The following is a 280,186-nucleotide window of genomic DNA, read 5'->3' as shown; positions in this document are numbered from 1 at the left end:
CGGGAAATGGAACGGGGGAGCAGCGACTTCCGACGAGACGAGCCACTGCGGCAGAAACCAGCCAAACGTTTGCGTGTGTGTCAGTGTGTCCGGGACCGGTCTACAGGTCTTTTCACATGGGGAGTCGACACAATTGGATCTGCGGGGGTCGGGTCGCGCTGTGCTCCTCGTGTGAATGGACACTTCTCCACCACGCGTGAGAGGAAACAGGCACGCCACAGTTTTTTCAAACGGATTGCCCCCACGCCTCCCTATACCTGAACGCTGGCCTATCGATGAAAAGGAATTCCTAGGCGCACCGCTTCCCGGGTGAAAAGGCCGCAAAGCCATGCAGGTGTTGATGTTCTTTCTTATTCAGAGCGGCCTCCAGTGGAAGACTGCTGTCGCTACAACCAAACGTCTTCTTATGTGTCCCCATAAGGGACTTGCAGGCCGTCTATTTTCGAGGAATGTTGTGTTTTTTTTTTTTTTTTTTTTTTTATGGCAGTAAAATAAAAACAAGCCTAACGCCCCTTTCACACTGCATTAGCAAAAAGAATCTTCCGAGGGTCCCTTTGTTTTCAGTCTGTGCCAAAGCACTGAAAACAGCTGCTCAACCTTGTGCCACCTTGTGGACCTCCATGGAATGGCAAGAATTTAAAAGAATATTTAACTTTTTTTCGCCACTATTATAATTAATGTATGACTCCATTATTGCCCGCGTTTCCAATCACCACATGTACTCGTGGCCTGTGTTTTTCCTTTGCACCCAATCTTCCCCAATATGCGGCCCACGGGCCATTTGAGGCCCGCGGGGGGCTACTGTCTGGCCCACACCAACCCCAGTAATAATGGTGGTATAAGAGCAGCAACAACACTAGTATATCGTCGTTGTCGGGTGGAAATCTTGTATCTCCAAATTTGTACGTTCTTTCGCAAATCATACAAGGCCGTCGCACAAAAGTAGTGAAAACAGTTTTCACTAGTTTCAATCATTTTTAAAATGATAAATTCAAAACGCTGGAGTAGCAGGAACGCCACCGTCGCCCCCTGCAATGTTGTGGCCTTCGGCTTGGTACCCTAGACATGATTCGGCCCTTGGAGAAAACTAATTGGGGAACCCTGGCCTAGAGGCTGCTTTGCTCCCTACACCATTGGTTCTCAAAGTGGGGTCCAGGGGTACTTGAGGGAGTTCCAGGGGGTCCCCAGCTAAATGATAGTTAGTAACCAAATGGACACTTCTTCCTCTTTCGTGTATCATTGTCCTTGATGATTGGTTGATTTTATTTCGCAAGATTTCTTGTTACTTAGGGGAGGCCATGAGGCTGGCTGCCGTCTTCTCCCCCTGACACTGAGTCTGTAACTCAGAGAGAGTGTCTCATAGTTAAATTAACATTGATTTTACAATATAAATTGGGGTCCCATGGAGATAGAAATGTCATTAAATGGCGGTCCTGACCTAATACATGCCAACTGGGGGTCCTTGAAATGAAAAAAGGTTGAGAATCACTGCTAGAGCCATCAAAATCTACTCTTATGGGGGTCCCTGGCATAGACTTTCAAATGGGGGTCTGCGGGCTAAGGGTCCTTGACATGAAAGAAGTTTGAGAACCACTGGTTTTAAACAGGCTGAGTGAGGTCCCAGGCAGCGCTGTCGCTTTGGCCAGGACGCCAAGTGAGGTACAAAAACACCAGATCTACAAGCTTTGTTTGCGAGGCGTTGTGAGCTTGTAGATCGGCTAATTTTTGTAAGACGTGTGATGAAGACCATTTACAGTATCTTCCATTTTTCCTGGAAGGGCATTTTCCTTGCGAGTGGAGAGCGAGAGAGAGGGCTTTAAAAAAAAGAAGAAAAGAGCCACACAGTGCTGGCGTTGTCGGAATGAGATCGTTAACGGATCACAGCGGCGGGCCTGTTTAGGACGTGGAGGGCGCGAGCGTTGCAGCGCGCTGAGGGAGTCAGACGCGGAGGACACGATGGTTGCGGCGTGCCGAGAAATCAAAGACCGAGGAGGGGGGAGAGGAGGGGAGGGGGGGATACCGTACGAGTGGGTGAAGATGCCGAGAAGAGAGGGAGAGAACGGGAAGAGAGGGAGGGATGAAAGGCAGAGAGAAGAGAATGGAGGAGAGGAGAGGAGAGGAGAGAGAGAGAGAGAGTTCAGCAGAGATCACTAGGACTGATACTGCGACAAAACACCTGCTCTTTCTCTCTCTGACTCTCGCTCGCTCCTTTTCTCTCTGAAATCAAGGGAAAGCTTGGCATGACAATGATGCTTTAACCCATTTAGAAGGGGTACACATTGTTATGTATCATTATTTTATGCTTTAACTATTGTAAAATAGCAGCTATAGGTGCCGCGCTGCGAGCTTGTAGATCTGCTATTTTTGAAAAAAACATGAAAATCTGAATTTTGACCCGATTCTATAAGTGTCTTTTGAATCCTTCTAAGGTTTTTTGAAAAACCTATGTTTCTATGTCAGGAATCTGGCCAGCCATCGTCAAAGAAAAGGTCCTTTTCACTTAAATGGAGCTCAGTTAGTCTGTTCTTGAGTTATGTTAGTGGTTCTCAAACCTTTTCATGTCAAGGACCCCCAAAATGATATTTATTTGGCCCCATCTCAAAATATCTAGTTCCAGGGACCACCCAGAAGCAAAATTTGAGTTACAAACATTCACTTTGAAAATACATACATTCAAAGATTTGCACACATTTTCACGACTTTTTCAAAAATAGCAGATCTACAAGCTCGCAGCGTGGCACCGGGTGCCGCGCTGTGAGCTTGTATATCTGCTATTTTTCACTGGTTAAAGCATTCAATAATTCTAGGGCCGTGTCTTGGCTATATCTTGATCTTTTCAACGGCATCGGTTATTATCAGCGTCAGTGATGATATTACATGTCGCTGAAGACATACAAGCAACAAGGCACTCCAGCTCAGCTCTGTGAGGCTTTGATGGAGAGACGTACCCTGTGGCCTATACCAGTGTGTCCTGCACTGCACACACAGTGCATTGAGCCAGTTACCATAGGGATGGTTCCTAAAGATTGAGATATATTAATGTTATCGTGATTTAAAGATTCTCCTATTGAGGCCTTTTTTATGATTCACGTCACTTGGAATATATCTGTTGTACCGTTTAGTTGCTGTCGGGTAGAAACCTCTTAAGTTTTGGTGTTTTTTTTGTTGTTTTGTTTTTACCCCGTAAATTAATGCCCTATTTGATCATACTACACAGCGTCACACAGAAGCTTCACAAGTAGCAGATGATGCAAGCTCAGAACGTGGCGTGAAGCTTGTGAACTGTTACTTTTTAACGAAAAGAAACAGTTGTGGACATAATAATGTGTATTTGTTTAGCAACTTTCATGACATGAAATGCAAAAATAACACAATATTAAACAGGATTAAGAACAATATGAGGTTTCCACCCCGACATAGAGGATATGCAAAGCAGTCAAAGGCGCATACCGTTGTTTCCTGTTGAGATTGGCACATTTCACCCAGATTATTTCATCTCACTCACGTCACTTTATATAAAAATAAAACAATTCACAGGAGGCAAGCAGTGATCACCCCATGATGTGCACTGCAATGTCGTTTCAAATGCACAAGCATTGCAGGCGCTTTTTGAGAGTGAAAAAATAAGAAGACACGTGCGACATGTTTGATCTGGGCAGCTTGTCTCAGGAAATGTGCCAAGCTCAATAGGGAACAACGGTAGATGTGAACACGTTTGTGATATGTCTCATCCGTCGTCAACAGTTTTGAGTCGCTGTTTAGTTGAATGTTCTGCCGCGTCTTTCGGTTCGAGGAAGGGTCGTGTCGAACAATGACGATGAGAACTTGAAAGCGATGCCGTCAGAGGTTTTGTTGTTGTTTTTGGTTTGACAACAAGCTATGCACGCGAAGAGGTAATCAACCGATTATGGAGGGGTTAACAAAAAAAAACAATCTAAAGTCTTCCACTTAACCAAATAAAAGGAATTGATATGGGTGCACCAGGTGCAGGGGTCCATAGATTGACTTACACATACTTATTACATACTTTTATAAAACGTCCCTATTTAAAAACGAGAACAAATGTTAATTCTTATTTTTAAATGTTAAAGAATTTCACTAAATAGCATAAATAGCAGATCTATAAGCTCACCGCATTGTGAGGTGGCAGATTTAGCCTGTTTTTGCTATTTCTGAAATAGGGCTTTAGTGGTCAGTAAGCATACACTATACTGTAACATTAGTATTATTTTATTATTGAAATTATATTTGATAATCCCAATAATATACGTACCCCGCTCTCTCGCCCACCCCCTATGATTCAATGAGGGTTCTCATACTAGATCCATAGGGGAGATTCTGCGTGATGATAAATGTAGGTTGTAGGTTACGTTGTCAGCTAAACACAAAAGAACAACCATAAGCGCCATCACCGCTACTCACCAGGTTCAGTATATGCAGACATTTAAAAGTATCAACTAAACTTAGGACAATAAAAGTAACTTTGTTTTTTATTCAAACTGACATATTGTTGGCTTACACTTCCAGAATAAAAGGTCAAATGTTTCTGGGTTGACGCAGTAGCACTGCGGTAGGAAACAGCAGACCATGACATGATGCATGTTTCTGGGTCTTGGACACCAGCCAATCGTAGCACAATGCCAGTGGTGGGGGAAGTACTGAAGTATCAATACTGCAATGTAGAAACACTCTGTTACAAGTAAAAGACTGCTACAAATGTACAATTGGCATCAAGGTATTGGCACCAACATATATACTTAGCGTACCAAGCGTTTCACAAGTTATCGGTATGTCTCAAATTTATTCAAGGGATCTTTTGGAAATGGCAGATCTACAAGCTCGTAGATCTTGTAGATCGGCCATTTTCAAATAGCCAAGGTTCAAATAGGGCTGAAGTGGTCAATGTACCAAGTAACTAGGGACTAAAGTTTTCAAATAATTCATTATAATAATCTGAGATTTAGAGGAGTAGAAGTACAAGTATTGAATATTGGAAAAAAGTAATAGTACCTCAAAATTGTACATAAGCACATTACTTGAGAAAACGTACTTAGTTACTTTCCAACACTGCGTAGCACAATGCAGACAGACAGACAGACACACACACACACACACACACACACACACACACACACACACACACACACACACACACACACACACACACACACACACACACACACACACACACACACACACACACAGTTTGACGGTCTCTTAACTGATAACTCTGGCACAAAATAACCGGTTGAACAAGAAACTAGGGTTACGGTATTGTTTTTATCATCCACGGTTACATGGCCATTACTGTACCGTACAAAGACCTGGCGTTGACTTGCTTACTGAATTAATACTTTCAGAGTAACCGCGGATCAGATGAATATTAGGGATTATGGGTTATTATTATTTTGTTATGCGTTTTACTACATGCCATGTGTTGTTGGGTAAACTCCGCCTGGTGTATCTGCTAGATATTTCCTACCAGTGAAGAAGAAGAATGATACTTTTTTTAATCGATGCCCATGCGCTTTTGGAAATTATAAAACACATTTTAAAGGGCACAAGAAGGATGTTTCCTCAACATATAAATGGCATTTTTAATACAAACATGAAAATAAGATTTGAATTTGATTTATTTTATATCTGACAGCAAGTTCTAAAAGTACTTTCTCCCAAGCTACAGCCCAATGAAACCCTTTTTGGACTGCAATGCCACACCCAGATTGGCGTGTTGTACCTACCTAGAAACATGCTTTTTTTCTTTTTCTTTTTTACAGTTCTGTAACAAACTGGTATCCAACAAATTTATATTAATGCGATCACACAAAACATTATCTTTACTGACACTTCAATCACCTGCTACCACACTGTGTTTTAGTGACATCACAATGCCCTGGTGGACTTCTTTTTTTACGGTAAAAGTCTACAGCACTCGACACTCAAAAAAAGCGATGTAGCAATTTTACTTGACGTTCGTGCTTTAATGCAACTTTGTTTGGAGTTTCTTTTGAGTGAAAACCTTTGTTTACCTATTCCTTTATACTTGGGGTGATGTGTTCAACTCTTCAGTCTGATGTGTTTTTTCTTTTTTTATTGTTTTTGATGAAAGTCACATTTCTACGTTTGTTTGATTCATTGATTGATTGTACTATGTAATGTATGATGCAAAAGCACATCCACTCCTCGTAGCAGCTTGTCTCGTTGAAGCGTTATTTGGAATTGCACACGCGTTCTGGGCAAACCCCGCCCATGGAAGCTTTTGATTGGCTGAACTGGCGCTAGGGAGCGCTCCTTTTTGTCCGCTTGGACCGCACAGAGGTGCGCGGTGCGTTTATCGTGCGCTTGCCCAGGCCTTACGGCCTGGGCATAAATAGAACGATTGCATTCACCACGGCTTCGTAACTCGCGCGGCGCTCCGCCGGCCGCGCGGCCCTGGCCCGCTCTTCGCGGCCACTCGCGCCTGCGGCGCTCGGGGGCGAAGAGCAGGACCAAGGTCCGCTGGCCTTCGCGCCGCTTGCAGTGTCGTGGACAATAATCAACGCCTCCGCCCAGAACGCGTGTGCAATTCCAAATAACGCCTCGTTGAAGGCCTTTGATTTGTTGACAAAGTGCTGTCGACATCAGTCGCTATCCCAGCTTCCTCTTAAGGTTAGATATTAACTTTATGGTGTTTCTAATTCTAAAGGCGGTGCTACACACAGCAGACTTCTGGGCAAAACAAGAAAGAAGCCCAGACCATCTGTTAAACCAGGGGTCTTCAATAGGGGGGTTCGGGACCCCTAGGGGGTCCTCTGAGTTATTACAGGGGGTCCTTCAAATCTTTGTTTCTCCTTTTTTTATATTAACCACTTGAACCCTAACGTCCATATTCACTGGAGGCATAGAGCTTTAGCCAAAAATAGCAGATCTACAAGCTCACAACGCCTCGCAGCGCGAGACGTTGTGAGCTTGTAGATCGGCTATTTTCGGCAAAGAGCTTTGGTGTAGAGGGGAAAAAGAGCACACTAATTAAAAGGTCACCTTTATTACGTATTGACGGTTCAAGTGGTTAAATATCTGATAGCACGAATTGACGTGAATCCAAATTGATGATTGTGCTGTCAAACGATGAAACTATATGGAATCTGGGGGTCCCTGCTTCATCAGCTAAGGGGTCCTTGGCCTGAAAACGTTGAAGACCCCTGTGTTAAACCATATAGTGATGCGCACATTCAATGTGAGGTCCTGAAGCCAATGAATGCAAGTACGTTTGCTTGGGTTTGAAGGTGGACACGTTAACCACTCCATTATGGGCAGTGACAAGTGCCAAACATTGCCCTCGAGACAAAGCGGTTGGTTGTTTGGGAGCTGCATTAAAGGTTTGTCATCCTCCCGACCACTTGATGATGAGCACAAGATTGTCATCACCAAACATAAGGATTGTTTTTTTTTTTATCCTGTGGTTCACTTTGTTGAAAGGACCGTCATCCTAAAAGACCAGTGATTCTTAACACTGGTCTTGGTAGTCCAGATCACTGTTAGGTTTCTGTTCAGTACGGCGTCCCTACTTTGGGCACGTTCAAATGTTTTCAAAGAACAGCCAAATATTGCTGATCAACAACCTCACAATGCGTATGATTGTGAGCTTCTAGATTGTCTGTTTTCTATATTTGACGTACAAGGAAGTATAGGTTCTTTCATTCACAAATCCAGTCCTGTGGACCCAGTCTACAGTATTCTAATAGTGAGGAACAAACAGAAACCCACCGTGCTATGGATATCTAAGGATCTCCCAACAGCACGTTTGATGAGAACCACTGTCCAAACAATGTTAGCGCCGTTGTTGTAGATTGTTGTTAGCAACACTATAGTTACCACTGGGGGTAAAAGGGGAATGTTATGTTGTTCCAAAATGTTTTTGAAACTTTCAAAAATGGATTTCGAATTTGATTGCACTGTCAAAAGTGCCGGCGTCTCGTTTTGTTTTCTTGTTTCTGAAAATGTCTATTTTCTACGGATGCTCCTACTGTACCTAGTGATGAAACTATCAGTGAAAAGGCAGCAACCCCCGGCCCTTTGTCAAAGTCCTTTGTCCGACGTGGGACGAACAAAAACACATTGTAATGTACTGTAATGTGTGGTGGCCAGTGGGAGTCAAACCCACAACCACTGCCAATAAATCCTCCCATCATGGCACTTTGAGCAAATCAAACAATCCTGGACTGAATGGGACTGAGCAAAACCTTGTCAATATTGTAGCACTGGAACAATTTGGAAGCACCTCATAACAGGGCTTTTGGAGAACTGGCTTCCTTACCCACACTATAAACCACTATTGACTATTTTTGGATTTACTACGTGAAGAATCCAGTCCCACTTTTAGTTTTTTGTCTCTCTGATTAGAGCCTTGTGGAATCCGTCCCAGGTTTTTTTGTGTGCGAGGACAACAGTGTGATTTTTGTATTCTTATGGGAACCTATGAAGGAGAGGGTCTGACGGGGCCATGAGCCCAAGAATAGTTCTATCTCTCCTACTGTATCTGTGGCCCTCTCCCACTGTTGCAGTATGTTTTTATCAAGCATGTGTTGTTGTAATAAAACAAATGATCTATGTTTTTAACCCTGCTGTTATGTGGTCATTTATGTGCCCTGCTGGAGCTCTATACCCCTGCCATAAAGTATTAGCAGTAATTCAAAATGTACTTAAAGTACCAAAAGTAAAAGTACTAAATGTTTGAAAATAGCAGATCTACAATTAAGCTCACAACCTTGTAGATTGTTTATTTTCAAAAAGCCAAGGTATAAAATAGGGCTAAAGTGGGTTAATGTGTGTTTTATAATATTATAATTTACACCTGCAAAGTAACTAAAGTTTTCAAATAAATGTAGTGGAGTAAAAATACAATATTTGAATCCAAGATGTAGAGGAGTAGAAGTAAAAGTATTGGAAATTGGAAATACTCAAATACCGCAACATTGCACTTAAGTACAGCACTTAAGTAAATGTACTTGGTTACCACTGGAGTTGGTGCGATGTGGGGAGAGTTGTCCCATTGGTTCATTGGTTTTATTTATGACTACTGACCCACTCAGTGCAGACTAATCAGGTTTAACTGCATGCACCCTAAATACTAAATAGCACCCCTATTCTAGGACAAACATTTTGGTTGGAAATAACAGATCTTCATGCTCGAAGCATTGTGAGCAGGGCATTAACCAAAAAGTCGACTCAGTCGACTTCATTACACAAGTCGGCTCCCACCAGGGAAAGTCGAAAGAAAACTAAAAACCTATTTTTTCATCATTATTTTTGCTCCATGTGTTCGTGTGTACAGCATTCAAACTGCACAATTGCTTATTGTCAAGGAAAGAACGATTCTCTCCTTTTCCAACTGTGTTTTTTTTCAGTGGAATTGAGCGTGGGTTTCAGGGTTTTGTCCCCCTGTTCACGCAGTGTGACGTCATCAGACAATAAAGTCGATTTCAACTCAACTTTTTACTGAGTCGAGTCGACTTGCACAAATCACAAGTCGTTAATGCCTTCTTTGTGAGCTTAGTAGGTGAGCAAAATAGAGGGGAGAAAGGAGTGGACCCACGGTAGACAGCATAGACCAGAGGGATTCCGGTCTACACAGTATATGGCTGCTTGCTCAGGGACACAAAAGGGCATTTTCCACTGGCAAAGAACCGTTGCTGGTTCTTTCTCCGGCCTATGACCAGAGGTGAGCTTTTCCACCGAGAACCGGAGTTGGTTCCGAACCGTAAAAGTTGGTTCCGAACGGGAACCACAAAATCCTTTGTTCCTTTGGTTCAATAAATCTGGTGGAAACGCAAGCCGGTTCACAAGAACGAACCAAGGTTCCGAGAAAGTTGAACGGCACTGGTTCTGGAACCCGTTCTTTGCCAGTGGAAAAGGCCCCTTACAGTACATACAGTACATACAGTATCCTGTACTTTTAGTCTGGGCAGACCAGGGGCCAATGATTCCGCTTAAACTCCCCTTGAGTTCAGACCTTCCCAAATCATATTAGAGTAAGGCATTGTCTCAAAAATCATCTACTAGGGCATTCACCAAATATTCGAATATTAAAGTCACTATTCGACGTTGTTTACCAAAGTCGAATATTCGCTTTTTCTCCCCTTGGAATTGTAGGTATTACATTTAATGTGACTCGGTTCCACAGATAAATATTGTGAAAATAGCAGATCTACATGCTCAGTGAGCATGTAGATCGGCTATTTTCACAATGTTCGCCTCTTGCTTACTTAATATTTGACAGTTTGGCCAGTCCTGTCGAATATTCCACTACTAAAAATCACTATTCGTGAATACCCTACTATCTACTGTATGTGGGTCAGTGACGTGACGCCCCAAAAAATGTGTTTTTAAAAAAACTTTAAATTGCAGGCATAAAAGTTATTTACTTTTGTTCTACTCACTCTCAACCTTATGGAAATACATTTTGTTTTTAGATATTTTATTGGAATCAGACTTTATTCAGCAGTTTGTTGTACTTGTGCCTAAAATCGTCATATGGTGTGACATGAAAATAATTGTTCATAAAATGAAAATGGAGTACATCTTTCTTAAGTTACTCACTTTATCAAAGTCCTTTATCATAACTAACCAGTGATCCACTATAGTTTTTTGAAAATTAATTATATCTGTATGTTTTTTTCATAATCGACACTCTGTGTGAGGCCCATGTTCATGATCTTACAACATATTTTAAATGTATTCTGTCAAAACTTTCTCTAAAATTACACAAATATTTGTGACTCTTCCTGATAATATTCTCTATGTAATGCATAAACATTTTTTTGGTTTAATCATTAATAAAGGTATGATTTTTCACTATTTGGAATGTCACACCAAATGATTTAGTGTCACACCGTATGATCATATCTTCATGTGTCAAAGCAAACTGTGTTTAACCTACCTATTAGTGAGTACTGAACTTTACTGATTGATTAAACAATTACCCAGGATAACATGGCCTTAATATTTCTGAACAGGATATTATTGTAGGGCTTTAACATGGGATAAGAAAGAATTGTAGTAGTAGATGGATGATGAGGATGTGCACAGGAATGCTACACACACCTAAGTCTTCTGCCGGCCCACGGCAGAAGGATCCTAAAGAGACAATAAGGCGCATAGCCACACTTGGAGCCAAGGCAACATTTTATTAACACCAATTAGTGGAAACAGAACTCAGCATTCAGGTAAATTGCTTTTTTCCGAAGTCTCCTGAACTTGAACACAGCATTTTGTGTTGAACAAATGTAATTAGGAATCTTGACATTACACCACATCTCCACAACTCCAAAAATAGCTGATCTACAAGCTCTCGCAGCACAACGTGTTGAGAGCTTGTAGATCAGCTATTTTCGCTAGTTTTGTCTCGGGTCCTACCTTAACACTGTCCACTGTCCAGTCCAGTGAGTGAAAGTACAAAAGTATTAGATCAGATTAGATTATACATTTAGACTGTATTGTACATCAGCCAGTCGTATTTGGTGAGGGTAGCAAACCGGCTGCCTTGTTGTGGTTCTGCTATGCCACAGACAACCTCCTGCTCTTCTTAGAAAATGCAGTCTCGCCCCTTTGGCTCCTCTCTCCTTGCTGGGTCATTGTTTAGTTTCTCCCTGTACTTTCTCGTTCTCTCAGCACTTGTCATTTTCCAGCTGACAAAAGAAAATGGAATGTATAGTTTAAGACAAAGAGAAAATATTGTTTAGATTGAAACAATATGTTAAGGTTTCTGTGAAGGGGTTTCTGCTCTGTCTGATGAATTTGAAGTATCACTGAATGAAGCTAAATTACATTTTATGTAAAAATGTTTAAAACAAATGTTTAAATGTACAAAAGAAACATGGAACTTTGTTATTTATTGTTATATCTGTAGTTAAATACAGTATAAATCATATGGTGTGACAATCAAGTCATATGGCGTGACAAGCAGACATGTCACACCATATGATTAAGTGTCACACCATATTACTGTTTTCTCCATTTAGGTTTACCTTGAGGCTACTATGTACACATTAGCATGCTAACAGCATGCTAGCTATAACAAAGCAGCCTAGATCTACATGGAAATATGACCAAAACTTCAAATAACGTAAGCTTTTTTTAAAGAAAAGGTGTCACACCAAAAGACATCCAGAATGGTGAGTTTGTCAACGTTTCAACAAGATGGCATTTCATGAAAATGTTAAAATCATAACTCACCTCAGACACCTGTCTTGCAGTTGTGCTGGGAGTGCTGAATAGCCTTACAGAAGAAGGACCTCTCTAGCCAATAGGTGTCCAAATAATTGCCTGTTTAATTTTTCCAAACTAGTGTCACACCAAATGATTTTGGGTTGGGGGACAAAATGTTTTTGATCAGAAATGACTGAAAACATTATGCTTTGACTTTGAAAAGATATAGGCTCAAAATAGACATTTTTTTTAGCCTAAATTCATTTTCAAATGATTTTTAGCAATTCTTTTTCTTAGTTTTATTCAAGTTCCCACTTTGAGAAACAAGGTCAGGACAGTCACACCATATGAGTTTTGCCATGTTTGGTTGAAGATTCTGAAGAAATGAGGAATGAAATGTTTTAATCTTGAGTAAGTTCACATAAAGCTTAATGTCCTGCACAATATTCAGAAGGTTTTTGACAAATATATTTTTTATTTATACATGTTTGACACCGAGGACAGCGAAAACGTTACGTCACGTCACCCACCCATGTGCCTATAGTGTGGGACCAAAGTCAGTGCTTTGTCAATCTGGGAACCCATTCTGCAAAAAAAAAAAAAAGAAAAAAAAAATTAATTATTTAGCTAGTTTTTGATAATATACCGGAGGTTATTCCAACGTCCAACTGTTGTATTGTATTTGGTTTGTCTCTTAAGAATAGAGATAAGAATATAAGAGTTGTTTTATCTACAAAGTATATAATATGACCCATAAAACGTATAATAATAAAGCAAATCTTTCCATATTTCAACCAGCAGGAGTTTTAAAAGGTTTCACAGAACAGTCAAAGCAACTGGTATGAACCAGCAGCACACAGGCCTACTGTTTAATTATAGTTACATCAATGGTAGATAATTACTTAAATACTTATCAGTAATATAGGACAATCACCATAATATTAATAACAGACAATGATAAGATTCCAATGAAGTCTATTGTTGCGATAACTCATTTAGCCTTCGTGGAAGAACTGTGTGGATGTGAGCAAAATATGTAACGAATCAACTGCATTAGACGGATATGTAAATGTTTGCTTCAGAAAGAATGTGCTTAAGTTTGTGCCCATAAAACACATGGAGAAATATTTACAATCATTTGTGCTATGTAATGCTATGACATCACATCATCTATGAGTTGTACAAACCCTTAGTAGGTTTACTGCGCACCCTGGTGGATGAAAAGCTCTTTACACTGATAAAAAAAACCTTTAGGAACAAACTTTTGATTGATTGAGTATTTTATTAGACAAAAGCGGAGAACTTAAGTATAGTCAATACACATTATAGTATGTAGTACAGTACAAGTAGGCCTACAGTTAAATTCCCTGCCTAAAAGGAACATCGCAAATAAGTCTTTATAGGGGGTGAGGACTGGGCGGGGCCTTGCAAAAATCAGCCACTTCCGCCCGCCATCTTAGTTGCTATCTTTCTTGTAAGACTCTTGGATAAAAGGAAGCGATGACCGGAGAACAGCATTGACAGTTCGCTGGTTGTAGATAAGACTGATTGGTCAATGCAAGTGTACTCTTGGTCCAGTAGGCCAAGTCAAAATGTACATGAGTAAAAGTATAAAAGTATTGGTAATGGTATCAAAATGTACTTAAAGTACCAACAGTAAAAGTAGGCCTACTCATTGTGCAGAATGTCCCTTTCAAGTTATCAAAACATCTTTTGAAAATAGCATGGATTTAACATTGTAAGCTTGTAGATCGGCTATTTTCAAATGGTCAAGATATATGTATATGCTGAAGTGGTTAATGATGTTTTGTAATAATAATCAAAAGTATAGTAGGCCTAGCATTACTAACTAAAGTTTTGAAATAAATGCAGTGGAGTAAAAGCAGGCCTACAATATTTGGATCAGAGATGTAGTGGAGAAGAAGTAAAAATATTGGCAAAGTACATATAACTCAAAAGTGTAGGCCTACTTAAGTACAGTACTTAAGTAAATATACTTAATTACTTTACACCACATAGCGTGCCTACAGCCAGTTATTGGGCCACTGCCAAGACCACTTGCAATTTGACTCGGCCATTACTCGGTCAATTTTCATCAAAAAATAAAAATGTAAACGTGTCCATATTCACTGGAATGTCTGCTTTCATTTGCTGGTGCTCATTATTGTCTCCCAATAAAAAGATATCACGCTAAAATCTGTCCATGCATGAGCGCAGAAAGAGCACAAGCAGATCAGAACAGCCATCACATTCATCCATTGCTTTGGAAATAAAGATCGGATAATAATATAACATTCCATATAAACAGTCGCCTAAAATGTTACAATATTTGGATCAGAGATGTAGTGGAGAAGAAGTAAAAATATTGGCAAAGTACATATAACTCAAAAGTGTACTTAAGTACAGTACTTAAGTAAATATACTTCATTACTTTACACCACATAGCGTGCCTAGCCAGTTATTGGGCCACTGCCAAGACCACTTGCAATTTGACCCGGCCATTACTCGGTCAATTTTCATCAAAAAATTAAAATTTAAACGTGTCCATATTCACTGGAATGTCTGCTTTCATTTGCTGGTGCTCATTATTGTCTACCAATAAAAAGATATCACGCTAAAATCACGACTTCGGCTGTCCATGCATGAGCGCAGAAAGAGCACAAGCAGATCAGAACAGCCATCACATTCATCCATTGCTTTGGAAATAAAGATCGGTTTATAATAATATAACATTCCCTATAAACAGTAAAATGTGTGTGATCGTTATGTTGATCAAATATCGTTTTATTGAAATGCAATCAAAGCCTAGAGCAATTGAAGTAAAAGTATCGTTGCTTGCTCAACAATTAGAACTAGTACAGACTGATCTTGATGCATCCAAGACCTAGCAATGGCAATGGCCGCCAAAGTGGGCGGAGTTAAGCCCCGAATCTTGCGGTGATGTCATAACCGACAGTCCCTATACAGTCTTTTTGACGTCGCAAGTCCTAGGTATTCAACTCATGGTTATACAAATAACAAAAAACATACAAACATCATCACAGTTATACAAAACAGTAGGCCTATATGTACAGGGTAGGGGAGACAAGGGGGGTGGGGCTAAGGTAAGAGGGGCTCACTTCTCGCCCATGTCTATGAGAGAACTCAGAAGTAATAACTACCTCCGCCTCTGGCCTCCTGAAAGATGAGTTTTCAGGGCAGTTTTGAAAGATTCCAGCGAGCTACATGTTTTAAGGAAAGTAGTCAAGGAATTCCACACTTGGGTGGCAGTGTTGTAGAAGGAGAATTTGCCCATATTTGTCTTATGGGTTTGTGTAACCAAACAATGGTTAGTGAGGGAGGTATGGATCCAGACTGGTGGAATACTTGTCACATAAATATATTAGTAAAACAAGTGCATGGTGAGGTTGGTCGTCATGTTTTATTAGGAATTAAAAGTCCTTGTTTACCACTTGGACAAATCTGGAAGTAGCTAGTTAACCAAGACACTCTTTTGTTACAAAATCATTCGTAGGCCTATGCCACATGGTTCTCAAAGTGGGTTCCGGGGACCTCCAGGGGTCCTTGGGAGGTACCAGGGGGGTCCCCAGTAAAAGTAGTTGATATAGTTTCACAATCATTTTAACCACCTTAACCATGCATATTTTATATACATTTGCTTTAAAAAAGAATAGCATATCGGCGTTGTCGGGTGGAAACCTTGTAAGTCCAAAACCGATTGTTTTGTATTTATCATTTGTAAAATGATTTAAAATAGTGAAAACAGACGATCTACAAGCACACAACGCCTCGTGGTGTGAGGCGTTGTGTGCTTGTAGATCAGCTGTTTTCACTACTTTTGTGCGATGGCCTTGTATGATGAAGCAGTGCTTTACTTTGCGAAAAGAATTAAAACATTTGAAACTTGGAGATACAGGGTTTCTGCCCAACAGTGACGATATATACAAGCTCATAGCGCATCACTTTGTGCCGCGCTATGACTGCTATTTCAGAACAATCTGGAACATTTTGTGCAAATCTTTGAATATTATATGTGTATATTTTAAGCGTACATTTGAATTCAAATCTTTGCTTCTGGAGGTCCCTGGCACAAACCATTTTTGAGATGGGGGTCTGCAGCAGAGTCTCCACAGCCAAATACATATAGCCTACATTTGGGCACATACTTTGCATGAAAATGTTTGAGAGCTAATGGTTTTGCTCTTTGAAATGTATTAAAGGACAACTTTGTTTTTTTTTACAACAAGGGTTCATATTTTAGATTGTAATTAGAATCTTTTATATTCTTTAATTACAATCTAAAATATGAACCCTTAAGATGTGGGGCATGCGTACGCATGGGGGCATGCGTACAAGTGGCTAAATATGTCTTTTTAGACACATACATGGGTCAGTGACGTGACGCCCCAAAAAATGTGTTTTTAAAAAAACTTTAAATTGCAGGCATAAAAGTTATTTACTTTTGTTCTACTCACTCTCAACCTTATGGAAATACATTTTGTTTTTAGATATTTTATTGGAATCAGACTTTATTCAGCAGTTTGTTGTACTTGTGCCTAAAATCGTCATATGGTGTGACATGAAAATAATTGTTCATAAAATGAAAATGGAGTACATCTTTCTTAAGTTACTCACTTTATCAAAGTCCTTTATCATAACTAACCAGTGATCCACTATAGTTTTTTGAAAATTAATTATATCTGTATATTTTTTCATAATCGACACTCTGTGTGAGGCCCATGTTCATGATCTTACAACATATTTTAAATGTATTCTGTCAAAACTTTCTCTAAAATTACACAAATATTTGTGACTCTTCCTGATAATATTCTCTATGTAATCCATAAACATTTTTTTGGTTTAATCATTAATAAAGGTATGATTTCTCACTATTTGGAATGTCACACCAAATGATTTAGTGTCACACCGTATGATCATATCTTCATGTGTCAAAGCAAACTGTGTTTTAACCTACCTATTAGTGAGTACTGAACTTTACTGATTGATTAAACAATTACCCAGGATAACATGGCCTTAATATTTCTGAACAGGATATTATTGTAGGGCTTTAACATGGGATAAGAAAGAATTGTAGTAGTAGATGGATGATGAGGATGTGCACAGGAATGCTACGCACACCTAAGTCTTCTGCCGGCCCACGGCAGAAGGATCCTAAAGGGACAATAAGGCGCATAGCCACACTTGGAGCCAAGGCATTGAAGGCAACATTTTATTAACACCAATTAGTGGAAACAGAACTCAGCATTCAGGTAAATTGCTTTTTTCCGAAGTCTCCTGAACTTGAACACAGCATTTTGTGTTGAACAAATGTAATTAGGAATCATGACATTACACCACATCTCCACTAGCTAAAGAGTGCTGGGTTGCGCAACTCCGAAAATCTACAAGCTCTCGCAGCACAACGTGTTGAGAGCTTGTAGATCAGCTATTTTCGCTAGTTTTGTCTCGGGTCCTACCTTAACACTGTCCACTGTCCAGTCCAGTGAGTGAAAGTACAAAAGTATTAGATCAGATTAGATTATACATTTAGACTGTATTGTACATCAGCCAGTCGTATTTGGTGAGGGTAGCAAACCGGCTGCCTTGTTGCGGTTCAGCTATGCCACAGACAACCTCCTGCTCTTCGTAGAAAATGCAGTCTCGCCCCTTTGGCTCCTCTCTCCTTGCTGGGTCATTGTTTAGTTTCTCCCTGTACTTTCTCGTTCTCTCAGCACTTGTCATTTTCCAGCTGACAAAAGAAAATGGAATGTATAGTTTAAGACAAAGAGAAAATATTGTTTAGATTGAAACAATATGTTAAGGTTTCTGTGAAGGGGTTTCTGCTCTGTCTGATGAATTTGAAGTATCACTGAATGAAGCTAAATTACATTTTATGTAAAAATGTTTAAAACAAATGTTTAAATGTACAAAAGAAACATGGAACTTTGTTATTTGTTGTTATATCTGTAGTTAAATACAGTATAAATCATATGGTGTGACAGTCAAGTCATATGGTGTGACAAGCAGACATGTCACACCATATGATTAAGTGTCACACCATATTACTGTTTTCTCCATTTAGGTTTACCTTGAGGCTACTATGTACACATTAGCATGCTAACAGCATGCTAGCTATAACAAAGCAGCCTAGATCTACATGGAAATATGACCAAAACTTCAAATAACTTAAGCTTTTTTTAAAGAAAAGGTGTCACACCAAAAGACATCCAGAATGGTGAGTTTGTCAACGTTTCAACAAGATGGCATTTCATGAAAATGTTAAAATCATAACTCACCTCAGACACCTGTCTTGCAGTTGTGCTGGGAGTGCTGAATAGCCTTACAGAAGAAGGACCTCTCTAGCCAATAGGTGTCCAAATAATTGCCTGTTTAATTTTTCCAAACTAGTGTCACACCAAATGATTTTGGGTTGGGGGACAAAATGTTTTTCATCAGAAATGACTGAAAACATTATGCTTTGACTTTGAAAAGATATAGGCTCAAAATAGACATTATTTTTAGCCTAAATTCATTTTCAAATGATTTTTAGCAATTCTTTTTCTTAGTTTTATTCAAGTTGAGAAAGTTTGAGAAACAAGGTCAGGACAGTCACACCATATGAGTTTTGGCATGTTTGGTTGAAGATTCTGAAGAAATGAGGAATGAAATGTTTTAATCTTGAGTAAGTTCACATAAAGCTTAATGTCCTGCACAATATTCAGAAGGTTTTTGACAAATATATTTTTTATTTATACATGTTTGACACCGAGGACAGCGAAAACGTTACGTCACGTCACCCACCCACAATCTAAAATATGAACCCTTGTTGTAAAAAAACTAAAGTTTTCCTTTAATGTATTTGTTTCTATCCACCCTGGTGGTCCAACAGATCAGGTATTAACCTCTGTGGTCAATGTGGAAGAGGTTGGTGGTAGTACTGCTAGTGTCCAGCGGAGGCAGTGGAGGCCTTTACAGTGGCATATGTAACTGTATCATCATTTTGAACCTATGAAAAACACAATAAAATGTAAATGTAAAAGAGATGTATCCAAACACACTAACACAGTGTAACTTTAACATATCACATACACCACACAAGACAAGATGATGACAAATGCAACACAACACACCACACAGATCAAAACAATTAAGCAACACATCGTAAAACAGTGTAACATACAACAACAATGTCCTAAATTCACAACAGGATGAAAGCGTCACACAACACAAATTACATGATGTAAGAACTATATTTTAGCCCTTTCCCTAAACGTATTTGCCTTTTTTTTTTTTACTATTTTGAAGAGAAAAAAAAAACATTTTAAAATACTTCAAATAGCCGACACCTTGTGAGCTTGTAGATCAGCTATTTCAATGAATCAAAAATGTTTTTCCAAATAGTCAAAAAAGGCAAAGAAGTTTAGTGATAAGGCGTAAGGTACCGTGTGGACGAAAATGGAGCCCGAAATGTTAACAGTAATTGTAAAAGAATGCATTGAAAGACCTTAAAAAGCTAACATTTTACCTGTGCCCTCCTGGTATTCTGGCTCTTGTTAGAGTGGTTGATTGACACATAGGTGAGGCCCTCATCAGGATCAGCCTGCACAGTCTAATGACAACACGGTTGACATGAGGTTAACACTTTTATTTCTATTATATTCTACTGTACACTTCATTCTCATTCTATTTTTCACAGGGAAAAGAAAATTGTGCCAGAGCGAGATGAAATCTATTACACAGTACCAAATGTGGGATAATGAATCTGTTATAAAATACTAAATAATCCTTTTGGCTAAAGCCTTATCATTTACTGTATACAGTATATTTGATTTGCAGACATGTTTGATTAAGACTATCTTATTACTCACCATTGTGCCATCAGTTGGTGTCTGGCTCCCTGGGAAATCAAAATCACATTAGAATGTATAATCAGTTATAATGTTTTAACCCATAAAACCTGAGGCCAATTCTAATGTATTCTAAATACTAACAGTTTTCTGAAAAACATGTTGCTACTGTATGTCAGTACTCAGTAGTGCTCAAAACATTTTCATGAGAAAGACCCCCAAAATGAAATGTATTTGGCCGCTGGCGCTGACCCCATCTCAAAATATCCAGGGACCCCCAAAAGCAAATATTTGAGTAAAAAAAAAATGTTTGCTTTAAAAGAATATATTTGAATGTATTATTAAAAAAATCTAGATTTGTCAAAAGAAATGACAAATTGACAAGCTTGTGACGCCATGAGCTTCTGTATCTGCAATTTTTTTATAGACAAATAATGCTTTTTAGCTAAATTCTAAAATGACAGATGCTTTCCCGGTCTTATAGGTTTTAAATGCATCAATACTCACCTTTAGCCCTCTTCCTGTACATGATTACCATGACAACAAGGATCACCAACAACACAACTCCACCAACCAGGATGTAGGTCAGATGAGGGGGACCACCAGGGGGATGAGCAGCGGGCCCTGGAAACATGTCGACACATTTTTATGGGTCCCTTCATTTTTTGTTTCCTACACTTTGTTTTTAGTCTAATTTTTCTTTTAGGTTTGGGAGCCACTGGTATACGTTAAATATACAGGCAAACAAGCGCAATAAAAATACATTTCAAAATATAAAATTGAAACCTACATGCAACTTCTGCTTTCTATTTATATATTGCTGTGTTGGCAGTCTGTTTGTCACATCAAAGTGCATTTATCCACATCCACATAGTTCATGTGCATGTTGTGAAGAACATTCTATAGACATATATGCTCTGACACAATGTCCATGGTTCAGTATAATCACTTATCTTACATTACTGTAGTAAACAGAAAGAGAGAAAGATGTGTGTGCAGTATGTTGTGTCATTTAAGATGGAAATGACTTGAGTCACTGTAGTAGCTGTGGTTAATTTACCACACATTGTTATGTCGTAACACACCATAACCGATGCTCCCCTGTCAGTATAGTGACAGGGAAGTATAGTCATCATGTTAAATACTTGACTTGTCAAATATCTTAAACACTGACATACTGTATCATTTTCATGATATGATTTTCAACATTATGAAGGTAATATTTCCCACCTGAGGCCTTGGCGGTAAAATCGATAGATTTCTTCACTTGTCCATTCACATCGGTCAGCTGACAGCGGAACACCTCACTGTTATTCCTCTTCTGGGGGATGTGAATGGTCACTGTGTCATGGCAGAGATACCATTTCTCTTGACTGGTTTCTTTCATTGTTTTATTATTTTTATCTATCCATCTTAGAGAATGTGAACAATGTCCAGACGGGTCATATCTCAATATAGAGCAGGATAACGCTATCTGGCTGCTGCTGCTGCGATCGAGATCTGTCCCTGGTGATGATGATTGAGATACTGAGAGAGAAAACATGGTGAATATTAGTTCAACATGATGGCTGACTCCAAAATTCAATGGATTGAGACAAATACAATGGTACTACAGAAGGTACTCACTGTTGAAGATAGAGACAGAATAACGCCCTTTAGATCCTTCTCCGGTGACAAGCCGACAAACGTACCGACCAACATCCTCAACCGTGAAGTTCTTTATAACCAAAGAACAACTTTCAACTCCTAGGGCCCTATTATGATCCAGGTCTTATGCCTTATGCCTTAACTTCTTTACCTTTTTTCACTATTTTGAAAAACATTTTTAAATACTTCAAATGCTGATCTACATCTGCACGTTGTGAACTTGCAGATCAGCTATTTGAAATATTTAAAAAACAAAAACAAAATAGTAAAAAAAGGCAAAGAAGTTAAGGCATAAGGCATAAGACCTGGGTCATAATAGGGCCCCCAGTCTCTGCGCTCTTGCTTTGTCATCTCTCAATACATGACTGTCAATCTTCCCTTCTTTAACTAAACGTAGAGTTTCAACCTTGTACCCATGAAAAAGCCATTCATCCTCGTCACAATGACTTGTGTCACAAGGCAGAGTGACTTCTTCTCCAACTCTTTGGTAGACAAATACGTCCTCTTGTCTGGTATTTGCTGAGGGATAAATGATAATGAATACATTGATAATTATTGCATCCCACTAATACATGTACATTCATAGGAACATTTTAGATAAATGTTGTCATTGTGTTTAACATCCAAAATCCCCAATATTACAACAACTGAACAGTGAGGAATGTAATGTTTAAGTGTGAGTTACGTTTCAGAGTCAAATCCACAGGTCAAACTTATATTCAGTGCTCCTTTGTCTTAGTAGAATTACATCATGAATAGATAATAGATGTGTTATTGTGTGCAATATATTACACATGGACAGGATCAGTTGTCACATTTTAAAAGGTGTGGATACATAGTAATATCGTGTAGCCTATACTGTAAAGTAGCCTATACTGTACGTAAATGTACTACATGTGTAACACTTAAATAGAATGTATTCTCACCAGGCAGATGAAGCAGTATTGTCAATAATAATGTAAATCCAGTCCATTTGAATCCAGCCATACTTCACTTTCTATGATCTCTGCTGTCTGTGAGTGAACCATGTGACCCCTAACCCTGTGTCTTAAACAGAGATTTAGCCTACTTCCTGTTATTGACTTCCTCCTTGGTATCACATCTATTTTTTGCTATTGTTTTACTTTGGTCACATGCAATCACATATTCTTTAGTTCCTCATTTGCTTATTTTTGGTTCACATTCACTGCAATCTGAAAGTAGACATGACATCAGCCATTATTAGGTAATAGGCTGACACAAACGGGAGATGTTGTGACCTTGTGGATCAGCTATTTTTGTCAAGGAGGTCTAGTGCTCCGTCTTACTAAGTATAGAGGGTCTAAATGGTTAAACTGAAGTGATATTGATAAATTACAAGTATTCTGTGGCACCACTGTACTTGCGTCATGGCACCCTAGGGTGTCACAGCACCCACTGTGGGTTCTTTTCCACCGGCAAAGAACCGGTTCCAGAACCAGTGCCGGTTCGACTTTCTTGGAACCTTGGTTCGTTCATGCGAACCAGCTTGCGTTTCCACCAGATTGAACCAGAGCCAACGATTTGTCTCTTGAACCACAAGAACCAACTCCGGTTCTCTGTGGAAAAGCACACCTCTGGTTCATCCCATAGGCGGGAGAAAGAACCAGAACCTGTTCTTTGCCGGTGGAAAAGGCCCCTTTGAGAACCACTATTCTAAAGCTAGGCAAGTTTATCTGTAGCGTGCTAGTGCTTTACACGATCCTCCACCTACAATCATGTTAGAATCATGTACCGCCATATGTTTTCCAAATATTTTATTTTGTTACATTATGGATGGAGGTGCCCACTCTTCCTTAGTGCCCACCCCAGACCCATGTACTGTCATGATCTGTGCCACATGGTGGCACTTCCAGGGTCTTACCCCGTCCTTTTCCCCTCCTGTGAGTACCTGATTGACAATCTGGGCTCCTCCCGGCTTCACAGCTGTGAGGTGTTGGCCTAAAGACTGCCTAGTTGGTCAGAGACTATTTAATCCTGTCTGGTACTGCTCTCTGTGTTGGTTCGTTGTTTGAGTCAGGTTCCTTCTGTTCTAGCCTCTGTGTTTTCGCCCTGTGAGGTGTACCTTGTTTGTATTATGTTATTTAAGTAAAGCCTTCGTTAACCTGTCCTCTGTGGTTTCCTGCCTCTACTTTGAGTTGAGTTCTGCATTTGGGTCCAAACACATCCGGGATCCTGACAGAATGAACCAACCATCTTGGACCCAGCGGAACTCCCAGCCAGAGAGAGCTCCTGTCTCCCCACCTTGTGAACGTTCCCGGTGGTCCTCGTTCCTCTCCTTCTGGGCTGCTGTCTTCTGACTGTGTAGTGGTTTCCCTCTGCGGCCCCTGTCTTCTGGGGTTCTCCTGCCCAGCGCCACCCCGATTCCAGGATGCGACGTCTCGCTGGGGTGCCCCTCGCCGACGTCTTTGCCAGGGACCCCGGCCGTTGGGCCGTCTCTCGCTCGGTGGTGGTCCGCCCGGGCCAGTGACGCAGGGCCCCACAGTCCAGTGACATCGAGCGCCCGCTGCTGCTTGTGCCCTCTGCTCCACTTAGTGCCAGAGCCCTGGCAGCTACCCACCCCCCCCTTTTCCCCCCTGTGAGGATCTCCGTCCCTGGGGTCTGTGGCCCTGTTTCAGTTTCCCCTGTCCTGGTCTTGGGATGTCTGGAAGCCATCCCTTGGAGGGGAGGTACTGTCATGATCTGTGCCACACGGTGGCACTTCCAGGGTCTCACCCCGTCCTTTTCCCCTCCTGTGAGTACCTGATTGACAATCTGGGCTCCTCCCGGTGAGGTGTTGGCCTAAAGACTGCCTAGTTGGTCAGAGACTATTTAATCCTGTCTGGTACTGCTCTCTGTGTTGGTTCGTTGTTTGAGTCAGGTTCCTTCTGTTCTAGCCTCTGTGTTTTCGCCCTGTGAGGTGTACCTTGTTTGTATTATGTTATTTAAGTAAAGCCTTCGTTAACCTGTCCTCCGTGGTTTCCTGCCTCTACTTTGAGTTGAGTTCTGCATTTGGGTCCAAACACATCCGGGATCCTGACATGTACTCCATTTGTGACATATTCCTCATGTGGCATTAACGTCCGTTCTATTCATACTTTCTTTAACATGATAGCATAGTTTCAGTGTTAAAGGAGTAGTTCACCCCCAAAATGACTTTTTTTCCCCTATTGATTACTCATGCCATAGAGACTTGAGTTCAATAATATATTATTTGTTGTATTTGTCGCATTCATAAGACAAAAAAATGGCTATAGTAAATGTACCCCATTGATTCCAGATGGGGACCCAAATGCATGGCATTGGGGGGAAACCGTTTTTTCTTTTTTTTTTTTTCTTTCTAGGAATGTGACAAAAACCAAACAATGTTATTAAACTCAAGTCTACATGGCCTGTGTAATCAATAGAAAAAAGTCATTTTGGGGGTGAACTACTCCAACCAAGAAATGCCATAATGCCTACTTGAAACATATTCATCCTCTCTGTGTGTGTGTGTGTGTGTGTGTGTGTGTGTGTGTGTGTGTGTGTGTGTGTGTGTGTGTGTGCGCGCGCGCGTGCGTGCGCGCGCGCGTGCGTGCGTGCGTGCGTGCGTGCGTGCGTGCGTGCGTGCGTGCGTGCGTGCGCGCGCGTGCGTGCGTGCGTGGCGGGCACTGGTGGCCTTATCATAAGGTCAAGAGACCACATGAACCCTGCCAGTGCCATGCCACCAGCCAAGCACATTGGAGTAAGTACATATTTACTACGCATTTAGACCTGAGGCAGATTCTCCCAAATAATATCTAAATCAGTAGCTTTCTAAATCAGTAGTTATTTTTGTGCCAAGGACCCCCAATTGATATAGCCTATATTTGGCTGTGGACCACCCATCTGAAAATATATGTTGGGACCCCCAGAAGAGAAGATTTATAAAAAATAAAAGATAAAAAAAATTAATAAAACACTTTGAAATAGCAGACATTTTGATGTGAGTGGTGATGAAAGACATGGAAACTAACTTGTGTTTCCTCTTCGTCACAGAAAAGCGTTGCTGTCGCCTCCAAGAAGAGAAGGAGGACGCTGATGAAGATAGGAGTCTTCATCAAGCAGAGGGAAACCTGTGATATTCATAATAAGATATACTGTGTACCATGTACCTGGAAAGCCACCAGTCAAGTGCCTTCATGTAAGTACATCTTTACATAATAGGGAAATTAAGCAACTTCAATATATACGTTGTGTAGTTTAGTTAGGCCAGCCATCCATCGTGAAAAGTTATGGTATTATAGTGAGAGGATCATCTACTTGATCCCTTAAACATCCACGAGGTGAGCTAAACTAGGCTAACTGCAAGCAGAGACATCAAAAAGGCACCTATACGTTGTTTATGTAGTATTTGGTTTAAAAACAAAACAAGAAAACACATATCTTAGTTTATGAAGAAGGAAACATTAGCTAAACTACATTTCCTCCCACAGAAGAAGGTTGCAGACAACAGCAGACAACCATCCTGATCGAGGCCCACAGAGCGATCCGGAGGAAGGGTAAGTACTTGCTGTAGGTTTGTAATTTTTACTACATTTTGCCCGTCTATTATCTTCTGTATACTTCCAGGATTGACGTCATAGTACTGATGTCATAGTAATCACCCAAAAAACCCTATAACAAAAGTGATAGTTTGAGTAACAAATAGCTAATCTGCATAATGACGCCATCGCTCAGTGACATCACAGTATCATCACAGCCACATAAATGTCCTTTAAAATGATTGTGCAGTAAAAAAAACATTTTCTGTAAATCTACCTGCTTCCCATCCAATTCTTCTGTACATTAGTTGTCGGATCGATGTTACACTGGACCCTGCACCTGAATGGAGGAGCACACAGATCCCGCCGTACTGCTGTGGTGGTGGAGAACAAGGTGTACTGCTTTGAAATTGAAGCGGTCAACCAGTACGATCAGATCGAGGTGCACGTCTTCAACACAGTGACTTTGCGCTGGGTGAAGGTGCCACCAGTCTCGACTGGACAAGGAGAAGCTCCCCTTGAGGTTCCCTCCATGCAACCTGGCCACACAGCTGTGCTTATAGAAGACATCGCCTATGTATGCGGACGTGGTGACTATGGCACTGTTCCCATGGTTCTTTATACGTTTGATGTGGACACCCACAGATGGTCTCAACCCAAAGTTTCAGGGACCGTTCCAGGGTCGAGACACAGCCACTCAGCCTGCATCTTGGGAAAGGTCATGTATATCCATGGAGGAATGATTTCTGGTTCCTGTTTGTGCGACTGCTATAAAGATGTGTACAAGATAGACACCACCACGATGGTCTGGTCTTTAATTAAAACCAGAGGCTCGAAACCACCTCCTTCATCAATGCACTCTGCCACCATCATCGGGACGAAGATGTTTGTGTTTGGGGGTGACTGGGCATCGGCAATCCGGATCGAGAGCCACGCAATCCGGATCGAGAGCCACAACTACATCAGAGTATTTGACACAGAGACCAACCGCTGGTTGGACATTGACCGGTTTGCACAGCCTCTTCCACATGATAGAAGAGGCTTCCAAATACAACATGCAGCAATTGCCTACAATGGAGAGCTGTACATATTTATCAGTTGTGAGGGTGATGATTATGATCTGTTGAATGACAATGACTTGTGGAAATTAAACCCAGAGACCTTTTCCTGGAAGAGGGTTGAGCCCAAGGGGAAAGACCCGGCGGGTCAGATTAGGATGTGCTGCTGCATGGTGGGAGATCGTATTGTCCTCTTTACAGGACATGATGGACAATTACCCGTACCCACTGTACCCACTGATGACCTGTACATCTTAGACTTACATCCTAGTCTGAAGACGTTATGCAAGCTGGCAGTTATTGGTTACGGTCTGGAGAAGTCAGGACTACCACACAACATCAGGTGGGAAATGGCAGCAGGGCCGGGTCTAGGCATAGTCAAGGGGGAGCAATGCCCCCCTAAATGCCCTGTATGCCCCACCAAACATGATGGCATGCAAAAATAACTATTTAAGAATGTTGCCTACTATATCACTGCATACACTGTGCACTTACAGTATGTTGGTTATGTGGCACAAATGTTATGCCAATCACTTAAGCCGATGGGTCGGGTTGGCCAATCAGGGACTTAAAGCCAACTGAAGCGGCAGTTTGGCTTGGTCATAATGGCCAATCAAGGAAGCCGATGCATACCGTAAATCATACATGCATTGTGGCCACAGTGTGACAGACACACACACAAACACACCAAATGAATAGAAAGATTACAGTATAGGTCGATGAACTATTTGCGCCCATGCATTACCTATTGTGGGGTCCTTTGTTTTAGGAGGTGGCAAGCTGGAGAGCAGTGCAGTCAGCAGACCTGGGTTGGAGGATTTGTTTTACAAATCTCTTTATACATGTTCTGCAGAAAATAAAAGAGAAACATCAAAAATGTAAAGCCACATACATGTAAACTGCACTTTTTTAACAATCATCAACAATTGGTATGAGCAATTAGGGATAAAGAGTAAACAAACAGGACAGAAACCAAAGCAAAAAAAAAAAACAACATGACTTGTGTACTTTGGGTTAGGGTTAGTGTGCTCTCTGTTCCTGCACAAAAAGCCATGTATGAGATCAGCATCCAGGTATTTTTTTTAGCAATGTATTTATTAAGTGTGCCTGCTATGCAATAGCAAAACACTTATTGTAATCCGCCATACTTAAGTCATTAATTAAGTCTTTCGCCACGAATTTCTGCACGTAATAACTGCCGCACAATTTACGCCACCGCCGCAATATATACATCAAAACGTGCGGCTCGGCCGGGAATAGGTTGCTATTACTTTTCTTTCCGATCCGCGTTACCATTGCGACGTAATTCGCAAAAAACGACGCCAAAAAACCCCATTGACTTAGAATGGGGGAAACTTCGGCACGTAATAACTGCCGCACGATTTACGCCACCCCCGCAATATATACATCAAAATGTGCGGCTCGGCCGGGAATGGTGTGCTATTACTTTTCTTTCCGATCCGCTTTACGATTGCGATGTAATCCGCAAAAAACAACGCCCAAAAACTCCATTGACTTTGAATGGGGGACTCCGAAAAAAACCCAGAAACTTTGGCGCCACATAACTCTGCCATACTTTTGCCTAGCAACGTCATTTAAAATGTAAAATGCTCACACAACTTTGGTCTTTTTCCGACCAATAGGGATGAGCTGTAATTGATTAAGCCCCGCCCCCTCTTTAACAGGAAGTGCCCTTCACCAAACAGGAAGTGCCTCTATAACTCATGAACCGTTTGTCGTACAGACTCGCGGCTGGTGTCATACCTTTTCTTTTTTTCTCAATTTTTTTTTCTCAAATTTTTTTTTTCTCAAATTTTTTTTTTCTCAATTTTTTTTCTCAAAATTTTTTTTCTCAAAAATTTTTTTTTCTCAATTTTTTTTTTCTCAATTTTTTTTTTCTCCAAATTTTTTTTTCTCAAAAAAATTTTTTCTCAAAAAAATTTTTTTCTCACATTTTTTTTTCTCAAAACATTTTTTTTCTCAAATTTTTTTTCTCAAAATTTTTTTTTCTCAAAATTTTTTTTCTCAAAATTTTTTTTTCTCAAATTTTTTTTTCTCAATTTTTTTTTTCTCAAATTTTTTTTTTCCCAGAAACTTTGGCGCCACATAACTCTGCCATACTTTTGCCTAGCAACGTCATTTAAAATGTAAAATGCTCACACAACTTTGGTCTTTTTCCGACCAATAGGGATAAGCTGTAATTGATTAAGCCCCGCCCCCTCTTTAACAGGAAGTGCCCTTCACCAAACAGGAAGTGCCTCTATAACTCATGAACCGTTTGTCGTACAGACTCGCGGCTGGTGTCATACCTTTTCTTTTTTTCTCAATTTTTTTTTCTCAAATTTTTTTTTTTCTCAAATTTTTTTTTCTCAAATTTTTTTTTTCTCAAATTTTTTTTTTCTCAAAATTTTTTTTCTCAAATTTTTTTTTCTCAAAAATTTTTTTTTCTCAAATTTTTTTTTCTCAATTTTTTTTTTCTCCAAATTTTTTTTTTCTCAAAAAAATTTTTTCTCAAAAAATTTTTTTCCTCACATTTTTTTTTCTCAAAATTTTTTTTTCTCAATTTTTTTTTTCTCAAATTTTTTTTCTCAAAATTTTTTTTTCTCAAATTTTTTTTTCTCACATTTTTTTTTCTCAAAATTTTTTTTTCTCACATTTTTTTTTTCAAAATTTCTTTTTCTCAAAAAAGTTTTTTTCTCAAATTTTTTTTTTCTCACAAAACAATTTTTTCTCAAAAAACTGTCGTTAAAGTGCGACCCGTCATAACGGCCAAAAATGCTCCAAAACGCCACTAATTAGTCGAAATGGCTGACTTCCTGTTTGGTTTCTGATTGGCTGCTGGCCTTGTGACGTGGGTAGAGCTGCGAGGGCCCGGTCATCGCTGCTTGCAGCTTTAATTCATTAATCGTCCATGACCTTAATTGGGGCCTATTTCGCCAAACAGGAAGTGCCCCTCACCAAACAGGAAGTGACCCTTGATCTCGTGAACCGTTTGTCATACAGACACGCGGGTTGCGTCAAATGAAATAACGCTAATGCTAACACCAACCGCTACACAAGGTTGCACAGACTTAGCGAGCTGCAGGCACACTTAAAATTTCTTAGAAATTTTCTCTTCTAGTTTTTATTATTGTTAGCCCTGTGCCTCAACCCCCAACCTGGAGGACCAGTGGAGATTGCTCTTTGTCCATCCTCTACCCTGCCGCTGGCATAGCTCTATGGGTCACTGAGCTATGCATGCCCCTCTACCACGGCAAGATGGCCATAAGAGAAGGAGATCAACATGGAAGCACTCATTTAATTAACTGTTATTATAATCATTTTTGAGCGGTGGTAAACCGCTCCATAGAGTGGCTGTGTGTGTGTCTGTAGCCATTTCTCCGCATGTTTTTGCCATAGCAATGTGTGTCTGTAGCCTGTACATCCTAGACTTATATCCTAGTCTGAAGACGTTATGCAAGCACGACCACCGCTCACTAATTGGGTGTGATTTTTCATGTCATGTACAGGTGAAGTTTTTGTGGTTCTCTGTGGTTGGTCAACGAGTGGCACCCAGAGGCATTTATTTGATGCAACGGTGGGTCACATTTTATTGGACTCGACTTGTTGCTCTTGCAGAAGACCTGCTTTGTCCTGGCACTACCGTAGTAAAGAAAAGAAGGCCAGCCCCAATCAGGCCCGGCGGCACGAGGGAGGCGGCTGGGTTCGAGCCCCATCACACAGAACCCGGCCCCATCAGTGAAACCGGCAAATACCGTATTTTCCGGACTATAAGGCGCACTTAAAAGCCTTTAATTTTCTCAAAAAACTACAGTGCGCCTTATAGTCCAGTGCGCCTTATATATGGATCATTCATTGACATTGACATTCCCTTTAGCACAGCTCCATCTGTTGGATGCATAACGCAATTGTAGCGTCTATTATGTGCGCCTTATAGTCAGGTGCGCCTTATATATGAAAACAGTTTGAAAATAGACCATTCATTGACAGTGCGCCTTATAGTCAGGTGCGCCTTATAGTCCAGAAAATACTGTACTCGTAAAAAAAGGCGAAACACTAATTTGCATAGTGGTCGCAACCTTAATCTCACAGACGGCCCCATTAGCCATTGAGTCCTGCCGCCGGGCCTGGCCCCAATACAGGAAGAGTTGCCGAGCATACTTGTCTAGCTTGAGGGTTTAAGTGGCATCATCTGTCAAATTCTATAAACCAATTCTGACAAATAATGTGCATACTATTATATACAAATGCATATGCTTTATATTTATGCAAAAAAAAAAAAAAAAAAAAAAAAACATTGCCCTCATGCAGTCATATTGTCTGGCTAATAAATCCAGACTCTAAGCACCACTATCACAGCAGTGCAATGCTTGTATATGTATGAGTAGTGAGTGATACATCACAAATAAACCCCTCATCTGCTGGTTGCATTCAAAATGTTCAGATTATCATTTCCCCAGAAAGGCACTTTGTGAATAGTAGGCCTATGCACAATAGGCCTATGCACTATGGATTTCATGAAGCAGGCATTTTGAGACAGTTTAAGCTGAAATGCATATGCCGAGTCATTCGTATGAAGATTAAAATACAATTGAACTACCGCTCTGTTTTATTGCATAAAAAATACAAAACTAGAAAAGAAAATTTCTAAGAAATTTTAAGTGTGCCTGCAGCTCGCTAAGTGTGTGCAACCTTGTATGTGTTAACATTAGCATATTTGTTAGCATTAGCATTTGTTAGCATTAGCATGTGTTAGCATTAGCATTTGTTAACATTAGCATTTGTTAGCATTAGCATTAGCGGTTACGTTTTGCGCGTTTGTGGTGCCCCCTATGGGTCGAAGTGGAAATGCTTTTGGGTATATGTTCAGTATAGCGCCCCCCACTTGTGGTTAAAATTTGGTGTTGACTGGATGTTTCGTTTGTGATTTATGGCTACTTCTTACAAAACGGGCTCCTCCCGCTAACTTTGGAACCCTGTTACGGAAGAACGGTATGGACTATCAAAATATCGTTTAAATATGTTTATCGCATGAGTCCATAGATCGTGTGTATCGATTTTTGTGACATTTGGAGAAAATATGTAGGAAAAGGAGCAAAAAGTGTGTTTTGAAGAAAATTCAAAATGGCGGAAAATCTATCCTGACGCAAATGGGCGTGGCCTATATGAGGAGATGCGTCATGACCCAAGGAATCCAGGGAAAAAGGAATTTTAATTTTCCGACCCACGGTTCAAGAGTTACAGGCCGAAAGGTAAAGTGGACTGTTATAGCGCCACCATGAGGCCAACTGACGAAATTATTTTTTATTTAATCCTTGATATCATTATAAATCTCCTCTCCAAGTTTTGAAACTGTAGCCCCTATGGTTTGCGAGAAAAAAAATATTGAATGTGAGTTTTTGCGATTCCCATTATAAGTCAATGGGTAAAATTAATTCACTAATAAATTAATATCAATTAAACGATACAACTTTTCTCTTAGAAAAGTAATAGCACCCCATTCCCGGCCGAGCCGCACGTTTTGATGTATATATTGCGGCGGTGGCGGAAATCGTGCGGCAGTTATTACGTGCCGAAATTTTGTGAAGTGATTATTATTATTATACTAGAATTGACAGAGTCAATTTTTACAAGTGTGCCTGCAGCTCGCTAAATGTGCGAGTTTGGATGGTGAGGTAATCCACCAAGTCGTCTGTGTTAAGTTTTGAGAGGGTCGTTCCACCTGAAAAATGCATTCTGGCACGAAACGGTTACGTTTGGCGCGTTTGTGACGCCCCCTACGGGTCGAAGTGGAAATGCTTTTGGGGATTCGTTGAGTATGCCACCTGCAACCTGTGTTTAAAATTTAGTGTTGATCCGACGATTTTTTTGTGATTTATGGCTATTGTTTGGGAAACGGGCCCCTCCCGCTAACTTTGGAAGCGTGTTACGAACGAACGGTATGGACTATCGAAATATCCCTTGAGTATGTTCATTGCATGGGTTCATAGATCATGTGTACCCATTTTCGTGACATTTGAAGAAAATATGTAGGAGAAGGAGCAAAAAGTGTGTTTTGGAGAAAACTCGAAATGGTGAAAAATCTCGCCCTGTTCAAATTCGCGTGGCCTATATGGAGAGATGCGTCTTGACCCAAGGAATCCAGGGAAAAAAGAATTTTAATTATCCGACCTACGGTTCAAGACTTACAAGGCAAGTGGTCCGTTATAGCGCCACCATGTGGCCAAGTGGAAATGCTTTTGGGGATTCGTTGAGTATGCCTCCCCCGACGTTTGGTTGAAATTCAGTGTTGACTCGACGTTTTGTTTGTGATTTATGGCTATTGTTTGCCAAACAGGCTCCTCCCGCTAACTTTAGAAGCACGTTACGAACGAACGGTATGGACTATCAAAATATCCCTTGAGTATGTTCATTGTATGGCTTCATAGATCATGTGTACCGCTTTTTGTGCCATTTGAAGAAAATATGCAGGAAAAGGTGCAAAAAGGGTGTTTTGGAGAAAATTCAAGATGGCGGAAAAGCTATCCTGGCGCAAATGGGCGTGGCCTATATGGGGAGATGCGTCATCACCCAAGGAATCCAGGGAAAAAAGAATTGTAATTTTCCGATCTACGGTTCAAGAGTTACAGGCCAAAACGTAAAGTGGGCTGTTATAGCGCCACCATGAGGCCAAATGACACTATTATTTTTTATTTAATCCTTGAAATCATTATGAACCTCCTCTCCAAGTCTTGAAACTGTAGCCCCTATGGTTTGCGAGAGACAAATAATTGAATGTGAGTTTTTGCGATTCCCATTATAAGTCAATGGGGAAAATTAATTCACTAATAAATTAATATCAATTAAACTATAGAACCTTTCTCTTAGCAAGTTAATAGCACACGATTCCCGAGTAAGCCGGTCGATTTGACATATGGCGCGAGTGTGTGGTGCCAAAACTGTTGGAGGAGTAGGCGTTTGTGACGCCCCCTACGGGTCGAAGTGGAAATGCTTTTGGGGATTCGTTGAGTATGCCACCTGCAACCTGTGTTTAAAATTTAGTGTTGATCCGACGATTTTTTTGTGATTTATGGCTATTGTTTGGGAAACGGGCCCCTCCCGCTAACTTTGGAAGCGTGTTACGAACGAACGGTATGGACTATCGAAATATCCCTTGAGTATGTTCATTGCATGGGTTCATAGATCATGTGTACCCATTTTCGTGACATTTGAAGAAAATATGTAGGAGAAGGAGCAAAAAGTGTGTTTTGGAGAAAACTCGAAATGGTGAAAAATCTCGCCCTGTTCAAATTCGCGTGGCCTATATGGAGAGATGCGTCTTGACCCAAGGAATCCAGGGAAAAAAGAATTTTAATTATCCGACCTACGGTTCAAGACTTACAAGGCAAGTGGTCCGTTATAGCGCCACCATGTGGCCAAGTGGAAATGCTTTTGGGGATTCGTTGAGTATGCCTCCCCCGACGTTTGGTTGAAATTCAGTGTTGACTCGACGTTTTGTTTGTGATTTATGGCTATTGTTTGCCAAACAGGCTCCTCCCGCTAACTTTAGAAGCACGTTACGAACGAACGGTATGGACTATCAAAATATCCCTTGAGTATGTTCATTGTATGGCTTCATAGATCATGTGTACCGCTTTTTGTGCCATTTGAAGAAAATATGCAGGAAAAGGTGCAAAAAGGGTGTTTTGGAGAAAATTCAAGATGGCGGAAAAGCTATCCTGGCGCAAATGGGCGTGGCCTATATGGGGAGATGCGTCATCACCCAAGGAATCCAGGGAAAAAAGAATTGTAATTTTCCGATCTACGGTTCAAGAGTTACAGGCCAAAACGTAAAGTGGGCTGTTATAGCGCCACCATGAGGCCAAATGACACTATTATTTTTTATTTAATCCTTGAAATCATTATGAACCTCCTCTCCAAGTCTTGAAACTGTAGCCCCTATGGTTTGCGAGAGACAAATAATTGAATGTGAGTTTTTGCGATTCCCATTATAAGTCAATGGGGAAAATTAATTCACTAATAAATTAATATCAATTAAACTATAGAACCTTTCTCTTAGCAAGTTAATAGCACACGATTCCCGAGTAAGCCGGTCGATTTGACATATGGCGCGAGTGTGTGGTGCCAAAACTGTTGGAGGAGTAGCGTGCCAAACTTTGGGGAAAAGTATGGACAGAAAGACTGACTTAAATAAATATGAGCGAGAACAAGAAGTGTCCCCATGCTATGCATAGGCACACTTAATAAGTATGGCGGATTACAATAAGTGTTTTGCCATTGCATGGCACTAGCAGGCACACTTAATAAAATAAAAGGTGCATTGTTTTGCTCTGGGTTGCTACTGTACATCACAGGTTATGACATCATAGCAGGGTGTCAAACTCACTGTAGGTCACAGGCCTGGTTGGGAAAAAAATATGAAGTTGTGTTGATAGCAGTAAACTACAGGTAGAGTAGCAACAGAATGGAGAGAAACAGTTTGAGCTTGTGTTAAACACTTAAAATAACTCCATGATAGCCTATTCCAATCAGGGGTATTTAGAGAGAAGAATGATGCTTGCACACCAACACTGCAACATAAATGGAATGTCCACTCTAAGGTTTTCAGATGCAAAAATATATTAAGTATACAATTCACAAAGGTGGTAACTATTAACCAGCAAACTAAAACCAGGAGCACCTGAGTAGGCTATAATATGGCATGAAATTTAACAAATCACTAATATGAGTCATTGTCATATCATAGGTCATACTAATAAACAAGTTATTTTATGATTATGAGTATGATGACTCATAGTGATAGTAGGCCTATCTGTTTTCAATGGATTGAAATGCGTTTTACATAGCCTACAGCTATGACACATCACTGTATTTAATAAGCGATTTCTTTAGGCATTAGGGATTTAACTTAATTTTTTGTCCCATTCTTGAGACAATAATGTGATGACCAGCAGTGCAGGACAGTGGTTCTACGGAGACACAAAGATTCTCCTCAAATTATTGTTTTAGGAATGCGACAAAGCGTCAACAACAAAAATGTCCATGAAGTCTCCATCCCTTTTAAAGGAGTAGTTCACCCCCCAAATGACTTTTTTTCCTATTGATTAGGCCTACTCACCCCATAGAGACTTGAATTCATGGATTTGACTACAATCAAAATGTTGTCTTAGGAATGCGACAAATACAAAAAAATATTATTCAACTTACTGAGAAATCAATAGAAAAAAAGTTATTTGGGGGGTGAACTACTCCTTTAACAAAGCGTTCGCGAACCTTTTTGTCTGTGCGCGGTGCCCGTATCAGCTGGAGACAGACAGTCTGTCAGCTGACTGAACATAATGGAGGAACAACATGCTGCTCTGTGCCGTTATTACTGCAGCTTCTCATGAACAAAACGCCCAAAATAGACATTTTACAGGTTTCTTATGATAACCCGAAGCTTGGTAGCAGCTGGTTTGACCCTCTAGAAAGGCATATTATCGGCAATAGAGTTTGTATGTAAAGTACAGTTAGCTTATAGCTAACATTAAAGCTGTGTTCCTTGCAGCTCCTCTGTTTTACTGGATTTAGTTAAATAATCAGACATCTTAATCATGCCTCAGTCAGCAGGGTTCATCAGATGTGTACAGAGGATGGTTCTGTACGAAACCAGAGCAGTAAGTAATAAGTATATGATTCATATTTGATGTTATGATAGCATTGGCCTCCTCTACACAACTCATAAACAGACAACAACGCTCCCCAATGAAGCACAATGATTCTGAATTTCTGATTCATATTGCCTTTGTTTGTATTTTCTGGTTTCTTGATGCACAATTAAGTTGCACATTGCCTTGTCCTGTTGCAAACACTGTATGTTGTGAATAGCAAATGATTATCTCTAGACCAGAGCTTGTGAATAATGTTTTACACAATGCAACGCAATGAGCAAGGCATTTCTTTGGATGCTTTCAAAGCTCGACCCTCCTTCCCCCCCACCCCGTCCTATTCCGTTACAAAATACGAATAGTGCAAGAAATGCCTGTGATCATGTGATGTGATCATGTGAATTGAAGCAGAACTATGCATTGAGAAAGAATTATGAAATATCTTGAATTCTGAATGTCTAACCTTACCCACTAGATGGCAGTACAAGATAGGTTGAGACATTTTGCTTTTGATTTGGTGTATAAGTCAGAGAGAAACACATCTTGGGGGTTGTCATTCCCCCACTGTTGTTTCATCTTGGACCAGTTCTGTGTCTTGTGTCCAGTGATTCTCAACCTTTATCATTTCAAGTTCATGGACCCCAGTTTGATGCTCACAAGCTTTTAATCCCCAACCTATAAGAAGAACATTTTGATTGTTTGACATTAATTGGTTTGATATGGTGCTTCATTCTGTCCAGAATATGGGTGGGCGATATGGAAAAATACAATATCACAATATTTTCCCAAGCTGTATCACGATACATGATTTTATCACGATCCTTTTTCGCGTTGGTTTTTATGGATATTTTTCAAGTTACTTGACAAAAACTAGACTCTCTTGGTTCCTTTTGGGGGGTCTAAATTGAACTTTACAAGTATGTAACTCTGACATTATACAAATGAAACCAAATGGACCCCTACGGGTCCAATTGGTTTCATTTGTATACTGTCAGAGTTAAGTGTTGACCTTGACATTTTAAAGTTTGAGAACTATTGATTTAGACCAAAATGCAGGTTTAAATTGAATTCTGCAATGAATCTCTGTATTAACGCTTAAACAGGATTTTTTTTGTGACGCTTAAAACAGGATTGTATCACGACATATACGATGAACCTCTGAAGACTTTTCAGAGGTAGTCTTCACGATATTATCGTGAAGACATTGTATCGTCTCAGCGATAATTATCACACTATCGCCCACCCCTACTTTATAACTATAAACTCTGATACAATAAAACTGTACATGACATGTACATGTAATAATCAGTTATTTGGGGAAACTCGGACATCATGTTGACAACCGGCCACTGGTTTAGATAGTTCTGGGCCAGAGTGTAGTAATCGACAGAGTGCGGAATAGGACAAAATCGCCCACAGCAGATCAATATCAAAACACAATGTTCCATCTGGACACTCCATGGTGGATAAAAACCTAGTGTGAAGAAAATTTACTTGAAGAAAGACATTTAAGAAATATTTAACTTCCACTGCACACTACTGTATAGATTGTAGCCTAGCACAGTGGTTCTCAACCTGTCGGTCGGGGGCCCCCAGGGGGGTCCCCAAATTATGTTGGGGGGTCCCAAGATGATTAACTTAATGTCAAACATTGTTTTCTCACACAACAGTAAACAAACCAACATGACGTGTAAGTGTATAGAGCATACATGGGCAACTGGCGGCCCGGGGGCCACATGCGGCCCCCACCTTCAGTTGATGCGGCCCACAGGTTAATACCTGAATACTGAATATATTATTGATTTCAGCTGTTGCAATTCTAAACATGATCTGCTTAAATTCTGTCAGTCTATTAGTAGCTTAATGACTAGTATAGGTGTATTAAAATGTCTTTTCTTATGTCCAATGTATTTGCATTTGTATTTAGGTTCATAAAGTTAACATGAGTATATAACTAAATGCGTTTGAAATTAAATCAAAATGTTACATTTCACGATTCTAATTAAGAAATAACCAAAAGTTATTCAGGATTCCAATTCAAAAGAAGCAAAAATAGCCGATCTACAAGCTCAAAACGCATCGCAGCAGATCTGCTATTTTTGCTTCTATTGTTTGCAATACTAGAATGACAAAGTAGGACGTAGCAATATGCATTGTGGCCCTCTGGAGTGAAGGTGGAAATATAGAGGCCCTCTCCAGCATCAAAGTTGCCCACCCCTGGTATAGAGGGTATCTGCACATTTATAAAGTGACAATTTAAGGACCTTTTAATACCTCTAAAATGACAAATGAAACATTGGCCAAATTGTCGAATGTTAGCGGCTGAAATTGTGAAAATAGCCGATCTACATGCTCACAACGCGTTGCAAGGCGTTGTATGTAGATCTGCTATTTTCACAATAGAACCGTGTTATACAAAATGTAATGCCTCAACTCTTAGTGTTCGTCAGGGTGGAGCGGTCCCCAGTTAAAATATGATTATTTCGGGGGTCGTGGCCTGATAAATCATACAATAAATGCAGACGTTTAATGAAAAGATCATTTAACATCCTTTTACATTTTTGTTACGTAATTCAGATTCAGATTGAAATTTATTGTCATTCTCAAAAAGTGTGTAAAAGTGTGTTGTAGCTCATTGCTCCCATCATTTGCAGTTTCAAGAAAGGGTTAAAGAATTCAAATGGCCGTATACCGCAGCAGTTGGGCACAAGGAGTTCTCCCTGAGTGTAACACAGTGAATAGAAAGTCTCTCACCACAATGTGGAATAAGATAACGATCTGGCAGCACAAACTTGAAGTGACATCTCTAAGATGTGCAAGGGAATGAAGGCACGTGCTGTTCCTAAACTCCTCCTCAGAACATCTAGACGTTCTGTTCCCCTCAGCCTGGTGCCGTGTGTACTTCTGCCACTAGGTAGGCTCTCTGGGCCCAAAGCGAAGCGTCGCGCTGTGAGCTTGTAGATCGGCTATTTTCACTACTTCTTCGATTTTTCTTTTGTTTGTTAATGAAATTACTTAGAAAAATCCTTGCATTTTTCTTTTATTGATGAAAATCTTAGCTTTTTACGGAATGTTTTTTTTCTTCTTAAAAATGTTTTTTCTTAAAAATGTAGGGAACAAAATTAAGGGGTCCCATATATATATGCACATGGCCGATATGACACATAACCTAAACATACAAATATATATTTGACAACTTTATACTTAAAAAAAGAACATTGATGGTGGAAATAGCCGATCTACAAGCTCACAACGCATCGCGATGCAACGCGTTGTGAGCTTGTAGATCTGCTATTTCTACAATTGTTTACTTTAAAAAAATATATCAGGATCTTTCAACATGGAAACAATTGTGACGATTATGAAAAAATAATTGTGACAGCCCTACTTGGGAACCAGTGGCTTAAACATGTTGTCTTTTGCAGAGGTATTTTCTGGTGGGGAGCAATCAGGCCCAGACCAAACACCGCGTCCTCAAGATTGACCGCACTGAACCCAAGGACCTGGTGATAATTGATGACAAGGTGAGAGGCCCACGCGCTTATTCCCTCGCCGCATTACTGTGCTTAACGGCGTGCTAATGTATACTCTTATGTAATACAGTAGGCAAACGCCTGGGGAAAAGCTGTACAATCACTCACTCTTGGCTGGCCCAATACTGCAATAACCCATTCAGAACGGGTACACTATATTGTGTATCATTATTTTATACTTTAACTATTGAAAAATAGCAGATATACAAGCTCACAGCGCGGCACCGAGTGCCGCGCTGCGAGCTTGTAGATCTGCTATTTTTGAAAATTTTTGAAAATTAGAATTTTTGACCCGATTCTATAAGTGTCTTTTGAATCCTTCTAAGGTTTTTGGAAAAACCCATGTTTGTGTGTCAGCAACCTGGCCCGCCATCGTCAAAGAAAGGGTCCTTTTCACTTAACTGGAGCTCAGTTTAGTCTGTTCTTGAGAGACTGCTATGTCAGTGGTTCTCAAACCTTTTCAAGTGAAGGACCCCCAAAATGATATGTATTTGGCCACGGACCCAAAACCCAAAATATTTAGTTCCAGGGACCCCCCAGAAGCAATATTTGAGTTACAAACGTTTGCTTTAAAAATACATATATTCAAAGATTAGCACATATTTTCACAACGTTTCAAAAATAGCAGATCTACAAGCTCACAGCGCTGTGAGCTTGTATATCTGCTATTTTTTTATAGTTAAAGCATCCAATAATTTTAGGCCTAAATGGGATAATGTACATGACAGCTTCGCTGATGAGTGCTTTTCTCCCTCTCCACCGCTGCTCATTACCACGATCTGTGAACCGAGACTTGAGTTGTTGTTCTCATTGTGGGTGATTATGATTATTATGGGTTTGTTATTATAAAGTATCCATTACGGTATATCCATCAGCCTGTTCCAGTAAATATTAGACCCAGAGAGGGCGTGCATTTTTTCATTTTTTTCATTTTAACACGCTGTTCTATGATCAGTGCTTGAGAATGTGTTAACACGCTGTTCTATGATCAGTGCTTGAGAATGTGTTAAAGAGCCACAGGTGATTAGTTTTAGCAGAAAAAGGCGACACTGTAGTTTTATTTTCTCCTGGTTCATGTGCAAGAAGATTGTGCCATATTGAATTACTGTACTGTACTAAATCCTGGGCCAAAGCTCATTCCAAAAACACAGCTATGTAAAATTAAAATAAATAAATAAAGGAAATCTTTGTACACACGCATAATATTTGCCATTTAGTGTAGACTAGCCCTTACCCGTTCAAAGATATGAGCTCCGAAATGATGTGCAGTGTGTGGGTTATGGGATGTGCACTGTGCACACAGTATATGAGGGATGGAAAGTAACTTTATCTGGTGCTTGCATGATAATATGTAGGAGCATCAATGTAAGAAATACCCGTTTCGTTTAATGGCTACAGAGATACAGCATATGATTTGTGAAAGTGACAAACGGGCTTCACAGTTATGTCAGGTGTGTTCATATGCTAATGGTGATGCGATTTCAGATCAATTGCTCCAGCCACTGAGGAGAAACGCTGTTTCAGACAGACACTCACTCACTCACTCACTCACTCACTCACTCAGACAGACATTCGGAAAATTATATGTTTGATGGTTCTTTTAGTCGGTTTGGTGCAATTGCAGTTCATTACAAGAATAGATTTTTTTTTCTCTGTTGTGATAATAGGCCAGCAATAATAATGTGGCTGTAGTAGCTCTGTGCAATGTTGCATAATTTGAGGAGCAGTTGATTGCCTAAAAATGAAGGAGATCAGCTAAAAAATGTTGTGTTCCCTAAGTTCTGTCACCGGAAATAACTTGCCTATTTGAAAATGTGCACCAAGTCTTACGTCTTAATTTTCTCTCTGTGTTTTACTTGGTTTGTTCTGATTAGTTCAGTTCTGTTTGGATGTCGATAGGGCTGTGACGATTATGACATTTTACATGACGATTAATTGTCACTCAAATAATTGCGATTAACGATTTAATTGTTTTTGTCATTTACAATTACATTTCTCTTTGGCTTGTAGGCTTTGAAGTTGCACATGGCAGATATGACACATAACCTAAATATACAAAGAAATTAAGGACATATTTGACAACATTACACTTTAAAAAGAACATTGATAGTGGAAATAGCAGATCTACAAGCTGCTTGTAGATCTGCTATTTCCACTATTTTTTTAAATGTTTGAACATATATAAAAATAAAACAACATGTAAACGATTATGACGATTATCACAAAATAATTGCGATTATGTCAAATATTTGCGATTAGACGATTGTGTAATAATTGTGACAGCCCTACGTTAGACTGGGTGTCGGTGTCGCTCTCCATTCCGACATGTCGCCACTCCGAAATTGACTTCTTATTGTCGGAGTGGCGACACTCCCATAGTGGTTAAGTTTAGGGTAAGGGCTAGAGATGGGGTTAGTGTCGGAATGGAGACGTGTCGGAAAGGGGACATGTCGGAGTGGCTGGGTGTAACCCTATAGACCAGGGTTCCCCAATAGGTGGCCCGTGGGCCATTTGCGGCCCGCGGGGGGCTACTGTCTGGCCCACACCACCCCAGTAATAATGGTGGTATAAGAGCAGCAACAACTCTAGTATATCGTCGTTGTCGGGTGGAAATCCTGTTTCTACAAATGTGTACGTTCTTTCGCAAATCATACAAGGCTGTCGCACAAAAATAGTGAAAACAGCAGATCTACAAGCACACAACGCCTCGCGGTGCGAGGCGTTGTGTGCTTGTAGATCGGCTGTTTTCACTAGTTTAAATAATTTAAAAAATGATAAATGCAAAACGAACGGTTTTGGACATGCAAGATTTTCACCCGACAACGACGATATCTGAACTGTCGCTGGAGTAGCGGGAACGCCGCCGTCGCCCCCTGCAATGTTGTGGCCCTCGGCTTGGTACCCTAGACATGATTCGGCCCTTGGGGAAAACTAATTGGGGAACCCTGCTATAGACTCATGGGTGTGTCTCTGTGTCGTCCAGCATGTGTACACCCAGCAGGAGGTCAGGGAGCTGCTGGGGCGCCTGGATCTGGGGAACCGCACCAAGATCGGCCAGAAGGGGAACTCTGGCCTGTCCAGGGCCGTGTCAGCCTATGGCATCGTGGGTAAGAAAGATCCCTGCACCCTCTGTTCACCTCATCATTACTGTAGGACAAGGGGTCTTCAACAGGGGGTCCGGGACCCCTAGGGGGTCCTCAGAGTTACTACAGGGGGTCCTCCAAATCTGGTAGAAACCTTTTTTTTTTGCCTTTTTATAGTAACCACTTGAACCCTAGCGTCCATATTCGGAGAACTTTAGACAAAAATAGCAGATCTACAAGCTCACAACGCCCCGCGCTGCGGGGCGTTGTGAGCTTGTAGATCGGCTAATTTCGGCAAAGAGGTTTGGTTTAGAGGGGAACAAGAGCAGACTAAGTACATAGTAAAAGGTCAAGTTTATTAGGTAACAATCTGGGAACCCATCGTCAAAGAAAGGGCGACACCTATCGGTCTGTCTCTCTCTGAGGCTGTCTTGATAGATTAATTAGGTAATGACGGTTCAAGTGGTTAAATATCTGAAAACACAAATTGACATGAATCCAAAATACACTGATGATTGTGCTGTCAAACGATGAAACTATTAGGAATCTATGAAAATGTTGTGGGGGTCCCTGCTTCATCTCTCTCTCAACTAAGGGGTCCTTGGTCTGAAAAGGTTGAAGACTTCTACTATACGGTGTAAAGATAAATGTGCTGGGAGAGGACACAGAGCTTGGCATTCTGTTGAATAGTGCTATGTGACTTGTGCTGTCTTATAAGGGTGTTTAAACTTTAAAGTAACCAAATGATAATAGAACTAAAATATAGGATCAAATAGTAATGTAACTTATAGTCATGCAATACAGTACAGTATGTCTTAAAGGTGATACACCATGCATTTAAAAAGTATTTATGTCATATTTTTTATGTCCCAAAAACGTTTTTCAAAAGGTTTGAGGCTAAATTACCACTCCTGAATAGAGAGCCTCTCTCATTTTTGAATGGCTCTCAGAGCATTTTCAGCTGCAGTACAAACCTTTGGCCTGAACTGCGCCACCCCCCCCCCCAAAATCTTCTGGATAGCCTGTTTTGAGAACCCGTGGGATACTTTTAACCTTCGCCTTCTCAAAACCAGAGAAAGACACAACGGCCAGAAATGGGACTTTGTGAGGATAGAAAGTGCTAGTGGGACCCCCCCAAAAAGGTTTTAAAATAGGAAAAGTGAAATTTCATGGTGTATCACCTTTAATAATTTAAATCAAAGCAGACAATGCATGCATGTCCAACCTCTTCATCCAAGTGCTGAAGCAGATGCTCTTAATCCAGGACGACTTAGAGCAACAAAAGGGCGAGGTCGCGCCACAGGGATGTGGACATCTAGATAAGGAGCTGGGCTGACTCCTGGGTGAGGAAGGGTCTGATCCTAAATAATTACTGATTGATAACTGCAGAGATGGGATTCTGTTGCTTCCCGTGTGTGAGAACAAGCATGGCAAGCTGAGTGTCAGTGTAGCATGTAAAGCTCAAGGTCTGAAGAATAGCCAATATGCCGTTAACTCTGCTTTTTGTCTGACCCACCTACTTATTGTTGTGTAACATCTTATAACTAGAAAAATATTGTTCCTTCGAAACAATTGTGGGCTCGCTTCAAGCCAGAAAACAATGGCTATAAAAGTACAAAATGTCAAGATCGCAGGCAGTGCTCTCTTTGACGTTACTGACGTCAAAGATTGGTCCATTTTGTTCCAAAAATGTGTTGTGCAAAAGTTGACCCGCTGGTGGCGCTATAACAGGCCAATGTAAGAAGGGTGGTATCTGTTCCTTGACCTATTGGGAATGTGCTTGCAAGATTTCACGCACATTGCAGGCTGTGTTCATGATTTGAGGTGTTTTTGGCTTTGGCCACTTTATCGCTGCTTGCAGCTATATTCATTATTATTATTATTTTTGTGTGTGTGCATTTCAAAGGCATATTAGATAAAGGTCCTTAGATTGTGTGTAGAATGTTTCATGCAAATTGCAAAAAAAAAAATCCTAACGGGTTTAAGTGTTTCACAAACTGCTCAAAATGATATAGCGCGCCCCTTTGGCCATTTGGGGTAAGACTGGTTTTAGTGATATTTGGACTAACACTCTACATCTTTGCCAAATGCCATGAACATGTTACTTTGCATGTATGATTTAGAGGCAGAAGAATAATTTGCATAAAACTGCAATATTCATTGAATTTATTTTAAAAAGCATGTTTCAATTTTAAAGAAATCCGATCTGACAGATCTTTAGATATCGGTCCAAAGTTCACGTAAAAAAAGTTTTGTGCACGTGGAGCGAAAATTCCAGAATAAAAGCGGGTTTACGCGTTTTACAAACTGCTCAAAATGGCGGAAAATTGAAGGGCGGAGCTTACTTAACAACGACACAGATGTCTTCCGCTTGAGTCAAAGCACGCGTGTAACAAGTTGCATGTCTTCAAACGAAACGAGTCATGACTTATGCCCGTTTGAAGTTTGAATTTTCAAACGCTTCGTATAGCGCCCCCCTTTGGCCGATTGGAATAAAATTGGTTTCAGTGATACTTTGACTAACCCTCCACATCTTTGCCAAATGCCATGAACGTGTAACTTTGCATGTATGATTTAGAGGCCGAAGAATAATTTGCATAAAACCGCAATATTGATTGAATTATTAAAAAAATATATTTCACTTTAAAAGAAATCCGCCGAGACTAGTTTGACCGTATTGGTCCAAAGTTCATGTGAAAAAAGTTTCGTGCGCGTAACGAAAAAAACCCAGGAGGAGATAGATTTTTACTGTTTTTCATATTATTCCGAATTGTGGGAGACCTAAAGGTCAGAGGTCAAAAGTTAGAGGGTAAAAGTTGTTTGGCATGAGGAGACGCATAAGTGTATACAGGTTTCATGGCTGTATGTATAACACAGCATGAGCTATACCTGTTCAAAGTTCGCACTTGCGAAGGCTTCCTACAGCGCCACCATTTGGCCGATTGCTGTAAAAAGTAATAGCACACTGCGCCACAGTAAGCTGAACACATTGATGTTTTTATTTTCATTTTCTCACTAAGTATGTAGGAGTAGAAAGGAACCGAAGTTCCCGTCTACTATATGACTGATAGATAAATAAACTAGAAAAATATTGTTCCTTCGAAACAATTGTGGGCTCGCTTCAAGCCAGAAAACAATGGCTATAAAAGCACAAAATGTCAAGATCGCAGGCAGTGCTCTCTTTGACGTTACTGACGTCAAAGATTGGTCCATTTTGTTCCAAAAATGTGTTGTGCAAAAGTTGACCCGCTGGTGGCGCTATAACAGGCCAATGTGAGAAGGTTGGTATCTGTTCCTTGACCTATTGGGAATGTGCTTGCAAGATTTCACGCACATCCCAGGCTGTGTTCATGATTTGAGGTGTTTTTGGCTTTGGCCACTTTATCGCTGCTTGCAGCTATATTTATTATTATTATTTTATAATTTTTTTGTGTGCACTTCATAGGCATGTTAGATAAAGGTCCTTAGATTGCGTGTAGAATGTTTCATGCAAATTGCAAAAAAAATCCTAGAATAAAAACGGGTTTAAGCGTTTTACAAACTGCTCAAAATTATATAGCGCCCCCCTTTGGCCATTTGGGGTAAGATTGGTTTCAGTGATATTTGAACTAACCCTCTACACTATTTTGTCATGAAAATGTGACTTTGCATGTATGTTTTAGAGGCAGAAGAATAATTTGCATAAAAATGCAATATTGTTTGAATTATTTAAAAAAGCATGTTTCAATGTTAAAGAAATCCGATCTGACAGATCTTTAGATATCGGTCCAAAGTTCACGTAAAAAAAGTTTTGTGCACGTGACGCGAAAATTCCAGAATAAAAGCGGGTTTACGCGTTTTACAAACTGCTCAAAATGGTGGAAAATTGAAGGGCGGAGCTTACTTAACAACGACACATATGTCTTCCGCTTGAGTCAAAGCACGCGTGTAACAAGTTGCATGTCTTCAAACGAAACGAGTCATGACTTATGCCCGTTTGAAGTTTGAATTTTCAGACGCTTCGTATAGCGCCCCCCTTTGGCCGATTGGAATAAAATTGGTTTCAGTGATACTTTGACTAACCCTCCACATCTTTGCCAAATGCCATGAACGTGTAACTTTGCATGTATGATTTAGAGGCCGAAGAATAATTTGCATAAAACCGCAATATTGATTAAATTATTAAAAAATTATATTTCACTTTAAAATAAATCCGCCGAGACTAGTTTGACCGTATTGGTCCAAAGTTCATGTGAAAAAAGTTTTGTGCGTGTAACGCAAAAATCCCAGGAGGAGATAGATTTTTACTGTTTTTTATATAATTCAAAATTCTGGGGGATCTAAAGGTCAGAGGTCAAAAGTCAGAGCTTAAAAGTTGTTCGGCATGAGGAGACGCATAGGTGTATACAGGTTTCATGACTGTACGTATAACAGAGCATGAGCTCTATCTGTTCAAAGTTCGCACTTTCGAAGGCTTCCTACAGCGCCACCATTTGGCCGATTGCTGTAAAAAATAATAGCACACTTCGCCACTGTAAGCTGAACACATTGATGTTTTTATTTTCATTTTCTGTCTAAGTATGTAGGAGTAGAAAGGAACCGAAGTTTTGAGGAGAACTTGATATGACGGTTAGATATTGTCACTAGAAAAATATTGTTCCTTCGAAACAATTGTGGGCTCGCTTCAAGCCAGAAAACAATGGCTATAAAAGCACAAAATGTCAAGATCGCAGGCAGTGCTCTCTTTGACGTTACTGACGTCAAAGATTGGTCCATTTTGTTCCAAAAATGTGTTGTGCAAAAGTTGACCCGCTGGTGGCGCTATAACAGGCCAATGTGAGAAGGTTGGTATCTGTTCCTTGACCTATTGGGAATGTGCTTGCAAGATTTCACGCACATCCCAGGCTGTGTTCATGATTTGAGGTGTTTTTGGCTTTGGACACTTTATCGCTGCTTGCAGCTATATTTATTATTATTATTTTATATTTTTTTTGTGTGCACTTCATAGGCATGTTAGATAAAGGTCCTTAGATTGCGTGTAGAATGTTTCATGCAAATTGCAAAAAAAATCCTAGAATAAAAACGGGTTTAAGCGTTTTACAAACTGCTCAAAATTATATAGCGCCCCCCTTTGGCCATTTGGGGTAAGATTGGTTTCAGTGATATTTGAACTAACCCTCTACACTATTTTGTCTTGAAAATGTGACTTTGCTTGTATGTTTTAGAGGCAGAAGAATAATTTGCATAAAACTGCAATATTGTTTGAATTATTTAAAAAAGCATGTTTCAATGTTAAAGAAATCCGATCTGACAGATCTTTAGATATCGGTCCAAAGTTCACGTAAAAAAAGTTTTGTGCACGTGACGCGAAAATTCCAGAATAAAAGCGGGTTTACGCGTTTTACAAACTGCTCAAAGTGGCGGAAAATCGAAGGGCGGAGCTTACTTAACAACGACACAGATGTCTTCCGCTCGAGTCAAAGCACGCGTGTAACAAGTTGCGTGTCTTCAAACGAAACGAGTCATGACTTATGCCCGTTTGAAGTTTGAATTTTCAAACGCTTCGTATAGCGCCCCCCTTTGGCCGATTGGAATAAAATCGGTTTCAGTGATACTTTGACTAACCCTCCACATCTTTGCCAAATGCCATGAACGTGTAACTTTGCATGTATGATTTAGAGGGCGAAGAATAATTTGCATAAAACCGCAATATTGATTGAATTATTAAAAAATGATATTTCACTTTAAAAGAAATCCACCGAGATAAATCTGACCGTATTGGTCCAAAGTTCATGTGAAAAAAGTTTTGTGCGCGTAACAAAAAAAACCCAGGAGGAGATAGATTTTTACTGTTTTTCATATAATTCCGAATTGTGGGAGACCTAAAGGTCAGAGGTCAAAAGTTAGAGGGTAAAAGTTGTTCGGCATGAGGAGACGCATAAGTGTATACAGGTTTCATGGCTGTATGTATAACACAGCATGAGCTATACCTGTTCAAAGTTCGCACTTTCGAAGGCTTCCTACAGCGCCACCATTTGGCCGATTGCTGTAAAAAGTAATAGCACACTTCGCCACTGTAAACTGAACACATTGATGTTTTTATTTTCATTTTCTCACTAAGTATGTAGGAGTAGAAAGGAACCGAAGTTTTTTGATACTTGATATGCCTGCCTGATAGATAAATAAATAAATAATGACAATATCTAAAGTGTGCTCGCCTTATAGGCGAGCCCACAATAATGACAATATCTAAAGTGTGCTCGCCTTATAGGCGAGCCCACAATTAGGCTTTTCATAATCTTTTGTGCTGTCATCAGCCGTGACATTATTTAAGCTAAAGTTGTCACGGACGGTAATTATTTCTGGCATTGTCAAAAGGGTGTCGTTGATCTCCCTGGCCGAGATGCCAGCCTTTGAGTTCAGGGTGACAGAGAGAGATGTAACAAAGGAAATGTCAACAGGACAAATGTAATAATACAGACTCTCTCTCTCTCTCTCTCTCTCTCTCTCTCTCTCTCTCTCTCTCTGTTGCTCCCCCTCCCTTTCAATTCTGCCGAGTCTAATACAGTGCTGTTTTTTTTTTGCTTTTGATGCAAAATATAAAATCCACGGTTGCCTTTTGAAGCAAAGATCTTGTGCTGGATGGCTCAATGCTCCATCTATTTTTTATTTCTCCTGTGTTGGTGATCACGATAGTCCCCCAGTGTCCTGAATTGCATGTTGTAATTGGTGTAATAGAACGTTTGAATGCCAAATGCCTTGCATCACCACTGACCTACATTACATGCTTTGATGGCAAACATGACCGTAAACTCAATGTCTGGGCCAAAGACGATTTCACACATTGAAATGACGGTTTGCGTTTGGACGTGGAGTTGAATTCAGTATTATTTGCTGCATTTTCCTGTAAAGATTGGAATGATAAAACGGTTTAACCCAGGGGTCTTTAACAGGGGGTCCGGGACCCCTAGGGGGTCCTCAGAGTTACTACAGGGGGTCCTCCAAATCTTTATGCGATGGAAACTTTTTTCTTCTTTTTTATATTAACCACTTGAACCCTAGTGTCCTTATTCTGAGAACTTTAGCCAAAAAATAGCAGCAATATCGGCACTTTTTGGCAAAGAGCTTTGGTGTAGAGGGGAAAAAGAGCAGACTAAGTACAGAGTTTATTATGTATCGATGGTTCAAGTGGTTAAATATCTGAAAACACAAATTTACATGAATCCAAAATACACTGATGATCCGATGATCGTTCGTTCTGTCAAACAATGAAACTATATGGAATCTATGAAAAGGTTTTGGGGGTCCCTGCTTCTCTCTCGTCCTTGGCCTGAAAACATTGAAGACCCCTGCTGTAAAGATTGGAATGAAAAAAGGTTTAACCACTTGGTTGGACCAAAAGGGTCAGTCTGTAATCGTTTTTCCTCTCTACAACAAATGTCTTTGCTGGATGTTTGCCTGTTATGACATGCCCATAATCGTGACGCTTAGGGAGGTGTGGTCAGACATCTGTCTCAAGTTGAGTTCTCAACTGTACAATGGTAGGCGTGACATCCATGTTATTTAACCCATTTAGGCCTAGAATTATTGAATGCTTTAACTAGTGAAAAATAGCAGATATACAAGCTCGCAGCGCGGCACCGATTGTCGCGCTGCGAGCTTGTAGATCTGCTATTTTTGAAAAAGTCGTGAAAATTTATGCAAATCTTTGAATATATGCATTTTCAAAGCGAACGTTTGTAACTCAAATGTTGCTTCTGGGTGGTCCCTGGAACTAAATATTTTGAGATGGGGGTCCGTGGCCAAATAAATATAATTTGGGGGGTCCTTCACATGAAAAGGTTTGAGAACCACTGACATAGTAGTCTCTCAAGAACAGACTAATTGAGCTCCAGTTAAGTGAAAAGGACCTTTTCTTTGACGATGGCTGGCCAGATTGCTGACATAGAAACATAGGGTTTTTCCAAAAACCTTTGAAGGATTCAAAAGACACTATAGAATCGGGTCAAAATTCTAATATTCATGATTTTTTTCAAAGAATAGCAGATCTACAAGCTCGCAGCTTGAGCTTGTATATCTGCTATTTTTCAATAGTTAAACCAGTCAATAATCCTAGGCCTAATTTCGCCTAATCATTTTCAATTCTTTGAGACATACATACGGGTATTTCGGAAGCTTGGCCGAATGCGCCATTCCTTCACCAGGTGAAAGAACACCCCTTTCACCATTGGAATTGCATTGTGGAACACAATGTTACATTTTATGGGTTTATTTCATCATTCGTCCTTGTGCAGGACAGTCCTGGACTTTCTTTGCCTCGCATAGCCAGGCTTACTCATCTGCGAAGAGAAAATCCTGCTTACGACCATAGGCTGATAGGGCATAGAACGGTGCTACTTCCGCCGGGAGAATTTCACCGGAAGACTGCATGACTTAACTTCCGTTAACACATTCCCCGCCATTTAACAATACCTTCGTACTCTCCCCTGCCTCTGTCTCCATAGACTTCCATGTAATTCATAGTGCACGGATCATGCACACCCATGCCTAGATAATGCACCACGTGTGTCCACATTGCTCACAGCTTTCAAACAAAAAAATCCGAATGGAAATCCATTCAGGCATTCATGAGATAGCAGCCATTATGTTTTCCTAAAATGTAAACAAAGATGGCTGCCATGTTTGAAAGATGGGGTTGCTATGGGGGTTAAACATGCAATTTCGCGATTGCTGTCATGCCTACTAAAGTTTTTGGGGTCCAAATTGTTTTTTGAAAAAAAAAAATTGAAAAAAAATATATATATTTTTTTATTTTTTTATTTTTTCTCTGGATTATCGGGCCTGGCGGGGAAAGACATTGAAATAATCTCGGGACTATCGGGCCTGGCATGCAATGAGTTAACCACAGCACTTCCGGTGTCTGCAAATTCATGCTATTTACATTGTCTATTGTGGCCAGGGTGGGACTTTCTTTATTTTATGGGTAAGGCCACTTGGCCATTGGTGGCGTTTCTTTCTATCTTCCTGAGGGCATTAAGGCCAAATCCCAGGGCATGAAGGCCAGCGGATGAAACAATGATTCAATACAAATTACTAATATATTTGATGGCGAGGGGGGAGTTTAATATTCAGAATCTCAAACTGGTGTTTAAAAACGTATTGACAAGAGAGAAAATGGTACAATCAGCTGGGACAATGCAGGCGGGGCATCAAGGCCACTGTGGCCTTACTTTTTTGAATGCAAAACTGAGGGGCAACGGCAGCCGCAGGCCTTCGTGGCCTCCGTGAAATAGGCCCTATGCACAGCAGCCATGTTGGAGAGAAGTTGGATGGTCTTCTCCAGTGGCGTCAGTTCAGCAAAAGCTAGGGTATGGCAAAGATGGGAGTCCTCATGGAAAAGAGGCATTACATTTTGTATAACACGGTTCTATTGTGAAAATAGCAGATCTACATGCTCACAACGCCTCGCGCTGCGAGGCGTTGTGAGCATGTAGATCGGCTATTTTCACAATGTCTGAAAAAAAAACGAATTTTGTCAGTTTTTTTACACAGGTTTCTACGGTTTCTTGGGCTGGATATGGCAGCCTGGAATGGTTGTTCAAGTGCAGCTAAACTTAGCATGTTAGTAAACGTGCCGCAATTAACAATATTGCATTGCACCTGTGCAACTGACCTGCGGAACCTGGGAATATACCATTTTGTCAAGATGGGAGAATACAAGTGTGGAGAATATAATTATAATACCTTACCATTTTGTTCAATTTTGCATTTGTAGTTATTTTACTGTAATTTAACAACATAATAACCAGCACAGATAGACAAAGAGACATTCATGGATTTATATTTAAAAGTAACTTTTATTTCCCCCCCTGGACCCAGGGTATGGCTGCTGCATACCCCTGCCATACCCAATTGACGCCCCTGGTCTTCTCACTTCCTTCAGAGGTGTCACCAATGATACTAATGAAAGCTCTGTTCCATTTCATGTTGCACAGTGGTTCTCAAACCTTTTGCGCCTGCATTTTGGTTCCATTTGAACACTCTCAGAGTAACACCTTTTAAGGGGTCATTTGAAACGCCCAAGGAAGCACGAGGGTCCCTGGGCCACACTTTGAGACCCCCTGGTGTAGCAGAGTGTTTCTAGTGAGCCAACATGCACAATGTCAGCACCCTGACTCTGTTTGAGCAGAATGGAACAGAGCCTTCATTAGTATTACTAGCCCTTACCCGTTCAAAGATATGAGCTCCAAAATGATGTGCAGTGTGTGGGTTATGGGATGTGCACTGCATGTGCACACAGTATATGAGGGATGGAAAGTAACTTTAACTGGTGCTTGCATGATGTAGGAGCATCAATGTAAGAAACCCGTTTTGTTTAATGGCTACAGAGATACTGTCACCCCCCCAGCCCGCCCGCCCACCCGCCTGCACACACACCCGCCTGCCTGCACACACACACACACACACACACACACACACACACACACACACACACACACAGAGCTGGTTAAACATTTTGCCTCAAACTAGATGCAGAATAGATGTGCCTCATGCTAGATGCAGAATAGATAGTAGATACAGCATAAAAATGCTAATATACAGCATCCGATTTGTGAAAGTGACAAACGGGCTTCACAGTTATGTCAGGTGTGTTCATATGCTTATGGTGATGCGATTTCAGATCAATTGCTCAAGCCACTGAGGAGAAACGCTGTTTCAGACAGACAGACACTCAGACAGACATTCGCAAAATTATAGTATAGATTGGAAACACCTCTGAAGGAAGTGAGAAGACCATCCAACTTCTAGCCAAAATGGCTTCTGTGCATAGAGCCTATTCCTGCGCTGAGCGGGAGTTTTAGTTGAAAAATGTATAAATGAGAGCACCTCAGTTTAAACTTTGCACATGCCATTTCAAACACACGTCCAAAGCTGAGCACTAGCTCCATCCATAAAGGACAACGTAGTTTTTTTTTACAACTAGGCTTCATGTTTTTAGATTGTAATTAGAGAGAGAAAAAAAAAGTGTTAAAATGTTTTCATTTACTGTTATCTATCGTTTTAGCGATTTGAATGATTTTGATTTCAGTGGGTGGGGCCGTGCGTACAAGTGACTAAATATGTATTTTTAGACACAATAAGCCCATTCCCAAGATGCACTGCAATCTTTCATGGGCAGATGTGACTTGAGGGGGCTTATTGTGTCTAAAAATAAATATTTAGCCACTTGTACGCTTGCCCCCACCCACTGAAATCAAAATCGCTAAAACAATAGAAAGCAGTAAATGAAAACACTCATCTTTTCTTTTCTCTAATTACAATCTAAATCTAAAAAAATCTAAAAATATATATATATCCCTGTATATACATTTGTCCTTTTAAGGTTATTACACACTGGCGAATTAGCAAAGTGACGCGAATAAACGACCCGAAAAACCTAAGAATATCAGATCTAACCCTAACCCTATTTGAAGTGGGTTGTGAGCCTTCAAATAGCCTAGGTCATGGGTCTTCATCAGGGACCCCCTAGGGACCCCTAGGGGGTCCTCAGAGTTACTACAGGGGGGCCGCCAAATCTTTGTGTGATAGGATAATTCTTTTAAAATTAACCACTTGAACCCTCAATCCCAATTTTGAGGAGAACTTTAGCCAAAAATAGCAGCTCTACAATCTTGCGAGGCGTTGAGAGCTTGTAGATCGGCTATTTTCGGCAAATAGGTTCTGTTTAGAGGTAAAAAGGTACAAAGTGAAATGTCAAGTTTTGTAAGTAACGATGATTTAAGTGGTAAAAAATAAATAAAAAACATCAACATGAATCTAACCGACTAATGACAGTGCTGTCAAACAAGTTTATGAATCTATCTATGAAATCAATGAAAATCTGTATCACACATTTATATAATATGTAAAGGGGGTCCCTGCTTCATGTCTCTCTCAGCTCAGGGGTCCTTGGCCTGAAAACGTTGAAGACCCCTGGCCTAGGTATAAAATAGGGCTAAAGTGGTTAATGTTTTGTAATATTACTAGTAAGACGCCTCAGGGTGACATGCGACCTCACCCTAAAGGGCAAGGCCGCGTAAATTCTTGGCCATCCGGCCAGTGATGTATATCGGACCAGTTACCCATATATATAGAAATTAACTGATAGATTAATCCTAATAAGTTAATGTTTTCTGTTTAACTTATTCCCCCGGCAGGTTTCGTACGTTTCCTCGAGGGCTACTACATCGTGCTGATCACCAAGCGGCGAAAGATGGCCGACATCGGTGGCCACTCCATCTACAAAATTGAAGACACCAGCATGATCTACATTCCCAACGACTCTGTTCGAGTAACACACCCCGACGAGGCCAGGTATGCTCTACTCCAGTGGTCTTCAACATTTTCAGGCCAGGGACCCCTTAGCTGAGAGAGAGATGAAGCAGGGACCCCCTCTACATATTGTATAAATGTGTGATTTTCATTGATTTCACAGATAGATTCATAGACTTGTTTGACAGCACTGTCATCAGTCTATGTTTGATTTGTGTTTTTAGTTAACTTACCTCTACACCAAACCTATTTGCTGAAAATAGCCGATCTACAAGCTCTCAACGCCTCGCAGCGCTAGGCGTTGAGAGCTTGTAAATCGGCTATTTTTGGCTAAAGTTCTCCTCAGATTAGGGATGTGAGGGTTCAAGTTGTTAATTTAAAAGAATGATCCTATCACCAAGATTTGGTGGCCCCCCTGTAGTAACTCTGAGGACCCCCTAGGGGTCCCGGACCCCTTGTTGGAGACCCCTGCTCTGTCTTCCACCACTCTCCTGTTACAGTACACGATTAGCAAAGTTTCATTTCAAGAGTATCTCATTTGCGAGGGGGTTCCTGTTTACCGTGTCTACCGTATCTGGCAGGCAGGCTATTATGACCAAATATGGACATGCCTGAGTCTTGATGTCAAGCACATAATTATCGGCGTGTCTACGCAAAGGTTGACATCAGTGCCTATCACCTTGTGCGAATCGGATTATGCCCAAATATGGACAGGCGCAAATCAGGTTTTCTTTTAGGCGGTTTGGGAATGACATCATAGGGTTGTTGTACAGCAGTGGTTCTCAACCTTTTCAGGCCGCGACCCCCCAAATAATCATATTTTAACTGGGGACCCCCCCCCCCCCCCCCATCCTGAAGAGAACTAAGAGCTGAGGCATTACATTTTGTATAACATAACACGGTTCTATTGTGAAAATAGCAGATCTACATGCTCACAACGCCTCGCGTTGCGAGGCGTTGTGAGCATGTAGATCGGCCATTTTCACAATTTCTTCCTCTAATATTTGACATTTTGGCCAATGTTTAATTGTCATTTTAGAGGTATTAAAAAGTCCTTAAATTGTCACTTTAGAAATGTGCAGATACCCTCGATACACTTAAACTTCATGCTGGTTTGTTTACTGTTGAGAGAGAAAACAATGTTTCACATTAACTAATTTGCTGCGATTTTAAACATAGCTGAACTCGGCAACTGCCAAATTGTCCTTACCTTTTAACGTGGGCACGTGAACGATCTGTGCGTGTATCATGTAGGTGGCGTGTAGACCCGACCACAGCTTTCGAATAAAACAATACCATTGGTATCTGCCACTGTTTACATAAAATGTAAAAGGCCGAGCTGTGCGCTATGGTCCTGCGTGGGCACGTTCGCGCACATACAGACGATCTGTGCGCAGATCATTTGCCAGGCGGGTAAAAGACTCATAACAGTTTCCAAATAAAAATAAATTGTGTGAAAAAAGACCATTCTATGGCCGTGCAGCTCCTTCCTTTGTTTACATGCAAACCTATGGAAGCGGAGCTATGACGCGGCCTCAGACCGGATACGGAAACCTAGATCCGGTCAAAACAGGAAATGCGTCAGGATACAGTTAGGAGGCGGGCCTAAAGAGTCTGATAAACAGTGATCATACTTTTAATTGTTTTATAATGATTAAAGCTAATTAAATCTTCGGGTTGCTCGGGCATGGCAGGGCGGTAGAGCGGGAAATCTTCGGGTTCCGTCGGGGATCGCGGCAAATGAGTTAAGCTAATCATCTGGTGACCCCCCGCAATGATTTGGGGACCCCCCTGGGGGTCCCGGCCCACATATTGAGAACCACTGCTGTTCAGCAGCAGAGTGCTTTGTTTTGGAGGGAATCACACCATGTTCTCAGTCATAGAACCGGTCTGACCCACAAACCCATTGACATGCATCCAGACTGACAGTTTTAACATGCTGAGGAGGAGGTGGCCGTGAGTGAGCAACTGCAACGCTCAAATAAACAATAGGCTCTATGCATATACGTCATTTTGTTCTACTTCCGGGTGTCTTTCGACTTCCTTCACAGGTGTTACCGATGATACTAATGAAGGGTCTGTTCCATTCTGGTCAAACAGAGTCAGGGTGCTGATATTGTGCATGTTGGCTCACTGGCAACACTGTTAAACCAGTGGTTCTCAAAGTGTTCTTGAGTGGCTTCCAAATGACCCCATACAGGTGGGTAACTCTGAGAGTGTACAAATGGAAGCAAATGGACCTGCAAGGGTCCATTTGATTCCATTTGTTGATTCCATTTGTACAGAGTTATGGGGGTCCTTGAAATTAAAGAACCACTGTGCAATAAATCAAACAGAGCCTTAATTCGTATCATCAGTAACACCTGTGAAGGAAGTCGAAAGACACCCGGAAGTAGAACAAAATGGCGTATATGCATAGAGCCTATTAGCATTAACATAATTACTAGCCCATTACCTGTGTGCGTGCGTGCGTGCGTGTGTGTGTGTGCGCGCATGATGATATATTGTATTTAGTGCAGCTATGTGTGTATCTTTGAAGTGGCCTTCCCAGCAGAGGAGAGTGTTTTTTGCTGGTCGTTAAGTCCGAGTGTTACAAAAAAGCAACTGGGTTAAGGCAGCGGAAGCTTGTGATTGGCTGCGCGGAGGTGACGAAAGTCAGGGGGGCGGAGATGCACCTAACCCTAACCTCAGTAAAACCAGTGGCGTCAGTTCAGCAAAAGCTAGGGTATGGCAAAGATGGGAGGCCTCATGGAAACGAGGCATTACATTTTGTATAACACGGTTCTATTGTGAAAATAGCCGATCTACATGCTCACAACGCCTCGCGCTGCGAGGCGTTGTGAGCATGTAGATCGGCTATTTTCACAATGTCTGAAAAAAACGAGTTTTGTCAGTTTTTTACACAGGTTTCTATGGTTTCTTGGGCTGGATATGGCAGCCTGGAACGGTTGTTCAAGTGCAGCCAAACTTGGCATGTTAGTAAACGTGCCACAATTAACAATAATGAATTGCTGACCTGCGGAACCTGAAAATATAACCATTTTGTCAAGATGGGGAGAATACAAGTGTGGAGAATATAATTATAAATCCTTGTTAAAGTGCATTTGTAGTTATTTTACTGTAATTTAACAACATAATAACCAGCACAGATAGACAAAGAGATATTCATGGATTTATATTTAAAAGTAACTTTTACACACTATTTGTGCACAAAGCTGTATACCAAACTTTCTTTGTTAGCTCCCACATTTTAAATGTGTGTTTGACCGAGTATCATTTGGTTGTCCCACAGATATGTACGGATCTTTCAGAATGTGGACCTGTCCAGCAACTTCTATTTCAGGTAAGCCAGGCTAGACCCGAGGAAGCTATAGTAAAATGCCCCAACTTGTATGATCTGTCTTCAACAGAGGGAGTGTAGTGTACTGTACACTGAACACATATACAGTAGGCCCTCGTTTATCAACCTAACATAGAAACCAGGCAGATATCATCTCCTGACAGGGTTAGTATTTGCGGTTTTGAAGCTTAGCAGAATAGGGCCAAAACCAGAAACGTCTCCAATATAGAGATAGATAGATAGATAGATATGTTAATGTTTCAATTCCAATCAAACTAACTTATCCTACAGCAGTTGTCTGTCCACAAATTACTATGTTTATTTCACCGAGACTATGTTTTGCACCCTGTCCGTCCATAAGTCGGTAAGTGTGTCCAGCTCTGACCCAATCTTTTCTAAAGAAATATTTTGACAGTACTCCTGCAGATTTTGTCCAAATTATCACGCAAATGACTATAGAGACAGTAGTCATTAAATGAAACAAGGTTTTCAGATTTTCCTGAACGGAAAAGATTGACTTCCAAAGTTTGCTCGGCCACCAGGAGGCCCGATTTTGTTTGGACAAAATGTATATTACTCCTTCACCTTGTGTCCAAACATCACGCAAATTGGTAAAAATTATCGCTATAGGCAAGTGATCAAGACGGATCCGTGAGATTTTTCATATTCCGTCCTGTTTGGCGAATTCCGAACATTGCTGGCTCACGATATCCTACCTGACCTGGCGGAGACATGTGCTCTGAGTAGCTCTTTTTCTAGTTTTCCTTATCGTTTAATCTAAAGCTGTAACTTAAAGTTAATCAAGTTAGGTGTTCGTAAATAAGAGAGGAAATCAGATGAGTTATTTTTGTTTAAGTCAAGCACTTTGGTGCCCCGAGCCCAAAAAGTTTGTGAACCCCTGTCATAGAATGCCCTATCCCGAGTTGCCTGAGTTAAGCCCTTTGCACACAGGCGCGTTTATCCGCACGGATAAAACGGACAATTTAATTTTTTAAAAAGAAAACAATGATTCTCTACGACCTCGTGCACACTGGATCCGAATTAGCCGTGCGACGAGTGGCTGCGACCGTGCGTTTTTTTCTCGATCGAACCCAGTTCGATTCGTGCGCCTTTGGTGCATGCGGTAAAAAACTCACCACTCCTTCTATGACTCCTTTTGGGATCCGCAGCGCCAATTCCGCACGGCATTGCACACCAAATCCAATGCGTTTTATTCATGCAGCAAACGAAAAAAACGCAACTGTCCTGTGTGCAAATGGCTTTATTCCTGTTGTTATAGGCCGCCACGGCCCAAGTTTTTTTCTTTTTTTCTTTTTTTACTTCCTATAATAGGCATGATCGCGATCGCGAAAATGCATGTTTGACCCCCAGACCAACCCCATCTTTCAAACATGGGGCCATGTTTGTTAACATTTGAAGAAAACATGATGGCTGATATCTCATGAATGCCTGCACGGAGATCTTTCAAGCAGATCTTTTTGTTTGGAAGCTGTGAACGGCGTGCACACACGTGGTGCACGATCCGTGCACGATCCGTGCATGATCCGTTAAAAACGAAATCCTGGCAGTTCAGTCATTCAGTTCCATTTTTGAAGGGCAGCAAATGAGTTGCGTAGAGTCCAATACATTTATTTTATTTGTTGAGAAAATAAGAATTGTGAAAGAGAATTGCGATCTAAATTCTTTGGGAGATAAAATTGTGATTCACATTGAGAATTAACCACACACACACACACACACACACACACACACACACACACACATTGTCTTACCCATTTAGGCCTGTTGCACCTACTGTATATGCCGCCGTACCTTTCAACCTTTTCAGGCCGCGACGCCCAAAAGAATAATATTTTAACTGGAGACCCCCCCCCACCCTGACGAGCACTAAGAGTTGAGGCATTACATTTTGTATAGTCTTGCGTAGCCGGAACACTATTCCACAATCTCCGAATGCTATATAGAGTCTAGAACGGCAGCTCCCGAACGGCGAGTATCGGAAGTAGCCACTGCTACACAGAACTGTAGTCCCACTGGAAACATAACAGAAGCACACTCGCACAGACAGAGTCATTCGAGCAGTATAATTCTTGTTATGGGTGTATAGTTTAAGAAAACATTTGAACACATCATGGAAGTAGCATCAACAACATCAGAGAAAGACAAAATAACGCCCCAAAAAAGAGTGAAATGATACATAACGCTTCTAGTAGGACATGTTATTGCTACTGCACCAAAGGAGCTTTATCTCGCACTCATCGTTTCTATTTCCGTTTGCCAGACTGTATGCCGGGAACATTTGCCCAAATCGCGGAGGCAACAGTCTGGCCTCGCGAGACTACATTTTGTATAACACGGTTCTATTGTGAAAATGGCAGATCTAGCATGTAGATCAGCTATTTTCACAATTTCTGCCTCTAATATTTGACAATTTGGACAATGTTTATTTTGTCATTTTAGAGGTATTAACTAATCTACTGCTTATGACTAGTTTGACGTGTTATATAAATGGGTCCATTCTGCTTAAGACGAGTATGACGAGTTTGAAAAAACAAAAAACAAAAAAAAACAAACAATTTGGACCCCATTAAATCTAGTAAACAATGATTTCAATCGCGATTTTGCATGTTCCACCCCCATACAACCCCATCTTTCATACAGGGCCACCATCTTTGTTTACATAACATGTAAAACATAATGGCTGCTAAGAATGCCTGAACGGATTTCCAATCGGATTTTTTTTGTTTGAAAGCTGTGAACAGCCTGCACAAACATGGTGCATGATCTGTGCATGGGCGTGCATGATCTGTGCACTATAAATTACATGGAAGTCTATGGAGCCTTCTGGCAGGGAAATCCCAAAGACAGCATATTCAAAATGGCAGGAAATGAGTTAAACAGTCCTTAACCCATTCTGAGCCCCAGAAATTAACGGATTATAATGTCCAGAGTGCCTCTCGCTGGCTCCATTAACGGCCACTATCTTATTTTGAAGGCCAGAAGTCCACAGCGTAAACACTTCCGGTCTGACGTCATCGCGTCCTTCACCGGAATCGATCATTGTTTACGTGGTGTCATGGCGGATCGGATCGATGCTTTTCAACATGTGTTTTATAAGCGAGCATCTATTGCCATCTTCGCTTCTAAAGTGTTGTTTTGAGATAATGGACATTAAAGATGAGATCCCCCGTCTGCCTCAATGTTATGGGATTACTATTTTGTGCTCGTGGATCCGTGATGATGATAAATCAGCGACGGAGATCGGCTCGGGACCATCCGCCATTGTACACGGTAGGATAACCGCCGTTACAGTAATATATTACTTTTCGCGAGATATCTCGGGATTGGCACTCGAGATACTCGAGTACATTTCACGAGATATCTCGGGAATGGCACTAAATCGGTTAAATTGTCACTTTAGAAACGTGCAGATACCCTCTATACACTTAAACTTTATGTTGGTTTGTTTACTGTTGAGTGAGAAAACAATGTTGCACATTAAGTTAACACTTATGTTGCTATGATTTCTTCTCTTCAATGTCCCACGTTGCCATGGTTACCATAGACTTCCATGTAATTGCGCAATTGTGTAAAAAGTGCACGCCCATGCCTAGATGATGCACCACGTGTGTGCACACTGTTCACAGCTTTCAAACAAAAAAATCCGCTTGGAAATCCGTTCAGGCATTCATGATTTATCAGCCATTATGTTTTCTTCAGATGTAAACAAACATGGCTGCCATGTTTGAAAGAATGGGTTGGTATGGGGGTTAAACATGCAATTTCGCGATTGCGATCATGCCTAATACCTTTCTGGAGGTCCAAAAAACATTTTTGAAAAAAAAAATTGAAAAAGAAATATATATTTTTTTCAAAAACGGCCCAAACTCGGGAAACTCGGGGTTGGCACAGCGGTAGTACCTTTTCAAACTCGGGAAACTCGGGGTTGGCACCAGATGTGTTAATCATCTGGGGACCCCCCAAAATATTTTGGGGACCACCCTGGGGGTCCCGACCCACAGGTTGAGAAGCACTGCTGTACGGTAGAAAAAAGCTGGTGGAGGTTTTGATAGTAACTGTGACCTGACGGTCGCAATTACACAGAAAATTACAGCCAGTACCATTTCATCTAAACACCCTGGTCCTCTTTTCCAGTACAGTTTGGCGTGACATCAATGTATTATGTACAGCACACAGTATGTGACACACTTTTCTTTGCAAGGCATTATAATTTGCTAAAGAAACATTCTGAACCACAATCATGAAAAATAGACTGATATTAAATTTGGTGCTCTTCAGTAGTGTTCCACTGACCTAGTTTACCACACAGCAAAGCAAGCAAAGGCTGTTATAATGAAGTGAATGCAAGAGAACTAGGACAATACAATGTTACCGGCCATCATCATCGGGGTCTCTTGCTCGGCGACGGTGGCGGCGCCATGCTTAGTGCCAATCAGATTCACCAATCTTCTCTAGGGCTGTCGCAATTATGACATTTTACATGACGATTAATTGTCCCTCAAATAATTGCAATTAACAATTTAATTGTGTATTTGTCGTTGACAATAACATTTCTGTTTCGCTTTTTAGGCTTTGAAGTTGCACATGGTAGATATGACACATAACCTAAATATACACAGAAATTACTGACATATTTGACAACTTTATACTTAAAAAAAGAACATTGATAGTGGAAATAGCCGATCTACCAGCTCGATGCGACGCGTGGTGAGCTTGTAGATCTGCTATTTCCACTACTTTTTGAAAGTGTTTGTAACTATATTAACATTTCTCAACATGGAAACAATTATGACGGTTATGTAAAATAATTTATATTAACATTTCTCAACATGGAAACAATTATGACGGTTATGTAAAATAATTGCGATTACCTCAAATAATTGCGATTAGACTATGTTATGTAATAATTGTGACAGCCCTAACCTTCTCCAATTTGGGTGGTTCAGTGAGAGGGGCTCAGCTTCAGCCAGCGTCAGGCCCATTAGGTATTGGTCCCTAGTGATGGCATCAATCCAACGTTGCTGCATGTTAACACTTTGACAGCCGTATGGAGATGCCCATATTAACACATCTGGTGCCAACCCCGAGTTTCCCGAGTTTGAAAAGGTACTACCGCTGTGCCAACCCCGAGTTTCCCGAGTTTGGGCCGTTTTTTTTTTTTTTTTTTCTTTTTCAATTTTTTTTTTCAAACATTTTTTTTTGACCTCCAGAAATGTATTAGGCATGATCGCGATCGCGAAATTGCATGTTTAACCCCCATACCAACCCATTCTTTCAAACATGGCAGCCATGTTTGTTTACATCTGAAGAAAACATAATGGCTGATAAATCATGAATGCCTGAACGGATTTCCAAGCAGATTTTTTTGTTTGAAAGCTGTGAACAGTGTGCACACACGTGGTGCATCATCTAGGCATGGGCGTGCACTTTTTACACAATTGCGCAATTACATGGAAGTCTATGGTAACCATGGCAACGTGGGACATTGAAGAGAAAAAATCATAGCAACATAAGTGTTAAAACCGTTTTATACCGGACATCTGAACAAGGAGTCTCAGCCGGGCCATCTTTTACCATACTGGGTCATTAAAAACGAAATAAATGATTTTTATCCAAAAATCGTCGATCGTCTAACCTTCCCTAGTCACCGCTCGTCCATCGATAGCGCATGGCTCCTCTGACATGAAGCGGAAGTGACGTCAGGTCCTTTCCCTGCTAGAGCTTCCCAGCTCCCATCCATTTATGGTTTAGACGTTAGCGTTAGCATAGCTGGACTGCTAGGGGCTAAGCTAGCGAAAATGTTCACATTGACTGTGGAGTCATACACTCTGAGAAATGATTCTGCGGCCGAGTATATGGCACTATTAGAAAAAGTTATATTTACTCAATAAAATCACTGAATATCATGTATGTGATTGTTTGAGTAGGTCACACCAAACGAAATGAGTAAAAATCCAACTGTTCGTTTTGAGTTAGATGTACATATATTATTTGAGTTAATTTCGTGAGAATAAATTAGTATTTGACCAACTGATTTTATTCATGAATTATACTCAATTTGTTTTGGTAATTTTCCTTCATAATATTTGAGTATGGAGTACTTATATGGATCAATTTAAAAAGACCCTTAATTATTATTCATTCCAACTAAATAATCTTTCATCTCTCACAACAACCTAAACAATTGAGTAGATATGACTAAGATTCAAAATTGTACACAAGGGTTCATGGGAAAAAAAGGGTTCATGGGAAAATTCTACTGGAACATTCTGTCAACAAACAGCAGCAGCAGCAGCAGCAGCACACATCTTTTTCAACAAGAGACCTGGAGAGTGTTTGCAAATATTGGTAAGTAGATTTACTGTATCTTTGTGCATATAGGCTACATAAATGTATTGGGTATAACTTGTGTTCTTTACAAAGGTTTGCAGCTAAGGTCACAGTGAGGGTAATGTGCAAGCCCTCTAGTCATGACTTTTTGCATTTATTACAAGCTATGCACAGCTGCATACAATGGTGTGTACAATGAAGATAAAATGCACAGGTAGGCCTACATATTATCTACATGTATCTATTATGGTGTTCAATGAGGATTACATGTGTAAAAGACTTGGAAAAAGTATGAAGTAAATAAGCAACATGATTATACGGTATTCCTTGATTTTGGTTTGGCCAAGTAATTATTGGAATCATAAATTGACTAAGCCTCACATGCTGTCAGTTATTTGAATTATTATCTTTTCTTTTCTTCAGAAATGCTCAAATGACCAATTTACAAGCTCAAGATTGTGAGCTGTAGATCAGCTATATCCGCTATTTTTTGAAGTATACAATTATTATTATTAACTATATCCCTGTAAAATTGGGTTGCAGATATTAAGCATTAGATGACATGATGTTGTCAGCCAGCAGACATCAAGGATAGTTGGCCTGCCTTGTTAGATGTTTACAGAAATGGTTACAGGAATTAGACCTGAATGTGACAGACATCTTGTCATTGTAGTTAACCACTTGTATACCCTAGCATCCCTATCCTGGGGGAAAATACCAGATCTATAATCTCACGTCTTCTTTTTTACTGTCTTCCCCTCATCTCTGTCTTCCAGGTTAGTGCAAAGTTCAGGATGATCACCACACTGAATCTTGAGCCAAAATGTATGGCAATGTTGGACTTCTATACCCCCAAACTACTGTCCATGTTCCAGTCCAAGAAGGGCAGTTTGGGCACAAATGAGTATTCTACTTCAGGTATGAAACTTTCATTTACTCTAACTGCTTTAATTATATTTCACCTGGCTAATGACAATAATTACTACATTAATTTATGCTAAACTCATCTTTATCCCCTGCAACTCTCTCTCCTGATTATTCATTTCTTAATGTATGTCTTAATAGCTACTAAGGACAGTCTCCCAGCTTCCGTTGCTAAAACTGGGTTGTGGAAACAATTGTATTGACAAAGTTTATGTTAGTTTATGAAAGTGCAGTCATACTTTTTCTTTATTGTTCAAATAATTATGTTTCTATTCTGCAGAGAGGAATCCCCAATCAACGAACATGAGAGGTCATCATCCGATGTCTCGTCGACCATCTGGAAGAAGAGAGTGTCAAGATCAAGGACTTTCAAGTTAGTAAAATATTTTTTTTGACGTTTTAATGTGATCGTGGATGAGACCATCACATGCAAAGGAACAGCATAGTGATGTCCAGAGAAGGTTGTGACATTGGCTGAATGGCTGTTGCATCCGTTGCATGTCTGGTCCAACTGATTCAAGAGTATGCCCAGGGCTGCATGTGTGGAGACAGCTAGGATTGCTCAATGTGTGTCTGTGTGTCTTGTAACATTTAGCCTGAAAGTGAGCTCTAAACAATTATCTTCACAATGTGTGCAGGAAGGAAGCTGCTGGTGCACCTGTCAGAGTAGAAGAGAAGTTGACAGAGGAGGTGGTGATGAAGATGAAGATCTACCTGCTGCAGAACCAAGAGGACTCAATGAATGAACCTACTGATGTAGGTATTGTGATTAAGGGCATCACTGCCCTCAACAATCTTGGGGATCTGCTGCTATCTGTTGGGACTGTTCTATGCCTTTAATCTGAGATACCCCAAGAACCTCAGATATGGTCTTGAGATGTTCCAAAAAGTACTAGTTGAGTTGGATCCCGGACACCTTTCAGCCAAAGTTCAGAGACTGAAAAAATGTCTGCTTGCCGACTACTGTTCAGCAAGATGCTCTCAGAACGTGGGTATAACCAACTGAAAGTGGATTTATTGTCAAAACAGCATTTTTGCAATGGTATTTGTTGCTGATAGTAATTAGTTCATGTAAAGTGTTTGTTTCTGGTGCATTCGAGTCATAATGCAAACAGGTCAGTTTAGCATATAGACATTACACGTGTGCATAGTCAATATGTTTAAATGTTGAGCTACTGTAAATGCTTATTTATTATTTCATATTCCAAGTTGTGATTTCCTTTCATGCCAAATGGCCTCTGACTGTCTTCTTTAATGTATTTTGTGGTTATGACTTACTGTTTATTTGATGGGCTCATTGTTCTTATGGTGCATAATGTTTGACAGACTGCTTACTTACAGTATGCACAGTTCAATTAGAGGTACTTATACAGTATTGTGAACACACACTGCTCTTTAGTAAACTTTAAAAATTTTAAAAGTGTCAGGGATACCCCTTTCCTGATCATTATCTTTAAACATATTGTTTTTGCAGGCATTGTTGCATGTCATTTACATACTAAAGTATGTTGAATGTTCATACTTGATGTGGTGTTACAATGGTCAAAATGAGTTGATTAAAAACATAATTATCTGCATAATTATTTCATGTGTATTCATTTGACATCATGTACTCCTGGAGTAAAAGGTAAAGTAAATGAAAGGGGTAAAATGGTACTATATGAATTAAATCAATAAAAGTAAATGAATAGAGTAAATGTGACATATTTGTTTTGTTAAATCATACTCTAATATTCAATTAGATCTACTTAATATTTCAATTTATTTACTTGTAGTCTTTTGTGGCATTGACTGAATCATTTAATTAAATCTACTCAATTTCTTTAGGTCATTGTACTCAATTTTAGTTGTTAATAAGTACGTAAAAGTTTTGGTTACTTTTACTCAAATTAATTGAGTTTCATTTACCTGATTTCATATCAGTAATATTTACTCAATATTTTTGAGTGTAAAAATGTTTCACCAATAAAATTGAGTAGAGCCTAGTTTTTGTTCTAAGAGTGTACTTGGATTATTTGCGCCCACATTTACGTGAACGGATCGCGCACGCGAAACGCACAGGGAGAAGATGCCTCGGCCAAAACCTCCACTCTATGCCAATGCAGATTGAGGAATTTCACTGCTGATCGTGGTGAGATTTCAACGGGGAATCGTGAAGGGGTGGGGGGATGGAGAATACATGATATTGCACTGATGGATCTTGTAAAATGAATGCTGTTCAGATCATAATATAATAATAGAAATTTCACGGCTAATCTACCAACAAGCCATTCTATTTCGGCTGGCGAAGTGTTAATAGCGCAGTACGTGATTTTCTTTAGTTAAAATGTGTGTTGAATTGCTGCATTTTCTTTTAGCAATCATTGCTATAGAGTTGATACAGAGATCTTTTACCATGGTGAAAGAAATGCAAATGCCCTCTTTCCATGCCATACCTGAAGGCAGCATTCAACAGAATTGCCTTTTCCAACTCTCCTGAACTTGAATGCAGCATCTTATGTTGAACAAATTGCCCTCTCTCTGTAGAAATCCATGCCGTTACGCCACATCTCAAGTATTGATTTCATTTAGCTTAGTTCAGAAACTTCAGCGCGGTATCAAGCACGAAAATAGCTGACCTCCAAGCTCACAATGCGTCGCGTTGTGAGCTTGGAGGTCTGCTATTTTCAATATTTTCACCAAAGGGCCCTTTTAGAAATGTCAGCCACTGCCTCTCTAACATTCTTTGCACGTCCCGGGACAGAACTCAACAGCTTTTTTTCCGTCGTCACCAAATCTCTTGCAGATGGCCAACAATTGCCAAAGTTATTTTGTCTGTCATATTCATATTCATAGTCATATTCAGCCAGTACTCCAAGCAGCTTAAGAGAAATGTCAAGGATTATTAGAAAATCACAACCAACATTGTTGTGAATTGAGTATTACTCAGTCCAGCTCTTTCCACAAATTTTATTGGACAACTTGTACTTTGGGAAACGGACACTCTACTCTACACACGCAATACAGCTTAAATAATGGCATTGTCGGTAAATGCCATCACACAAGTAAGACCCTCTGTGCTAATTTTACCCGTTTCTAAGTCTGGAGACAGACTGTAACCAAATGTTAATTGAACACTGAGGATTTTACACGTGTGCAGGGTTGTCGCACCAAATTCTGGGCCCTGGGTACAAGGATTCACTTAAATTATTTTGTGCTTTAACTATTGAAAAATAGCAGATATACAAGCTCACAGTGCCACACTGCGAGCTTGTAGATCTGCTATCTTTGAAAAATCGTGAAAATGTGTTGAAAAACCTATGTTTCATGTGAAGGACCCCCAAAATTATATGTATTTGGCCACGGACCCCCATCTCAAAATATTTAGTTCCATGCCCCTGCCCCAGAAGCAAAATTTGAGTTATAAATGTTTGCTTAAAAAATACATATATTCAAAGATTTGCACACATTTTCATCAAAAATAGCAGATCTACAAGCTCACAGCCACACTGTGAGCCACTAAGTACAACCTGACTCTCTTCTATGTCCCATGGTTCCCCACAGCTACAGCTATGACCTGAGCCACTCGCTGCAGTACAACCTGACGCTGCTGCAGAGGCCGTGTGAGCCGCCGGAGACGCCCACGGCCGAGGAGGAGGAGGAGGAGGCCCACGACGCACACAACAAGCAGGACAGCTTTGACATCTTTGAGGACGAAGGCCTGCCCACACATGGTCAGCTGAAAACCTTACACCTTCCTTTACCTTACAGTGGTTCTCAACCCGCAACCCCCAAAATAATCATATTTTAACAGGGGACCACTAAGAGTTGAGGCATTACATTTTGCATAACACGGTTCTATTGTGAAAATAGCAGCTCTACATAAACGCGAGGCGTTGTGAGCAATGTAGATCTGCTCTTTTCACAGGTTGAGAACCACTGCTTTACCTCTCAGGCTTGTTGTTAACACATCTGATGCCAACCCCGAGTTTCCCGAGTTTGTATAGGTACCATACCTGTGCCAACCCCGAGTTTCCCGAGTTTGTATAGGTACCATACCTGTGCCAACCCCGAGTTTCCCAAGTTTGGGCCGTTAAAAAAAAAAAAAAAGGCACTAGGCATTATCGCGATCGCGAAATTGCATGTTTAACCCCCGGCCCATACCAATCACATCTTTAAAACATGGCAGCCATGTTTGTTTACATTTGAAGAAAACATAATGGCTGCTATCTCATGAATGCCTGAATGGATTTCCAAGCGGATTTTTTTGATTTGAAAGCTGTGAAAAGCATGCACACACACACACACACACACACACACACACACACGTGGTGCATGATCTAGGCATGAAGTCTATGGAGACATGGCATCTTGGACCGTCAGAGAGATTTTTTCATTGCAACAAATGTGTTAACCCAGACATATTTGATTACGATAAAAGCATCGAGGTATCTCTTTTGAGGTAGTTGCTGCTATGTACAGTATATAATGTAGCCACATACATTTTTGTAATTTTTGAATAAATAGTTTTTCATTTTTTTTAACATTATTTTATTCAAGGTTTTCAATTTTTTATAACATGCTACCACTCAGACAATACAAACAAAAACACAAGACAATCCATGAAGAAAGAAAGAAAAATAATGAATCGTTTTTCAAAACAAAAAAACAAAAAAATACATTTCAGTGCAGGATACTATACTATTATTGTTTGTTCTGTATTAGTTTAGTTTAGCTCTTTAACTCTATTTAGACGATCTTTGGTGCACAGATTTACGTGTATGTATGCATGTATGTACAGTACGTGATAGATGGTGCATATGCATACACCGGTATACATGCATCATGCATGCATAAATACATACACACATACATACATATTATAAGCGCCAGCAACGGATCATTAACTCACCCACCGCTATTTTTAAGACCCTTCTGAGGGTCCACACCGCCAGGATTTTGCCTACCTTTAACGTGGGCGCGCGCGCAAATCCATTGCGCGATGGTTCACCGATTGCATTCACAATACGATCCAGGCAGGGTAAGCAACAAAGCACTACAGCCTTCCATCGCTCAAAGCGAAACCGACGGAGCGCCACGCTGGTGTTGCACAACATTGAACCGGATGACATTTCGGCAGACAGGATACAGACGTCGTTGTCCCGCCCCCCCATTTCCGTTCTGGAACATCTAGATCCGTTTTTTGTGAATAGGGCGGGTCCACAGAGCGCTATGGACGGCGAATCGGCGATCATACTTTTTTGTTTTATAGTTATTAAAGCTAATTGATAGCTCGTCATATTCGTCATAAGCAGAGTGGACCCATAACTATAGCTCGTCAAACTCGTCCAATGTAGTGGATGAGTTAAGTCATCCTGCAGCTCAGTGTTAGTTAGTATTGCTTCGCTGTCTGCGTCAGCAGAGCTAAGCTTCCCTTCCATTTGAAGGGTCAGCTCAACGTGTATGTAATCCTGCTTGGATACCCTGATCCATCCAGAGGTGATATGTAATCCATTTAGAACGGGTACACATTATTGTGTATCATATTTTATGCTTTAACTATTGAAAAATCGCAGATATACAAGCTCGCAGCGCGGCACCGAGTGCCGCGCTGTGAGCTTGTAGATCTGCTATTTTTGAAAAACCGTGAAAATTAGAATTTTGACCCGATTCTGTCTTTTGAATCCTTCTAAGGTTTTTTTGAAAAACCTACGTTTCTATGTCAGCAATCTGGCCAGCCATCGTCAAAGAAAAGGTCCTTTTCTCTTAAATGGAGCTCAGTTAGTCTGTTCTTGAGAGACTACTATGTCAGTTGTGCTCAAACCTTTTCATGTGAAGGACCCCCAAAATGATATGTATTTGGCCACGGACCCCCATCTCAAAATATTTAGTTCCAGGGACCCCCCCAGAAGCAACATTTGATTTACCAACGTTCGCTTTGAAAATACATAAGTATATTCAAAGATTTGCACGCATTTTCACGACTTTTTCAAAAATAGCAGATCTACAAGCTCGCAGCGCGGCACTCGGTGCCGCTCTGTGAGCTTGTATATCTGCTATTTTTCACTGGTTAAAGCATTCAATAATTCTAGGCCTATATGGGTTTAATCCTGCTTGGATACACTGGTCCAACCAGATGTGTTATGTGTCCTCTCCTTACAGTGGTCCACGGCCTCCAGAACGAGCCCTACTTCAAGTACGTGTGGAACGGGAAGCTCCTGGAACGGGTCAAGGACGCGGTGCATCGCGACTGGCTCATGTACATCATCCACGGCTTCTGTGGCCAGTCCAGTATCCTTTGGTCCTTCATGGCAATTTCCCAACGCCCGTTGTGAGCTTGTGGATCTGCTATTTTTGTCAAAGAGGTTTGGTGTACAGGGGGAAAAGAGTAGACTAAGTACAGAGTTAAAGATCAAGTTTATTATATATTGACGGTTCAAGTGGTTAAATATCTGAAAACACACATTGACATGAATCCAAAATACACTGATGGTTGTGCTGTCAAACGATGAAACCATATGGAATCTATGAACAGGTGGTGTTGGGGTCCCTGCTTCATCTCTCTCTCAACTAAGGGGTCCTTGGCCTGAAAACGTTGAGGACCCCTGTGCTAAGCTATTGTTGCCTATGGTGTGCGTGGCACGCACTCCTCTTCTGATGCACTTTGTGTGTTTTTTCGGGACATATTTTCTCATAGTTGCAAACTCGGCATAGAGTCGTACCGCTCGTCAATGTCACTTTTTGTCCCAGGCAACCAATCAAATTAACTCGTTCTGTGCCATATTTAAAGTGGGACCTCTTATATTGCCGGTTCGCCAACAAAGGGTTAAAAACATAGTGTGCACGCTGGTGCACACATTAGTGCACAGATCATGCACTATGCATGTGCATGCTTTTCACAGCTTTCAAACAAAAAAATCCGCTTGGTAATCCGTTCAGGCATTCAGGAGAAGGCAGCCCTTATGTTTTCTTCAAATGTAAACAAACATGGCTGCCATGTTTGAAAGATGGGGTTGGTATGGGGGTTAAACATGCAATTTCGCGATCGCGATCGTGGCTAGTACACTGTTGGAGGTTCAAAAAATTTTTTTTTCAAAAAAATGTTTTATTATAGAAAACGTATTTTTTGGCAGGGTATGAGTTAAAGCAAACAGTTGTCTTAGGAACCACTTTATCTCTGTGTCTGTATCGACTCTCTTGTCAGACTTTCCACATCTCAAAATATAATGGTCATCTTTCCATGAATCCTGCTGAGTGCATTCACACACCCAGGGGTGAGAACCCTCACTATTTGTGTGACCCCATAGGGGCTGTTAAGTATGACATCATTTTGGAGGCAGAGGAGATTTTCTGCCCCCAGTATCCGTGAATCTTTTTACTATTTTTACTATTTACACATTTTTCTTCTCTTTGTTGTTGAAAGGAAAGTGTTAGAATTATACTTTAGTCGTTATTTCTGTCTCGGATCTGTTGAAATAGCAAGGGACAGAAAATGCTCTGGGGGCAGAGTTCTTCTCTGCCTACAAAATGATGTCACGGCTTAAAAGCCCCCCCTGAGCCCAATACCAACAGTCACCTTTTCACACAATATCTCATGATCTAATAATAAGCTAATTGCAGGATGAAGCCTACTGATTTTGATGATCAGCAACATCCCCAGATGGGTGTAAAGAGCTGCATGGCCACTAGTGGCTGCTAGCGGGGATAGCTGACCCTCGGTCTTGTTATAACAACTGGGCAAAACATATTTACTGTCAAGGTTTCAATTTCATTTGAAATATTATACATTTTCCAACCAAGGCAATACGGGAGACCGGTGTATTATTAACTGTCCAACCAAGGCTATAATAGAATAGCCTTGGTTAAGCACGCACACACACACACACACACACACACACACACACACACACACACACACACACACACACACACACACACACACACACACACACACACACACACACTCTTGTGCATTAGGCTGCCTTATCACTGACTCGCTTTTTAAATTGTGTTTGACCTTAGTCTACACGTGGGCTGTTCTATGAGCCAGCGTGCCGCTCCTCTGCGAAGCGCTGTAGAAGAAATGTCTGTTTATTTATCTCCAAGGCCTTAGAAAAACCAATGATGATGGCAATTAACCCATTTAGAACGGGTACACATTTTGTGTATCATTATTTTATGATTTAGCTATTGAAAAATAGCAGATCTACAAGCTCGCAGCGCGGCACTCGGTGCCGCGCTGTGAGCTTGTATATCTGCTATTTTTCACCGGTTCAAGCATTCAATAATTCTAGGCCTAAATGGGTTAAGAAATGGTTATCAGATTTGTAAACACTGGCGCTTGCATAATCATTCCATCTGTTGAGTTGTGGTGGAAGCATCCCTTTGTGCATGTATGACCAGATGAGCTGCAGTCCCTCTGCTTGGATGGAAGATATAACTTTTAGTACGTTTAGTAGTAAGTGTTTGTGTAACGCCTACTTGTGCCACAAGGGGTTGAGTGACACTTCAGGGTTGTAGCTATAGCACCTATAAGGCACCAAAGTGTGATCTGGGCTAGTTATCTACTAGGTTCGACTGCTGGAGCTGTGGGAAATGCTTAAATGAGACGCAGACACCAAGGGGTTAAATGCTAAATGATTGTCGACTGTTACAGTATATTGAAAGATAATGATGACATAAACAACAAACATACATACATTCAATGGGGGGAAATACGAAAAAGTTGGATCCAACACCAGTAGCAATTGCTTGGCCACTTTCAGTTCTCAAGTTCAGTCTACTGTACATACTGTAGCAGGCAGGTTCTATTGGCTAAATGGTGAAAAAAATAATCATCACTTAGAGAGAGAGAGAGAGAGAGAGAGAGAGAGAGAGAGAGAGAGAGAGAGAGGGAGGGAGAGCATGGAGGAGAGGGAACATTAGGAGACAGACATGGAGAGACAGGGCAGAATCTATTATGGCAACTATCTTGCTTAGTGCTTATTCCATTTCAACATGGCCATAACCTTTTTGATTAATAATACAGTAGATTAGGTTTTCGATGAACTGCTGCACCCCTAACTATGATCTGTGCATGTGTTTTTGTATTCCACCTGTGCACGTGTCTGTTGCGTTACTCCTTGACTCGCAAACTAAAGAACTCCTCATCTACGGCCGGCCGGTTCATGTCACCCTCATCGCCAGGCGCTCCAGCAAATTTGCCGGGACGCGCTTCCTCAAACGAGGAGCCAACTGCGAGGTAACAACATGCAGGGCCGTCACAAGGGGGGGACTGAGTTACTATAGGGCCCAAGGCAGAGGGGCCTTAATTATTTTATACTTTTAACTATTGAAAAATAGCAGATCTACAAGCTTGCAGCGCGGGTAGATCTGCTATTCGTGTGCAATTCTTTGAATATATGTACTTTTTAAGCAAACATTTGTAACTCAAAATTTTGCTTCTGGGCGGCGGGGGGTCCCTAGAACTAAATATTTGGGGATGGGAAACATAGTTTTTCCCCAAGAAACCTTAGAAGGATGTGACACAATTTTTCAAAAATAGCAGACCTACAAGCTTGCAGCGCGGCACTCGGTGCCGCGCTGCGAGCTTGTATGTCTGCTGTTTTTCAGTAGTTAAAGCACAACATAATGCGTAATAATGCGTTCCCCAGTCAATGAATACTCGTACCCAGGACCCAGAACTTGGTACGACACCCCTGGGTGACATGGGTTACCACGACAACGGGAGAGAATATAATAACGGAGGCGGCCTTGGGAGGGAGGATGATTGGAATGAGTCAGTGTGATCACAGGGGGTTAATTTAACCTGCTGCTGCTGGGTCCTTGCGTGCGTACGTGTGTGCGTGTGGACACGTGTGTGGTTTGTTGCTCTAAGAAAAACACATTTGACCCATTTTGTTTGCACTTCTATTCTGAGATTGGGTTTTGATTTGAGTTTCAACAAGCGTGTGTTTGGAAATAAACTACGGTAGACTTGTTTCCAGAAAGGATTTCCAGTTCTCCATTTTTTTTATTTTTTTTTTGCCAATTGAAAACTGTACAATGATTTTTTTTTACTAATATATATAAAAAAAATGTCAACAATACACGCAGCAGTGCTGAGAATGAATGACGCCACTTAGCAGGTACAGTAGTTCAATTAAGCAATATTGCACAAGAGGGTGTGCGTTATTGTGAATATCGACACGCCTGCGTTGCTGCAGGAACGCACCGAAGGCGTGTTCCATAGGCAGCATTATGGAAATGCCGTTCCATAATGCTCAATATCACCACGGGTAGATTTCAACTAGGGCTGTAACGATATCGAAATCGATTTTAATTTGCGATAATCTACTATATCGATATGCAAAAGCATATATCGTACCGTTTTGGCTTTGTATCGTATCGGTATCGTTTTAATGCAGATAATCGGTATCGAATCGTTTTGCAGTGCAAATAGTTGATTGTATGGAAACTTAAGTATGTGTGTCTTGTATTTAGCAATTTTAAGAGGGAAAATGGAAAAGAGGGGTTTAATTACTAGGGGTGTAACGATACATTTTAATAGCGATTCGATACATATCACAATATGGTTGACAATGGACGATATTGGTTCATTCATGGCGATACGATTGCGATTTGATTCAATGATTTAAAATCGATATAGTAACTATTTAGCAAAGACATTAAATCTGTGTGAAAGGTGTGTGGATAGTGCAGGTTTTTAAGGGAGACATGTATTATTATGGATATAAATAAGTAAACACAGTGATTATCTGCCAAATACATGAACCCAGAGATTACACACATTTATCGATAGACCAGTGTAGCTATATGGAAAGGAAAAGTAATTAAACCCCTCCTTTTAATTTTTTCTTCTTAAAAATGCTAAATACAATGCCCAAGTAGTAGTATCGATACAATCGATTTTTTGCACTGCCGATTCGATACGATACAAAATAAAACAATACGATTCGATTTTAGCTGTTTTCATTTCAATATACGGTACTTCGATTTTTTAAGTTAAAAACGATATTTCGATACAGTTACTATATTGTTACACCCCTATTAATTACTTTTCCATTCCATATAGCTACTCTTGGTCTGACGATAAATGTGTGTAATCTCTGTGTTCATGTCAAGGTGCGGGCTTGTCCATATGTGTTGAAATATATATCAACACATATGTATACCACTATACTGTATATATATCAAAATATATGTCCACGTATTTGCTAGAGAATCACAGTTTTTACTTATTTACATCCATAATAATAGTTTTTTTCTCTTAAAAACATGCACTATTGACACGTTTCACACAGATTTAATGTCTTTGCTAAACAGTTAATATATCGATTTTAAATCATCGAGTCGAGTCGTATCGTATCGCCATGAATGAACCAATATCGTCCATGTATCGTATCGTCAACCATGCATCGTGATGCGTGTCGTATGGATGTTAAAATGTATCGTTACACCCCTGATTTCAACATCAGTTGCTTCGTCGGAACAACAGTACCTGTTGTATAATGTTCTTTTCTGTGACGGACGCACACTGTCTCCTGTTGTTTCCAGGGGGATGTAGCCAACGAGGTGGAGACGGAACAGATCATCCACGACGCCTCGGTGATGTCGTTCATGGCGGGAAGTTATTCCTCCTACGTCCAGGTGCGCGGCTCGGTGCCCCTCTATTGGTCCCAGGACATCTCCACCATGATGCCCAAACCGCCCATACGATGTAAGACCCCCCCCCCCCCCCCGCTACACCAGACATCTGTTAATAGATTCATTGATTGCAGCATATCGTCGCTGTCGCGTGAGCTTGTAGATCTGCTATTTTTGAAAAACCTTGAAAATTTGAATTTTGACCCGATTCTATAAGTGTCTTTTGAATCCTTCTAAGATTTTTTTGAAAAAACCTATGTTTCTATGTCAGCAATCTGGCCAGCCATCGTCAAAGAAAAGGCCATTTTAACTGGAGCTCAGTCAGTCTGTTCTTGAGAGACTACTATGTCAGTGGTTCTCAAACCTTTTCTTGTGAAGGACCCCCAAACTGGTATTTATTTGGCCACGGAGCCGCATCTCAAAATATTTCGTTCCAGGGACCACCCAGAAGCAAAATTTGAGTTACAAACGTTCGCTTACATATACATACATACATACATATATTCAAAGATTTGCACACCTTTTCACGACTTTTTCAAAAATAGCAGATCTACAAGCTTGCAGCGCGGCACCGAGTTTGTAGATCTGCTATTTTTCAATAGCTAAAGCATTCAATAATTCTAGGCCTAAATTTGTTAAACTAGAAAACAGCAGATCTACAAGCACACAACGCCTCGCACAGCGAGGCGTTGTGTGCTTGTAGATCGGCTGTTTTCGCTACTTTTGTGTGATGGCCTTCTATGATGAAGCAGTGCTTTACTTTGCGAGAAAAAAAATACGAATTTGAAACTTGGGAGATACAAGGTTTCTGCCTGACAGTGACGTTATGAAAATGGACAGATATAGAAATGATTGATTTAGATCCATATACTGATCACTTTGAACAAGGTGTCCCTATTTTGAGAAATCCCAAGCGAAACAATTTTCAAATAAATGCTGATCTACAAGCTCACAATGTGATACGGGGTTGGCTACCCATGGCCCGCAAACATTTGATGACTAACAGATCATGTGTACTATTTGCATGCGTTAATTGGTGTTCTCAAGTGTCAGGATTTGCGTAGATCAATTGCCAGGTTGAAAGTGGAGAATTGCCAGGGTCTTACAGATGGTTGTGAGGTCATGAGTACCTGAGATGAATAACAGTCCAAGTCCGTATTTTAAAATTTGGGATAAAGATTTTTTTTTTTTTTTTGATTTACCAGACTGTAAACCAAAAACTAGAAGTGTTTAATTTCTTAAAGTCTTAATGTACTCCCCCCTCATTTTGTTGAGTTAGATTTTTTTTACTTAACTCATATATATTGGGAATTATAAGACATAAAATACTGGAAAAATAATGGAAAGTGGAAAAACAGTATATCTCCAGCAGTTTGTGGAACAACAGTCTAAGTCCTTACAAGCAATATTCAGCAGACAAAGGGAGCAGATGAGGGGGGATTGCATTAACAATTTAACAGATTAAAAATGACTAGTTTTTGGTTTAGTCTGGTAAATCCAAAAATATATATATTACAAAAAAATATATATGGACTTATACTGTTATTCGTCTCAGTTATTCAATTATTGATGACCCATGTCAATGACCTGATGACCCTTTTTTTTAACCTTCAGCCACTTGTCCTTCCACAAGAGCAGGACGGCTTATTTGTCATTGCATCGGAGAAACCTTACCGGAGAGCTTGTATAAAGGAGTAGGGAAGGGGACACTATGTAGGTCAATGGGTAGAACATAGCTCTCATGTGGTCATGGGTTTAGGAGCAATTTCACGGGACCACCCATACTGGAATGGATGGTTTAATTAGACATGCAAGTCATGTGTTAAAGATGAATGCAATTCAGACCGAGGAATCAGCTTTAAATGCCTTCCATTACTCTGAGTACTTTGCATAGGATAACATCAATTACAAAAGGGGGGGAAAAAAACCCACTGGAAAATACTGTTTAAAGTAGCCATAAAGTCCAACCTGTTTTCACAGCACTTTCTTTGTCTGAAATCAGGCTAGGAGTTGGTCTCTTGCATTTATGTTCAATGTGTGTAGTTACGGTATATGACATCGCACAATCACAGCTGCAGTAAGAAAGTCCCGCCTTCGTCAGCTGAAAACAAAAAGATGTAATTGAAAAAAGATTAACAGAAGTGAAACCACAGTATTTACAGGTAGTATCTGTCATTATAATCATAGAGTTGGAACACATAGAGCCAGTCCTAAACCTTACCTTATTGCACAGAGAGCCAATCCAAATGTGGATACTGCCAGCAGCGGTAAAACACTGGAAAATACTGGAAAATACTGTTTAAAGTAGCCATGAAGTCACCGCTCAGTTCACACGGGTGTGATTTTTCTAGGATGTTCTACATTGCCATGAACTGCCAATGCCACTGCCAAGAAGGTTGCTTACATTTTGCTTGAATGTGATAACTTTTGATAAGCTCCTGTTTTATGCTTTTGCTTCATTTACACAACCTTATTAATAAGTAGAGCAGTCGACTCGAGTCGCGGGGGTCATTCCGACGCGTCGACGAATCGTTTATGTAAAAAAAGTTAAAAAATCACACCCGTGTGAACTGAGCGGTGGTGTGTGTGTGTGTGTGTGTGTGTGTGTGTGTGTGTGTGTGTGTGTGTGTGTGTGTGTGTGTGTGTGTGTGTGTGTGTGTGTGTGTGTGTGTGTGTGTGTGTGTGTGTGTGTGTGTGTGTGTGTGTGTGTGTGTGTGTGTGTGTGTGTGTGTGTGTGGTGTGTGTCTGGCCTGGCCTGAACAACAGCGCCCCTCCCTTAACATGTGTGGTCACAAAAGGTACTGTAGGCTACATACAGACACGCACACACACACACACACACACGGACGCATACACACACGGCCACGTATAGGAGACGGTGTAACCACCGCTCAAAAATAAAATAAACAATAAAGTGGTGCTGCAGTGACTGGAGTGGAGACGCTTCTGCTTTGAAAACTGCCTGATTGTAATGATTTTATTCCTCTCCAAGGAACAGGGCTGAAGCGCTAGCATGCTAACGATTTAGCCCCGTTCCTTCAGGAGGAAAAACAATAGCAAACGTTGGCTAAAAGTAACAATTATGTAACATCACTGCGTCGATGCAGAACGGCACACAATGCAAGCAAATTGTCTTAATCTAAAACTTTTTAAGAAGTCCTCTACTCCACCAGAGTCCTCAGCCTGAGACCACACCACCACAGTGCCACACTCAGTGCCGCGGCAGTGAGTGAAGTGTTTCGAGATCAGCTGCAAAAAGTAGAATAACAACACTTCGACGCATTTCCCCTCAAAGCGGTTAGCTTCAAAATAAGAGCCTCCCGTAATATGACCAAGGCAACTTTCAAGTCACGTGAACTGGTTTTATTTTTAAGTCTAGTACAAGTAGTAGGAAGTATGGACTAAATAAGAAGTACATGACAGTACAGTCCAGCGCTCTCATACCGCACCACAGTAACTGGTGTGATGAAAAAATATATAGATTTTCGACGGCTCGACTCAAACAATTGGCGTCGATTCCGGGGGCTTAAAACGACGCGTCGATTTGTCGAATTTTAGAAGACAGCCCTATTGAACGGGTACACATTATTGTGTATCATTATTTTATGCTTCAACTATTGAAAAATAGCAGATATACAAGCTCATACGAGCTTGTAGATCTGCTATTTTTGGAAAATCGTGAAAATTGTGTCTCTTTGAATCCTTCTAAGGTTTGAAAAACCTATGTTTCTATGTCAGCAATCTGGCTCGCCATCGTCAAAGAAAAGGTCCTTTTCACTTAAATGGAGCTCAGTTAGTCTGTTCTTGAGAGACTACTATGTCAGTGGTTCTCAAACCTTTTCATGTGAAGGACCCCCAAAATGATATGTATTTGGCCACGGACCCCCATCTCAAAATATTTAGTTCCAGGGACCCTCGAGAAGCAAGATTCGAGTTACAAACGTTTGCTTTGAAAATACATATATTCAAAGATGTGCACAGATTTACACGACTTTTTCAAAAATAGCAGATCTACAAGCTCACAGCGCGGCACTCGGTGCCGCGCTGTGAGCTTTTATATCTGCTATTTTTCACTGGTTAAAGCATTCAATAATCCTAGGCCTAAATGGGTCAATAAGTAGAATGTGCTGAATAAATACTGCACGACAACAATAAAGTGACCTTTTGACCGTCTCTTTCAGTGGACCAGGCTGACCCGTACGCCCATGTAGCTGCTCTCCATTTTGACCAGATGCTGCAGCGCTTTGGCTCTCCCATCATCATCCTCAACCTGGTCAAGGTACTGTACATGTAGCGGGCAATGGGCATGCCTAGCTGCCTAAACCACCTTTTCAGGCCACGGCGCCCAAAATAATCATATTTCAACTGGGGACTCCTCCACCCTGACGAGCACTAAGAGTTGAGGCATTACATGCTCAACGCGTTGCGAGGCATTGTGAGCATGTAGATTTCTGCCTCTAATGTTTGACAATTTGGCCAATGTTTAAAGGTGATACACCATGAAATTTCACTTTTCCTATTTTAAAACCTTTTTTTGGGGTCCCACTAGCACCTTCTATCCTCACAAAGTCCCATTTCTGACCGTTGTGTCTTTCTCTGGTTTTGAGAAGGCGAAGGTTAAAAGTATCTCACGGGTTCTCAAAACAGGCTGTCCAGATTTGCTGCCGATTGTGACGTCATCTGCCGATTGTGACGTCATCACACAAAAAAAAAAAATCAAAAAATGTTTTTTTTCAAAAAAAAATCTTTTTAATTTCTTTTTTTTTTTTTTTTCAAAAAGATTTTTTGGGGGGGCGGGTGGCGCAGTTCAGGCCAAAGGTGGTACTGCAGCTGAAATGCTCTGAGAGCCATTCAAAAATGAGAGAGGCTCTCTATTCAGGAGTGGTAATTTAGCCTCAAACCTTTTGAAAAACGTTTTTGGGACATAAACAATATGACATAAATACTTTTTAAATGCATGGTGTATCACCTTTAATATGTTATTTTAGAAGTATTAAAAAGTCCTTAAATTGCCACTTGCCACAAACGTGCATAAACCCTCTATACACTTAAAGTTGTACCATGTAACTTTTTTTATAAAACAAATCTTAAAATTGTCCTAACTCTTAAATCGCTAAAGTTTTAGAACACCCACTCCGTTATTTTCAGCTTCTGAAGCCTTCTCTTTTTTTTTTCTCACTGTTTTCTATGATCCTGACCGGGGTCCGGTTTTCGCGCAAAAATTACGTCATCATACACTACCGGCCAATCACAGCGAGGGTTATACACTGCCGGCCAATCACAGCGCATCTTGAAGTGGGGTCGCTAGCTATCACAATAGGGCGGCCATATTTGTAGGCGCCTGTGTGTCTCTATCTATACTCGGGTGAAACACTCCGTTTCTCCGGAATGCCTGAACGCACAGGAACCAGGGACCCCTCTAAAGATAGATCTTGGCGAGGTGGAGGCAGACGCGGGGGTGACGCGGGGGTGTGAGGCCCGGTCCGCAGCGAAAAACGGCCGAAAGACGCGGACGCTACTGACCACTAGTTGAGCAACTTACACAGTATAGCTTTAAACTTTATGTTGGTGAGAAAACAATGTTGCACGTTAAGTTAATCATCTGGGGACCCCCTCAAAAATAATTTGGGGACCCCACTGGGGGTCCCGACCCACATGTTGAGAACCACTGGCCTAAACAAGTCTTACTTCTCACTGAACTACAGTAACCACTAAACTCATAATGGATTAAAAAACATACCTGTATGCAACATCACATTGTACACTTCAAGTAAATACAATAGACGGAGGCACAAATCATTTGACCTCAAATTAGACATCAGAGCAGGAGCAGCTATTGGCACATTCACCGCCGAGGACATAGATTTACTTTGATCAAATCCAGCTGTTGATCGCAGAGGGCGTATATATACGCTTTGAGTCTTTTCAGTGGAGAGCGATGGACAGCGCGCCAGCGTCCCGCAGCCGGGAGTGATGCAAAGACTCAAATTCCCATGATCCATCGGGATTAGGGCTCTCACGATTATGACATTTTACATGACGATTAATTGTCACTCAAATAATTACGATTAACGATTTAATTGTGTTTTTGTCGTTGACAATTACATTTCTGTTTGCACATTACATGGCAGATATGACACATGACCTAAATATACAAAGAAATGACTGACATATTTGACAACTTTACACTTTAAAAAGAACATTGATAGTGGAAATAGCCGATCTACAAGCTCGTTTTTCCACAATTCTTTTTTAAATGTTTGAACACATATAAACATTTTTCAACTTGTAAACGATTATGACGATTATCCCCAAATAATTGCAATTATGTCAAATAATTGCGATTAACGATTATTATGTAATAATTGTGACAGCCCTAATCGGGGAGATGACGTCAACCGGAAATCCTTCTTGCCGTCCACACCACACGAATTTCAGAAAAAAATTGTTCTCCGATTTATCTCCCAGAATGCGTTTTTGATCAAGTCTTTTACTACGGACCACAACTAAAGCATGGATGGTCGCGGTTATAAACACACACACACACACACACACACACACAGACACACACACACACACACACACACACACACACACACACACACACACACACACACACACACACACACACACACACACACACACACACACACGTTGCGTTGCGTTCCTGATGCCGGCGAGAATAAAGTAAAAACACCAGTGCCGGATGAAATAATGAATCAATGCCTGGCAGTGAATGTGTTCGTAAGCAATTCACCCTTTGTCAAGTCCCGCCCATTGTCCTGCCCCTCTCCACACCCATTGGTTGCTTTGACTTGGAGGGACATTCAGTGGGACATTCCATCCACTGCCATGTTAATTCAGTTGCTTCATATTGTTATTCTGTGTGCTCAATTCTAATTTCAAACTTTGTTTCAGTCAATTGGAGCTGCTCAGTGGCAGCATAGTGAATCAGCATGTTTTTAAATGTTTTTATTTCTCCAAAAATTATGTTTAAGCTAATTCAACATAAAAAAGGCGGAACCAGGGCGGGACAAGGCAGATAGAGCCTGCTGGTTGGTCAGTCAGGGACCAACCAGGAGGCTAACAAAGGGTGAATTCCTTTACCATCCTTTTGAAGACCCCAAGGGAAATCAGGGTGGGCTGTTTAACTTTAGTTTGGAGATCATTCCAAGCCCATGGTCCAAAGTAGCTTCTTTGAGCCCAGATTTCTTTTGGAGAATTCGAGTTAAGATTACATCCTTACTCAAACCATTTTTACCTGTCACTCAGTTAAGAGAGGACGTTTATCGTTTCCCAACAACTGACACCGTGGCAATATATTTACAGTAAAACATCTTATATTCCGAGCAAGAATAGATTATGTTATCTGTTGACCTTTTCCTGCATTATTTCTTGCGATGAAACATTCCTTCCATGATAAAATGCTTTATTTAGCACACACACTTGTCTGCTTGTTGAGCTTAATGAACAAGGAGATTGAAAAAGTTGTTTCGCTTTTCTTCGTATGCAGGTCACCTTGACAGAGTTGCGCATATTCAGTATTCACCCCTTGACTGAAATCAATAAGCTGTCTAGACCAGGGGTCTTCAACGTTTTCAGGCCAAGGACTCCTTAGTTGAGAGAGAGAGAGAGATGAAGCAGGGACCCACCACAACCCATAGATTCCATATAGTTTCATCGTTTGACAGCACAATCAGCAATGTATTTTGGGTTCACATACATTTGTGTTCTCAGATATTTAACCACTTGAACCGTCAATACTTAATGAACTTTCACTCTGTACTTAGTCTGCTCTTTTTTCCCCTCTACACCAAACCTCTTTGCCGGAAATAGCAGATCTACAAGCGTTGTGAGCTTGTAGATGTGCTATTTTTGGCTAAAGTTCTCAGAATATGGACGCTAGGGTTCAAGTGGTTAATATAAAAAAAGTAGAAAAAAGTTTTTATCACAAAAAGATTTGAAGGACCCCCTGTAGTAACTCTGAGGACCCCCTGTTGAAGACCCCTGGTCTAGACACCGAACCATTTCCTCCATCCATTACCTTAGTTTTGTCAGGATTTACTGTACTACTAAACATGAAGAACTAAGTGTTTATCTGGTAAGAACTAAGTGTTTATCTGGTGAGTGATTGCCCTGGCTGAATCAGGGCAGTTACGTGGTTGTGGAGGAGTTGGCTTGCCTGGCTCCAGCCCGTAGACCCGCCCACTCTCTGAGCGGACTGGTTCTCTTGGTCTGGTGTTGTCATATGACCCTTAACTTGATATGGTATCTTGGCGTACCAGCCAATGAAATCAATGCAAGACGGAGGAGGGGGTGGGTCTAACTTTTGAAAATCAACAGAAACAGTGGAGGGGGGGAGCTCAGCCAAAGCTCTTAATTGCTCCCTTTGAACTTCAGGGGGGTTGTGCACACCTCGTTAGCATCAAAGACAACGACCTGTTTGATGCCTGTCATAGAGGGGAGGGGGAGGGGGGGAATGTTTTTGTGTACACACAAGTCAAACACAACCCCTCCCACCAGATCTCTTGTGATTGGGAATTTCAAATTTCAAATCCCCTCCCCTTTGAAATCTCTTGTCAATGGGACAATGTCAGACTCAAGCTCAGTGCAGAGTCTGAAATCAGGCTAGGAGTTGGTTCTTTCATTTATGTTCAATGTGTGTAGTTACGGTATATGACATCGCACAATCACAGCTGCAGTAAGAATGTCCCGCCTTCGTCAGCCGAAAACAAAAAGATGTAACTGAAAAAGATTAACAGAAGTGAAACCATATTATTTGCAGGTAGTATCTGTCATTATAATCATAGAGTTGGAACACATAGAGCCAGTCCTAAACCTTACCTTATTGCACAATCCAATCCAATCCAAATTTGTATTTGGAATTTTTAACTTTTAGGCTCTATCATTTGAAATGGTTGTGAGTGGTACCCTTAGTTTGTTTCCTTTGCAATCCATTATTTTACCCTACAAGGCAGTCATCTTGATGTATTCTTTATTGTACAGTGTGATGTGGATGCCATGTGATTGCATTTAATGCTTACAGTTGATGAACAAGGAAGGCAAACGTTTTCAGGTCCCATATTGGACAATCATGATTTACACGCGTCATGTTTTCCACAAGAAGTTGAAAAATAAGAGATGGATGTTGTTGTTGTTGTTGTTTTAGCTACACTTCCTTAATTTTCTCTCAACCACTGCAGGGCAAGGCACGTTTATTTTTTAAAGCACATTTCCACAAGTCAGTTTGAAGTGGCTTACACAAAGCATTGAGCATTACCATATTATGACAAAGAGCGACAAGGCACAAAAGAAACCCATTATTAAAATGAGACTGACGTTGAAATGGCGTCACTGCGGAGGGACGGTGATGCGGCTGGCTTTTGTTGTAATAACAATAACTAGAAGAGCAGTTCCTGCAGAAAGTATACCAGTAAGACTCCCTAATCGGTAGATAATTGACCGCCAGGTCGCATACACAAACTTTACAAGGCAATGGTAGCCAATCAGGAGGGAATATGGGAAATGGGACAGATCCATGTTGATGACGTGACCTTAGAGATACTGTGTACCGCTTTTCGAGATTTCAGGGCAAAATCTGTAGGAGCAGTGTCCAAAAATGTGTTTTGCAAGAATCAGCGTCATGGTGGCGCTAGAAGAGGGCCATGTGAGAAATGAGGGGTTGTGGTTTGGCAGCCAAGGAGTGTGTGTGCAAAGTTTGGCTTGGATCGGGGCAACGGCGGTGGTGGAGATATGAGTAGGGCAAAAGTGTGACGTGACGGACAGACTGACAGCCGGTGGAGGTTTTGATAGTAACTGCGACCTGACGGTCGCAATTATGTACAGTAGAAAATTTACATCTTTCCTCAGACAGACTTTTGGGTTCTCCATTGCATTGCATCCCCAGCAGCATGTCGCACCTCTCCCCATGGCAGGTTCATCTGCTCCAGCTCCTGGGTCACAGTTCTGCGCCAGGTGCTTTAGGGATCCCAGGTTTTCTTTTGCATGGTGGTGACCACCTTTTGTGATGTGGTCCTGATCCATCCTCAGCACATATCTATGTTCTATGCATGAGTAGTCCAAGTTGCTTCTTTTCACCTGACAGGGGGGATTTCCCCAGTTTGGACGTAGCGCGTGGAAGGAACACGTTATTCCAACCAGTTCCATTCCCCTCCATCAGGTGCCCCTGCTGGCCAGGGGGAGGCATTATTGAGACCAGGATTACTGCATGTTTTTGTGAGGGTATCTACCCTATGAGACACGGGGAGAACATGCAAACTCCACACAGAAAGTCCCTTTCGCCAACCCCACCCAGGGTGTGGGTGCTGATGACATGGAGGAGGGAACACGCCCCCAGCGCCCACAGCGTCCCCTGGCGGGAATCGAACTCAGGACCTTCAAGCTCTGAGGCCACAGCGTTACCAACTGTGCCACCGTGCCCCCTGGTGGGGCGGTTTTTAGCCCAATTTGAAGTACCAATATGATGAAAGATTTAGAAGATATCCAGGTACTGGAGGAATGGCCACATTTTGTAATGCATTCTGGGCAACATGGGCTGTAGTGATGCGCGGGTCAGGTTTTTTTTCATAGCTCTGATGTCACTGAGATGTCAGGGGAACCACTCTACCAGAATGGGTTTGCCGCTCTGACATCACGCTCTGGCTTCACTGTGATGTCCCACTAACAGAATCCCTTTAATGCCCATATATGGAGTTCCCTGATGTCATCAATATTAATGATGCCCTGTTTAACCCTCTAAGAGATCCCTGTGGTGCCAGGGGGAACAAATCCCTTCTATGCCCTTATATAGAGATATGGAGATCCCTGTGATGCTAGGGGAAAAATCCCTTTTATGCCCATATATGGTGATCCCTGATGTCCACAATCCTGATGTCCACATCACTGTGGCTTGTCGCCCTTAGGCTTCTTACTAGTTAAATATAACTCCTTTCCATAGAGATTGCTATCAAAACAAAGGCGTGTGTGCGTGCGTGCGTGCGTGCGTGCGTGCGCATATGTTTTACAGATGAACCGTTTTCATTTCAGCCAGTGTCCCTAGTACTCTGTACATACAGTATACACACACACACACACACACACACACACACACACACACACACACACACACACACACACACACACACACACACCCACACACGCACACCCACGATCCATCGCTCTCCCTCGCTGTATGGCTTGGGTTTCACGCTCACGTTGTCATTCGCAAGATGAGCCTCAATACGAGGCAACCAATCGCAGACCACCGTGGTGGAGCACAAGGTCCAGCCATGTGATATGAGTGGACTGGAAAGGAGGGGGGGAAGAGGAGAGGACTCCACACATAGACATCAAAGGGGGCTTGAGCCCCTGCCCGTTTGCCAATCTGTAAAAAGTGCCCTCTCAGGGCTGCAACGATTGATAGATTAATCGCAATCGAATCGGTTATTCAGTTAGTTGCCAACTAATTTAGTAATCGTAATCGAATTGGCAACTATACGCTGGAATTTGTAGTAATACCGTGCAGGAATATAGGGGCAAGAACAAAGAATATTACTTGAATGTTTATTTTTAAATGACCTAATTGACAAGAGTACTGTTACCCTTTAGCCTGACTAATGTGTAGCTATTCTTTAATCATTTTTGCCAGAAAAGGGTATTTATTTTTTGTCTTTTAGTAGCAGACTAATCGGCAGCTGAGCAAAATGTCATAAATTATGTATTTTTGAATGAATTATTCATCTTTAATGTATATTTGTTAGTTAAAACATGTTCTAAAATAATCGCAATCTACATTATCTAGTCTATAAGGTACTAGCTAAATAAGTGCCATAATCGATTAATCTTTTAAATAATTGGCTGATTGAAGACTTTATTAGAAGTTTGCATAGGAAAAGGTACAGTTTCATGACGGTACAGTTCACTGGTACAAGGTCTACTAAAAGGAGATCCATGAAAAGACTAAGCTTATTTCCACAGGAAACCATTAAAGTATCTCATATAACATTGAATGACAGACGAATAGAACACAGTACTATGCAGTAGGTATGTAAAGAAAAAAAAAGAAAAAACAAAAAAAGGAAAACAGTAAGTCTAAACAAACAGTAAGTATATACAAAGAAGGGGCAGGGGAGGGTAGGGTTGGGCTAGGTTAGTTTTTTTTTTACCAGTTGCGAACTGCTGCTGCCTGTAAGTGGTTTTTCAGGGCAATTTTAAAGGATGCTAGTGATCCACACTCCTTTATGGCCTTCGGTAAGGCTTTCCACATTTTGATGGTATAGCAGAAAAACGAGTTTGACCCTTTGTTGGTTTTGACTGATTGATTAATCGATTATGTAAATAATCGTTAGTTGCAGCCCTACTCTTCAGACCATGAATGCAGTTTTTACTATGGTGAAAGAAATGCAAATGTCCTCTTTCCATGCCATACCTGAAGGCAGCATTCAAGAGAATTGCTTTGTCCAAACTCTCCTGAACTTGAATGCAGCATCTTATGTTGAAAGAATTGCCCTCTCTGTGTAGAAAAAAGCCGACCTCCAAGCTCACAAAGCGTCGCAGTTGCGACGCGTTGTGAGCTTGGAGGTCTGCTATTTTCGATATTTCCACCAAAAGGCCCTTTTTATAAATGTCAGCCCCTGCCTCTCTAACATTCTCTGCACGTCCCTGGAGGACTCCATGATGCAGTCATTCAGTCAGAGATGGGAATCACACCTTTTCATGTAGTGGTGAGACACACACACACACACACACACACACACACACACACACACACACACACACACACACACACACACACACACACACACACACACACACACACGCATAATGACATACCTGGGATTGGTGAATGACTTTCCATGGTATTTTATGCACGTTTGATGTGTGCATGTAAGATGGAGAGAGAGAGAGAGAGATGATTGGCTGCACATGGCCATACATGTGTCAAGGTTTTTCTGCGCCAGCCAGCTGTGTGTGTGTGCGTGTGTGTGTGCGTGTGCGTGTTAGGCATGGGACGATAAGCGATATTATCGTTTATGGTGATAAAAAACACTCACGATAATCGTATCGTGGAGATTTAATTTATCGTGTTATCGTCCTCTGTCGTGCACTGGGATCAATTCACCTTTTATTTGCCGAGCTGCATATCCAGTACCACTTAAACCCTCTATAATAGGTAAAAAGGTACTTATAATATACGTACTTGAAACAGTCTTTTTTTTCACCCTCCATCAAATGTCTTTGCCAGAAAAATAGCCAATCTACAAGCTCACAATGCGTCACAAGTGAGCTTGTAGATCTGCTATCTTTTTGGCAAATGTTCCGCCCCAGGATAATGGATTTAGATGATCGCGATAATATCATAAATCGCGATTTCTTTTGTCACAATAATCGTGATATGACATTTTCATATCGTCCCATCCTTAGTGCGCGTGTGTCTGTTTGTACAGTATGACTGTAATTCCCAAATGTGCTTTGTACAGTGGCGTGCAAAAACATGAATCACCTCCCATTGTGTCCTTGTTTGTGAATGAAATCTAACTGTGAATACATTGTAATACATGATGTCCATTTTATGTAATGAATTCACACTAAATGTCCGGTGTGTGTGTGTGTGAGCGCCTTGCTGGGCGTGAATGAATGGGTGTCGTTGGCTAATCGGCTGGTTGCTGGGCCACTGCAGGATGTACGGACAGGGCTGTGCGCTGCTCAATGATGTGTCCACACTGACTGTCACCCTTTATGATGATCACTCTGCTGTCTCTAGCAAATGAACAGGCAGTGCATTGTAGAGATGGAGAACTAATGGTTCAGTTAACAGTTTGAAAATGACATGAAGAATGCGTGTGTGCGTGTACTGTACAGTACAGTATGTGCATATTACATTTTCGCGGATATTACATGTTCAGGGGCGTCACAAGGGGGGAGGGGGGGAGTGGGACTGAGTTACTAGGGCCCAAGGTGGAGGGGCCTTAATTATTGTATACTTTAGCTATTGAAAAATAGCAGATATACAAGCTCACAGCGTGGCACCGAGCGTGCAAAATGTGTGCAAATCTTTGAATATTTGTATTTTTTAAGGAACATGTGTGACTCAAATTTTGCCTCTGGGGGGTCCCTGGAACTAAATATTTTGAGATGGGGGTCCGTGGACAAATACATATCATTTTGGGGGTCCTTCACAAGAAAAGGTTTGAGCACCACTGACATAGAAACATAGGTTTTAAAAAAAACCTTAAAAGGATTTGAAATATTCAAAAATAGCAGATCTACAAGCTCGCAGCGCGGCACTCAAGTGCCGTGCTGTGAGCTTGTATATCTGCTATTTCTCAATAGTTACCCAGGGCCCAGAATTTGGTGCGACACCCCTGCTGGTCAGCCAACATTTCCAGCCGGTCTGTGGTAACGGTAAAGTTGGGAACGCCTGTCCTAATGCACTTTCTCTTCTGGCCATAGGGGGCACCACAAATGCCAAAGGTTGAACCGTATGTCATAGAAACACCATGTTCTCCGCAGCATCCTAGCATCAATGAGATCTGGTGTAGAAGGAAAGTGGAAAGCACAGTATAGGGTCTAAAGGAGTAGTTCACCCCCAAAATGACTTTTTTTCTATTGATTAGTCACATTCATAAGACAAAAATTTGATTCGAGTAAATTTACTCCCATTGATTCCGGGTGGGGACCCCTTTAGAAACGGGTCCCCACCCGGAACGAATGGGGGTAAATTTATTGTTATCACATTTTTGTCTTAGGAATGCGACAAAAAACTAAAAATATTATTGAACTCTAGTCTCCATGGCGTGACTAATCAATAGAAAAAAAGTCATTTTGGGGGTGAACTACTCCTTAAGTGGTTGATTTCACAAAACCATATTATGTTGGATTATTCAGTCTGAGAAAACGCAGAAGACATGGATACCAACACGTGTTGGATAAGAACAACACGTGTTGGATACCAAAATTGACACATGATGAACATGAATGAAATCTGAACACCGGTATAATATGCTCCCGCAAAATGTATTCATGAAAATGTTTCAAGCCTCGATGCTCTTCAGACCTTAACACGTTTAGACACGGGCGACTTAAATCTGTCATCATGATCACCACACCTGTCACCACTCAGCCATCAGTCCCAAGGTGCTGTGACATTGACGTTTTCAAATCATGTCCCAAATATGTTTCACATTATTCATATCGTCACTGTCGGGCAGAAACCTTGTATCTCCAAGTTTCAAATCTGTATGTTTTTTCTTAAGTAAAGCCCTGTTTCATCATACAAGACTGTTGCACAAAACTAGTGAAAATAGCATGACTACAAGCACACAACGCCTTGCAATGTCTTTTAAAATAATAACCAAAAAAATGAAAGTTTTGGACATACAAGGTTTCCACCCGACAACAACGATATTCATATTATGCATTCCGGTATTCGTATTATGCACCACATGGAAGGCTGAGGAAAGCTTTTTTTTTAACAGGTAGTGTACCAGTACGTAAAAAATTATAAGACACTCCAAAATTAACTCCAAATCCAATCAAATCAAAATCAAATACAAAATAAAGTAAACAGAAATTTACAGGGGTTCACATTTATACACCTTTTTTTCTTAAATCCCTCCTTTTTTAACTTATATAATAACCATTTTCCCCATCTTTTATTAAAGAGTTCTTCCTTTATTTTCAACTTAAATGTTATTTGTTCCATGTCCATTGCCAGCAGTACCAGTATGTACTGGTGCTAGAGAAGCATATTACTTCTCTTTCAATACAGGTCAATGCACGGAACACTCTTCAGTCTGATTTGGTCTTTTCAAAAGGGAGCATTTACTGGTGTGCAGATTTCATTTATTCTCATCGTGGATCATTCACGGTCCTCTGTGGTGTTGTCTCTTGTTTTCTCCTGTGGCCTTTAGAAACGGGAGAAGAGGAAACACGAGAAGATCCTGAGTGAAGAGCTGTACCCTGCAGTGATCAACCTGAACCAGTTCCTCCCCCCGGCCCACTGCATCGACTACATTGCCTGGGACATGGCCCGCTACACCAAAAGGTACACCACAGGAGGAGCTTTCCTTTACTTCTTGATGAGAACCGTTAGAGTAGCCCTAGCCCAAAAGCCCTAAAACAAAGCAAAGCCCTATCAGACTCACCTCACCGCTACTCACCAGTTAAGAGTGGGGTGGCTCAGAGTAGATGACAGAGTACAGCCTCTTGCAATGGGCCTGGTGTACAAGATACACTGCACCACTAAGATACCAATGTACCTGGCAAAATACTTTATAAACGTTAAGGACGTCCACAATTACAACACCAGAGGCAGCGCCACCGATCACGTTCAACCCAAAGTCAACTCAAACATAGGGTCAAACTCGTTCTCCTGCTATACCACCAAAATGTGGAACGCCTTACCGAAGGCCTTAAAGGAGTGTAAATCCCTAACATCTTTTAAAATCGCCCTGAAAAACCACTTACAGGCGGCAGCCACTCGTAACTGGTAAAAACAAACCTAGCCCAGCTTTAACCTCCCCCTGACCCTTCTACTGTAAATATTTTTGTGCACTGTTTTTTTTCTGACTATATCTACTGCATAGTACTGTGTTCTATCCGTCTGTCATTCAATGTTATGAGTTGCTTAAATGGTTTCCTGTGGAAATAAGCCGAAAAGCTTACTAATATCTCCTTTTAGTTAACCTTGTACCAGTGAACTATACTGTCATGAAACTGTACCTTTTTCTATGCAGACTTCTAATAAAGTCTTCAATCAATCAATCGAATGTATCCTGTCTTTAGGATGTTTGAAGAAATTGATATGAAGCAGGAATTAATATATTCTCCTCATTGTGTTTCTCTCTCAGTAAGCTGTGCAACGTGCTGGACCGTCTCAGCATGATAGCTGAGAATGTGGTGAAGCGGACGGGCTTCTTTGTGAACCGCCAGGACTTCTACTGCCACACGCTGAGACCGGATGAGAGGTGAGCCTCGGATCCTCGCAGGGACGTGCTGGCCATTGGGAAAAGCGGGACAACTGACCGAACGACCGGTTCATTCCCGGCCGGTCCAGGCCGGCCATTAAGAAAAAAATAAAAATAAAATGTCGGCCTTCGTTCCATTTTGGGGTCTGGGCGGCCAACAAAGTAAATCGTCACTGTCGGGCAGAAACCTTGTATCTCCAAGTTTCAAATTTGTACATTTTTTCGCTTCATCATACAAGGCAGTCGCACAAAAGTAGTGAAAACAGCCGATCTACAAGCACACAACGCCTCGCGTTGCGAGGCGTTGTGTGCTTGTAGATCGGCTGTTTTCACTAGTTTAAATCATTTTTGGAGCGGTGAAAGCGCTCCCAATAGACAGGTATGTCCGTGGGTGGCTATGTGGCTGGCTGGCTGGCTGGCTGGCTATGTCTGTAGCCTGGCAATACCTTGAGTGGCCACACAAGTTAAAGGAGGGGCGCTGTTGTGCAGGCACACGCGCACACACACACACACGCACACACAAACACACACACACACACACACACACACACACACACACACACACACACACACACACACAGACAGGGTATAGCTGCTCAGATTCACCGCTCCACTTCGAACCGAGGTTTGATTTTTTAAATGATAAATACAAAACAAACGGTTTTGGACATACATGGTTTCCACCCGACAACGACGAAATATAACTCATGTAATTGGCCCACTGGCTTGTCACTTGTCATGATCTGAAAAGGGCAAATCTTTGAGTAGCAGCAGCGCTACAGAGAGAGATCTCTCTCTATAGCGCGCAATGAGGGCCTCTCCAACTCTCTTTCCCGGGCTGAATCAGGGGCCCAGCACGTCCCTGGATCCTCGTAACTACCAGAGCGAAAAACAAATCCTATCCTTTGAGTACGTGTGATCGATACATGTCATCCACCTTGCTGCACCAAAAATAAACCGGTATCCAGACCATCCACGCAAACACGCCCACACGCAAACAGCCACACAAGCAAGTTCTGCATTTATTGTGTGTGAGCAATACACTGCAGGCAGGGGTAATATATAACACAATATATAACACCTATTGCGTAATGGGCCGGATTGAGCAAAATCTAGCCACGGGATCAAGCCCCCTTGTAACTGTGGCTCACAACATTTTAATTGCAATTTTGCGCATATAAAACATATCTAGCTGTTGAGATATCTTATTTTACATCAATATTGTTCATGTGAACTGGATTGTTTATGCTTATATTCATTGTAATGATCAAAATCGCTATGATTTTTATCACTCGTTTTCCTCTGCGACTCACTTCCTTGTTTAGCAGCAGCCAGCATAGCAGAATAGCGACTTTAAGCTAGATGATTTTCAGGACGGCAACGCCAGGCGGACTACGGCTGCTATGACGTAATCGCCGTAGCGATCAAAATGGTTAAGCAAAGCCTTTGCAGCGACGGGTTCCCACCCCTTTCACTGAACGCTTTGGTTCCCATGGCGACGCGTACACGCAGCACACGGAGTAGGCGCTACGTGGGAAGGGACCTTCTGCCGTAGTAGAGATGGGGCTACGGCAGGTTTATCTATCGAGCGCGGATCATTTCCGTTTACCGTTGTCATCTGCCGTTGCCGTAGCGTTGCTTAAGGTCGCTAATAGCTGACAGGAGCAGAGAACGGGGGTGGGGGAGGGGAGGCAGGCACAGAGATCGGGACTGGCCGATGAGATTCATTGGCTCGTATCCCCGCCCTTCTGGGTCATAGAACGTCCGCGCTCGGCCAGCTTAAGCAAAATCTGACTTCACGCCAGTCGAACCAGTTGTGCACGCACGAACGCACGAGGACGTGCTTGGCCTTCTTTAATTTTCAACCTTTCATGTTTTAGTTTTGGCACCCAGAGAATGCTGGTCCCTAATTGGCTACGGGCATAAACACAAACAGATATGTGACAGATATGCAACAATTATGCCAGAACTGTCGTACAGAGATACATACTGTCGCTAACTAGAAATGTTCTGTGTCAGGCCGCTTTGCTTACCCAGAGCTGGGCAGGGCGAGGCGTTGTGAGCTTGTAGATCTGCTATGTTTGGCTAAAGTTCTCAAAATATGGACGCTAGGGTTCAAGTGGTTAATATAAAAAAAGGTTTCAATCACACAAAGATTTGGGGGATCCCCTGTAGTAACTCTGAGGACGCCCTAGGGGTCCCGGACCCCCTGTTGAAGACCCCTGCTTTAGAGGCCCTGCAATGTGTGATTGACAAATTTGGGCCAGATGGGATTTGATCATGATTTTGTGCCATTTTCTGCAAAATGGGCCCCTCCTGCAAACTTCGGAAACCAATCTTGATCACAATGTCCACCAATTTTCTTTTCTCAACACATTCCGTAGTAGTAACAAAATCTTCTCGCTGGCCAGAATAGACACCTTTGCGGGCCACCAGTTCGACAGATAATATACTTAACTGTATATTATACAGTTTGAGGTCTAATGGTTCTTGACAAGGCTGCTCTGAGTTCTAATGGTCCGTACGGTCTCATATGCTGCTGTACCCCTCTGTACAACCGTGTGTCTTAACCACTGCAACAGACATCCGCCATCGCGTTCCCGAAAACCCCTCAGTTAGGGCGGCACATTATCCACTTTTCATGCTCATAAATATTCACATTCACACATGTATCGACGGTGCTTTGAGCAATTTCCCACCGACACGAATAGACATAACGGCAGCTCTGGGGGGAGAATTTCTCCACGGACATTTATTTCCCGCTAACTGGTGGAGTAGATGACCGTCCATGTGTGAAGAGCAGGTCTGCCCGGCGTAATCGTTTACACCGAACGTTAGCATTGTGGTTACATAACAGAATGGTTCTAATGCATATGCACTATGCAGCGCTCCTCATATTCCGCCAGCAGCTAGTTAAATATCTGTCTTTAAGCCCATTTAGGCCTAGAATTATTGAATCCTTTAACTATTGAAAAATAGCAGATATACAAGCTCATAGCGCGGCACCGAGTGCCGCGCTGCAAGCTTGTAGATCTGCTATTTTTTTTTTTTTTTTTTAATCATGAAAATGTGTGCAAATCTTTGAATATCTCATTTTTAAAGTGAGCATTTGTAACTCAAATATTTGCTTCTGGGGGGTCGGCGGCCAAAAACATTTAATTTTAGGGGGTCCTTGACATGAAAAACATTTAATTCTAGGGGTCCTTGACATGAAAAGGTTTGAGAACCACTGACGTAGGAAACAAAAAAAAAAACCCTTAGAAGGATTATGGAATCGGGTCAAAATCGGGTCAAAATTCAAATGTTCACGATTGAAGAAAAAAAAATAGCAGATCTACAAGCTCGCAGCTATCTGTAAAATAATAATACGCAATGATGCGTACTCGTTCTGAAGGGCTTAATGCATGCGTTTAGTCACTCAGCCTGGCCTTGGCGTTCTCTCTTACACCGGCACATGCACAAACACTTGACGGACATTTGTCACAGCTGGCTCAAGCAGTAACAAAGGAAGGGGAGAGGAGACGTTGTCAAAAGTATAACAATAGGATATTTATTAAAGTATAAGCCTAGAACAGGAACTAAGGCAGCAAACTTAACAACAAAGGATCCAATGGAGTGTGGAGTCAGTGATCAGTAGTGTAGGTGTGGATGTGTGAGACATGGTGTAGTGCGAGGTGTTGCATGGAAAGTAAAGTCAAACAGAACTCAGGATGCATAACGAGGGCATGGTGGAGAGTACACAGGAGCTGGAGGGAACACGTCTGCCTCCTCTGGACCTCACATGTAGAATGGAGAGGGGAGGCCTTTTATAGCCTACTGGAGGCACCGGGCCCAGGTGCACTCCATAGGCCATCAGGCAATCAGCCAATGAGGCCCCACCCTGCTCACCTGCAGGAAGAGAGTTATAGGTGGCACCTCCCTAACCACCCAGACTATACCATCTCTATAGTGTGTGGGGCATCACACCCCCCCCCTTAAAGTCGTGGACCCTCCCAAGGATCCACGGCCCCCTAAGGAACACTAAATGGCTAAAGGTATTATCAAATAATCAAAGCAAATAACCCAAAATTCAAACCCAACAAATAAGTGCATAGTAGATCTACATAACAATTTTAACATTACTGTATATCATGGTTTTACGAAATTTTCACTTTCAATACTTTGATGATTCGTCTACCCCTCTGAGTGTACTAACACCCTTAGAGCCCTGGCTTTGCAACACCCTGGACTCTCCTCCCCCCTCACAGCAGGATCCAGATGTTCCGTTAGCTATATGCTGTCCAGGAGAAGAACAGGCCAGGGGTTACACCACCAGACTCTAAAAAGAAAGAACAGACAATAGTATTAGACACTAACATCTAGACAGGGGCACGGGACAGTGCGTCCGCCACCACATTATCTTTGCCTTTAATGTGTCTAATATCTAGGGCAAATGACTGCAAAAACAAAGACCATCTTATAAGTCTCTGGTTAGGACACTTAAGCGAACTCAGGAAAGTCAGTGGGTTGTGATCTGTATCCACTATAACAGGCACCCCAGAACCCACATAAACACTGAAGTGCACCAATGCCAACACCAGTGCCAATGCTTCTTTTTCAATAACAGAATAATTAAGCTGGTGCTTATTGAACTTTCTTGAAAAGAAGCTGACTGGTCTGTTCATCCCCTCACTGTCAGTCTGCATCAATACTGCACCTGCCCCAACATGGCTTGCATCAACCTGCAATTTGAATTGCTGCTCCATCCGAGGAGCTGCCAATACTGGGGCAGAGCACAACAAAGTCTTGGCATTTTGAAATGCCTGCTGACAGCGGGAGGACCAGACAAACTTTACCTTATCCTTTAAAAGGTCAGTCAGTGGAGCGACCACAGATGAGAAATTTCTGCAAAAGGATCTGTAATAACCAATTAACCCCAAAAAACGCATGAGGTCCTTCTTGGTAGCCGGAGGAGGGTACTGCTCGACGGCGAGTACTTTAGCATGTACCGGACGAACCTCCCCCTGGCCGACCACGCGCCCAAGGTAAGTTACTGTAGCCCGAGCAAATTCACATTTGGCCAAATTGACTGTGAGCTGCGCATCAGCCAAACGCTGAAAAAGAGAGTGAATGCGTGCCACGTGACTCTCCCAAGTGTCACTGTACACTACCACGTCGTCTAAATAGACTGCACAGCCCTCTAGGTCACCCACAACCTGATTCATCAGGCGTTGGAATGTTGCCGGAGCGTTACGCAAACCAAATGGCATTACATTATAGGAATAGAGCCCGGCTGGAGTAATGAAAGACGCAATCTCTTTAGCTCTTTTTGATAATGGAACCTGCCAATAGCCCTTTAAAAGGTCAAATTTGCTGACAAATTTAGCAGAGCCCACCTCGTCGATACAGTCATCCATTCTCGGTAATGGAAAAGCATCTGGTTTTGTTATGTTGTTCACTTTGCGGAAGTCTGTACAAAACCTAGATGACCCATCAGATTTCGGAACCAAAATGCATGGTGACGCCCAGCACGATGCAGAAGGCTCCGCAATCCCATTTGCCAACATATACCGGACCTCTGCATCCAACCCCCTGCGTTTGTCTACAGAGACCCGGTAAAACCACTGCCGAATGGGTTTTGGATCTGTCAGCTCAATGTCGTGCTCTATCAGATGCGTTTGAGATGGTGTATCACCAAATAATGACGGGAAATCACCAATCAAACCAGCTAATGCCGCACTACGAGCCCTGGGCAGATGACCCAACAGTTTGTCTAACTTACCCAGAGACTCTGTGTTTTTCAGCCGCCCATATGCCAGTGTCTCATCAAAAGCGGTGGCATCCTCCGTCTCAGTCACTGCCACCGACTGAGAGGTAGGATCCACGGCGGCTGCAAAACAGACAGGCAAAACCACACTAGACTCACGACTATAGTACGGTTTCAACAAGTTTACGTGACACAATTGATTAGCCTTACGCCGGTTAGGAGTCGAAATGACATAATTTTCGTCTGAAATCTTCTCAACCACGGTGTGTGGACCTGTGAACTTTGCTTGGAAGGGCGAAGTTACAATCGGCAACAGAGCCAGCACCTGATCACCCGGAATGAACTCACGACGTTCAGCCCGCCGATCATAGGAGCGCTTCATTTTCACTTGAGCTTTTGCAAGATTTTCCTTAGCCAAAGTGCCAGCTACATACAGCTGCTGCCTGAACCCATTGACAAAGTCAATCAGATTTTTGGGTGGGTCAGGGGCCTTAAAGTTGTCATGAAGCAGTGCAAGCGGACCACGCACTAAATGGCCAAAAACTAACTGGTTAGGACTAAACCCAGTACTTTCTTGCACTACCTCACGAGCAGCCAACATCAACCAGGGCAAGCCCTCACCCCAATCTTTGCCCAGCTCTGTGCAATAAGCCCGCAGCATAGATTTTAAAAATTGATGAAATCTCTCCAAAGCACCCTGGCTTTCAGCATGGTACGCTGAGGACTGAGAGTGTTTCACCTTAAGCTGCTTCAGAACCTGAGCAAACATATGGGAGGAGAAATTGGAACCCTGGTCACTTTGGAGAACCCTGCAAATACCAAATATGGACATAAACTGGGAGAGAGCCTTAACCACAGCCCTAGTGGTTATGGAACGGAGTGGGTACGCAGCTGGATATCTGGTCGCCTGACACATCACAGTGAGCAGGTACTTGGCGCCAGACCTAGAAGGAGGGAGAGGACCAACACAATCAATTATTATGTGCTCAAATGGTTGGCCTATAGCAGGTATGGGGTGCAGTGGAGCAGGCTTAATCACCTGATTTGGTTTACCAGTCATCTGACATGTGTGACATGTTCTAATGTATGCAGCAACATCCCTTCTTAACTTAGGCCAAAAAAAGTACTGCATAATGTGGCGGTAAGTTTTCTTAACCCCTACATGCCCTGATTGGTCATGAGACAGTTTCAACACTAAATCCCTGTATTTAGCTGGAATAACCACCTGGAAAACTGGTTCCCCTCATGAGGTCTGCGTGGGTATTTACGCACTTGCTATACCTGGGGACAACGCCACCGGTTGATAGCCGCGCTGCCACACCAAGTACTGTGCCCCCGGAAGGCGCGTAGATGACCCCAACACTACAAGAAAAATAACAAACCCCACGAAGGTTTAAAGAAACACAGCGTGGCTTTGCCTTACATGGGACAACAGCAGAAGCTCCGTACAAATGTCTACTCAAAATATACAGTATAAGTGTTTCACAAAACTAAGCCCAACATTCAAATAACTCCAATGCCCAAAGAAAAACACGGAAAAATCAAAAAACCCAATTTAACGGTAACTGAACAAAACACTGTACGCACCGAAAAACTTTTTGAAAACCGTGTCAAAATAGACAAAGGGAATCAAGAGCCAGACTCCCAAAACCGTACCTGATTGGTAAAAGTTTACCCTATGTCACAGGGAAACCCCAATTACCTCTAGTTACAGACCGGCTATCAAAAACACCTCTGTAGGTGCGCGCACAACAAAATGTTTAACTTTAACAAAACTTTAAAGTTTAAACAATACTCACGTTTGAACGAGCCCCCATTTGTCACAGCTGGCTCAAGCAGTAACAAAGGAAGGGGAGAGGAGACGTTGTCAAAAGTATAACAATAGGATATTTATTAAAGTATAAGCCTAGAACAGGAACTAAGGCAGCAAACTTAACAACAAAGGATCCAATGGAGTGTGGAGTCAGTGATCAGTAGTGTAGGTGTGGATGTGTGAGACATGGTGTAGTGCGAGGTGTTGCATGGAAAGTAAAGTCAAACAGAACTCAGGATGCATAACGAGGGCATGGTGGAGAGTACACAGGAGCTGGAGGGAACACGTCTGCCTCCTCTGGACCTCACATGTAGAATGGAGAGGGGAGGCCTTTTATAGCCTACTGGAGGCACCGGGCCCAGGTGCACTCCATAGGCCATCAGGCAATCAGCCAATGAGGCCCCACCCTGCTCACCTGCAGGAAGAGAGTTATAGGTGGCACCTCCCTAACCACCCAGACTATACCATCTCTATAGTGTGTGGGGCATCACCCATTTGTATAATGATTTATGGGCACTACACATACGCCTTAATTATGTACTGCTGCGTTTACGGCCTTGAGCCTGTACTCAAATTATCACACTGAGTGATTGATTGAATACGTTATTAGCAGTTTGCATAGGAAAAACACAAGACTGTACAGTTCAGATACCAACTCTACTCTACTCTAACCTATGCCTAAGCCTAGCCCAAAAACTAACCCTAACCAAAGTACGACTAATGAGATGTAGGACTTATGGGCAGTCCCCCATTCTCGGTGATGTCACCATCAAAAGCCAATGAGGGATCAGAATTCTCGTGGAGGTACTTTTGTGGCCTTCTGTCAGTGTGCACAATACATTGTGCGCTGACTTTTGCAGCAGTTTAAGGAGATCCAGCCAGACACACACAGACAAACAAACAGACCAACTCTCTTATAGAGAGTTGCAGAGCCACATTTAAAAAAAAAAATGATTACCATGATGACAACTGTGCATGTATTACCGGTACCTAAGCATGGACATTTTCAATCTTTCCAGCTTTTAAGATGATGTTTTTTCTGTAAAATCTACAGGTGGGGAGATGTAGGTGGTCACATGACATCAAGTGGACGTGTGCAGGTATGGTGTGCCTTAACGACCACAAAATAAATGTACCACAAGCAGAAGAAGCGGGGTTGCTTTGTTTTGTTTACCCCCGTTTGTTTCCCCAATCCCTTTTAACTCATTGAATGCCATTTCAAGATGGCCCCCAAGTACCAGACTGCCACTATCCTAGATTTCTAGTGCACGGATCAATTTTTAGTGCACGGATCGTGCACGCCCATGCACCATATATGCATCATATGTGTAGTACTTTTTAACAGCTTTCAAACAAAAAAGTCCGCTTGGAAATCCGTTCAGGCATTCATGAGATAGAAGCCTTCAAAGTCAGACAAAACAAACACTGCCACCTTCCAAATTTCTAGTGCACGGATCAATTTTTAGTGCACGGATCGTGCACGCCCATGCCTAGATCATGCACCATATGTGTAGTACTTTTTAACAGCTTTCAAACAAAAAAATCCGCTTGGAAATCCGTTCAGGCATTCATGAGATACAAGCCTTCAAAGTCAGACAAAACAGCCATTTTTGACATTTTGAAAGATGTGTTTGTTATGGGGCTAAACATGCAATTTCGCAATTGCGATCATGCCTAATACATTTGAGGCATTTTTAGAAATTTTTTTATAAAAAAAAATTTTGAAAAAAAAAAAAAAAAAAATTTTTTTTTTTTTTTTTTTTTCAAAATGGCTTCCAACTCGGGAAACTCGGGCTGTGGCAGCCTGGGAGTACTGTAATAACTCGTGAAACTCGTGCCTTGGCAGTCAATGAGTTAAAATGCTCGAGTAGCTTAGTGTAGTCTTGCCAGTCGCTACGAGTTGGACTAAAAGATGCATATACCAAACGATTTTTTCAAAAGCAAAACCACTCCGCATCAAGGAGTTTATTAGGTAGGCCCTAAAATATGTCCTTGAGCGCAGGGGAATTATTTTGGGTTCAAACTGAATCCGGTTTGATCTTTGCCGGCAAATTGTAGTACTTTGAGGACTACAACATGACGTGTTGTGTTTTCCGCTCCAGACCGGTTACAACCCCAAAAGGTGAAGTGATCCCAGACTAATTGAGACTATATATATGAGGTGGAACCATGAGGTAAAGTGGTGCTAAAATTGGCTTGAATTGGATTGACTCGTTGCCAACAAAGGGCATGTTGGTATTGCATCTGAAACGGCTTGGAATTAGAGACAGACACAACATTAAATTTAAATATGCGAGTGGTTGTTTAGGCTCAAACCTGCTAAAATCTGTGTGCTTCTCTTGCGTTCATTTCCTGCCCCTTTAAATCCACTCAGCAGCTGATCTAACCGATGAATTACAGGTTTTGAATACGTTATTAGCAGCTGGCATAGGAAAAGACATGACAGTACAGTTCAGATACAAGGTCTACTAGTTAGGGTTTAAACCCAAGAAAGAACTATGCCTTGTTTACATTGGGGTCCTTTTGTACTAGTGGTTTCCAAACTTTTTTTGCTCGAGTCCCAAAAGAAAAATTAGACGTTTGCCCAGGACCCAACCTATTGAAAACAGCAGATCTACAAGCTCACGCCGCGTCGCTTCGTGCTGCATTGTGAGCTTGTAGCTATTATATATCTAGGAAACAAAAAATGAAGGGACACAACCCACCCACTAATGGGTCCCGACCATAGACTGTAGAAAAATATGGACGGCGCGACACCATTGCTTTCTATGCAGCGAAAATGAGGTTTTCTTGTCCCTTGTATGGGTGACGCCATCATTGTTTGAAAGGTACCCCAGGAATCATAAGGAATGCTATTGGCTGCCAACGGTCACGTGGAACCGCAGGGATACATGGGAGAATGTGGTCGGAGCCTCCCGAAATACAGCACACGAAGAAGAACACAGCCGGCTGGTATCAGCTCCTCCCCCCCTCCCCCCCACAAATCTATCATCAAGTTTAACATAAATGGGACGATATTTGCTCAAAACGCATATCATGGTGATTGAAAGGGAGTTTTTCACTAGCGACAGGAACCATAAAGTATTTATGACAACGTTTATTAAGGTTAGAAAATCAAAGGGGAAGACGAATAGGGTCCAATGTAGACAAATTCTTTTTGGTACCCTGCGGGGGGAAAACAGCGCAACTAGCGGCCAATCATAGGAACTTTGACTTCCGTGTTTGCTTCAGATAAAATCCTGGCAACGACACGCCTGGTCCCGACCAGTGTTGAATTAGTCCGGGGTCGCGCGCCCCCGCCGCCCCATATCTTTTCTGAGCAGGGGTCTCGCCTCTCACGCAAACGGACATACATTGATGCCAAAACCCCCAAGTTCACACCTCGACAACGCTTTAGTGCCACAACAAGGTGTTTTAACAAAGAAACGAGCCTGTATGCATATCAATAGACCTGTAGAGTAGGTGTCAGGCCTGGAATTTCTAGGGGCAAGACCACTTGGCCTTTGGTGTTGTCCATTTCTTTTAGGGCACAAAGGCCAAATGCCAGGGCAGGAAAGCCATCAAATAAAACACCTTTTAGTCAATTTAAATAATTTGTTGACCTAATCAAAGTCACTGGATTGGTTTAAAGATGGGGACTCTGGGGAGTTAAGATTTCAGAATCTCAACCCAAAAAACACTGGTATCTACATGACAAGAAAGAGACACTGGTGTCTACTGTCTACATATTGACAAGAAAGAGACTAGTGGTCCAGTCAGCTGGGGCATTAAAGGACAACTTGTTTTTTTACAACAAGGGTTCATATTTTAGATTGTAATTAGAGAAAAGAAAAAGTGAGTGTTAACATGCTTTCATTTGACACAATAAGCCAGCAGTTTCTTTATTGCTATTTACAGTAACACTTCTAGCCCCCATAAGTCACATCCAACCATGAAAGGTTGCGTTGTATCTTGGAATTGGGCTTATTCTGTGTAAAATTACATATTTAGCCTCTTTTACGCATGCCCCCAACCACTGAAATAAGAATCTCTAAAACAATAGAAAGAAGTAAATTAAATAATTTTAACACTCATCTTTTACATTCTTTAAATACAATCTAAAATATGAACCCTTGTTGTAAAAAACGAAAGTTGTCCTTTAAGGCCACTGTGGCCTCAAGTCATGCCATTGGTTTGAGGGACACAAGGCCAAACTGAGGGGCAACGACGGCCATGGCCTCCATGACATTCCTGCCCTGGTAGGTGTTGTGAGACGTGCGCGAGACGTCTCTAGATAAGCGACCCCCCAAACATTGAATCACCAATACACCACTGGTCCCGACCCAATGCTTTGTAGTGTCCTATTAGGTCTCTGCCTACAGCCACAACCAAGACCCAGGATCCTCCTAACTGTGATGCAGACAAGCGTTTCAACTGTATTATGACATGCAGCATGCATTTGATTTAATCACTCCATAGCTAGGGTCATTACTTTGCCCTACAATACTATTTTCTTTTGCTGGTGTTCATTTTTACTTTGGAAATCCTGAAATCCAATTTAGTTTGGACAACGTTTTGCTTTTAACTTGACAGCGATCTCCTTTTATCCTCTTAATTACATTTTGAAATGAACAAATCTCCCACTGGGAACAGCCTAAGCTGTGTGCCAGGAATGTACGGTAGAAGGCTTATGATTCAGCTTACTTGTGAGAGGTAAATACGTGGAAAAGGTTGTTGTCAACTGTTTAAGCTCTTTTGAATAGCTTGCAGTAGGGCTGTCACGATTATGACATTTTACATGAAGATGAATTGTCACTCAAATAATTGCGATTAACGATTTAATTGTGTTTTTGTCGTTGACAACCACATTTCTGTTTGGCTTTTAGGCTTTGAGGTTGCACATGGTAGATATGACACATGACCTAAATATACAAAGAAATTACTGACATATTTGACAACTTTATACTTACGTTTAGGCCTAACCTATAGTTAGGCCTAAATCAGAATTTAGCCTACACAAACAAATATGTTGCAACATACTGTACATGTACTGTAAGCCCCTCCCATACACTAAAATGTGTACCCGGCCTGAATGGGTTAAAAAGAACATTGATAGTGGAAATAGCCAATCTACAAGCTCACAACGCGTCGCGATGCGTTGTGAGCTTGTAGATCTGCTATTTTCACTATTCTTTAAAAAAATATATACAGTATATGAAAAGTTTTCAACATGGAAACGATCATGACGATTACGAAAAATAAACGTGATTATGTCCAAAAATCGCAATTAGACGATTATGTAATAATTGTGACAGCCCTAGCTTGCAGTTCGGGGGAGTGGTCCGGAGGTTGCGCGCGCTCACGCGGTCGGGACGTGCGTTCCGACCCCTACCCAGAATACTTAGGGGGCTATGCCCCATAGCAGTTCAGTTGCCACTGCGCTGCTGCCCTGCCACCTCCCCAGCTCCACCTATGGGTTCTGCGCCAGGCCCCGCAGGGGGTCTCGGATCAATTGACCGCAGATAGGTTGAAGCCCACGATGTGCGGTGCCCTCGGGACCGTGGGCATACAGGTAGAAGCCCACGATGTGCGGTGCCCTCGGGATCGTGGGCAGGCATACAGGTTGAAGCCCACGATGTGCGGTGCCCTCGGGATCGCGGGCCTGCGGGGATTGATCCGAGCGCAGAATCCAAGGCCATAGTCATGCTCTGCTTAGTCTACTAGGATGCTGTATTAATGCTCATTAGGTTATCGTATCTATGCCTGGTATACGCTGCGCTTTATGCATTAGGCTGCTGCTACATATGTCATGCTCTGCTTAGTCCATTATGCTTAGTGTATGCTGCTTACGTTATGCTGCTGCTGTATATATCATGCTGCTGTTTATATGTTTATATGTTTGCTGTTGCTGCTGCCATTCTTGTCAATAAAGTACCATTCAACCTAAAGAACGCTCCCCTGAATTATAATAATAATTTCCCTGCATCTGTTAGACGGGCGTGCTGCGGACCAACTGCGTGGACTGCCTGGATCGGACCAACACCGCCCAGTTCATGGTGGGGAAATGTGCGCTGGCCTATCAGCTCTATGCGCTGGGCATGATCGACAAACCCAAGCTCCAGTTTGATACGGACTGTGTCAGGTGAAGAACTGCACTCAATTACACCTCAACTTGGGGGGAATATGCAGATTAAATAATAGGCCCATTAGCCGGGAGGGTTTATAGTGGATGTGTGACCCAAACCATCTCTCAATTAACCTATTTAGACCGGGTACGCATTATTGCGTATCATTATTTTATGCTTTAACTATTGAAAAATAGCAGATTTACAAGCTCGCAGCGCGGCACCGAGTGCCGCGCTGCGAGCTTGTAGATCTGATATTTTTGAAAAATCCTGAACATTTGAATTTTGACCTGATTTGGGCCCGATTCTATAAGTGTCTTCTAAATCCTTTTTTTTTTTTTTTTAAACACATGTTTCTACATCAGTGGTTCTCGAACTCTTTCATGTCAAGGACCCCCTAGAATTATATGTATTTGGCCGCCGACCCCTGTCTCAAAATATTTTGTATCAGGGACCCCCCAGAAGCAAATATTTGAGTTACAAATGTTGACTTTAAAAATGAGATATTCAAAGATTTGCTAAAGTTTTCATGATTGTTCAAAAATGATAACACTCGGGTGACTGAAAAAAAAATTACTTGACTGCATTTACCAGTCAAACTGACAGGTAAATTATCTCACTTTTGGCCCAGGAGAGCAACACCTCCTCCCCTGCTGCCAGCGGGGGTCCTATTGTCTTCCAAATGTGAATTAGCATTTCAATTAACCTCTCAAATGGGGAGCGCAAAAGGTGTGAAATTCTCTCCTTGCTTCTGGGAGGGGGAGGAATGGGTGAGACCTGTCTTTATGACCGATAACTAACAATCAGAGTGGTATAATGGTATATTGTTTCATACTTAGGAAACGGTTCAGAAGGGGAAAAAAACGAGAACATATGTCTTGAGTATTTAGGAAAAGTCATGGAAGGGGAAATTTCTGAGACCTTCACAGGGAGAGTTATTGCACTTTGCGATCTCAAAATCGCAAAGTGCAATAACTGCGAGCAATAGCTGCGAGCTTGTAGATCTGCTATTTTTGAAAAAGTCGTGAAAATTAGTGCAAATCTTTGAGTATGTATTTTCAAAGCGAACATTTGTAACTCAAATTTTGCTTCTGGGTGGTCCCTGGAACTACATATTTTGAGATGGGGGTCCGTGGCCAAATACATATCAGTTTGGGGGTCCTTGACATGAAAAGGTTAGAGAACCACTGACATAGTAGTCTCTCTCAAGAACCGACTAACTGAGCTCCAGTTGAAGTGAAAAGGACCTTTTCTTTGACGATGGCTGGCCAGATTGCTGACATAGAAACATAGGGTTTTTCAAAAAACCTTAGAAGGATTCAAAAGACACTTATAGCATCGGGTCTAAATTCAAATTTTCACGATTTTTCCAAAATAGCAGATCTACAAGCTCACAGTGCGGCACTCGGTGCCGCGCTGTGAGCTTGTATATCTGCTATTTTTTTATATTTAAAGCATAAAATATTGCGTCATATTATTTTCAGGCCTAAATGGGTTAAAGCAGGGGTCTTCAACGTTTTCAGGCCGGGGACCACCAAAATGATGGGGAGATGGAGCAGGGACCCCCTACCACCTCGTAGGGTGGGGGGGTCGGGGCTACGACATATTTTTTATTTTAAACATGTACAAGTTACAGCGAGCAGGGTGGGCCGTACCACTAACATTTCTAAACATACTACTTATTAACTGAGAACCAATGTCAATAATATCAACAATCTGTGAATTGCATATTAATCATGTATTCAAGCTATTCAAAATGGATAGAATCATGATTTATTTTTTTAACATAAATGTAAAAGATGAAAAATTAAAAAAAAGAAACAAAACATTTTTTGAAATAAAAATTATTTTGTGGACCCCCTGCAGTACCTCCGCGGACCCCCTATGGGTCGCGGACCCCCTGTTGAAGACCCCTGGGTTAAAGCATTAAATAACTCTAGGCCTAAATGGCTTAATTAATGATGGAGTTAACGATGTGTTTCTCCCAGGCTGTTTGAGGAGCTGTACGAGGACCACGGAGACACTCTGTCTCTGCAGTACGGAGGCTCCCAGCTGGTCCACCGGGTCAAGACCTACAGAAAGATCGCCCCCTGGACGCAGCACTCCAAGGACATCATGCAGACGCTGTCGCGCTACTACAGCAACGCTTTCTCTGGTATGCACACATTAACACTTTGCTAGCCGAAATAGAATGGCTTGTAGATTAGCCGTGAAATTTCTATTATTATATTATGATCTGAACCGCATTCATTTTACAAGACATTCAGCGCTATATCACGTGGTCTTCATCCCCCATTACCATACCGCGATCCCCGTTGTATACTCACCACAGTTCCCAGTGAAATTCTTCAATCTGCATTGGCTTAGAGTGGGGGTTTCGGCCGACGCATCTTATCCCTGTGCGTTTCGCGTGCGCGATCCGTTCACGTAAATGTCGGCTCAAATAATCCACGTGTGACTCAAGAGTAGATATGAGCATTTTCGCTCGCATAGCCCCCAGCACTCCTGCTATACTAGCACTAAGGTATAAACAGAAAATGGACGGCTGCTGGGAAGCCTCTACAAGGAATGGACCTGACGTCACTTCTGCTTCATGTCAGACGAGCCATGCGCTATCGATGGACGAGTGGTGACTAGGGAAGGTTAGACGATTTTCGGATAAAAAACATTTATTTCGTTTTTAATGACCCAGTACGGTAAAAGACGGCGCGGCTGAGACTCCTTGCTCAGATGTCCGGTATATTCCGGTTTTAATATTAAAGGGCTCCCCGTGGCTTGCAAAGTGTTAAAAACTTTGGGCAATATAATCGATTTGGCAATATATTGGAATGTTTTATTTCCCAGTACTGAATCGATACTTCAGGCTGTAGTTGCCTTCTGCGACTTTAGATCAACTGGTCAACCCACTGAGGACAAAAACTAATAAGGATGGAGTGTTGTACATTTTATTTCTGTATAAATGAGGTTTTACCCTGTCATGCGCACGCATGCACTCTCTCACACACACACACACACACACACACACACACCCACACACACACACACACACACACGCGCACACACACAGAAAGAAAGAAGACATGCACACTGGACACTACAGTACCTCCATCCCTGCGCATACCTTGTTAGGCCTACTGCAGTAGACCCTTGTTGCGTACACATGCATACATTGACATTTTGACTACCAAGCATTTATTGTTTACTCGACCGCTAACATGGTTTTATTTCCTTCCTTTTATCACACACACACGCACGCACGCACGCACGCACGCACGCACGCACACACACACACGCACACGCACACGCACGCACACGTCTGACCATTTCACCCCTCTTCCACCAGAGGTTATTACATCATAGTTTGCTAATCCTCTTCTCCATAACCTTTCATTTCCTTTGTCCCCGATTCATCCACGTTACTGCCCGCTCCGCTGCAGACAGGTATTCACACCCACCCCACCAGGGGCGTCACAGGGGGGGGGGGGGGGGGGGGAGTGGGACTGAGTTACCAGGGCCCAAGGTGGAGGGGCCCTAATTATTTTATACTTTAGCTATTGAAAAATAGCAGATATCCGAGTGCCGCGCTGCGAGCTTGTAGATCTGCTATTTTTGAAAAGCTGTGTGCAAATCTTTGAATATATGTACTGTTGGAGATTAAAATGATTGAACATTCATGATTAAAGTGTAGTGACAGCTGCTGCACGTGCCAAACGGCTAGACATATTCAATGAAATAAGTCTGTATTTTGGCTTTGTGTGAGGGTTCTACTCGTCTCAAGGTTTTGTTGTGAAATGTAACCATCAGGTTCTCACGTGTGCTTGTGCGTGCGCGCGTCCACGTTTGTGTTTTGGGTGTGTGTGCGTGCGGCGGCCTGACTGTGTGCCTTTTGGTGCAAATGCTGAGTCTGGGTTTCTATGGCAACAGGGGACACACGGGAAGATTGGGTTTCACAGGGTGGGTGGGTGGGTGTGAACAGGGGCGTCACACCAAATTCTGGGCCCTGGGTACAAGGATTCACCCACATTTTGTGCTTTAACTATTGAAAAATAGCAGATCGACAAGCTTGTAGATCTGCTATTTTTGAAAAATGTGTGAAAGTCTTTGAATATTACAAATTTAATCCCACAATTTTTGTAACACATTTTCTTCACCCGCTGCCAATTGTCTAATGTAATCAAAGGCTACACTCCCTCTACCAACCTGTGGAGAGCAACGGACTGACCCCATGCTTTCTTCTATGCATGAGGAGTCCAAACCGCTTCTTTTCCCCTGACAGAGCCGATCAGGTGTGCATAAGACTGTTTCCTAGTTAAAGGGATATTTCACTTTCAAAAAAACTTTTGGTAATTATATCGTCTAATCAGGCTTTTATGAACACCCTGAACAGTTTTTAATTTGCTTGATTCAATAGATATTTGATATAAATGTTACCAGGCCCTCCAGGCCCAGGGCCTCTCCCCACACACACCCATTGTAACTTCAAACTTTTCTGGTGACTCATACTACCCTGCTAATACGTGAGCAGGCCGTGTTTTTTCGATAACTTTTTTCATTTATTTTTAATAATACATTTTTTTGTATTTCATTTTTTCCATTTTCCCAAATAATTATTAAAAATAAATGAAAAAAGTTATGGATAAAACACGGCCTGCTCACGTATTAGCAGGGTACTAGTATGAGTCACCAGAAAAAATAATGGGTGTTTTTAATGAATCTATCATGGTTAAAATGAAGTTTGAAGTTACAATGGGTGTGTATGTGGAGAGAGGCCCTTCCCCTGTTTCCCTGTTGAAAGTGGAATATCCCTTTAAAAGCCAATAATTTGAACACCTATGGCGGCTCCTTATGGAAACACAAAGGAGACTCTTTGTGTCTCCATAGGAAACCTTTGCTGGTCATCAAAGTATTGTCTTAAAATCCATGAATTCATTTTTAGGTTGAACTATTTTTTAAAAGGCATTTCTGCTAACAATGTATTTAGAATGTGTTGATGCTTTTCAACATCTTATTCATATTCTATAATGGATTATAACAAAATGCCTCAAATCATAAACGCATCTTGCAACAAATGCCACCCTTTTCACATTGGCCTTTTATAGCGCTACCAGCAGCTAAATCTTTGCAAAACACATTTTTGGAACAAAATTCTTTAAATTATGACAGGCCGCAGATGACATGGCACCCTTTTCACATTTACCTATTATAGCGCCACCAGGGGGCCACAAATCTGGCAGAGACCTGTGATGAGAAGAGCACTGCTTCTAGTCTTTATACATGAAATCACATTAAATTCTCTGGTTTCTGGAGCGAAGCGGCCTGGAGGACCAACGGCTTTTTCTCTGGATTCTCGGGTTGGGGCAGTAAATTAATCGACCCATTTCGGCCTAGGATTATTGAATGCTTTAACTATTGAAAAATAGCAGATCTACAAGCTCGTTGTAGATCTGCTATTTTTGAAAAGGTTGTGAAACTGGAACTAGATGTTTTGAGATGGTGGTCCGTGGCCAAATACATATCAGTTTGGGGGTCCTTCACATGAAAAGGTTTGAGATCCACTGACATAGTAGTCTCTCAAGAACAGACTAACTGAGCTCCAGTTAAGTGAAAAGGACCTTTTCTTTGACGACGTTTAGCCAGATTGCTGACATGGAAACATAGATTTTTCAAAAAAAACATTAGAAGGATTCAAAAGACACTTATAGAATCGGGTCAAAATTCTAATTTTCACAATTTTTCAAAAACAGCAGATCTACAAGCTTGCAGCGTGGCACTCGGTGCCGCGCTGTGAGCTTGTATCTCTGCTGTTTTTCAATAGTTAAAGCATAAAATAATAATACGCAATAATGTGTACCCGTTCTAAAGTACCAAAGACTTTGTATTATTTTGTTCTCTGTGGCATTTGTTTCCGATGACAATTTAAAACACCCGTTTAGTCATTAAATATGCAGTATATACACTTCACAAGATGCGTGCTGTCACGACAAGTAGGAATACACATAACTGGAGCTGATCTAAACATCGTGGCAACAATAAACACGCTTAGAGAGAATATATTCAGTAGAAAGTGCACGGTTGCAACATCTCCTGTTGGATTCCAACCAGAGCCATGTGTGGCTTTCACATGTGGCTGCCATGTTTGACTGTCTCTCCTGTCTCAATTAAGTACTGTACATGGAGGCGGCTTGCTATTATTGTTCAGGCTAATGATCATTATCCTATTATACTTAAAGCTTTTAACCTTGGTGAGACAGCATTTGTAATTGTGTCCAGTATAGCAGCTTTGTCTACTGAGCAATAGATCAGGGGTCCTCAACAGGGGGTCCAGGGGGTCCTCAGAGTTACTACACAGGGTCCTCCAAATCTTCCGATCCTTTTTATATTAACAACTTGAACCCTAGTGTCCATATCCTGAGAACTGTAGCCAAAAATAGAGGATCTACAAGCATGTAGATAGGCTATTTTCAGCAAAGAGCTTTGGTAGAGGGGAAAATGGGCATAAGTACAGAGTGAAAGGTCAAGTTTATTAGGTAATGACGGTTCAAGTGGTTAAATACTGTATCTGAAAACACAAATTGACATGAATCCAAAATACACTGATGATCGTGCTGTCAAACGATGAAACTATAGAATCTATGAACAGGTTGTGGGGGTCCCTGCTTCATCTCTCTCTCAACTAAGGGGTCCTTGGCCTGAAAACGTGTAGGCTCCCGTGTCTCTGTGAGACAGAGTTTTCATGTGGCGAAACTGTCTCTCTGTATTCCCTTACTCGTCTGTTTTTTTTTATATTTTTCATAACACACACAGCCTCCTAGGGCTGTGGTGATTAGGAATCTGATTGGAGTTTAACCCATTTAGGCCTAGAATTAGAGATTGCTTTAACTACTGAAAAATAGCAGATATACAAGCTCACAGCGCGGCACCGAGTGCCGCGCTGCGAGCTTGTAGATCTGCTATTTTTGAAAAAGTCGTGAAAATATGTGCAAATCTTTGAATATATGTATTTTCAAAGCAAACGTGTGTAACTAAAATTTTGCTTCTGGGTGGTCCCTGGAAGTAAATATTTTGAGATGGGGGTCCGTGGCCAAATACATATCATTTTGGGGGTCCTTCAAATGAAAAGGTTTGAGAACCACTGACATAGTAGTCTCTCAAGAACAGACTAACTGAGCTCCAGTTAAGTGAAAAGGACCTTTTCTTTGACGATGGCTGGCCAGATAGCTGACATAGAAACATAGGTTTTTCAAAAAAATCTTAGAAGGATCCAAAAGACACTTATAGAATCGGGTCAAAAATCTAATTTTCAAAATATTTCAAAAATAGCAGATCTACAAGCTTGCAGCGCGGCACTCGGTGCCGCGCTGTAAGCTTGTATATCTGCTATTTTTCAATAGTTAAAGCATAAAATAATGATACACAAAATGTGTACCCGTTCTAAATGGGTTAAGATGAATTCCTCTGAGTTCGCTCAGTGCAATAATGTCATTGCCAGGGGATGGCGGGCAAAATTACTTTACTGGAATTGACGCATCTTGGAGACGGTAGTCATTCTAATCGCCAGCCTATGGCAGTAGGGGAGGCACTGTAGTCATCTAGTTAGTGATTGGTTGTAGAGCAGCACCAGGCAATTAGCAACTCATATACAGGGGCGTCACAAGGGGGGGAAGTGGGACTGAGTTACTAGGCCTTAATTATTTTATACTTTAGCTATTGAAAAATAGCAGAATATACAAGCTTGTAGATCTGCTATTTTTGAAAAGTAGTGAGAAATGTGTGCAAATCTTTGAATCTTATGTATCTTTTAAGCGAACATTTGTAACTCAAATTCTGCTTCTCGAGGGTCCCTGGAACGAAATATTTTGAGATGGGGGTCTGTGGCCAAATACATATCATTTAAGGGGTCCTTCACGTGAAAAAGTTTGTGCACCACTGACCATAGAAACATAGTTTTTCAAAAAACCTTAGCAGGATTTGAAATATTCAAAAACTTGCACAAATTTTCACGGTTTTTCAAAAAATAGCAGATGTACAAGCTCGCAGCGCTGTGAGCTTGTATAGCTGCTATTTTTCAATAGTTAAAGCACAAAATAATGCGTAATAATGTGTTCCCAGTCTGAATGAGTTGAACCCCCTCCACCTGTGGGGCCCACATTGAATCCTTGTACCCAGGGCTCAGAATTCGGTGCGACACCCCCGCTCATATATGCCTTAATATCACTGTTCGAGGCTGAACGGGCTTGTCGGCAGTGTTGTCGTTATTAGAAATGGATGTCGCTCAATAAGACGCTTGAGCACAATTCATGTCCCACTTCTCAAAGCAACATTTTTGCCTTTCTTCCCTCATCGGCGGGAGGAAATGAGACCCAAGGAAAGGAAACGAGTGTGGGAAGCGAGGATTTCGTGTTGGGATTACGTTTGAACTTTCAGCACGTTCAGCTGAAGACCGGTTACATAAAACATACCTAATTAGTTACTGCACGTCTTCTGTGTGTGTTTATATAATCAGCTTGTAATACTGTTCCATTTATGTTCTTACCGATACAATAGTTGCAACACGTGTATGTTGTTTTCAAGAGGTCACCACAATCCTTACCTCATTCTTGGGTGAATGCGTTATTACCATATAATTGCAGGTAATTGCGGGGAAGCAGGCGATAATTAAAGCGACGGACTCTATTTACTGGCTAATTATCCCATTTAGGCCTAGACTTATTGAATGCTTTAACTACTGAAAAATAGCAGCTCACTGCAAGCTTGTAGATCTGCTATTTTTGAAAAAGGGGGGGGGGGGGGGGGTCCCTGGAACTAGATATTTTGAGATGGGGGTCCGTGGCCAAATAAATATCATTTTGGGGGTCCTTCACATGAAAAGGTTTGAGAACCACTGACATAGTAGTCTCTCAAGAACAGACTAACTGAGCTTCAGTTAAGTGAAAAGGACCTTTTCTTTGACGATGGCTGGCCAGATTGCTGACATGGAAACATGGGGTTTTTCAAAAAAACCTTAGAAGGATTCAAAAGACACTTAGGGGCCTTTTCCACCGGCAAAGAACTGGTTCTGGTTCTTTCTCCCGCCTATGGGATTAACCAGAGGTGTGCTTTTCCACAGAGAACCGGAGTTGGTTCCGAAACGTAAAAGTCGGTTCAGAACCGGAACCACAAAATCCAGTGAACCACCATCTGAACTGGGGGACAATGGCTCTGGTTCACTCTGGTGGAAACGCAAGCCGGTTTGCAAGAACGAACCAAGGTTCCAAGAAAGTTGAACAGGCACTGGTTCTGGAACAAAGGTTCTTTTGGTGGAAAAGGCCCTTATAGAATCGGGTCAAAATTCAAATTTTCAATTTTTTTCAAAAATAGCAGATCTACAAGCTCGCAGCGCGGCACTCGGTGCCGCGCTGTGAGCTTGTATATCTGCTGTTTTTCAATAGTTAAAGCATAAAATAATGATACACAAAATGTGTACCCGTTCTAAATGGGATTATACAACAGGTCTACATGGAGCTGTGCGCACGTGGCTGGTTTGTCTGCCCATCATTAAGCAGACAAACAAACGAATGAAGATCTCTGCGCCCGCCCAGCCTCCCAGTGTAACCTATTGTTACTCTGTCATTATTTTCAGGTGTGATGTTTTCGCTTCTTGTTGCGACCGAAGTTCGCAGTTTTGAAAAGGGTTGAAAACCACTGGTCTGGGTCGTGAGGGTGAACTTTCAATATCGGCTCATGATCACATTGTCATCAATGGCAGAATACTAAGATATGTTTTACACATTAAAACCTGGAATCATTTTATGCTTTAGCTATTAAAAAATTTCTGCGAACTTGTAGATCTGTTATTTTTTGTAGATCTTGTATTTGTGCAAATCATGTATTTTTAAAGCAAACATTTGTTTGTACAACGCATCTAATTCTAGGGGTCGTTGACATGAAAAAGTTTGGGAACCATTGACGTAGAAACATGCTAATCTTTAACCTCAGTAACTCTAACTAAATTCGGACTAATGAACCTTCGGACTTATGGGCAGTCCCCAACCTTAGAAGAATCGGGTCAAAAATATTCAAAGACGTGCACACATTTTCACAATCAAAAATAGCAGATCTACAAGCTCGCAGTGCGGCTCTCTGTACAGGTACGCAACAGTAAAACTTTTTTTTGGTTCGGCTTCCCTTCAGACAAGCAGATGTCATGTGATTGCATGTTAATGCCTTTCTTGTAGGGCTGTCACGATTATGACATTTTACATTACGAGTCACTCATATCATTGTGATTAACGATTTAATTGTGTTTTTGTCGTTGACAATTACATTTCTGTTTGGCTTGTAGGCTTTGAAGTTGCACATGGCAGATATGACACGTAACCTAAATATACACAGAAATTACTGACACATTTGACAACTTTATACTTCAAAAAGAACATTGATAGTGGAAATAGCCGATCTACAAGCTCACAGCGCGTCACGGTGCGACGCGTTGTGAGCTTGTAGATCTGCTATTTCTAAAAAAGAAATTACTTATATGAACATTTTTCAACATGTTTACGTCAAATAATCGCGATTAGACAATTATGTAATAATTCACCCTTTGTTAGCCTTCTGGTTGGTCCCTGACTGACCAACCAGCAGGCTCTATCTGCCTTGTCCCGCCCTGGTTCCGCCTTTTTTATGTTGAATTAGCTAAAACATCATTTTTGGAGAAATACAAACATTTAAAAACATGCTTAGTCACTATCCTGTCACTGAGCAGCTCCATTTTACTGAAACCAAGTTTGAAATTAGAATTGAACACACAGAATAACAATACAAAGCAACTGAATTAAAATGTCAGTGGATGGAGTGTCCCCCCCGAATGTCCCACCAAGACACAGCAACCAATGGGTGTGAAGAGGGCCGGGACAACGGGCGGGATTTGACAAAGGGTGAATTGTGACAGCCCTACTTTCTTGCGCAAAACAAAAAAAAAAACATGCTTCCTCTGCATTGAGGTTTTTCCACGTTGTGTGTGTTTCAGACGCAGACAGGCAGGATGCCATCAACCTGTTCCTCCAGGTCTACCAGCCCTCGGAGTCCAAGCCCCACCTGTGGGAGCTCCCCACCGACTTCTACCTGCACCAGAGGAGCTCCATGGCCCTGCCCCAGGAGAGACGCTGGTACGCTCGCACACACACACACACACACACACACACACACACACACACACACACACACACACACACACACACACACGTGTACACAGTTAAACCCATTCAGAACGGGTACACATTATTGTGTATCATTATTTGATGCTTTAACTATTGGAAAATAGCAGATATACAAGCTCACAGCGCGGCACCGAGTGCCGCGCTGCGAGCTTGTATACCTGCTATTTTTGAAAAATCGTCAACATTTTGAATGTTGACCCGATTCTATAAGTGTCTTTTGAATCCTTCTAAGGTTTTTTTAAAAACCTATGTTTCTATGTCAGCAATCTGGCCAGCCATCGTCAAAGAAAAGGTCCTTTTCACTTAACTGGAGCTCAGTTAGTCTGTTCTTGAGAGACTGCTATGTCAGTGGTTCTCAAACCTTTTCATGTGAAGGACCCCCAAAATGAAATGAATTTGGCCACGGACCCGCATCTCAAAATATTTATTTCCAGGGACCACCCAGAAGCAAAATTTGAGTTACAAACGTTCGCTTTGAAAATACATAATATTCAAAGATTTGCACACATTTTTACGACTTTTTCAAAAATAGCAGATAGCAAGTATATCTGCTATTTTTCACTGGTTAAAGCATTCAATTCAAGGCTGGACATCTGACGACGATACACGAAAGAAGAAGAAGCTCGCGCAACATATAAAGAGAGGGGGATTCAAATCTACGAGTGCAAGTCTACAGCGGTGTGCGATGAGCACAAGCTTATTTGACTTTTTAATTCCAAAGAAGGATTTCCCTAGTTGCAACCGCCAGGTCGCAGTTACTATCAAAACCTCCACCGGCTGTCAGTCAGTATGTCCGTCACGTCACACTTTTCCCCTACTCATATCCCCGCCACCGTTGCCTCTATCCATGCAAAACTTTGCACACACACTCCTTGGCTGCCAAACCACACTCCTTGGCTGCCAAACCACAACCTCCCACCCCTCATTTCTCACATGCTCCTCTTCTAGCGCCACCATGAGGCCGATTCTTGCAAAACACAGTTTTGAACACTGCTTCTACAGATTTTGCCCTAAAATCATGCAAAGCGGTACACAATATCTCTAAAGTCATGTCATCAACATGCATCTGTCCCATCTAGCGTCACCATCAGGCCGATATTTGAAAAGCACCATTTTGGACACTGTTCCTACAGATTTTGCCCTAAAATCACTAAAGTCATGTCATCAACATGGAGCTGTCCCATTTCCCATATTCCCTCCTGATTGGCTACCATTGCCTTCTAAAGGTTGTGTATGCGACAGTCGCTTATCTCCCGATTTAGGGAGTCTTACTATTAACTACAGTAGCTACCGCCTTGCGCTCTCGTCCTCTGCATACTTGCGACACCACAGAGGGGTCCCGGGGTTTGACTATGAAAATGCAAGCGTCCTGAGAGTATTTTACGTAACGCTCACTCCCTCTCATAACACTTAATAAGGTTTGACCCAGTTCACCGTCATTTCTGCGTTCATGTGTTGCGTGCGTGAGAGCTAGTCCATCACCACCATCCTTGCTTGTATAATAACTGATATGTAATATTGCCTGTGTGTTGCTAGTTTGTATGGCCACAATGGGCCAAAGAGGCTTCGCCGTTATGTGGATGGAAATTGAGTTCAATTCATGGTCACGCACTGTGCGCTTTCTCTTAACCCATTTAGGCCTAGAATTATTGAATGCTTTAGCTATTGAAAAATAGCAGATATACAAGCTCACAGCGCGGCACCGAGTGCCGCGCTGCGAGCTTGTAGATCTGCTATTTTTGAAAAAGTCGTGAAAATGTGTGCGAATCTTTGAATATTATGTATTTTTAAAGTGAACGTTTGTAACTAAAATTTTGCTTCTGGGGGGGTCCTGGAACTAAATATTTTGAGATGGGGGTCCGTGGCCAAATACATATCATTTTGGGGGTTTGAGATCCACTGACATAGTAGTCTCTCAAGAACAGACTAACTGAGCTCCAGTTAAGTGAAAAGGACCTTTTCTTCGACGATGGCTGGCCAGATTGCTGACATAGAAACATATATTTTCTTCAAATAAACCTTAGAAGGATTCAAAAGACACTTATAGAATCGGGTCAAAATCGGGTCAAATTTTCTAAAATAGTTGATCTACAAGCTCGCAGAGCACGGCACTCGGTGCCGCTCTGCGAGCTTGTAGATCTGCTATTTTTCAATAGTTAAAGGTATATTCAGTGATTGTATTTCATTCAAATAAAAATATAATTGGTACATTTTCCATTCATTCTCCTCACTAGAATGTGTGCTGACCATATAAGGACTTCCACCATGGCCCGTGTTGCGAGCATAGCTAGATTCCGTTTTCAGTGGTGGCCAGCCAGTCCTCGACCAATCAGGGTAGAGTATGGCCATAGTTATGTTATGATGTTTAGTTATGATGGTCAAAATAAAAGTTTTGAGAACCACAGTCGCTCTGAATTAAGAACGTCTGCTAAATGCCTAGATCGTAAACTACTGAACTCATAAAATGCCACAGTCTCGTAGTAAATCAGTATCATACATATCCTGAAGCTGGAGACGTAGGCCTACCGAAATTCAGTGATTGGGTCTAATGATCAAAATGAGAACATTAATGGTGTAAAAGATCTATAAAAAACTAAACATTTCCACGCTGTGACAAAATGACCCCCGGCCACTTTCATTATCACTGAATACACCTTTAAAGCATAACATAATACATAACATAATAATATGCAATAATGTGTTACCCGTTCTGAGCGGGTTAAGGTCATGAAAAGTACCACACTCGGATTGGTTTGTATTGCATAAAAGGCTGTTTTGTGTTCAGGTGTCTAGATGTCATATGTAGGTTACGTAACCATCATGTATTCAGGTGTCCTAAATACTCTGCCTGCCAGTGGAAATCTTTCTCTGAGGCGCTAATTCATTCATTGCCATGACCTCCTTCTGCCTCCTTCTCCAGCTATACCTTTTGGTGGTCAGAAGCAATCCTCCCCTTCCTGCCCGTGGCCTACGATGAAGGTACCTTTCAATCTGATAATCACTTGTTACGTACGACCGTTGTCTGTGATACCGTTGACCCATTTACGTGTGTAGATTGTTTCTTAATGTGATTCCATTTTTCCTTTGATCCGTGTTTTAGGCATAGGCTAATATTTTCATTGGCTATTTATTATATTTATTTTTAAAGAAGCTTTTTATCTTTTATGGGAGTGGTTTGTCGATGGCCAAAATGCAAAACCCCCTATCTGAAAAATTCCCTTTGTTGGGAAAATGGAAAAGAAAAGTGTGTGTTCAACACCAAAACCTCTCTACTAACCCTTGTTAAATAAGACTTTTTACAGCACTTAACTGAGATCAAGACATTCTACAGGTCTGTTACAAGTATTACGACCAGTAAGACTCCCTAATCGGGAGATAAGCGACCATCAGGTCGCAGCGTGATTTTAGGCCAAAATGTGTAGGAGCAGTGTCTGAAAATTTGGCATGGATCGGGGTAACGGTTGTGTGGAGATATGAGCAGGGCAAAAGTGTGACGTGTGACGTGTGACTGACTGACTGACGGACGGACAGCCGGTGGAGGGTTTTGATAGTAAATGCGACCTGGCGGTCGCAATTAACATTTCTGATCAACTCACCCTCTTGGTGTGGTAAAAGTTTCACAACCTGGCTAGCCTAGTTCCAGACCCTGAATCGCTAGCCACACCCCTTTAATTTTTTTGTTTCTGCGATTCAGGTCTAGAATCGCTCTCAATGAGGAGGCCTGCCTCGGTTGAAAATCCAAACGGGCGGATCAGCGTTGTGAATCAGCGTCTTGTGATCAGCGTGGGTGGGGGTTTCCCAGAACTCATGTGTGTTTCCAAGTACACCAGCGCCGCCGCCGTACCGTACGCACATCGTGTCGCGGTAAATTTCGGTAAAATGCGATCGTATCGATCTCGCTATGAAACACCAGTAGCAGGCATGTTATGTTGTGTTTGATTACTAGTTCGTAGTGCTCCTATTCTGACTGTTTCTTTGGTTAGCAAGTAGCACTAGCAAGCAACAGGTTAGCCACTAGCCAGCCAGGCACACATAACAACACTATGTCATGTGTTGGTCGGTGAACCAATCGCTGAACAGTGCCTCATTTCGGCAACGCCCATCCCTGCAAAGGCTGTGGGTGGAACTGACTTCAGACTGAATAATGAAGTGAAACGAAATGTCAATTCAGGCTGAGTGTCAGGCTACAACCTGGCACCAATCATTAGCAATCAACAAGGCAATGCAGATAGGAGGTTTTGAGCGTCAACATTTTGCCACTTTTCCAAACCTGTCAAATGTCATGTTCTAGTCACATGATTTTTTTTCTTCTCTTTTTTTACAAAATGAGGGGCAGAACGTTCTTGCAGACAGACTGGCCATGTACAGCATAGCCTGCTGTCCTCATTTCAAGTGAAATCCAAAAATCGTGACATTTGCAGATAGGAGGTTTTGCGTTTTGGCCATCGTTGTGAGTTTAGCCGTCCGCAGTGGTCTCTGTGTGTCTGTTTGGATCTCCAAAGCTAATATCGCAAATCGCTGGAACTGGGCCACCGACGTACCTCCACAAAAAAACAAAAATCCACATATATTTTATACCTTTTAAAATGCCTAACTAAAAGTTTTGAATAGGACTGGTGGTTAAACTGGTGTGTGTGTGTGTGTGTGTGTGTGTGTGTGTGTGTGTGTGTGTGTGTGTGTGTGTGTGTGTGTGTGTGTGTGTGTGTGTGTGTGTGTGTGTGTGTGTGTGTGTGTGTGTGTGTGTGTGTGTGTGTGTGTGTGTGTGTGTGTGTGTGTGTGTGCTTGTGCGTGTGCGCACAGTCCCCTGTGAGGAAAACATGAAGAAGATTCGAGTGAAGAGGTTGAACCGCTATGAAGAGAGCGTGGACATCTACACAGAGTTCTTCAAGCCCTATGAACTCACCTCTTTTGATGACACCTTCTGCATCGCCATGACCAACTCTGCAAGGTGGCCACACACACACGCACACCCACACCCACACACCCCCTAGTTGAGAGAGAGATGAAGCAGGGACCCCCACAACCTGTTCATAGATTCCATATAGTTTAATCGTTCGACAGCACAATCATCAGTGTATTTTGGATTCATGTTAATGTGTGTTTTCAGATATTTAACCACTTGAACTATCAACACCTTTCACTCTGTACTTGGTCTGCCCTTTTCCCCCTCTACACCAAAGCTCTTTGCCGAAAATGTAGATCTGCTTGTAGATCTGCTATTTTTGGCTAAAGTTCTCAGAATATGGATGCTAGGGTTCGAGTGGTTGATATAAAAAAAAGGTTCTATCACACAAAGATCTGGAGGACCCCCTGTAGTAACTCTAAGGACCCCCTGTTGAAGACCCCTGCAGTCATACACACACTCACGCACGCACACACACACACACACACACACACACACACACACACACTCTGATTTGTTTTCTCTCTTCACAAAATATTCACCTAAAACCTTTAACTTTTTTTTTCTTTTTTTTTTCTGTCCATGCAAAGGGAGTTTATGCCCAAGACGGTGGGAGTGGATCCAAGTCCCTTCACAGTGCGCAAGCCAGAGGAGACAGGGAAGTCGGTGCTGGGGTGAGTGAGAGTGAGAGTGGCTAAACTGTTGTGGTGTGGTTTGTTTTATTAAATGTATGCAGTGGTGGACAGAGTTAGCCTCGCGTAGTCAGGCTTACTCATCTGCGAAGGGAAAAGCCTCGTTACGACGTGCAGGTGCTACTTCGGCTGGGAGAATTTCACCGGATGTTAATGTTTTTTTTCACAGTGTATTCCCCCATGGCGAAAAAAAAAAGTATACTTCTCCAGACCCTTTTGTTGCGCTCGTAATAAACACTATCCAAACAAAAACATGGTTTCTGACAAAGTTCCACCTATTAACTCATTGAGTGCCAATCCCGAACTAGTTCGGCTTTATTATCGCATCCCACAGTGCCGATCCCGAACTAGTTCGGCTTTTTAATAAAAAAAGAAAAAAAAAAAAAAAAGAAAAATTCCTCTGCTTACAGAGGACGATATTTGCCGATATTTGCTGATATTTACCATCCACTCCAATGCAATCCAGGATCTTTAGAGCTCATTTTCTCTGTTTCTTCTCCCATGCATTAGGTGTGCAAGGTTTAATCATGGCTAAGTTGACGAAAATCTAAATCTAAAATGCTTGGTAGCCAATAGCTAACTTCAAGCTAACTTCATCCTCTTCCTGTACATGCACAAAGGAAAGTGATCTGGCAAGTCATGGCTCCAGGGCTTGGGCATGCATTACCAGCATATCTCCATTATTCTCTGGTCACTGGGCGCCCTCTAGTGGTGATAGGCTGGCATTAAATGAGTTAAGAGCGAGTTAAGGGGGCGCCCGCTGGCCTGGTGGTCAGGGCGTGTGCCACATGCTGGGCTGTGATGCCTGCTGGCGTCGCCGGTTCGATTCCCGATCCTGGCGACCTTTGCCACATGTCATTCCCCATCTCTCTCCCCATTTCCTGTCGGTCTGCTGTCCTATCAATAAAGGCATAAAAAGCCCAAAAACAAATCTTAAAAAAAAAAAAAAAGAGCGAGTTAAGAGCTACGATCTATTTAGGTTTGTTTTGCTGGCGGATGTAAACAGACCTGCACTGCATGACGTAACTACTAGAGATGTTACCGATCAATCGGCAATGGATCGGATCGGGCCGATCAAAGCATGATCGGCGATAATCGGTGGTTTAGATCAAAAGGTAAATTCACCGATCGGATCGGATCGGTGCATCTGATCAACCAGCCGTTCAGTATGCCCACTTGAGGCCATTTTGGGGTATTGATTTCCACAGTGCTGAAGGAATAATTAATTACTGCTATGATAATAAATACATAGTAATGCTGGTAAATAACTATACAGTAAGGCAAATATATAAATGAATTCATGAGTGAATGAATGAAATAAAGTAAAAACATTAACATTTAGAAAATATAAATAATAACTTGATCGGATCGGTGATTGATCGGGATCGGGTGATCAAACTTTTGTGATCGGTGCTCGGTGATCGGTTCCAAAAAACCTGATCGGACCATCCCTAGTAACTTCCCTTAACCACAGCACTCCCGCCACTTCAGTTATGCAGCCCACAGCGCATATTGTGGCCAGGGTGGCTACTGGTTAGTCCACCACTGTGTAATACAGTCCGTAGTTCCGATGTCACAGTGCCCTGCAAGCTCTGCTTCACGGTGTGCAGAAAACAAAAACAACACTCTTACATAATAACTCACACATGGTCTCGCATTAATGCAACACAAACACATAAAGGTATGCCTGCCAGTACACTGTGTTTCTCTACACCTCTCGCTATGTTTACTCATTGCCGGAGTAAGTAACTAAGTACATTTACTTAAGTACTGTGCTTGAGTAAAATGTTGAGGTATTTGTACTTTACTTGAGTACTTCCAATTTCCAATACTTTTACTTTTACTTCACTACATTTATTTGAACACTTTCGTTACTAGTTACTTTGTATATTTTGATTATCATTAAAAAACATACATTAAAGGAGTAGTTCACCCCCAAAATGACTTACTATTGATTACTCACGCCATGGAGACTCGAGTTCAATAATATTCTTTGGTTTTTGTCGCATTCCTAAGACAAACATTTGATTATAGTAAACTTACCCGGACGGTTTCCCCATCCAGTGCCACGCATTCGGGTCCCCATCCGGAATCAATGGGGGTAAATTTACTATAATCACATTTTTGTCTTAGGAATGCAACAAATACAACAAAATATTATTGAAACTCATGTCTGTATAGCATGAGTAATCACTCGAAAAAAAATAATTTTGGGGGTGAACTACTCCTTTAACCTCTTAAAGCCTATCCATTTTGGCCATTTGAAAATAGCCACGCATTGCATTGCAGTAATGAGACGTTTACTCAAGTAAAACATTAGAGTACCCTTTCCACCATGGACACACGCCACTAGTAGTTATTCATGGCCTGTGTCGAATGTCACTGTTTTCCCCCCAGCGTTTTATAGGGCTTAGATGAGGAGCTGTTGTGTTCGGCCGATGCTCTCAGTCAAATGACGGGCAGATGATGCAATCAGCTCTCAGCTGTAGCACATTGATTCATTAGGCACCTGTATTAAAAACGACCTCACCGTGTGGTGGTGTTTTCCTGCCGCTGTCCAGGGATGTGCAGAGAATGTTAGAGAGGCAGGGGCTGACATTTCTAAAGGGGCCTTTAGAAAAGGGGGCTGACAATATCAAAAATAGCCGACCTCCAAGCTCACAACGTGTCGCAACGTGAGCTATGAGGTCGGCTATTTTCAGTGCGTGATACCAAACTAAATAATCAAGTCAATACTGGATTTGTATTCAGGAGAGTTTGGACAAGGCCATTCATTCTCTTGAATGCTGCCTTCAGATATGGCATGGAAACAGGGCATTTTACATCTCTTTCACCACAGTAAAAACTGCATTCCTGGTCTGGAGAGGGCACTTTTTACAGACGGATAAAAGGGCATGGGGCTCAAGCCCCCTTTGATTTCTATGTTTGTTTGCACGTGCCTGCTGCTGTCCTCCCTCATTCTCCACGTGTCCCATTTCCTTTTCCACTCCGGTTTGAATGGCTGTTGTATTTTCCTATGCATTGTATTTTTTTCCCTCCACCTGAATCCTCTATTTTTGTCTCCGCTAGGAGAGTATGTTTTCGGCCCTGTCCGTCCGTCCGTGTGCCCGTCTGTCGGTTCGTCCGTGTATCCGATTAGTTTGTTATCAGCTAATCTCCGGCGTCGTTGGCCCGTCCGTGGCCAAACTCCCTGGATGCCAATTCAGAACCTCTGCCCCACTATTTTCACATGGCCCTGTTCTAGCACCACCATGAGGCCCATGTTTGCAAAACACATCTTTGAACACTGCTCCTACAGATTTTTGTCCACAAATCATGCACATCGGTAGACAGTATCTCTACCGTCATGTGATCAACATGGATTATTCATATTCCATCCTGATTGGCTACAGTTGGCTTCCAAAGTTTGCAGGATTGGTCCGTTTTGAACAAAAGATGGGGGTCCGCGGCCCCCCATCTGAAATACATATCAATAATAAACTGGAACGTTTGATTTACGTCATTTTGTGTGTGTGTGTGTGTGTGTGTGTGTGTGTGTGTGTGCGTGCGCACATATCCAGCAACAAGAGCAACAAGGAGGAGACGGTGCTCCAGAGGAAGACGGCGGCCAGCGCGCCTCCCCCCCCCAGCGAGGAGGCCATCTCCAGCACGTCAGAGGACGACTCGGAGGAGGACCGCGAGGACGACGGCGCCGTGTCGCAGCGCTCCACTCCCATCAAGCTGTTCACCGAGTCGGGGGAGAGCAACCGCACACAGGAGGTATGCACAACACACTCGCTGTACATATACTGTACGTAGCCCACATATGGTCGCGGTCGGGCAGAAATCTCGTATCACCAAGTTTCAAATGTGTATGTTTTTTTTCGTCAATCAAAGCCATACTTCAGGGTTCACCAATAGGCGGCCCGCAGACCATTTGCGGCCCGCAGGGGGGCTACTGTCTGGCCCACACCAACCCCAGCAATAATGGTGGTATAAGAGCAGCAACAACACTAGTATATCGTCGTTGTCGGGTGGAAACCTCGTATCTCCAAATGTGTATGTTCATTCGTAAAGTAAAGCCCTGCTTCATCATACAAGGCTGTCGCACAAAAGTAGTGAAAACAGCAGATCTACAAGCACACAACGCCTTGCAGATCGGCTGTTTTCACTAGTTTAAATCATTTTTAAAATGATAAATGCAAAACAAACGGTTTTGGACATACAAGGTTTCCACCCGACAACGACGATATGCTATAAATATAAGGTGCTGGGAGTGAAAATTATAATGTAGGGGTGCCTCGGATTAAAAAACATATTTATGGGGCGCCCTGAGACAAAAAAGGTTTGGGAACCCCTGCTGTAACCAATAACCAAGGCACGTCAGAAAGCCAGTGTTCTGATAAAACCTCTCTTGACATATCCTAGTTGATTAACAGAAAAGGCCAACCTGCCTTGCTTGTTACTTCTACCGCTGCTTGATTGCCTGTGGTGTCATGCCTTCACGGGGCCCGAGGGAAATGTCACAAATTCACAACATCTCAAAATGTTCCTCGCACACTTTTGCCTTCCCTCGCAAATAAGACTGGAGGATTGCACTGATTACATTTTCTCCCAGAACATTTCTTTTAATGTCTTCCCGTCTCTCTCTTTCTCGCCCTCTGCGTCAGAGGGAAGAGTTGACATCATCTCATTGAGTTTGAAATAGGGCTTCTGCACGCAAGGGATGGTTATTATCAATGAGAACTGTCTCTCTGCTAACATAATTGCCTGGCTAAAAAGGTTGCTGATAATAGAGTAGGTGTTAGTGGTGCATCGGGGAGGAGGCTCAACCTGGGCCTCCTTCATGAAGTTGAGAATACGTACAGACTAGGGGTATAATAATAGCCTGGCGGGACATCTCACATACTGCGTTCACTCACTCATTCCTTCCCCAGGAATACATTTGATCAATGATACGATACCAGGGGTGTTGTTGGCTGGATTATTCATGAAGCTTTCCCTGAAGAGAAAGATCCCATGATTGGCCGCTAGTTGCGCTGTTTTCCCCCCGCGAGGTAGCAAAAAGATTTGTTCTCCACTGGACCCCATTGATTTTCCTCTTTAATTTCTAACCTTAATAAACATCGTCATAAATACTTTATGGTTCCTGTCGCTAGTGAAAAACTGCCTTTCAATTACCATGATATGCGTGATATTATATGATTTTGTGCAAATATGGTCCCATTTATGTTAAAATTGATGATAAATTTGCGGGGGGCGTGGCCAACTAAACTGAAACCAGCCGGCTGTGTTCTTCTTCATGTGCTTTATTTCGGGAGGCTCCGACCACATTCTCCCATGTATCTCTGCGGTTGCACGTGACCGTTGGAGCCAATAGCATTCCTTATGATTCCTGGGGTACCATTCAAACAATCATGGCGACACCCATACAAGGGACAAAAAAGCTGCATAGAAACCAATGGCTTCGCACCGTCCATATTTTTTTACAGTCTATGTACGATACGCATCACGATACATGTTTGACGATACGATACATGGACGATATTGGTTCATGCATGGCGATATACCATTCGATTCAATGATTTAAAATCGATATAGTAACTATTTAGCAAAGACATGAAATCTGTGTGAAACGTGTCAATAGAGCATTTTTTTTAAGGAAAAATCTATTATGGATATAAATAAGTAAACACTGTGATACTTTAGCAAATGCATGGACATTATATTACAACACATATGGACAAACCCTTGACATGCACCTTGACATGAACACAGAGATTACAGACATTATTCTTTTTGGAATGGAAAAGTAATTTGACCCCGTCTTTTCCATTTTCCCTGTTAAAATTGCTAAATCCTCCCGCTCTCGTGTTTTTAATGTTAATTCTGCCTCTCGCTTCCAAAACGCCTTCAGAGCTGTCCCACCTTACATCGCAGATCAGTTTCAAGACTCTGTGGATGAGCTAGTGAATCATTTTAACAGTAACAGTATACTTATTTTGGACAAAATTGCACCTTTCAAATCTAAACTACAAAAACCAAATGCCCTGCACTGGCTAAATGACCACACAAGTGAAATTAAAAGACAATGTCGTAGGGCCGAACGTAAATGGAAAAAGGATAAGCTACTCACATCCCACAACATTCTTAAGCAAACCATGGTTACATATCAGACTGCAGTCAGAGACGCAAGAAATGCATATTTCTCCCGCTTAATAAGTTCACAAGTTCATAATCCCAGAATACTTTTTCAGACGATAGATTCTGCAATTAGTCCACCCCCCAGTCAACCTCTTGATGCAACCCCGGAAAGGTGTGAAGAGTTCCTCATCCATTTTACAAGTAAGATTTTAACTATTAGACAACAGATTACCCCTGAGCTCAGAGAACTTGCGGTTTGCCCTGCTGTCCCTGTTTTACTCACCCAATTTGAACAGGTTTCTCTGTCAACCATGGAGGATATTATATCCCACATGAAATCCTCTACCTGCACCCTGGATCCTATCCCAACTAGATTTTTTAAAGAGATTTTACATATAATTGGACCTAATATTTTAACTATTATCAATTGCTCTCTGTCCACTGGTCTGTTCCCTTCCAGTCTTAAAGCTGCTCTAATCAAACCCCTCCTCAAGAAGCCAACTTTGGACCCCTCAGTTTTAGATAATTTTAGGCCAATCTCTAACTTGTCATTTTTATCCAAAATTTTAGAAAAGATTGTGTCCAATCAGTTGATTTCTTTTATGAATTTTAATAATGTATTTGAGGATTTTCAATCTGGCTTCCGTGCCTGTCACAGCACGGAAACAACTCTTTTAAAGGTCACAAATGACCTTCTTCGTGCTGCTGACGATGGAGACTGTTCGATTTTATTACTTTTAGATCTTAGCTCTGCGTTTGACACCGTGGATCACTCTATTTTAATTGACCGCCTGAAAAATTGGGTTGGCATCGGGGATACAGCTCTCGGCTGGTTGCGCTCCTACCTCACCGATAGGAGTTTTTCGGTGGTGATTGGGGAGACAAAATCCTCTCAGGTCCCCCTGACCTCTGGTGTCCCCCAAGGCTCCATTTTGGGCCCGTTACTTTTTTCCTTATATATGCTCCCACTTGGCCATATCATCCGTAAACACAAGATTAATTTTCATTTCTACGCAGATGACTCACAGCTGTACATCCCCCTCAAACCTGGCAGCACAGACAATATAACCCAAATACTTACCTGTCTCTCTGACATCAAGTGCTGGATGTCCCAGAACTTCCTCCAGCTCAATGAGGCAAAAACCGAAATCCTCCTCTTTGGCCCCCCACATTCCACCCCCTTTTTTCAGTCACAGCTTGGCAATTTGTCACAAAATGTTAAAAGTGCTGGCCGTAACTTAGGCGTTATGTTTGACTCTAATTTATCTTTTAATGTTCAAGTGACCAAGGTAGTACAATCATGTTTTTTCCAGCTTAGAAATATTGCAAAAATTAAATCTTTTCTCTCATATTCAGACCTGGAGAAGGTCATTCATGCTTTCATTTCATCACGCATAGATTATTGTAACTCCCTGTATTCTGGTCTCAGCAAAAAAACAATCTCCCGTCTTCAACTAGTGCAAAATTCCGCAGCCAGATTATTGACCAACACCAGAAGACGTGACCACATTACACCTGTCCTTGCCTCCCTTCACTGGCTGCCTGTAAGTTTTAGAATAGATTTTAAGATTTTATTGATTACTTTTAAAGCACTACATGGCCTAGCCCCCAGCTATATTGTTGATATGCTGGAGGACTATAACCCAGGGCGCAGCCTCAGGTCCTCAAACAAGGCTCTACTAAAAGTCCCAGAAACAAATCTTGTCACCATGGGTGACCGTGCTTTCTCGGTCCGGGCACCCAGGCTCTGGAATGCCCTGCCTGAGGCTCTAAGATTAGTTACGACACTGTATTCTTTTAAGACACAACTGAAAACTCACCTGTACACCAAGGCTTTTAATTAGCCTTTTATGTATTATGTTCTATTTTCTTTTATTATTTTATTTTACTTATTTTGTTTAGTTGTTTATCTTTTAAATGCTACTGTTTACTGTTGTCTTATCTCATTGAATTTTATTGCACTGTATTTTATTCTGCCATTGGAAAGCACTTTGTAACCTTGTTTTGAAAAGTGCTCTATAAATAAAGTTTATTATTATTATTATTAAATACAAGGCATAAATAATGCGTTTCCAGACAATAGATTATTTCCATTGCAAAACGATTCGATACCGATTATTTGCGTTGTAAAACGATACGATACGTTAGACAGAGCCAAGCGGTACGATATTTGCTTTTGCATATCGATATAGTAGATCATTGCAAATAAAAATAAAAAAATCGATTCAGTTACTATCGTTACAGCCCTAGTACATACAGTGCACCATATACTAGGCATGCCACGGTTCACTCAACTCACGATAAGATTCGAATCAGTCTTGAATGAAAAAGCGAAGCGTTCGGATGATGTGCCAATCATTTGTGAAGTCGGGTGGACAGGTGGGAGGGGTTTATGGCTCCAGGTGAAGTCATCACCATCAGAGAAACCTGTTGTTGTGCGTTGTAATTGTTTTGTACAGATTGGGTAGGCTGTGCAGAATACCGCCTCGTCTCCAATCAATTCAGCATACACAAAAGCACAGTAACATAATTCACACATTTTGTAAAGGCATGTAAAAGTCTTTTACCTTGGCCTCTGATCCAGAGGCCAGAGAAAATGGAAGCGTCAGAAATCACCAATAGTTTCACGGCAGTGCATTTTAGCCCACAAATCATGGGAATGATGGTATGCCCTGTTACAGTATGCCCATGTATTCCATAACCATTAAACCATGTTTATTCTGATTGAGGTGTTAAGGTAATATATGGAGCATTCATTATTCTGTTTGGGCTTTTCAACAGATTACAATTAGAATGTTAGTGTCCAGGGTTAGGGTTAGTGCAGTCGGTAGAGCTGTCGTCTCACAGCTAGAAGGTCCTGGGTTCGATTCCCGCTAGGGAAGCTGTGGGCGCTGGGGGCGTGTTCCCTCCTCCACATCATCAGTGCCCATACCCTGGGTGAGGTTGGCAAAAGGGTATTTTTTTTTTCTGTGTGGAGTTTGCATGTTCTCCCCGTGTCCCCTAGGGTAGGTACCCTCACACAAAAAAATAACATGCAGTAATCCTGGTCTCTATACTGCCTCCCCCTGGCCAGCCGGGGCGCCTGATGGAGGGGAAAGGAACTGGTTGGAATAACGTGTTCCTTCCATGCGCTATGTTCCAACCGGGGAAAATACCCACTGTCAGGTGAAAAGAAGTCTCACTCCTCTCCTCATGCACTGAAGGAAGCATGAGCTCTTGTATTGTTCTATTTTTTATAATGTGCTAATAAACTAAACTAAACTAAAGCTCAGTTCGAGCCTCTCCTTAGGTTGACTGAGGGACCGGGTAAAAAATATGTATACAGTATAGGGATGGTCCGATCAGGTTTTTTGGAACCGATCAGCGAGCACCGATCACAAAAGTTTGATCACCCGATACCGATCAATCACCGATCCGATCAAGTTATTATTTATATTTTCTAAATGTCAATGTTTTAACTTTAATTCATTCATTCACTCATGAATTCATTTATATATTTGCCTTATAGTTATTTACCAGCATTACTATGTATTTATTATCATAGCAGTAACTAATTATTCCTTCAGCACTGTGGAAATCAATACCCCAAAATGGCCTCAAGTGGGCATACTGAACGGCTGGTTGATCGGATGCACCGATCTGATCGGATCGGTGAATTTACCTTTTGATCTAAACCACCGATTATCGCCGATCACGCTTTGATCGGCCCGATCCGATCCATTGCTGATTGATCGGTAACATCTCTAATACAGTATATATTTTTAAGATTTGTTTTGGGATTTTTTATGCCTTTATTGATAGGACAGGAAATGGGGGGAGAGATGGGGAGTGACACACGGCAAAGGTCGTCCGGATCGGGAATCGAACCGGCGACGCCGCCAGGCCTCCATGCCTATTCGGCAATGCCTAAGTGGTATGCGCCTGGACCAGTAGGCCAGCGGGCGCCCCGGATAAAAAGTAGAATGTTAGGGTCCATGTAAATGTGTTCTCTCATCTTGCGTTGTGCCGCTCTCATTCACCACTTGAGATGCAAGCCAAGGCCACTCCATCAGGAGTTTGATTTGATATGCAGATTATGCATGCACACTCAGACATGAAAAACGTGCATGTATCCCTTTATGAATCCAGTTCTCACACTGCGTTACCATGGCAACAGGTATGTTTAAATCATTAGCCATTGAAAGGGGCCTGTGGGAGGAGGGGTGGAGTGGGAAGGAGAATCCAAGCCCTGACCAGGGGCGTCACAAGGGGGGGAAAGTGGGACTGAGTTACTAGGACCCAAGGTGGAGGGGCCTTAACCCATTTAGGCCTAGAATTATTGAATGCTTTAGCTATAGAAAAATAGCAGATATACAAGCTCGCAACGCGGCATCTGGTGCCGCGCTGCGAGCTTGTATATCTGCTATTTTTCAATAGTTAAAGCATAAAATAATGATACACAATAATGTGTACCCGTTCTAAATGGGTTGTTAAAGGAACTATAGTCAACTTTTTCTTGAAAAACGGACGCTAAAATACAATTATTTATAAAAGATTTAAGCTTCATATGTGTTTCTATTCAAAAATGACCACTAAAAGCGACTTTGTTTACATCTCTTTATTCTTTTATATGGAGTGATAAGGGATGTAAACAAAGTCAGTCTGACAACGGCCAAAATGATTATTGTATCATTATTTTACGCTTTTTGTGGTCATTTTTTAATAGAAACACATAATATGAAGCTTAATCTTTAATACAATATTTTCTAAATATTATTTGTATTTTGGCGTCCGTTTTTCAAGAAAAAGTTGACTATAGCTCCTTTAATTATTTTATACTTTAGCTATTGATAAATAGCAGATATACAAGCTCACAGTGTGGCACCGAGTACCATGCTGCAAGCTTGTAGATCTGCTATTTTTTAAGCGTACATTTGTAACTCAAATTTTGCTTCTGGGGGGTCCCTGGAACTAAATATTTCGAGATGGGCGTTTGTGCCCAAATACATATCATTTTGGGGGTCCTTCGCGTGAAAAAGTTTGAGCACCACTGACATAGAAACATAGGTTTTTCAAAAAACCTTAGAAGGAAAGACTTGAAAAATAGCAGATCTACAAGCTTGCAGCGCGGCACTCGGTGCCACGCTGTGAGCTTGTAGATCTGCCATTTTTCAATAGTTAAAGCTATACTATGTAACTTTTTTAATAAAACAAATCTTAAAATTGTCCTAACTATTAAATCGCTAAAGTTTTAGAACATCCACTCTGTTAATTTCAGCTCCAAAAGCCTTTTCTTTATATGTGTTCTACTGCGCCCATGTTACGGTGACAGGGGCTGCATTTCCCGGCAAAATTACGTCATCTGCATCCTTCTGTATACGTGTCTCCCTACCGGCCAATCACAACGCATCTTGCAGTCTCTTCAGGAAGTAGCAGTGTTTACGTTGGTGAAGTTATCTCCCCCAATACTGGTCTAAAAATGACGGCTCTACGGATTCGTATCGGCGAGGCGGAGGTCGCGGCCCCGTTCTGGTGGTCTGCGGCGACTCCGGGCGAAAAACGGACGAAAAAAGCAATACCGCTACCGACCAGTAGTTGAGCAACTTCCATAGTATAGCTTTAAAGCACAACATAACGCAGTGGATCCTTGTACCCAGGGCCCAGAATTCGGTGCGACTCCCCTGTCCCTGACTACATGCTCCCATGGCAGCTGATAACAGCTGGTGCCAGTCTGAATATGAGGACACCCAGGTGGCTTATTAGTCACAAGCATGATGCATTAAATGGCTGCATTGTAAGTTACATGAAGTGGGGAAAGCAGAGCCCCATAATGAAGCTGTTAAAGGTGATACACCATGAAATTTCACTTTTCCTATTTTAAAACCTTTTTTGGGGGTCCCACTAGCACCTTCTATCCTCACAAAGTCCCATTTCTGACCACTGTGTCTTTCTCTGGTTTTGGGAAGGCGGAGGTTAAAAGTATCCCACAGTTTCTCAAAACAGGCTGTCCAGATTTGCTGCCGTCGATGACATCATCGACGGCCGTTTTTGAAGAAAAAAAATGTTTTATCAAAAAAAATCAAAAATATTTTTTTATTTTTTTCAAAAAAAGATGGCGCAGTTCAGGCCAAAGGTGGTACTGCAGCTGAAAATGCTCTGAGAGCCATTCAAAAATGAGAGGCTCTCTATTCAGGAGTGGTAATTTAGCCTCAAACCTTTTGAAAAACGTTTTTTGGGACATAAACAATATGACATAAATACTTTTTAAATGCATGGTGTATCACCTTTAAAGTATGTATTAGTGTGGTTGCCCTAACAGGGCAAAAACATGGTAATAACATGCTATGCATTTAGGCCGTGCATTTAATCATTTTGTTACTTGGAAAAGATCTTCAGAAATGGTGAAAACATAAGCTCTCAAACTTATTCTGTAGATCAGCTATTGTCACTATTTTCCAACGGAGGAATTTTATACACGCGCATGAAAACTATTCGGGCTAAATAATTCAAAATAATTTAAATTATGCAAAAATAATTGTGGTTAGGCGATGGTGTAATAACATGCCTAAGGTGTATTGTTCCTAGAATGGACTGTTACCAGGGCCTGTTGTCATGCGCTGCAATGCAGTATTCTCTAAATCAAGGGTCTTCAACAGGAGGTCCCCCCTAGGGGGTCCTCAGAGTTACTACAGGGGGTCCTCCAAGTCTTTGTGTGATAGAAACCTTTTTTCTTTAACCACTTGAACCCTAGCATCCATATTCTGAGAACTTTAGACAAAAATAGCAGATCTAAGCTCACAACGCCTCGCGCTGCGAGGCGTTGTGAACTTTTAGATCGTCTATTTTCGGCAAAGAGGTTTGGTGTAGAGGGGAAAAAGAGCAGACTAAGTACAGAGTGAAAGGTTTTATTAAAGGAGTAGTTCACCCCCAAAATGACTTTTTTTTTCTATTGATTAGTCACGCCATGGAGATTAGAGTTCAATAATATTTTTTGTTTTTTGTCACATTCCTAAGAAAAAAATTTGATTTGAGTAAATGTTCCCCCATTGATTCCGGATGGGGACCCGTTTCGAAACGGTTCACCATCCGGAATCAATGGGGGTAAATTTACTCGAATCAAAATTTTGTCTTAGGAATGTGACCAAAACCAAAAAATATTATTGAACTATACTCTCCATGGCCTGAGTAATCAATAGAAAAAAAGTCATTTTGGGGGTGAACTACTCCTTTAAGTATTGACGGTTCAAGTGGTTAAACATCTGAAATCCCAAATTGAAATACACTGATGATTGTGCTGTCAATGAAACTATATGGAATCTATGAACAGGTTGTGGGGGTCCCTGCTTCATCTCTCTCTCAACTAAGGGGTCCTTGGCCTGAAAGGCCTGGAAACGTTGAAGATCCCTGGTCTAAATGTTTCAGAGCTTCCCACGTCTTGCCATTAACCGCAATGCCAGCTCTCTATTTCATGCTTGAGGTGAATCATTGTACATTTTACAAACACCCAGTGGTCCAGATTCTTTCCTACGGCAGTAGAATAGTCCTGGCGATAAAAACCCATAGCAGGCCATGGTCATCATTAGCCCTATCTACTGTATACAGCAGTGGGAAACGCGCCCAAGTCGCGTTAGATTTTAACCACTATTTTATGCCTTAACCATTGAAAAATAGCAGATATACAAGCTCACAGCGCGGCACCGAGTGCCGCACTGCGAGCTTGTAGATCTGCTATTTTTGAAAAAACATGAAAATGTGTTCAAGTCTTTGAATATCTTTGACCCGATCATTGACCCGACTTCTAAATCCTTCCTCTAAATCAGTGCTTCTCAAACCGTTTCTTGTCAAGGACCCCCAAAGTTGCAGGTATTTGGCCACGTACTCCCATCTCAAAATATGTTGTTCCAGGGACCCCCAGAAGCAAATATTTGAGTTACAAATGTTCACTTTTAAATACAGTAGATATATTCAAAGACTTGCAAAAAGAATCTTGATTTTTCAAAAATAGCAGATCTACAAGCTCGCAGCGCAGCACTCGGTGCTGCGCTGTGAGCTTGTATATCTGCTATTTTTCACCGGTTAAAGCATTCAATAATTCTAGGCCTAAATGGGTTAAAGTGTGAGAGAGGACAGAAGGAGCCTCCTGGTGACGCAGGGGAGTAAAGCCTTTTGCACACAGGACAGTTGCGTTTTTTTCGTTTGCTGCATGAATAACACGCATTGGATTTGGTGTGCAATGCTGTGCGGAATCGGCGCTGCGGATCCCAAAAGGAGTCATAAAAGGAGTGATGAGTTTTTTTTACCGCATGCGACAAGACGCACAAATCGAACTGGGTTCGATCGAGAAAAAAAACGCACAGCCGCAGCCACTCATCGCACGGCTAATTCGGATCCAGTGTGCACGAGGTCGTAGAGAATCATTTTCTTTAAAAAAAATTAAATTGTCCGTTTTATCCGTGCGGATAAACTCGCCTGTGTGCAAAGGGCTTAAGGCTGTCACGATTATGACATTTTATACGACGATTAATTGTCACTCAAATAATCGCGATTAACGATTTAATTGTGTTTTTGTCGTTGACAATTACATTTCTGTTTGGCTTGTAGGCTTTGAAGTTGCACATGGCAGATATGACACATAACCTAAATATACAAAGAAATTAACATGACATATTTGACAACTTTACACTTTAAAAAGAACATTGATAGTAGAAATAGCCGATCTACAAGCTCACAACGCATTGCATCGCAACGCGTTGTGAGCTTGTAGATCCTATTTCCACTATTTTTTTTAAATGTTTGAACATATATAAACATTTTTCAAAATGTTAACGATTATGACGACTATCACAAAATAATTGCGATTATGTCAAATAATTACGATTAGATGATAACGTAATAATTGTGACGGCCTTACAGGGGAGGGAGCCATAAAAACCAGCAGAGCCGGAGTTCCAGGCATTCACAAATAGTCATTTTTAGTATTCAAATGATTCGACCTCAAAGTATTCAAATAGTCGAATATTCGACAGGACTGGCCAAACTGTCAAATATTAAGAAAGCAAGAGGAGAACATTGTGAAAATGGCAGTTGCGAGGCGTTGTGATCATGTAGATCTGCTATTTTCACAATATTTATCTGCGGAACAGAGTCACATTAAATCTAATACCTAGAATTCCAAGTGCTTGTCAGGGTGGGGGTCCCCAGTTCAAATATGTTTATTTTGGGGGTCACGGCCTAAAAAGGTTTGAGAACCCCTGGTATAGAGCATTAACAAATTCATCCACCAGGGGCATTGACAACTCATTCTTATGACTTCCTATCTAGCCAAGCTTTATGAACGATATTAATTTTTAAAGAGAAAAAAAAATAAGCGAATATTCGACTTCGGTGAACAACGTCGAATAGTGACTTTGATATTCAAATATTCGAATATTTGGTGAAGGCCCTACCGCGTGTTGCCATCGTGACACAATTTCCTGCAGCAGGGATTGATGAAGCAAAAGGAAAAAAAAAGGTCTTGTGTCTTCATGGACCGTGACCCTGATGTGAAGAAGTAGTCGGGTGGAAGGTCTCACGTTTTGTGATTGCAATCACGCAGGTTGGTATCCAGGGCTCCTGTGGATCGTGGGCAATCAGACGAGCCTTCACTTGATTTCGGCTGAGGTCTGAGCGCTATCCCCTGCTGTTTCAAAACAAGTCTCTATTAACCCATTTACCGCTATTAAAAAACATCGACTTTCGGGGTTGTCTGCCACGTTGTCCTTACCTTTTAACGTGGACGCGCGCGTGCACATCGCGCACAGATCTGTGCACGGATCATGCACCAGACGTGTGTACTCCCGATCACAGCTTTCAAACAAAAACAATCCCATTGAAAAAGACACTTCCATCGCTGAGCTCCGTCTACTAGTGTTTACACGATAGTTAACGTTAGCTGCGCTCTGTTACCGCCCCCGACCGGATACGGAAACCATATCCGGCGCAGACCGGAAATGAGACTCGAAGCACTTTTTCGCGGGTGATTAGAAACCGCTTAGCGATAAACAGCAATCATACTTTTAAATGTGCATTAAAGCATATTAAATTCTCAGGTTTATCGGCTTTTTCTCTGGATTATCGGGGTGAGAGTAAATGAGTTAACTCATCTAGTGCCATTCGCGAGATGTCTCGCGAAATGTAATCTATTACAGTAGTGCCATTCACGGGATATCTCGGGAAAAGTAATCTATTACTGTAACGGCGAGTACATTACCGAGAAGAATGGCCGGCGGTCCGGAGACGAAATCCATCGCTGATTTCGCATCATCACGGCTCCACGAGCACAAAATAGTCCCATCCATAACATTGAGGTGGATGGGGGATCTCATCTTTAATGTCCATTATCTCAAAACTACACTTTAGAAGCTAGGATGGAGGCAGATGCTCGCTTATGTTACACAGTTATAAAAGCTCCCGGTCGGCCATTACACAACTCCACGTGGACACGGATCGGTTCCGGCGCACGATCCGATGACGTCAGACCGGAAGTGATTCGCGTGTGCACTTCTGGCCTTCAAAATAAGATAACGGTGGTGATGCCAGCCTGAAGGTGGCATCGTGGACTTTATAATCCGTTAATTTCAGGGGCACTAAATGAGTTAAGATAAGCTGCAATCTGTTGATCTTTACTGGTTGAGGACCGCTATTACTATTCTCTCACCCTTCTCCGGCATGTGCAACTTCAAGGACTTTTTATTCCGATACTTTTAGCGAGGGAGCGAAATAGGCGATGGGAGAATTGCCGACATTCATGTTAAAAAGTAGGGGTGTAACGATACATTTGAACAACGATTCAAAACGCATCACGATACTGTACATGGCTGACAATGCGATACATGGACGATGTTGATTCATGGCAGTACGATACGATTTGATTGAATGATTTTAAATCGATACATTAAGTATTTAGCAAAGACATTAAATCTGTGTGAAACGTGTCAATAGAGCAGGTTTTTTAAGGTAAAGATCTATTATTATGGATATAAATAAGTAATATTGTGATTCTTTAGCAAATACTTGGACATTATATTACAACACATGGACAATCCCGCACCTTGACAATGAGATTACACACATTTATCGATAGACCAAGAGTAGCTACAGTACAGGTATATGGAACGGAGAAGTAATTAGACCCTTTTTTTTCATTTTCCCTCTTAAAGATGGGGTGCCATGATTTTGTCCCCCTCTAAAACATGATTATCAGGTATTATGATTATCCTAGGAGGAAGATTTTTTCCAAAAAAATGTACAGAAAGAGTTAAAATTAGGTTTTTATTTGGCCACACCCACCAGTTCATTAAGTATGCCTGGTTGTCATGGTGGGTGGTGACCCAGCTGAAGTTAGCCACACCCCACAGTGTTGGGTGAATGGTAAAAGGGGAGGGGATGATTCTATGATGTAATTGTATCTGTGTTTTTGGACCGGCACTTTTGACCCACAAGGTGTCAGCCTCCAGGAAAAAAAACAAATAGAAAGGGAATACATAATTGCTCATAACAACCACACCAGGGGGTCTAATGAAGTACTGTCAACCTCCTAGACACATGAAAACTAGAAAAAGTACAAAACTATGGCACCACCTCTTTAAAATTGCTAAATACAAGCCATAAATACTTCCATACAATCGATTATTTGCATTGCAAAACGATTCGATAACGATACGATATACGGAGCCAGGCGGTACGATATTTGCTTTTGCATACCGATATAGCAGACCATTGCAAATTAAAATCGATTTTTCGATTCAGTTACTTTAACGTTACACCCCTATTAAAAAGGATTTAGCTCTCGAGCGCCATGAAACTTATGAAAGTTCGATGAAGGACACCTGACGCTCGCACGCAGACCCGGCGGGCAGCCGCGGATTCCCTCCCTCGTGAGCGAGGGATTCCCTCCCTCGCTCACAGCGCGGCACTGAGTGCCACGCTGCGAGCTTGTAGATCTGCTATTTTTGAAAAAAGTCGTGAAAATGTGTGTAAATCTTTGGATATATGTATTTTCAAAGCGAACGTTTGTAACTAAAATTTTGCTTCTGGGTGGTCCCTGGAACTAAATATTTTGAGATGGGGGTCTGTGGCCAAATACATATCATTTTGGGGTTCCTTCACATGAAAAGGTTTGAGAACCACTGACATAGTGGTCTCTCAAGAACAGACTAACTGAGCTCCAGTTAAGTGAAAAGGACCTTTTCTTTGACGATGGCCGGCCAGATTGCTGACATAGAAACATAGTTTTTTCAAAAAATCTTAGAAGTATTCAAAAGACACTTATGAGGCTGTTAAGTCTGACATCATTTCGTAGGCAGAGGAGAACTTTTGCCCCCCAAAAAAAGCTAATCTTTTTAGTATTTTTACTATTTACACATTTTTCTTCTCTTTGTTGTTGAAAGGAAAGTGGTAGAATTATACTTTAGTCGTTATTTTTTGTCTCGGATCTGTTGAAATAGCGAGGGACAGATATTGACAATAAATCTGCTTGGAGGTCTGACTACAAAATGATGTCACGGCTTAAAAGCCCGATAGAATTGGGTCAAAATTCTAATTTTCCACGATTTTTCAAAAATAGCAGTTCTACAAGCTCGCAGCGCGCTGTGAGCTTGTATATCTGCTGTTTTTCAATAGTTAAAGCATAAAATAATGATACACAACACTGTGTACCCGTTCTAAATGGGATAACACAATCTTCCCTCTCGTCTGGCCTCTTGTCTGCTCTGGGCCTGAAGCAGGGAGGCGCTCATGAATATTTGTTGGCAGACGGTGGGCTCACGTGTCGCGCACGTGTCCTGCACATGCAATTTGGGCACGCGTAGTCGCGTACGTCTCGTGCCGCAGCCTCTCCACAGCTCTTCTCCCGGGGAATGGATTGCCGCGGCACCACCAGCACAAACCCAAATCTGATCAAATATTTAAACGTCAGATCATTACTGTGTTCGCCTAGCAATTACACACACACACACACACCCCTGCCGTACTCCCCCCATGTTTCCCGTGTATGTGTGCGATATTGAGCGCGCGTGTGTGCACTCAGATTTATATTCTGTATGTATACCCATATCTGTATGTAAATGTCTGTAGGCTGCAGCAGCTATCACTTTTTTTCTTAGACTCTATCGGTTACCTTTTCAATCTGTGTGGAAAAAAATCTAATATTTATTATACCTGACTTAATCGATTAGTCTGATTAGCCACTTAAGCCCTATTTTAGACTTGTGAAGCATTGTGAGCTTGTAGATCGGTTATTTTCCGTTTTTATCTTATATTTGAAAATCGTTTGAAAATAATGTCAATGTTCCCCAAAAATCGATTGTTTTTATTAAAATCGATAACTTTTCGCAATTGATTAAATCGATTGGTTTGATTAACTATTTATTGCAACCCTATATGTCTGTGTTAGGGGTGTGAAAGAATATTCTTTATTCGAATATTCGTTCGAATGTTAACAATAAAAGAATATTCGAAAGTAAAAAATTGAGCTTCGAATTAATTTATATTTAATTAAAACAAATCTACCGCACTTCTTGCGAGATTCTGGGCGCATGGAACGTTAAAAGGTGGCTGGTCTCGCAAGGCAGAAGTCTCCATTCGCTGCTGCAAAAGTGGGCTGATCTACAGCTCCACAATGCGTCGCTGATCCAATACGTTGTGGGCTTGTACATTAAGGGTGCCTATTTAGCAACACCGTCATACGGCGAAGAATAAACCTCCAGCTGCTTTTAACTTTCCCTTCACACTGTCACTGGCCGTCGTCCGCTCCACAGGGAAGGCTCTCTCCTTTCCGACGGAGAGGAGAGATGCACTCGCCTCGCAGTTCACTGTACACTCAGTGCTTTTAAACTTAATACGTTGATTCAGAATGATTAACGAGTCAAGCTGAAACGTGCGACTCATTTGGTAGTGACGGGAAGCCGGACAACGAGACTTCTCCACCGAAAAACACAAAGCATGGATTTCTTCTCTCACAAGTCATTCCCCGCACGCAGCCACGGTAACGGTAAAACTCCGTCACACTCTTGTAGACTGCCTAATTTGGTTCAAACCAAAACATACTCCATTGGTGTGATTATAATTGCTCGTTTCATGTCGTGGCTGTTCCAACTCCATCACAGGCTGCTGCTGTGACGCTTCGCAACGACGATGCGATGCTGCCAGGCACGTGCACACAGACATCAAACGGGGCTTGAGCCCCTGCCCTTTTAAGAGAGAATTGTCCACCAAAATGCCCTTTTAGAAATGTCAGCCCCTGCCTCTATAGCATTCTTTGCACGGCACGTCCCTGACCAACGCGGACTTGGCTGCACGACCGCGACTGTCTACAGTTTACAGTTTAGGCATTTAGCAGATGCTTTTAATCCAAAGCGACTTACAATAAGCAGATAACACAATATATAATATAAATATCACAATAATAAACAAGTTAATATGTCAGTACACCAACAGCAATATAACAATGCAAATGAAATAAATAATTAAAGAAAAAGGTTTCTTAAAAAAAAAAAAGAAAAAAAAAAAAAGAATAAACAGCTTCGAATTGCGAATGCTTCGAATTATTCGATATTTTCGAATATTCTAATTTATTCGAATCAACGGTGGATTTTCGGGCGAATATTCGAATGCTATTTTTGGCAAATGTTCACAGCCCTAGTCTGTGTTTGGCTAAAAACTTCTACAGAAACATTTACATGTGTGGGTGTGTGCGGGCAGTGGTGTAACTAAGTAGATTTACTTAACTACTGTATTTAAGTACAACATTAAGGTATTTGTACTTTACTTGAGTATATCCAAATTCCGGTGCTTTTACTTTTACTCCACTGCATCTCGGATCCAAATATTGTACTTTTACTCCACTACAATTATTTGAAATCTTTAGTTACTAGTTAGTTTGCAGATATCAATTATAATATTATAAAACATACGTTAAGCACTTTAGCCCTATTTCATACCTAGACTATTTGAAAATGGCTAATTTACAAGCTCACAACGTGTCGCATCGTGATGCATTGTGAGCTTTTAGATATGCTATTTTCATACATTTTGTACTTTAAGTACATTTTGATGTGCCAACACTTTCATACTTTTATTCAAGTACATTTTGAAGTCTGGACTTTTACTTGTAACAGAGTATTTCTACATTGCAGTATTGATACTTTTACTTACACCACTGTGTAACACACACACACACACACACACACACACACACACACACACACACACACACACACACACTCTCATGCACACACACACACACACACACACACACACACACACACACACACACACACACACACACACACTCTCTCTCATGCGCGCACACACACACACACACACACACACACACACACACACACACACACACACACACACACACACACACACACACACACACACACTCTCATGCACACACTCTCATGCACACACACACACCCCACCTTCTTCATCCGAGCCGTATCGTATGCCCACGCGCCTTTCTCCCGCTCCGATGCAATCCATCCTGGATCAATTCTAATGAGAGTCTGAAATGAAAGGCGTCATATTGAACATAACAGCACAGCGTGGTGTTATGTTATGAGCGTGGTAATAGCATGAGCAGGGGTGTCACACCACATTCTGGGCCCTGGGTACAAGGATTCACTGCGGGCCCCCCCATGAATGTTCTTCATTAGACTGGGAACGGTGCTTTAATCTATTGAAAAAATAGCAGATCTACAAGCTCACAGTGTGGCACTCTGCAAGCTTGTAGAGCTGCTATTTTTGAAAAAACTCTCAAAGTATTTAGTTCCAGGGACCCCCCAGAAGCAAAATTTGAGTTACAAATGTTCGCTTAAAAACAATACATATTCAAAGATTTGCACACATTTTCACGACTTTTCAAAAATAGCAGATCTACAAGCTCGCAGCGCTTGCAAATCTGCTATTTTTCAATAGCTAAAGTATACACATAATTAAGGCCCCTCCACCTTGGGCCCTGGTAAACTCAGTCCCACTTTCCCCCCCCTTGTGACGCCCCTGGCCTGAACATGAGCAAGTGCTTGCTTTGGGGGGCCACATATGCAGCCATGTGCTGTGTTACATAATACACAGTCTCTGGGTGCCGGGATGCTTTTTCTGTGCGCAGATGGAGAGTGGATACAGTACGACTCCCCCGGCCACCAGCCAGCTCTCATGTTCTCTCCGAGAAGTTGCTGTTTTCGCGTCATTTACTTCTGTTTTTTCCTCGTGGGGACGAATGGGAGACAGACTGCTGTAAGCTGTCTCCATCCCTGTCATAACCCTCGATGTTACAGTATACTTGGCGTGTAGTAGGGCATTCACCAAATATTCGAATATTCGAATATCAAAGTCACTATTCGACGTTGTTCACCGAAGTCGAATATTCACTTAGTTTAATTTTTTTGTTGTTTTGTCTTTAAATATATATTATATTTCTTCATGGTTTATAAAGCTTGACTAGATAAGATAGGAAGTCATAAGAACCCTGACAAGCACTTGGAATTGTAGGTATTACATTTAATGTGACTCGGTTCCGCAGATAGATATTGTGAAAATAGCAGATCTACATGCTCACAACGCCTCGCGTTGCGAGGCGTTGTGAGCATGTAGATCGGCTATTTTCACAATGTTCGCCTCTTGCTTACTTAATATTTGACAGTTTGGCCAGTCCTGTCGAATATTCGACTATTCGAATACTTTGAGGTCGAATAATTCGAATAGTAAAAATCACTATTCGTGAATGCCCTAGCGTGTAGTGATGAAGTAGAAATATACTGGTTCAATACTTTGAACAGGACCACGAAAAAGACTTAGTGATTGTTGTGACCATAGATCGCAAGTTTACTATGAAAACCGGCACATCTTGTCCACGTATCCGTGTATCTCTGAAGGTCACGCCTGACACTGTGGTTCCCCTGACGCATCACTGTGACAACACCTATGTAAAAGTCCATATTTGGGTATTCCCCATAATCCCTTTTATGCCCAAATGAAGATCCCTGATGTCATCGATTTATATCACATGGTCCATATCTGTGTGGCTTGTTCAAATAGGGATCTCCATGTATGGGCATACAATATATTGTATGTTGTGATGTCATGGGAACCACTCTAACAGAATCCCTTTTATGCCCATATATGGAGATCCCTGATGTCATCAATAGCCCATATCTAACAGGACTTCATATGGGAATGCCCATGTATGGAGGAAGACAGCCAATATCTGTGTGGCTGGTTCAGACGGGGATCTCCATGTGGGCATAAAAGGGATGTACTCTACTGTATACAGGACCCCCAAAAGGACATGTATTTGGCCACGGACCCCCATCTCAAAATATTTAGTTCCAGGGACCCCCAGAAGCAACATTTTTAGTTACAAATGTTCGCTTAAAAAATACATATATTTAAAGATTTGCACACATTTTCACGACTTTTCAAAAATAGCAGATCTACAAGCTCGCAGTTCTGTGAGCTTGTATATCTGCTATTTTTCAATAGCTAAAGTATAACATAACTAGAAAAGAAAATTTCTAAGAAATTTTAAGTGTGCCTGCAGCTCGCTAAGTCTGTGCAACCTTGTGTAGCGGTTGGTGTTAGTGTTTCGTTTTGAGAGGGTCGTTCCCCCTGAAAAACACGTTTTGGCATGAAACGGTTACGTTTTGCGCGTTTGTGGTGCCCCCTATTTGTCGAAGTGGAAATGCTTTTGGGTATATGTTCAGTATAGCGCCCCCCACTTGTGGTTAAAATTTGGTGTTGAAGTATGGCGGATTACAATAAGTGTTTTGCCATTGCATGGCAGGCACACTTAATTAAGGCCCCTACACCTTGGGCCCTAGTAACTCAGAATTTGAATTCTGATGGGATTATGTCAAATAATTGCGATTAGATGATTAGAGTATGTAATAATCTTGACAGGCCTAACCCTTCCTCCGCTCCCACTCTTCCAGGAGTTCCAGCAGCAGCAGACCAGGGAGCCCTACGGCCTAGACCTGGACGTGTTCCCTACCGAGGAGGACCAGCTCATATACGAGAGGTAAGGAGTCTAAGGACATACAGTACATACACCCTGGTACACTGGACATTCTGCAGGGTTGCTTTAGCTTTTACACAGTGGTGGAAAAAAAGACACAAGTTCTCAAAAGAAAAACCCTTTACTTAGCTCATTTACTGCCCCAACCCGAGAATCCTGAGGAAAAGCCATGGTCCAGGCTGCCCCAATCTACAAAGTAACTAGTAACTGAAGTTTTCAAATAATTTGCCAAACGGTTACTTTACACCACTGCTTTTACAAATGTAACCAAAATGGGTTGGGTAGGCTTTGGCTTTGCTTTTATATACGATTTGCAGCCACCTTTAAATAATTGTAGAGAGCGGTTTTAAAGGAAACTAGGGATTTACACTCCTTCAAGGCCAGAATGCATTCCACATTTTTGCAGTGTTGCAGGAGAATAACTAATGTTGCTACCTCACTCCTCCCTCAGTGTCTGTTTGCCCTTCAGCCTCCATCTGTATTTGTCCTTTCAGCTGTCAGTACACAGTTGGTAAAAAAAAAACGCCACAGGCAAGGGGCTCCTAAACGTCCGTTTTTGCAAATTATGTTTCAAAGGGTGATCGGGCCTTCACCATCCAAGCTCCCAACCTCTGGAATTCGCTACCCGAGAGCATTCGCCTCACTGACTCCCTTACTCTTTTCAAAACACTATTAAAAACCTATATGTTCCAAAAAGCATCCCTGTAAATAACCCCTTTGGTTGTTTTTTTTGCCTATGTTGTTTTAATTATTTTTCTTGAATGCATGGTTATGTCTTGTAATTATGATAGATCATCTTATTTTCCTTAGTTTTTCTTTGAAAATGCTTGTTTTTATTATCCTGTCACTTATTGTGCAGCACCTTGTGGCTCATTTCTAGAAAGGTACTATGTAAATGAAGTTATAATTATTATTGTCTCCACCAGCCGAAGGCTGAGGGAGAGTATGTTTTCCCCTCCGTCCGTGTGTCCGTCCGTCCGTGCGTCCGTCCGTCCGTCCGTGCGTCCTCGCAGTTTGTGAGCACCTAATCTCAGTCGCCGTTGGCCCGGACGCTGCCAAAGTGAGCACACACACTCCCTTGATGCCAATCTAGAACCTCTGCCCTAAATTTTTCAAATGGGCCTTTTCTAGCGCCACCTAGTGGCCGATGTTTGCAAAACACATTTTGGTGCACTACTCTTACAGATTTTGGCCAAAAATCCTACAAATCGGTAGGCAGTATCTCCACAGTCATGTGATCGACACGGATCTGTCCGATTTTGCATATTCCATCCTGATTGGCTAAGATTGGCTTCCAAAGTTTGTAGGATTGAGCCGTTTGGAACAAAATGCCTCAAATCCCAAACGCAAAGTGCAATCATCATGAAATCGCGCACACACGTTCCCACTAGGTCGAAGAAGAAATGCCACTTAACATTTTTGAAATCAGCCTCATGGTGGCGCTATAACAGGCCGATTTGTGGTTTTACCTATAACTCCACCGATCAGTTTCAAACTTTACTTTGCAAGCGCACTCCCTAGAAGCTAACGATAAACCTTTGCCCTGCATTTTTCACATAAGCCTTTTATAGCGCCACCTTTCGGCCGACTTATGTAAAACACATTTTTGGATATTACTCCTTGAGATTTTATCCAAAAATCACGCAAATCGGTACACAGTATCTCTATAGTCATGTGATCAAGTCCGATCCGTCTGATATTTCATATGCCATCCTGATTGGCTAATATTAGCTTCCAAAGTTTGCAGGATTGCACCACCAGGACGCACAGCCTGGTGGAGACCTGTGCTCAGAAGAGCACTGCTTCTAGTTACATTTCTGTATTCTCGTGTCACGTTGAAAATCTTGTTAAACCGGGTCGAGGTCGTTGTGTCTTTGAACACAAGTCACCTCTGTTGGGGGTGTTTGACTCGGTCATTGACTGGTCAAACCACAACAGATTGAAGTCCATGGAAACTATTCATATCTGGGCCGTTCTCTGGCCTTCCACCACAGATCTGATTATGAAAGCACACGCATTAAGGCTTGTCCACCTGCCCCCGGCAGGTAAATAAAACTTTCGGGCAGGTGGAGTTTACTCTTGAGCAACAGTCTACAAACACAACACCAGATATCTGTCTATCTGCATGTCTTCTGGTCTGTGGAAATGTAAAATAAGAGCACTGTTTACCTATAATGTGCTGTTTTTACTGTTGCTACACTTAAAAAATATAAATGTGAACCCATAGTCATATTCACTCATAGCTATGTAGGTATTTGGATAAAACAAAACAATAAATTGAACGGTAATTAAAATATTACCTATAATTTTACAATGGACGATTAGATTTACTTTTCGGGCAAGTGGGCATTACCTTTGTGTAAGTAGAACATGACCTGTACTTGCCTGATGGACAAGTGCCTCTGAGACCCTTAGTGTCAACCCCTGAAAGTAGAAGCCTGCAGTGAATCCATTAAGTTCTGTCCCCAGGAAAGGGTGTCAAGGAACAACAGTTATTACTGAGAAATGGGACATTAAAACCCATTCAGAACGCGTACACATTATTGTGTATCATTATTTTATGCTTTAACTATTGAAAAATAGCAGATATACAAGCTCGAGCTTGTAGATCTGCTATTTTTGAAAAATCGTGAAAATTAGAATTTTGACCCGATTCTATAAGTGTCTTTTGAATCCTTCTAAGGTTTTTTGAAAAACCTATGTTTCTATGTCAGCAATCTGGCCAGCCATCGTCAAAGAAAAGGTCCTTTTCACTTAACTGGAGCTCAGTTTGTCTGTTCTTGAGAGACTACTATGTCAGTGGTTCTCAAACTTTTTCATGTGAAGGACCCCCAAAATCACATGTATTTGGCCACGGACCCACCATCTCAAAATATTTAGTTCCAGGGACCACCCAGAAGCAAAATTTGAGTTACAAACGTTCGCTTTAAAAATACATCTATTCAAAGATTTGCACACATTTTCACGACTTTTCCAAGAATAGCAGGTCTACAAGCTCGCAGCGCGGCACTCGGTGCCACGCTGTGAGCTTGTATATCTGCTAGCATTAAATAATGTTAGGCGTAAATGGGTTAAGACTCTGCCACCCCTCTGACTGCATTGTGTATTGTAATGATGTCGCCTCTCGTCTCCACGGTACATTTACCCTGGAGTCTCCTCTCCGTTCTGTCTCTGCTGTTCTGTTCTCCTCCAGTTTCTTTTGCTCCAAAGACCATTCATGAGCTGAACAACTCTCTGTGTGGCTCTGTCTGAACAGGGCTGTCTGTTCTCTGGATGGGAACTGTTCTGTTCATGTACACCAGGGTTCCACAATAAGCGGCCCGCGGGCCATTTGCGGCCCGCAGGGTGCTACTGTCTGGCCCCCATCAACCCCAGTAATAATGGTGGTATAAGAGCAGCAACAACACTAGTATATCGTCGTTGTCGAGTGGAAAGCTCGTATCTCCAAATTTGTACGTTCTTTCGCAAAGTAAAGCCCTGCTTCATCATACAAGGCCGTCGGACAAAAGTAGTGAAAACAACAGATCTACAAGCACACAACACCTCGCATCGTGAGGCGTTGTGTGCTTGTAGATCGGCTGTTTTCACTAGTTTAAATCATTTTTAAAATGATAAATGCAAAACGAACGGTTTTGGACATACGAGATTTTCACCCGACAATGACGATATCTGAACTGTCGCTGGAGTAGCCAGAACGCCACCGTCGCCCCCTGCAATGTTGTGACCCTCGGCTTGGTACCCTAGACATCATTCGGCCATTGGGGAAAACTAATTGGGGAACCCTGATGTACACGGTGTGATGACGGAGCTTTCACTGGGTTCTCTCCCTCTATGCAACATGTGTTCGCTGATATTCCTTTAAGTAGTGCGTCACGGTGGTGACCGCTCCATGACGTATCTCAGTCAGTTCAATTCTCAGTAGATCACAGTCGAGAGAAACAGGGCCATGAAGTAAACTATGTACGCTTAAGTACAATTTTGAGGGACTTTTACTTACTTACTGGAGTCTCGGAGGCAATATTATATTTTTTACTCCACTACAATTATTTGAAAACTTTAGTTAGTTACTTTGTCGATTTTGATTATTATTACAAAACGTACTTTAACCACTTCAGTAATATACAGTACTATAAATATATATATTTTGGGCCATTTTGAAAATAGCCGATCTATAAGCTCACAATGTGTCGGAGCTTGTAGATCTGCTATTTTCACGATTGTTTTTTTTATACATTTTAAACATTTGAAAACTTGTGAAACGGGACATTCAGCATAATGAGTTCTTTCTCATTTCTACTTCAAGTATATTTTCATACCAATACTTTTGTACAGTACCTTCACTTAACTCATTCATTGCCTTTTCAAGATGGCCGCCAAGTACCAGGATGCCATGTTCCTAAATATCTAGTGCAAGGATACATTTTTAGTGCACGGATCGTGCACGCCCATGCCTAGATCATGCACCATATGTGTAGTTCCTGGTAATATTAATTTGAGGGGGGGTGGGGGGGGGCACGGTGGCGCAGTGGTTAGCGCTTCGCCTCACAGCTAGAAGGTCCTGGGTTCGATTCCCGCCGGGGGACACTGTGGGCGCTGGCGGCGTGTTCCTCCCTCCGCGTCATCAGCGCCCACACCCTAGGTGGGGTTGGCGATAGGGCCTTTCTGTGTGGAGTTTGCATGTTCTCCCCGTGTCTCCTAGGGTTGATACCCTCACAAAAACATGCACATAATCCTGGTCTCAATAATGCCTCCCCCTGGCCAGCCGGGGCGCCTGATGGAGGGGAAAGGAACTGGTTGGAATAACGTGTTCCTTCCACACGCTACGTCCAAACCAGGGAAATCTCCACTGTCAGGTGAAAAGAAGCAACTTGGACTCCTCATGCATAGAAGGAAGCATGAGGTCAGTCCGTTGTCTCCCCAGGCGCGGCAGAGGGAGAGCAGAGCCCAGGATCACATAGGCAATTAGCACTGGGTGAAAAAATGGGTTACAAAATTGTGGTATAAAAATTATTTAAAGAAAATATATATATATATTAATTTGAATCTATTATGTAATGGGAACAAATGGCTTTATGCAGTGCTGGGGAGCCAAACGGTGCAATTAACATGGTGTAGAAAAATATAAATAAACGCTAATGCATTGAAGCCTGCTGTTCCATGTGTCTCACAGGGTGCATTCAGGGACAAAGGCGGATATTTAGAGGCATGAAATCTGAATATAAATTCACTCATTATTGAGGGTGTAGGCTTTGGTGGCAGTGGTTTTATGTTTGAAGTGTATATGTATTTGTGTTTGTGCCCGGGAGTTGTTTGGAACGGGTCCAAACATGATTAGTTGTTTTTCAGAGCTAATGATTGCATGAATATTAGAAAAGGCTGGCTGGAGCCAGAGGGGCATCAGTAACCGTTTGTTCTTATCTGGTCTTTTGTAAGTAGACAAATGACCCTCAGGGAAATAAGCAAGGGTTTTCTATAAGGTGCTCCTCATGGAAAACAGCCTTGTGTCGATGTCACTGCTGCAAGATTATAGTCCTCACTTTGACACACGCACGTGCGCGTGCGTGCGCACACACACACACACACACACACACGCACACGCACACGCACAGCCATTGTACATACTCACAGAAAACCACACTTAGTTAAACCCCAGACTAGAGTGTAAATAATTATCAAATTTTTACACTCTCCGAGTTAAACATTTAAGCTCTTACTGTGTTTCATATACAGATCCTTCTCGAAAAATTTGAATATTGTGTAAAAGTAAGTTTTCTTGAAACTTTCACATATTTCTTCAAACTTTCATATCTCTGCTGTCGGGTCGAAACCTCCTAACTCATTCATCTCAATCACTATCGGGAAAATGAGCTCAAGTGGAGTTAGGAGGTTTTGACCGAAGGGCTTTTTACTACTTTTCATTGGTTCAATATTATTTTAACCAACACACAGATGTAAAAGGTGTTCAATAGCACATAAAAAGCCAAAAAATCAAAAACCTCAAAAATGGAGTTTAGAGGTTTTGGTCAGACAGTGACGATACATTTCAGATACATTGGACATTCATTGAAATATTCCAAACTTTTTTTGTTTAAACATTTTTCGAGAAGGATCTGTGTTCTAGATACATTGCACCTGCAGTGAAATATTCAAACCCTTTCTTTGTTTTAATACAATTTTTCATGGCAAGTCCATATCTCAAAATATTACACTATTACACGAGACCAACAATCTGTTGATTCCATATAGTTTCATCTTTTGACAGCACAATCATCAGTGTATTTCGGATTCATGTCAATTTGTGTTTTCAGAAATGTAACCACTTGAACCGTCAATACTTGACCTTTCACTCTGCACTTAGTCTGCTCCTTTTTCCCTCTACACCAAATGTCTTTGCCGTGCTTGTAGATCTGCTATTTTTGTCTAAAGTTCTCCGAATGTGGACGCTAGGGCTCAAGTGGATAATATAAAAAAGGAGAAAAGGTTTCTATCACACAAAGATTTGGGTGGGTCCCGGACCCCTGTTGAAGACTCTTGAATTAGAGAAATGTCAACCTTCTCAGAGTTGGTTGAAGTCCAGTGTGAAATGTCCACAGTCAGTGTTGCTTTGCGTGCTGCGAGCCCACAACTAGTAGGACGCCTCAGGGCGACAAGCGACCTCGCCCTAAAGAGTGAGGTCACGCCATGTCTTGGCGAGGGACCAGAATTCCTGGCGATTTTACCAACAACAAATGTGGCCTAGATATGTATTACTGGTGTCCTAGTAGCTAATATAGCCATTCATGTTGAGTTACATCATTAGCTATGTCATATAATGCTGTCATCACTACATCATTATTACGTCAGATTGTACTTTTAAATGCTGTTATTGTATTTTCCAACACAAGACCACTCAGAAACTTCTTGGAGCAATTTCTAAAAACCTCTGTTGTAAATCATTTGAACTGATTCTCAAAGTAATGATTTACTGGACGATACATCTGAAAGGAGGACCTAAGAATTACCGCCACGCTGCTGTGGTAGTCGGACACAAGCTGTACTCATTTGGAGGAGTCAGCTGCCAGATTGAAGTCCACATCTTCAACACAGTGTCTTTGCGTTGGAGGAAGTTGCCCCGGGTGACGAATGGAAGAGGACAAAGTCCCCTTGAGGTTCCCTCCGAGCGCTGGGGCCACACAGCTGTGCTGGTAGAAGAAATGGTCTACATCTGGGGAGGAGGGTCTCCTTGCTGCAATGTGCTTTATGCCTTTAATGTCGACACCCACAGCTGGTTCAAACCCAATACTTCTGGGTCTATTCCAGGAGCAAGGACGTTTCACTCGTCCTGTGTCCTGGAGAAGGTCATGTATGTGTATGGAGGATGCACCAAGCTGACTGGATATGCTAATGACATGTACAAGTTGGACACCACCTACCACTTAATGGCCTGGTCTTTAGTTAACACCAGAGGAACTCCACCACCTGTTTCAGCAGGTCACTCTGCCACCATCATCGGGACAAAGATGTTTGTATTTGGAGGCCACGGGGGAGTAGGGGTCGCCCTCAACTGCATCACAGTGTTTGACACAGAGACCAACTGTTGGCTGAGTATGCCTTCTGGATCATGCCTTCCCCTTCTCCCAGAACGACGCTTTGATCATTCAGCCTTTGTGTACAATGGAGAGCTGTACATATTTGGTGGCTCGCCCTGGAACGAGTCCCTCAAACATCTGTGGAAATTCAGTCCAGAGACCTTTTCCTGGAAGCGACTGAAGGGGAAAGACCTGTGTGACATGTATGGGATGTGCTGTTGCATGGTGGGAGATCGTATCATTGGAGGATGCAAAGCAGGGCTGTACATCATCTTAGATTTACATCCTACTTTGAAGACATTAAGCAAGCTATCAGTTATTCATTATGACCTGAAGCAGTCTGAACTCCCACATAACATCAAGTGGGAACTGGCAGCCATGACTACCAACAGCAAGAGAAAAAAACAACTTGGCCCGCGAGCTCGCACCCATGCACACACGCATAGACAGTGAGCCCATTATTACAATCAAACAATGAATACACAAACAAACAAACAAACAAACAAAGAAAAGTACCAATCCTAGCAAAAGATAACCAGAAAAGTGTGGTTACCTATTTATTGTCTGGGTAGCCAAATTGTCATGTGTCATCAACACTGCCACACACTGCCTATACTTGTCATAGTTTTTAATTGTCTGTCTGTCTGTCTGTCTGTCTGTCTGTCTGTCTGTCTGTCTGTCTGTCTGTCTGTCTGTCTGTCTGTCTGTCTCTCTCTCTCTGTCTGATGGTTTACAGATTTGCTCACCTGGGTCAAAGCCAGCACAAGGTGGAGAGGAGTGAACCCCCACCCCTGGCCAGCATCATCAGCCTGTGAGTAGACAGTAGATCAGGGGTTCCCTAACTTCTCGGGGCACCCCATAAATATATATTTTTTTAATCCGAGGCACCCCTACATTATAATTTTCACTCCCAGCATATCCTCGTTGTCGGGTGGAAACCTTGTATGTCCTAAACCGTTTGTTTTGTATTTATCTTCTATAAAATGTACTAAACTAGTGAAAACAGCAGATCTACAAGCACACAACGCCTCGCATCGCGAGGCGTTGTGTGCTTGTAGATCGGCTGTTTTCACAAGTGTTGTGCGACAGTCTTGTATGATGTAGCAGGGCTTTGCTTTACCAAAAGAAGTACACATTTGAAACGTTTCTGCCTGACAGTGATGACATTTTAGTGATTATGTTGCGAGGAAAACGTTGAGATAACAGCCATTTTGGTTAGAACTGACTGAATAACTTTGTACTTCAAGTTTAAAATGATACTATTTTTTCAAGTGTCCAAATAAATTCCAAATATTATCAAATTATCTCACGGCACCCCTGGACTGCCGTCGCGGCACCCCAGGGTGCCCCGTCACCCCAGGGTGCACCGTCACCCACTTTGAAAACCCATGCAGTACACCTCATGTACACTAGGCTGGCGTTGCTCATACTAATTCCTCACTGCGTATCGGATATTAGTCTGGACTCGCGACATTTCCACCCCTTGGAAATGTCCAAGGGGTGGGTTAAAAAAAATGGCTCTGGACACGATTGGTTAGACCAGATCAATGCCGGGCCCTGATTGGTCCCCCAAATCTTTGGGGAGAGGAAATGGATTCACAATTGAGCAGGGCCAGACCCATATTCCAAGTTTTTTTTTTTTTTGTCCAGGCGGATCTAACCATACCCATTCAGAACGGGTACATATTATTATGTATCATTATTTTATGCTTTAACTATTGAAAAATAGCAGATATACAAGCTCACAGCGTGGCACCGAGTGCCGCGCTGCGAGCTTGTAGATCTGCTATTTTTGGAAAATTTGAATTTTGACCCGATTCTATAAGTGTCTTTTGAATCCTTCTAAGATTTTTTGAAAAACCTACGTTCCTATGTCAGAAATCTGGCCAGCCATCGTCAAAGAAAAGGTCCTTTTCACTCAACTGGAGCTCAGTTAGTCTGTTCTTGAGAGACTACTATGTCAGTGGTTCTCAAACCTTTTCATATGAAGGACCCCCAAAATGATATTTATTTGGGCACGGACCCACATCTCAAAATATTTAGTTCCAGGGACCACCTAGAAGCAAAATTTGAGTTACAAACGTTCGCTTTGAAAATACATATATTCAAAGATCTCCACACATTTTCACGACTTTTTCAAAAATTGCAGATCTACAAGCTCGCAGCGCGGCACTCGGTGCCGCGCTGTGAGCTTGTATATCTGCTATTTTTCACTGGTTAAAGCATTCAATAATTCTAGGCCTAAATGGGTTAACTCTGAGTTTGCACTAATGTAACTAAAAGGACACTCGCGGGTCCCATTTGGTTACAGTGAAAACATTATCAACATTCTCTTGAGAGGTTTCTGGGTTCTTTCATGGAGATTGGCTCAGCAAACGGCACTCTGCCTCGAGAAACGGAACGTGTGTCGGCACGCAGGCCCTTCCTCTGCATTTCAATCTGAAGTACATCAGGCGGTATACTGTATATATAGATAGTTATAGACAGCTGTGTCTCATAATGCACATGTCTTTTTTTTTTTCAGCAGATAGATCCGAAATGCATACGCTGTGACACGTGGAGCGGCAATGTGCAGCAATCACTCCGTCACACATACAAAGCCATCTGCTACGCTCTCTCACACACACTCACACATCCACTGATCTCTCTCTCTCTCTCTCTCTCTCTCTCTCTCTCTCTCTTGCACGCGTGTGCGTGCGTGGCTGCGTGCACTCACTCCCTCCCTCCCTCTATCTATGGCAGGGGTTCCCAAACTTGTTTGTCTCGGGGCACCCCATAAATATATTTTTAAATCCGAGGCACCCCTACATTATAATTTTCACTCCCAGCACCTTTATATATTTATAGCATATCGTCGTTGTCGGGTGGAAAATGTCCAAAACCTTTCGATTTCTATTTATCATCTAAAAAATGTACGCCTCGCATCGCGAGGCATTGTGTGCTTGTAGATCGGCTGTTTTCACTATTTTTGTATGACGGTCTTGTATTGTGTGATGAAGCAGGGCTTTGCTTTACCAAAAGACGTACACATTTGAAACTTGGAGATACGAGGTTTCTGCCCGACAGTGACAATATTTTAGTGATTATGTTGCGAGGAAACGTTGAGATAAGAGCCATTTTGGTTAGAACTGAAAATGACTTCAAGTTTAAAATGATACTAAATATTTTTTCAAGTGTCCAAATAAATTCCAAATATTATCAAATTATGTCGCGGCACCCCAGGGTGCCCCGTCACCCACTTTGAAAACCCTTGATTTATGGCATGGTTATTGTCAGAGTTGTGTCCAGAGGACTCTTCTCTCTGGGCCATGCATGTAGATCGGCTGTTTTCACTAGTTTGAATCATTTTAAAAATGATAAATACAAAACAAACGGTTTTGGACATACAAGGTTTTCACCCGACAACGGCGATATACAGCACATGCAATACAAAACACATGACAGTAACATACAGCACATGCATTAAAACAAACGCTCCCTTATCTTTCTCCAGACCAAAGGGGAACCCTTTCAAATAGGCAGGCTTTTGTCTGCAACACTTGGGACCATAGGGCCATAGTTTTATCATAACTAATGTAGATTAACGCTATGTTTTATTCTTTTTTTTTTTTTGTATACTTTGTGTCAAAACATGTAATACAATTTCATTAAATCATTATTCAACATTTAACACTTATGTTGCAATGATTTTTTCCGGCCAATGTCCCGCGTTGCCATGGTTACCATAGACTTCCATGTAATTGTGCAATTGTGTAAAAAGTGCACGCCCATGCCTAGATGATGCACCACGTGTGTAGATGCTGTTCACAGCTTTCAAACAAAAAAATCCGCTTGGAAATCCGTTCAGGCATTCATGATTTATGGGCCATTATGTTTTCTTCAGATGTAAACAAACATGGCTGCCATGTTTGAAAGAATGGGTTGGTATGGGGGTTAAACATGCAATTTCGCGATCGCGATCATGCCTAATACATTTCTGGAGGTCCAAAAAAAAAAATTTGAAATTTTTTTTTTTGAATTTTTTATTTTATTTTATTTTTTCAAAAACGGCCCAAACTCGGGAAACTCGGGGTTGGCACAGCGTTGGTACCAATACAAACTCGGGAAACTCGGGGTTGGCACCAGATGTGTTAACATGTTATGTCCCTTTTTTTTAAAGACATTTTGACACATTTCTTTTTCTTTTTTTAAAGTGCAGACCCTCACCCCCACACAAAAACTGGAAACAAAAACATTACAAAAGAAAAAACGAAAAAGAAAAAAAAACTGGGAAAAAAAAAGGGGAGGCTTTGTTATGTAGTTGTTGTCATTTCAAAGAAAAAACTGCTATTGTTTAAATTAATATTTATATCTAGATTACTTTAGGTTTGAATAAAAAAAAAGGAAAAACAAAAACAAAAGGAAAAAACAACAGTAAAAATTAAATAGACATGTTTCCCTTATTTAGGACATAGGAGGCCCACCTTTTTTCGAAAACATTTTCTTTGCCATTAATTTTATAGGTCACCTTCTCCATAAGGTACATGTCCTCTGTTTTTCCCCACCATTTCTCCACCTTGGGAGGTTCCAAACTTTTCCAACTCCTTGATATTTGTTTGAGCGCTGTAATTCTCAAGATCCAAAAAAGATATATGTTTTATTCTTAAAGATTCTTATCACGCTCCTGGACGTTTTTAGCGTCGGAAAGGACCTCGTATTGGTTGTCAGTTTGACAGCGGCCTTTCGAGCCCTTTCCAACTGTGTGGCCCCTCTGTAAGGAAATGATCCCTCGCACACCTTTTTGTATTTGTACTGTATTTGTGTGGGGGCGTGTCCATAGTTCTTTATTTTTTATCATGCATACAGTAGTAGGGCATTCACGAATATTGATTTTTAGTATTCAAATTATTCGACCTCAAAGTATTCGAATAGTCGAATATTCGACAGGACTGGCCAAACTGTCAAATATTAAGTAAGCAAGAGGCGAACATTGTGAAAATAGCCGATCTACATGCTCACAACGCCTCGCGTTGCGAGGCGTTGTGAGCATGTAGATCTGCTATTTTCACAATATTTATCTGCGGAACCGAGTCACATTAAATTTAATACCTACATTTCTGAGTGCATGCTTCTCAGGGTGGGGGTCCCCAGTTCAAATATGTTTATTTTGGGGGTCACGGCCTAAAATGGTTTGAGAACCCCTGGTATAGAGCATTAACATCCACCAGGGGCATTGACCCAAAAAAAAAGCAAATATTCGACTTTGGTGAACAACGTCGAATAGTGACTTTGATATTCGAATATTCGAATATTTGGTGAATGCCCTAGCATACAGTAGGTTTGTTTGTGGTGATGCAGTGCGTGTGTGTGTGTGTGCGTGTGCGTGTGCGTGTGCGTGTGCGTGTGCGTGCGCCTGCCTGCCAGCCTGCAATCATGTGGAGACGAGGCGACATTCTTCTCCTCAGAATCCTCCCTTTGCGTGATTTATGCTTGGATGTCTCGCTAGACGTCACCTGAACGCATCGGTAGGCGGAGATCTCTCTGATCGCCTAGGAAAACATTCTGTTTGGGAGACGAGAGAAAAATACGTTTTTCTGTGTTTTTTCAGTGTTTTTCTTTTTTCTCGCTCTCGCAATGTACTTTGCTCTCTTTGCGCGCGTGCGTGCGTGTGTGTGTGTGTGTATTGGAGAGAGTGTAGATGTGTATGTACTGTATGTACATGCTGTGCTTTCAGACGTTGCTGCTAAGTGGAGCGTGTTACATGCATGTTATTGTTGGCTGCTACTGTACGAGGTGTCCACGTGTTGTTGAGCTGACCGGAGGTCCTGATGCACCAGTGGCGTAAAGTAACTTACATTTACTTAAAGGAGTAGTTCACCCCCCAAATTTTTTTTTTCTTATTGATTACTCAATAGGGGTGTAACGATACATTTTAACAGCGATACGATACGCATCAAGATACATGGTTAATGATACGATACATGGACGATATTGGTTCATTCATGGCGATACGATACGATTCGATTCAATGATTTAAAATCAATATATTAACTATTTATGGAGGTAAACGCTGTGATTAACTAGCAAATACATGGACATTATATTACAACACATATGGACAAACCCACCTTGACATGAACACAGAGATTACACCCATTAATCGATATACCAAGAGTAGCTATATGTAATGGAAAGGTAATTAGACCCCTCTTTTTCATTTTACCTCTTAGAATTGCCAAATACAAGGCACACATACTTAGTTTCCATACAATCAATTATTTGCATTGCAAAACGATTCGATACTGATTACCGCATTTAAAAACGATACGATACGATACAAAGCCAAAACGGTACGATATTTTGCTTTTGCAAACGATATAGTAGATCATGGCAAATTAAAATAGATTTTTCGATTCCGTTACTATAACGTTACACCCCTATTACTCATGCCATGGAGACTTGAGTTCAATAATATATAATTCTTTTTGTATTTGTCGCATTCCTAAGATAAAATACCATACTTAAAGGCAGCATTCAAGAGAATTGCCTTGTCCAAACTCTCCTGAACTTGAACGCAGCATCTTATGTTGGAAGAATTGCCCTCTCTGTGTAGAAATCAAGCATCGAAAATAGCCGAACTCCAAGCTCACCCTTGGAGGTCTGCTATTTTCGATATTTTCACCAGAAGGCACTTTTAGAAATGTCAGCCCCTGCCTCTCTAACATTCTCTGCACGTCCCTGCAGCTCATCACCAAGATGGTAAAGCTGACATCAGGGTGGATCGAAGACCTTGCTCAGGAGAGAGGCTATTTCACATGTGCTTATCAGTGGTGGAAAAAGTACTCGCGTGTTTTACTAGGTAAAAGTATAAATAATGCAATATAGGAATACTCTGCTACAGGTAATGTCAGGAATTCAAAATGGATACTTGCGTAAAAGTCCAAAAGTAACTTTGTCCAATTGTACTTAAAGTACCAAAAGTATGAAGTACTTACTCATTGTACAGAATGTTCAAAAGTGTAAAATGTAAAAAAGGAATCCTTTGAAAATAGCAGATCTACAAGTTCACAATGCGACACCTTGTGAACTTGTAGATGTTTATTTTCAAAAAGCCGAAGTGTATACAGCCTAGGTGGTCAATGTATGTCTTATAATCTACACTTAAGCTCTGTACAGACCGGCGAATTAGCGAAAGCGACGTGAATAAGCAAACCAAAAAAGCGAATATGCGTCTAATATTCGCTTAATTCGCCAAAAAACGAGGGGGGGGGGGGGGGGGGGTATCTGCCTGTAGCCACAGGAGAAAGGAGAAGAAAGGAGAGAGAGGAGAAACGGACGGGGAAAACAAATAAAACAATGGAAACTACGTCCTCAAGTGATGATGACCTGGCCGTGGTTGTTAGCCTATTAAATAATAAAAAGAAAAAGAAGAATATAAGTCTTCACCGGCGCACACAACCCATCACATCACAGAAGAGACAACACGCTTTCACCGTTCCCCCTCCGCTCTGTTCCCCCACAGACAGGCAGCTCACAGCAGCAGTGGTGTAAAGTAATTAAAAGTACATTTACTTGAGTATGCTGTACTTGTAGGTATTTGTACTTGAGTCCAATTCCCAGTACTTTCCTTCTACTCCACTACATTTCGGATCCTATTGTATTTAATACCCAGCGATTTATTTTAAAACATTAGTCTTTTTGCAGATATAAATTAACAATAAAACATACATAAACCATGCTTTTACCAGTAGACATTCGAGTACTTTTTCCAAGCAGCCACACAGACGAGAGACACGGAAAAGCAATGCAAAGGGAAGGTCCCTCGACCTTGCTCTCTCTCTCTCTTTAAGTAGGATAGAGTGAGCTTGATTTAATACAGAGAGAGAGAGAGGACGCCTTTTCACTTTTCTTAAATTCGCGTTTGGTATGGATGCTTCCATTGACTTTATAAGGTTTTAAACAAAAGGCAAATTATACGCTAATTTGCTATTCGCCAATTCGCCGGCGGTGTGTACGGACCTTGAGTAGTGGAATAAAAGTACAATATTTGCCTCTGAGATGTAGTAGAGTAGAGGTAAAAGTATTGTAAATACTTTAAGTACAGTACTTAAAGGAGCTATAGTCAACTTTATCTTGAAAAACGGATGCTAAAATAAAAATTATGTTTCAAAAATATTTTATAAAAAAATAAGCTTCATACATGTGTTTCTATTCAAAAATGACCACAAAAAGCGTAAAATAATGATAAAATAATAATTTTGGCCATCAATCAGACCGACACTTTGTTTACATTCTAGTCTATTCTTTGGTAGTGTTAGACTAGGATGTAAACAAAGTGTCGGCCCGACAATGGCCAACATTATTATCATTATTTTACGCTTTTTGTGGTCATTTTTTAATTGAAACACATATATGAAGCTTATTTTTTTATAAAATATTTTCGAAACATTTTTATTTTAGCATCCGTTTTTCAAGAAAAAAGTTAACTATAGCTCCTTTAAGTAAATGTACTTAGTTACTTTACACCACTGACCACAGCTCCCAGGACAAGCATGGCTATACAGGTGACCATGGTATACTTATGGATGCAGCCCATTAACCAATAGCTATGTAGTCTGGGATCACTTCACTTTTCAGGGTTGTATCCGGTCGGGAGCGGAAACCACAACACTTCATGTTGTAGTCCTCAAAGACTACAATTTGGCCGTAACTATCCAACCGGATTCAGTTTTAACCCAAAATAATTCCCCTGCGCTCAAGGACATACTTTTAGGGCCTACCTAATAAACTCCTCGATGCTGAGTAGTTTTGCTTTTGAAAATGTGTTTGGTATATGCATCTTTTAGTCCAACTCGTAGTGACTGGCAAGACTACACTAGGCTACTCGAGCATTTTAATAGGGATTGGGGAAACAAACGGAGGGAACCAAATCAAAGCGACGCCGCTTCTTCCAGTGGTTTCCGCGCGTTAGGCGGAAACCAAACGGCCTGTTGTGAACGAACACCAGGCTTTCCCCCAGAAAGCCTGGCGAGGCGAGGTTAATAGCTATGTAACATCTCATTGCCCAAACATGCATTATCCCTCCACTCAACCTCACTCTCCCTACAACCATGCCATGAGGAACCCTTGAACACAAAGAAAGGAAAATAGCTTGGATACTTTTTAGGCAAAAAGCACATTTCAAAAAGCACATTTCAAAAAGCACATTTCAGAAAGACAGTCATTGAGTAGCGTAGCTTGGATACTTTTTAGGAGGCAAAAAAAAGCACATTTCAGACAGACAGTCATTGAGTAGCGATGGGTCCGAATATTCGAATAATCGTTTTCCTTTAGGATACAAATGTAATATAATTTATTTTTTAATATTTGTTTTAATTTTTTAAATAATAATTAAAACAATCTGTCGCAAAGGCTATATTGCCCATAGTAACTATATTTTAGAGGATACCTAGTATGGGTGTAGTGTTTAGAATAATCGTTATTATAAAATTATAGTAGTCTCATTTTGGTCACCTTTACACATCCCTGACATTGAGGTCACATTTTGTCAAGGCAACGCGTAATAGTTAAGCTGTTGCTAGGCAGAAGTGCATCGCCACTCTGTCCTCTATGAGGCAACAGACATTCTATTGTTGTTGTAAATTGACATCAGAAGTAGGTCAGGTTGTGGAGTTTTCCACACAGAAAGGCCCTTTCTGCGTGGAAAACTCCACAAGTTTGCATGTTCTCCCCGTGTCTCCTAGGGTTGATAACCCTCACAAAAACATGCAGTAATCCTGGTCTCAATAATGCCTCCCCCTGGCCAGCCGGGGGCGCCTGATGGAGGGGAAAGGAACTGGTTGGAATAACGTGTTCCTTCCACGCGCTACGTCCATCCCGGGGAAATCCCCCCCTGTCAGGTGAAAAGAAACAACTTGAACTACCCATGCATTGAAGGAAGCATGAGGTTTGTCCGTTGTCTCCCCAGGCGCGGCAGAGGGAGAGCAGAGCCCAGGATTACATAGGCAATTGGCACTGGGTGAAAATGGGTTACAAAATCGTGGGATAAAAATAATATATATATATTTAAAAAAAAAGAAGAAGTAGGTAAGGTTATGGTGGTCCCTCGTTTGTAGTATGTTTTTTTTTTCTTTTTTTTTCTTTCTAATCCCACTAACGTTGTGACTTTGGACACTTTTTCCCCCCTAATGTCTCAAGATCTACTGTACCATTGGCATTAAAATGTACAGTTTGTGCGCCTTCTTTCTCATGGAGAATGAACCCTTGTTTCTCTTTAGTCGGAGGCCTTAGGGATATTTTGTGCTAATCAGTCTAAAAGCGCCAAATTATGCACAGATGTAGCCCAGGGAATGCCACAGAAAGCGATGAAAAGTGATGAGTCATCACTTTTCACAGTTTTGTGGGGGTTTTCTGGGGCCATTTGTAGCCCAAGGAATGTTTTTGTGCAAAACAAATGCTTGCAATGCATTCAGCATCATGACAAACCCCTAGTTAGACCCCTCACATCCTACTTAAATACCCAGAAAAAATATGTTTTTCTGGGTATTTTCCTCCTGTATAGAAAGTCGATTGCGAGCCCAACTTGAGTTGGCCACTGTGGTGACCCTGAAGGTCGCCGACTCGAGCGCCCTAGCTAAATCATTAGAGCAAGCCCTGGGCTACATCTGTGCAAAATGTGGCGCTTTTAGACTGATTAGCACGAAATTACCATTCTATCTCCCTAAGGCCTCCGACTACTTGACCCCATGGATTTCTTTCCAGCGCCACCCTTAGGCCAGTTTCATGCAGTATTCAGTGTGGTTGCCCAGTCTATAGTACTTGTCTTACTTTCTTTCCATCAGGGACGTGCAGAGAATGTTAGAGAGGCAGGGGCTGACATTTCTAAAGGGGCCTTTTGGTGAAAATATTGAAAATAGACAATCAGGAGGGAATATGGGAAGTGGGACAGATCCATGTTGATGACATGACTTTAGAGATACTGTGTACTGCTTTGTATGATCTTAGGGCACAATCTGTGGGAGCAGTGTCCAAAAATGTGTCAAGAATCGGCCTCATGGTGGCGCTAAAAGAGGGCCATGTGAGAAATGAGGGGTGGCGGTTGTGGTTTGGCAGCCAAGGGGTGCGTGTGCAAAGTTTGGCATGGATCGGGGCAACGGTGGCAGAGAGATGAGTAGGGCAAAAGTGTGACAGACAGACAGACTGACTGACTGACTGACAGCCGGTGGAGGTTTGCGACCTGACAGTCGCAACAGACTTACAACGTTGTAAGCTTGTAGATCTGCTATTTTTGTAGATCCTCTTTTTTCAGATATTTGAAAATATCTGAACATTTTTATGACAATAATGACATGTGGGAGAACACTGAGCACTCCTGGGTCATTCTTCCATGAGCTGAGTCTCTGCTGCTGCTGACTAGGCTGACTAAAGAATAGCAGATCTACAAGCTCACAACGCGTCGCGTTGCAACCTGTTGTGAGCTTGTAGATCGGCTATTTTTTGGCAAAAACATTTGATAGAGAGTGAAAAAAAGACTATCAAGTATGTATATTATAAGTACCTTTTACCAATTATAGTGGGTTTAAGTGGTACTGGATATGCAGCTCGGCAAATAAAAGGTGAATTGATCCCAGTGCATGACGGAGGACAATATCACAATAAATTAAATCTCCACGATACGATTACCGCGAGTGTTTTTTATCTCGATAAACGATAATATCGCTTATTACCCGGCTTGTTTGAATGCTTGATTCTGATTGGTCAGTTGCTGAAATCAGCGGTCTGTTATTTCTGGATAACAGACCGCTCCGCTCTATAACAGACCGCTGCCTAATCAAAGACTCAGAACACCTGCTGCAGTCGAGCTGCACTGCGTGAATCTTGTGCTGTATCCAACATGTCAGCCATGTAAACAACTACACAGCGACATTTAGAACTAAACGTTGCTCTCAAGAATGTTTTTAAAAATATTTTAAGCGAGAAATAGACAACGTAGTATCAGAAAATGGATTCTATCTAATCATCACTTCCTTGTTTTCCAAGCGACCGTGTCGCGCTGGGGGGGACGCCCAGCACGACACTTGTGGAACACTTCCAGCCATCTGTAAACAAGGAAATACTTTTTGTTTTTAGTTTTGAGTCAAATTATTAATTTTATTTAGTAGCCGGGTAATAAGCGGGATAAATACTGGCTCCTTTGGGGTTGTCCATATATAACTCCCCTCGGCTAGCGCCTCGGGGAGTTATCAGTCCGTCGGGATGTTATATATGGACAACCCCCGCGGAGCCAGTATTTATCCCTTACTTATCGTCCATCCCTACTGCTGACTAGAGCATCTAGCTGGTGGACTGGCTGACCCAATACCAGTGGTGGAAAGTAACTAAGTAGATTTACTTAAGTAACATTTTAGGTATTTGTACTTTACTTGAGTATCTCCATTTTTTTACTTCTACTCCACTACCATCTCGAATCCAAATATTCGACTTTTAATCCACTACATTTATTTAGCACTTTGAGATTTGTTGCAAATGTGCGTTACAAATAAAATGTATTGTTATTATTATTATTACTTTGCAGATATAAATTATAATGTTAAAAAAATACATTTACCACTTTGGCCCTATTTTATACTTAGGCCATGTGTCGCCATGTGACACGTTGCGAGCCGATCTACAAGCTTGTGTTTGAGCTTGTCGATCTGCTATTTTCAAATTTTTTGTATTTTTACTTTTGGTACTTTAAGTACATTTTGATGCCTACACTTTCATACTTTTACTCAAGTACATTCTGAAATCCGTACTTCTACAATGCAGTATTGATACTTAACCCATTTAGGCCTAGAATTATTGAATGCTTTAACCAGTGAAAAATAGCAGATATAGAAGCTCACAGCGCGGCACCGAGTGCCGCGCTGCGAGCTTGTAGATCTGCTATTTTTGAAAAAATCGTGAAAATGTATATTTTCAAAGCGAACGTTTGTAACTCAAATTTTGCTTCTGGGTGGTCCCTGGAACTAAATATTTTGAGATGGGGGTCTGTGGCCAAATAAATATCATTTTGGGGGTCCTTCACATGAAAAGGTTTGAGTAATCTCTCAAGAACAGACTAACTGAGCTCCAGTTAAGTGAAAAGGACCTTTTCTTTGACGATGGCTACCCAGATAGCTGACATAGAAACATAGGTCTTTCAAAAAACCTTAGAAGGATTCAAAAGACACTTATAGAATCGGGTCAAAATTTGATTTTTTTTTTTGATACACAATAATGTGTACCCGTTCTAAATGGGTAAGTAAAAACTAAATGTACTTGTTCCACCACTGCCCAATACGCTCTCAGTGGATAACACACCACAGCACTGATGAAGCAGGGCAGCGGTGCCACTTCTGAGAAAAATATTAATGCTTCTTTGTAAAGGAGCCTTATTTTCCCCCCAGATCATTTTCTTCCCATTAGCACGCCCTTCAGGTGGTGTTTCTTTTCCTAGGCTTGATGCGGTCTTGAATATGGTTTAGGGGATTAAAACACCTTGTTTTCTTGTCCTCAAGACACATTTCTCACTGTCATGTTGTTGAATCATGTCCTTAAGAAAAGGTTCCATGTCAAGATGTCTCGCGCTGTCGTCGTCTTAGTCATTCAAGAAGTCAGTCTGCTCGTTCCCAGAGGAAGGTCACTGGGTTTGGAAGCCATTCTCAAAGATCTTATCTTGCAATGGGCCTGGTGTAAAAGATGTTATGTTATGTCATGTTTTATTTATTTGATATGGACATCACAATCACATTGGACGAACCAGATGCATTGATATATGTGATTATATCGTGTTTTTTCGATAACTTTTTCCATTTCTTTTTTATAATATCTTTTTGTATTTCATTTTTTCCATTTTCCCCAAATAATTATTAAAAATAAATGAAAAAAGTTATCGAAAAGAACAGCCTGCTCACGTATTAGGAGGGTATTATGAGTCACCTGAAAAATAATGGGTGTTTTTAATGAACCTATCATGGTTAAAATGGAGTTTGAAGTTACAATGGGTGTGTATGTGGAGAAAAGCCCATACGGTGTTTCCCTGTTGAAAGTGGAATATCCCTTTAATGAACTGGTGGGTGTGGCCACATAAAAACCTAATTTTAACTCTTTTTTTCTTTTTCTTTTTTTTTGAAAAAAAATCTTCCTCCTAGTATAATCATAATGCCTGATAATCATGTTTTGGGGGAGGGGGGAGAAATCATGGCATTTCATCTTTAACAATCCTGCTTGCTTCACCCTCACCCTAACCCTCTCCCCCTTTTTCCTCCCGTCTGTCTTTAGAGAGCCGGTGTCGCGCTTCCATGAAGACAGCGTCTACGCGGTCTCTCCTCCGCAGGTGGACCGAGACAGCCGCGAGGTGTTCGAGGCCCACGTGACGATCGGCCTGGGCCAGGTGAGGCCGCTGTGCCGCGAGGACATGCTGATGTACAGGGAGTACATCAAGAACAGGTACATGTGAAGACCGGGCTCACCAGGTCCACTCAGGATGGACCTTCTTCCCTAGGCCAGGAAGTGTCCGCTACCTCGCCCAGACTGGACACGGTCCCAAACCCTGGACCGCCCTTGAACCCAACAGAACGGTCCTCGCAAACGCACGGCAGCCATTTTGGAGAGAAATTGGGGTTTCTTCTCACTTCCTTCACAGGTGTTGCCAATGATGCTAATGAGGGCTCTGTTCCATTCTGCTCAAACAGAGGCAGGTTGCTGATATTGTTCATGTTGGCTCACTGGAAACACTCTGCTACACCAGCGGGTCTCAAAGTGTGGTCCAGTTGAAGGGTTCCAAATGACCCCTTGAAAGGTGTGTAACTGCGAGAGCGTACACATCCCATAACTCTGTGTACACTCTCAGAGTTATGGGAGTCCTTGAAATAAAAGGTTTGAGGACCACTGTGCTACATGAAATGGAACAGAGCCTTCATTAGTATCCTTGGTAACACCTTTGAAGGAACTCAGAAGAGACCCAACTTCTCTCAAGTATGGCTGCTGTGCATAGAGAGCCTCTTGAACAGACTCGCATTCCCTCCGTTTTGGCAGGACTTGGGTAGGTTGTAGGATTGACGTTGTTCCGACCGTTCCTGAATGTGCCTGGATTAAACCGTGTCCGACTGGTGGCTTCATGGCGCTTTTTATTTTATTTGTCTTTTGTTTTTACTGCTACTAAGTGAAGAACACGACTATGATGATGATAACGGTGCGTGCTGTAACCCAACAAGCTGCACTGAACGAAGAGAATGACCCACTATTTTCTGTTTTAGTATTTGTTGGAATCTGGTTCGGTCCAGACTTCTTTTTATGTTGGCACAGACATACAGTATTACCGTACTTTAAAAAAGGCTATTTGTAGCTGTGTGTGTTTTGGTTTTTAATTTCCTGCCAAATTTTAATCTTTTTTTGTTTTTTGTTTTTTAGAGAAGAATAAGATTATTATTATTATTATATATATATTTTTTTTTTCATGCTCTGACTTGACCAAAATCCCTTGCAGGACTGAAGTGCAAATAATCGTGATAAGGCAGACCCTCGAGTGTAATATTGCGATTATACAACTGTTGCCTTTAAAACAACATGTCAACTTCATTTCATTGTATTTAAGATATTCAATAGGAATTCGTAATTTGTTAATGCCACATTCAGCTACTATGTCCCTGAACGCAGCTGATTTCTTTGTTTTGTTGCAGTAGTGCTCCTTAACCGCACTGGTAGAGAGCCATTTCAACCAATCGGATTGCTTCGTCGGTAACTACCTGTATAAATTATAATATACTGTAATGTTTACTATTTTTGTTTACTTGTGTTTTTAATTGTCTCTCATATCATTGCCTTGCCGAAGAGTCATATGATTATTGTTCATTTGAAAGTTAATCGTTTATTTATTAAAGACCATGCAGTAGAGCCTCTGTGCGGTAAAGTCTGCTTTCTTCAAACTAGAAATGCATATCGTCACTGTCGGGCAGAAACCTCGTATCTCCAAGTTTCAAATTTGAACGTTTTTTTTTTTGCAAGGCAAAGCCCTGCTTCATCACACAAGACTGCCGCACAGGACTAGTGAAAATAGCAGATCTACAAGCACACAACGCTGCGCGAGGCGTTGTGTGCTTGTAGATCGGCTATTTTCACTAGTTTAGATCATTTCTAAAATGATAAATACAAAGCGAACGGTTTTGGACATACAAGGTTATTCACCCGACAACGACCAGGGGCGCTGGAACTCCCAAATCCCAAGGGGAGCTGAGCCTGGAGGAGTTCATGCGTGCGCACGCCGAAAAATTCACGTTTTTTATCCGGTTTTGGGTTATTTTTATTACGGTTTCGGGTGCTTATTCCCCGCACAACAGTGTAACAAGGAGCTATATAGTTACTAGTTATTTTAGCACACAGTGCAACACACAGCACGCATGCACACACACAGTCACTCACGCACACACTACAAAATCGGGTATTATTTTTGTAACAGTTTTCTACTGTTTTTTATTGCCCATATACAACGGTGTTAGTTTGCAACAATGAGATGGTGTGCCATCAAAGCGGGATTTAAATTTGACTTCCCTTCTGACCGGAAGTGGCAAGGTGACCATGTGATTAGGTCACCATGTGATAATCAAATACCTTTTTTCCAACATATTTTATTCCCCAAAGTCAAATACATTATTGTTTTAATATAGCTCTGTGTGTGTGTGTGTGTGTGTGTGTATATATAGGCTTATTAAAAAAAAAAAAAAGTGGGGGGGGTTTTCTTTTTTTTTCCTCCCCCCACCACCAGGGGAGCTGCAGCTCCCTCAGCACCCCACTTCCAGCGCCCCTGACAACGACGATCGATTAGTTTGTACGTCTGTCATTTTGTTTCCTCTTTGTTATTTCTAAGCTCTGTTCGGTCCAGGCCAAGGTGGCCTTATATCCTTTGCAGGTGTTTTTCAGAAAAAAGGCTGATGCCCACCTCAAAGGTTGGTGACAGCAGGTGTGTAGGACACAAAGTGCATATATTTACAAGGAGATCGCTGATGGCGACATCAAAATGATAGTCGACATCAAAAAAGTTTTTTTTTTTTTGCAGGTGCAAAATTGCCCCTTCCTTCCACAGGCAAGAACATTGTTCATTTCATGTGGACAGGGGCGTCACAAGGGGGCGGTAAAGTGGGACTGAGTTACTAGGGCCCAAGGTGGAAGGGGCCTTCATTATTTTATACTTTTGCTATTGAAAAATAGCAGATCTACAAGCTCACAGCGTGGCACCGAGTGCCGCGCTGCGAGCTTGTAGATCTGCTATTTTTTTTAAAGTCGTGAAAATGTGTGCACATCTTTGAATATATGTATTTTTTAAGCGAACATTTGTAACTCACACTTTGCTTCTGGGTGGTCCCTGCAACTAAATATTTTGAGATGGGCGGTCCGTGGCCAAATACATATCATTTTCTGGGTCCTTCACATGAAAATATTTGAGCACCACTGACATAGAAGAGCTTATAGATCTGCTATTTTTGAAAAGTCGTGAAAATGTGTGCAAATCTTTGAATATACTTTTTAAGCGAACATTTGTAACTCACATTTTGCTTCTGGGGGGTCCCTGGAACTAAATATTTTGAGATGGGGGTCCGTGGCCAAATACATATCATTTTCTGGGTCCTTCACATGAACATATTTGAGCACCACTGACATAGAAACAAATATTCAGACAAATTTTCACAATTTTTCAAAAATAGCAGATCTACAGCGCCGTGCTGTGAGATTGTATATCTTCTATTTTTCAATAGTTAAAGCACAAAATGTGAGTGAATCCTTGTACCCAGAATGGCCCAGAATTTGGTGTGACACCCCTGCATGTAGAGATGAGAAAGCGCCAAAACCAGTGCTCTTGAGGGCTTAACAGTTCTCCGACTATTCTACAATATCTTTGATTGTCACTCATTCTTTCCCTGATTACGTTTCTCGACCCCTTTTCTTTGCATAGTAATTATCTTTGGTTCCTCAAGTGCCTCACAATCAAACCCATCGCCCATATTACACTCGCCATACAATGCACAGACTGTCGTACACATAATTGGTCATGATTTGAGATTTGGAAAGCATTCCTTTTTCACTTGCACACAGGGGCTTCACACCAAATTCTGGGCCCTGGGTACAAGGATTCACTGCGGGCCCCCCATGAATGTTAACTATTGAAAAATAGCAGATATACAAGCTCACAGCGCGGCACCGAGTGCCGCGCTGCGAGCTTGTAGATCTGCTATTTTTGAAAAATCGTGAAAATGTCAGTGATGCTCAAACTTTTTCATGTGAAGGACCCCCGTCTCAAAATATTTAGTTCCAGGGACCCCCCCCCAGAAGCAAAATTTGAGTTACAAATGTTCACTTAAAAAATTACATATATTCAAAGATTTTTCACGACTTTTCAAAAATAGCAGATCTACAAGCTTGCAGCGCGGCACTCGGTGCCGCGCTGTGAGCTTGTATATCTGCTATTTTTCAATAGCTAAAGTTACTAGGGCCCCTCCACCTTGGGCCCTGGTAACTCAGTCCCACTTTCCTACCCCTTGTGACGCCCCTGCTTACACACACACACACACATACACACACACACACACACACACACACACACACACACACACACACACACACACACATACATACACACACAGCCCCGGACTGGGGGAAAAAAACGGCCCTGGCATTTGAGGTCCTCAACGGCCCTATGTCAAAACCACGCCCACTGAATGAAGACACTTTACATTATTTTTGGACATACAAAAAAAACAACAGTATAATAGTGTTCTAAATATATATATAGAACGAAACAATGTAATTCTGGCCTCGAAAACTAAACAAAATATTTATATGTGATAGACTATATATATATATATATGTGATTGTGATAGCCTATATCAAATTCTGGTTGGTAAATAGCTCTGCATGGTTGCATTGTCAAGCTTCTGCATGACTGTATCCTAATTAGATCAATCTAAAATAGTAGGCCCCTAGATGTTTTTTCGTTTATAATATTCCATGCTAATTATTATTGAACCATTGTACATGTTAATATTTCAGGACACTCTTTTCCATCATTTTTACAGCGATCTAGTCTCAGTCAATGTTGCCAAACTCTGTGAGTGAAACAAGCGACCAGGTCTATGAAAACAAACAAACAGTTTCACCACTTGAGCTCTATTACATTAGCTATTTTCTAGAAGAATGTTGAAAGCAAAGGCCAAATAAGCAACTACACTTCAGAAACAAGCCCAAACAAAAGCAACCCGCGACTAGAGACTTTAAAGGAAAACAAGACCAAAGTCGCTTATAATGAGGAAACCTGGCAACACCGCAGTTTAAGGCAGCATGCTCACGTGCATCTCGTCTGAATGCAATCTTCCGTCACCCGACTTTTAATTGCCAAGTTTGCCACTAAATGCCACTGACTGCCTATCTGCCAGGAGTTGGAAAGCGTTTCTTGTAGGCTGTTTTTGGTGAGAAGACACCTCAACACTTAATATACAACATCCTCACACACACCACAGACAAATGTTCAAAACCAGACGGAAATAACTGACCACTGCAAGTTCAAATTCACACGCAAAGACCATGCAGCCAAAACACTATCATTGTAACACAACGCACACACCAACACAGTGCTGGCACTGTGCATAAAGACGCACAGTGGAGAGCTGCACAATACTTGTTTATATCCTACCTTATTGAATGAGCATCCGTCGCAGTGCACGGTGCACAAAACGTGATAAGCGGCCATCGTATGGAATGATACAATCCGAAACGGGTGGCAGTGCGCATTCTCCGCGAGACCGCGACCAGGTCGAGATGCAGTCCTTATTCAAACACACAAGAGTCTCTTTTTCCATTGCCATAAAGCTCCGTGCTCATCATCATCATCATCATCACCTATTCCTTCTTGGGCCGCGGCTGTTCCAAGCCACGTTGTTTCGGCGGCCGAGCTTCTAGTAATAATGCACTGTCCTCCACCTCCAGTGTCTGTCCAGCGCCGGGCTCTGATAGCTCCACTTCCCCGAAAATAGGTGACTTGCCTGTGGGTAGACCATCCGATGTAGACAGCACTACTGGCCGGTAGCGACGCCTCCTCGTCCTCGCTGACAAAATAATTATTTTCAGCAGGCTACTGCTGGGCTGCATCTGCCTCCAGATATTTTCGTTTTTTTATCTCTTACTTTCTCCGCAATTTGCACGCACGGCTTAACACTGGTCCCATCTTCTATTAACGTAGATCCCGCCACCATTTTTTGAACGGGTTACGTTGACGTACGGAGCAAACCACTTGAGCAGGGGGAATGGAGTCTCTACCTCCCTCTACCAGTCACAATCACTTCACCACCACCCCCCCCCCCCCCCCTTAATAACAATGTATAATGGACTGGGCCGGCCCAGTTGTCTCTATTAGGGCCGATGGGTGGTGACTGCGTGCTTTTATAATTATTAGTATTATTAAATCTTTTTGGGGAGGGCTCGGTCGCGGCCCCAGAGACTGTCGGCCCTTCTGGCTTCTGCCAGAAGTGCCAGACCGGCCAGTCCGGGGCTGTACACACACTCCACACTGACCCCTGCGCCCGAGCTGTTTCTCCATCGCTGCCTCGTGAGCCTGTGCACGGGGGAGAGAGGGAGGGATTAGAAGGAGTGTGAGCAATGAAGAAGGGAGGGAGACGATGCTCAGAAGATAAGAGTGGCTCACAGCATGTGATGGACAAATGGAAGCAAAAAGCTTTTAGCCGTTACTAGAGCCTAATTTATGCTTTGGTGAAAGAAGAAGAAACAATGGACGTGAGACTCCGCTCAACACGCTTTTTCTCTTTTGTACCTGAGAAGAATAACAGTTTAAGTCTATATATATATATGTATATATATATATATATATATATATATATATATATATATATATATATATATGTATATGTATATATATATATATATTAATTGCGACCGTAGGTTGCAGTTTAGTATCAAAACCTCCACCGGCCGTCCGTCGGTCGGTCGGTCGGTCGGTCGGTCACACGTCACACGTCACACCTTTGCCCTGCTCATATCTCCGCATCAGTATGACATCACACTGCTGACATCAGTATGACATCTCACTAAGTCTGACCTCACAAGCCCCATATTTGGACACGAACAACATATAACTCCATATGTTAAACAGTTGGTTGCTAGGGTAAAAAACATGGTTGCTAGGGTAAACAGTTGGTTGCTAGGGTAAAAAACATGGTTGCTATGGTAAACAGTTGGTTGCTAGGGTAAAAATATGGTTGCTATGGTAAACAGTTGGTTGCTAGGGTTAAAAAACATGGTTGCTATGGTAAACAGTTGGTTGCTAGGGTAAACAGTTGGCTGCTATAAGCCAACCCTGGCGATAAGGTCTGAGTCGAAGAAATGCTTCTTTCCTGGCAAGAATTGCCCCTTTACTGTAGGGCTCGTTTGTGTATTGTATGACATCACGCCACATCATCGGCTGAGGACTGTGTGATGTCATCATATCTCCATATATGGAGACATAAGTTGCTCATGCCCAAATATGGGCTGGTGAGGTCAGACTTAGTGTGATGCGTAGGTTATCTCCATATATGGAGATTCAACTTCAATGAGTATATAAGACCGGCATTATCTACCGACAGCTGCTATAAGCCAACCCTGGCGATAAGGTCTGAGATGAAGAAATGCTTCTTTCCTGGCAAGAATTGCCCCTTTATACTGTAGGGCTCGTTTGTGTATTGTATGACATCACGCCACATCATCGGCTGAGGACTGTGTGATGTCATCATATCTCCATATATGGAGACATAAGTTGCTCATGCCCAAATATGGGCTGGTGAGGTCAGACTTAGTGTGATGCGTAGGTTATTTCCATATATGGAGATTCAACTTCAATGAGTAACCATGGCAAACTGTCAACTGCCCGTATGTCTTGATAATTGGTAAAACAAACTTTTGGCCTATTTAGGGAGTCTTACTGGTATCAAAACCTCCACCAGCCGTCCGTCGGTCGGTCGGTTGGTCACACGTCACACCTTTGCCCTGCTCATATCTCCGCATCAGTATGACATCACACCACATGTGTACACAAACCTTTGTGTACGTTGCTGTGGCAACAGTCTGTTGTTGCTGGTCTGTTAGTGTACGTTAGCAACCACCTTAGCAACCATGGTTTTACCCTAGCAACCAACTGTTTACCCTAGCAACCAACTGTTTACCATAGCAACCATGTTTTTTTACCCTAGCAACCAACTGTTTACCATAGCAACCATTTTTTTTACCCTAGCAACCAACTGTTTACCATAGCAACCATGTTTTTTTTACCTTAGCAACCAACTGTTTACCATATCAACCAAGTTTTTTACCCTACATCCCTCCATATATGGAGATAACCGACGAATCTCACTAAGTCTGACCTCACAAGCCCCATATTTGGACACGAACAACATATAACTCCATATATAGAGACATAGCTGCTGACATCAGTATGACATCACACTGCTGACATCAGTATGACATCACACCGTACACAAATGACCCTTATATAAGACCGGCATTATCTACCGACAGATTGTGGAGATAAGCGACCAACGGTCGCTTATCTCCCGATTAGGGAGTCTTACTGGTATATATTATTTTTTTATATATAGATATTTTTTGATTTACCAGACTGTAAACTACAAACTAGTCATTTTTAATCTGTTAAATTGTTAATGCACTCCCCCCTCATGTTATCTCTAATGGGGGTCCCTGGTGTATCTTTTCAAATGGGGGTCCGCGGGCTAATGTGTCCATTTGGGTGACACATTGTGAGCTTGTAGATCTGCTTTAAGTGGGTAGTGTATGTTTTGCAATAATAATCTAAATCTACTAAATAACTAGTAGTTTTAAATAATTGTAGTGGAATAAAAGCACAACATTTGAAGTTGACAGCTATACCACTGTGGGGGTGGTTTGACTTGGGGGGAGTGATTTAGGGGTGTAGACAAGTACCTATTGTCCCTACCATTGTCACACCCACTTCTGGCTACCTAGAGGTGTCAAAATGTGCCTTGCATTCAAATGGCTTTTTAAGCATTTTGGGTTTTATGGTGCAACAAGTTTAAAATGTCCATAACTTCTTCAAATATGCTCCAATTTCAACAAATGATACTTCATATGAAAGCTTAGATTCTGTACTTGGATAACCTGTACAAAAAAGAAAAATGACCAATGCAGACATAAGGCACAAAGTACCAGACCTAGTCACAATTGTCTGTTTTAATGTTATCTGCTCCCTTTGTCTGCTGAATATTGCTTGTACGGACTTATACTGTTGTTCCACAAACTGTTGGAGATATACTGTTATTCCACTTTCCATAAGTATTATGTCTTATAATTCCTAATATATATGAGTTAAGTAAAAAAAAAATGAATTCAACAAAACGAGGGGGGAGTGCAATAAGAATGTAACAGATTAAAAAACTTCTAGTTTGTGTTTTAAAATATGGACTTAGGCTGTTTTTCCATAGGCTCCTCCATACCTCCAAAACCTGATCAACCCCTACAACCCCACCCGTTCACTCAGATCAGCAAACAGGGATGCTGACAGAACCATCGCTAAAAACCCCAGGACAAAAATCCAATCTTCCAAGACAATTTGCCCTCCTGGCCCCAAACTGTGGAATAAACTCCCGCAATTAAAACTACAGACTCACTCCCGAGCTTCCGCCGTGGACTGAAGACTCTCCTCTTCAGACTCCACCTAAACCCATAGCACTACTGTAACACTCCCCTTCCCTCAATGACCATTCATGAAGCTAAATAGCAATATTAGGTTTTAGAAGTTTTTTTTACTGATTAGGTGCGTGGTCTTCCTATGTTATTGTTTTTCTAGTTTGATATTCCTCTGTTATATTGTTGTTAATGTACTGACATATTATCTTGCTTATTATAGTGATGTGTATTACCTGCTTATTTTAAGTAGCTTTGTATTAAAAGCATCTGCTAAATGCCTAAACTGTGAACTGTAGTGGTGTAAATTAACTACTGTAAGTACATATACTTTTTTCCAATATTTTTACTCCTTCTCCACTACAATAAATAAGAAAGGGGTAGAGGTGAGTTTGGAGACTAACATGAGGTGTGTTTGGTAGGGAAGGGAGGGACAGACGATCTCATGTTGGGAGGCGAGCGTGTGAACAGCTGGTTGAAACTCCTCCACCATATGCTAGTGCAGGGTTCCCCAATAGGCGGCCCGCGGGCCATTTGCGGGTCTGGCCCCCACCAACCCCAGTAATAATGGTGGTATAAGAGCAGCAACAACACTTGTATATCGTTGTTGTCGGGTGGAAAGCTCGTATCTCCAAATTTGTACGTTCTTTCGCAAAGTAAAGCTCTGCTTCACGCCTCGCGTGCTTGTAGATCGGCTGTTTTCACTAGTTTAAATTATTTTTAAAATGATAAATGCAAAACGAACGGTTTTGGACAAGATTTTCACCCGACAACGACAATATCTGAACTGTCGCTGGAGTAGCGGGAACGCCACCGTCGCCCCCTGCAATGTTGGGGCCCTCGGCTTGGTACCCTAGACATAATTCGACCCTTGGGGAAAACTAATTGGGGAACCCTGTGCTAGTGCATTGGTTCTCAAGGTGGGGTCCAGGGACCCCCTGGGAGGTCCTTGAGGGAGTTCCAGGGGGTCCCCTGCCAAATGATAGTTAGGAACCAAATGGACTCTTAAGGGTCTGTAACTCAAGAGTGTACAAATGGATCCAAATGGACCCTGTGAGGGTCCATTTATATACTCTCAGAGTTAAATGCACATTGATTTTACAATATAAATTGGGGTCTCAGAGCTAGAAATGCCATTGAATGGGGGTCCCATGCATGTCAAACTGTGGGTCCTTGAAATTAAAATGGTTGGGAATCACTGCTAGAGCCCTAAAATGTCTTCTCTCATGGGAGTCCCTGGCATATCTTTTCAAGCGGGGTTCTGTGGGCTAATAAGTGTCAATTTGGGGTCTTTTTATTGAGTATTTTATGAGAACCACTGTGCTAGTGTGTCAGTATCATGTACGGTTGTGCTCAAAATTATTCAACCCCCCATGCTCTACAAATCTGGTTTATTGGTTAAATTCACAAACTGACAACTGAATGAAATAAATAAATCATACAAGAACAATGTAAATATCTCAACATTATTATTTTTTTCAAATTCAATGCTAAATGCCACTTTTGCCACTTTCAATGTTAATCATTCAACTATCAATTACACCTGAAAACATCTGTAATCAACTGCAATCGATTAATCAAGGGCTTAAATAGTTGCATCAGATGTGCAATCTGGACTGAATAGAAGTTTGTTGACTTGTAGACTGTGATTCGAGCAGTCAGAAACATGGCAAAGTAGGACTATAAGGAATGGTCAGAAAGGTTCAGGAAGAGCTTACTGCTTTGTTCCATAAAAGGAAAAGTATATAAAACAATTGCAAAGGCACTGAATGTTCCTAAAAGTCGGGTTTTGAACATAGTTCCCAAGTTCTGAGTCAAGGGAACAGTGGTTACACTAATGAACACATTTGTCAGAAGGGGTTGAATAACTTCGAGCACAACTGTAAGTGTTGACTGACATAACATCGATCCCAGGTGTGTCTGCCGAAGCCATTATTGACCCAGTTTTCTAGCCCTCTTCTGACTGACCTCTTAGACCTCTTATGACTGACTGCTCAGTCATTGTCCTTGTGATAATAATTGTAGAGGCTCTTTTGTCCTCCAAACAACAAACAATTCAAAAGGCCACTGAGGCACCAGGTATAGCAGGGTCTTCAACAGGGGGTCCGGGAAGTTTAGATGGTTCAAGTGGTTAAATATCTGATACACCAATGTACATGAATCCAAAATACACTGATGATTGTGCTGTCAAACGATGAAACTATATGGAATCTATGAACAGGTTGTGGGGGTCCCTGCTTCATCTCTCTCTCAACTAAGGGGTCCCTGGCCTGAAAACGTTGAAGACCCCTGATGTACAGTCATTTTCCTTGTGACAATAATTGTAGTGGCTCTTTTGTCCTCCAAACAACAAACAATTCAAAAGGCACCAGCTATAGTGAATCTGAAGCAGGGAATGAGTCCAACGTCCAAGTAGTTCTCGCAGGATGGTGGTATTGTATTCCATTTCCTTTTTACAGATTGATTGATTGATTGAATTTGTTATTAGACAAAGTACGGTCTAAACAAAATAAGTTAGTACAGCACAAGTACATTCCAAAAACACCCTGCCTAAAAGGAACACCCCAAAAAAGCCCTTGCGGCCTTTCCACCCCCCCCCCCCCCCCCCCGTTGGAGGTCCTTGGTATTAATTTCATCAACATATAAAGTAGCATCAAAAAACATTCAATATAATAACAAGTATAAAACACTATATGGTCAGAGTATGGGGGGAAAAGGTGTGTGTGTGTGTGTGTGTGTGTGTGTGTGTGTGTGTGTGTGTGTGTGTGTGTGTGTGTGTGTGTGTGTGTGTGTGTGTGTGTGTGTGTGTATATAGCCACTTTTCGACTGCAGTTTTAGCACCACACCACACCACATAAAAACATCTACATTTTCCATTACAAAAAAGTACCCCTATCGGTAAGAAACAAATTGTCTCTTTTAACTGTGATTATAATACAATATAAATTTGTATTACAACTATCCTAATTATAATGCACTGTAATGGATTATAATTGTGATTATAATACATTATAAAGTATTAATGTATTACTATGATAATTAAAATACACTATAATAGATTATTATAGTGGTTATAACACAATAGAATCTATTATCATGTATTACAACTATATCCTGGTGGTCTAAATGCAAAGTCAGTGAGTGATCAGTCATTATGAAGTGTTTGGCCCTGTTTGGCCTAGCTCAGACCTACTCTAGAGTGGATACTTTTTAGTACCCTGTTTAGTACCACTTTCACACCACTCTACCCAGGTACTTGTAGTGGAAAACCTGGCACAAGTGGGCGGTGTGGTGTGGAGTGGTGTGGAGTTGGGCCAGTGGAAAATGGGCTTATAGGGAGAAGTGATACCTACCTTCACCTTTAGCCTCCAGAAAGGTGAATTTTCAGGGCAGTTTTGAAGGATGCCAGATCAATAACGCAAACATGATGGTAATATCTGCTTTGCTTTGACCCTGTCACCCTGGTAAAAACGTGTGCGCCTTCCCGGTACCAAACTGATTCTGACACTGTGCTCATGTCTGATGACCGTTACATAAATGCACCTGTGCACCCCAATTGCTAAATACCTTCAAAATAAAATAAATAAATGCCAAAAGCATTTAGCTGGAGCCTGGAACAACAAAATTAGCGGAAAATAATAATGCATACACTATTTCTATCAAACAAATCCACAAATAAATATATGTGAAATAATACAAAACAGTGAATAGCTTCAACAATAGTCATGCACCCCATCCCTTCCCCCCCTTCTCTATGACACTCTCCTCACGCTTTCTCTGTGTCCACCAGTCAAACCCCGTAAATGTTCTTGAATGTTCTTCCATTTTGCTCCAGCCTTCTTATGCCAATTTCACCTTGTTAATGATTCAGAATCGTCAGGCTGACATAACCCACTCACTTGTTTCAGTCAAGTGGAGCTGCTCAGTGGCAGCATAGTGTATCAGCAAAATGTTTTTATTTCTCCAAAAATTATGTTTTAGCTAATTCAACATAAAAAAAAAAGCGGAACCAGGGCGGGACAAGGCAGATAGAGCCTGCTGGTTGGTCAGTCAGGGACCAACCAGGAGGCTAACAAAGGGTGAATTGCAATAGTAATGGTTCAAGGTTTTTTATGATCCTTAGGGTCATCCAAATAACATATTAAAAGTTGTGAATGATATATTTAGTGGATCAAGGTAAATTTAGGGGGTTCAAGTTTGGGTCCATTTTCACTTACTATACAGGAAAAAAAAGACCCCCAAAAAATCTTCTTTATGTAGCATGTGAGGGGTCTAACTAGGGGTTTTTCATGATCCTGAATCCATTGCAAGCATTCGTTTTGCACAAAAAACATTCGTCGGGTTAAAAACGGACACCACAAAACGGAGCTGACCCCAGAAAAGTGATGACTCATCACTAAACCATAGTTCTATGGGTCCGTTTTTAGCCCGAGGAATGTTTTTTGTGCAAAACAAATGCTTGCAATGGATTCAGAATCATGAAAAACCCCTAGTTAGACCCCTCACATGCTACTTAAATAAGATTTTTTGGGGGGTCTTTTTTTCCTGTATAGTAAGTGAATAGACCCAAACTTGAACCCCCTGAATTTACCTTGATCCATTAAATATATCATTCACAACTTTTAACTCATACCCTGCCAAAAAAGACGTTTTCTATAATAAAAACGTCTTTTTAACTATGGACCTCCCTGCCAGACGTCTTTTTAAAAAAAATATATATATATTTTTTGTATTTTGTTTTTTGAAAAAGATTTTTTTGAAAAAAAAAAAATTGGACCTCCAACAGTGTACTAGCCATGATCGCGATCGCGAAATTGCATGTTTACCCCCCATACCACATGATACCAACCCCATCTTTCAAACATGGCAGCCATGTTTGTTTACATTGAAGAAAACATAAAGGCTGCCTTCTCCTGAATGCCTGAACGGATTCCCAAGCGGATTTTTTTGTTTGAAAGCTGTGAAAAGCATGCACATGCATAGTGCATGATCTGTGCACGAATGTGTGCACCAGCGTGCAAACTATTTTTTTAACCCTTTGTTGGCGAACCGGCAATATAAGAGGTCCCACTTTAAATATGGCACCGAAGAAGTTGGATGACCCTAAGGATCATAAAAAACCTTGAACCATTACTATTGCAATTTCTTTTGGGTCAGGCCCTTTTTTAGCTTAGATTGACTGGCCTATAGTGGACAAGACCATATGCTGTGAGCACGAGGACACGGGTTGGAATCTGGAGTCTTGGAGTCCGGTCTTCTTGCATGTCTCACCTTGCTCTCTCTGCATGCCTTTATATCCTGTCTCTCTACTACACTGACATGTGCAGACAGAGCGACATGTGTTCTGAAATAAAGCATGAATAATGCCAAAAATGAAGTAGCATGTGTGCAAATGTAGGCTGTATATACTATATGTACCGTACATGTACGTATGTGTGCTGTGAACGCTTCACTCACATCACTTGAACATCTTTGTATATGAACGTGTCCACCAAGGAAGGTGACTTGGGATGCACACCATAATTGCGAGATTGCTTGTCTTTGGCCACGGACCCCCATCTCAAAATATTTAGTAACAGGGACCCCCAGAAGCAAAATTTCAGTTAGAAATGTTCGCTTAAAAAAATACATATATTCAAAGATTTGCACACATTTTCACGACTTTTCAAAGATAGCAAATCTACAAGCAGTGAGCTTGTATATGTGGTATTCCCCCCACCCCCCCACCCCTTGTGACGCCCCTGTTGACGGTGTCCCTGTGTCTCCCCTGTTGTTTTTCATTTTGTTCCTAAAAGTAGCGCTCATTACAAGCGTTTATCTTTGCTCTCTAAAGAGCCAGTGAGTGGACTGGAATTAGACCATGCTATTTTGTGAGGTGTAATTTGCATACATAACAAAAACAAAACAAACAAATTGGAAAAAACATCTGAGGCTAATTTAGACCCAGATCCAAATGATAATATAATAATAATAAGGACGCAAGTACATTTTGAATTCCGGACGTTTACTTGAGTAATTCCATATTGTAGTATACTATTATATTATATGTGAGTACTTTTTCCACCACTGCCACTGGGCCCTATACAGTAGTCCAGTTCTCCTTCTACCACTTTTTGAGGTCACATGTTCAGATACTGGATTCTGATTGGCTTAAAACAGTGGTAAATCGGTCAAAAACCTTGAGTTGGTTCATGGACCCCGCCCACTGTTGTGTTGCAGTTGTATAACTAAATAACCTTGCAAGTTACAACTGTGTTTTCTTTCATGTATATGGTAGAAGTGGTAGAAAAGCAATTTACCATTCGAGGGTCGTGGGTTGTTAGCTGATTTACCACTGTTTCAGGGTTGTTTGGCCTTCGGCTTCGCCTCGTGCCACAACCCTGAAACTGTGGTAAATCAGCCAACAACCCACTCCCTCTCATGGTAAATGGCTTACATCTACAACAGCCTTTATGAGCCTGTATTGTACTCTGTACTCCTTCCTCTCCTTGAGTACCTTTTGGCAAGACATCAGCCAATATCCATGGTTGCCTGGAAACCACGGCTTGTTGTGATATGACCTATGCTGCCATGGATTTCTGCCTTTCTTTTGTTACACTCAATGACACACACGCATGCACATGCATGCAGCCAGTCTATACTGTGTATTAGGGCATTCACAAAAATAGTGATTTTTAGTATTCGATTTATTCAACCTCAAAGTATTCGAATAGTCGAATATTCAACAGGACTGTCCAAACTGTCAAATATAAAGTAAGCAAGAGGCGAACATTGTGAAAATAGCAGGTCTACATGCTCACAACGCCGTTGCGAGGCGTTGTGAGCATGTAGATCTGCTATTTTCACAATATTTATCTGCGGAACTGAGTCACACTCATTCTGTGCCAGATGCCAAAATGGCTCCAAGGTAGCTGCGCCGAGATTTTGTATGTTTTTCTTTACTATGCAGACACAGTTGTTGTGATTCAGTGGCAAAAAGAATTTTGGCAATCGGACAAATGGTTCCAGAGATAGAGCTGTTTGAATGAAAAAAAGTGTCCATCCACTAGAATGGACACACATGAACACACATTTTCTCAATCAGCTAAACGAGGGAGCGAACACACAAACAGAGAAAAGCATCTCTCTGATCTCAGGTCATTTTGACATCTTTAGAAAAAAGAAAAAAAAATGATTTTTTTTTTTTCTATGTAAAAAACACAAAAACCGTCATAAGCCGTCATTGGCACACAGGGCTATTGGAAAAAAAACGTCATAAGCAGTCATTGGCACAGAATGAGTTAAATGTAATACCTACAATTCCAAGTGCTTGTCAGGGTGGGGGTCCCCAGTTCAAATATATGTTTATTTTGGGGGTCACGGCCTAAAAAGGTTTGAGAACCTAGCCAAGCTTTATAAATATATATTTTTAAAGAGAAAAAAAAAAGAAAAAAGCGAATATTTGACTTTGGTGAAAAACTTCAAATGTGGACTTTGATATTCGAATATTTCTAATATTTGGTGAATGCCCTACTGTGTACTGACAGCCACTGGATTCTGTGATGCCTGTTAGTTTGAGAGATTTTTCAACATGTAACGGCCATATTTTCTGCCGCTGAAGTTCTCCCGAGGTCATTGTGTCTGCCTGTCCGCCAGACCAGTCTATCATACAGCCACGCCAGTCCAAACTTGACTTTTGATTTTTGTACTACAGTGCTTTTGAGTTTTGAGCAAACATTTGAATTAAAGAAGTTCAACTTATAATTTCTGGTTCTTGAGTTCTGCTTTTGGGTCCCCACTAAGCAATTTGGTGGTTAAAACACGTTCAAATGACGTCTTCGCCCTAACCGGACGTATAGCTAGATCCGGTCTGTGACGAGTTTAAATTTTAAAGTTTTTTCACCGGCTATACATCACCGTCATTTAAACGCCTTTAGCGGCCCCTAGCGGCCGCCGAAAGTAGTGAAAATGTAGTGAAAATGATGGTAGCCAGCAGGGTTTAAAATCACTATTCCTTGGTTCTGAGAGCCGTATGCTACCTGAACCACCGCAGCTGATCGTATTTGTAATGGATTCTTGCACTGTTATTATTTGACACAGGGAGTCGACGGGGTTCGAACTCGGGACCTTCAGACAATGAGACCTGCGCGCTACCGCTACACCACGGCAACACGTTGTAAATTCCATGTGTCCAGCAGCTATTAGTAGTTATCGCCTCCCGCTGTTCGTTTTACGTCGGTGCATTTTGTTTGACAACACAAACTAACTTTATATTGATGGATAGCTATAAAACGATTTTATTTAATCATTATCATATGCTGGGGGTGGGGATGTGGCTGCAGTCTTGTGTGTTTGTCTGTTGGTGTCAGAATTAAATATGTAACTCAGAGAAGTAATAGTATATGCTGTCATGAGCAGTACCACGGCATTATGCCATTATTTATGACACTTTTAGAATTTTTCAAAGGTATTGCACAGCACGTCTTTTAAACGCCTAAAAGATGTGCAATGCTCAGTGGATGCAATTAAACTACAACTATTAAGGTAGAACCGGGATGAGATACTGTTAGCATCTGATAATGAACAACTTGATAAAAATGTATATAAAAAAAAAGATGGTCTAACACACGTTTGTCCTAGACGGTGATCTATCGTTAAATGGAAGCGTTCAGATGACGGCTACAACTCAACTAGACTATATAGTGAAATTGGCTCTTAAAATTACTTTAGTCCAATATTTGAAAACCAGGTGTGGATATTAAAGCTGTTTTTTTAATCAACAAGTATGGAATAATGGATTAAATGTAATCAGCTACAATCGGTCTATAGACAGACTGACGATAGACGGTTCAAATGAGGGCTAAACATAACCATTGGGCTAAATGACGGCTAGTGTTTACTGGGTCATAAAACAAAGACTACCCTAACACTTCAACGTTTTCAGGCCAAGGACCCCTTAGCTGAGAGAGACATAAAGCAGGGACCCCCTCTACATATTGTATAAATGTGTGATACAGATTTTCATTGATTTCATTGATAGATTCATAAACTTGTTTGACAGCACTGTCATCAGTCTGTTACATTCGTTTTAACCACTTAAATCATCATTACTTACTAAAACTTGACCTTTCACTCTGTACTTGCCGGGTCTGCTCTTTTTTTTAACCTCCGCACCAAACCTATTTGCCAAAAATAGCCGATCTCAACGCCTCGCATTGCGAGGCGTTGAGAGCTTGTAGATCGGCTATTTTTGTCTAGAGTTCTCCTCAGAATTGGGATGTGAGGGTTCAAAGTTGTTAATTTTAAAATAATTATCCTATCACACAAAGATTTGGATGACCCCCTGTAGTAACTCTGAGGACCCCCTAGCGGTCCCGGACCCCCTGTTGAAGACCCCTGCATGGTCTAAGGTCCTTAATGTCCTTGTTACGGTCCAAATGCCAGTACAGTGCATCCTGTGGGTATTACGGCATGGTGTTTGCACCCAGGGGAACATCATTTACCTGGTGTATTGAATGCTTATAACTTGGCATCTGCTGACATTAGGGGTGTAACGATATAGTAACTGTATCGAAATATCGTTTTTAACTTAAAAAATCGAAGTATATCGAAATGAAAACAGCTAAAATCGAATCGTATCGTTTTATTTTGTATTGTATCGAATCGACAGTGCAAAGAATCGATTGTATCGATACTACCTACTTGCATTGTATTTAGCATTTTTAAGAAGAAAAAATTAAAAGGATGGGTTTAATTATTAATTACTTTCTATATAGCTACACTGGTCTATCGATAAATGTGTGCAATCTCTGGGTTCATGTCAAGGTGCAGGTTTGTCAATATACAATGTCCATCCATATATTTGGCAGATCGCTGGGTTTACTTATTTATATCCATAATAATACATGTTTGCCTTAAAAACCTGCACTAGCAACACCTTTTACACAGATTTAATGTCTTTGCTAAATAGTTACTATATCGATTTTAAATCATTGAATCGAATCGTATCGTATCGCCATGAATGAACCAATATCGTCCATGTATCGTATCGTCAACCATGTATCGTGATATGTATCGAATCGCTATTAAAATGTATCGTTACACCCCTAGCTGACATGTGCTTCTGAGAGACCATAGATTGGGAATGGCATGCAGAGGAGGAGTACTAACACTAACACACAGATCAATCCACACCAAACCAGTTCATGCAGGCCAGGCCAGCAGAGAATATATCGTCTTTGTCGGGTGAAAACCTTGTATCTCCAAGTTTCAAATGTGTACGTTCTTTCTCAAAGTAAAGCCCTGCTTCATCGTACAAGGCCGTCGCACGAGCAGATCTACAAGCACACAACGCCTCGCGGTGCGAGGCGTTGTGTGCTTTTAGATCGGCTGTTTTCACTAGTTTAAATCATTTTTAAGATGAAAAATTAAAAACGAACGGTTTTGGACGTATACAAGGTTTTCACGCGACAACGACGATATGCAACACACACACACACACGCACACGCGCGCACACACACACACACACACACACACACACACACACACACACACACACACACACACACACACACACACACACACACACACGGCAAGCAGGAATGATATTTGCACAAGCTTTCTGTAAGACTGCCTTCTACTAGACTTAAAGCTGTCCTTGGCATTCTCTCTCTCTCTTTATCTCACTCTGGCGCACACACTCATTGCTCTCTCTCCCTCTCTCTCTCTCTCTCACTCACCCACACACACGCACACACACACACACACACACACACACACACACACACACGCATACACACACATAAAAGGCCATTGATTGAGAGTGAATGCAGAGTTTGGAGGGTCAAGGTGCTCCCTGCCGCCCGCCTGCTCACCAGAACCCCATCCAGGGACCACATCATCATCACAACCAGTCCTCCGTGACCTCCACTGGACTCCCGGTCAAGGACAGAATAGACTTCAAAATACTAACCATTACATGTTTACAAAGCCTGTAGGGGAGCTGGCTTTTTTAGAGCAGGGGGATAATGATTTCTTGTGCAAGAAACATGAATGAATAATATACGACAACAAGATTCTCTCGCTTAGGCTTAGGGCAGCGTTTCTCAAACGGGGGTTACGTGTATCCCTAGGGGTACGCGGAGGTACTGCAGGGGGTACTCGAGAAATTGCCCCCAAAAGAGAAAAATAGAAGTAGGCCTATAAATCACTGTTATGTTTAACGATGACACTTGGAGAAACGTGTTGTGAGCCTGATAGTTGCTAACCCAAATTATGGTACCAGGCAACTGGGATGTGTTTGACTTTGAATGATGTTTGAATGTAAGTTATTGACATGAAAACTGGACTGAAATGTTATGGCCACAGTGTTGAAAATAAATCTGTTCAGGAGGCACCGTTTGAAACTCTCACTCCCTTTCTTATATGTGATGGTTTTATGGTTTTAATTGCAGTTTTATACGGAAAACATTTTTTGTCGGGTAAAGGGGGTACTTGGATTCAAAAATCTGGGAAAGGGGGTACTCAAGCCAAAAAAGATTGAGAAACACTGGCTTAGGGTATTCATAACTGAACAGACCAGATCACTGGCAGATGCCAGCTCCTAATCTGTGGACTGTAGGTGATTGGACAGGGTTTCTGTGAGGCTGAAGATGCTTTCTAGCTTAATGGCAGGCTGAACAAGCTGCCTGTATAGTATAATGGTTACATAGAAGTCAGTCACAACCCTTTCCCCACAACCGTATCATAGATCCCATAGCCTATACTTTCAGTGTATTTTGGATTCACGTCAATTTGTGTTTTCAGATATTTAACCACTTGAACCATCAATACTTAATAAACTTGACCTTTCACTCTTAGTCTTCGCACTTAGTCTGCTTTTTTACCTCTACACCAAAACTCTTTGACGAAAAATCGTAGATCGGCTATTTTTTTATTAATTTTTTATATCACACAGAGATTTAGAGGACCCCCTGCAGTAACTCTGAGTAACTCCGGACCCCATGTTGAAGAACCTTGGTGTAGGCTATACATATAAAGCAAAAAAGGATCCCTGGCTAATACGACAAATATGCCTTAATACATTATAATTGTCCTCTATAATTACAATGTAAAATTAAAAACATCTTAAATATTGTATTTCTTCTAGAAATTGCTAATCTTTCACTCAATAGGGGAAATGCCAGTCACAAGTTGATGGTGTGTGTGTGTGTGTGTGTGTGTGTGTGTGTGTGTGTGTGTGTGTGTGTGTGTGTGTGTGTGTGTGTGTGTGTGTGTGTGTGTGTGTGTGTGTGTGTGTGTGTGTGCGTGCGTGTGTGTGTGTGTGTTGCATATAGGTCTATCCCTATGGAATTATGGCATGCATGTGCAAAAAGAAAAAAATGCACACACATTTGACATATTGTTTTGATGCTCATATTAACCATAGTAAGTATTATGTTTGTTTTTATTTTCACATGCATGCCATGAATTCCATATAGGGATAGATCACACAAGGTTTTATGACATCATCAACTTGCGACAGGTATTTCCCCTATTGAGTGAAAGATTAGCAGAAATAAATATGTAAGGTGTTTTTAATTTTACATTGTATGTATAGAGGACATTTATAATGTATTAAGGCATATTTGTTGTATTAGCCAGGGATTTCTTTAACAACTAGGGGACCGGCTATACTTTAATTAATTCCAACCAACCTATTATATGAGGTGAAAGAAGCCCTGCATGTCTGAGTCTGACACGTTTCTTCCCAGGCTCCCATCATGTGATAAACAGGCACACAGATAGAGCACCTCTCTCTCTCTCTCTCTCTCTCTCTCTCTCTCTCTCTCTCTCTCTCTCTCTCTCTCTCTCTCTCTCTCTCTCTATCGCTCTCTCTCTCTATCTCTCTCTCTTTCTCTCTCTCTCAGTCTCTCCCCCTCCGCTCTGACGTGGTTTGTGGATTTATAGCACTCCACTCGTCTCCCGAGCGCCTTAACCATACCGTCCATACCACTCCACTCCTCTCCTCTCCTCTCCACCGTCACCCCTCCTCCTCCTACTCCTCCTCCGCGGACCCCCTCGTCAGCCGATGCTCCACGCCGTCCCCTGCCCTGGGTGCGCAGCCCATGCGTGGGGGAGCCAGAACGGCACCGTGGAGTTGACCTGAGAGGTTTCGTGGAAACTGCGATCTCCGTTTGTATAAACGACGCCAGGAGGTATGTAATGTAGGCTACTGGCTACCCTTGACTTTTCAAATATGACAATTATATAAGTAGCGCACACTTTAGCAGATTCCGGGAATGGTGTATTTCTTTAATATAGCCTATATATCTGGCTATGCGGAACTGGAGGAACTGCAGGAGGCAGGCTTGTTACCGAGGACAGTTTCAGCACCATAGACAGCGGGCTTGTTGCAAAGAACATTTTCAGAACCCCGGACAGCGCTCGGTGCGCAACTTCTTCTGTGGCTGATGCTGCCTGAACCGTTCGGTTGTTTAAACTTCACTTGACTGTGCAGACACTGTCTGGCTGTGATTCATCCTATACTGTAGGTATTAATACAAGTAAAATAGATGTCACTTATCGTCGTTATCGGATGGAAACCTTGTATCAGTCTAAAACGGTTTGTTTTGTATTTACCGTTTTTTAAAATGATTTAAACTATAGTGAAAAAAAAACAAAAAAAAAACAGACGATCTACAAGCACACAACGCCTCGCACCGCGAGGCGTTGTGTGCTTAGATCATCTGTTTTCACTATACTTTTTAGGGCTTTACTTGTGAAAATAATGTACAAATTTGAAACTTGGAGATACGAGGTTTCTGTGGAATCTTGATAGATTGTTTGTGGAGTTGCCTAGGCTATTGGTTGTCTTCATAGAATAGGCTTTATAATTGATTGATTGGATACTTTAGAAGTTCGCATATAGGAACAAAGGACAGTTGGTTAAGTTTTTTTTTTTTTCTCAAGTTGGCTGTTTCACATCGTTGATCGCTTTGACAGTTTTTCATAACACTTTATGTGTATATTCTTCGTTCTCTTTCTTTGTTGTACCTTTTTCTTTACTGTACTCTGTTCTTTTTTTTTAATTCTTTTCATACTTCTCTGTAACTTTCAATGTAAATATCCTTATACTGCATGTGCTGCCTCCGGGCGACTGATTTCCAATTCACAAAACTGATACAATCACAATTAACAAAACCACTATTCCTTGCATCTTTACATCAGGAAACGGGAGATCCTTCGTCGCTGAACATGAACGAGACTCTGCTAGTAAACGACTCTTCTGCAGCAGTAGCAGCAGCCGCGGCGGCAGTGGCCGGCGGAGCAGCGGCTCTCCTCCCCGCCTGGACGGAGATGATGAGCCCGGAATCCCCGGAGCTCACTATTAACGGCAGCGGCGGCCTGCTGGAGTTCTCCTCCTCCTCAAGACTTGGAGGAGGAGGAGGAGACTTCCCCATCAACCCGTGGGACATCATGCTGTGCATGTCGGGCACCGTGGTGGCCTGCGAGAACGCCCTGGTGGTGGCCATCATCTTCTACACGCCCAGCCTGCGCACGCCCATGTTCGTGCTGATCGGCAGCCTGGCCACGGCCGACCTGCTGGCCGGCGTGGGCCTCATCCTCAACTTCGTGTTCCAGTACGTGGTCTCCTCGTCCTCGGAGACCATCAGCCTGGTGACCGTGGGCTTCCTGGTGGCCTCCTTCGCGGCGAGCATCAGCAGCCTGCTGGCCATCACCGTGGACCGCTACCTCTCGCTGTACAACGCGCTCACCTACTTCTCCGAGAAGACGCTGCGCTCGGTGCACGCCATGCTCGCCGCCACGTGGGGCGCCTCGCTCGTGCTGGGCGCGCTGCCCGTGCTCGGCTGGAACTGCCTGGGCGAGGCGGCGGCCGAGTGCTCCATCGTGCGGCCGCTGACGCGCGCCAACGTGACGCTGCTCGCCGCCGCCTTCTTCGCCATCTTCGCGCTCATGCTGGCGCTCTACTTCCGCATCTGCAAGATCGTGTGCCGCCACGCGCACCAGATCGCGCTGCAGCAGCACTTCTTCAGCACGTCGCACTACGTGGCCACGCGCAAGGGCGTGTCCACGCTGGCCATCGTGCTGGGGACCTTCGGCGCCAGCTGGCTGCCGTTCGCCGTCTACTGCCTGGTGGGCGAGCGCGAGTGGCCCGCCGTCTACACGTACGCCACGCTGCTGCCCGCCACCTACAACTCCATGATCAACCCCATCATCTACGCCTACCGCAACCAGGAGATCCAGCGCTCGCTCTACGTGCTCTTCTGCGGCTGCTTCCGGCCCAACAAGGGCCAGGCCTACCGCTCCCGGTCGCCCAGCGAAGTGTGAAATGCGCGTGCATGCGTGCATGCGTGCGTGAGTGTGTGTGTGTGTGAGTGTGTGAGTGTATGGGCAGTGGTGGGAAAAGGACAAAAAAAAAATTAGGCTACTTATAAATAAAAGTATATTAGAAATACTCTGTTACAAGTAAAAGTCCCAAATTCAATATTTACTTGAGTAATAGTAGAAAAGTATTGGCATCAAGATGTACTTAAAGTACCAAAAGTAAAAGTAGGGCCTACTCATTATGAATGTCCCACTCCCGTTACGAATGTACAGCCTACAAATCTTTTGAAAATAGCAGATCAACAAGATTGTGAGCTTGTAGATCGGCTCTTTTCAAGTAAGTAAAAGTTAGTAGGGCTGAAGTGGTTCATGTACCTTTTGTAATCCTAATGATCTAAATCTACAAAGTAACAAGTAACTCAAGTTTTTCAAATAAATGTAGTGGCGTAAAAGTAGGCTAAACGTATACTGGAAATTGGAAATATTCAAGTAAAGTACAAATAACTCAAAAGTGTACTTGAGTACAGTACTTACGTAAATGTACTTAGTTACTTTCTACCACTGTGTGCATGCGTGTGCTTGAGTGTGTGTGTGTGTGCGTGCGTGCGTGTGTGTGTGTGCGTGCACGTGTGCGTGTGTGTGTCTGTGTGTGTCTTGAAACAGAAGAAAATGCAGTATAGTGGTTTTACCATCGACAATCTGCTTACAGTGGACAATGACAGTGCTTTACCAACACATGGGGATGTTGTGTGACCAGGGACATGCTGGGCCCCTGATTCAGCCCGGGAAAAAGAGTTGGAGAGGCCCTCATTGCGCGCTATAGAGAGAGATCTCTCTCTATAGCGCTGCTGCTACTCAAAGATTTGCCATTTCAGATCATGACAAGTGACAAGCCAGTGGACCAATTACATGAGTTATATTTCGTCATTGTCGGGTGGAAACCTTGTATGTCCAAAACCATTTTAAAAATGATTTAAACTAGTGAAAACAGCCGATCTACAAGCACACAACGCTTGTAGATCTGCTGTTTTCACTACTTTTGTGCGACAGCCTTGTATGATGAAGCAGGGCTTTGCTTTGCGAAAAAAAATTACAAATTTGAAACTTGGAGATACGAGGTTTCTGCCCGACGTGGCAGCCCAGCCCCCAAAATGGAACGAAGGCCACATTTTATTATTATTTTTTTCCTAATGGCCGGCCTGGACCGGCCGGGAATGAACCGGCCGTTCGGGAGTTGTCCCTCTTTTCCCAATGTCCAGCACGTCCTTGTGTGTGACAAAAAGAAAAAGTAGGCCTATAGCCTATAAGGCTACATCTCACGCACTCTGCACTTTATCGTGTCTCAACAAAACCTTAAGACGCGTTTTTCAAATGCTGTGAACAACAACTTTGTAAAAAGGAAATGGGGATGGGGTGGGAAAAAAACTGAGAATGTATAGTCATTTTTGCACTTTATTCCATGTATTTGAGATGCCAAAGCAGTATTTATTGCGTAGGCCTGTTGTGTGTTGAACAGTTTGTATTGGTCAGTAGGCTACTGTGGATCATTTTCTATTTTGTATCATATTGTTATTATTATGATGTACATTTTCTACAGGAGGAATAAAAACATTATTGAAAACAGGATGCAAGCCTCACGAGTCACGTGTCCAACATGCAGGTTTGTTTGAAAACGCTAGCCTACTACTACGACTTTCTTTTGCGTGCACGATTGTTTGAAGAGACAGACCAGGTCAGTAAAGAGGCTTCAATCTGTCCTGTTTACACTGTGTGTGTGTGTGTGTGTGTGTGTGTGTGCGTGCGTGTGTGCGTGTATGTGCGTGTGTGCGTGCGTGCGTGCATGTGTGCGTGTGTGTGTGTGCGCGTGCGTTTGTGTGTGCGAGTATTTACGAAAATATCAAATCTACAAGCTCACAACACATGATAGGTCGTGAGCTTGTCTTGCCTTATTTATTTTTGTATCGAATAAGTATAAATTAAGGCTTAATTGATGCTATGTAATAATCTAAATCCACATTCTAACTTTGACTAAATCTTCCAATAATTGTAATGAAGTAAAATGTACAGTAGGCTATTTGCCACTGAGGTGTAGAATTATGGTCCGAATGTATTGAGAGGATATCATGCAACGCATTTGTCCTTCATACGCGGAAGTAAAACATTATAGTTTACATCAGGGGTCTTCAACGTTTTCAGGCCAAGAAGGACCCCTTAGCTGAGAGAGATATGAAGCAGGGACCCCCTCTACATATTGTATAAATGCGTGATGCAGATTTTCCTCGATTTCACAGATAGACTTGTTTGACAGCACTGTCATCAGCCTTTGTTGGATTTGTGTTTTTAGTCAACTTGAGCATTCACTCTGTACTTGGTCTGCTCTTTTTTTACCTCTACACCAAACCTATTTGCCGAAAATAGACGATCTACAAGCTCTCAGCTTGTAGATCTGCTATTTTTGAATAAAGTTCTCCTCAGAATAGGGATGCGAGGGTTCAAGTTGTTAATTTAAAAGAATGATCCTATCACAAAGATTTGGAGGACCCCCTGTAGTAACTCTGAGGACCCCCTAGGGGTCCACAGAGTTATGTGGCCTATAACTAAAACATGCAAAGACCAACTCAAGCAAAGTAGGCTAAGTGCCTCAAAATATCAAGCAGGCCCACTGGATGTGGGCCTATATTTGAGTTACTTTCCACCATGCACTGTCTGTTGATCAATATGTATGCTGATAAAGATCTATCTGTTTATGAGTGCAGGATATGAGACGACCAGTTCTCATTTACTATCTTGATGGCATTAGTAGATAGCCATTTTGGGCTTGCACCTCAGTAGCCTTGGAAACCAGCTTATTGGGCTTTCTTTAATTAACCTAGTGAAGGGGTCTTCAACAGGGGGTCCAGGACCCCTAGGGGGTCCTCAGAGTTACCACAGGGGGTCCTCCAAATCTTTGAGTTGATGGAAACCTTTTTCCCCTTTTTTATATTAACCACTTGAACCTTAGTGTCCTTATGCTGAGAACTTTAGCCAAAAATAGCAGATCTACAAGCTCACAACGCCTCGCGCTGCTAGATCGGCTATTTTTGGCAAAGAGGTTTGGTGTAGAGGGGAAAAAGAGCAAACTAAGTACAGAGTGAAAGGTCAAGTTTATTAACGGTTTAAGTGGTTAAATATCTGAAAACACAAATTGACATGAATCTAAAATACACTTATGATTGTGCTGTCAATCTATGAAAAGGTTGTGTGGGGGTCCCTGCTTCATCTCTCTCTCAACTAAGGGGTCCTTGGCCTGAAAACGTTGAAGACCCCTGACCTAGTGTATGCACTGGCATCATTCTCTATCATGTAGTCTAGCAGTGGTGGGGAAAAAAGTACTCAAATGTTTTACTTAAGTAAAAGTATCAATACTGCAATGTAGAAATACTAGACATAGAAAGTAGACGTCTGGAATTCAAAATGTACTTGAGTAAAAGTGCAAAAGTATATTGCTATCAAAATGTACTTAAAGTACCACAAGTGAAAGTAGTCATTATGCATTCAAGTGTTTCAAGTTTTCAAATGTAATAAATATCAAATAAATGTAATGGAGTAAAAGTACAATATTTGGATCCGGGATGTAGTGAAGTAGAAGTAAAAGTATTGGAAATTGGAAATACTGAAGTAAAGTACAAATACCTCAAAATTGTACTTAAGTACGGTACTTAAAGTAGATGTAGTTAGTTACTTTGCACCACTGAGTCTAACCTGCAACGTGTGTCTTCAAATCACAAGCAACATTGACCTTATATCACGTGTGTGAGAGGCAGGTGAGTGTGCACGAGTCTGGATGACTTTGGCCTACAGTCTATATGCCTGTGTGGGGGCAGAGGTGTCGCACCAAATTCTGGGCCCTGGGTACAAGGATTCACTGCGGGCCCCCCATGAATGTTCTTCATGGGGGGAGAGGGTTTAACCCATTTAGTCTGGGAACGCATTATTGTGTGCTTTAACTATTGAAAAATAGCAGCTATACAAGGCTTGAAATTCTTGGAAAAAAAACCTACTGTATGTTTCTATGTCAGTGCCGTGGTGCTCAAACTTGTTCATGTGAAGGAAGGACCCCCAAAATGATATTTGGCCACGGACCCCCCATCTCGAAATATTTAGTTCCAGGGACCCCCCCAGAAGTCAAATTTAAGTTACAAATGTTCGCTTAAAAAAATACATATATTTGCACACATTTTCACGACTTTTCAAAAATAGCAGATCTACAAGCTCGCAGCGCGGCACTCGGTGCCGCGCTGCGAGCTTGTATATCTGCTATTTTTCAATAGCTTAAGTATAACATAATGAAGGCTCTCTCCACCTTGGGCCCTATAGTGACTCAGTCCCACTTTTCCCCCCCTTGTGACGCCCCTGTGTGGTAGAGTTTTCCAGAGGTGGGGGTAGAGGCTATGTGTGGCAGATGGCTGAGCACTGGGCAGCCACAGACAGAGGTTTATCTGCGGGGCTGTTTAAACAGGCTTCCCTTATCCTGGCACAGGGCCAGGGGACCAGCGGCCCACAAGCAGGCCTTAATTATTCCTCGTCATTGGAGTAGAGTAACTAATTACATTTACCTAAGTACACATTAGCAGGGGCGTTAATTGGGTATGGCAGGGGTATGCAGCTGCCATACCCTGGGTCCAGGGGGGGAAAATAAAAGTTACTTTTAAATATAAATCCACGAATGTCTCTTTGTCTATCTGCACTGGTTATTATGTTGTTAAATTAGAGTAAAATAACTACAAATGGAAAATTTAACAAAATGGTCAATTTAACAAGGTATTATAATTATATTCTCCACACTTGTATTCTCCCCATCTTGACAAAATGGTATATTCCCAGGTTCCACAGGTTAGCTGCACAGGTGCAATGTATTATTGTTAAATGTATTATTGTTAATTGTGGCACGTTTACTAACATGCTAAGTTTAGCTGCACTTGAAAAACCATTCCAGACTGCCATATCCAGCACAAGAAACCGTAGAAACCTGTGTAAAAAACTGACAAAAGTTTTTTTTTTTAGACATTGTGAAAATAGCCGATCTACATGCGCTGCGAGGCGTTGTGAGCATGTAGATCTGCTATTTTCACAATAACACTGTGTTATCCAAAATGTAATGCCTATTTTCCATGAGGACTCCCATCTTTGCCATACCCTAGCTTTTGCTGAACTGACACCACTGCACATTAGGCTACTTTAATCGAGTATAACTACCCGCTGGTGAAGGCTAACCTGGTGAAATGCTAACCTGCTGACGCTGGTGAATGCTAACCTGGTGAATGTTAACCTGGTCGGACCAACGGTGCTTAACCCAGTTGCTTTTTTGATACACTCGGACTGAAAGACCTGCAAACAATACTCTCTCACTGAATGACATCTGTAACGCTGTCCATGGTGCTGAGAAAACCAGTACAGGCACAAGATCAGAACCACGGACAGCGCACTTCTCCTTTTAACATTCAGCCACTAAAGATATCATTAGGCTGTATTGCGTGGCTGGTATCGTTCGGTTTCGTTCCCGCCCCATGGGCACTACATAAACTTTGCTTCATTAGAAAGATCTATTGATAGTAAGTAAGAAACAAAAAGTTCTCCGCGTGTCACTTGCACAATCTTTGTCACCAGCCAGAAATGTATTTAATGGGAATAACAAAAAAACGAAAATCTTGTGCTGCTGTTTTTGCTTGTAAAATCTGCTATATTGATTTTGGCAACACAAAACCTTTCTCAAATGTCATAAATACATCTACCTAACATCTGAAACAAGTATTGGTGCCTTAGTATACTCATATGCAAATTTAGATCATGTAATGTAGCAAATTTGTTGAAGGAAACGCTTCAATGTAAGTGATTGTTAGTGACTGTAATTTTGATATAATGAAGTAAACTTGGTGTCAATTTCATGGTTTCACACCGAGAGAAACTCAATGGAATACTTATCTTCATGATTGGGTGTGTCTGGATCTTTAATTTACATATTTCCAAGATGGACGCCACCCAAAAATGAGCTTTACTATGACTTTTACAGTGACAGCTGGCTGTTATGACAAAAGCAATATGAACACATTTGGTCAGTTTTACCTCAGATTCTCTCAAGAGTTGTGGGGATGATTGCGGAGAAAAATCTGAGAAAACTTACATACAGCTAAATGTATCTTAAAGATGACATTTTTAATTCATCACATTGCTGAACCACCTACTCCCAAGTGTTTCTTGTCAGCAAGCAAAGACAGGCAGAAGTCCAGGTCTCCTGAGCACTAGGAAGTTGGAGATTCTAGAGACTTCATCAGATGGCCTGGCTGAAGACCTTTTACTTGTGTGGCACCTACTAGGTAGAATAGCTTCCAACATCACAGTTGCTGAATTCTCCTCCAGATGCAGAAGCTGGTTTACCTGGCTTTTCAGCATTCTGTGTAAACTTTCACCCACAGGCTAGCATTATTGGCTACCTTCCACTCATCCCAGCATCGCCAACTGATCCTTCTGTCCTCAGAAAAGAGATGAAACGACTCTTCACTACATAAGTACACCATTATCACTGGAGATCAGGCAACACCAAGATGAGTTTGGCAATGTAGTCCTGTTGCTGGGAGGCTTCCACCAAGCTCACAACTACTGAACATGAAGGCTATTTGCAAGATTATCAGGGATGCAGGGGCAGATGATCTGCTTGTTGCAGCAAGTCTTTGTCGAGAAGGAACTGTCAAGAAGATGTTTGTTGAAAAGACATAATACTACCAAACGTTACATGCCCTCAAAGTCCTGTTTGAAAAAGAGATAACTGGCAGAAGTTAGAAATGAGGAGGCATCCAGAGATGGCAGTCCTAGGAGATCAGCTGCTGCTTTTCAGGAATCATTCAAGGGGCAATCAACTGCAGTCCTCTGGACAAACTTCCTGGAGATGTCAGATATTCTCCAAAGGTTTATCTACTACAAGCGGAAAGGTGACTGGACAGGACATCTCTGTGAATCAGCAAGAATGCTACCCTACCTCACTTAAGTAGGCCACTACAAGTACGGGCAGCAATCTTTACCTTTGTATTTGCCTTAGATGAAGAAATTACCGGAAACAGCTTCAGAGGTACATGAAGCACTGATGGCAGGTGTATTTGTTGGCTGACGAGCAGATGGCAGCCATAACAGTAGTGTTTCTTTTGACATGCTACTGGAACAGACATATAATGCTGATGCCAAGGAAGCAAGCGGTCTGGATGGCATTACACTCAGCCCTGTCTCTGCAGAGCTCAAGTCTATGCTCCACCTCCACCCCTCCAACTCACACCATGTCAGCAGTGGACACTAACCCATCTACAGTGACCACATCATCCTTGCTCAACATATCTACAGGACAGTGTGCTGATTCCACAGTCAAGTTTTTTGCATGTTGTTTACTATAGTTGAAGACAAGCAAACCTGTACAGTATGTCTGCAAGACTGTCTTGTACTGATTTATTTCAGTGCCAGAACAGGTCGGAAACAGAGTGCCAGAACTGTGAGAATGTTTCAAAAGAAACAAGCTTCATGGGATGATGACTCTGATTAAGCAAGGGTCATTCATCACCATGCTGGCTTTTGGTGGAGATGTATGTCGAAATCTTTTTTTTGCCACGGACATACTAAATGAGTGGACACTAATATATACCAGAAACACATAGAAGAGCAAGCCCTGAATTACCATAATAACATGTGTGTAACTCTGAGAACCATTTGGTTCCATTTGTACAATCTCTGAGTTAAGGGCGTACTAGTACTGGTTGGACTGCTAATATGCCAAAATGTCACAATGTCCATAGATATTCTGAAAAAAAAACCTGTCGCCTTCGTATTCAGTAATTGGGTCTTATGATCAAAAACAAGACATTATAAAATATAAAATCAGCCACTGACACATTTTGTCCGTAGTACAGACATATTGATGACCCCTGGATGAAAGTGATAGGGATGAGTAATATACGCACCATGTCAGCATGTAAAATTAGCTAAATACTCGTTTTAGTTCACGATTTGCTTTTATCACATTTAAATGCAATACATACATGTGGGAGGAAAAAGCTTAACATTTGCTGTATTTTGTCACAGCACAGCCTTACGTTTACTTATGCTGCCAACATTTGTATGCGTTTTTGTTTTGGTTGGGGGGTGTCTTGATGTAGCCTACAAAAGACAGATGTTGGGTACTTAAATACATATTCTATACCTGATATGACCTTTTGTGCATTTATTATGGTCTTGTCCATTTTGGGAATTGTTCCAATTTAGGGGGGTGTGATAGCAGTTTGATTGATTTTCATACATTTCTGGCCACGGTACCTTTCATTACACAGTTGGCTGTGAGATATGTTATGTATGGGACATAAGCTTTTAGCAAAATTTACTATGTGTATGTATTTTGCTGGGTGCCAATCACATACATTGAGGTGTTTTCTTCAACAAATTTGCTATATTTCACAATCTAAATTCACATATGAGAATACTATGGCACAAATACTTGTTTCAGATGTTAAGTAGATGTATTTATGACATTTGAGAAAGATTTTGTGTTGCCAAAATCAATATAGTACATTTTATAAGCAAAAACAGCAGCACAAAATGTACGTTTTTTTTGTTATTCACTTTTATATACAATTCTGGCTGGTGACACAAGTCGTGCAGGTTTCGTGCGGAGAACTTTTAACCCAAAGTCCACAAGGGTATTGCAAAAAGGCATTGAATGAGTAGTGCCCAGACGTGGGAACGAAATTCATTTTCTAAGCACTTTTTCTTATAACGCAATACCGCCTACATAACCGGAGTGGTGCTACGGCAGTGACAGCTGTGGATTGTTATATAATGTAATTCTCGGGTCAAGATACACACAACGTTCCCAAATCCATCCATGTCTGTTCTCGCCAGAGAGGCGATCCTCTCGGTGCTGTTGTGGCCTAGGGCAGTGGTTTTCAACCCTTTTCACATCATGGTCCATTATTTATCCTGCATTTAGCCACTCAGACCACCATTTGATGACATTTAGCCACAGACCCAAAACTTTAGAAGATTTTGTGAAGATGTTGTCAACAATTCCATGCTGCTTTGATGTGGTGCCATAGGAGAGATAACAGGTTCACCAAAATACAAATTATTCTACATTCTCTAATTGTGTAGACTTTACTGTAAATTAAGTAATGCAGATATCTCTTGAGAGCATAACATGAAACCAAAATTACCAAATGGACCTGTAAGGGCCCATTTGGTTTATTTTCTGTGCTCCATTTGGTTACCAACGGTCCATTTTACGGTCCATTTGGTTACCAACTCTCCATCATTCAGCTGGGGACCACTGGTGGTCCCCGGACCACTGGTTGAAAACCACTGGCCTAGAGCAGTGGTTCTCAACCTGTGGGTCAGGACCCCCAGGGGGGTCCCCAAATTATTTCGGGGGGTCCCCAGATGTTTTCTCTCTCAACAGTAAACAAACCAATATAAAGTTTAAGTGTATAGAGGGTATCTGCACAATTCTAAAGTGACAATTTAAGGACTTTTAAGACCTTTTCTAATACGTCTAAAATGAAAAATTAAACATTGGCCAAATTGTGAAATATTAGAGGCAGAAATTGTGAAGATAGCCGATCTACATGCTCACAACGCCTCGCCACACTGTTTTAAACAAATTGTAATGCCTCAACTCTTCCAACTCCAAGTAGTGCTCATAAGGGTGGGAGGTCCCCAGTTAAAATATGATTATTTTGGGGGTTGCGGCATGAAAAGGTTGAAAACCACTGGCCTATAGGACCGAATGGAGCTGGCCAGGCAGGGGTGCCATCTACCCTTGAAAACATGGGCAAGAGCCAGGGAGCCGTTTGCATTATGGAGATGTTGGGCAATGGAGACCTGGCCAGCACTCCAGGCAATCACCAAAGTAGTACACTGTGGAATGATTCCCTGCATTAATAATGTTAATTATAGCTGTAGCAAATACTTTCCACATTTGCACATTGTTATTATTGAGTTAGCCATTAGGTCGATGGAAAGTTGGCTTTATGTTATTCATTGTGCATCGTCTCACGAATAGCTAATAATAGCTAATATCCATTTTGAAGTCCTTGACCTGTGCTCAGTCCTCTCCCTCTATAATACTGAGTAGTAGGGCATTCATCAAATATTCTTCTATATTTTTCTAATGTTTTCTCTTTAAAAAATCTATAGTTTATAAAGCTTGGCTAGATAGGAAGTCACAAGAATGAGTTGTCAATGCCCCTGGTGGATGAATTTGTTAATGCTCTATACCAGGGGTTCTCAAACCTTTTTAGGCCGTGACCCCCAAAATAAACATATTTGAACTGGGGACCCCCACCCTGACAAGCACTTGGAATGTAGCTATTACATTTAATGTGACTCGGTTCCATGGATAAATATTGTGAAAATAGCAGATCTACATCCTCGCGTTGCGAGGCGTTGTGAGCATGTAGATCTGCTATTTTCACAATGTTCGCCTCTTGCTTACTTAATATTTGACAGTTTGGCCTGTCCTGTCGAATATTCGAATACTTTGAGGTCGAATAATTCAAATAGTAAAAATCACTATTCGTGAATGCCCTACTGGGTAGGCCTACTTAATGCTGCCTCTGCTAACATGCGGTCCACCTTTGGGCCAGAACCAAATGGCGTCTCTACCGAGGCGAGCGGAGGGCTGAGGAGAGGTTCAAGCACCAAAGACAAATACAGAGCACTGGGGCAAGTATTGGAAGGGAGGTACGTGCCTGTTTACATGCTCAATCAAGCTGAAGTGATGACACCAGGGGTCTGATTGCCAGAGAGGTGACAGCCCTGCATGGTTCTGATCAGCTGAAAACTATAAATGTTTCCTGAACCTCTCTCCTGAAGTGCTGTTCGGGTCATTTTGACCCGTTTTACATTTTCATTTGGAAAAAAAAGGTAGAAGTTTAATAATGTTCCACCTGAAAACTCACTGGCCTTAAAGATTCTTCTGAGATTTAAAAAAAAAATGTTTTGCACTACACCCATGCTACACCCCCTCATATTTTTTGAACCTTAAGTGCTGTTCGGCTCATTTTGACCCGGAAGCACAGATGCACAGAAATACACAGCATTATGCCAAAACACAGACACACAGTCATCCCCACTTCTAACACCCCCCTTCCGACGTAGCCTCGCAACAGAGTCTGGGAGTCCTCCGTAGACAATGCATTACGCAATGACGTAGTTACTATACTTTGACTGACAGGTCCAGTCAGTAGTTATCAGCGCATCAAAACATCGTCGGGAGAACATCAAATACGTCTTTTCCAGACAGAAATTCCAAAGGTGCAAACTGTTGTTCGTTTTTAAGTTATGAGATGCCGTTGATTTCAGATAAAACTTCGCTTAATGCAGCTTTTATTTGCGATTTGTGAACTCGCATCGGACATGGGGTCCGCCATGTTTGTTGTCAAAATGCGGGAGCTGTAGCTGCCGCTCGACCAATCAGGAGCGGTGGGAGGCGGGTTCGCTCGAAATGCAGCCTTTTGATTGGAAATTGAGAACCACATTCTAATAAAGAGACTCAATGGGAGGAGTACCAGACCGAGAAAGGAAGCACATTGGTGATGACGTAACTCGGGATGGCTTGCGAGGCTACTTCCGACGCCCCATTCCGATCCCCCACACCCCCCCTCCCCACACCTAACCCCCCCTCCCCTGATGCACAGAAATACAAGGAATCATGTACAAACACAGATACACAATCACCCCCTTCCCCCCCTCCCCCCTCCAACCCCCCTCCCCTCACCCTTACCCCCTCCCCTCCAAACCCCCCAACCCAACCCAACCCCACCTCCCGGTCAGAGTCAATGTATCATGATGATTTGTTAAGTTCAAATTTATATTAGTGTTGTTTTTTTTAGAAAACCTAATATACCCCAATCCGGGAAGAACTTGTGTTAAGTTCCCCCATTAAAAGACTGCAATCCAAGTGACTATTGCAGTGGCGTCAGTTCAGAAAAAAGCAAGTATGGCAACATGACTGGTGTTCATGTTGCCATACCTTAGCAACAGACATGATACATTTATTTTAAGAAGTACTTTTTATTTTTTCTTGGGCTAGATATGGCAGCCTGGAACGGTTGTTCAAGTGCAGCTAAACTTGGCATGTTAGTAAACGTGCCACAATTAACAATAACGCATTGCACCTGTGCAGCTGACCTGCAGAACCTGGGAATATACCATGTGACCATTTTGTTAAATTTTGCATTTGTAGTTATTTTACTGTAATTTAACAACATAATAACCAGCACAGATAGACAAAGAGACATTCATGGATTTATATTTAAAAGTAACTTTTATTTCCCCCCCTGGACCCAGGGTATGGCAGCTGCATACCCCTGCCATACCCAATTGACGCCCAGCACTATTGTTGGTTTTGTTCAGCACTTCCCACAAGGTTCTCACAACACACACACACACACACACACACACACACACACACACACACACACACACACACACACACACACACACACACACACACACACACACACACACACACACAGGGGCGAGGGCAGACGGGCTAAACCTGGCTCACGGGACATCCAGTCATGCCCATCTGTGCTCCCAGAACAACAACAGTGTGGTGGTGGGTGCGTCATGTGACCATAATGACTTTACGAGGCACACTGAATAACTGGACCACAAGACATGTTTGATGCTTCAGCTCTGTACCTTGACATCGACCATTTATACTCTCTAAACCAGGGGTCTAGAGGGTATAAACAGGGGGTCCGGGACCCCTAGGGGGTCTTCAAAGTTACTACAGGGGGTCCCACAAATCTTTGTGTGATAGAAACCTTTTTCCCCCTTTTTTATATTAACCACTTGAACGCTAACGTCCATATTCGGCAGATCTACAATTCTACAATTCTGCAGATCTACAAGCTCACAACGCGAGGCGTTGTGAGCTTGTAGATCGGCTATTTTCGGCAAAGAGGTTCGGTGTAGAGGGGGAAAAAGAGCAGACTAAGTACAGAGTTCAAGAGGTCAAGTTTATTAAGTATGGTTCAAGTGGTTAAATATCTGAAAACACAAATTGACATGAATCCAAAATACACTGATGATTGTGCTGTCAAAATGATGAAACTATATGGAATCTGGGGGTCCCTGCTTCATCTCTCTCTCAGTTAAGGGGTCCTTGGCCTGAAAACGTTGAAGACCCCTGCTCTAGACTAGAGTCTAGACTTCTTTCTTTCTTCTTTTTCCTTTATTTATTCAGGTAACCCATTGAGAGCAAGCTCTCCCTGATCACAGCATATAAGACACAATACAAGCAATGACAAAATAACACAACACAACAGGCAATCGAATCACAGTACAACATTACAGATGCAAAACATATAGTTGTTACACGAAGCAGACACGGTAGTGTGCCCTCAAGAAGCACTTTAAATGTCTCGATTGAGACCAATCAAACCAGCTTCAGCGAGTCTTGCGAGTTTTATCCCACTTGTGTGGAGCATTCAAGTGGTTAAATGTGAACAGCAAAGTCTCTGAGACTAAAACAAACGTTTGTTGGCAGATAAACAGCTATGCTGTAGTGTAGTCTAAGTCTGTCTATTTGTCCACAAACACTTGAACCTGCTGCCACTTCCATCTCCTTTCGCTCCAGCAATTTGCCCACTTTAGTGTGTGTGTGTGTGTGTGTGCATGCGTGCGTGCGTGCGTGCGTGCACGCACGCACGCACGCACGCACGCACGCCAGGACTATCCAGGACTTTTTGGTGTTGTGCTGTCAACATTTCTGACTAATAAAGTATTCAATCAATAGAAAATGAAAAGTAAAATGAAACCAAATGGACCCGTTCTCAAGAGCTAAATGATTGTTAAACATCTGCAAGGTTTTTAGAAAAACCTGTGTTTCTATGTCAGAGGTGCTCAAACTTTTTCATGGTCCCCCAAAATGATATGTATTTGGCCACGGAACTCCATCTCAAAATATCTAGTTCCAGGGACCCCCCCAGAAGCAAATCTTGAGTTTCAAATGAACGCTTAAAAAATACACATATTCAAAGAATTGCACAAACTTTCACGACTTTTAAAAAATAGCAGATCGAGTGCCGCGCTGTGAGCTTGTATATCTGCTATTTTTCAATAGCTAAAGTATAAAATAATGAAGGCCCCTCCACTTTGGGCCCTAGTAACTCAGTCCCACTTTTCCCCCCTTTGTGACGCCCCTGTGGATTCAAACCCACAACCTCCGTTGTGGTGGGCAGTAGGGCATTCACGCATAGTGATTTTTAGTATTCGAATTATTCGACTTCAAAGTATTCGAATAGTTGAATATTCAACAGGACTGGACAAACTGGCCAAACTGTCAAATATTAAGTAAGCAAGAGGCGAACATTGTGAAAATAGCCGATATACATGCTCACAACGCCTCACGTTGCGAGGCGTTGTGAGCATGTTGTAGATCTGCTATTTTCACAATAGTTATCTGCGGAACAGAGTCACATTAAATGTAATATCTACAATTCCAAGTGCTTGTCAGGGTGGGGGTCCCCAGTTCAAATATGTTTATTTTGGGGGTCACGGCCTAAAAAGGTTTGAGAACCCCTGGTATAGAGCATTAAGAAATTCATCCACCAGGGGCATTGACAACTCATTCTTATGACTTCCTATCTAGCCAAGCTTTATAAACAATGTATATTTTTTAACGAGAAAAAATAAATAAATAATAAAAAAAATATAAGCGAATATTTGACTTCAGTGAACAACGTCGAATAGTGACTTTGATATTCGAATATTCGAATATTTGGTGAATGCCCTAGTGGACAGACATATAGTCAGTTACTAATAGCTGCTCCCTTTCAGTCTATTCTCTCCGCCCCCACCACTGAAGGGGCAGCACAGCGGCTTTGTTGACAAGGTTTCTTTAAACATGAGTTAAACAGTGTGGGGGCGTGAACTGCATTATGTGAAAGAGAATGTGTGGGACGGAGCGAATACAAAGATTATTTATTCATTGGCTATTAATCCCATTATCTTTATTGCATACCCAACCCACCCATACGTAAAGTGTCCCAGAACTCGTTAAACTTGAACCCTAGCATCCTTATGCTGTGGCCTCATCAACATGGCCGTAGGCTACACAGACTTGTCTTTGTCCGTGGCAAATTTTAGACTTTCTTTTTTACACACCGTTATAATCTTCTTATTTTGATTATAAGACTCAATTACTGAATGCCAAGTCTCCAGGTTTTATTCAGAATATGTATGACACTGATTTACCTGGTGGAGGTGGGAGCAAGGGGTTTTGTTGGCAGCTCCAGCCAGGTCACGATCGCTCAAAGATGTGGGCTACGTGGAGCCAGACTGAGCGAAGCCAGTTGGGGCGAATCCGATACTTCCGTGACCACGAGAGCAAAGGTCCGTTTCTCAGTGGTTTTGTCAACTATGAAGGTTAAATAACAAATTGAGCTCCCATGTCCGTCGCAAAAATGTGGGAAAAATGTTTGACAGCTAGGGTAATTTTCAGTTTGAAATATTGATGTGATGCTCATATTAACCATAGGAAGTATTACGTTTATTTTTTATTTTCACATGCATGCCATAAATTCCATAGAGATAGACCACACATGGTTTTATGACATCATCAACTTGCGACAGGCATTTCCCCTATTGAGTGAAAGATTAGCTATCTAGAGGAAATAACATATTTAAGGTGTTTTTAATTTTACATTGCATATAGAGGATAATTATAATGTATTAAGGCATATTTGTCGTATTAGCCAGGGATCCCTTTAACTCACGGTCCATTTGGTTGATGAAACTATACGGAATCTGGGGGTCCCTGCTTCATCTCTCTCTCAGCTAAGGGGTCCTTGGCCTGAACACGTTGAAGACCCCTGGTTTACACAGTATAGAAAGGCTGAAGTGGTTCAACATGCACCAGCAAATCTGACCAACGCATCCTATGACACACAAGTTACTTTCATGAACTTTTAAAAATCCACATTGTAATGTGTGTGTGTGTGTGTGTGTGTGTGTGTGTGTGTGTGTGTGTGTGTGTGTGTGTGTGTGTGTGTGTGTATGAAACCAACAGAACTTCTTTCAGTTTGGAACAGCAACAGACTGGCATGTGAGGGTGAAATTCTTAAATCCCACACATTAAACGTTAGCAAACAGTTGCTGGGTCCACCAGAGAGACAGAGCAAGCTATTCTCCAATTACATTCACTTAAAGGGGCCGAACCATAAAAAAAAGAAAAAAAAAGGTTTCATGTATTTTATTATTCAGTGTATTTTTCTACCCAAAAAAATACAATTAATTAACTCTAAGCCTTGTTTTTTTTAGCCCAAAGACAGCGCCCGTTGCCAACAAAGGGTATTTTGGTATTGCATCTGAAACGGCTTGGAATTAGAGACAGACAGAACATGACATTTCAATATCTGAGTGGTTGTTTAGGCTAAAACCTGTATAAAACCGTATTATGGACCAATATTTATATAAAATATATATTTTTAAAAGCATGGTGTGGCCCCTTTAAAATGTTGTAAGTTGAAGAAGGAATGTGAGCCATGAGACAATTAAAACAATTTCAGAAAAAAACAGGGGGCAGCTCAATATTTTCACTGGGTTTCCATTAGTTTTTATATGAACAGAGAACACCCCTGCCCTTACACTATCATGTTCTTAGAGCTCCCCCTGTTGACCAACTAATGCCAGCACAGTATTAAAGTGGAACTGGGTTACTCCTATTGTTGTAACCATTTGAACCCTATTGTCCATATTCTGAGAACTACAAGCTCACTAACGGCAAAGAGGTTTGGTGTAGAGGGGAAAAAGAGCAGACTAAGTACATAGTAAAAGGTCAAGTTTATTAAGTATTGATGGTTCAGGTGGTTAAATATCTGAAAACACGAATTGACATGAATCCAAAATACACTGATGACTGCTGTCAAACAATGAAACTATATGGAATCTATGAAAAGGTTACAGTAACAATTTGGGCCTCAAATGGGAGACAAATTGCTACACTGAAAAACTAAGCATCCAAATACATTCTTTATCGTTTCCTCCTGCCCATGTGTTGTAACGACACATACAAAGAACAGACAGAATGCTTAGAAACGGCATTTAAATACCAAAATCATTGACGTGCATTAAAAATTTTGATCAGTTTATCTCTAGTTAGGCTTTGGCAGGTAAATTACAAATCACAATCACAGACCTGTATAAAAGCCATGTTTGGCATCATCACCTTTGACAAAGTATGACTTCATTTCCATCGTAAAACTAAGCACATACAATGACATTTGGTGAATCGAAAAGCAAAGCTAATTAGCTTTGCTTTTCGATTATTATAATTGGCACAACAGACACTACATTGACAAATTAATGAGAAATGTCATACAGTACGTAATACGTATACAGTATAAAGGTGTAACCAATAACCATATAGTAACTGCATCGAAGAATCAATTTTAATTTGCAACCATCTACTTCTACTATATTGTTATGCAAACGGCAAAATGTTGTATCGATTGACTTTGCATCTAATCGCTTTGCAATGCAAATAATCGATTCTAATTCCAATCAATGTATCAATACTAATACATTTAATTTATTGTATTAAATCATTAAATCGTATCTATCGCCCATGAATTAACCAATATCATCAATGTATCGCATATTCAACAATGTATCGTGATGCGCATCATATCGCTGTTAAAATGTTGTAAATCATTACACCCCTATTACAGTACTTACATACATTCATCACGTAAGAATCACTTTCTGGCCATGGCTAATGTCATAGTATTGTCTAGACAGAACAGACGCTGTGATAAGACAAACGTGCGTATAAAAAGTAATTCTAAAAGGTTCTTCTTTTGCATTGAGATTTGCAAATGCGTGCACAGCATATACTCAGAGCAGATTAATGGCTAATTCCATACAAATCGTTCATTTGTAATGCAAGCATGAAATTTGGTACAAATACTCTCTAAGGGCCACTCTTATAGAAAAAGGCGCTGGCAACTCAAAATTCCAAGATGGTGACCTTTTTTTTCAAAATGGAAGCCACCTTCTCAGAGGAGATCTTGATATAATAAGAATAAGAATCGTTCACTTTGTGATACAAGGATGACATTTGGCACATTTACTCTGTAAGGGCCACTCTTATGAAAAAAGGCACTGGCCACTGAATCATTTGTTCCTTTTTCAAAATTTGCCTTTAATCTGCTCCGACTATATGCTGTATATCAAGAACCGTAATAGATACAGACATGTACTCGGTACCAAAACATCCGCAATATCCATCTTTATATTCAACTTCAATACATATATGTGTCTTAAAATGAATGCAACTCGAGTTATAAAGGAAAAACAATATTTTTGGAAAGACATCTTGGATTTCGGGGGCCGCCATATTGGAATTTTGCGTGGCCAGCACCTTTTTCCATAAGAGTGGCCCTTACAGAGTAAATGTGCCAAATGTCATCCTTGTATCACAAAGTGAACGATTCTTATTCTTATTATATCAAGATCTCCTCTGAAAAGGTGGCTTCCATTTTGAAAAAAAGGTCACCATCTTGGAATTTTGAGTGGCCAGCGCCTTTTTCTATAAGAGTGGCCCTTAGAGAGTATTTGCGCTAAATTTCATGCTTGCATCAAAGTGAACGATTCATATGAAATTTGCCATTAATCTGCTCCTACTATATGCTGTATCTCAAGAACCGTAATAGATATAGACATGTACTTGGTACCAAAACATCCGCAATATCCATCTTTATATTCAACCTCAATACATATATGGGTCTTAAAATGAATGCAACTCGAGTTATAAAGGAAAAACATGATTTTTGGACAGACATCTTGGATTTCGGGGGCCACCATATTGGAATTTTGCGTGGCCAGCACTATTTTTGAAAAGAGAGGGATTTGAAGAGTATATGTACCAAGTTCCACGCTTGTATCACAAAGTGAACGATTCTGATGAAATGACCCATTAATCTGCTTAGCTAATAGGGAAAGGTGAAAATTGATCTGCTCCCGTTGTTGAAAGTCTATTCTCCACGGTGGGAAACCTCTCAGCACCCCACCCACACTGTAAAATACATTATTTTTGTCATGAAATAAAACGCATCCAACACGACCGCCACTTATTTCCGGGTTGTGAACCCTTGTGTCTGCGGTGGCCGCTGGGTGGCTCGAGGTGGGTGTGTTTTATTTCATGACAACAATAATGTATTTTACAAAGTGGGTGGGGTGCTGAGAGGTTCCCCACCACGAAGAATAGACTTTCAACAACGCAAAACTACCTTTGGTTTGGTGAGTAGTGAAGTAGTTTAGTTTATTTTGACTGAAGTTGAGCCGTCGAAGGGGCTGAGAAATCCTGGTCTAGTCTTTTAGCCAGCAGTCTGTCAGAGCGTCAGTGCAGCTGACGCTCTAGACCAGAGCTAATCATTTCTATGTCGTAATATCCCCTTATATCAGCGTGCAACTAAAGAGTCGTACATGTTAGGTCACTGCTGTGGTTTGAGCACATCACAGTGAACTTGGATGGTTTTGCAGTCCGTGAAGCAGCCTAACAAGTCTTTGGTTTCAACCAGAAAGAACCGTCCTGTGTGTAAGGCACCGTCCCTCCAGTTCTGTCCTCGCCTCTAGCAAGGGTTAGGGTTAGTTACTTCCTTTTAGACGCTGGGTGGGTGGGATATCATGAGAGGTCTTCTTCGTTGTAGAGGAAGACGTAGTACAGAACAGCAGACAGAGCCAGTAGAGCAACCGACAGCACCATGTTCCTCCGGTTCTCTCCCCGCAAAATGTCAAGTTCCTTATCTAATGAGAAAAGAAATGAAGGAAAACCCATTTTATTTCATATGAATTGTGTGACTGTTGTTGTGCTTCTGAGTTCTTGAAGGGATATTTCACTTTCTTTCTTTTTTTAACTTAATTTTTCAAATGTGTTTGGGGTCATTTTAACAACTTTCCAGGCTACTCAGGCTTTTGTGAGCACCCCAGGCAGTTTTAAGTTGCTTTATTCAGTATTTTAGATATTTTGATATACTGTACATTTTATGCATGAGGAGGCCGACCCCCCCACGCATTAGAAGGACAATATCAGTCACCATAACCAAGGACAGCTGTTTTCGATGGGTTGTTTGTTTACAAAGGGTTTGTATAAGAAAGGGGCGTGTCAGATAAAATGAATATCAAATATCTAAATAGTGAATCAAGCAACGTAAACTGCCTGGGGCAGTTTACGTTGCTCTGCTATGGTACAACGTCAATACAGCATGGAATTGTGGACAATATCGTATCCAACTATAACAAAATATTCCAAATAATCATATGGTGGTCCGTGGCTCAAATGCGGAATAAACAGTGGATCTTGATATGCAAAGGGTTGTTTTAATGTCAGCTCACCTAGCTTCTGCACTCTCTCCTGCATGATCGCCATTTCATCTTCAAGCTCTTGTCTGTGGAGGATAAATCAGGGTTCCCACACATTTTTACCAATTAATTTCCCAAACTTTTCCAGAATATTTAACCCAATTTCCAGGACTATATAACAATAATTCAGCTCAATAACAGGTCGCTTACTCCTATGCGCAATGTCCAACTAAACACAGGTAGTGTATGTCAGTGGTTCTCAACCTTTTCAGGCCGTGACCCCCGAAATAATAATATTTTAACTGGGGACCCCGGCACCCTGACGAGCACAAAGAGTTGAGGAATTTTGTATAACACGGTTCTATTGTGAAAATAGCCGATCTACATGCTCACAATGCCTCGCAACGCGAGGCGTTGTGAGCATGTATATCTGCTATTTTCATGTAGATCTGCTATTTTCTTCACAATTTCTGCCTCTAATATTTGACAATTTGGCCCATGTTTAATTTGTCATTTCAGAGGTATTAACAAAATCAATAACCAAAGACAATGCATAGCTATTCTTTCCAGGACCTTCTAGGACCCTTGATAAATTCCAAAACTTAAGTACTGGAAAAATATTTTTCTAATTTCAAAATATTTCCAGGAATTTCATGAACGTGGGAAACCTCATAAACAGAACATTCACTCAGAAGGACCTGCCATCATCAGCGTTTTCAACCAGATTCTGGCCAAGCCACGAGATCAGCTAGGCCCACCTCTAGGTTATAGGTGGTAGCATACAATAGTAAATATTCACTAAACAACCAACGTTTGGTGCTATTAGTCATCTCTCACCTTTCCCGATCAGACAGCTGCTGGCGACGGTTCCTGAACTCTGCCCTCTCGATGTTGTCCTGACAATGCGACCGTCGTTCTTCCACACGATCAATCTAGACAAAATGTCCGAGCCATTACAACAAGGGTCTTCAACAGGGGGTCCGGGACCCCTAGGGGGTCCTCAGAGTTACTACAGTGGGTCATCCAAATCTTTGTGTGGTAGATACTTTTTTTCTCCTTTTTTATATTGACCACTTGAACCCTAGCGTCCATATTCTGAGAACTTTAGCCAAAAATAGCAGATCTACAAGCTTGTGAGCTTGTAGATTGGCTGTTTTCAGCTAAGAGGTTTTGTGTAGAGGGGGAAAAAGAGCAAACTAAGTACAGAGTGAAAGGTCAAGTTTATTAAGTATTGACAGTTCAAGTGGTTAAATATCTGAAAACACAAATTGACATGAATCCAAAATACACTGATGATTGTGCTGTTAAATGATGAAACTATATGGAATCTATGAAGAGGTTGTGGGGGTCCCTGCTTCATCTCTCTCTCAACTAAGGGGTCCTTGGCCTGAAAAAGTTTGAAGACCCCTGGCCTACAAATCATATTAGCCTATGTGGGGGAAATAGCATTATCTATATCTATGTATCGATAGATAGATAGACAGACAGACAGACAGACAGACAGACAGACAGACAGACAGACAGACAGATGCATTAGACTACGAACCGTTGGGTCTGTAGTCTAATGCATGTCAAACTGGGCGTCCTTGAATTAATGGTTGGGATCTTCTCTTTCCCTGGCATATCTTTTGAAATGGGGGTCCGCTGGCTAATAAGTGAGGAACATAACAGAAAATATTTTGGGATATACTGTATATATTTTTTTCCTGCTTTTGTAATTGATGTTATTCTATGCAAAGTAGGCTACTGTGTTCTATCCGTCTGTCTTTCAATGTTATATGATATACATAAAGTGGTTCTTGTGTAAATAAGCCGTAAAGCTTTAGGATCTCCTTTTAGTTGACCTTGTACCAGTGATTATTTGTGCTGTCATGAAACTGTACTTTTTCCTATTGCAATCTTCCAATAAATTCTTCATTCATTCAATACAATACCAATTTCTGAGTCATACAACACTGTGTGAACTAGCCATGAATCATAACTCTTGTAGAGTGCTTTTATTTTGGGACGTTTTCTCTCCCAAAATAAAATCACTCAAGAATTATGATTTATGGCTATGTATGAACAAAGCCAAAACAGGAGACGTATAAAATGTAAGCTGATAAATGAGTTCTCTCTGTTGTCTCACAGTCTCCCCTGTTCAGAAAGTGACAGATTGTGAATTAATGAATGAAACTATAATGAAACAGCACATCAGTAAAAAAAAAAAAAAAAAGAAATGTCCCCGTGAAGAAAGAAACACTTAAAAAATGTCTTAACTTACTTCGCTGGCGAGACTTATTTTCTCTCGCCTTTTGTCCTTTGATTTGGTCATTATTGACCGATTCTGACACCAAAAGAAACACTGTATTTATGGTTAATAAACGCAGAAAGAAAACATCCGCCAAGTCTACTGTGCGGAAGTGCTTCTCCCTACACGTTAGAGATGGGGCGTTCGCGAACGAATCGAGTCTTTTGAACGGCTCCTTAATGAACGGTGGAATCCGGTTCCTTTTGTAAATGAACAGTTGTGGGGAAAAGTACAAACATTCTTTATGTAAAAGTATCAATACTGCAACGTGGAAATACTCCGCCACAAGTAGAAGTTTGGAATTCAAATGTACTAAAAAGTACAAAAGTATCAGTATCAAAATGCACCTAAAATACCAATAGTAGAAGATTGTTTTATGTAGAATGTCCCATTTCACAGTTTTACCAATGTAGAAAAATAATTTGAAAATAGCAGATCTACAAGCTCACAATGCGTCGCGAGTCGCGACGCATTGTGAGCTTGTAGATCGGCTATTTTCAAATGGCTGAAATGTAGCCTATATATGGCTGAAATGTATAGGGTTGAAGTGAATTTGCAATTATAATCAAAATCTACAAAGTAACTAAAATGAGCCAGTCTTTTGAACGGCTCTTTGAAAGGAACGGATCTTAGAGATCCGGCTCACTTCAAAGAACCATAAATCCCATCTCTACTACACGTCACTCTACGGAGGAATTAAAGTGTCAGCACTTGTGTTTGCTGCCCTCCACTGGTAAGGAATGTTACTGCGACAACAAGAGAGCATCAAGTGAATGAGGGATCTCCTATAATCGGATTATGTGAAGCAGACAGGTTGATCTGCATAGGTAAGGAACGGGACGGGACAGGACAGGACAGGACAGGACAGGACAGGACAGGACAGGACAGGACAGGACAGGCCTACCGTTTTATGTTGTCTGGGGATATTGTTGTTTGTTTCCATCTCTTTTCAAAATGCCTCTCTTTATTAAGCGCGACCAAATATTCGCCCATCAAGTGCATCTGTTGGAGCACAAACTGCGGGTAAGAGACTGCATTTGATCTGAATTCCTAACCGTTTACTTTACTAGGCTACTGTAGCCTATAGGCCTTTTTTTTATTTTTATTTTTTTCACAGAGGACTGTTATGGTTCTATGTTTAGTCATGTATTCTAGTCGATGTAATACACAACTGTTATAAGCAGTTGTTGAAAGTAACTACTGTATTTAAGTAGGCTACTGTACTAGTACAATTTTGAGGTAGGCCTATGAGTATTCCCAATTTCCACTTTTATTTTTTGTAGGCCTACTTTTACTCCACTACATTTATTTGAAAACTTTAGTTACTAGTTAGGCTACTTTGTATATTGATTATTATTACAAAACATAGACCCTACATAACATTTCAACCATATACATTTCGGCCATTTGAAAATAACAAGCTCACAATGAGCTCACAAATAGCAGATCTACAAGCTCACAATGTGTCGCAGCATGTGATGCATTGTGAGCTTGCAGCATGTATGCTATTTTCAAAAAAATAATAATAATAATGAGACAATGAAACCTTTGTAGGCCTACTTTTACTCAAGTGGCCTACATTTTATTCCTGACTTTTACTTAGTATTTCTACATTGCAGTATTGATACTTTTAAGTAAAACATCCGAGTGCTTTTTACACCATGGAAGAGAGAAAGTGAATTGTGTAGTGGTCTCACCTACCACCCACTCACTACAATTCTGTTCCAGAGCAAAGAGGAGCGCATACTGGAGCTGGAGACTGAGAATGCCCTTCTTCATTTAAGACATGCTGAGGTAAGATATCTTTTAGATTTTTCTGTAATAATCTGTCATCTTGACCAGGGGTTCTCAACCTTTTCAGGCCGCGACCCCCAAAATAATCATATTTTAACTGGGGACCCCACTGCCCTACGAGCACTAAAAGTTGAGGCATTACATTTTGTATAACACGGTTCTATTGTGAAAATAGCAGATCTACATGCTCACAACGCCTCGTGTTGCGAGGCGTTGTGAGCATGTAGATCGGCAATTTTCAAAATTTCTGCTTCTAATATTTGACCAATGTTTAAATGTGCAGACAGATACCCTCTATATAGACTTAAACATTATTTTGGTTTGTTTACTGTTGAGAGAGAAAACAATGTTGCACATTAAGTTAATCATCTGGGGACCCCCCAAAATAATTTGGGGACCCCCCTGGGGGGTCCCAACCCACAGGTTGAGAACCACTGATCTAAACCTTATTGGTGCAGGGTTTATTACACGTGTCAGCATCATACAGGCTTATAGCAGTGGCAGATGGATATGCAGACTGTCACAGGGTCCAGCAGACACCAGGGCAGGGGTCGGCAACCCAAAATGTTGAAAGAGCCATATTGGACCAAAAAAAACAAAACAAATCTGTCTGGAGCCGCAAAAAAGTATAAAAGCCTTATATATCGTCGTTGTCGGGTGGAAACCTTGTATGTCCAAAACGTCGTTTTATATTTATCATTTAAAAAATGAACTAAACTAGCGAAAACAGCCGATCTACAAGCACACAACGCCTCGCAGCGCGAGGCGTTGTGTGCTTGTAGATCTGCTGTTTTCACTACTTTTGTGCGTCAGTCTTGTATGATGAAGCAGGGCTTTACTTTGCGAGAAAAAAAACAAACATACACATTTGAAACTTGGAGATTCAAGGTTTCTGCCCGACAGTGACGATAAAAAAATCGTTAAAACAAAAAATATTTTTTTCCCCCCTATCTTTTTCCATTTTCATACATTTTTGAAAAAGCCACTAAGGCGGCGCTAAAGAGCCGCATGCGGCTCTAGAGCCGCGGGTTGCTGACCCCCGCACCAGGGCGTCCACTTTTCACCAACTATTTCTTATCACCACATAGGCGCTATGTTGAATACTGGTTGGCAATGACAAGAGTCACCATAATTGTGTCTTATTTGGGCCCTTAATATAACATAACCTTAGGGAAGTGGTTCTCAACCAGTGGTCCTTGAGGGGGTTCCAGGTGGTCCCCAGCTAAATGATGGAAGAGTTGGCAACCCAATGGACCCTTTTAGATCTTTAACTCTTCACAGTGTAAAATGAAACCAAATGGACCGACACATTATTGTTAAACATCTGCATTACATGATTTGTATTTATATTAGGATACATTTGCGTGACTATAAAAACGAATCGAAAGTGGGGAGGAGACTTCACATCCGTTTTATCGCTTCTCATTCCGGATACTCGTGATTAGAACTTCCGTCTCCCAGACTGTATGACGGGAGCATTTGCAAATTGTGGGAGACAGAAGTCTGGTCACGCGAGACTAGGTAATAGTTAACCAGGGCTATGAGCATATTGAATGTATCTTGTGTCCAGTGTCTGGGGAGACTGCGCCGGAGCCAAGAGGAGGCGGCCGAGGCCCAGAAACGTCCTCAGCTCCAGAGTAACACACAGAAAATCACCCAGTCAGCCATGGTCGGACTCCTGACTGAGGTCCAGGTACAACAATACAGCACAGATGTCAGCCGTGTGTGTGTGTGTGTGTGTGTGTGTGTGTGTGTGTGTGTGTGTGTGTGTGTGTGTGTGTGTGTGTGTGTGTGTGTGTGTGTGTGTGTGTGTGTGTGTGTGTGTGTGTGTGTGTGTGTGTGTGAATACCAGAAGACTCGCCCTAAAACACAGTCGCCCCAGATGTCTATTTGGCAGAACGGTAGAATGGTCAGTCTGACTGGTATTCCTTATGGTAACCTAAATGGTTAAACCTAACCTCATTCCTAATCTTAACCTCAGTAAAACGGTGCCAAAACCTAACCCTGTTCCTAATCTTAGCCTCTGTAAAACTAGGCTTAACCCTAGAGTTATATCTAACCATATCTTCAGAGAAACAAATCGTCACCGGGAGAAACCTCGTATCTCCAAGTTTCAAATTTGTAAATTTCTTCGCAAAGCAAAGCCCTGCTTCATCATACAAGGCTGTCACACAAAAGTAGTGAAAACAGCAGATCTACAAGCACACATTGTGTGCTTGTAGATCGGCTGTTCTCACTAGTTTAAATCATTTGTAAAATGATAAATACAAAACAAACGGTTTTGGACATACAAGATTTCCACCCGACAACGACGAAATGCAAGAATACTAGAACGTCCCACCGAGCGGTCATCGCGAGGTCGGCGGAAAGAAATCAGGGCGAGAAGGTTTGATGGCGAGTAGACCGGTTACCGTGTGTGTAGCCAACAACTTGACCTGGACGACAGATGGATACAGTACACACAAGGTAACGTTTTGGATGATACAACACGTGTGTGTTTCTGTGGTATTCCAGGCTTTGAAGCAGGACCTGAGCGAGCTGTTTGCTGTGTACGTAGGCTTTGCCACTGACCTGGAGGAGCAGAGCAAGCAGCTGCTGCAGAAGGTGGATCAAGCTAACTCCTCCTCACAGAATCCCTGTGACAGAGACAGCGTGCAGAGTAAGTATAAACATGTGACTGGATGGAACCCAACGTGGGTTCAACCAGGAAGTTGAAGTATTAGTTTGTCGTTGTCGGGTGGAAACCTTGCACAGGTACAGTATCGTTTGTTTTGTATTTATATTCCTTATTAAAGCGAATAACCTAGTGAAAATAGACGATCTACAAGCATGTATAGATCGTCCCATCGTCCCATATTTTCCCCCTGGACACATTGTTATCGTTATATATTCGATCTATTATTGCCCATATATGAATATCCAAGATGTCATCGATATATATCACTGGCCTGATGGCCAAGACATGGCCCATATCTGTGTGGCTGGTTCAGATAGGGATCTCCATGTATGGGCATAAAATATATTGTATGTATATGGATACATATTATTATTAATAAAGGATAAAATAGAATAAAAAGTCCATATATGGGCATTCCTAGAAACAAAATCCCTTTTATGCCCATATATGGAGATTTCTGATGTCATCAATCCCAACTGGCCCAAGAGCCTGCTTTACTCTGATTTACACTCTGATTTACCTTCCCCGAAAATGTTAATATTAAGTCCATATATGAATATGGATATACAGTATATTAATAAAGGATAAAATAAATAAAATGTCCATATACAGTATGGGCATTCCCAGATTAGGGTTAGGGTACCCCCTTATACCCATATATGGAGATCCCCAGGCATCAAACCCAGGCCCTAACTCGCCAAGGGCCTGCTTGGCTTTGATTGATTGATTGATTGATTGAAGACTTTATTAGAAGTTTGCATAGGAAAAGGTACAGTTTCATGACGGTACAATTCACTGGTACAAGGTCTACTAAAAGGAGATCCATGAAAAGACTAAGCTTATTTCCACAGGAAACCATTAAAGTATCTCATATAACATTGAATGACAGACGAATAGAACACAGTACTATGCAGTAGATATGTAAAGAAAATAAAATGAAAACAACAAAAGAAAAAGAAAACAGTAAGTCTAAACAAACAGAAAGTATATACAAAGAAGGGGCAAGGGAGGGTAGGGCTGGGCTAGGTTTGTTTTTTTACCAGTTGTGAACGGCTGCTGCCTGTAAGTGGTTTTTCAGGGCAATTTTAAAGGATGCTAGTGATCCACACTCCTTTATGGCCTTCGGTAAGGCTTTCCACATTTTGGTTGTATAGTAGAAGAACGAGTTTGACCCTTTGTTGGTTTTGACTCTGGGTTGAAAGTGATCTGTGGCGCTGCCTCTGGTGTTGTAATTATGGACATCCTTAATGTTTATAAAGTATTTTGACAGGTACTTGGGTATCATAGTGGTGTAGTGTATCTTGTACACCAGGCCCATTGCAAGTTGCTGTACTCTGTCATCTACTCTGAGCCACCCCACTCTTAACTGGTGAGTAGCGGTGAGGAGAGTCTGATAGGGAAGGTTAAGCAGGACCCTAATTAGTTTATTTTGGGCTGTTTGGAGTTTAGTTTTAAGGGCTTGTGGGGCATCACGATACCATACGTGGACTCCGTAGACAAAGAGGGTCTGGATTATTGCACCAGCTATGGTCTTCAGTGTGTTGAAGTTGACCATTGGGGCGATCCTCTGTAGGAAACGAGTTCTTTACTAATTAACATATGTTTTATGCCCATATATGGAGATCCCTGTCCCAATGTCCATCAATATTAAGGACATATCTGGGAATGCCCATATTTGGTGTTTTGACATAGGGTTAGGGTTAGGGTTGTTGACTATCATGCAGGGGTCTCCATATATGGGTAACTGGTCCGTTATACATCACTGGCCACATTTTTAAATAGAAAATCTTTTTTTTTTTTTTTTTTTAATCAAGCAACAATTTCGCAAGACTCCCTGCAGTACCTCCGCGGACGCCCTGGGGGTCGCGGACCCCCTGTTGAAGACCTCTGATCTACTATATTACTCTCTCTCTCTCTCACACTTCCCATGCTAAAGCCACTTCTACACTACACCACGCTCTGGCCATATAGCTCAATTAGGGTTGCTGTGGTGATAATCCTCTCTCTCTCTCTCTCTCTCTCTCTCTCTCTCTCTCTCTCTCTCTCTCTCTCTCTCTCTCACCCCAACTCCGTTAAAGTCCTGTTGTGTTGAGATTGGCGGGTGCTAATCTTCTCATTTGTTTACTGCAAGCCTGTAAACTGCATGTCTACACATGCATGCAGCACACGCACACACACACACACACACACACACACACACACACACACACACACACACACACACACACACACACACACACACACACACGCTTGCACACGCACACACTCATACACACAATCCCATACAGCACCATGATTCACACACAGATACACATAAATTGGTGTTGAATTTCTAAACAATTCTTTCTTTGTGAGAAAGTGAATAGAGGTTTTCATATTTATCAGGCAGGGTTTTGGTTTAGAAAAGCTGATTTCCTATGTTTATTACAAAATAATTATGCTTATTCAATTCATATTTTGAAATACACCATTGTTGAAAAATATATTATCCCGTTATTTAACCATGGTATTAAAATGTTCCCGCATATAGGCGTAAATCTTCAAAAATGTAAAAAAAAGAAAAAAAAGAAAAGAAAAATAGCAGATACCGATGTGACGTGTCGTGAGCTTGGACATCGACTATTTTCCAAAAACAATCAAAAACATCAATAATCTGTTCATCGAAGCTATAAACACATGTCATGGCTCACATTATGTAGCCTGGCGGGGCCCGACGTTATCTGTGTTCATTCCTACTGTGGAAGGAATGAACACAGATATAGCGTCGGGCCCCGCCAGGCTACACATTATGTGGACCTGTAATTAGTGTCAAGCCCTTTCAGTTGATTCCAGCACTGGTAGAGTGTCTTCACTTCAGTCAGTGTACACAGCTCCGCTGTGTGTGCTTTGGAGAGCCTTTGCTTGTTGCGACCATAAGGTCGCAGTTTAGTATCAAAACCTCCACCGGCCGTCCGTCACGTCCGTCACGTCTGTCACGTCACACGTCACACCTTTGCCCTGCTCATATCTGGGCTCGTTTGTGTATTGTATGACATCACGCCACATCATCGGCTGAGGACTGTGTGATGTCATCATATCTCCATATATGGAGACATAAGTTGCTCATGCCCAAATATGGGCTGGTGAGGTCAGACTTAGTGTGATGCGTAGGTTATCTCCATATATGGAGATTCAACTTCAATGAGTAACCATGGCAAATCACACCGTACACAAATGACCCTTATATAAGACCGGCATTATCTACCGACAGCTGCTATAAGCCAACCCTGGCGATAAGGTCTGAGTCGAAGAAATGCTTCTTTCCTGGCAAGAATTGCCCCTTTATACTGTAGGGCTCGTTTGTGTATTGTATGACATCACGCCACATCATCGGATGAGGACTGTGTGATGTCATCATATCTCCATATATGGATACATAAGTTGCTCATGCCCAAATATGGGCTGGTGAGGTCAGACTTAGTGTGATGCGTAGGTTATCTCCATATATGGAGATTCAACTTCAATGAGTAACCATGGCAAACTGTCAACTGCCCGTATGTCTTGATAATTGGTAAAACAAACTTTTGGCCTATTTGTGGAGATAAGCGACCAACGGTCGCTTATCTCCCGATTAGGGAGTCTTACTGGTATGTTTAAGTTCAACTGTTGCATTCTTTATATTGTGCATTTAAATAATTTCTAATTGACTTTAAGTTAAAAACATTTCATGATGCAGAGGTTAGACAATCATAAGCAAAGCTGATTGTAGCCTGTTTGTCGCTTGTATCTTGCCTTTTTGTAAACCTTGCAAACCTTGCTTCTTGTCATACATTTATAAATGGAAGTTATGCTAAGTAATTTGTATTCATATTATCAGAATACTGTATGTGCTTGGAGATTATTGTGAGCAGTAGATATTTGTGATATTTGTAAGAATGATTTGTGACCAAGACATTGTAGGCTAATATTGTTTATTTCAGTTTTACAAAAGAATAATTGATGGATGATGATGATGAGAAGAGGACAGTAAAATCTGGAATGTTACACCTGTGTTCTGCTCCTTCATTCCATTGATAACGTGTTAGCTATCTGTATCGGAGACAGAATAGTAAAATAGCAGCCTCACAGCGGGCACTACAGTACAGGAAGAAAAGCTTCATCCCAAGTATACCTCACTCAGGTGAAGGCCCAACGGACCAAGCATTAGAGACAAAATCCATAGTATTACGCTCCATTGCAGCTAGCAAGGAGTGCTAGGAGTATGGCTAGTACAGCCGCCACAAAGGCTTTGTGCCAAGCTGGAGGCTGCACGAGCCAGGAGTGAATACATCAAAAGGGAATCGGAACTAATGATTGAAAAGGCTCGTGTGGAAGCGAGTCTTTTGCAGCCATTGCAGAGACAGAAGTGCTGGAGGAAGCAGCAGGAAGTGAACATGGAGAGAAGTGTTCAGAAGTACAAGGTGTCTCTGAACGCGTTATAGTCCATGGGCCATACAAGATGTCGGTATCGGAAAGGTGGCAAAGGTTATCATGCATTTTTGAAAAGCTCTATATCTGTAGATTATGGGCTAAAACGGCCCCCGCAAAAGTGTGAAAAGTGATGACTCATCACTTCATCACTTTTCATCACTAAACCATAGTCTTGTGGGGCCGTTTTTTAGCCCAAGGAATGTTTTTTGTGCAAAACGGATGCTTGCAATGCATTCAGAATCATGAAAACCCCCTAGTTTGACCCCTCACATGTTACTTAAAGCAGATTAATTCTTTGCTTTTTTTCCCCTGTAATGTAAAGTTAATGGGACACCAACTCTAGCGGCTGATAACACCAATTTAGCTGTGTCTCAGAAAGGGTTATCATACCAAAATATAATCTACAGATATAGAGCTTTTCAAAATGCATGATAACCTTTGCCACCTTTCCGATACCGACATCTTGTATGGCCCATGGACTATTAGTAACTATATTCAAGCGCAGTCTCAACACGAGTCGATAACTCATGCTGGGACTTCTCAACCACCGCTGGAGCCTGTTGTTCATGTTCATAATCTTATAACTGCAACTCCACCAAGGCAGCATCGCTCTGTAGCTCAAACTGCACAGTATGGGAATGATAACGATGGTGCAACACAGCAACCTCAGAGGTCAACGCCAGTGAGCCATCGCAGCAATTCTCTCCCACACCAATTCAGTCTACACCACAGACACCACGCAAAGACTCTGATATGAGTGACATCGCTACATACTCTAAAAGTGTAGTCCATTTTCAAATGTATCATCATTAACTCTGGTGTTTCTATTTTGGCCATCCCACTGAGCAATAGTCGTTTTTTACACAACTAGTTTTTTTTTAGCCTTAATTTCACCCGGCTAGATTCCGGTTATATTCACACCGAAAATATACTTTGCAATGTATTCCATGATTCGATAACAATTTATTAAAAAAAACACAGTAAGGTGCTTAACTGATCTCCTAATATTGGACTAACATAATTATAATATCCGTTGATCATTATTAAGTATAGTTTAGATCTAGCCGAGATTTAGCCAACTAATTATAGTCGCCGTATCAACGTTTATATTTACACCGAATTTAGACAATTAGATTTAATCCATATTTCAATAAACATTTCTTTAAAAAAACAACTCCACGTTGCAGAACTGATCTCGAAATATTGGTGTAAAATTATTTTAATAGCCATTCATCACTATAAGGTATACGTCTGGACGGTCTGGGTGTAGTCGTTTTAAATACAGCTTTTCAACGACTATCTTTAGACCATGTAAGTTATCCTTGGTAGCCTACTAAGGCGCGGTAAGCCGGTAGAGTGTTAATTAATTACCGTGATTGTGTGTAGTCACTCACTGTAAAGTGGAAACGTCCAGACAGCGGGCACGTACCTTTTAGGCGAAGCCCGAACTGGCGAAGTGGGGAAATGTCCGATACCGTAGCGATCTGGCGAACGTCTTCTGGACAGGGCGTTTATCGTGCGCTTGCCCAGGCCTTACGGCCTGGGCATAAATAGAACGATTGCATTCACCACGGCTTCGTAACTCGCGCGGCGCTCCGCCGGCCGCGCGGCCCTGGCCCGCTCTTCGCGGCCACTCGCGCCTGCGGCGCTCGGGGGCGAAGAGCAGGACCAAGGTCCGCTGGCCTTCGCGCCGCTTGCAGTGTCGTGGACAATCGATTCGCCAGATCGCTACGGTAGGAGACAAATCCCCACTTCGCCAGTTCGGGCTTCGCCAGAACAGGACTTTCCCCCAGACAGCATGCTACTCCAGGCCCGCTACTCTGAATTACATTTCTGACAGCAAGTCAAACACAGCCGCGGCGCGGCCCCCGCCAAATCATTCAATACGTATTGATTAAACAAAATAATTGTAATCTAATCGCTATAGGCTTATTAGGCGCCCAATACATGTAGTTTCCTCAACAATGCGCACTACCCTAAAATGAACACAGGTGGGCAATGTCACCTTTTAATACGGCCAGAAAGTCATTACTATCATATCAGCATTGATGGCCGAGTGGATAGCGTCGCCGACTTGAGTGTCAGAGATCCTTGGATCGAATCCCACCGTCGCCCTACTTTTCACTACTTTCGACGGCCGCTAACGGCGAAATTTAGACTTTTTGTATCCGACTAATAGTGGTCTAGTGTAGCAACCCGTGTAAATATAGCCGACTAAACAACTAGCAAAAAATATCAAATCTAGACCTTTACAACACTGATTTTCAACGCGTGGTGTAGAAGATAAAAACACGACTATTAGGCAACTAATACACCTCAAAATGCTCAGTGGGATGTCTTTATCCAAACATTTTCAAATAATTTCTAAAAAACAATAATTAAATTTTCTTAAAATAAAGAAGAAAAATAACTGAAAATAAATCTGTTGAAAATGTCCAAGCTCAAAGGACAGTTAAATTAACCTTTCTATTTACACACTTAACCTGATACATTTAGAAAAACCGGGGTCCCCCAGGGCTCTAGAATAGGACAGCTAGAATTTCCTATTACATAAAATCTCTAATAAAACATTTTAGTTATAAGGCACTCAAGGTTGCCGTACAACAATTTAAAAACAACAATATATACAAAATTTCACAGTTTAAAAATCAAAAATAATTTGGTTTGCAGCAGAGAAAGGTCAGGCATATGCTTGCGTGTGTTTCTAAGACAAAAATACTAGCCAATGTAAAAGCTCACAACACACCGCACAGTGTGAGCTTGTAGATCTGTTATTTTCCGCTGAATGTTCGCCCCCCAGAATAGGGACACTAGGGTTCATGTGGTTAAAATGAAATAAAAATGTTTACGTAAAACGGAGGATTAAACTAGAAGCAGTGCTCTTCTCAGCACAGGTCTCCACCAGGTGTGGTATGTTGGTTGTGGGTGTGCATTGGGTGGTATTGAATTAGGTGGTTATGAATGAGCAGGGTCAAACGCAATCCAAGGTGAGTGGACAAGTTAGCTTCAGAGACGGTGAAGTGTCAAAAAATGTTTGTCAAAAAACAGCCTCATGGTGGCGCTATAAAAGGCTGATGTGAAAAATGCAGGGAAAGGGTTTTTCCTTGGCCTCTAGGGAGTGCGCTTACAAAGTTTGAAACTGATCGGTGGAGTTATAGGTAAAACCACAAATCGGCCTGTTATAGCGCCACCATGAGGCTGATTAAAAAAAATAATTGGCATTTCTTCCTCGGCCTATAGTGGGAATGTGTGTGTGTGTGTGATGTCATGATAATTGCACTTTGCGTTTGTGATTTGAGGCATTGGAGGCATTTTGTTCAAAACGGCTCAATCCAAAACGGCTCAATCCTACAAACGAAGCCAATATTAGCCAATCAGGATGGAATATGCAAAATCGGACAGATCCATGTCGATCAAATGACTGTCGAGATACTGCCTACCGATTTGTAGGATTTTTGGACAAAATATGTAAGAGTAGTGTACAGAAATGTGTTTTGCAAACATCGGCCTCATGGTGGCTAGAACAGGCCCATTTGAAAAATGTGGGTCAGAGGTTCTGAATTGGCATCCAGGGAGTGTGTGTGCTCATTTTGGCAGCAACCGGGCCAACGGCGACTGAGATTAGTTGATAACAAACTGCGAGGACGCACGCATGGACGGACGGACGGACGGACACACGGACGGACGGACGGACGGACGGACGGACGGACGGACAGAGACGAAAACATACTCTTCCCCCATGCCTTCGGCTGGTGGAGTCAATTTGTCTAATTGGTGTGATTGACAGGAGAGATGATCAGAGGAGCACAGTTGTACCCAGTATCAAATAACGGATAGAGTTTGTCAGTAAAGGTGCATCCAGTGAAAGAGTAGAGATGAACTCTGGCCTCCACATCATAAAAGGAGACCAGACCCTCCTCATAATCCACAAACACTCCTACTTTGTGGAGCTTCCCTTTTACAGGGATGGAGACATAAGGGTCAGCATGAGCCTTGTACTCATTTCTATTCGCACCTATAAGCCAGTAACCAATGCCGGGGCACCACTTTTGGAATGCCTTCCTGTCGATGGATTCTCTGACCACTCCTAAACACCAGTCAAACTTATCTTTAACCTGAACCTCATAGTAAAACCTTCCTGAGAAGCTTTGTTTTCCTAAGACTCGGTTATGGGCAGTGAATCTCTTTTTGTTCTCTGGGAGGTTCTTCTTTACTTTTCCAAGACTCACTTGTTTTCCATCCTCAGACAGGACGAGCCAGGGATTTGCTGTATCAGGGTCGAGAGATACATCCACTGCATATCGCTGGTTCCTCCCCAGCTCATCACACAGCTTCTCCATCCCTTGATTCAGTGTCTTCTTCATCCCTTGATTCAGTGTCTTCTTCATCTCTTGACTGAGTGTCGTCTCCAGTTGAGCCACAGCTGTCCTCACCGTCCCCACATATGAAGACGGATGGACTTTGACTTTTGTCCAGTCCTTGGTGGGTGGAGGGGTGTTAATGGATGTGAAGTTCTGGAGGAGGTGGAGGTGGTCTTCAGTGTGTGAGAGCTGCTTCAGCTTAGAGCTTCTCTTCTTTAACTCAGTGATTTCCTGTTGTAGCTCTTTAATGACGTCTTCAGCCTGTTTCTCTGTTGTTTTCTGCTTCTTTTCAATCACATCCATGAGCTCAGCCTGGCTGTTCTCAATACAGCTGATCAGAGCAGTGAAGACCTGCACACTGTCTGCTATCTCTCTGTCTGCGTCATTCCTGCTGAGCTCTGCTGAGTGTTGGACCTCCTGAATCTTCACTTGTCTCTCCTGGATCATCTTCTGAACTTCAGCCTCTGTCTTTCCCAGCTCAGCCTTCTTTCCTTCATATTCTTCGTTCAGAGATACAATGTGATGTGACTTATGGTCTAACACAGTGCAGAACTGACAAACACACATGAGGTCAGTCTTACAGAACAGTTCCAGAGGTTTGTCATGTTTCTTACACATATAGTCTTCCAGGTTCTTTACAGGGTCGATGAGTTTGTGTCGTTTTAACGCTGTGAGTCTCTGATGAGGCTCCAGGTGAGTCTCACAGTAGGAGATCAGACACACCAGGCATGTCTTCAGGGCTTTGAGCTTGGTCTCAGTACAGACGTCACAGGAGACTTCATGTGGTTTAGCAGGTTCTTGGTTTGTGCTGGAAGTTTGTTTCAGCTGCTTTGACTTCCTGAACTGATCAGCCATCTCTGAGAGAACTTTATTAACAGAGAATTCTGGCCTCCTGTAGAAGGCTTTGTTACATATTGGACAGTTACACACATCAGTACCGTCCCAGTGATGAGTGATACAGGTGTTGCAGTAGTTGTGTCCACATGGAGTGGTGATTGGATCAGTGAACACATCCAGACAGATTGAACACATCAACTCCTCTTCAGACAGGAGAATGTTGGCAGACGCCATGTCTGCACACTGAGAATAAAAGTGAAAGAAACTTCAGCCTTAAATCACAGTATTTGATGTATTACACACACACACACACACACACACACACACACACACACACACACACACACACACACACACACACACACACACACACACTATGGGGCTCCTTCAATGCCTTTAATCTCACCGAATTGCGCAGCACCGCGTACCATTACGTGTGAACGCGTGACCAAGTACGCGTTCACACACGCACGCATGAACGCGTACACGCGTAAACGCGTACACGCGTAACCACTTTAAGTCAATGGGAAACTACATGACGCAACCACAAGTTCAGTCACGCTCTGGGGTATGAGGTACGCGTACGTGAGAGTTTTGGCACTCATGGAGCGTTTGATTATGACTCCCTGCGTAGCACAGCTCACATGAGCATGTCATGTATATTTCCCATTGACTTACCATTGTAAGTCACGTGACACGTCACGTGACGCGACCAGATCAGATGCGACCAGATCAGATGCTCCAACAATGCCAGCTCTCCAATGAAAACTACGTGTGAACCTGTAAAGGTACACGTTTTCGCATTAAAGTTAAACGTAGCATGTAACCTTTACACGAAAACGTGTACCTTTACAGATTCACACGTAGTTTTCATTGGAGAGCTGGCATTGTTGGAGCATCTGATCTGGTCGCATCTGATCTGGTCGCGTCACGTGACGCGCCACGTGACGCGTCACGTGACTTACAATGGTAAGTCAATGGGAAATATACATGACATGCTCATGTGAGCTGTGCTACGCAGGGAGCCATAATCAAACGCTCCGTGAGAGTGCCAAAACTCTCACGTACGCGTACCTCATACCCCCGAGCGTGACTGAACTTGTGGTTGCGTCATGTAGTTTCCCATTTACTTAAAGTGGTCATGCGTGTACGCGTTCACGCGTGTACGCGTGCGCGTGTGAACGCGTACTTGGTCACGCGTTCACACGTAATGGTACGCGGCGCTGCGCAATTCGGTGAGATTAAAGGCATTGAAGGAGCCCCATACACACACACACACACATACACACACACACACACACACACACACACACACACACACACACACACACACACACACACACACACACACACACACACACACACACACACACACACTTATGCCAGAAAGTACGTTTTAAATGATTGACGTCCAGCGTTCAAATCTGAAGGTATTTCAAAAAGATATATAGGATATGCTGATTTCTCTGTTGAACACATTTTTAACAGGTTTTACAGCCTCTGGCAGCCAGGTATACCGTAGTGTAGAGTTATAGGCAGATATAAATAAAGGCAGATAAATATGACTTAGGAAACATCTTTACTTTCTGCCTAACTCATCTAGGTGACTTAGGCAAAATGTGATTTGTTTTGTTTTGTCTCTGCATAATATGACCCTAAGGTCATAACATAACAGTATCTCCCAAAAATCTTACAAAAAAATGACTTATAGCAATTATGCTATGAGGCTAACAAAAGTGTTATTGAGAAACAATGCAGACACACTTATAGACTTCAAAGACATATAAGAACGGTGGCATTATAAAATCATATCTATACCATAGCCTACTCACATGTCTGTCCTTCTTCCTTCGTCTTCAGTGTTAATGATGCAATCCTGTTGAAGATATAGGCGTTTATAGACACTATGATCTCAGCAGTCACACTGCTGTGTGTAGGTGTGTTTAATGTGTGGGTGTGATACATTTCTGAGATTATGTCAGCATGGAATGAATTTAGATGCCCGTCAGTCTACATTCCTTCACACACCTACAACAAAGTCGTTCAGATTGTTAAACTAGGAATGTTGTTGAGTGATCAGCCATAGTACGGTATGTGCCACAGTGGTGGACAAAGTACTCGAGTCGACTCCTTTACTATAGTCAATGTACAGATAATATAATATGTCTCAATTACAAATGAAGGTTGCTCTGTCACATTTGTACTTGAGTTAGACTACTGGAGGACTTGCTTTAAAAAATTAGTAGGCTTATTCAAAACAAAATTGGCATATATTTCATAAAAATACATGTAAAAGTCTTTCTTGTCGATCAGTTCCTTTTTGTAACGTAACACCATCATAACTACAGAGTTTAGTCTTGGAGTTTTAGGCTGTATCTTCACAGACCAAACACACAGTGTCATAATGTATTTACATCATACAATCTGTCCAGGGTGATCTTATGATTTAAATCATTTGGTTATGATTATCCTACTTACTCACTGCCCTTAATGCCAGCTGGTATGCAGGGCAGCAACAATACATGGTTATGATTACTGTGAATAAATGATACTTATAGATAGATGTCTGTGTAATTGTGGTGCTCTTATCAGTACATGGTACAAAATATTTATCCATGACTACAAATCTAATCATATAATAGCACTAGTAGAGAGGGCAACACAGACATTTCAACCAGGGACGTGCTGGCCATTGGGAAAAGCGGGACAACTCCCGAACGGCCAGTTCATTCCCGGCTGGTCCAGGCCGGCCATTAGGAAAAAAATTAAAATAAAATGTCGGCCTTAATTCCATTTTGGGGGCTGGGCGGCCAACAAAGTAAATCATCACTGTCGGGCAGAAAACCTTGTATCTCCAAATTTCAAATTTGCAAAGCCCTGCTTCATCATACAAGGCTGTCGCACAAAAGTAGTGAAAACACAACGCCTCGCACTGCAAGGCGTGTTTTCACTAGTTTAAATCATTTTCAAAATGGTTTTGGACGTACAAGGTTTCCACCCGACAATGACGAAATATAACTCATGTAATTGGCCCACTGGCTTGTCACTTGTCATGATCTGAAATGGCAGCAATCTTTGAGTAGCAGCAGCGCTATAGAGAGATCTCTCTCTATAGCGCGCAATGAGGGCCTCTACAACTCTTTTTCCCGGGCTGAATCAGGGGCCCAGCACGTCCCTGATTTCAACAGTAATGTACAAAAAAGGCAGGAGGAAGGATTTTAAAATTGTGTGAACAACAAAGACTGGATGGATTGATTGATTGATTGATTGATTGATTGATTGATTGATTGATTGATTGATTATACATCCATACTGTAGCGACAGTTGACAGACAGCTCCTGTTTGAGTGTCTGTTATCTGACTCAAGATCAGAACTCTATTCATCTCAGCTAAAGGAATAACTGTGGTTGTGTTGGTGTTTAAATGTGAGCTCAGATCAGAACCAGGGCCATCTCAGCTAAAGGAATGCCGTTGGTCAGTCCTCTACAGCTGCTGCTGTTCTCCTCCAAGAAGATCATGTCCAACGGAGACCTGGTGGAACTGGATTTCATTTCATTTCAAACTCAGATTTTAATTTTGTTTTCAGCAAACGCTTTGTATGAAAATATACATCACAACAATCAGAACAATGTGGGGTTATAAAAAAAAACAAGCATATGAGCATCACAATAAAACAACTGTAACAATTGTCATAAAACTCCAAGCTAAGCAGTTACTACATGACTATTATCGATGATAGATTTGAACTGTGCAAAAGATGGGAGAGTATTAATGTCCACCACTATATAGATGATGACTGCACTTACAGTGATACTAGAGTAGACCTTCAGGAGGCAGTGGCTCAGGGGTAGAGTGGCCGGCTCCAAACAGTGAGGTTCCCAGTTCTGTTTTGGCTGGTTATGAAGACCAATCTTGCTGCGGCATTCTAGCTGTTGAATGGTTCTGCATGTTTGTGTGTAAATGAGGGTGTTTTTGTGCGAGGTGCTTGCATGTGTCCGGGGGTTCAAGTCTTGGTCTCCATTCAAATGGTTTTAACTAGAGATGAACAGACCCACCTTACTGCTGCCCTTCATGGCTTGCTCTGGCACACTCATAGTCAGGGACGTGCAGAGAATGTTAGAAAATAGCAGACCTCCAAGCTCACAACGCGCCGCGTTGCGACGCGTTGTGAGATTGGAGGTTGGCTATTTTCGGTACTTGATCCGCACTAAACTAAGTATAAAAAAGGCAATACCGGGCGGAGAGTATTGCAAGAATTTCTACACAGTTAGGGCAATTCTTTCAACATCAGGTGCTGCATTCAAGTTCAGGAGAGTTTGGACAAGGCTGCCTTCAGGTATGGCATGGAAAGAGGGGCATTTGCATTTCTTTCACCATAGTGAAAACTGCATTCATGGTCTGGAGAGTACACTTTTTACAGACGGATAAAAGGGCAGGGGCTCAAGCCCCCTTTGATGTCTAGGTGTGCACGTGCCTGCTCATAGTAATGAGTTTTAAACTCGCCCCAAAGCCACTGATAAAATGGTAAATGGTGCATTTATATAGCGCTTTTAATCCAAAGCGCTTTACATAGATTGTGCATTACATTCACCCATTCACACACACATTCATACACCGGTGGCGGAGGAAGCCATGCAAGGCACCAACCTACTCACCGGAGGCAATTAGGGGTTCAGAGTCTTGCCCAAGGACCCTTCGACATTAACTCAGGGGGAGCCCGGATTCGATCTGGGAACCCTTCGGGATTTAAACCCTTCGTGCTCTAATACCAGTTTCTCTACCCCTGAGCTATGCCGCCCGCTGATGAACCAAGAACACTGATGATGATGATGCATCGTGATTGGATATACAGTATGGACTGGAGTGTTGGAAGTACAGATGTGTTGAGCTGTGTTCCTGTTCATTTCTCATCTGTCAATCCCCAGGTTTGCAGGCTCGCGTGGAAGCCCTAGAGCGCTCTCTGGAGGCGGAGAAGGAGAAGTGCAAGGAAGAGAGGCAGAGGAGGAGAGAGCTTCACAACAAACTGGTGGTGAGGACCTTACAACCTCAACATGTCTCAGTCTCAATGTAGATTCAAGCTAGAGGCCTCAAAAGTCATGTATTTTTAAGCTGATTGATTTAGCATAAAGCATGGACTTTAAGATGGGATATTCAATATGTAACTTCAATGATTGACTAATGACTTGCTCCTACAGTATGAAGATAATCACACTTTGGTGCTGTAGCTCTCAGATTGGGACAATGAAAATGTTTGGGGGGCAGCCCGGGGAATCTATGGTGAACTTTCTTGGCATTGAAAACTGTGGACATCAGAGAAAAGAAGGGAATCATGTTTCTCAGCATGATAAAGTTCACCATAGTAAGCCCGGGAATATCTGGTGGGTTGATAGTCTACGTGCCATCGTCTCTCTATCTCTATCTCTCTCTCTCTCTCATACACACACACTAGAGCTTAACAGTTCAGCCCGAGCCTGACGGGACCCGACGGGTCGGCGCGGGCTGGGCTCAATTTGTCACTTATATGTCAGGCTTTGGGCTGGGTCGGGCTTTTATAATCCGGTAGGCAAGCGCAGCGCGGTATCATGATGTCTCTTTGACTGTGTAAGCTGCGCGCTCATAACTCTCATGCACTGCCTGAGCAGAGCGGAGCGGAGGAGATCGTTGAAACCATTAAGACACTTTTGTATATCCTAATATACTGTATTATAGACGTGCACACATAGACATCCATCTGTAAAAAGTGCCCTCTCCAGACCATGAATGCAGTTTTTACTATGGTGAAAGAAATGGTAAATGCCCTCTATCCATGCCATAGCTGAAGGCAGCATTCAAGAGAATTTACCAAACTCTCCTGAACTTGAACGCAGCATCTTATGTTGAAGGAATTGCCCTCTCTGTGTAGAAATCAAGCATCGAAAATAGCCGACCTTCGAGCTTGGAGGTCTGCTATTTTCGATATGTTCACCAAAAAGTATTTTTAGAAATGTCAGCCCCTGCCTCTCTAACATTCTCTGCACGTCCCTGCCTCCTTGTCTTTCCTCAGGAGTTGAGAGGTAACATCAGAGTCCACTGCAGGGTGCGTCCAGTTCTACCTTTTGACCACATCCAGGCCTCCACAATGTCCACCTCAACATCATCATCAGCAGCAGGGTACATCTATCTTCAATGTCTATGCATTCTGACAATGTTTGGCTTGATTTATACTTCATTGTGTGCAGTGTGAGCTTGTGGATTGGATATTTTCGGCTATGACACTGGCGCTCACCTAATCAGGTGTCCCACACACTGTAGTGTATATCAGGGGTCTTCAACAGGGGGTCCGGGACCCCTAGGGGGTCCTCAGAGTTTCTACAGGGGGTCCTCCAAATCTTTGTGTGATAGAAACATTTTTTTCTCCTCCTTTTTTAAATTAACCACTTGAACCCTAAGCGTCCATATTCCGAGAACTGTAGGCAAAAATAGCAGATCTACAAGCTCACAACGCGGCGTTGTGAGCTTGTAGATCGGCTATTTTCAGCAAAGAGCTTTGGTGTAGAGGGGGAAAAGAACAGACTAAGTACAGAGTGAAATGTCAAGTGTATTAACTATTTATGGTTCAAGTGGTTAAATATCTGAAATTGACATGAATCCAACTGAGGATTCTGCTGTCAAACAATTAAACTATATGGAATCTCTGAAAAGGTTGCTTCATCGCTCTCCCAACTAAGGGGTCCTTGGCCTGAAAACGTTGAAGATCCCTGCTGTATATTATTCTTTTCCATTTCAACAACTATGATATCAATCCATCACTGTCCTTGTTTTCTCTTGCAGGCCTGTCTCATCAGAGGAAGTTGTCCATGCGATCAGCGACGTGAGCACTTTTCTTACAATGAACCCATTTAGATTATTGCGTATTTTTATTTTATGTTTAACATATTGAAACATAGCAGATATACAAGCTCACAGCACGGCACAGAGTGCCGCGCTGTGCGCTTGTAGATCTGCTATTTTAGAAAAATCTTGAAAATTTGACTGAATTCTAAAAGTGTTTGAATCCTTTTCAATGTCAGCAATGTCTAGACATCATCAAAGAAAGGGTCCTTTTCACTTAACTGGAGAACTCAGTTAGTCTGTTCTTGAGAAACTACTATGTCAGGTTCTCAAACCTTTTCATGTGAAGGACCCCCATCTCAAAATATTTAGTTCCAGAGACCCACAGAAGCAAAATTTGAGTTACAAATGTTTGCTTTAAAAATACATATATTCAAAGACTTGCACACATTTTCACGACAAAAATAGCAGATCTACATGCTGCTATTTTTGAGCGGTGCTAACCGCTCCTATAGACCGCTTTTTTACCAAAACCATGATGTCACAAATGATGATGACATGAGTTCGCTAGACCAATCAAACACTTCGATTCTGTTGATCTGTCCATGATGTCATAGTCACATAGGCACCCGATTGGTTAACTCTGATTTAGAACGCGTTTAGGCCGCGTAAAATACGCCATAACGCGTTTAGGCCGCCTAGATACGTCATAAAAAATTATTGAGCGGTGCTAACCTTGAATTTCAAAATTGTATTAGATGAATATTCACTTATAAGTGATAAAATAACCACACTTTTAGACAGACCGTGGAAGATCTTACAGGTTATAAATGATAGCCAACTAATACAAGTTTAAAATACAAATAAACACAATATCCACTGGGTATCCACTGATTGCCCAGTTCTTCGGGCTCTTCGGGCCCAGCTCTTCTTGAAAGATTCAGTCAAGTCAGTGGTCTTGAACATAGCTGACAGTTGTTGTACTTGGCTGACAGCTGTTGTACTTGGTTGTACAGCTGTTGCTGCAAGGTCTGTGGTTCCAAAAAAATTAAAATACAAATAAACAGCTTTTGGAAAAAAATATTATGCTGTCACTAATGAGGGTAACATGAGTTAACTAGACAAATATTGTTCCTTCGAAACAATTGTGGGCTCGCTTCAAGCCAGAAAACAATGGCTATAAAAGTACAAAATGTCAAGATCGCAGGCAGTGCTCACTTTGACGTTACTGACGTCAAAGATTGGTCCATTTTGTTCCAAAAATGTGTTATGCAAAAGTTGACCCGCTGGTGGCGCTATAACAGGCCAATGTGAGAAGGGTGGTATCTGTTCCTTGACCTATTGGGAATGTGCTTGCAAGATTTCACGCACATTGCAGGCTGTGTTCATGATTTGAGGTGTTTTTGGCTTTGGCCACTTTATCGCTGCTTGCAGCTAGATTTATTATTATTATTATTTTTTTTTTTTGTGTGCACTTCATAGGCATGTTAGATAAAGGTCCTTAGATTGCGTGTAGAATGTTTCATGCAAATTGCAAAAAAAATCCTAGAATAAAAACGGGTTTAAGCGTTTTACAAACTGCTCAAAATTATATAGCGCCCCCCTTTGGCCATTTGGGGTAAGATTGGTTTCAGTGATATTTGAACTAACCCTCTACACTATTTTGTCATGAAAATGTGACTTTGTATGTATGTTTTAGAGGCAGAAGAATAATTTGCATAAAACTGCAATATTGTTTGAATTATTTAAAAAAGCATGTTTCAATGTTAAAGAAATCCGATCTGACAGATCTTTAGATATCGGTCCAAAGTTCACGTAAAAAAAGTTTTGTGCACGTGACGCGAAAATTCCAGAATAAAAGCGGGTTTACGCGTTTTACAAACTGCTCAAAATGGCGGAAAATCGAAGGGCGGAGCTTACTTAACAACAACACAGATGTCTTCCGCTTGAGTCAAAGCACGCGTGTAACAAGTTGCATGTCTTCAAACGAAACGAGTCATGACTTATGCCTGTTTGAAGTTTGAATTTTCAGACGCTTCGTATAGCGCCCCCCTTTGGCCAATTGGAATAAAATTGGTTTCAGTGATACTTTGACTAACCCTCCACATCTTTGCCAAATGCCATGAACGTGTAACTTTGCATGTATGATTTAGAGGCCGAAGAATAATTTGCATAAAACCGCAACATATATTGAATTATTAAAAAATCATTATTTAACGTACAAACTTCTCACCACATAGCCTGTGTAGATATAGGTTCAAAGTTCATGTGAAAAAAAGTTTCGTGCACTTGACGCGAAAATCCCAGGAGGAGATAGATTTTTACTGTTTTTCATATAATTCCGAATTGTGGGAGACCTAAAGGTCAGAGGTCAAAAGTTAGAGGGTAAAAGTTGTTCGGCATGAGGAGACGCATACGTGTATACAGGTTTCATGGCTGTACCTAAAACACAGCATGAGCTATACCTGTTCAAAGATCGCACTTTCGAAGGCTTCCTACAGCGCCACCATTTGGCCGATTGCTATAGAAAATGATAGCACACTTCGCCACTGTAAACTGAACACATTGATGTTTTTATTTTCATTTTCTCACTAAGTATGTAGGAGTAGAAAGGAACCGAAAATCCCGTCTACTTACTAGATAAACAAATAAATAAATAAATAATGACAATATCTAAAGTGTGCTCGCCAGGTACTGGCGAGCCCACAACTAGACCAAATGTTCCGCCCCAGGATAACGGATGATTCTTTGGTCAAAATAATCGTGGTATGAAATTCAAATACTTCGGCTTTGCCGAAATAATTAGTATAGGGTCATAAACAAAAATCTAGAGGCAAATAAGGTCCCTGGTTGCCTAACTGACGACCACCAGAGTCATCAGGCTCTGGTGGCAGAGCTGGTTCTGTCCAGAGATGGTTCCGTCCTCTGTATGGTGTAAAGGTCAGGACACACGAAAACCTTATATAGTCTGAGCAGACCTCTAGACTGACATCATACACAACACAAAGAATATTGCCATGCATGCCTATCAACACTGATTCGCGCAGGCGCCCTTACAGGAATTAGTTTGCACCGCTCACTTCGCACGGGTGCGATTTTTCAATAGTTAAAGCATTCAATAAGGCCTAAATGGCTTAAACTAGGACTCATTGCTTATTTTAGCGTGATTTCTTTGTCACAGAATTTCTCACACTTTCTTTTGTTTAATTATTGTCGCAGGATGTAGTGTTGGTGAATTGCATGAAGACGGGAAACCCGGTGTTAAACAAGATCTTTGAGTTTGAGAGGTAAAACGGCAGGCCGACACGTAATTCCATTTTATTTGAACACAATTTGAATTGTCAGTGGTCTCATTTTTGGACGGTGTCTGACAGGGTGCATGGACCTGAGGACTCCCAGGATGTCGTGTTCGAGGACGTCAAACCTCTCCTCACGTCTCTGCTGGATGGGTGAGTGTCAAGCGTGCCGGCAGGATGGAAAAAGTCGGGGGACATTACTGTGGATCTCTCACTTTAACTGACGGGAGAACAACTCTGTTCCTTCCAAATCAGCGAGTTCTTGTGTATTAGCTTGACATAGCCAGTAGCAGAGTAAGGTGCCCTCCACGCCCCAAAACTTTGCTGCGCGGCCGAAAAAGCCGCCCGCCTCTCCAATTGCTAGGAGGCGGTGACCGCGCCTAGTGTGGAGGGCACCTTAGACTCCCGATTAGGGAGTCTTACTGGTACATTTGTGTATTTTGTGTGTTGTGCAGGTAAAACGTGTGTGTTCTTCAGGTCTAAAGTGTGTGTTGTGTGTGATCTTCAGGTATAATGTGTGTATCATGGCGTACGGGCAGACAGGCAGTGGTAAGACCCACACTATGCTGGGCTCCCAGTCCCAGGGGACAGAGGACGCCCCCCAGGATGGCATCATCCCCAAGGCTGCAGCCGAGCTCTTCAGGTGAGACTCTGATTCACACCGCCGGGGAGACAACATAATACAAAGATACACAGCATAATGGATCTGTCGCTTTGTAGCTTTGTATGTTGAAGCCAGATCAACTTATTTGTAATGTTGTAGCTGTTGTGGCGGCTACAAACGTCGGACGTAGCTTTGCAACTTCACGTCGCTGGCTTCCATTGGAAAACACTAGCAGCTACTTTGTAGTAGTAAACATCAGGTATTACACAGCAGATAGAAATTAGAGATGCTCCGTTTGCGATTTTTGGGGCCGATGCCGATCACCGATCAACTGGAATCAGATACCGATATTCCCGATCACAACGTCAAATCCATACATTCTTCTATTTATTGTGTTACTGTAGCAGCATTTATATATTTAATGATTCTTCTTACAAAACATTGACATTGTATATTAAATATAAACATTAGGCGATTGCAGGCTGAGGTCCTTTAGTATCCAATTCAACTTGTAGGAGTTGAAGCTGAGGTTACATTCAGTCCCACAGATAAATATTGTGAAAATAGCTGATCTAGCTTGTAGATCGGTAAAGCCAATACCGATCAAAGCCGATAGAGGCATTATTGTCCGATCGCGATCACTCACCAATCAATCGGCACATCTCTAATAGAAATACATTTTCACCATGCGTTCAGTGGCCATCTTGGATATCTTCTGTTCTTACACACTTGCAAAGGCACCACAAAAAAAGTGTATCTAATGGAAGATCGATGGAATAAAGTCCGACAAGTACCGTATTTTCCGGACTATAAGGCGCACTTAAAAGCCTTTAATTTTCTCAAAAGACTACAGTGCGCCTTATAGTCCAGTGCGCCTTATATATGGATCATTCATTGACATTGACATTCCCTTTAGCACAGCTCCATCTGTTGCAACGATGTGCGCCTTATAGTCCGGTGCGCCTTATAGTCCGGTAAATACGGGTACTATAGTCTGGTTGCCCTCCAGTGGCAACCACACTAATTAAATGTGGAGAAACTAAAGTGTGTGTGTGTGTGTGTGTGTGTGTGTGTGTGTGTGTGTGTGTGTGTGTGTGTGTGTGTGTGTGTGTGTGTGTGTGTGTGTGTGTGTGTGTGTGTGTCACTGTGTGTGTGTGTGTGTGCGGGTGTGTGTGTCTGTGTCACTGTGTGTGTGTGTGTGTGTGTGTGTGTGTGTGTGTGTGTGTGTGTGTGTGTGTGTGTGTGTGTGTGTGTGTGTGTGTGTGTGTGTGTGTGTGTGTGTGTGTCACTGTGTGTGTGTGTGTGTGTGTGTGCGGGTGTGCGTGTGTGTCAGGCTGATCTCAGAGCAGCCAGCAGACAGTCACATGGTAGAGGTGTCGGTGGTGGAGGTGTACAACAACGAGGTGTTTGACCTGCTGTCCCGGGACGAGGCGGGCAGCGGCGTGGGCCACCGCAGGGACGTCATCACAACCTCCTCTGGCACCAGCGAGGTCACCTCACTCACACACGCGTGAGTACGGACACTATGCTCTATTGCAGGGGTTCCCAACCTGTGGGTCAGGACCCCCAGGCCAGGGGGGTCCCCAAATTATTTTGGGGGGTCCCCAGATGATTTCTCTTTCTCTCTCAATAGCGAACAAACCAACATGAAGTTTAAGTGTATAGAGGGTATCTGCACATTTCTAAAGTGACAATTTAAGGACTTTTAAGACCTTTTCTAATACCTCTAAAATGAAAAATTAAACATTGGCCAAATTGTCAAATATTAGAGGCAGATATTGTGAAAATAGCCGATCTACATGCTCACAACGCCTCGCAACGCGAGGCGTTGTGAGCATGTAGATCGGCTATTTTCACAATAGGACTGAAATAGGAAAGAAATTGTAATGCCTCTACTCTTCCAACTCCAAGTAGTGCTCGTAAGGGTGGGGGATCCCCAGTTAAAATATGATTATTTTAGGGGTTGCGGCATGAAAAGGTTGAAAACCACTGGCCTATAGAGCAGGGGTTCTCAAACTTTTTTGTCTCAGGGCACCCCATAAATATTCTTTGAATCCGAGGCACCCCTACATTATAATTTTCACTCCCAGCACCTTATATTTATAGCATATCGTCGTTGTCGGGTGGAAACCTTGTGTGTCCAAAACCGTTCGTTTTGTATTTATCATCTATAAAATGTACTAAATGTGCTTGTAGATCGGCTGTTTTCACTAGTTTTGTGCGACAGTCTTCTATGATGAAGCAGGGCTTTGCTTTACCAAAAGACGTACACATTTGAAACTTGGAGATACAGGTTTCAGCCTGATCGCAGCCCCTATTGACTTAGGGTTATACAGTATTACGGTATAATAATAAAATATTCCAAAAAAGAATTGTGTGTGGGTAGGTATGTCTGTGGCGCTCATCATTACAGCGGTTCGCGAACTTAGACCAGACAAACACACCGACACAGAGGCCACGCCTCCTACAGAGCCCCAATCCACTGTCTTTACGGCAGTCTTTCATATTCCTTATATTTCTAAAGCAGTTGTAGCCTGATTTCAGACTCAGCTCACGCTTTAGTCTGAAACTGTGCTCCATTCTGAGCGATTTACGGGGGACTTTTTTGCGAGCGTGCACGCGCGTGTCCGCGCGCGAGTGATCGCGACGCACGGTGATCGAGACGCACGGTGGACGCGACGCACCGTCGGGGAGTGTGTGTGTGATTGTGTGTGTGTCTCTGTCTGTGCCAGTGACTGCTTCCACACAGAACTGCGACCAGAAACTTGTAATCAACATTAAACAGCTTGGTGAAATCAGTGCGCTCGTGCGTGTGTGTGTGTGTGCCTTCCTCTGTGTGTGTGAACTTCGTTTGAATCGTTTCAACTGCTGCGCGGATTGGATATTCGTTAGACCCACCCCACCCCCACCCCCACCCCGCGCGCTCATTGGACAGCCGAAAATAAAAACCGATTCATGTACTAAGCTCCAGACCAGAGAAAGAGTCCACTCTGAGAGTGGGCGGGGTCTCTGGTCTGGAAGCAGGCTAAAGCAGTTGCTCGATTGGTGTTGATTGGCTATTTTGGAAATAATTTTTTTTGTGGTGGTTAAATAAAAATTAGCTTTGTCAATGGGAATACATCGAGCGTCCTCACATAAACAAAACGTGTGCACATCCGTGTTGATTTCGTCAACTAAAACGATGACGATTTCTTTTTTGTTGACTGCGTTTTTTTTCACTGCATGAAAACTAAAAAACAAAAGATTTAAACTAAGCTGTGGTGACTAAAACTAAGACTAAATATATTGAAAATTTCAAAATAAAAATAAAATAAAAACTAGACTAAAACGACTATAGGGAGGGACTAGTGGAGAAGATAGTCATTTTATGTTGCTCTCAGGTGTTTCGTGCTGAAAATAGCAGATCTACAAGCTCACAACGCGTCGCAGCGCAACAACCAAGTGTTAAAGCAGTCATTACGATGCCATCAAGGCCTGCCAAGATACATTTCAGTTGACTAAATGAACTGTAGATTAGTTTTCATTTTTAGTCGCCTAAAATCTTATGATATTTAGTAGACAAAGATTAGACTAAAGCTAATACTTTTCCGGTGACTAAATTATGACTAAAACTAAATTACATTTTATTCAAATGACTATGACTAAAACTAAATCAAAACAACACTGGTGCACATGTTACTGTGTGTAAATGGAGAGTCCAGGGTTCCCACGGTCATGAAATTCCTGGAAATATTTTTTTTTTTTTTTTTTTTTTTTTTTCCAGCACTGGAAAAGTTTTGGAATTGATCAGGGGTCCTGGAAGAAATAGCTATGCATTGTCTTTGGTTATTGATTTTGTTAATACCTCTGAAATGACATATTAAACATTGGTCAAATTGATATTAGAGGCAGAAATTTTGAAAATAGCAGATCTACATGCTCACAACGCCTCGCGACGCGTTGTGAGCGTGTAGATCTGCTATTTTCACAATAGAAACGTGTTATACAAAATTCCTCAACTCTTAGTGCTCGTCAGGGTGCCGGGTCCCCAGTTAAAATGTTATTATTTCCGGGGTCACAGCCTGAAAAGGTTGAGAACCACTGGCATATACTACCTGTCTTTGGGCATTGCGCATAGGAGTAGGCGACTCGTTATTGAGCTGAATTATTGTTATATAGTCCTGGAAATCGGGTTAAATATTCTGGAAAAGTCTTGGAAAAGTTTTGGAAATTAATTGGTAAAGATGTGTGGGAACCCTGAGAGTCAGACGCATGTTGTCCTCCTCTTGTCAGGTGTGTGGTCAGCTCGTCCCAGGTGATGCAGGTGGTCGGCAGCGTCCTCAGGCTCCGGGCGCGCTGTCCCACGCTGGTCCACGCCCACTCCTCGCGCTCTCACCTCGTGGTCACCCTCACCATCTCCTCCAAGAGCCCCAACGCACTGGCCCTGGGTGAGACACTCTTGTGTTCTTTACACTTGTATTGTTTGTGGGTTCTTTGTGACCTGGGAGTTGGTGGAGGATGAATTTCATTTAGTTTTTTTCACTGTCCACTGTACCATGATTTAAGAAATTCCGTATTTGAAAAAAATGCAAGACAAGGATTTGTTTTGGAGGTCTTAATGTTATATGTTAAAGTTATACTATGCAACTTTTTCAATTGAACAAATCTTAAATTTGGTTTCATTTGTACACCTGGACCCCTGGTGGCCCCCACCTCAGGGTGTTTTTTTTAAGTGGAATATACCTTTAAGTACAGTACTTAAAGGGGCCCCACCATGAATTTCACATTTTACATTCTTTTCCTTGTTTTTTGGTCTTCCCAGTGTCTCTTCCAGCCTCTTAAGATAATTTAAATATCTGAGTGGTTGTTTAGGTTAAAACCTGTATAAAAACGTATTATGGACCAATATTTATATAAAATATATAATTTGAAAAGCATTGTGGGGCCCCTTTAAGTAAATGTTCTTAGTTACTTTACACCACTGCTCCGTCCAGCTCGCAGGCTACAGAGTGCCAAGAAGAACATGCAGCGCTCCCCTCCTCAGGGGGCGTTCTGGAGCCCCCGCTGTCGCCGCGCCAACCCCGCCGCCGCCGCCGCCCGCCAGCCCTACGACGAGCTCTCCACCAGCTCCGCCTCCTCGCCCGGCCTCTCCCCAAGCCACTCCCCCTGCCCCTCCCCCAGGCCCAGCATCTCCCAGGCTCCCTTCAAGACCAAGCTGCAGCTGGTGGACCTGGCAGGCAGCGAGTGTGTGGGTAAGAAAAGACGCCCCCGGCTGGCGATTAACTGGCATTATTACCCGGCTTGTTTGGATGCTTGATTCTGATTGGTCGAGCGCTGAAATCAGAGGTCTGATATCCCACGATAACAGACCGCTCCGCTCTATAACAGACCGCTGCCTAATCAACGGTTCAGAGCAGCTGCTGCATTCAGGCTGCACTGCGTGGATTTAGTGCTGTGATATGCCACCTCCGCTTCGCGTCGGTGGCATATCAACCTGTCGGGCTCCTATCACTCGATAATGACTGCTGAGCGAGATGTTATCCCTTACCTGTTGTTGGGTGGAAGCCTTGTATGTCCAAAACCGTTTGTTTTGTATTTATCATCTATAAAATGTACTAAACTAGTGAAAAATGCAGATCTACAAGCACACAACGCCTCGCATCATGGCTGTTTTCACTAGTTTGTGCTACAGTCTTGTATGATGAAGCAGGGCTTTGCTTTACCAACAGACGTACACATTTGAAACTTGGAGATAATGAGGTTTCTGCCCGACAGTGACGATATTTGAGTGATTATGTTGCGAGGAAAACGTTGAGATAACAGCCATTTTGGTTAGAACTGACTGAAAATAACGTTGTACTTAAAATGATACTAAACATTTTTTCAAGTGTCCAAATAAATTCCTAATATTATCAAATGATCTCGCGGCACCCCTGGACTGCCGTCACGGCACCCCAGGGTGCCCCGTCACCCACTTTGAAAACCCCTGTTATGCAGTAAGTGATGTGTGTACTGTATGTGAACCAGGTATGTCAGGCGTCAGCGGGGCTGCTCTGTGGGAGTCCTCCTGCATCAACCGCAGTCTGTCCGCTCTGTCCGACGTGCTGGGAGCCCTGGCTGAGCAGAGACCCCACGTTCCTTACAGGAACAGCAAGCTCACACACCTCCTGCAGGACGCCATTGGTGAGGCACGCACGCACGCACGCACACACGCACACACACACACACACCAGTGTTGATTTTGTCGACTAAAACTATGACTAAAAATGTTTGTCGACTGTGTTTTTTTCACTGACGAAAACGAAATAAAAACTAAATAAAAACTAAGCTGTGATGACTAAAACTAAGACTAAATATATTGACAATTTCGTCAACAAAATAAAAACTAGACTAAAACGTTAGGGAGGGACTAGTGGAGGAGAAAGTCATTTGGTTGCTCTCAGGTGTTGTGTGCTGAAAATAGCCGATCTACAAGCTCACAACGCGTCGCAGACACAACCAAGTGTAAAATCGGTCATTACGATGCCATCAAGGCCCGCCAATATACATTTCAGTTGACTAAATCAACTGTAGATTTAGTTGACTAAAATTGTATGATATTTAGTCAACTAAAATTTGACTAAAACTAAAACTTTTCAGGTGACAAAATTATGACTAAAACTAAGAGACATTTTATTCAAAAGACTATGACTAAAACTAAATCTAAATCTGCTGTCAAAAACAACACTGACACACACACACACACACACACACACACACACACACACACACACACACACACACACACACACACACACACACACACACACACAGACACAGACACACAGACAGAGACACACAAACATGTTTGATTGACTATACTTGCGTCAACATTTTACGACAGCATTAAACATTAACATTTACATTTTACGACAGCATTAAAAATAGTTGAAAATAGTTTGTAGATCGGTACTATTCGACAAACCCTGAACAACCTCTAGATAAAATAAAATAAAAATAAACCTATATATAAATCTATTCAATAAATTCTACTATACGTGTGGGTACAAGTAGGCCTACACGCACGCACGCACGCACGCACGCACGCACGCTCGCACGCACGCACGCACGCACGCACGCACGCACGCACGCACGCACGCACACACACACACACACACACACACACACACACACACACACACACACACACACATGTACACAGAGCATATTTAAAAATACATTTAATTGGAGTCCTAATAATAGTCTGTCAACATACTACCATGTCCATCTCCATCTTCTCCACCAGGTGGCGATGCCAAGCTGCTGGTGATGCTGTGCGTCTCTCCCAGCCAGCATTTCATCACTGAGTCAGTGCAGTCTCTGGGTTTCGGCATGCGGGCCCGCCAGGTCCAGAAGAACATCCCTCACAGGAAGAACAACAGCCTCAAAGTCAAGTGATAGAGCAGGGTTCCCCAATAGGCGGCCCGGGGACATTTGCGGCCCGCGGGGGGCTACTGTCTGGCCCACACCAACCCCAGTAATAATGGTGGTATAAGAGCAGCAACAACACTAGTATATCGTCGTTGTCGGGTGGAAATCTCGTATCTCCAAATTTGTACGTTCTTTCGCATATCATACAAGGCCGTCGCACAAAAGTAGTGAAAACAGCCGATCTACAAGCACACAACGCCTCGCACCCGCCTCGCGGTGCGAGGCGTTGTGTGCTTGTAGATTGGCTGTTTTCACTAGTTTAAATCATTTTCAAAATGATTAATTCAAAACGAACGGTTTTGGACATACAACAAGATTTTCACCCGACAACGACGAAAACTGTCGCTGGAGTAGCGGGAACGCCACCGTCCCCCCCTGCAATGTTGTGGCCCTCGGCTTGGTACCCTAGACATAATTCGGCCCTTGGGGAAAACTAATTGGGGAATCCTGTGATAGAGGATAGAGATACACAGAGGGAGACACAAAGTGTGATATACAGTAGCACACCTCAAGTGTTAAAGTTAAAAAGTGCATATAGGTGGGGTTGGCAAAAGGGCCTTTCTGTGTGTTTTGAGTTTGCATGTTCTCCCTGTGTTCCCTTGGGTAGGTACCCTCACAAAAAACATGCAGTAATCCTGGTCTCTATACTGCCTCCCCCTGGCCAGCCGGGGCGCCTGGTGTAGGGGAAAGGAATTTGTTGGAATAATGTGTTCCTTCCACACGCTACGTCCAACCGGGAAAACTCCCCCCATCTGATGAAAAGAAGTGACTTGGACTCCTAATGCTTAGAAGGAAGCATGAGGTCAGAACGTTGGCTCCCCAGGTTGGCAGAGGGAGTGTAGCGCCCAGGGTTACATTAGATAATTGACACTGGGTGAAAAATGGGTTATAAAATTGTGGGATAAAAATGTAGATTAAAAAAATGACCTAATGGTGAACCACACCCGTTTCTCTCTCTCTTTTTTTTTACATAGTTAACACATAATGGCATGATAAACATGTAATCTTTTTGTAAATGTTAATGTATAACATCTTGATTGAATTTATAGACAGTGACAGAGTCCAGTCCAAGGCATGGTCCAGGGTAGTCATAAAATAATAAAATAATGATACACTATATTGTGTACCCGTTCTAAATGGGTTAACCCAAGCTTGTGGATACTCCAGTTCTTCAATTGCACAATTCGGGCACATTACCGGTTGTACTTGTAACTGTAGCCCCTTGTGTCCCTTTTATTCCCTTACTGTATGAGAGATCTGTATCTGTCTGTCATTCTGTCTGCTTATGACCCTGAAATCACATGACAACAGTGGAACCTCCCTTTTTGATGGGCAGAACTTATACAGGATAAATTGATAGAAGCTCAAGCATTTGAGTCTGTTCAGTCTCTACTTCAGCTACCCAGATCTTCATCTGACAACCAAAGAGGTAGGAATTTAATTACCATATTCAAGCTTTGCATAAAGCTTATTTATAGCCATTATTATATACAAATGTACATTTTAAATGAAAACTGAGAACACTGGGGGACTGAGACTGTGTACTGGGATGCCCGGTGTCACATCTAGTGCACTTAATGTACATGGATTTTCTTTGTTCTTTTTAGAATGTATTTATCCAGGCAAATAACCAGATTCATTGACATTAGTGTTATGGATTTATGATAGATAGATACCTTTATTATCCCAAGGGGGAAATTCAGTTGTCCAGTAGAAGCACAGCAGTATACAGTTATTTACAAAGTTACAGAGACGTAAGAAAAGATAGATAAGAGGGAAAAAAACAAAGACAAGAGCAGTACAGTACCAATAAAGAGAAGGTGCATCAATAGAGGGGGCGAATAATATATAAGTATATATACATAAAGTGTCTTGCAAAAGAGACCATAGCAGTCAATGCTAGTTAGTGCAAACAAGTATCTCACTGTCATTGTTAAATAAAGCAAAAATACTCAGAAACTACCAACACAACCTAATAGTGCAATGTCAAAAATCAGTGCGAAAAAAGAAGAAACTAGGAAGCGTGTCACCGCAAGACGCACATGAGCACTCTTCCTGGACGGTCCTTAGAGGTCAAAGTCAATACAGCAATAGTTCCTTAGAGGTCAAAGTCAATACAGCAATGGTTCCGTCAGTCTAAGTTAGGAAGGGAGACCTGAGGAAGGGAGACTGAGGGAGACCTATGAGGTGCACAAACTGTGGGTTGTGACTGAATGGGCCGGGAAAACCACTTTGATCACCCATGTCTATAACGCATTAGAAACATACTATAGCATAGTAATAACCACTCATGAATACTCATAATCATAACACATTACAAAGCATTTTATGATGATTTGTTTATTTATTTGGATCCCCATAACAAATTAATCTCTATTTTACTGTTAAAGAACTATTATACTAAACAACCAGTGTGATGCCTGCGACCCCATTTGGGTGAAATTTTATTAATGAAAAAAAAAAAGCATTGCTGTGAATGCATTTTCTTTAAGGTTTAATTTTTGTTAAGGGTTTGGCAACACATACAGTATAATAATGTATATCCTGATATGACAAAATATAAGCAGGAATCACAGATTTTCTAAATGCATTTTCTGATGAATACTGTATTTCTATTCTATTTTAATAGGAATACGTCGAAATCACAGTGTGAAGTGTGTGCTATTTATGAGTTCATTTCATTCAGTGACCCACAAAGCTTGGCCAATGTGACTCTGGCCACATACAAACAGATACAGGACAGACAAAGTCCAGTATAGTTAGCAATGCTTAAAAAGTATGAAAACTCCTCTTTATCAGTGGGGGTCACCATATGACAGTGTGACAATTTAACAACTTTTAAGACCTTTTTTAATACCTAAAAAAGGTGGTGAAAAGAAAGAAGAGAGAAAAAATAGCATTACAAAACAAATTGTCAAATAATATAAGAAAGGGGGGGGGGAAATTGAAAATAGATGCAAGCTCGCAACGTGCCTTGAACATTATTATTGTGACCAAAGGTCGCAGTATAGGCTACCATGAGAAATGTCGCAACTTGTCTCCGTCTGTGTCAGTCATAGACAGGTGGGATTTCTGAAAAGTTTGATTGTTAGAGGCATTTGGGAGTTAAGCCCTTTGCACACAGGCGCGTTTAACCGCACGGATAAAACGGACAATCTAATTTTTTGAAAAGAAAACAATGATTCTCTATGACCTCATGCACACCGGCTCCGAATTAGCCGTGCGATGAGTGGCTGCCGCTGTGCGTTTTTTTCTCGATCGAAACCAGTTCGATTCGTGCGTCTTGTCGCATGCGGTAAAAAACTCATCACTCCTTTTATGACTCCTTTTTGGATCCGCAGCGCCGATTCCGCACAGCCTTGCATACCAAATCCAATGCGTTTTATTCATGCCGCAAACGAAAAAAACGCAACTGTCCTGTGTGCAAAGGGCTTAAGAGTGGGGTACCAGGCCATAATTCAAAGGGTGCTGAATCTGAAACATGGTACCCAAGCAAATGTTTTAGTTTTTAACCTTCTAATTTGCATAACAAAATGGCTGCCGATTTCTTCAATAACTAAGCAAGCAAAACTGACAAATAAAGTGTATACTGTATATTTTCTGAGGGTCAGACAATGTGTGCAAAGTATTTTTAAGTAATTAGTGGTAAGCTACTAAGCTTACTCCTAAATATGCAAAGGCCACCATTACAGAAAAATACACATACCCCTTATTTTGTTTATTTTCTACTTATCTGTATTTTTTGCATCCTTGGGACATCTAAAATACAGGTTTAGATGATCCCATGTACAAATCCTGGGAAAAGTATGCATTTGGTCCCTGAGGATGACCAAAAATATATTGAAGTAAATGGATTGACATAGACTTCATGGCATGGGGATTTCTGCCTTACATAACTCACCCCCAGAATGAGTTACAGCCATACTGACACTTGGGTCTGGTGCTTTTGAACATGTGTAGCAGAGTGACTCACTGCCTCGGCCTGATGGCCTCAAAAGTCTAGTATCTCCCCTGATCCAAAGGGATATCCCTTTGGTCTGATGGTTAAGATGTTAGACTTTCACACAGGTTCAAATCCTGGGCATTACACACAGGGATATAAGGACAAAGGTGGTGAGTGGTTCCTGGGCCAGGTTATAGGAGGCGAAAGTCCCCTAAAAATATAATATGTTACTTGTAGTTTTAAGGTTTACTCTGACTTCTGTGTAAACCTCAGACAGTAATATAGGTTTCTTGAGAACCAAGATGGTGATTGGTTATTTAATGGGGAAGACCACCCATTTTCAATATTGAACTATGTCATTAATATACCTTGTGTTGTGTGGAAATTTGGGGTTTGTATTGCAAATCACAACTTGATGACATCACACCGTTGTACTTTACAATACAAACCCCAAAATCAATCCTCCAGTTCTAGGTAACACAGAAGAGGGGGAACTTTTTTTGTATTTCCACACAACTCCTCTAAGGTATATTAATGACATAGTTCAATATTGAAAATGGGTGGTCTTCCCCTTTAAGGTGGAATTCCCCAAATAGCCGAAACAAAGAAAAAAGGAATTGAAACCGCTGCCATATGTGTGTGTGCGCCTCAAATAAATCTGGATCAAGTGCTGTCAGCAATATTCTAACTATGTATTCAATCGGGTGATGTATTTGTCCCTTCAGCAAAAATCTTACATGTTTTTGTCAAAGAAAAGGAACTTGCAAATACACGTTCAGACAAGCAACAAAATCATCAAGTGCTGTCAGCAATATTTTAACTATGTATTTGTCCCTTTAGCAAAAACTGCACTTTTTTGTTAAAGACAACTTGCAGATACACCCAGACAAACAACAAATCATCTGACCCGAAAGTTTCCAGAAAAAAGTGAACTGAGAAAAGGGGGGGAAAAAAACACTGAAATGTGCAACATACGGCATATGAAACTTGATCAACTGTCATCAGCATTTCTGTGTTCTGTGAGTTCTGTGAATCATTGTTGCATAATTGTTTGCTGTAAAACACTGTTTTCTTAATGTATCTTGCCTTTATTATTGATATTAACAATGATAAAGGCCCTACACTTTTTGTTAGTTTTGTGTGTGTGTGACACCGTGGAGCATGAACACCTGCAATCAAATTAATATCAAATATCTAAATATTAGACGTGAAAATGACCCCAGATGTGTTTTAAAGTGAAAGCTTAAAGGAGTAGTTCACCCCCAAAATTACTTTTTTACTATCGATTAGTCATGCCATGGAGACTTGAGTTCAATAATATTTTGTTGTATTTGTCATATCTTCCTAAGACAAAAAAATGATTATAGTAAACTTAAATAAATATGGATATGGATGAATCCATAACCGAAATAAGACTCAGACAGCCAAGGACTATATCTTGTTGTATTTGAAGAGAGTCAGACAAAGAGACAAAACAGTGAGCATACCATCCTAGTGGCAGCTGGCTAAATTCTCTCTTCCTAAAATGGAGGTTGACATACAGTATATAAGGGAGTACAGTATATGACAGTTAGATCGTGGGACTCATTGATTCGTTCCCATCATCATAACAAGAATACAGAGACACGTAAGGTCCTAGTAACTTTCCACTAACCTGAACTTACAGTAGGCCTACAACCAAAACATGGTCTCCTATACTGTAAGTTCAGACAATTTAACCTTTTTGGTCAAATGAGCCACATACACAAATCATACATTTAGCCTATGTATCATAAACATATCCATCAGGGACCCAAATGCATTTGCGTCCCCATCCGGAATCAATGGGGGTACATCTATTGTAATGATTTTTTTGTCTTAGGAATGCAACAAAAAACTAAAAATATTATTGAATTCAAGTCTCCATGGCATGACTAATCAATAGGGGAAAAAAGTCATTTTGGGGGTGAAGAACTACTCCTTTAAGTCTACTGAGCACCATATTTTGGGGGGACTTGGACTCCTATAACCTGGCCCAGGAAGGGCTCACCGTCTTGGTTCTCATATCCCTGAGTTCAATAGTACCAGACCAGACCCATGGGTGTCAGTAGGCCTACCAGTTCTCTGGCTGTAACTCATTCCTGGGGTGACTTATACAAGGCAGAAATCCCCATGAAGTCTATGTATGGAATGTCAATCCATTTGCTTCAATAGATTTTTGGTCATCAGGAACCAAATGTGTACTTTTACCAGGATCTTTACGTGGGATCATCTAAATCTGTATCTTAGGTATTTAAGATAAAATAAAGGAGATGCGTATGGACCCCATTTGAGTAGCCTGTAATGACGTTTTCTGTAATGGTGGCCTCTAATTTGCATATAATGGAGTAAGCTTACCACTAATTACATTAGAAATCCCTACTTTAACACACATTGTCTGATCCTAAGAACATAGATAGGCCTATATACACTTTATTTGTCAGTTCAGCTTGCTTCGTTATAAAGTTATTGAAGAAATAGTGCAAAATCTGTAGCCATTTTGTCATGCAAATTAGAAGGTTAAAAACTAAAACATTTGCTTGGGTACCATGTCTTTCAGATTCAGCACCCTTGAATTATGTAAAATGGCCATCTGACATCACGCTCTGGCTTGATGTCCCTTTTATGACCATATATTTTATACCCATATATAGTCGACAATGTGATGCCAGAACATGCCCATATATGGGCATTCCCAGATCACTCTTGCAAATGAATTACGCCCTTGTCCGTTTTATGCCCATATATGGAGATCCCTGTCCCGATGTCATCGATATCAAGGACATATCTGCGAATGCCCTTATTTGGTAATGCCTATATGGACATGTTCTGACATCACATTGTTGACTATCATGCAGGGATCTCCATTATGGGTAACTGGCCCGATATACGTATATCACTGGCCAGATGGTCAACCTCGCCCTTTAGGGCGTCTTACTAGTAGTGAGGCACAGTTGAGAGTAACAAAGTGTTGACCATAAGTGCTTGTTGCAGACCACACAAGGGCACAGTATACACATTGTACAGTTCACTATTTTAGTCATAGCAACTTATATGAAAGGTGACTAGACAGAACGCTATAACCAAGATAATAGGACATTTATGTTTTCGAAATCTATCATCCACTGTCTGTCTGTCCGTCCGTCCGTCCGTCCGTCCGTCCGTCCGTCCGTCCGCACACACACACACACACACACACACACACACACACACACACACACACACACACACACACACACACACACACACACACACACACACATACATACACACTCAGGCTTGAATGGATCTCTTCTGTTCTCTCACAGAGTACCCGTGCTGATCTTCCACTGGACCTCACTCTGTTTGATCCTGGTTCAGCAGTTCCACCCAGGTATCTAATCCACTCCTGTACATTTAAACCTCAGCTCCACAAACTGCAATTTACTCATCTTTTTCCTATTCTCCTTTCATTTATTGGAGGAACGGGTGATTACCCAGAAAGCAAAAGATGTTGATAGCACTTAATAATAACTATACATTATAAAGCATACCAAGTACTTAATTCATCATGAATTCACCATTAGTAAAGCATTATTCATACATTACTAAGCATTAGTAAACAGTTTTAACGTTTCAACTACACACTATTAAGCATTAGTTAAAGGGATCCCTGGCTAATACGACAAATATGCCTTAATACATTATAATTGTCCTCGAGAACTACAATGTAAAATAAAAAACACCTCAATTATTTTATTTCTTCTAGAAATAGCTAATCTTTCACTCAATAGGGGAAATGCCCGTCGCAAGTTGACGATGTCATAAATGTATTGTCTGATCTATCCTTATGGAATTTAATGTTGTCAACCAATCATTAAGGACGATGATACATGAAAGAAGATTTATGGCATGCATGTGCAAATAAAAATAAATGTAATACTTCCTATGGTTAATATGAGCATCAAATCAATATTTCAAATGTGTTTGTGTGCACATGCATGCCATAAATTCCATAGGGATAGACCACACATGACATTTATGACATCATCAACTTGCGACCGGCATTTCCCCTATTAACTGAAAGATTAGCTATTTCTAGAAGAAATACAATATTTAAGGTGTTTTTAATTTTACATTGTAGTTATAGAGGACAATTATAATGTATTAAGGCATATTTGTCGTATTAGCCAGGGATCCTTTTAAGCTTTAGTAACGTTTTATATACATTAGTTTAGTTAGGAAAATACTTAACTAATGAGTAGGAACTACCTTCAAATCATTAGTTGAGTATGAATAAAACATGTAATAACACACTCACTTCTTGTACGTCAACATTGGTGATTTTATGAAATGACGATGTTGTTGTAATTTATTTTATATCAGTCAAAAACGTATTCTCTAATCTATCTATCTACTTAGTAATGTAATGAATAATGCTTTATTAATGAATTAAGTATTTACTATAATGCTTAATCGTATAATTAGTGTAGTGTATAATTATAAAGTGCTACCAAGATGTTAAATCAATGTTGAATTATGTCAGAATTAATAGTCTATAAACTATTGCTACATCTGGTGGCAGAAAAGCGTACTGACTAACTTCCTATCATGAGGCTGGGTTCTAGGGCCTTCAATGCACTGGATAGTGTGGCACAAAGGTGGTGTAAAGGCAGTGGTAATACAATTATTACATTTCAGTAAAAGTATCAATACTAGAATGTAGAATTACTTGAGTAAAAGTAAAAAATTATTAGCATCAAAATATACAAGCACATTGAGGGCTTGTAGATCGTCTCTTTTCAAAAGATTTTAACACATTTTATACCCTATTTTGTGTTCATATTTAATATATGTTTGAAAATAACAGTTCTGGTACACATGTGACATGTTGTGAGTTTAAATAGGGCTGAAGTGGTTAAGGTATGTTTTGCAAGTCAAATCTACTAGTAACTATAGTAACTTAAGTTTCCAAATAATTGTAGTGGATAAATGTGGTCGACTAGAAATAAAATTGGAAATACTCCAGTTCAATAAAAGAATGGTAGAACTGAGAATTGTATTTAAGTACCACATGTGTAAAGGTGTAGGTCTCCATGAATCAATCATCGAAAAGTATGTGTCCAAATTCAAATGAGGCCAAACTCTTTTAACTTACTGATGACTATTGTTCTCTTTTTTTAATCTAGTCATCAACTGTCCGCAACATGGCGCATAGGTAAGTATATTGGCATTACCACCAATACAAAACTCCACTGCAGCTACTGTATTTGAAGTGAAAAGTAAACATCATTTGAACAGCACATTTGTAATCCTACTGTATATCCAACAGGTTTAGTGATGCTCAGGGACAACTATCAAGAATAAAGAAACGTTTCCATTTAAAGAAATATCTGAAATGTGTGGGTGAAGAGGATTCTAAACTCAGGAAGGTTACCTATGGAGAAAAAGATCCACTTAAGCCAAATAAAACGATCCTTCTGGTTGGAGAGACAGGAGCAGGGAAGTCCACTTTGATTGATGTCATGCTGAACCACTTAAAGGGCACAAAATATGAAGACGAGTGGTGTATGATTCTAGAGGAAGACAAGGAGAGAAGCCAAGCAGAAAGCCAAACTACAGCCATCATAGTGTATGAGTTATTTGGACTTGATAATGGAAACTTCCCCTACTCTCTGACCATCATTGACACACCTGGGTTTGGAGACACCAAAGGCAATGATCACGATGCAAAAGTTGTAAAAACCTTAGAAGGTCTGTTCTCAAAGGAAATCAAAGAAATCGATGCTGTGGGCTTGGTGGTGAAAGAAGGTACAAATCGTCTCACTGACAGACAGAGCTACATCTTTGACCAAGTTGTGTCTCTTTTTGGTAAAGACATAGAGAATAACATCATTGCTCTGATCACTCATTCTGGTGGGCAGTCTCCTAAAAATGTTCTGCAAGCTCTTGAAGGCGCTAAAATCAGGATCGCTAGAGACGGGAAAAATAAACCAATCTACTTCTTGTTCAACAACTGCCAGGCTGCGGTCAAGATAGGAGGGGAGGAAGAAGAAGAGGAAGAAGAGGAAGAGGAACTGGCTATGAAACATGCTTGGGAAACGTCCGAGCGCAATATGAAGAAACTTTTTGATTTCCTGACTAAAGTAGAGCCTCAAGACTTGAAGCAGACAGCAGAGGTCTTGACCAAACGCATCCGGTTGGAGGCAAAAGGTAATGCGATGAAGCAGCGGACCAACATCAGTATCTTAAAGGAAGAACTCATGAGGAAAATGGAGGAAGATGTTAAGAAATGGGAACAGGATGCTGACCAAGCAAAAATGACAACAACATATGATGAGGTGTACAAAGAACTACAAACAAATGATGACTGGTGGGACTACAAGGCCACCCGCTGTACCGTCTGTGAGGAAAATTGTCATTTCCCAGGATGCACATGGGCCTTCAATGCCTCCTGGTGTGAGATCATGATAAACGGGAGATGCACGATTTGTCAATGCGAGGCATCCAGTCATGTCCGAGATAATTACAGATATGTTACCAAGACAAGGACGGTCACCAAAACAGTGGACGACTTGCAGAAGTTATTTAAAATCAACTCAAAGAAAGGCGGAACGACTGAATTGCTGGCTGCACTTAAAAAAGGCAGGGAAGACGAATCGAAAAATACAGAAAAATCGGTTGAGGAAATGTACCAATGCATTATCAAACTGGGTGAGATCTCTTTGAAGAAAGACACGCTCTCCGTCTACCCCAATCTGGATTACGTGATCGAAAGATACAAGGAGACAGGAAACGATGAGAGGGTTAAAGAAATGACAGAGCTGAAGAACCGCATTGAAGCAGAGGCCCCGGGAGCACTCCATTATGGATTTGCAAGACCTATAAAAGCAAAAGATCAAATTAAAAAGTAACTGCTATTTTCACTACTTTTGTGAGACAGTCCTGTATGACAATAACTGGGACTTCATTTTTCTCACCGAAACCTGGCAAAAACCCCTGGACTATCTGTAATGCAACACCCCCCGGTTTTTCATACATTGACAAGCCCCGCCTGGCTGGGAAAACTGGCGTTGGACTTGCAGTAATCCACCACTATGATATGAAAACAACTCTAATTCCCATCCAGGCCCCCTCCTCATTCGAATCCCTCTGTTTTAAACTATCAGGTCCCAAACCCCTGGTCATTGCCGTCATTTACCGGCCCCCTAAACTAAACCCTACGTTTCTCTCTGATCCGAATTCCTCACCCAACTCTGCGCCATATCTCCATCTCCACTACTACTCGGGGACTTCAATATCCACATGGACTCCACCAACTGCACAACAGCATCCAAACTTCTGGAAATGCAGGCATTTTTCAACATCACACAACACATCGACTTCCCCATCCACAATAAAGGCCACACTCTGGATTTAGACCTCTGGCACCACCATCAGCCACATATCCGGAATTGACCCCTCCTCCAACGTATCTGACCACCTGGCCATCACCTTCCACATGGACACCCTCCCCCCCCCCCAATTGAAAAGCAGAAGCGCACCATACCATCCGGAACCTCAGATACATAAATGCAACTTGAAATGCCCACTTCAAAGTGTGAATCCCTCGGATTGGAAAGCGGCTTATATCCCCACTCTCACCCCGCTCATCACTAAAACAGTAAATGCTTCCCTCTCCTCTGGTTCTGTCCCCCCTCCCCTCAAACTTGCCGCTGTCACACCCATCATTAAAAAACCTGGTCTTGACCCCGATTCCCCAAACAATTACCGTCGCATTTCTAACCTCCCCTTTCTGTCTAAAATCCTGGAACGTGTCGTCACCACCCAAATCACCACATACTTCGAATCTAATAACCTCTTTGAACAGTTCCAATCTTGTTTCTGCTCCAAACACAGCACAGAGAAGTCACCAATGACCTCCTGCTCTCCCCCGACACCAGTTCACTCAACATCCTCATCCTCCTCGACCTCATTGCTGCATTTGACACCATCCACCACCCCATACTCCCCTCCCGCCTTCAGTCCACCCTTGGAATTACCGGTACTGCCCTCTCATGGTTCACATACCTTTCCGACAGACAGCAATTTATCTCCATAAATAACTCCAAATCCATTACATCCTCTGTCATCCATGGTGTCCCCAAGGGCTCAGTGCTCGGCCCCCTCCTGTTCATCATTCACATTCTCCCCCTTGGACAAAATCCTCTGCCGCCATGGCCTCCATTTCCATTGTTACGCTGACGACACTCAGCTGTACCTCGCCAACAAAACCATCACTGCTACCACCCACTCCACTCTCACCACCTGCCTGACTGATCCTGGATGCAAAACAACTTCCTCAAACTGCAATAAATCTGAAATTCTCTTTATTGGTCCCGACGCCCTCACCCGCTCCACCACAAACTTCTCCCTCAATATTGATGGCTCCACTACTCCCCTCCACCAACGTTCACAACCTCGGTGTCATCCTGGATCCCACCCTCTCCTTCCAATCCCATGTCAACAACATTACCAAAACAGCCTTTTTCCACCTCCGAGTATAACTAGTAAGACACCTCAGAGTGACTTGCGACCTCAGGGTGACATCGCCCGCGAGGTCGCGCCAATTCTTGGCCATCTGGCCAACCACAGCGTTTCTCTGACGATTCTAGTTGTTGTCATTCTGGGGGGAGTTTGTTCACGTTTTTGTGAGGGTATCAACCCTAGGAGACACGGGGAGAACATGCAAACTCCACAAAGAAAGGCCCTATCGCCAACCCACCTAGGGTGTGGGCGCTGATGACGCGGAGGGAGGAACATGCCGCCCATATATGTCCTTAATATTCATAACATAATATCCTTAATATTGTCCTTAATATTGACAATATACGAATCTCCATAAATGGGCATAAAACATACGTAAGTAATGCCAAGCAGGGCCTTGGTGAGTTAGGGCCTTGGTTTGATGCCTGTGGATCTCCATATAATGGGCATAAGGGGGTACCCTAACATTTCTCATTTTCGGCCTGGGATTTATGACATCAGAAATCTCCATGTATGGGCATAAAAGGTTTTTTCTTTTTCTGGGAATGACCATAAATGGACTTTTTATTTGATTTTATCCTTTATTAATAATAATATGTATCCATATACATACAATATATGTTATGCCCATACATGGAGATGGGCATAAAAAAAAGTATGTTAATTAGTAGAGATGCGCGGATAGCGGTTTTAGCCGCGGTGGACCGCGGTGATCCGCGGTGCAGTCGGATTTGGATCAATCAAATATCATTATTAATTAATTTCGGATATCCGCGGATGAAATAATGCAGGAAATAAATTATGGCCTAATATATCTATCAATAAAAAGCGAAATCTAGGTATGCTTGTGTCTGTGTTAGTGTGTGTTATTTTGTATAATTTGTAAAGTAACCATCATTTTTCATGAGGCAATGTGCAGTCCACGATACAACTAAACTCACCTCTGGTCGCGCTGGCGCTGCGCTAAAAAGTGAATCTCTCTCAGCCCCCATAGTCCATATTGTAAAGTAGCCTACTGTACAGTAGGTAAGTTAAACTTCCCACTAAGTTGTGTTTGTTCCTCTCTTTCGCTCTCTCCCTCGCTCTCTCTTTCTCTCGTGTGTCTGACTCTGTCTGTCTGTCTGTCTGCCTGCATGTCTGTCTGCATCAACGCGCAGCACCGACTCCAAAAAAAAAAAGAAAGAAAGAAAAAAAGACGAACGGAGACATTCCGTAGGCTAGATCAATGCATTTCTGTGATCGCACAACTAAGAAAACTAACAGGGAATAGCCTACCAGAAAATAATATTAGCCTAATAATAAGGGTAATAATAATAATAATACTTTTGAAGTTGCGGATGAGGATGGTGCGGATTTATAAATTGGATGATATAATTAATGCGGTTGGATAATGGGCGGATAATGAATTTGCGCGGATGGATTCGGATGACTTCAGAAGCCTATCCGCGCATCACTATTAATTAGTAATGCCAAGCAGGGCCTTGGTGAGTTAGGGCCTTCGTTTGATGCCTGTGGATCTCCATATATGGGCCATATATGGTATCCTAACATTCTCATTTTCGAACTGGAATGTATGACATCAGAAATCTCTATGTATGGACATAAAAGTTTTTTTCTTTTTCTGGGAATGACCATATATGGACTTTTATACCCTGAGAAATCTCGTAGCTTGTCTGACTGTCGGTACAGGAAGTGATGTCACGTGACATCCTTTTTATGCCCATATATGAGTCATTCTGTACCACATCACTGTGACTCACTGACATCACTTCCTGTACAGCCAGCCAGCCAGCCAGCCATCCAGCCAGCCAGCCAGCCAGACAGACAGACAGACAGACAGACAGACAGACAGACAGACAGACAAGCTACGAGGTTTTTCAGGGTATAATGTGACCTTCGGTCGCAACAATATAACATACCAGTAAGACTCCCTAATCGGGAGATAAGCGACCGTCACGTCGCATTCACTAACTTTAGAAGGCAATGGTAGCCAATCAGGAGGGAATATGGGAAATGGGACAGATGCATGTTGATGACATGACTGTAGAGATACTGTGTACCGCTTTGCGTGATTTTAGGGCAAAATCTGTAGGAGAAGTGTCCAAAAATGTGTTTTGAAAGAATCGGCCTCATGGTGGTGCTAGAAAAGGGTTATGTGAGAAATGAGGGGTGTGTGCAAAGTTTGGCATTATTGCGACCTTGTAAATAATAAATGTTTATTAAATCCTCAATCATAAAAAAGGTGTTTGTTTCTTGTCGAGGTGAATCGACAGTTTGTCTGTTTGTGCGTGCGTGCGTGCGTGCGTGTGTGCAGGTCACATGACCCAAACATGTTGTAGACGTCCATTGGGTTACCATGTTTACAACAGTACACATAACTGAAATATGTTTAGAACAATGCTGCTTTAATAAGTACCACAAAAACAATTAAATGAATAAATATGAACAATTCACAGAATGGAGATTTCCCAACAACACTGAACCCTGTGGTGAAAGCAAAAGAATGTAGAATGAAACTGCCTGACACACCAGGATGCATGTGACACTGCGTTCCTTTAAACCCTGTCATTATCTGATCATCATGTGTCTGTTGTGGCTCCCAGCCTTGTCTCTTCTATCGTTTCCTTGACATAACTTACATTACAACACACCTACTGTACGCACGCTATCAATCACACTAATGTTCCTACACTTAATTTTCAAAATTCTTTGTCTGTTCACCTTAACTGAACTTGATGTCATTCTAGTCCTCAATAACCCTGTGTCCCCTGCAAAGCCAACAGTCTGTAGGCCTATGTGTATACTATTAACTATCCATGTAACATATATTAACAACTACCGTGTAACTAAAAAATAGATGTATGCATTACTTAACAAACTAGAGGTTAGACAGCTCCCTACTCCTACCTTTGTTTTATTTGATGCAGACAGAAAGATGGGTGTGGAGAAGGTATCACGTGGTGGTGAGTGACCACGTGGTGCCCTACCCATCCATCCACTGGATGGATGAATGAGTTTCAAGTTGAGTTCAAGGTATACATCTTCACACTTGCGTGCACCCATGACTTTTTTCTTTTCTTTTTTTGACAGCCAACAACAACAAGCATTCAGCTTCAAACCTCATCACCAATAAAACAGTGGTTCTCAATATGAGGTCCGGGGACGCCCAGGGTCCTTCAGGGGTTTCCAGGGGGTCCCGAGCTAAAAGATTGTTAACTCTGGGAGTGATATAGAAAGGGAGACAAATGGACTCTTACGGGTCCATTTCGTCTTATTTAGTTATCGAGGTCCATGGCCCAATGCACTGTACATTAAACTGGGGGTCCTTGAAATGAAAACTAAAATGAAGACAACCCCCTCAAACGTACCTCCACTCCTTTTAATTCCTCTGCTTCTCATACAGGAATGTTTATGGATTTATATTTAATTACTGTTCCTTGTAGAATGGAACTGTCCTGACACAACAGCATTCCTTCAAATGCTGCCGTGTCCCTCATTATCTGATCACTCATCCGGTATCTGTTTGACTCTGGTGTTTTCTTTGCTATTGTTCTGATGACATTCCGTACAATACACCTACGCATGGAATCACACCAATGTTCAGAGACCTTATCATTGACACATTGATGCTACGGTGCCAAACACAAACCTACAGAACTTGATTTCACTCTCGACCTCAAGTAACCTGTGTCCTCTGCAAAGCCAACTAGAAGCAATGCTCTTCCGAGCACAGGTCTCCACCAGGTCAGGTATGTTATTGTGGTCTCCTGGTGGCGCTGAATGTGAAAAGGGTGCCATGTCTTCTTTGGCCTTTAACGGCAATGTTACGCTGCATGCATGATTTGAGACATTTTGTTCCAAAAATGTGTTTGGCAAAAGTCGACCTGCTGGTGGCGCTATAACAGGCCAGTTTGAAAAGAGTGGCATTTGTTCCTTGACCTAGTGGGAATTTGCGTGCAGAATTCATCTTTAATCACAAGCTGCATTCATGATTTAAGTAATTTTGTTCAAAATGGACCATTCCTGCAAACTTTGGGAGCCAATGTTAGCCAATTAGGATGGAATATGAAATATCGGACAGATCCGTCTTGATCACATGACTAGAGATACTGTGAACTGATTTGCATGATTTTTGGATTGTTTTACATAAGTCTGCCTTCTGGTGGTGCCACTGGCGGAAAAAGTCAGATCCGGGCCTGTATGCAAGCCACAATGATCGGCTGCCGCCGCCGCCGATTGATGGATGATGACATAGCGTGCAGCCGTGCACCATGAAGATAATAAAGTTTTAAATGGGCACGCCTGCCCCACCTAGAGGCGGAGCACGCAAAGTGCGTCCACATCCTAATAAACTAAAGATGATAAGATCCATGTTATCTGACCATAGCTGACGGCCGGGCCCCCGCGGTCCGCGGGCCGGTAAGCGGCCGCTTACTCAGCTTAACCGGATGCTCCGCCCCTGGGTGGTGCTATAAAAGGCAGATATGAAAAATGCAGGGCAAAGGTTTTTTCTAGGCCCATACAAAGCTGTACACTGATCAGTGGAGTTATACGTTATAAAACACGAATCGGCCTGATTTGATTTTTTTAAGTAGCATTTATTCCTCAGCCTATTGGGAATGTGCATGCACAATTTCACAAAAATCGCACACTGCGTTCATGATTTCAGGCATTTTATTGAAAACAGACCAATCGTGTTTCGAAAACATAGTCTCCCTATGACTTCGGCCTGGTGGAGACAAGAATCTGTATAACAATACCCTTGTAACTTTTAGGATGGACTTGTGACCGTCAGGTCCCAGTTACTATTCTGTCAGTCAGTCAGTCTGTCAGTCTGTCCTTCACACGTCACGTCATACTTTTGCCCTACTCATAGCTCCGCCACCGTTGCCCCTATCCATGCCAAACTTTGCACACACACTCCTTGGCTGCCAAACGCATTTGTTCAAAAGCTTTGTTCTGTGGTGCAAACAGAACCACCTGCTACTCAACATCACCAAAACGAAGGAGATGCTGGTTGATTTTAGGAAGAAGGGGGCTCCCCCCTTGTCTCCTGTTTCCATCGATGGAGAGGATGTGGAGGTGGTTCAGAGCTACAAGTACTTGGGTGTGGAAATGGACAATAAACTGGACTGGACTGGGAACACGGATGTCCTGTACAAGAAGGGCCAGAGCCGGCTTTACTTTCTGAGGAGGCTCAGCTCTTTTGGTGTGTGTAGGACTCTGCTGAACATGTTCTATCAATCAGTGGTGGCCAGCGCAGTGCTCTATGCGGTGGTATGTTGGGGGGGCAGTATCAAGGAGGGCGACAGGAAGAGGCTGAATAGGCTTATCAAGAAAGCGGGTTCTGTCCTCGGTACCACCTTGGATACTGTGGAGGAGGTAGCCAATAACAGGATCAGGACTAAACTCCTGGCCATCATGGACAACCCCTCTCACCCCCTACATGACACTGTGAAAGGGCAGAAAAGCTCCTTTAGCAACAGACATCCAACTTGCAAAAACGAACGCTATAGGAGATCTTTTCTGCCCACAGCTATAAGACTCTACAACTCCTCATCTGGTTGGCTTGACCAAGCCAGTTAGGATGGGGGATGTGGGATACAAGTTATTTCAGATCTCTATTAGTAATGTTTTGGTTTGGTTTGTCAGTTAACATTTTAACTTGCTTAGATGCATTTATTTTAGATATTTATTATCATCATGTGTTTTTCATTGACGTTTTTATGAGCTGCTGTAACGCTTGAATTTCCCCTCGGGGATCAATAAAGTACCTACCTACCTACCTACCTAAACCAAAACATCCACCCCTCATTTCTCACATGGCCCTTTTCTAGCGCCACCATGAGCAAGATTTTTTGCAAAACACATTTTTGGACACTGTTCCTACAGATTTTGGCCTAAAATCACGCAAAGCGGTACACAGTATCTCTACAGTCATGTCATCAACATGAATCTGTCCCATTTCCCATATTCCCTCCTGATTGGCTACCATTGCCTTCTAAAGTTTATATATACGACGTGACAGTCGTTTATCTCACGATTAGGGAGTCTTACTGGTATCTACATAATGAAGTAGGCTATATACTTTACAACCCTTTTTTTAAGACACACACACACACACACACACACACACACACACACACACACACACACACACACACACACAAACACACACACACACACACACACACACACACACACACACACACACACACACACACACGTGCGTGCGCGCGTGCGGATTGGACGCCAGGAGAAACAATTTCCATTGTGTGCGTGCGTGTGAGAGGCCCAGGGCCTGTAGACTCAGGATCCGGTCTAGCTCCTATGAAAGCATGGCTGGCAGCAGACCATAATAATGTACATTTTATTCATAAGGCGCCTTTCAAGGCACTCAAGGTCGCCATACAACACTTAAAAACTATTTATACAAAATCACAGTTAAAATCAAGAGCAGAAAATGAGTCTGTTTGCAGCAGAGCAACAATACAACAATGAGGTCAGGCATATGCCCGCCTAAAAAGGTGAGTTTTGAGGATGGTTTTAACTATGGAGATTGAGTCAATGTTTGTGATGTCAGGGGGAGGGAGTTCCAGAGGCGAGGGGCAGAGCCGCTGAAGGCTCGTAACCCCATGGACAGACAGGATGAGGGTCGGGGGCAATTCTCGCTATTTCAACGTTTCACGCGCGCGCGCACACACACACACACACACACACACACACACACACACACACACACACACACACACACACACACACACACACACACAATGGTGGAACTACAACAAAAGTTGTAAAAGCAAGATGCTGATCATTGATGTCATTTTCTACACAACCTTTCATTACCTCAGAGCATTTAAAATATGTCCTGGCACAGTGGCACACCTACAGTATGGGCGGTATTTAACTCACTGCTATCGCTGATCGTGTGCATTCACATCAAATGGTTGTGCTGCATTAGCACGTTCTCTGTGGGCTCAGCACTTCAAACCTTTAATTAATAAGATAATTCTGGATTATCAGCTTGGCAGTCTTTCCTCTGACCATCTCCTCTGCAGGTGAAGGTAAAATGTCTCTTTGATTTATAATTCAGATTAGAATGAATCAAAGGATCTCATTGGTGTTACGCATCGTTGCGGTTGCCAGGCAGAAATAAAAAATTAAAAAAGTAACTGCAAAACTCCATGTTAACCATGTCAGATTAATCAAAAACACCCATCCTTGCTTCTGGTGACTCATACTGCACTACTAATACGTGAGCAGGAACTTGCCAGTTGTTTTTTGCTAGTTCGTTAAATCGGTCATCATTAGACCTTCATCAGGACGGACAATGAAGATCTGAGGGTTTAACGACCGAACAGTCAAAATAAAGAGCAACATTTTTTACAAGTTCTTGACATTATCAGAGATCCCCTTTTTGAATATATGCATTTTTTGTCCTTCGCACCTGCCACCAACCTTTGAGGTGTGTGTTAAAGTTAAATGAAAAAATTAATTCACTTATTAGGAGGGCACTATGAGTCACCAGAACCAAGGGCAGGTATGAACATGGTCAAACGTGAGTTTGAAGTTACAATATTAAATATCAAAATACTGAATCAAGCAACTTAGGGGTATTTCACGTATTATTTTTGTTATCATTTTATCGTCTTATCAGGCTTTTATGAACACCCTGGACAGATTTAAATTTGCTTCATTCAGCATTTAGATATTTGATGTAAATGTTATCTGTCCAAGGCCTACACACTAGGGATGCGAATCTCGACCACTGAGGCGATACGATACGCACCTCGATACACTGCCAGCGATACAATATAATTGCGATACATTGAAATCCTGCCGATACAATACATCACGATTTACCCCTGTTCCTGATACGATGCGATACGATTCATGATTCACCACGATTCAAGCCCACATCCCAAAATTTACAAAACATAGCGACTAAAAATTTATGAAATTTAAATTCAAGGCAATTTATTGTTTCACTGTAGTACTAGGCTCTGTCTAACAACCCAACATATAGTATTCTGGGAGAACACAATGCTGCTGGCTATTGTAGAATTGTTTGATAACTAATCATATAGAAGGCCTATGTCATTATTAGTAGGCCTATATGTCTTTAACTGGGGGTCAGGGACCCCAATCCAGGGTTATTGCAGGGGGCCTGCCAAATATTTGTGTGATACAGTAGGCTATAATGCCTAGCCTACAGCGAGGGTCCCTGCTTGATCTCTGTCTGAGCTAAGGGGTCCTTGACCTGAAAAACAATAAAGTCCCTCCCTGGTTTGTATTATTATATTATATTATATTATATTATATTATATTATATTATATTATATTATATTATATTTAATCCAGGATTATGCAATTTTTATAGCCAAAATGTTTTAAAACAGACCTACAAGCTCACAGCGCGTCACATCCACGACGCATTGTGAGCTTGTAGGTCTGCTATTTTAGGTGCGACACCCTTGTACTGCGATGTATAAATTAGGCTTCTTTCCCAGAGCAGAACTAGCAGCAGTGAAAGTGAGAGCGTTGCTTGCATCATTGCAGGAAAGTTGTAGAACATGACAAATACTTTGTTTTAAACGCAAGCAGTAGTCCTACAACACCCAGCAACATTGTTGTTGTGTGTGTGCAGTTAATATAGCGCAGAAGATGTTCTCAATCAATTGTCTGTCGGAGATTCGCTAAGAAACGGCTGTTGATTACATATCACTCGATCAGCCTGTGCTACTCTGTGACAACAATCAGCGCAGCTGACTTGGATGTTATAAAGCTAAGTACTGTACTACTAATCTTGCATCTTTTTAACCCGTGGGGCTGCTAGTTCGTCTGTGTTGATTCACTCGCATTTCGCTGCACTGTCTGTCTCCCTGGTTGCCTGCATGGCAGTGCATGCAGAGTGCAGATGTTGTCCGTCTGTCCGAGTCGCAGCTCGCGTTAAAGACTGGCTTTTGGGGAGGGGGCTGAACGGCTGATGATGGTGCATTCATGGCGCCTCGGAAACACAGGATAGAATGAAATACTATTATGGAAGAACCGATACAACCGCGGAATTTACCGATCCACTCACGGTACGATCCATCACGATTTCGGCCGTCTATGAATGAACCGATTCACTCGTGTCGCGGACGTTTGTATCGCGATTACGATCCGTACCGGTATATCTTCGCATCCCTAATACACACCCATTGTAAATTCAAACTCCATTGTAACGATTAAGTCATTAAAATCACCCGTAATTTTTCCTGTTGACCATACTACCATACTACCCTCATACTACCCTCCTAATATGTGCGCTGGCTAAATGTTTAAACACAGGGTATTTATGTGGTTATATTTTAGTATCATTCTTCATATAACTTCTGTATTAACAAAATAATTAGTAAGTCAGAGACATTTGGAGTTAAGCAGACAGTTATTACAGCTGAGCTAATTACAGGCTATTTGCCTGTATTATTTCTACTATTTGACATCCTGTGACTAGTGTCCGACCGATAGAGTTTTTGAAAAAAAAAAAAAAAAACATTTTGAAAACAAAAAATGTTTTTTGAAAAAGAAAAATGGCCGCCAACTCAGGAAACTTGGGCGGGGGCAGCTAATTAGTTATTATTATTATTATTATTATATTTTTACACACAATCCAGGAGCATTGACAGGCCTGACATTGACAGGCCTAACAAGGCTCGGCTGACACAAACAAACTACCGGTACGTTGTCAATTCACCCTTTGTCAAGTCCCACCGGTTGTCCCGCCCCTCTTCACACCCATTGGTTGCTGTGTCTTGGTGGGACACTCGGTGGGACACTCCATCCACTACCATTTTAATTCGGTTGCTTTGTATTGTTATTCTGTGTTCAATTCTAATTTCAAACTTGGTTTCAGTAAAATGGAGCTGCTCAGTGGCAGTATAGTGACTCAGCATGTTTTTAAATGCTTTTATTTCTCCAAAAAATTATGTTTCAGCAAATTCAACATAAAAAAGGCGGAACCAGGGCGGGACAAGGCAGATAGAGCCTGCTGGTTGGTCAGTCAGGGACCAACCAGAAGGCTAACAAAGGGTGAATTCACCATACAGTAAAGGAGGAGGGGAGCGCACTTTTTATGATATACCAGTTTGCTTGTTTCTCTCGCATAAGTATGGCAACACGCTTCCTTCCTCCTCTCTCCACTGTCCACAGTTTGGCTAATGGCTAATGCTAGCTCCGGTAGAACTGGTCGTTTTAAACTCTATAAAGGGAATTAAAAATGCTATCCTTAGATCGCCTATTGCGACCGAAGGTCGCATATACTCTGAAGAACCGTGTCGCTTGAGTGTCCTTCCTTCCTTCCTTCCTTCCTTCCGTATCCTCGTGACCGTCTTTCCGTATCCTCTGTGATGTCAGTGTGATGTCAGCGAGTTGTGACATCACTTCCTGTACAGGGCGGCTACACGAAATGTGGATAACACTATATATGGAGATAGTCCAGTCCATCATGTCATATGGGACTACCGTCATAGAAAGTAGCCATTGTTAGGCCAGAGTCATTGGCTGTCTAAACATGGAGATGTGGATAACACTATATATGGAGATAGTCTAGTCCAATATGTCATATGGGACTACCGTCATAGACAGTAGCCATTGTTAATCCGGAGTCAATGGCTGACTGTCTGTACAGGAAGTGATGTCACATGACATACTTTTTATGGCCATATGTGACCGGTCGTGGTGTTTTGAGACACAACGGGGCCATGGTCATTTTTCTACTTTTTACATTTTACGAAACTACAGAATGTAAGCTTTCATATGATGTATCATTAATTGAAATTGGATAATATTTGAAGAAGATACGGTCATTTGAATCTTGTTGATCCAGAAACAGCAAAGGAGAGAAAATGCCCTTCAAAGGTTTCTCATTTTAACACCTTTTCCAGGCCCCAAACAATGGGAGTGACATAGTAGTTAACCCCACCTCTAACCACTCCCCCAAACACTCCCCCACTAGCTGTCAACTGTCTGTCAATACTTGAAATTTCACAAGACAGGCCTTCAAGCCAGTAGATCAAATAATACTCATGAATGGTATAAAGTAATTAAGTAAATGTACTTAAGAAATCTACTTAAGTATAATTTTGAGGTTAGGTATTTGTTCTTACTTGAGTATTTCCAGTTTCCAATACTTAGACTCTACTACACTGTGAGCTTGTAGATCTGCTATTTTCAAATTAGTATTTTCTACTTTTTGAAAACAATTTGAAATGAAAGATGGCTACTTCATGATGTATTAATAGGCTACTAGTACTATTTGTACTTTAAGTACATTTTGATGGAAATACTTTTATACTTTTACTCAAGTAAATTCTGAATAACAGACTTTTACTAGTAACAAATATTTCTGCATTATAGTATTGATACTTTTACTTGAGTAAAGATCTGAGTACTTTCCCACCACTACTCTCTTATTTCTTTGCCCAAAAATGCTTGCTCTCTCTCGAGCAGGAGAACGAGTTAGCGCCTTGTTTAGTGTTAAATCTACGCTGATGATGATTAGTGGAGCTGCCTCTGGTGTTATGATCGTGAACATCCTTGACCTTTAAGAAGTAGTTTGTCAGGTACATGGGAATCTTGGAGGTGTAGTGTATCTTGTACACCAGGCCCATTGCAAGATGCTGTACTCTGTCAGCTACTTTGAGCCACCCCACGCTTTCGTGGTGATGCTCGGTAAGGTGGGTCAGAGGAGGGAGACCAAGCACAACCCTAATTAGTTTGTTTTGGGCTGTTTGGAGCTTTAGCTTTAAGGCAGCTGGGGCGTCGCGATACCAGACAAGGACTCCGTAATCAATGAGGGGCCCAATAAGAGCACCTCCTAGTGTCTTTCGGGATTTAATATTGATCAGTGGGGCAACTCTTTGCAAGAAGCGAATTCGTTGATTGACTTTATTGATTACCTTGGTGGTCATTTTTTCACTGGATAGGTTAGCCTCCAGGATGCAACCCAGGTAGCAGATGTGTTTTTTTCTTTCTATCACAGTGTCACCTACTTTAATTGTGAAGTTCTCAACTAGGCTAAGTTTCTGACTAGATCCAAAGAGGATACATTCAGTTTTGCCTAGGTGAATTGAGAGTCTGTTGTCATTGAGCCAGGTGCAGATCTTGTTAAGTTCACAGTTAAGGGCCTTTTCAACCTGCAAAATGTCTCTGCCTGAGACTAGGAGAGCCGAGTCATCCGCGAACAGAAACAGATTGCAGTCACAAGCAGATGACATGTCGTTTACGTATATTAAGAACAACAGTGGTCCTAGTATACTCCCTTGAGGTACTCCACAGTTTACTGGGAGGGGGGGGGGGACAGGGTTCCGTTGACTTCCACCATCTGTTCCCTCCCCACCAAGTAAGAGTGCATCCATCTCACTGCTGTGCTATCAAGACCAATAGCTTTGAGTTTTTCGATCAGAATAGAATGATCGACGGTGTCAAATGCCTTCTGGAGGTCCAGCATGACCATGCCACAATATTTGCCATCGTGAATTTCACGTTTGATGTAATCATTCAAATAGATGAGGCATGTATCTGTGGAATGGGACTCTCTGAAGCCAGACTGGAACTCGTAGATCAGTTTATTCTCTTCAAGATATCTAGCCACCTGTTCATAGACAATTTTTTCCATTACCTTAGAGATGGAACTAAGGATTGAGATTGGCCTGTAGTTGCCAGGGTCAAGTTTACTGCCTTTTTTGTGCAGGGGGGTTACCTTGGCTAATTTGAAGTCCTGGGGGACATAACCCTGCTTGATAGATAGATTAATAATATGGGTAATGATTGGGGCAATGGTGGCAGCTGAGTCTATGAGAAATTTGGGGGCAATTTTATCATGGCCAGCGGCCTTGAATTGAGGTAGGGTGCGCAGTTTTTTAAACACTTCATCAGTTGACACCGTGGCAAGTTTAAGGTTGTCTTTGCATACCCCAAGGTTCCTGTAGAATTTCAAGATGTGCCTAACACCAAACAGCCCAGATGGAGCGGGCAGTTTATTGACCAGATTTTTGGCCATGGAGGTGAAGTAGATGTTGAGATTTTTGGCTACATCAAGACTATCCGTGAGGAGGGTTATGGGAGTTTGGATGGATATGTTGCTGGCTATGGATCTGAGTTTAGCACCACAGCCTAGCTGGGTTTTAAATAGCTTCCATAGGTCTCGTGGTTTGTGGATGTTTTCCTCAACTTTCTCACCCAAGTAGTTTTTTTTGGCAGAAAGGATTAAGGAGGTTGTCCGATTTCTCAGTTTATTAGCCTCTAAACTGACTATTTCTAATTTGGCTTTAAGGTGTTTATTGGGGCCTTTTTTGAGTTTGTGATTATATTTGCGTTTCTCAGAGTATTTTTTGTCTCTGAGTTTCATTGATTCACAGATTTCCGAATTCCACCATGGCTGTGAGCGGGCTTTAACCCTGACCCTACGCAAAGGAGCCACTTCGTCTAGGGTAGTGTTGAAAATGGATTTAAAGCCTAGCCAGGCTTCATCGACCTGAGTGCTAGCTAGTACTGGGGACCAGTCAGATTTCTCCAGTTTGTGGTTAAAGGCTTCGCTAGAGTAGGTTTTGAGGTTTCTAGCTTCAACTGTTTTGTGGCCGTCAGCTTTGGACTTATGTATTTTGCGGGTGCAGTAAATGATATCATGGTCGCTTAGACCACCACATTCAATAGTCCCACTCGCGGAGACTTTAGATTTGTCTGTGGTTACAATGAGATCTATGGTGGTTTGAGAGTTATCTGTAACCCTAGTTGGCTTGGTGATGAGCTGAGTGAAACCCTGTTGATTACATAGCTTATTGAACTTTTTGAATAGAGGAGCTTCTTTACGAAGCATGTCTGTGTTCCAATCGCCAATAATGTATTTTTCAACATTGTCCACCGGTGCAAGGCTCTCCTCCAGTAACTCATAGAAATCATTTTGGTCGGGCGGTCTATAGATGGCACCGATTAGTATGTTTTTAGCTTTCTTAAGAATCACTTCCACCCATACAGTTTCTAAAGAGCTGTGTTGTAGGTCAGGGCGGGGGATATACTTAATACAGTTATGAACATACATGCATACACCACCACCAAATCTGTTTCTATCATTTCGGATGACCGAGTAGTTGTCTCTCTCTCTCTCTCTCTCTACAAAGTGATGCTCACATTACCAGTCGCTCTAATTCACCCGTCCTCTCTCTCTCTCTCTCTCACGGGGAAGTTCGAGTAGCGACGCAACATGTTTTGTAACATGGAGACGGAGGGACGGACAGAGTCACAGCGTGTGGCCATATGAAATGCAAGCGACTCCTCTACAACTCAGTGAAGCTGGACTTTAACTTCGCCGTACGACATGTTGCATTCTGAAACTAGTTGATCTATACAACACGTCGCATTCGCGACGCGTTGTGAGCTTGTAGATCAGCTCTTTTCACCACGCTAAAACTTGCAGGAGGACTCGGAGATAGAGTCACCGCCGCTGTGATTTAGGCAAGACGTCCTGTTGTATTCCTGGTACATTCACAGCATTGTAACCCACCACTGATTCTCCCCTGTGTCACTGTTTTATTTTGCGTCGGGGAGCGCTGTAATCAGCGCATCGCCTGATTTTCGCCTCCGTTTACTGGCTGTCCTGTACAGTAAAAGCTTTAAGCAAGCGTGCTGATACAAAGTGAGTTGCAAACTAGCCATTATAAGAAGATACATTGATACTGTTGTGTTTACTGTATAGAAACACGTGTGCTTATGGGCGGTGCTCGGCCAGTGGGGAGAACCACTGGAGAACAATAGGCGAGGCCAATCGCAAGCACTCTATGTAAATATGCGGAGGAATGTTCCACCCCCAAATAACTACGGAAAATGTCTTAAAACAGAGCCTTGTTTAAGACTATAAAACGATGACTGTATGAATGTAAAACGCCCATCTCTTGTTATTAAAACCTTCATCAACATTCAAACTGTTTTATTATGCCTAGAAACGAAAAAGACAAAAAAATAAAATCGAATGCATTTAGTGCTATTGTAGAAATCCATTACTGCCGAGTTGTGTCTCAAAACACCATGAGGGGACACATATATGAGTCATAACATGGAGATGTGGATAACACTATATATGGAGATAGTCTAGTCCAATATGTCATATGGAACTACCGTCATAGACAGTAGCTATTGTTAGGTCGGAGTCAATGGCTGTCTGTCTGACTGTCTGTACAGGAAGTGATGTCAGATCATGTCACATGACATACTTTTTATGCCCATATATGAGTCCTTCTGTACCACATCTCCATGTTTAGGCAAACTCCACACAGAAAGGCCCTATCGCCAACCCAACCTAGGGTGTGAGCGATAGGGCCTTTCTGTGTGGAGTTTGCCTAAACATGGAGATCTGATCCTCTGATCTGATACGGGCGGCTGGACTTAGATCACCTATGAAAGGATGTCCATGAAAGAATGTCCATCCACCTGGAGAAAAGAAAATGTAACAAGGAGCAACAGGGCGGCCAAATAAAGTTATTAGGCCTGGATCCAACTTTAAGTCGACGCACATGATTCCAGAAGTGTAGTGCTTATTCGCTCTTGTATCAAACCGGTACTCGAAACGTACTTAGAATTTAACATATTTTCTAAAGTAAATATGGGGGCGGCTGTGTTAAGAACGTTTCGTTGTCAAGCTCAACGTTGGGCATTTGGACCTATACATGGAGAAATGGAGCGAATCTGTTTGGCCTAAACATGGAGATGTGGATAACACTATATATGGAGATAGTCTAGTACATCATTTCATATGGGACTACCGTCATAGACAGTAGCCATTGTTAGGTCGGAGTCAATGGCTGTCTGTCTGTCTGTCTGTCTGTCTGTCTGTCTGTCTGTCTGTCTGTCTGTCTGTCTGTCTGTCTGTCTGTCTGACTGTCTGTCTGTCTGACTGTCTGTCTGAATCTCACTGAGTTACCCAAACTGACTGTAACACACAGGGCCGGATTTACCATTGGGCAAGGGTGGGCACGTGCCCAGGGGCCTCAGGGGGGTGGGGGCCTCCAAAAAAAAAAACTTTTTTTTTCAAAAAATATTTTTTGGACCCCAAAAAATGTAGTAGGCATGATCGCGAAATTCCATGTTTAACCCCCATACCAACCCCATCTTTCAAACATGGCAGCCATGTTTGTTTACATTTCAAGAAAACATAATGGCTGCTAGCTCATGAATGCCTGAACGGATTTCCATTCGGATTTTTTTGTTTGAAAGCTGTGAACAGTGTGCACACATGTGGTGCATGATCTAGGCATGGGCGTGCATGATCCGTGCACAATTAATTACATGGAAGTCTATGGAGAGGGAGGCGGTGTGGAACTTGGAAGCCATTTTGAAAAGACCCTGAATGAGTTAATGATGACATTTTAAAGTATTGCTATCCAAATAAAGTGATATTTGTGTTTAGTTACTGTACATTTTGTTTTATTATGGTAATAACATTGAGAGCTCTGCTCGCCGCACTGCATGTAGTTGCTCTGAAAGCTTAGTGCAGTCTAAAGCCCGTCCACTCTATGTATCAGGTACTTCGCGTGCGCGGTATGTGTGCGGTACT

At 41.8% G+C, this 280,186-nt stretch overlaps 5 protein-coding genes across 5 annotated transcripts; 3 read left to right on the top strand and 2 right to left on the bottom strand.

Annotated features, from left to right (window-relative positions):
* The first annotated feature begins 36,595 nt into the window (after nt 1–36,595).
* fig4a (FIG4 phosphoinositide 5-phosphatase a) lies at nt 36,596–171,776 on the top strand. Its single transcript, XM_080744384.1, has 23 exons — nt 36,596–36,893; nt 40,310–40,408; nt 43,401–43,524; nt 55,677–55,833; nt 59,084–59,134; nt 69,950–70,119; nt 72,548–72,676; nt 75,526–75,626; nt 77,942–78,104; nt 82,213–82,310; nt 93,943–94,076; nt 94,882–94,998; nt 103,612–103,657; nt 108,530–108,678; nt 110,650–110,816; nt 119,667–119,805; nt 122,777–122,835; nt 124,657–124,804; nt 125,350–125,433; nt 129,012–129,210; nt 149,526–149,611; nt 157,913–157,987; nt 171,460–171,776. Exons 1-23 carry the CDS (start codon nt 36,831–36,833, stop codon nt 171,635–171,637), a joined length of 2,736 nt encoding a protein of 911 aa, XP_080600510.1. The 5' UTR covers nt 36,596–36,830; the 3' UTR covers nt 171,638–171,776.
* A 23,315-nt stretch (nt 171,777–195,091) lies between these two features.
* On the top strand, nt 195,092–196,186 carry gpr6 (G protein-coupled receptor 6; the record flags this gene model as incomplete). The annotated part of the gene is made up of 1 exon (XM_080744177.1): nt 195,092–196,186. The coding sequence occupies one exon, from the start codon at nt 195,092–195,094 to the stop codon at nt 196,184–196,186; it is 1,095 nt and encodes a 364-aa protein (XP_080600303.1).
* Nucleotides 196,187–214,997: 18,811 nt separating this feature from the next.
* On the bottom strand, nt 214,998–218,961 carry ccdc167 (coiled-coil domain containing 167). The gene is made up of 4 exons (XM_080744394.1): nt 218,826–218,961; nt 217,400–217,494; nt 216,596–216,648; nt 214,998–216,007 (listed from the first exon to the last, which is right to left on the bottom strand). Exons 1-4 carry the CDS (start codon nt 218,874–218,876, stop codon nt 215,886–215,888), a joined length of 321 nt encoding a protein of 106 aa, XP_080600520.1. The 5' UTR covers nt 218,877–218,961; the 3' UTR covers nt 214,998–215,885.
* A 792-nt stretch (nt 218,962–219,753) lies between these two features.
* kif25 (kinesin family member 25) lies at nt 219,754–251,096 on the top strand (the record flags this gene model as incomplete). Its single annotated transcript, XM_080744390.1, has 15 exons — nt 219,754–219,875; nt 220,581–220,646; nt 222,217–222,339; nt 223,161–223,305; nt 237,896–237,999; nt 239,014–239,120; nt 239,781–239,820; nt 243,000–243,067; nt 243,155–243,229; nt 243,585–243,719; nt 245,014–245,190; nt 247,953–248,107; nt 248,654–248,911; nt 249,687–249,842; nt 250,945–251,096. Exons 1-15 carry the CDS (start codon nt 219,807–219,809, stop codon nt 251,094–251,096), a joined length of 1,830 nt encoding a protein of 609 aa, XP_080600516.1. The 5' UTR covers nt 219,754–219,806.
* Nucleotides 231,540–233,204, bottom strand: LOC308300271 (E3 ubiquitin-protein ligase TRIM39-like; the record flags this gene model as incomplete). Its single annotated transcript, XM_080744091.1, has 1 exon — nt 231,540–233,204. One exon carries the CDS (start codon nt 233,202–233,204, stop codon nt 231,540–231,542), a length of 1,665 nt encoding a protein of 554 aa, XP_080600217.1.
* Nucleotides 251,097–280,186: the final 29,090 nt, after the last annotated feature.

Source organism: Nannobrachium achirus, assembly GCF_963921795.1.
Source record: "Nannobrachium achirus genome assembly, chromosome: 16".
NCBI classification, from domain to species: domain Eukaryota; kingdom Metazoa; phylum Chordata; class Actinopteri; order Myctophiformes; family Myctophidae; genus Nannobrachium; species Nannobrachium achirus.
The sequence above is the reverse complement of the archived record's forward strand: the minus strand, read 5'-3'. Positions and strand labels throughout refer to the sequence as shown.

Coding starts and splice junctions, on each gene's coding strand:
- fig4a (XM_080744384.1), top strand. CDS start 36,831: ATGCCTCAGTCAGCAGGGTTCATCAGATGTGTACAGAGGATGGTTCTG. Junction 70,120..72,547: donor CGAAGGCCTGCCCACACATG/GTCAGCTGAAAA, acceptor CTCTCCTTACAG/TGGTCCACGGCCTCCAGAAC. Junction 122,836..124,656: donor GCCCGTGGCCTACGATGAAG/GTACCTTTCAAT, acceptor GTGTGCGCACAG/TCCCCTGTGAGGAAAACATG.
- ccdc167 (XM_080744394.1), bottom strand. CDS start 218,876: ATGACCAAATCAAAGGACAAAAGGCGAGAGAAAATAAGTCTCGCCAGC. Junction 217,495..218,825: donor AAATAAGTCTCGCCAGCGAA/GTAAGTTAAGAC, acceptor CATTTTGTCTAG/ATTGATCGTGTGGAAGAACG. Junction 216,649..217,399: donor CAGCTGTCTGATCGGGAAAG/GTGAGAGATGAC, acceptor TATCCTCCACAG/ACAAGAGCTTGAAGATGAAA.